At 46.0% G+C, this 205,240-nt stretch overlaps 1 protein-coding gene and 1 long non-coding RNA gene across 7 annotated transcripts; one reads left to right on the forward strand and one right to left on the reverse strand.

The window, feature by feature from the left end:
- Positions 1-286: 286 nt before the first annotated feature.
- GTF2IRD1 (GTF2I repeat domain containing 1) lies at positions 287-176,560 on the reverse strand. 6 transcript variants are annotated; one of them, XM_043531145.1, is made up of 29 exons: positions 111,340-111,469; positions 103,491-103,619; positions 95,634-95,775; positions 80,993-81,139; positions 72,952-73,135; positions 70,836-71,146; positions 69,386-69,475; positions 68,074-68,157; positions 66,701-66,884; positions 62,845-62,870; positions 59,593-59,713; positions 52,585-52,622; positions 51,065-51,145; positions 47,026-47,115; positions 45,568-45,621; positions 42,786-42,851; positions 39,923-40,106; positions 37,758-37,816; positions 37,452-37,514; positions 35,191-35,274; positions 33,664-33,847; positions 32,205-32,233; positions 26,231-26,251; positions 17,439-17,486; positions 12,665-12,742; positions 6,331-6,523; positions 2,850-2,887; positions 1,771-1,907; positions 287-537 (listed from the first exon to the last, which is right to left on the reverse strand). In XM_043531145.1, the coding sequence occupies exons 1-29, from the start codon at positions 111,346-111,348 to the stop codon at positions 469-471; spliced, it is 2,943 nt and encodes a 980-aa protein (XP_043387080.1). In that variant the 5' UTR covers positions 111,349-111,469; the 3' UTR covers positions 287-468. The 6 variants fall into 6 exon arrangements, with proteins under 6 accessions (XP_043387080.1, XP_037736363.1, XP_043387081.1 ...); XM_037880435.2 differs by lacking the exons at positions 26,231-26,251; positions 111,340-111,469 and adding an exon at positions 176,307-176,560; XM_043531146.1 differs by lacking the exon at positions 26,231-26,251 and having other exon boundaries at positions 111,340-111,468.
- Positions 23,553-38,856, forward strand: LOC122463185. Its single transcript, XR_006286312.1, has 3 exons — positions 23,553-28,077; positions 32,647-32,650; positions 38,846-38,856. It is a non-coding gene; the product is annotated as an uncharacterized LOC122463185 (long non-coding RNA).
- Positions 176,561-205,240: the final 28,680 nt, after the last annotated feature.

The raw sequence follows: 205,240 nt of genomic DNA on the forward strand, positions 1-205,240 counted from the left end.
TGTTTCTGTCAAGTGTTTATTCATCCATACTTCACGTAATTTTGTGCTGATGTTTCAATATCAAGAAAAGATTTTTTTTAAACTGTTGACTGACATCTGAAGACACCAGTGGCAAATGAAGCATGACAACCATGTGTCAAAAATCTGGGGTTCAAACTCTAGACCCTACCCATTTTATTTTGGAAGTAAGGCATGATGAGGTATGCTGATGTCCACCAGAAGGTGCTCCTCTGTATTGATTTTTACCTATCATGGATTTCATCAATAATACAAAAAATAAAATAAATAATGTTAAGAGCAAGGCAACACTTTTTATTTTTATTTAAAAAGGCCTTGATGGCAGGAATATAGTGTAAAAATCATTGGAAAAACTAAAAGGCATTGATACATATTAGAATATACACTTTTTACATAAATTACATTTATTTATTTATTCTGTCTGTTGAGGTTCTGATTCAGTACTGAGGTCTAATAGTTAATAGGTCCTGGAATCTGGACATTTAGACCACCGTAGTCTAACATGTACATGGGCCATTGCTGAAAGAGAGAGAGAGAGAGAAAGAAGGAAAAATGCTGTTAAGACAAAATACTCTACAAAAACATGCATTCATCAAGTTTCTGTCACGCTCCCACACAGGGCAAGTCTTCCATTTTCCAAGTCAGATTTTCTTTTTAAATAAGAAAATAAAACTACCCAAAATAACTTCTAAATGTATTAATATTTTTGCTTTTTTAAAAAAAATTATGCTTGAAATAATAATTGCTAATAAATAACTAAGGCCAGTTCCTTAGCTAGAACAGATCCATGAATCTCCCTTGATGTCGGTTCTTATTTTTACATCTTTGATTTTCTACTTCAAGGACATTTTAGCTTCACCCCACTCCCAAAACATTCACCTTTTCATACATATAAAAAACAAAACCAAGAGCCATCATACAACAATGGCCAAAGCACATGGAAAGCTGGAGCACGTTAATAGCGCTTCCCTGAGTTTGACAGACTGGTTTATGAAATAATGCAGCTGGTTATGCGTTGGGGACTTTTTTAGATCCTTCAGATTTGTGTCTGGAACCTGTGAAGTACCTTCACAAGCTGAGAATCCTGCACTCCGTGACATAACCTTGCCACACAGTGCTCCTTGCGTAGTGCTGACGGGAGTAGAAGGGTGTGGGGCACATGCAAGGGAGAAAGGTGACTACATAGTAACTTGACTCTCCCAGAGGCAGATCCTGGAAAGTGCATCAAGTCTATTGCAGCCAAAAGGGCTGAGGGTGCTCTGCACCTTACAGGATTGAGTCATCAATGTGACAATGCCAACAGAGAGCTCTAGGCGGTTGCGAGCAGGGTCAGGCGTTGGAATGGCTGCTCTCTGTGGCGTGTTCCCCTCTCAGGGCAGGACACTAAGTCATTCCTGCCCTGGTCACCACTACCTTCCCCTCAGCAGCATTAGTGTATCGCAGAGGAGGCTTCACTGATGGACGCTGGCAGAGGCCAGCCCATGGCAGCCCTGCAGAGCATGCTGGACTGGTGCAGGGGAGATGCCGAGTGGCCTCTCTGCTGATGAGTCACCTCTTCCCAGATGCAACAGAGGGACAGCGGCGGCTCAAAAGCGAGCGTTCCCCTTCTTTACCAGACCTGGTGTCGCCATTCTAAGTTAGGGGTTTATAGCATTTCTAGGGCCAGTGAAGGAAAGAGATGAAGGGTGGTAGGGGAAGAACCCTGAGCTAGACAGAGATGCAGTAAGTTGGTTGACGTTTACAAGGCTTTACCACAAGTGAGATCTGATTTGTTGAAGACATGGACTCCATATTGGAAGAGGAGGAAGAGGAAGACGACGATGAGGAGGATATCAAGTTCCCTTCAGAGATCCTCTTCCGCTTTCGTTTGGGAACACTGTTGTCTTTTTCTGAAGGGGAGGATGGGAATGAAATGGGTTATCTGAACGGCTGATTCTCCAGCTTAGGAATGGAAGCAAACACCACACCCAGTTCCTTTCAAGGCCCTGGGCGTAGGGCACACTGGTTTCACACAAAAGTCATAACGCAAAATAAAAGTATCTCCAGAGGCTTTTCCCTTGCTTCCACCAGCCAGGGAAAAGAGAACACACCCTTTCCCTCTCCCCGCTGGGCCTAGCTTCCTCTTTCTTATATATCCTGCTCAGCCCTGTGATAGGCAGAGACCCGTAACCTTTTCCAGGCTGCTGCTTCACCTTGTCATGGTCAGACTTGAGTTCTCTATTCACAGGATACTTCTTAGGGCATTAGAAGTCATTTAGGTCACTGTACCCCTCTGATCCATTGCCTTCCTGCTGAGAGATTGCCAACCTGGCAGCTAACAAGTGCCGGTCGCGTTGGTGACTTAAGTGAAATGGAGTCGCGTCCAGTAGGACTTGGATTGCGAGCACAGACGCCTCTCAAGCACAGTACATGATTTCATCTTTGCAGAGTAAAAAACAGTACTAGGGCTCAGATTTTCAAAGCCATCTTGAGGGATTTATTCAACAACAGCCATTAAAATTAATGGGAAGGGCATTCAAATCCCCTAGGCCACTGAAAATCTTAGTCTAAAACTACAGCCTCTGTTTCCCTTTCACACACAGCCTCAGGAAAACTGCAGAAGTGAAGCCAAACCTGCGAGATTTCCCTCCTGGATAGACCCCAGACTTTGTCTCAGGCCCCAGCTGGATGACGAGATGGAGAGGATTAAGATGACAAACATCAACCTAACTAGCCTGCTCTATTTTCTTTTGAGCCCCGGAGTCTGGCCTCCTGTGTATTTTGTGCCGCAATCTGTATGTTTTGCTTTGCAGTTTGCTCCCCTGGAAGGAGAGCTTTAGCATAGAGCTTACCTGTGTGTTTGGCCTCAGTGCATATTTCAGCAAACGGTCTGTGTGAGAAACAAGGTGGAGATTAGCAATTGTGAACGGTTAGGGCACAGATGTTCTTTATCCCTTGCATATCTAACCATCTCCTAGTGGGGTTTCCTCTGTCTTGCGTGTGTTTGGAGCCAGAGCAGACCTTTGAGATTGTACTAGAGCATGGGATGGTCTCCTCTGGCAGCCTGCCCATCTAGGGCAGAGCACACAGCAGACCGAGTCCTCTGCATGGAGCGTTATTAGCCTTAGGAAAATGACCTGAAAATTGCTCATCTCGACGTCTAAGCAATTCTTTGCTTTGCTCCTTGTTGTGCTCCAGGATCCCACGACAACCCCTTGGGCACTTATCTTCCCAGTGGCCCCCAGAGGGGATCAGGAGAAGAGGTCAAGGATCAAGGCCAGAGAGCGTATTTCCTGGTCATGCACCCTCCAGCCCTGCACTGGAGCAGATGCCTGCCTCTTTTGCAAGCAGGATCGGGATAAAGGAGCAGAGTCCAGGAGAGAAGGCTGGCTCCCGAGGCAGCATTCCTGGGGAGTGAGCCCTCCTGCCATATGGGTAAGGTCCAGGCCAAGTGTGCTAAGCAGACCCCAGACTGTGGATCCCTCCCCTTCCCCTTTGGAACAGCAGGTAGGAGAGGAATCAGACTAACACGCACTGTACAGGATGGCTCCCTTGGTACCAGCCGGACTTCAGACCCACTGTTAACAGTGTGTGGATACAGCTTTCAGCTGGCCAGGGGCCTCCAACAATGAACTGGCAGAAACCAGATCCTTCAGCATTCCTTTCCATGCAGCCACTGCCCACTCTCATGTATTCAACCCCACAGGCATCAGGTTCCCCCACATAGGTCTAAGGTGGCACTAGGCTTCTCAGGGGAGATAAGCAGAACACATTCTAACTTCCACCCCAGAGTCCTTCCCCATCCCACACAGGTACCAGCAGCCACATCTCAGAGGACTCCTCTCTGAGCAGGAGTTCCCCAACAGCACCCTGAACATCTGACACTCTGACAATAGCATCCCCCTAAGAAAGACTCTTCTCAGCCTCTGAAAAACACCAGGCAAAAAGGAAACATTTGGAAGCTCATTTGGATTCCTCCTTAGACAACAGGAGCTACAGATTGTCACAGAAAAAACCCAGAAGGCCAACACAGTCCAAAATACTCCTTAACACAGAATCCCAGACTACTCAGGATCAATCCTCTTTGGATCATCCACCCACAAATCCAGCAACGAAAGAGAGGAGGAACAGGCCATCTTTCCCACCCAGCTCCTCAAAGGAGGAGAACCTTCATGGGTCAAACCAGGGCAACCAGAAGAGGAGATACACAAATGTCTGTTTACACACCTCACCTGTTCAATACAGTGTTAAAGAAAGAGCTTAGTACTCTACACATCCAACTTGAAACCACTCCAGAACCAGAGAGAGTCAGAAAAGTCTGAGGTCTCAGAGTCCAAGGTGTGGCATGCCTCCCAAGCACCACAGAGACAAAGCAAAGTTCACTGCAAGAATGTTGGGCTTGAAGGGTTCAAGAAAGGAAATTAGCAGGTAAGAATATAGACACATATTAGAAACATGCTCCAAAATTCCTCCAGGATACATATTTCATGTAGACCAGTGGTGCTCAACCTATGGTACGTTTAGCACAGATTGTACATCAAATGGTTGATCAGAATAAGAATCCACTCTAACGACTCTGAGTAAAATTGCAACATTGGCACACTGAGTTCTTTTGAGTTTTAGATATATGGTAGGGCTGCAAATCTGAGACTTCCTGCGACAATATCAGCTGATTCTAAATGGACCAGCCCAAAGCATTTTCAGTGCCTCAGACAATCTTTACCTACGAGAACATGAACAAAATATAACCCTCATCTTCTTGCTGTGACCCAAGACCTCTTGATGCCAACTGGCAGGGGCACAGGGATCCCCTGTGTTCACCCAAAGGGGACATATAACATCTCTAATGAAATCCTCGGTTACACTGATCATCATAATCATTGAGAGATGTATGTATGGGAAATATGTGAGGAGTTATATACAGTATATACTAAAAATTAGGTGGTCTAGGTTTGTGAGTTAAGGTAGGTCACCAAAGGGTGGTCCACATACTCCAGGCAAGCAGGGGGGAAAAAGAGACGTGTATCTCACTCTGGCTGGTCATATGCAAATTGAGTATTGTATGGTTCACAATGGATGCCCATTTACTACCTGGGCAAAATGCTAATCAATAGGTAGAGGAGACTGGAGGCAAAAACAAAACCAGCAGGAGTTATCCTGTTCTGGAGTAAGACAATGAACTTTTGAAACTCTATCTGGGGTGCAGCTGAACCCCAGGAATTCCTTCAGTCTGTCTGGATAACCCGCCAGCGTGCTTGGTCTTCCGAGATGGGATCTCAGCCAGACTGGTTGAAAACACTGGGAAAAAGACTTGAGGCAAGCTGTCTTCTAAGAGATAGTGGAATACCTTGATAGGTAAGCCAAGGCTGTAGAAAGCAGGTTATAATTTTGTTTTATACGTAACCACATCTCCAGTAGTCTCACTCTCTATCATTTGAATCTCTGTTCTTTAATCATCAACTTATTCTGGTTTTCACTTTCTGTAGAACTAAGCACAGTGTGTTAAGTAGAGGGTGATCCTGCGCTGACTCTTACAAGCTGGTGTGTGCTCTTCCTTTGGGAGTGGCGAATCATAGTTCTGTGAGAGTTCAGGGGAATGGGGCTGAACACTCCAGAGGGATGCTCAGAGGACTCAGGGGTTGGCGTGTGCCTATTGCTAACCTGTACAGAGAGGGCGAGGCCTGTGTTGCCAGAAGCTGGTGGTTTCAGGGAGCGGATCCCAGGCAGGCACAGACAACACTTCCTCACACTAGGGGCAGGTGGTGGTGAGAGGCTTCACAACCCTGAATACCCCTCCGAAGCATCCTTGTAGCTCAGTGCAGAGAGGCCATATCACCGTAACAAAGCTTTTCGTTAACAAAGTGTTCTTTATACATTACAATAGTCTCATTGCTCAGGGGCAGCAACCCCAGGTTACTTTTCAGTTGAAAGTTCCTTAGCAAGGTGATCAACTGCCTAATGAAATCAGCAGCAGTACATTCATTGGGCCAGATCATCAGTTCGTGTTAATTGGCATCGCTCCCATGACATTTAGCCAGTTGTTTGCTAGAGAGAAGGACACGCTGCCTTATCTTGTTTCCTAAGAATATGAATTGGACCCCAACCTTTCCTAGCCTGACAGGATTCCTCACATAGCTGTAAGGCACCTGCCCCCCCGCCCTGAGAATTCTTACAAATGTAAACCAGAAGATACTATGGACCAGATCCTCAGCCAGTGTAAACTGGTGCATCTCCATTGCAACCCATGGAACTATGCCAATTTACACCAGATAGGGATTCTGGCCGTACATGTTTAGAAAAGACCCCGGAAGTAGAGGAACTATTGAGACTTACTGGAGTTGGTTTATAATCACTATCCGAATGTGCTCTCGTGCTTTCAGGATCTTCTCCAGCCGGTGGATGTCATAGGTGTTGGGATTTCTAAAAGGGATATCATCTGGCAGACCAGTAACTTCAACAGCATCAGGACTATCCCTGATCAATTTGTATGGCACCAAGACTGGCCGGTTCAATCCCAAAGCCTCTCCTGCAACAGCAGAATAGAGGCCAATGTGACAAGTGAACATTAAGTGGAGGCCTTTGAACCCTGAGGTAGTATTTCAACAGCAAAATTATACATTTTCACTGTACTCAATGCAATTTTCCTAGACATTTCATATTTTGCTTAATAAACTGTTTTCAAAGTGTAAATACCAAACCACTTACTGAAGAGAATGGATTTGCTATTCAAGGAAGGAAAAAGATATCCCCTGGTTGAATTTTAAAAGCTTTCCGATGTCTAGGATTGGCAGAATTCAATTTTTATTTTTTATAATTTGATGGATAATAAAAATGTTTGTTTTTAAGCATTTTAAGATTTGTATTGATTTACATGCTCACTTTGAAATTATGGTAGGTATCAGACAACAATTCTTTAATGACAGTAAATACTGAGATTCAAAAGGTTAAAGCTTTATAACCATTAAAACACAAAATTGTCAATATCACATGTCAAAATATACAAAATAAAGATCCTTCAATCAAACTTGAATAAGTTCTCAAGCAGCCTTTTTCTTACTTTGCCTATCTGTACATTTTGATTACTATTGATGGAAATATTTTTCCTTCTGTGTGTGATGAAATCAATGCTTATTGATAAAAATCAAATCTTTGCAAGCATAGCGATGGCTCGGCTCTTTCCCTAGAAGTCAGGAATTCACACAAGGAAAATACACCCCAGGGCCTTTCTCAGGGCTCATTGTCCAAGCCAATCAGTTGCTGGTTCAAGAGTCAGAGGCACATTACAATGGTCGTGCCTAGAGTTTGGGAAGTCAGGAAGATTGGCTTCACTATGGGATTTCAACATTACTAGGATATTGCTTCAAATGAGCTCTTGGATAAGTCACACTTCTGAATATCTGTACTCAAACTTCTTGCAAGGAGAGAAAAAACATTTCTCGGCTCTGTCAGATTAAGTTACAAACCCCCTTTTAGAGTAGCAGCCGTGTTAGTCTGTATTCGCAAAAAGAAAAGGAGGACTAGTGGAACCTTAGAGACTAACACATTTATTTGAGGATAAGCTTTGATGCATCCGATGAAGTGAGCTGTAGCTCACGAAAGCTTATGCTCAAATAAATTGGTTAGTCTCTAAGGTGCCACAAGTCCTCCTTTTCTTTTTGTGAAACCCCCTTTTCTTTTCACTAGCCCAGCCCTAGTAAGGGATACTAATTCCTTACAAGATGATGAAATTGCTTCATGTCTGTCTGTCCTGTTTATTGTCAGTTTCCGTGGTCCCTGTTAAGCAATCTTGCTATTAGGCACAGTTGGGGGCTATTATGCAATACATGTAATCGAGCATTCACATACACATCCCATATCTGTATCTGTAGGTATCACCTAAATACTCATGGTCATAACATAACCTGATGCACCAGGGAAGCCCACACCCTCAAAGAGTGTGAGTAAGGTGTTCTGTTCCTGATCAAGTTATGTGAAAAGTGACAGCCCACGGTTGCAATATATGCCACCTCATCAGCATTTACCAATAATCCCTCTGATATCTCCTCCATCTCCAGAGATACGAAGCGGTCAGAGAGGAGCACTGGCTATGCTTTGACGATGCAAGCGCTGCAGGTTGAAGTTTTCTTTTCTTTTCGTGGAGATCATCTTTACCAACCGTTCCAAGTCCCACCTGACGTTCGCTGTTGGGTAAGGCCTGTTCAGGGAATGCACTGCTCATTTTCTAGCTCCTGTATTGAAGGGAGTCAGTTACACCGGCTCAGACCCAAGGTCCATCCAGTACCGTGTTTTGTCCTGGATGCGTCAGAGGAAGGTGTAACACACCAGAGTGGACAGCTATGGAATAACCTGGTAATCTGGAGCTATACACCGTTTTGTGGCTGGAACTGGGTAATACAAACCAAAACCGGACTTTGGACACTCTGGCCCTGATTCTGATCCCACATACAACAGTGGTACACCAGCATATTCCCACCGCCTCTTGTGGAGTTACTCCTGGATCAACACTTTATGCAGCTGAGAGGAGAGTCAAGCCCTCGGTCTCTCGGTCTAATTCATCCAATAAGCATACTACACAAATGGACGAGGAGCAACAACTATACAGCAAAAAGAAAAGGAGTACTTGTGGCACTTTAGAGACTAACACATTTATTTGAGCATAAGCTTTCGTGAGCTACAGCTCACTTCATCGGTATGCATCCGATGAAGTGAGCTGTAGCTCACGAAAGCTTATGCTCAAATAAATTGGTTAGTCTCTAAGGTGCCACAAGTCCTCCTTTTCTTTTTGCGAATACAGACTAACACGGCTGTTACTCTGAAAACTATACAGCACAGGTCCTGGAAATTGGGATGTTACCGCACCCTCTGGCTTGAAGCGGCTTCCATTATATACAGGGTTTATTGTTTGGTTCAGTGGCTCCTAGCACCCTGACGATCAAAATAGTTCCAGCACCCCTGCTATACAGTGGAACAGTACTTCTTTAGCAAAAAGTCTTGGTTTTACATCTGGAACTTATCCAGCAACAACCAGACTGTGTGCATGAGAGGGAGGGAGGGAGGGAGGGAGGGAGGGAGCGGAATGGGGGATCACCTACAGCTATTGCAATGAGAGAAGAGTCCCCCTTGCATTCTCTTTTTCACAAGAGACTGGAGCATTTGTAATAGGAACCTCTATGCTCCCTCTCCCTCCCATGACTCAGTAAGGATCACGTTTTTTCCCCAACCCTTCTGTGCAGCTGTTGTTCAATAGCTGGCTCTTCCTGCTGGAAACCAACAGACTGACTCAGTAACATAATATTTTCCTCTGCATGGAACATCTGCCACAGGTTCTTTATTCCTTGCCTGGATTAGAACAGCTTCTGAGCTTGATATTGAGCAGTTTGCAGAGTGGCAGATGAAGCACTCTGCCTTCATACCATTGGCCAAGCTACAGTTCCCCATCCGGCCAACGACCTGTACAGCTTGGTCACTTGGGTGCGTAACCGTTCCAGTCAGGAACTCGACACCTAAAGCAGACGCGGTCATTAGCTCTGCTGGCTGAGACCATCTGTGGCTCCTGCAGATTGATAGCTACCCCGGAGCACGGCCCATTGCAACGTGGCTTTTCCAAGCTGCTTTATGCCCGCATCGGTTACAGCAATACTTGTTGTTTCATGCATAAGGAATAAATAGAACGCGATGAAAGTATTATTATAATTACTCCTAATAGCCTCAACATGTATTCAGTCCAGGATGTGGTTAACAGACAGAGGGGAAGTGTCTAAGAGGTTTAGGATCACAAGCCCCACTGAAAGTCAAGTCACTTCTACATATTTACAGAAGATAAACAGTCTGAAAGCCAGGGAACGTGTTAGCCCAGGCCATGGTTATTTCCAAGTATAACTCTAAGGCTCTGTACGGAAATACAGGGCTCTTCTGCTGCCCTAGACACAGGTGCTAACATCCTGCCTTCATAGTCAGGGTAATTACAGCTGAGTCATGCACACAGGTGGATCCAATCAGCATCAACTAGGATACAAAAGGGGATAAGGGGTGTCAAACTACAAACTCCATTTGGACTGTAAGGCTGCCCTGTGCCTTCTCTAACTTCAAGGGGTGGTGATGGGGCTAACAATGGAGGGTCGTTAAACCTTGATGATGTCCTATTCAAATGGAAGCACTCTTGGACAAACAGTTGACTACCACCCAGGGCAAACCAGTTTTTCAAGTCTTGGCTCCAGAGGGGTGGTGATCAAGCAAGGGATCCCCTGAGAGGGGCATGAGGGGCAACGGCAGGTGACAAGAGAGTCACATGGGAAAGGAGACAAGAAGTTATAAAAGGAGCAGGTCTGCTAAGTTGGAGGCAGCAGCTTTCTCTCACGGACCGGAATAGGAAAAGAAGCATGGGGTAGAGGAGCGTAGTCCAAGATTTGCTGAACTGGAATTAATTTGCAAACTGGACACCATTACATTAGGCTTGAATAAAGACTGGGAGTGGATGTGTCATTACACAAAGTAAAACTATTTCCCCATGTTTATTCCCCCCCGCACTGTTCCTCACATGTTCTTGTCAACTGCTGGAAATGGCCCACCTTGATTATCACTACAAAAGGTTGTTGTTTTTTCTCTCCTGCTGGTACTATCTCAGCTTACCTGATTACTCTGGTTACAGTGTGTATGGTAACACCCACTGTTTCATGTTCTCTGTGTATATAAAATCTCCCCACTGTATTTTCCACTGCATGCATCCGATGAAGTGAGCTGTAGCTCACGAATATGCTCAAATACATTTGTTAGTCTCTAAGGTGCCACAAGTACTCCTTTTCTTTTTACAGATACAGACTAACACGGCTGCTACTCTGAAACTAGTCCAGGATCGGGGACTGACCAAATCCCAAAGAACACTGAAGAGTGGTGAGGAAACTCAGGCATGGAATTTCAGATCTGTATATCTTAGATCTGTATATCTCTTGTCACAGCGATTGTTTTTTTAGTAAGCCCTTTGCCAAGCCGGTGCCTGTTTGCTTCAACTATTGTGTGTCCCTGGAAGGGTAAACAATCAACCAGAATGCTCACAAGAGTGGAGATCTGAGAAAGGGTATGCCTAAGCTACAGGAGGCTCACAGGGGTGGGGGGGTCAGCACTTGTCCTGGGGGTCACAGCTAGGTCACAGGATCCCTCATCCAGGAGGGATATCAGACAGAGTCTGTCCCTAGGGAGCATGCCAGAGAGGCAGGAACCAGAGTTTGTGTCTGAAGCTTATCCAGTGACCAAGGGCTGCTCAAATACACATGGGCCCAAACACAGCAGCCTGGTAAGTGCCCACCAGGGGGAGCATGATCAGGGCTGTGACACGCGTCCTACTGACATTTTAAATTAAACACTCCAACTACATGGGCTGTTCGACTGCTGCGAGACACATTGCTCTATCAAACTTGAAGGCCCTTTTGGCCCCCTCGTATGGATCTGATGATTTCTTCTCTGAACATCCGGACTGAATTTTTGTTTACACTGAACTTCAAAACCAAATTGGAAGGGAGGAGCCAAGGTATTCCCAATGTAAACCCAAAACACTGGATAGTTCTGGCTTTCCTGATCTGTAGGGCAGGAAGAGCATCAAAAGGGGGAAGTGTGTTTCAGGCGATTAACCCTTGCCCTTTCTGCTGCTTGGCACTCGCACTTTCTTGGCATTGCTGCTATTTTTGTTTCTCTTTCAGGGGGGTGGAAGAGAGGCAGGGATAGTCTGCTCCAGAGCAGGAGGTGGAAACAGCAAACAGGCTACTGGACTGAGAGTTTTCAAGCTATCAGAGCAGACAGAGTAGATCTGTTTGCTTGATCACAGCACGGCAGTTGAGAAATCACCATAGTGCGATTCTGTAAATCCCTGCACTCTGATAGGCGAAGTTGACCCCCCAGTACAGCGTTCAGGGACTTGCACGGTGTTTGAGAAATAACTGTACAGTGGTTATGCAATTCAGACACCCAGAACCACAATGGGGGAACAACTAGTCACAGTGATGTACCAGGAACTGTACTACATCCCTGCTCTGAGACAATTACACTGCTGACTGTTGTAGGGGACGCTGCAGGGTTTGGGGTTTTTTTTTTTCCTACTGCACGTTTGCAAGGAATCGAGGTGGAAGTACATGGATAACGGGACACACAGACAGCCTGCAAACCGTATTTTCAAATACCACCTTCCTTCAGCTCCATGGCCTACTTCTCTGCCACTGTTCCAAGCACGTTTTCCCAAAACGTGCCTTGTGTCTGGAGTTTGGACACATCGTGATTGAGCCTTGCTGTGCAGCAAAGAGCAGGCAAAGGTGGGGTCCATGTCATGCTCCTAGGAGTTAGGAGGCAGGTGCATTTGCTGAGCACACCACTGTTTATTCCAACTTGTCACATCTTAAAAATGCATCAGTGACTGATGTAAGACTAAAGAAGTTCTATGGCCCGGAGAAGTTTCTCTCCCCCCTTAAAGACGGAGATGTAGACAAGAAGGTCACAGTCCCAGCTGTCAGTCACCGGTGAGACGAGGAATGTCTCTAGAGAGGAGCTGAAACATGGGGCAGTGAGAAGAAACCTGTGCCCCAGCAAGCTGCCATGTGCTCGGTCCATAAATAGAGCACTTCGGCCTCATTAATTTTAACCAGAGCTGCTCTCAGTAAGAAACTGCAAGGAGGCAACTCACCGTATTTTTCATTGAAAAGCTCTTTCACTTGCTCTCGGAGAATCACCTTTTCGCCAAGCCTGTTTGCATCGTCCTCGTCTGTAACGAGAGCGTACAGGGATCAATAGCCCACTTAGTTCCCCCCGCCAGCACAATCAACAACAAAAGAAAGGTCCAGAGAACATGTAATCTAACTGCCGCATCCAAAATGTAACAGATTTCAAACTGCACTGTTCCTTGCCTTACACCTTGTGTTATCTTTTATACCTGTGCAGTGGGTATAAAATGCTGTCAAATCTGCATTTGCCACACACTTACATGAACAATAGCATTTTACATCCACTTTGCAAGGCTGTAAATGACAACACAGTAAGCAAAGCAATGGAGATGCAGGCCCACAGAGTCCCAAGTACTCCCAGAAGTGACATAAAAGAGCGAGAGCGCTTTGATAACCAGGCTTCTAAGTACAGGGTTGTTTTATAAATACGTCATACAATCACACTGGCCTTTCTAGCCTTTTTAAATTATCATCATGCCAAACTTCATTTTTCTTTATTCTTTCATTTTATTGACAGTCACTTATTTAGACTTTTTGCTGCTATTCAGCATCCTTAGGGAGGTTCAAAGAAACACAGTTGCATCCAGAACATGATCTCTGCAATGCTTTCCCAGCCCTGAGACTTACAGATCCTGGTGATAAATCAAGTCTTTTCCATTCTTCTCTATAATTCAAACCGTGAATAGTTTCAAACACACTCTTCCCCTCCCCCCCCCAAAATCAGAAGATAGTTCTTGCAGCTCTAAAACCCAGATCAACAACCGGGGCTGGGTATCTTTAAGATTACATTGTCATTTACTTCAGCTGCATACTTGCTGGCTACCTAGTGGAAAGCACAGTCCAGTATTCCTAATAGAGAGTCATCCTCTTGAAATTAACTTCGCTGTCTGTCCACAGTTAAATTACTCCTGGAAGGCACTTGCTGTCTTGACAAGTGCAGAACTTGAGGGGAGGGCAGTTGGGGGTCACAGGCTAGATGAACGTGGATCAGTGGAACATACATTTCCACACATACAAAGCCTGCTGGTGTATGAACCATCCTTTCTGTTTCTAACACGGTTAACGATTCAGAGTAGGATACGGTGATCTGGGCATGTGATAGGTCCAAGTGGTCCAGGGAGCTGAAGTAGGAAGGGGGCTCATTTCAAAAACAATAAGAGACACTGTGTTAACACAGGAGTGGCCACAGGGCCATCTTCATATCCCCTCTCCCCGAATCCTGTTGTTCTGGTTGAGGTAAGTTTTAATGCACATTTTAGCATCATTACTGGACTGTCAAATATGTTTTTGGTTATGGTACTTTACACTAGGCTGTGTTTGTCTAGGGTTGATAAGTTGGGACAGGGTCGTTCAGCGGTATCCAAAGAGAAACAGTACATTTGCAAATAGAACTAGAATACACTCTGGGCTGACCCCGAGGTATAGGAGCAGCCCAACGGCCTGCTGTTACAAAGAGTGGGCGGAGTTTGCTCAACCCTTCATTTCCCTGGACCGCAGAAATGGCGTTTTCAGGGTCTGGGAATGAAGCTCGTTTAAAGTACTCCTCTCAGGCAGTCCTTTCTGGCTAATCCAGCTCAATGTGGGGCTGCAGGGAAGGGAACAATATCAGAGGACTCTGTTCCCTGTTATCTCCCACCATTAACAGCTTTTTTAAACAGACAGACTCTTCTTTGTTAGCAATTAAGATTGGGAATTGGCCTTAATATTTAAGCGAGGAGAGTCAGCTTCCAGTTAGTGTCTGAAAGATTTAATACTCTGGGTAGGAAATAAATACAGCATTGAAAGGAAAGAATATTGTGTACTGCACATGTACATAGGCAGGTTACATACAGGACATATTCATCTGACGACACAGCCGTGGTGCACAGATATTGACAGTTTGTTTGATCACTACTGTTTGTTTAACTTCAGCAGCAATTTGCTCGCAGCCTCAATTCAGGAAAGCATTTCAGCACATGTTGAAGTGAGTTGTTGAATCAGGGCCTGAGTTGCTTTAGCATCATCTTCAGAGCCCTGGTTTTTGTTCTTGTAGAACTATTGTCCAGTGCGCTTGGCTTTCTCACAGTTTGTTTGCCAACCACCTCAGAGTTGCTGTCTTCAATAATGCCAATACCAGACATTCAAAAATCCTGAGTAAGGCCCCCAAAAGGCATGAGATTCATTTAACAACCATGAGATTTTATTTTATTTGGTTCTTTTTCTGTGTCTTGGGTTTCTGCACCTTTAGGATGCACTTCACTCAGGTCACATTTCCAAGGTTTTCTCTAAAACCAGCAGGGTTAGAAATGTACTTTTTAAATGAAAGCTGAGATTCTCATGCCGCCAGGAGTTGGGGCTTTAAGTAAAACAGAAAGAAGTGTGAGATTCGCAACAGAATCATAAGAGTTAGCAATACAGCATCCTCATTCCTGACTACCTCATGCACATAACCTAAAGCGTCAGGGCACAGCCTCATAAAAGCTTCTCTGAGCTGGTGAGATTGGAAGACAATAGCTCTGTATGCCACACACTGAACTCAGAAAGCAAGAGTTCGTTTTAAAAGAAGCCTGAGGCCAAGTAGCAGCTCGTATTCAGCGACCACAATGAAGACGCTTGAAAGGAACATGCCAAAAATTGGCCACAAGGAACTGATTTCAAGAAAGAAAATAAGAATTTCTCTTTTGCTCTCCAATTACAGTAGGCATGTGTTTTAGCCAGGGCTGTAGTGGGCTCATCAACTGTAACACCTGCACATCCCTTTCTACTCCCTCTGTGACTTTCCTGTTATTTATGCTGTTTCCTGGGCATACGGATGTATAGATGGTAGCAGACAAAGAAAGAAATATCAAAATCAAGTGGTTTTTTGTTGCTGTCTAACTTTACAGCATTTTGATTTCTCTGGGATTTAAAATGCTGAAGGTTTTGCCCTTTCACTAATACTCCAAGTGACTATCAAAGGAAAAAGATCTGAACTTGTTATCTATCCTGGGGCTGCTTTGGAATGGTGTGAGGCTCCTAAGTTGGTACCAGGTGACTCAAACTAGACTACCACAAGTTGGTGAAATTCAAACTGAGCATGCACAACAGAGAAGCCAGAGAGGAAGTATAGAAGAATGCAGGGCTTTCACTAAACTGTGCTTTCTTCTTACAACACAGAGTCACCAGTACTGGGCTTCGAAGCAATCACTCTATTTCTCATTCAGGTCTGCAGACGACTCTAACCAGACATTTTTCAGGGCACAATGTTCATTCTCTAGGTGTAACTGGGCAGGAGAGAACATGATTTGGCTTTTTACATATTTGATATTGTAATATAATTGACTCAAGAAAACCAACAGCAATATACTCTGATGTACCGATCCTGTACAGCAAAGCATTGTTATACAAACCTTCATGGCACAGCGCTGTCCTATCATTTTTAATGGACTTTTAAAAAATAAAGCAAATAAAGATGGTGGCCAAAATATTTCATTCCTCGAGTGGGTGCCTAAGGTTAGGATTCCAAATCTGCAGGCAGGCACTGAAATAAAGAGGTTATCCAGCTTCATGATACTTTGTTGATTTGGCCCATGTGCAGACACGGAGAGTCTAATTCCCCAGGGGAGAGTTTTAGTTTAGCTGACTGGATAGAGTAGCTCAGGAGAGGGTAATGTAATATGTGAGGGAGCCTTTCACCTCCACTTGACTTGAATTCAACCCAGGTCAGCAGTAAGTACCGCCGAATGGTTGTTTGCTGCCCTACATAAAGTGAGTTGATCAGTTCTGGTCCAGTTCCTGGTGTGCAAATGTCTACGTTATTTACAAATGAAACCTCCACAATGAGTATCCTGCTTGGTAGGCACAACAGAGGACTGAACCGGGGAGGGAGAATGAACTTCCTCTCACACGCCTACAGGTGGTCCCTTCTGGTCGGGGCAGAGGGAGAAGCTTGTCCTGCTGCTTTTTAATCTGTCTGTGGAGAAACAGGTCTTTCCGTGAAGTGGTGTTAATCTAGCACCTTATTCCTGCACTAAATGCACCCAAAAAAGGAAGGGAAAAAAGTCGAGAACACAAAGAATACCTATGTGAACTGAGTCAATTATCAACACAATACCACCAGGGTAAGTGGAATCTGCTGGCAAGCTTCATTAGGCCCAAATTAACAAACCAACAGTACTTAAAAGGCTCTACATATGTAGGCGCATGTAATTAACATGTAGATGCATGGGGCCAGATTCCCACTCGGGAAAGAAATGTAGCTCCTCTGATGCCCATTGAGAAATGCCTTACTGTATCATACACAAAAATGATGCAAGTCCTTGTTTATGTTAGTAAATTATCACATACATTAAGTCAATGGAGCTATGCCGATTTATACCAGCTGAGGATACGGCCCAGCATATACAATAATTTATTTAAGTAAATAAGAACTAGCATAATTTGTGTGAACTGCACAATAAGACTTCTTAATAATTAATCACTTGGACGGCATCAATGAGCTAAGCATAGATAAGCCAGGTCAGTTTGCCTAGAGCAGAACTGGCATTGATACCTAGAAACTACAGTAACTGGTGTTTGGAAATATATATCATAATTACAAAATATTGTTAAATGCATCTTGAATTCATTCAGCTCTTGGTGCCATGGGGGAAACAGAGTGAAAGGGAGGGAAAAAACGCCTGCAACTTTGTGGTGTTTGGACAGTTATGATCCCTTACTAAAAACACAAATACATTTCTTGTCTGCTACCATCTACAATGCATCAACTGAGCTACGTACCATTCAAAGCAGCGTAAGCTTTTTCCAGTGATGTTATCCGTCTAGGGGCTACAGCACAAGTTAAAAGGAGAGAAAGAGAGAGAGAGAGAGCAATGAGTGCTGTTTCTTATTAGTTCCGTTGCACAATATTCAAAAACAGCACAAATCCCAGTACAGCATTGTAAATGACAATATGAACCTCCTCTGGTCTCTAATCTCATTGGTGGAAAGATCTCATCAGCAGTTAAATATTGCTATAAGAGCTTCATAAACATCATCAGGGGACATAAAACAGGCCCCAGTTTAGCACAGTATTTAAGCACGTGAATAGTCCCATTGCCTTCAACAGAACTACCCAACTGCATGAAGCGAAGCACATTCTTAAAGGTATTGTTGGAATTTGCACTGTGTTGATTACAGGACTCCTTTCTCAACACGTTTCAGTTGTTTTCATACACTGCTGGTTGTGCTGAAGGAAGAAGCCCTCTAACCCAGGATGCAATTAACTTTAACATTAAACATATATTTCATTAGGCTGAATATGCATGGAGTGAAATTCACCCCTGTGCGGAGGGCCACCCCAAGGGCTATGCTCCTCAACCTTAGCTTGTGGTCTTGGGTGAGAAATGGTGCCGAGAACTGCACAGGGCTGAATTACACACTGGGTGCACAGCACCCTTATTTGCTCGTTCTCTTTCCAAGCTTAGCCAGGATGGAAGGACTCATTTATATTCCAGGGAAGCCTACCACAGGCATTCAGGGGAGATATTGCAAACCACTCAATCACCTGCAAACATGCCACATAATCACCTCTGAAGTATATGTGACATCATGTGAAACACATATACAGAGGAAACAGAAATCTCCCCATATGGGGAGCAGAATGTCCAAAGTCCTTACATGTAAATATGGCTGAAAAAGGAGAATAAATGTCTAGGGGGAAATTATATAGGCAAAGGGTAAGGGTGAACAGAAGATTCTGAGAACTGCCTCTCTTAGCCCGTGCTGTGAAGAGTATAATAGAGAGATTACAGTCCTGCATGAGCTTTGATTTCTTGCCAGACTCAGCTTCCAGGATGCAGCAGGGAGAAAAGAGCAGGATAAAGGGGGCAAATGTTGTATCTTGCTAGAGAAAAGGGACTCTGCAGTGCATTTATTAGGTGGCGGGGTGAGAGCAAGACCTGAAGCTGACTACTGAAATAGCAGTGGAGATTGCAGCGAGGAAAATTCTAAGGCTAAAGCAGATGAAAAGTAAACAGGATAATTGTGTTAGTTCTGTAGCAATGGGGAGGAAAACAGTGAAAAAGGGACCCCTAAGGAGATGCTGGCTCTAGTCACCATCTATGAAATGACAAGTGATATCAAAAAGGAATGAATTTCCTGGGGAAAACCAACCGCAACAGAGCTAGGACCAGAATTTGCATTACGGTCCAAACAAAAATGAAAAGGATCATAATGATAAAGCTGACAGTTCCAAGGGGAGAGGAATGTGAGGTGCCGTGGCAAACAAGCTAATGAGGAGGAAAGTCTGAGCAAGCTATGGTAATGATAGAGGCTGGAGGTGATGGTGACTGGAGATGGATAGAAAAGTACCCAGCGTGAATACGGTTACAGAGAAAGAGCAGCATTCTGGGCACTGAAGAATTGTGGGGGGCGGGAGGAGAGACACACAGAGAGAGAATTCACTAAATGGAGATACAAATAGTCTGTTAGGTTATACATAAAAGCAAACATTTCAAACTAAAGCTTAAGAGAACGTGCACTGAAATAAATGAGATAAAACAGAGAACAAAAATATTTTTATGTTCCTTATACTGAATGCATAAGTCTATAATCTCGTGCCCAGGCATCTGCAGTAGAGACTCTTATTTAGCTCAGTGGAGTCAAATCAAACAGAAGAAGAACGGTGACTCACCTTCTCATAACGGTTGTTCTTCGAGATGTGTTGCTCACGTCCATTCCAATTAGGTGTGTGCGCGCCACGTGCAGAGTCGTCAGAAAATTTTCCTCCTAGCAGCACCCGTCAGGTTGGCTGTGGAGCCCCCTGGAGTGGCACTGTCATGGCGCTCTATATATAACCCTGCCGACCCAGCACCTCCTCAGTTCCTTCTTGCTGGCTACTCCGACAGAGGGAAGGGGGGGCGGGTTTGGAATGGATATGAGCAACACATCTCAAAGAACAACAGTTACAAGAAGGTGAGTAACGGTTCTTTCTTCTTCGAGTGATTGCTCATATTAAATTCCAATTAGGTGACTCCCAAGCCTTACCTAGGCATGCGGAAGGACTTGCTGAGTGGTCTGCCAGATCGTTCTGGGCCCCTGGTAGATAGCCCCCTCCATTCACCTGGAAGCGTCCTATGCAGAACTCCCACAGCCGGAGGGCTTCTCAACACAACGGGGAGGACTAGGCTCCACCCTGCTTGTTGATGTAAAACATGGCAGTGGTGTTGTCCTCCTCACTGCCATTCACTGGCTTTGCAGCTGGACCCAAAAAGTTTGGCATGCTAACTGTACTGCCCTGAGCTCCTTTGATGTTGATATGATGGGAGAGCTTGTCCTGAGACCACAGGCCCTGTGTTTGCAGATCGCCCAAATGCGCACCCCAACACAGAGCCATCATGTCTGTTACCAGGGACAAGGAGGGCTGTGGAACGGGACTCCTTCGCACACTGTCCAAGGGTCGAGCCAACATTGGAGGGACTCAAGTATGTGTTCTGGTACCATCACTACAAAGTCCAGGTTGTCACGGCCCGGGCATCTGAGCCTCAGCCTGGCATGCCGGACCACATAAGTCCAGGCTGCCATGTGGTGGAGGAGATGCGGGCACCCCTTGCAGTAGTGGCCGGGAATTGCCTGAGGCCTTGAATGATGTCTGACATGGCTTGGAATCGTGTCTCTGGAAGAAAAGCTCTTGCCTGCACCGAGTCCAGAACTGCCCCGATGAACTCTATTCTCTGGGTCGGAGACAAGGTTGACTTGTTCATGTTGAGGAGGAGGCCTAGTCTCTCGAAAGGGGATCTGATGAATTGGACCCGAGATTGCACCTGCTCCCTGGTGCATCCCCTGAGCAGCCAGTCGTCGAAGTAGCAGTATACCCGCACCTGTCTCTTGCGAAGGAAGGCTGCTACGACCGACATGCACTTGGTGAAAACTCGGGGGGCTGTCGACAGTCCGAATGGGAGGACCATGAACTGACAGTGTTTGTGGTTGACCTCAAACCTTAAAAATCGCCTGTGCGTGGAGCAAATGGCTATGTGAAAGTACGTGTCTTTCATGTCGAGGGCGGCGTACCAGTCTCCCGGATCCAGGGAAGGGATAATCGTGCTCAGGGAGTCCATACAGAACTTCAACTTCACCATGAATTTGTTGAGCGCTTACAGCTCTAGAATGGGTCGGAATCCCCCGCCTTTGCCTTGGGGATTAGAAAATACCAGGAATAGAATCCCTTGCCCCTGAGCTCCTAAGGAACCTCCTCCACCGCTCCTATGCCAAGAAGTGACTGCACCTCCTGGGTAAGGAGTTGCTCATGAGAAGGACCCCTGAAGAGGGACGGGGAAGGGGGGTGGGAGGGAAGGGAGGAGCAGAACTGGAGAGAATATCCCACTTCTCACGTGCGAAGGACCCAGCGGTCCGATGTTATCTGGGACTAGGGACCTGTGCCGAGTCGTCTCCGACTGTTTCCGCACCGGAGAGCGGCGGTGCCGCGGGTCTCTTCCAGAGTCCTTCCGCGGTGCCATCTCCACCATTGCCGGGACACTACGCACCGATGCACTTGGTGCCGGGTCCTGCTGCGCCGATGCTGGTTGCGGTCTAAGTGCCGCCTCCATGAGGAGCTGCTTCAATCTAAAGTCCCGCTCCTTCTTCATTCTCGGGCAAAACCCGTTGCAAATCCTGCACTTATCCGCCTGATGAGCTTCCCCCGGACACTTTAAGCAAGCATCGCGGGGGTCATCTGTTGGCATAGGCTTGTAGCAGAACTTGGAGGGTTTGAACCCCATGGGACTTAGGGCATGCCTGGCAGTAAGAAGGAACTGAGGAGGTGCCAGATCGGCAGGGTCATATATAGAGCGCTACGGAGACACCACTCCAGGGGACTCCACAGCCGATCCGACGGGTGCCGCTAGGAGAAAAAACTTTCCAACGACAGTGCACATGGCGCGCACACACCTAATTAGAATGGATATGAGCAATCACTCGAAGAAGCAGCTTGGGCTTTGTAACCAGCCAACGAAAATCACAACGTTTCTGTGCAGAATGTCTCAGTTGGACGCGAAGCAGTGGACTCCATGTTCACTTTTGCCGATTATGGAGAAATCAGATGCTTTTGTCTGTAAGCGTGCAGAGGTTACGGTATTGTGATTTGCATCGGTTACTATGGTGCTGTTATTTACCATCCTAGAACCAGACAGAGTTTCTGCCAAAGATGCCTGAGGCAACAGTAAAAGCTTCCTGCTGGCAGGGAGGGAGCTGAAAAGCAAACTCCACCACCCTAGAATTACAGAGGGGGCTGGAAAGGCTCTCTAGGGTCCTGTCATCCATGACCATACAACCAGTACCCATATTCTCTGAGGGTAAAATCCTCACCTTGTGTAAATTGTCATTGCTCGGCTGAACTCAATGGAGCCGTGACAATTTACACCAACTGAGGATCTGGCTTCTACGCACCAACCTCCTAAAAGTTTAACCTAGTCTGCTCTTCAGCACCTTTTGTGTTGCCTCCTCACCCATCGCCTTCCTTGGCTAACTATTACACTCCCAAATTGTGCAACCCTTACTCTGTGTGTAGTAGTCAGTGTAGTAAGGGTGGCATAGCTGGGGCCCAAGATCATTTATCCCCTAGGAATATCTGTGTTTATGTTACCTGGTGCTATACACTGAAGAGCAAGGTGCTACTCCTCAGTGTAAATAGTGGGTTCACACTCTGGCCCTTCATTTTGTCCCCCGTTTTAATTCCAAACCACTACTTAGTGTTTTGCTCCATTAACGAGTTTAAATAACTCCTTGTTGCTGCTGCCCCTATCATGAATGTGTAAAGAGTGGTATTACATCATAGAATCGTAGGGCTGGAAGTGACCTCGAGAGGTCATCTAGTCCAGTTCCCAGCACTCATGGCAGGACTAAGTATTATCTAGGCCATCCCTGACAGGTGTTTGTCCAACCTGCTCTTAAAAATCTCCAATGGCAGAGATTCCACAACCTCCCTAGGCAATTTATTCCAGAGCTTAACCACCCGGACAGTTAGGAAGTTTTTCCTAATGTCAGACCTAACCCGCCCTTGCTGCAATTTAAGCCCCTTGCTTCTTGTCCTATCCTCAGAGTTTGAGGAACATTTATTCTCCCTCCTCTTTGTAACAACCTTTTATGTACTTGAAAATTGTTATGTCCCCTCTCAGTTTCCTCTTCTCCAGATTAAACAAACCCAGTTTTTTCAGTCTTCCCTCACAGGTCATGTTTTCGAGACCTTTACTTATTTTTGTTGCTCAGCAGAAAAACTAAGTTGAACTAAATGGGGTTCCATCCAGCAAGTTCCCTTTTCACTTCTCCCTTACGAACGATGCTTTCTGTGCCCTACATGGCTCATTGCATTTGGATGGGCAAGGCCAGATTCTGATCTCAGTGACTCCAGTGTAAATCTGAAGTAACTGTACTGAAGTTACCCCACATTTTCATTGGTGTAACCGAGAACAGAATTCAGGTCACTGACTCTATACTTCCTGTTTACATATTTCTCTAGGCTGTACAAGGTTTGCAACACATAACCTCTTTTCACGAATTATACTCTCTAATCGCTGGATATCTTATTTGGACTCTCTCTTTTCTAATAATGACAAGCCCCCAATTGACACAGCTCAAAGTGTGGTTTACCCGAGGTTGTATCAAGAGGAATTACTAACTCCCTGTTCTTACCTATGAGATTCCTATATTCCTCCAATATAATTTGCTACTGATCACCCCCTCCTCGAGCCTTCTCAGTGTTACTAATGGCCGTTGTTTATTAATGGCATCACAACCACACTTTGAAGCCCCAGACGAGATCGATGCACCACTGTGTTTATGGTGCCAAGTGCTGTGCATGCAGAAAATAAGAGACAAGTAAGTTCCCGCTCCGAAGATCGTACCATATGACGAGACAAGACAAAGTATGGGTGGAAGGGAGGATCTGCACCCCCATTTTACAGATGGGAACTGAGACACAAGGAGATCAACAAAAGGTGGAAGATTAAGTAGTCTCTCTCCTATACGTCTTTATCTTGAACCGTCCTGCTATTCCTGCTGCACCTCCTCTCCCCCTGCTCAGCATAATAATCACACTTGGTTTGAACACCCAATTTACATGGCTTTCAGACCAGCTCATCCCACTGTCTAACTTCACCACTAAGTCTGGTCCAGAGGTTTCCATGGGAGTTAGATCTGCTTACACCAGGGCTGCATTTGGCCCAGTACGTGTAGAGAGGAGACCTTGAGAAAACTTTGCAAGAATTAGAGTGCAAATAAGCAGAGCAATGAGAAAAAGAGGGGACAGAGCTTTCAAATTCTACCAAGAAAGCAAACATTAAAGAGGGTAATGAACATGGTACAGGCCAAGTTACTTGTGCAACTGCCAATCAGTCAAGGTAATTGGCCAAGGGTTCAGGCTTAACCTCCATAGTTGAAGATAACCAGTCATTTGGATCACAGGTGGTTTAGACAGAAACTAATATGGAGAAATATACAACAGTGTTTTCGCACCTTGGACGTGAATGGATACCTTACCTCACAGAGGCCCCTCATCAGGGGAGCAGAGCATCCCCACTTTCAATAAACTAGGCAAGTGCAACATAGATGCTAGTGGAAATGGGTTTAGCTATTCTGAGCACTGAATCTCAATTCAACAATTCATGTAAACCATTAAAGCATGAAAGTTATGACGGAGACACTTAATCATGAGCAGCTGATGTTCAGCCTTGGAAACTAAGCAGTGGTTCCCTGGCTAATACTCCCAGTCCATTTGAAAGGCGAGTGCAGAATGTTAATTATTCCTTGCCCACCAACCCTTGGTTTCTGAACAGTTACAAATTTGATTTGCCCCTCGATTGTGATTTTCTGCCTATTGAGCTTTCCTCGCTGCACTAACTCAAGGAAGATCCTCACGTGCCAGGTCCTACAAAAGTCACCCATCATAATCTAAATGCCAGCCTCACAGTTTTGCCCTCTGGTGCGAATTTACAGGCACAAGTGAGGGCCTATAACAGGCTAGAAGTGTTTGCCTGAAACACCCCAACCTGTTAGCGGATCTTCAGCCAGCTGACAAAAGTGTTCTGTGGGTTCTGCTGACTGAACAAGGCAGATGACTCACTGGTCCACCTGCATAAAAGGTAGCTGGGAGTGACTTTCGGAGGGAGAGAGGATCTAGGGTGTGGACTGAACACTTCTGAGGGAGGAGCCTGTCAGAGCAGCCAACCCTGGTGAGAAGCCTTGAGCTAAACTTTGTTTATTGCTGAACTCTTTCATTAACAAATCAAAACTCCAGGAAGGCAGTGAATTTCGACTCTGCATCGAGGTATGGAGCTGTCCAGCTGCATGACTATGCCCACAAGACAGGTAGCTGGATGTCTACATACCCTCCTCTGTGCTCACAGTTATTCGCAGGCACAAAAGGGAAGACCCCTTCAAGACCAGGTCTTAAAGCTCCACAGTAGATCCTTTTTCTGCATTGTACATCTGCACAGACTAAGTTCCTTTAAGATGGTGACTTCATCTCTATCTTGCATAGCATCAGAGACACCATGAGTACGTAACCAATACTATCAATAATCTTACCATGGTGGAATGTATCATTGAGGCATTCTAACCCCTGCTGATTAGGTAGCAACAGCCATTTGAGAAAGGGAAGAACATGTGTTCTACAACATACAGCAGAATAAGCTGGAAGGCACTGAATGAGCAGACGGACATAATATTCCAAAGTTAAATGTTACAGCAATGCAAACTGGCAAGTTACATTTAGGGGAAACATTTAAAGCATGTTATTCAGAGAATGTAGCATGGACTCTGCAAGTATCCAGCTTTTTAGGAGTACTGATTTCAAAGAAACATAAGAGGAGGAAATATTTGTTTGGTGGAAAGGAAACCAGCCAAAAGACACTTCCAACATTTCAGATGAACACTTCATTTTTTGTTTGTTGGATCTGAAAGCTTGATTAAAAGATAATTAAGGTCCCGGTCCTACAAACACATATGCTGAACTTCAAGCATTTAAGTCATCTCACTGAAGTCAATGCAACTGCTCTTAAAACACATGAACATACAACCCAAAGCGATCTCCTGGCTCATCAAATCCAGCCTGCTGTTATTGCAGGCAATCCCATTATACTATCTGATTCATAAATTTATCAAACTCCTTCTTAAAACTAGTTAGGTTGTATGGTCCCACTACTTCTAATGGCAGGCTGTTGCAGAACCTCACTCCTCTGATGGTTAGAAACCTTCTTCTAATTTCCAGCCTGAATTCATTCATAACCAGTTCATACCCATTTATTCTTGTGCCAACATTGTTCTTTAGCAAGCTCTTCTCCCTTTGCACCATTCACCCCCTTAATTATTTGAAGGTAAGCACGTGTGTAAATGCTTGCAGGACTGGACCTAGGCGAAAGAATATTTGCTGCAGGGTGACCAGTGATAATGCTGTCACTCTGGAAATTATTGGAGGATTTGTGTTCTCTGAAGAACATGGCAGAATATGAGATTCTGGCAAGGAAAAGGGGAGGTGATCATTGAAACAAGACAAAAGAAAAAAATTAACGGAGAAAGTTAGCTGGTAATCATATAATTACCTTCTGATACCTGTGAGGCCACTGCACATGCAAGTGAAAGAGAAAAGGAAAAACAACAAAGGCAAAAGAAAAGACAAGTTCAACTGGCTAGGATGACGACTCGATGTTTAAAAAAATCTTTGAAATTGCACAACAATTTACATTATCTGTTTGATTTTCCACTTTCAGATTATAACAGTAATAGCTTTAACATTATATATATATATATATTCATCTTGTGGGGAAAAAAAAAAAAAAGAGTTAAGATAAGAAAGAATAATCCTCCTCCTGCTACTCTTCCCGTTCAGTACCAGGACTGGGAGGGTAAGATAGAGCACTTGGGTCTGAACTTCAGAAGGCAAAGGGAGAAATAGAAATGAATGTCCCTGAAATATGTTATGGTTGGGTCAACGTGAGATCAAGTGCTTTTCCCTGTTTATTAGGAGTTTCAAATGGGAGATGTGCCACATCAAAGTCTGGTGGAGGATTGTGTTCTTGTGATTTAAAAAAAAAAAAAAAAGAAGAAGAAGAAGAAGAAGGATGCCTGGATGTGTGGTTTTTTTTAATTAAAGAACACTGCCTGCCCTACTTTATTAATTGGAATATGGGAAATAATCTGTCCGTGTGGTGGGGAGTCTGGGGAATAGGACAGATGGGGCTGGTGTGCATTTTCAATCAAAGCACATAAAAATTAACATACAGAAAGATGGGTTTTTTGGTTTTTTTTTTTTTTTTTTTTGCTAGACTACTTATGCTTGATTTTTTTTTCAAAGGCTCAAATTAAGTCTGTTTTGTATCTCTGTGCCTCAGGAAAGAAGAAAAAGAAAGAATTTATAGTGTTTATAGCACTGGAATTTCAACCCCCACCTCTTCCATCTCCTTTTATTTTAATACTGAAAGATCATTCCAGTCTAAAAAGGATTCCAAAGGACTTTTCTCTGAACAAATAACATCGGCGGATTGAAAAACAATCAGAAAATTAAAATTAAAAAACCTGAAAGTAAAGTTGGTTATTAAATACTTATTTTGAGGTGCTGCCCATAGGGCTATATCCAGCTAGATGGGATTCCTTTCCGGGATACCACAGCCTACTGCTGATACTGAAGCCTTATTCTGATGGCTTACTTGAGAGTTAAGTAGTGTATAAAAGATTTGTGCAGACACACAGTTAAAAGTGACGACACAAGAGATTCAGCCGGTGTCTCTCTACCTCAGTGGCGGTAGAAGACTTCGCCCTGTTTGAGGTGAGATTTTCAAAAGAGTTGGTCTGACTTTGCTCCCGCAGAAGTTCGTTGTCAAACTCTCAGCGACCTCAAGGGGAGCAGAGTTAGGCCAGTCTAGCTACAGGACTTAGTTGACCCCATTACCAGAGTAGCTGAGCACCCCCAAATCTTTAATGTATTTATCTTTACACACCCCTGTGGGCAGGGCAGTGCTAATATCCCCATTGTGTAGATGGGGAACTGAGGTAAAGCGACTTGCCAAGGTAACACAGGACTCTGGGGTAGAGCAGAGAATTGAACCCGGGTTCAGACCCAAGCGCTCCAAGAAGCAATCATTTATGCTGTCTAGAAATTGTATGTCCTGTTACTACTGTGACCTGAAACTATTCCATAAAGAAATAATTTTAGATATTGGTTTCCACCAACCATTTATAGCCTTTATTTAATGTATGCCCTTCATCTCAGCTGGATGATGAAAACAGGCTACTCACGGCTTGTCTTCACTACAGGGGTAAGTCGACCTAAGTTATGTAGCTTGGGTCGACTTCTCCCAGTGTCTTCACTGCACTGCGTCAATGGGAGACGCTTTCCGGTCGACTTCCTTTATTCTTCTCAGGGAGCTGGAGTACCGGAGTCAACTGGAGAGTGCTCGGCTGTCGATTTAGGGGGTCTTCACTAGATCCACTAAATCGACACCTGTTCAATCGACTGCAGCACTGTCGATCCTCCGGTAGTGAAGACAAGCTCTCAGTTTCTCTTCTGTTTAGAGACCGTTTCACTGGACTTCCTAGCTCTCAGGCACTTCCCCAATGCTGTTGTGTTTGGGGAACAACACTGAAAAAGAACATTTAATTAAAAGCAAAAGAAAAACTGATTTTGATTTTTTTTTTAAATGTCAAGGAACCATTCTGTTGTTCTTAGCTTTTAATAAAACTTGGGTTTTTTTTTTTTAATAAGAAGCTGAGGTTAAATGAACATGACAGCATCCCTTGAATTTTAATTTTTTGTTTTTTTTTTAAAAAGTTTCCAATTTTATTATGACAGATGAAAGATGATTAAAGCAAAAGCAATGAATATGCAAATGTGTGTATGTATGTGTAATAAAAGGGATAACCAAATAAAGATTATTACAGCTTGTGAGAAAAAATACATTTTTCTTTATAAAAAATGGTCTTTTTGATGAAAGATATTTTAGTGAGAAAACTTGCATTTTTGTCAAAAAATTTCAGGTTGTTGAAATAACCAGGTTTTCCCCCCACTGCCCTGTGTTTTTGATAAAAGCACAAAACATTCTACTACAAAGTCAGACAATAATTAAAATTGTTTTTCAAGGAAACACACTTTCTTCCCCCCTCTCCCCAAGCTTTACAGATTATGTAGCATTTCCAATGCGGCTGGCAAGTTGAACTGTTAATACTTGAGCTCTGATCTGCTCCCCACTAATGGTCTGATCTGAGTCAGAGCTGTTCACCTAACTGTAAATATATAGATTTTCCATTAATTTACAGTGTAAAGAAATATTGGCCAGGATTCGCCCCACCAGTGTCACTCCAATTTTATGTCCATGCAACTTCATTGAAATGAAGGCCTGTTTCACCAGATCCAGCGACGTGACCGGTCTATGAACTCAGTGTCTGTTACTCTGGTGGAGAGAGTGCTTTATAAGTGACACACTTTTCAATTAATCTAAGGCCTGATGGAAAGGCTATGGAAGTCAATTGTAGCCTTTCCATTGACTTAAAAGGGCCATAGCTTTGGCTCCATAGGATTAAGAGGGTCTTCAGTATTGCACAAGCTTGTGCTTGACCTCTGTACAAGGGTGTATTTCACCCAGCTACATCAGTCGTTAAACTCATATGCAAGTTTCTCACCTCCTGACAACTCCCATCAAGGGTCCCTAAATGTTTTCCTATCTATTGCATTTGCCATCCCTAAAGCATGCCATCCACAAGCAATGCTGGCCAAGCAGACAGAAAGCAGTAAACAAAGGAGGCAGCATTTGGTTATTTCCATGCGTGGCCGATCACCAGTTGTAAATACTTTTTTAAAAATAAAGTAGCTGTGTGTTTAACTGCAAACTATGTCTTTCTTCTACTTCTCTGAACTGTTGGTAGTTTCAAAACTGGGCAGGAGACTGAACTATTCTAATAGTGAACTGGAAAGGATTGGAAGAAATCCCTGCAAGATATTTCCTGTGATACCACCTCCCAAGTGCTTTTACATGTGGGCTTTGACGTCTGAAAGTTTGTCACAACTAAAACAAAGCTGGTCTCCAACGGGCCCACCTATGGCCAAGAGGTTATCATATTTCCTACGTCACCGCTAGCAGGTGTTGACACCAGAGATGAGGGGCTGAGGAGAAGTCCAGGGCTGACCTTGAAAAGACAGGAGGATGGGAAATCAACTTGTTCTAAATCAAGATGGGGGCAAAACTGAGATGGGAACTTCACAGGCGAGCCCATGTGGGTATTAATTCATTACAGGTTCAAATAGAGAAAAGCAACGAACTTTGTTTGGGACGGTGGATTAAATTCTGAAAGACTGAATACAGCTGATGACTTAAAATCAATAAAGTGTAATCTCTGTGTTACAAGAAGCTACTGAGAGGATTCCCAGATAGAGCCCCAGAGGATCTTTAATTGCACATACAGCAAAACAAATCTCACCTCTTTTCATTCTCCTTCAAAGATATAGTTTGATGTCTGTCCATACTTCCCTTTGACACATTCTAGCTACTTACAAAACAGCTTCATGGAGGAAAAACACCAACACATTCTTCAGTATATAATTCCCCTAGCTGGATGTCATTCTAATTGGAACACAGACTCCGAGATGTTTGAACTACCCACCCATTGCTTTGCATTCATCCATTTCCCACACCACTGTAAAGAAGAGTTGGGACTATGTACTGCAAAGAAGGGAGTAGGTCGGTAGCCAGAAATTAAAGAGATCTGCAGTGAATGCTGAATGTTTGTTCCCAAGTTCAGCCAGGTCTTTGGGCAGAGTAAAATGCTTCACTTCAGTAAGGACAGGAGTTTGGAACCAAGAATCCCCAAATGTTACTCTTTTAGGAGAGGTAATGGGCTGATCGATCCTTAGGAGAGGTCTTGTCTATGATTTAGCAAGTGATGGCCTGCAATTGAGGCAATGCAGCCACACCAATCTGCAAGTGCAGGCTTGGAAAGTCCTATTTTACACCATCTGGGCTCACTGCTGCTTGAAGCCAGTGTAAGCTCAACCAGTACAAACTGCAGCTTTCCTTCTGTACACTTGGGGGTTTTTCACCAGTACAGATTATCCCTGCAAGATGGGAGGATCCCAGAGCCCAAATGGCTACCTTGCAATTAAACAGCCCCTTAGCCCCATGAGCCTGAACCAGCTGGCACAGGCCAGCCACGGGTGTCTAATTGCAGTATAGACATACCCTAGGTGGTGCTGTCCTGGCTGAATACAAAGTGTAACTCTTCTAGTTTGATAAAATACTAGCTGGTTTAACAAGTCTAGAGATGATGTCGTAGCACCAGAAAGAGCTTACCTCCCACCCACCACTTTTTGTCAGTTTTTGCTTTTATTTGGCATGACACTTGAAAGGAAAAATAGAAACAAACAGACCACAGGAAATCCCATATGAAGGGATCGTTAAACTTGGAAACCAAGCTTATTTGTCCCTTTCTGTGCGCACATTATAAAAATCCCTAGGCACCCATGATGGAAAGCGTTCGAGGAGCTTTGAACCTCAAAACCAGGGACCATCTGTCAGGAATGGAGCAGATTCTATGGCAGATCTGCTCCTTGTTCCAGCTGTAAATCTGAATAAGTGCAGCGGGGGTATTTCACTCTTATCACCGGACTCCTCAATAGGTCTGTGTACTCTCTTCTTTTTTTTTTAAATAGCATTTAAAAAAATACAAGATCCACCTTCAAGATGGCCCCTCTGTTTCTTTTCAGTTGTTCTCTCGGAACAACTGGGTGTTGTTCTCTCAAGGGTGGCACTTACCTAGCCCTCAGCTGTGACAAAGCCCAGTTGGAGTAGAGAAGAAAGTTTCTTGGATGGGAGTGCCAGCTGACTCAAGCGTGCAGAGCTTGGGCTAAGGGACAGTTTAATTGCGGTGCGGATGTTCAGGCTCAGTCCCTTAGCTCAAGCTCTGCAAGTCCGAGTCAACTGGGTATTTACTTGCGGTGATTAGAGCGGGAGAAACTGGAACTCTGGGCAATACTCATTATATTAAGTTCCAGTCGTTTGTGGTCTTCCTCCACCAGACACACAGTTACTCCATGTATGTGTCCATGAACAGGGGATGCTCCATTTCCTTTTTGCTGCAAGTAGATAACAGTCCTTCAGAACACACAAGCAACCCACAGAGGAATCTATGACTCCTCTCTTGTTTTTATGACAGACCCTGTGTTTATCAAGCAGCAATGATCATTCACTCCCATCCAAGCAACTTTCTTCTGTATTGCACCTGCGAGCTAATAGTAACAGATATTTAAGAGGGTCCTAGATTAGCATTTTAAAAATGCGGGAAGTTTCAAGGAAATATCGCCAGGATAAATGTGTGAATTAGGAGCCAGCTGTCCTCATCCAGGTGCCATGGAACTCCACCCGATTCACCAAACAAGCAAGGCTTAGACCACATTAAATGAGAAATTAGGGCAACGGCAACTTTCCCCACACTGGTAAAGTGAGTGCATCATTAGAGCTATGTAACTTCCTGACTGACAATACATACTTAGTCATTGCTCTGCTTAGGCAAATAGGCATCTCCTCTTACCAGGTTTGGGGATGAGTCCTTGAAAAGGCCTGGAAAATACAAGGAGAAGAGAATACTTAGAATGAAGCCAAGGCAGAAAGCAGGCATTCCTACGACTGGCGATTGCTGTGAACAGCAGTGATACTTGTTAGTCATTATTTGTAAGTTAGTGACGAGGCGCCGATCATGATCAGGGCCCCATTGCGATGGATGCTGTTCAAAGGTATGAAGACATGGTCCCTGCTCTGATGAGCTTATACTTAATCTGAAGCACCATGCAAGAGAGGCAGCTGGTCCAATGGGGGAAAAGAAAGCACTGGGCTGGGATTCCGGAGGTTGGATGCTCTTCCCAGCTCTGTTACTGACGTACTGCGGGACCCTGGACAAGCTGCTTCCTGGCTCTCTTTCCATTCCCCCTCTGTGTCTGTCTTGTCTTTTTAGACACTGAACTCATCAGGGCCAGGCCCGTCTCTCGCTATGTGTATGTGCAGGACCCAGGTGGGCTTCTGGGCACGACTCTCCTGGGTAGCATTTTTCATCCATAGATCTCGAAGAGCTTCACAAGGGAGGTCAGCATCAGTATCTCCACTTTGCAGATGGGGAAACGGAGACAAAGGGAGGCGAAACAACTGATGCAAGGTCCCCTAGTGACAGAGCGGGGAAAAGAACCCAGGGTCTCCCCAGTCCCAGTCCAATGCCCTAGTCATTAAGCCACCCTGTCTGCACTCTCAGGAGTTAGCAGGGTTCTGAGCCACAGCCCACTGAAGCCAATGTTAATCTTTCCATTGTTCTCTGCAGGCTCTGGATCAGGCCCTTGTTGCACAGTGTCTGACCGTTCCAACTCATCTGAGAGGTTTTGTTGTTTTGTTTTGTTTTTTTAAAAAAAAGGAACAAACACACACACATTCGGTTATACCTTTCCCGAAGCTGCCACTAACTCCAGCCATTGCTGACTGCCTGATTTCCTGGAAGCCACACAGCTGGAGCGACACATAACCCAACTGACCCAGCGTAGCTTGTTGTAATCCTCCCCCACCCCTGTCACACACACACACTTAACAGGGAGCACTCCTCAGTGCTTCCTCGTTAGAGACTTGGCACCCTGCGGTGATGGGAGACAAAGGGTGACTTTTTCATTCCTGTGATATTTACCCAGGTACTTATTTTTAATATGAGCTGGCCCCCTCTGGCAGGCAGCAACTGAACAAAAAGGAAGAAGAGGAAAGGGAGGGGAAACCTAGATTTTATAGCTCACTTCTTTGCGTCAAATTGTTAACTGCCAGCTTAATTGTTGTCTCTCAGCAGGATGGAGGCCGGTGTCATTAGAGTGTATTTATAGCCTTTCCCTTGAGGGGGACTGGCAGCACAGGTGATGGATTTAGCCTCAGAGACTTAAGTGCAGGCACATGCAGCGGTCACCGGCACTGGGACCATGTTGTGGGTCCCCCCACCCCCCTGCCGCATGGCAAACAGTCCTCACCTTGTTACTGTGAACTTGATTTTGTCAGCCACGGCTAATATTCTCTCCAGGTTCTGAGAGCCAAAAGTGCATGGTTTCCTGAACGGAATTCCAGGGGGGAGCCCCTCTATAATCACAGACCCTGGGTTGCTTTTAATCCGTTTGTACGGCACTTGCACTGGGTATTTGATTCCCAAGGCCTCGCCTAGAAGAAAAACAAGCCATACATGCATCTTATGTTTAGGATTCAAGCAGGATTTCAGGCATCAGGTCCGGCCTCAACTCCTGTTATTCCACACATGTGCAAAATCTCCCCACCTCCCCCCACCCAAAGTGCATGATCGAGTACAGAACCAAATGTGCAAGCTGCTTAATGGAGCATGTCAATCTTTAGATCAAGGACCAGCATTTTCAGGCCATCACCATGGGGACGATCAGAATGGAATGGTCCTGAGGCAAGTAGTGAATGCACAGAGCCGCAGTGAAGAGCTGATGAAGCAAAGGAGAGACAATTAGGGAGCTAAAGCTACATTAAAAAAAAAAAAAAAAAAGAAGGAAAAAAGATAAAGGGTATCCCAAGCTGGTGATCATACAGTACAGTAGGAAGGATGGAAAGGTAAGTGCTGTTCACTTTGGGACATTATTTAGGGCAATTTCCATTCCATTTTCCTTCCCCGATGTCCATCTGCAGGAGTAAGGCCAGCAGCTTCCGCCTGAGAAAATGCAATCACATGTTGGATGGGAGAATGCGGCTACATTGGGTTGACTCCCTATGCTCCTTGGACTATGCTTCAAGGGAGGGAGGAAGGTCCAATGATTAGGGCACTAGCCTGCCACTTGGGAGACCTCTGTTCAGGTCTCTGCTCCACCAGAGACCTCCTGTGTGAGCTTGGATCACATCCTCCTCTGTCTCAGTTCCCGATCTATAGAGAATAGCACAGAGGTGTTCGGGGTGGTGCTCAGTAAGTGTCACAGTCACATCCCCAAGGAAACACACAGGCAGACAGAAAGGACCTGCCTCCGAAATGCCCTACTCAGTAGCTGATACTCTTTGTTTATACTCATTCCAGTCCTCCCCTCCCCTCCACACTCTTTCCCTCCACCCCTAGCACCAGGAGTTCAGACGCATTTTCCTGGCTCTACAATGCTCTGCTAATGAAATTATCATCTTCATCCTTCAAGGGGGGGCGGGGTGGAAATCTGTCTGTGAACTGCATGTAGCATTAACAAATGATGCATGCTCCCTATAACAAGAATCTTTCCTGCTAAGTAAGAGCACCTACACTACCAAAGCCTTCAACAAAAGCCACTTATTTCCCTCCTCAGAGAACAGAAACACCATTCTGTTTTAATCCATGCTCAAGTGCCATGTCCCACATGTGACCCTCAGAACAACAACTGCTCTAAATGGAAAGGGGGAAGACAGATGAAACCACCCAGGGAGAAGTTATCAAAACAGAAATTCAGAGGAACAGGGAGATAGGAAAGGGAGAAGACACAGAGAAGGTAAAGATTCAGGGAAAAAAGAAAATCACCCTGATCTCTCACCATATTTCTTATTGAACAGATCTTGGACTTGCTCCCTTAGAGTGTTAGCAATATCTATTCTCGAAAGCCTGGCGTCATAATTTTCTGTAAAGTAAAGAAACAATTATGGACTTTGGAGGTTCAATTAAAAGGCACTCCATGACTTTTAAGTAATACACTTTTCTAATTATAGGAAAGTCCTCATCTAGCAATTAACCAGTTCCTAGAGTAGGCCATTCACAGTCCTTAGAAACCAAAATAGTTTCAAGAGAAATTGATATTTTTCTCCTGGTCTCGAAGAATGCTGAGCAAGAACTGCATTAAATCTGGGATTCAATCATCGTAATTACTGACATTACACAAAATAACCAACCTCAAGCCACGCTCCGCAAAAGGCAGGAAGCATTCTGAACTGGTGCTCTAAGGGAGGGTTCTGCAGAAGAGATCCCGAAGAAGTCAGGGACCTGGTTACTGCAGTCAGCCCTGGTGCTCAGGAATTAGCTAACCAAGGAGGCAGGAATGTTGTGGACAACTCTGACTCTGGGTTGACTCTGTTTAGACCAGAGCAGTGATAAGTCAGCCACAGGAAAAAACTCAGAAAGTCCCAGCACCACCACAAACAGTTCCTTTGTGAGGGCTGCCCAGGCTGCGTCTCTGCTGTGAGCTAGGAGCGTGATTCTCCTGCTCACGCACACATATACTCACGCTAGCTCTCAGCAAGAGAATGCAATTATAAAGAGCAGCGTGGTTGCGATAACACCAGGTAGCAGCCGCTGAGGCACGTACTCGGCACAGCTAAAGCAATGCCTTCAGTGCCATGACCCAGGTTACCGCAGCAGCAGGGCTATTTATAGTCATGCTGGCTCGATGAGTACCTTGGGTGCCCTACGGCCACACTCAGACTGCCCCACTAATGCCTGCCCCTGCTTATACCAAGTCTGAGTTCAGATTGGCACGAAAGATTCAGACGGCATGTTAGGGGACATGAATGTTTGGCACTTTGCCTAGGAAAGGCAAATGGGCGCACCAGTTGCTTACACTGGGTTTAAATTTGGCTGCGTGAGTAGCTAATTCCAAGGAATTGTTCATTCTAGGTCTGCTCCACGGTCAATGGGGGGGGTCTCCACTGATTTCAACAAGCCCTGGATCTGGCCCTTCAGCTGCGAAGGTCCGTGCGCTTTGCCGAGAAATAACGTACACAGCGTGGCACTTGAATAGCTCTCAACGCTTGCCTTCCTCAAGGCTCTGGCTATACGGCGTGGTTTTAAAAGCACAACTGTTTCTCCTTTGCAGTTGTGGGGATGCCATGACAGTGCCATCAGAAGCTGGACATACTGGGAAGAAAAAGCCAGCTCTGGTCTGTGAGAAGGCCTGTGTGCATGAGACTTGGCAGCAAGTGCAGTGCTGTTCTGGCGAGCACTGTAGAGCTGAACGGTACGCATGTAAATATCAGCAGGGTTGAAAAGCCCCCAAAATGCAAACCCCAGGGCTCAGAGTTTTAATTTTGTGCCTTGCAAGGTCAGATTGAGAGATAATTAAGTCGTGCAATTATGGCATATTCCTGAATGTCTCTCAAACCCTCTGTGTTCAGAGCTTGCCCAGACTTTGCCTCGTCCCTCCTTTTGATCCTTCCTGTCCTGTCACCATACTGCTTCCTCTGTCTTCTCCCTCTAGCATCAGCTTTGGACCCTTCTTCCACCTGCCTGCCAAGCCTTTAAACCACACTGCTGCCTGGAGCCTTTGCTACATTCATCTCCTCAACGACAGTACTTCCATGCCATTACATGAACCCCGTGTTGTCTTCTGCGGGACAGATCACTAGTGCTCACCAGGGCAGCCAGGAGGAAGAATGCTCTTGTGGTGAAGGTTCCACCCTGGGATTCAGTTCTCTGCCCCACTGCATGTCTGACAAGTCATTGTTATGTCTGGGCCTCATTTTCCACATCTGGGAAATGGGGTGATAACACTTCCCTCCCTCCCAGCAGTGCTGTGCAGATATATACACATTAGTGACTGTGGCATGCACCAATACTGTGCTGATGGGGGTCATACTGGTACCTAGACAGACAGGGACTGGCTCTCATGCTGTAAATGCCACTATACACAGATATATTTACAAGAGCTGATTGAGAGGTCGAGTACTGCCCTCTCATCTCTCCTCTCTTACCACAGCCAAGTACGTTCCAACCCCCATACGGCTTTATAGAAGACTGGCATGGAAAAGCTCTTTTAAATGCACTTCAGACTCACTGGAGATCTTCCCAGATGCTGCCTGCTCTTACCTTGAAAGCCCTGTCTCTTCACAGCTTCATCAACAAGGGAGTCACTGGAGTCTCTCTCGCTGGCTGCAAAGACAAGGGACACGGCAGGCAGCGTTAGGGCCACCTGTGCAACTGAAGCAACAACAAACAAGGCCCTAATTTTCGTCTGCAGCTCCCAGTGCACTGACTGTGTTCACAGCACTTGAGCAATCAGGCCTAAAAGACTACAGAGGAAGGAGAAGGAATGCAGTGCTCTGGAAACGGTTTTGATTCCTTTCATGCTTCATTATGGGTGCCCGGGGTTATCTGTAAGTTTCAGAATCTTACCCATAGCTCCTGGGCTGTCAGAGGTAGTCTCCTTCACTCCCTCCGCAAGAAGCTCTGGTCTGGAAAACATTGAAAATCAGATGAAGAGTGAGTGAGGATCCATTCCTGTAACCCTTCAAGTTCCTACTGCTACAATCTGTCATTTAGGAGAACACTCCTGTGCCCACAAACCCAACATACACATCTGGCTAACGCAATTTTAAACCTCCTGCAGTACAATAGGGTAAGCTTGCAAAATCATTTTCATGCCAGAAGAGTCTTCAGAGAGCCAGTGTAACACCCTATGGGATAAAATTAAGTTCAGAGCTGCTGAGCATCTTACATTGCATGCAAGTACAATGCAGTTCCCCTCCATAGACCATGCAGTGCAGAAAATTTTTTATGATAAAAATGAACCAGGATAGGACACTGCTACCTGTTACAAACCCCACATACAGGTGTTCAGAGTTATACTACAGAGAACTAGATTTAAAGGAATGGGACAGGTAAGAAGAGAAACCACAAATCCCAAACCTGCTGTCAGTTTGCAGATCAAGTACTGGTTGGATGCCAACCAAATTCTGCGCCCAACTTTTACTTTCCATGTCAGCTGTCATTGGGCTTGCCTCCACTATTCCCCTCATCTGCGAGGGAGAGGTTGTGCCCAAGAGCAGATTAACACATTGCTAGCAGCCAGAACATGAGCACTAATACCACTTCCTCAGCAAGCCAGACAATCCAGAGTTTGGAATCGTTCCGAAAGAGACAGTAAAAGGTGTTTGAGGCATAAATACCAGACATCTCTAGAACTCTGACCCTAAAAGCCTGTCACTGGGCAGGACCAGAGAACGTGTTCCAACATCTCCTCTATGCCCCCTCTCATCCAGTCAAGCTTAGATGTCTTATCAATTTATTTCATCTGGTTGGGGAAATAAAACACAATCTCAAACTGGATTTCTACAAAGCTAAAGGCCTGCAATTACGCCATCTATGGCCGTGATTCAAGCAGGTCATCTAAGATAAGAAAAAACTAGGCTGGATTAGCATTTCGATGGGAGACCTCCAAGGAATTGGATGGGAGACCTCCACCTAGGGGAGTTAGATGCCAGCCTGCCATTGAAATGAATGGGGGATTATAAAATCTAATTCCCCTCGGTGCTGCAGGAAGTTTTGCTGCTCATGCAGTAAAATGATTTCCTCCATTTAATTCCACATGGCTATAATGTCCTGGCATGGCGTTATGGACCATTCAATTGCTGGAGGTGTGGCCTGTCACAAGAGATGTAAAACCAAGCCTCTGCCCATTTGTGGTCATGGACTATCCTGTGGTGCTTTCCTCAGCACTTGTGGACAAATTATAACTACAGTTTCTACTGGATACAGGATTCTTCTCTCCTTCCTGGCCTATGCTGTTGTGTCGTCCTGCTGTTGGCTGCTTTAACAGTTACTCTATTTTAGTTGAGGCTAAAAACCCCACGCTCAAACACATCCTTGTTACTAGTGGAGATGGAAGCTGGGATGTTCAGCACTAAAAGTGCCGTCTTCTACTGTTGGAGCCAAAGAAACAACTCCATCAGCTGGCAGCAACAGCAGGCCTTAATCCTCTATATACACTAGCCACTAGATGGAGACCTAACATACTCAGCCAGCAGGTTATACATATATACAAAGAGTTTTATATAATCAGTCTGCACACGGCTTTGTTCTTACTCTGGAGGAAAGGCCTTATATAAACACAAGACTGTCACGTAGCCTCTTATCCTGCAAATTCAAATGCATCAATCCACACTTCCAGGAAAGTTCTGCCGTCAGCTCTTCCCTCCAGGCAATGACTTCGGACTCCAAGAGCAATGACTTAAGTAGTACTTGAAGGTCACAGGCTTTGTATCCTACTACAAATCCTTTGAGCCAAACAGTGCCGTGTCACGCCTCCCCCCCGCAAAGCACATGAGGAGGAGAGCAACAATATCATCCCTTCCTTTGAGAAATTGTTCAAAGTAACCATTTGATTGCTTTTGTAGGGAACATTTATTGAAGAAGATCAAGCTCTGGACGTGTTCCCGGTAGTTTATGGGACACAGGGTCTCTTCTTTAGAAGTAAAAGCACAAACAGTAGCATAAGGTGCAGCCTCCCCAGCAGGTTTGCAGATACTGTACCAATCAGAGGTTAACCAGACTTGCCTTACCTCTTAATGACAAACTGGATGCTGTTGCTAGCTTGCAGTATCTTTTTCAGCTTCGCAATCCCAAAGCAGTTAGGACGCCGGAGTAAGATGCCTTCGGGCAAACCCACCACAAACAGGTCTTCTGGGTACATCAGGAACTTGGCGTAGGGGACTTTGACAGGCTCCGAAATTCCTATGGCTTTAGCTGAGTAAGGATCAAGTCTAATTAGTTCATTTGGCCTTCAAGTTGGGCTCAAGTAAAACTGACATCACACCCTATATTTTGGGGGGAGGTTTTTACACACACACACACACACACACACACACACACACACGTCTTTATGAACCTGACTCATACAGACTGTAGAGCACCCTATGGAAAGAAGAGAAAATCTACAAAACTATCCTGGGTCGTCTTCTGAATTTGCTTATTAAATGTAACGTGTAACTTGCCTCTCAACAATGTACTTGTCAAAAGGGGTTTCCTGGAAACGTTGGCAGACACTCTCTTAAAGCAACAGGGACCCCCATGTCTGTATCCACATAGAGCTCCCTCTCTCTCTGCAATTGCCCGATTTCTGGAACAGAAGGGGGAATTGCACCCAGAATCACCATATTGTGACAGTTCTGTAGTGCAAATGTAACCCCCCTGGTGGAGTGTGTTACAGGCCTTCCTCTGGGCCATCTTGACCAAACACACAGCTTTTGACCTTCGGACCTCCACAGCTAAATGCACAGACTGCTACAACTTGAGCTAAAGAGCTCAGGCTCCCCAGCCGGGGCTGTCACAGACTCCTATCCTCTGCAGATCAGCACAGAGCTAACCATATCACATGCACTCACCAACGGGTTACACAAGCCAAGCCATGGCTATACACAGCCAAGAACCAAGTTCTAGAGTGGTCTTAGGAAACTTTCTACAGTCACAGAGGTGGACTGGGAGAACTTAATGCTGGTGAAAGGCACTGGACTGACAGGCCTGGTGACTGGAATCCTCTGTGTATATTAAACATGCCGCACCAACACGCCTTAACTTTGATGCGGAGAGACAACTTTGACGGGCAAGAGAGGAGCTCCAGGACACATTCAGCCCCCGGCCACTCCACTGAGGCTAGCACCCAGGGTGGTAGCCAGTGACAACGCTTGCAGTGGTTTTGTGATGAGGATACTCGTCCACTAGGAACTGGACTGAGGACACAAGCTCATTTCACACATGGCTCAAGTTTCAAAAGCGCTTGGCTCACAGCAGCTCTGGGGAGAAAGTGGGGATTGCTCCACTGCGTTCATCGGGAGCCCAGCTCTTTTGAAAATCCAGCCAATAGGCTGCTGAATAGCCATCACATAGCAAACGCTTTTGGTCAAAAAGAAAAAAAAAATAAAACCCTGGGCTGAACATGACCTAGCAATTTGGAGTTGACAGGCTCCACTGATTGCCAAACCTGGGAGTAATCCAGTTCCAACCGGAAACCTATTGTTAAGGCTAAAGCTCTTTAATAAACTAGCGTCACCAGGAACAGAACTTCTCTGCAGATCATTTCAGTCTTGCAGAACAATGGCAAACCAATTTATTTCGACCATCCTAGAAAGCTCTTCCTGTTTTAAAGATTCCTTCTGATCTAAAGCTGCCCACACTTAACGTGGAACTGAAATGCTTTCTAAATACATATAAAAACCCCATAACCCCACTACCACCCACCACAAATAACCCCAACCACCCACCAACCCAATTTAAGATCCTAATTCAATCCACAGAATGGAAGGTTTAGCCTTAACATGACAAATGAGTACATTTTTAAACACATTTGAAAACCCATTTCCTCTTTCTTTTAACAGGCAAGACCTCAGCTCAGCGGAGGGTGTTTCTCCAGCAAAACTTGCCCATATCAGCTAAAGCAGCTTAAAGGTTGCAGCTCCCCTGCTCTGCTTCTGGTGTTTGTGACATCAGCCCTTGTGGGAGAGAAACAGAACCTTGAATTCTGGTTGTGACAGGCCCAGAAAACTTTGTTTATTCTCAAAAGGTTCTTGTAATTTTCCAAGTCCCTTGTATTCTGTTCAGTGGTTAACTCGTGTGTGTGTGTGTGTGTGTGTGTGTGTGTGTGTGTGTGTGTGTGTGTGTTTAGTTTTTAAGTACATTTCAGCTCACACAAAAAGTGTGCCCCCACGTTCACCCTGAACTCAATCAAGATCCGCTACCAACTCCTGCATGGTGATAAAAATACACAACGATGCTTAGCAGCTTTTTATAGAGCTTTTTACCCAGAGATCTCCACCTGCTTTGTTAAAATGGGCAGACCAGAGTCCTATTTTACTGAGGGGGGACACTGTGGAAGTGAATGGCATTTTCTCAGGAGAAGTGGGAAGCACTTTTGAAAATCTGGACCCAAATGAGTTTCTCAAGGATACATGGTGTAAGAATAGAACCCAGGTTTCCTGGCTCCCAGTCCAATGCTCTATCCACTGGACCACGTTGCTGTACTGCACTGGTGCCCTTTTATAATCCCCCCAATACCTTGGCACACTCCAGAGCAATCTTATTGAAAAGGCTTCCTGAAATTTTCCAAACAGAAAAGGAAAATATTCCAGCCCTTTTCCACTGTGGTAGAAAGTTTGTGGGTCACTGAGGCAATTCATGGGCAGGTAGTAGCCAGCCTAGACGGTTTTTTTCAGGAAATCAAGAGGAAGAGTTGCAATAGCAAGGTCCAGTGAGAATCCCAATGCATTTGTAAGCCCAGCAGATAGCAAATGAACAAATTAGACTTCACGTTCAGTCAACAACCGGTTTGGAAATAGCAGGTGACAGCTCTGAACAATTAGCTAAGTTCTCAGCTCCCTGAGTCAGCGACCCACGCTCGGCATTAAGAACAATTGTTAAGGAACATCTTACCATAGCGCGCGTTGAACAGAGTTTCAACTTGCTTCCTCAAATGACTTAAAACGTCACCTAGGCCATCTGGAAAACAAGAGAAACACACTGACAAATAAACCACTTCTAACTCCAGAGACGTACAATAAAGCTGTTGGGACAGCCCTATTCTCCACTGACCTGGAGAGGCACTCTTAACCCTCTGCCTCTGCTCCTTTAAAGTCAGTGCCATTCCTTGCAGCAGCTACCGCCAAACTCCATCCGCACCAGGGATGGGGGAGTGACATCACGAAGAGTCATTGGCAAGGCCCCACAGCTGACAAAAGGTCAAGTGGCTCTTGTGACTAGTGAAGCTGATCTGAGCTCCCAGGCAAGATGGGTTTTCCCAGTCTCCTTTAGCCCTAGGGCAACATCGCAGACTCCTGACAAGGCACTATAGGTTGACGGGACAGGTATTTTTCAGAGGTAGCAGCGCTGTGTCAGATCAGAGCATGGACTGCGTGATGTGAATGGAACCACAGAGGGGTTGGAAGGATTCCTCAATCACATGGTTTTGCATCTGTCACATTCTTGATGGTTATATAATTTATTTCTCCCATGCGGTTTTATTTATCTACTGATGATTATATATTGATATCCTTTTACCTCCCTGTTAAACTGTAGGACAGCGTCACAGCCAGTGGGAAGTGCCATGATTTTCATTCATATCGTCTCTCTATTTTCACAAGTATGCTGTTGTTTTAAAATGCCTTGTTTACTTCTGCACATGCTACTAGTCGATCTCGTCATATTTATGGCAACAGGATTTCTTGCCGTGATTCACTCAGCCCAATACTGTTTGTTAAGCCGAGTTCCTCTTGCTGGCACAAACACTGGTAATTGTTTGTTTAAAAATGTCGCATCCACACAGTAACAGGTTAAAAATAAAAACGTTAAAATTAAAAATTCAGATAAAAGTCACCAACAATTTAACTATTTAAGAGAGGTCAAAAGATGGGCTCTGTCCTTTAATTTTTAGTCATATAGTCCACACAGTCAACCTATGGCACTCATTCCCATAGGATGAAAAGCATCACTGGGTTAAAAAAAGAATTAGATAAGCTCATGGAGGATAGATCCAACAGTGGCTATTAGCCAAGATGGTCAGGGATGCAACCCCATGCTCCAGGGGCCCCTAAACCTTCAACTTCCAGAAGCAGTGACTGGACAACAAGGGATGGATCACTTGAAATTGTCCTATTCTGTTCATTCCCTCTGAAGCATCTGTCACAGGCCACTGTCAAACAATAGGCTACCAGGCTACATGGACCACTGGTCTGACCCAGCGTGGCTGTTCTTCTGCAGGAAAACGTCAGTTTTGGAGAGTAGAAAGGAACCATGGGATCAAAATAAACCCACTCAAAAAGATGCAGTGAACCTATATTTATTATTCTAATTTGTATTACAGGTCCCAACTGAGATCAGGGCACCCGTGTGCCAGGTGCTGTACATACACAGAGCAGACAGTCTCTGTCCCAGCATGTTTACAATCTAAACAGAGAAAACAGACAAAGGGTGGGAGGCGAAGCAGAGGGAGGGAGGGGAAGTGGTTTGCCCAAGGTTACACAGTACGTCAGGGCAGATCCGGGATGAGAGCACAGGTCTCCTGACTCACACATCGGTGCTGTACCTACTAGACCATGCTGTCTCTCTGATCAATAATGTTCTTATATAGACTAGAATAAACTGTATGGATAATTATCTAAGATAGGTGTGTGCTCAAGTCCTCAAGAATTAACATTTTTTCAGAAAAATATAAAGGGGTGACCTTCGATACAAGGCCCATGTGACCTGAATCAAAGTTCACAACATTCTCACATTGTAACCTCTCCATTTTCAACCTCTCTCCCTTCCTGCCAACACAGCACAGGACTCATGCTTCACTCTTGGACCACTTAGAGATAAGCAGGCCTACGACACAACACTGAAACACCGAGAAGTTGTGCTCCAAACCCTGAAGAGTTGTTTCCGTTTTTGTTGTTCAGTAAGTCTCTGGTCCAGCGGCAGTCAGGAAGGCATTTCCCGCCTTCACTACGAACCTCCACGCTACTCTGTGGCCAGATGAACAGCTGATTGGGATGGCCAATATTTCTCACTCTGGGGAGCTGTACAGCCTCTGCTAATTCAGGGCTTGCTCCTGCATCATTTAAGTCAACGGGAGCTTTGCTACTAACCTCAGTGAGCACACAACCAAGCTCTTAGTGACATGACTGGCGACAGACTACAGTAGTAAATGATTGAATCAGACAGGGCATCACTGCAATTTATACTTAAAAAATAACCCCCAAACCTGCAACTGACACCACTGTTGTGGCAAGTAGATTTGCTGGGATCGATTCTCAGCGGGCACAAACTGGAGTGATTTCACTAATGTCAATGGAGTGACGTTGATATACTATCAATCAGGCCAGATCTGACGATCTGGTCATTGAAATACAGAGATGTACTTCTGAACAAGGTAGTTGGGAAGCTAATTACCTTGCCAAGAATTTAGAAGGTCCACCCAATGCAGTCTGTCTACAGCTATCTGTTTTCTCTTGTTTTATACTCCGATTGGGAGCTCACTGGGGAAGGGACTGTCTTTTTGTTCTGTTTGTTCGTTCAGCCCTAGCAAAATAGGGTCCCGGTCCATGACTGGGCCCTTTGATAATACAAATCAATAATAAATAATAAAATAAAAGAGAGCTGTTTTAATCAGGCTTTAAACAAACCTGAGATTATCAGAGGATAAGCTGGCCTGCTTTTATTACAAATTCACTCTTACCTTCCATCGGCTTTTCTTCGTGTCTTAAGTCCTGGCTGGGCTCTTTATCTGAAACTGGAAGGAAAGCAAAGGTTTAGCAGTTTCTCTTGCATAAATCAGTCAATGTTCCCCAAGACACCTCAAGGAGCAGGCATGAGAATTTGCTTGAGGCTAGAATGAGGGATGAAGATAGCTAGCTAGAGCATCTGGCTGTAAAAGGAATATATTCCTCCTATGCTGGGGAAAAACAGTCCAGTGTATAGCCAGCATTTCCCAGATAACAGAACAGCACTAAGCAGAGAAGTTTGGGGACTGCCCCCACACCCCCGCTTCAGTCAACAGAGCACAAAGCTGAGTGACACAGGACACGCCTTCTGATCCATCTTTCTGACAGTCTGTAAGGGCACTGTCTGGTCCCCAGCGAGCAAGGGGTTTACCTCGGCTCAGATTCACATCCCCTTTCACAGGTCCCCAGAGCAAAGGCTATAAGGGGGGCTACTTAGGCTGTAGGAAGGTGGGGAGCTGCCTTTGGGGAAGGTCAGAAGAGGACTAGGTTGAATCCGGGCAAAAACCTTTTCTCGTTAGTCTCCCTCGATTGCATTAAACGACTCTGCTTTCTTGTTACAAACATTAACTCTAAAGGAAAGGTCCTTGCTGACGGTGCTTTTTATTCGACTGCTTCCCCATCTTATTTTGCCTTTCACACGGTGCTCATTACGATGGTATCTTACATTCATTTCGCCCCTGTGGAATGTCCTTGAACAAAGTCACTTCCCCCTGTCCCTCTGATTCCCATCCACCTGTGGCCTATTTCGTTATTACGGTTATTTATTATTGGTATTATTGCAGCACCTAGGAACCCCATAGTGCTAGGCGCTGTACAAACACTACAAAAAACATACTCCCTGCCCCAAAGAGTTTACATCTATTTTTAGATGAGTCCACGGGGCAGGAACTGTCCCTTACTATGTGCAGCACCCAGGCACAATGGGATCCCAGTCTTGGCATTATTGTAATGCAAATAATAACTGACAATATTTAAATGTGCCGTGGGGAAAAAACAAACAAATATTTAACACACACTTCGCCTCTGGATTCTCAAACATGTTTTCTATTGGACACAGTTAAGGCAGCTTCAGGGCAACAAGGCTACATGTTTAGGCCAAGACTTTAAGTGACAGGAGCCTCTTAGGCTCCCATTTCCATATTTGTGCTCCCGAATGAGTGACCCAATTTCGGTAGTGCTGACCACCCAGCAGTTCTTACTGGTCAATAGGAGCTGCTGGGTGCTTGGCAATTTTGAAAGGTTAGATCACTTACTGGTGAGTAAAATTGTGGAATTAGGACCCTAACTTCAGGCTCCTATTATTGAAAATCTTGGCGGGAAATTTCTACTCCATTTCTTTCTGATGTTTGTAGAATTTCTGAGCTTTCTAATTCCATTATTTTTATTGGATTTATTTTTTTTTTTTTAATTACCTGTTACTGTTTCTAGCATGTAGTTGGAATCGTCTGAAGTCATGCGGCTGGTCACTGGGTCGTGCATTTCATCGGAACCGGGGGATCGGTCTGTGAACAAAGCACCAAAGACAGTTCTGACGGCCCAGCCACTATCCCTGGAAGCAGACTTCAGAGCCTTATGGTCCATCCACAAGAATTCATGAAAAACTAACCTACCCAATATGAGCCTCTGCATGTTGCTTTGATAAAGGATGCACTTACACAGTCACAAGGGCACATAGGACCAGAAGCAGGACTACTCACACTGGTCCACATCCTCAAAAGTATTTAGGCATCTAATTCCCATTGAAATGGGAGTTAAGCACCTAAATATATCTTTGAGGATCTGGGCCACTGTGTCTGGAATGTTTTGATGGCAACTCTGCTACCTTTCTCCTATACACTTTAACACTTGTAAGAGGACATCAGAAACACATCTATAAAACCCACTCCACCTTCCCAAATTGGTGAAGATAGCATCATCTGCAAAAGTTTCCTTATAAGCTTCACAAAGGTTGAAGGCCAAAAAATGGCTTCATGATGACTTAATATCTAGACATCCAATTTTGGCTTAAAAAAATTAATGCTGCTTGACTCCATCGCCCGCTCCTCAGGAAGACCATTCCACCCACTCGCTGCCTCACTCCATAAAAGAATGCCTCCTTAAATTTTTCTTAGATATATGCCCTCTTAATTTAAACCTATCTCCTCTAATGCTGGCCTCTCCAATGCCCTCAAAGAGATCTCAAAATTTAATTTTAAAATAAACCTTTAGCTACTTTAAATACTTCAATCACGTCACTACTTAATCACCTTCTCTAAGGATAAATAATCCAAATTTCATCAAGGTCTCCTCATATGTGAGCACCTCCATTTTATTAATCTTCCTTGCCCTAAGCTGTACTCCCTCTAATTTAACTATACTGGCCTTCCATTGCCTTATGTGGACTCTGAACTCCAAGTGTCATCTAATCAGGGCTCAAAAACTATGATAACTCAGCTTCCTTAAACTTGTATAAAATACACCTATTAACGCCAGCCATTAGCCTTCTTCTCTCCTGTTACATGGCGAGCCGAAAATGAAAATGTTCGATCTAGCAATATACCTGGATCCTTTTTCCTTCCTCTATATTAAACTATGGGATCAAGTCCGCTCTCATCAAAATGGTGTAAAATCGAGAGGGACACCCCTGACTTCAATGGAGTTGCATCAGACTAACACAAGTGGCTCTAATTCAGAACCATCTGAACTGCAGCTGGCGTGGGCACTATTTCTACCCAAGAGCGTCACCTCCCAGTGGGACACACTCAAAGTCACGCTCTTGCTCTAATTCCATCAAGGTTACTCTGTAGTTAATGCTTGTAAAACACATTGGAAATGCACCTTACTAATCGCCCCTTAAGATGTTCCTACCATTTGGTGCACTACCGAGCTAAGGTAACAACCCTATAAATACCAGCCCAAGGAATGGTCTTCCTGAGGGAAGCTCCTAATCTCTCCTCTTTACTCTCCAGAACCTATTGTTTTCAACGCTGCTGTCCCCATTATGGCCTGCGACCACTGGCTCCTCAACAACTCTAGGACCCAATGCAAGAAAGGACTTGGGCCCCGATACTCAGAGGTACTTAAAGGTGCCTATCTTCCACTGAAATTAATCAGCGTTGGGTGCCTAGGATCTGGACCTTGGGTAAGTGCTTAGGTCCCAGTGATTTCAGTGGGATTCAAGCATGTGCTTAGCCACCCTTCCTGAACAGGGATGCTTTCCTGAACCGGTGCCCTGGTCAGGAATATAAACACTTGAGGTTTGAGATCTGCCAACCTTATACAACAGACAGGAAACAAATTAGGTGATTTTTGTGGTCTTGCCTTCAGAAACTATTTACCTACTTTGCTGTAGAGGATCCCAACACGGACTGTTAGCCCAGCAGCTTTTCAGGGCGATCATCTCCCCAAAGGTCCGTGGCTCATGAATGCACTCTGGGTCCAATCCTACATGTATCCTTTCAGCCCCTTCTCCGCGGTCTACTCCAAAACCACATGCTTATTGCGCTGGATGCCACCTGACCCAGCTTGCATGGTCTACCTGTCCCTTCCCCTGATCCAACTGATCAACCTAATTCACTCCTGCACACGTTCCCCAAACCAACAACACTCAACGGGCTGCGATAGCCAAACACCAGGGCTAAAGAAAAGATGGGGGACCACGTTCTGCTCTCAGTTCCACAGCTATAAATCCATGGTAACCCCTTAAAGACAAAGGGTTAATCTGGAATTCTATCAGCATACCAGATTGCCCCCTTGTGTCAGGACACAGCTTTTTAGGGTTTCTTCCCGTCTAGCACCACAATGTTCTGGCACTTCTGTGGCCTAGCCCTCTGGCCAGATCAGCTCTCCATCTAGTCCCCTTCTGGCATGAACAGAAAAGAAGCTACATCTGAACTCAAAACAGCCACTTGGGCATTAAAGACCATAACTATATCTTCACAGAGAGCCAAAGCAAATCCTACCAAGGTGAGAGGCCTGATCAGGCCAGGTTACTTGGGTTAGGGCAAGGAGAGTGAGCGTTCCCTGTCCTGGGCTTCCTCCAGAACTGGCCCCTTGTAAAAGCTGCCAGCCTTTTTTTAGGCTGATGGGCCCTCATTGACCTCGGCCTGCTGTCAGCCCTGCTAAGTTCCAGAGGACCAAGTCTCACTGGTTCTACCTGGGGAATCCACTCTAGGCAATCCCTGGAGAGCTGACGTCATTGCTCTTCCCTCCAGCAGGACACCTTCTTAGGGTGGGTCATGCCACGACAGGGGGCAGCAAATGTGTGGTCCACCCTACCAGTGTGAGTGAGAACAATTCTAGCCCCTGCTACTTTTAGAGAGAGAGGTGTGTGTGTGTGTGTGTGTGTGTGTGTGTGTGTGTGTGTGTGTGTGTGTGTGTGTGTGTGTGTGTGTGTGAGAGAGAGAGAGTGTGAGAGAGAGAGAGAAACAAGACTATCTAGCATATGTGCACCACTGATTGCTCACTGGCAGCTTGGTAGCCTTAGAACTGGTTGCTTGGAGCTACTATTTATCCACTTGTATAATGATAAGCCCTAGCCAGATGCAAGCTGCAGAGACGTCACCAGTGGTCCTACAGGGCATATCAGCTAATGAGAGACAGAAGTGACGATAGAACACCAGCTTTCAATAGGCTCAATTACACCCTTGGGAGCCAACGCACAGTGCTATAGAAACGCGGAGGCCACAATTTAAAGGGATCCGCCTAACACAGCATTTTCCCACACGGGTGCATCCACCCCATAGGTGTTCATCTCCAGAATAAATCAAAAGATACAACTTAAAGTGAAGTCACTTTAAAATCCCTTCCAGACCCACTCCATATTCCTCCCCAACAGGCTGCAACCACTGTTTCCAATTTGCTCCTTCTAAAAGCAAGAATGTCTATGGCTTTCTTTGCACTGGGCTGGGAGTCAGAAAATCTGGATTCTACTCTCAGTCCTGCCATGGATTTGACATGTGACCTGGGACAAATTAACTTTCTGTCTCTCAGTTCCCACCTCTGTAAACAGGGACAGGGATACTCACTGGGGCTCGGGTGGAGAGCACAGGGATAGAGGAAGGCAATGGTCACCTACTACCTCCGTGCTTCTTGCTCATCACTGAAAGAGCAGTGTTAGCATCTGCTCCAGAAGAGTCTGCTCCCAGCCTGCCTGGCCAGAGATGGGACAGGGACAGGGAGACGGTGAAAGGCATAAAATGAACTGACACAGACCAAGCCCTTGAAAAAACAAAGCCATGTGTTATCCCAAAGGCCTTCCAAAGAAATCAGCTAACTTCTGATGTACAACTGGAACTTTACTTTCAAAAGAGAAAGGGACTGGGGGGCAAAATTCATCCTAAGAGAAAGTGAGATGAGATCCCAATTTCCTGCAACCTGCCTTTCCAAAAGCAAAATCTTCACGCAGTGCAATCGGAGGCCAACGTTCTTTGCCTAGATATTTCTGAGCAATTCCAAAGTTTTATATTTTACCTGGAACGGTTATTTGAATGATGTCCAGCTCATCTGGCTCTATTTTGATAGGTCTGATCCCACTCAGTTCTGCTGAGGTACCTAGCAGGAAAAAAATTAATCGGATGCATGAAAGACAACAACTGGCCACTAATTATCCATGCCCGGGAAGGAAAAATCCTCACTGCCAGCATGTTCGATTCTATACAGTGACCTGTTCCTCATAACAACGCTCAGCACTTCACCCATAGGTCTCAAAGCACATTGCACATGTAGGTTACCATCACAACTCCACTGTACAGACAGGAAAACTGAGGCAGAGAAAGGATAAGGCTTTGTCTATATGAGAGAACTGCACCGGTTTAATTTAAATCACTTTCTACACTGATTTAGTTAAATGATCACACCCCTATGCGGATGCAGTTTAAGAATGACTTATTTCACTTCATCTTAAACCGATTCCTAATCGATTTAAACCAAACTAAAGTAAGCCTGGTTTAAAACCACAATAAGAGAGTGCTCACAGCCTGTTGTACCAGTTTAAATATTCTGGTTTAAAATTCTACCAGAAACAAACTAGGGCAACTTCTTCCGGTAGAGAAGGCCTCAGTAAATACGGTTCCGATTCAGCAGCACATTTAAGCATGTGTTTAAGTCTCATTAACGTCAAAGTGTTCTCTTGAATCAAGGCCTGCCCAAGAGGCCATAGGACAAGTATCTCTGCATCCCTGTCTGTGAAATGGGAAAAATACTTACTCACTTATTTGCCTCCGAGGGATATTGTGACAATCAATTCATGTCAAAAAGGTTTCAGAGATGTGTCTAAAGGAAGTTCTCTAGAAAGGATCCTTGACTGTAATTCACTCTTGCCACTAGTATGACAGAGCGACAGTCTGTAGGCCGTCAGGGCCCAGAATGAGTCTGGTCTATTTTCTCAGGCTTTCCCCCCGCCATTATTCAGCTTGCTCTCCTGGGTAGGTATTCTTGTTATTATCTTTTGTATTTGTTTTTAAATAATGATGCATTCCCACTCAGATGGGCTCATTTTAAAGAAGGAGCGTGTGTGTGTGTGTTGTGTGTAAACACAACACAACACAACACAACACACACACAATATCCCTCATACAGATAGTCACAGAATGCTTTATTACCCATCAAAATATACAATATAGAAGGCATTGTCCTCCCCATGACATATCTCTTCCTATAAGCTATTCAACAGAAGCATACAGAGATTCCAAGCCCCACACAATGGAAAGCATAGTACACTACGGGGAGCGGTGATAAGCAGCAATGTTTGCTACACTTTTGTCATTTGTATAGAAATGTTTCATTACAATAGCCATAACTGCAGCACATTGCTGGGAGAGTGTGCACTCAGCAAATACATTTCACATGGCATGTCATCATCTCAGCCGAAGAACTGGAGAGTTTATCTGCTTCCCGGGGAAATCTGATATTTATTAGACGGTACCTAGCCTTTTTTATGTCCCTCACCATTACACTTTCTCAGTAGAAAGCAGCCATTATTTCTTGCTCACCTGGTTCACAGTCTTCAGAAACACTACTCTTCTCAGACCTGACAAGGAGAAGCGGACATGAGACACGGTAAAGGAACTATCAATGGATCGCTTAAAAAATACATGCTTATGTACAGTGCAGTAAATAGACTAAAGGCGCATTTTCAAGGGACTGAGGAGGAAAAAAAACTAGCTCTGACTTCAATACTTCCTCTGCATAAGGAAAAAATAAAGATCCCACACTGACGATCCTAGCAGCAGACCACTCCAGGGCTCCAGTTGAAAGAACTCATGACAGCTCTCAGGGTTTCTGGGGTCAGTAAACCATGGCAAATTCCTTTCTTTAAGGCTTATACAACTCGTCAGCAAATCAGATCATGATAACACATTTTCATAAGGAAGTAAGAGAGATACCGCAGGATGGCACAGGAGGTTTCTCCGGCATGAGCTTTGGATGGGCAATGCCACTTTTAACTTACCAGCGTAAACCTTGCTTTACAGCAGCGTGGGGTTTCTGCAGTAGAGGTTTGCACTGGGGTAATTACATTGGTGTTGCTACTGCAAAGGAAATGTTTGAAAACGTTCTTAAGACAGATGGGTCTCAAATCAAGCTCAGTTTCCCCCATTTAACAGTGCTATTATATGAACTTCTGGGAGCATTCAGGTATCTCCTGCACTTCTGAAACCCTGCAAACATTTCAAGCATTGCCACAAATGAGATAAATCTTCTAGCCAGTGACCTACTGGAGGCTAAATCATGGGTTGTTTTGGGATTTTTAGCAACCAAGCCCACTGGGTTCTGAGTCCCCACTCAGTCACATCAGTGCAAACCAGGGGTAAAACCACAGACATCAATGGAGTAACGTCTGTGTAAAGAAAGAGGAGAATCTCACTGAGTTTTAACAACAAACCTCAGGTCTACACTGCAAACTCGCATCAGCGCAGCTGTCCCCGTTAGCGCTTCTGGTGAAGACGCTTTAAGCTGATGGAAGAGAGTGCTGTCTTCTGCCAAAAACTCATTGTTTGGCTGAATCTGCACCCACCAAAGACAATGGGAGTTGTACCATTGACTTCCAGGGGAACAGAGTTAAGCCAGCCAGGAATGCTGTTAAAATCCCTTTCTAAGGATGTAAGGATTTATATGGAGATCAAGGCTATCCACAGCTACTAGAATACATGCCAAATATTAGAAAAAGCAAACAAGAGTTTTTGGAAGGGATGTAAACCCCCGTGCTTCAGAGCATTAGGCAACCTGTAACTAATGGCTCTTCGGAGGAAACCTTCCCTGGGGCAGATTATCCCATCATTGTCCAGTGCAGGGTTTTTTGCACCTTCCTCTAAAGCATCTGGGGTTACCAAATGTCAGAGACATGGTATTGGACTAGCTGGATGATAGTCTATGTTCCTAACAGGGGAGCACCAGTCTCTGTACATACTCTACACACGAATATGGACTTTTTCTTAAAAAAAAATAAAATAAAATAAATGTATATTTTATTTAGAAATATACATTACCAATACAGGGGTGAGGGGAGGGGAGAGGAGGGTCTGTATGATCAAGGCAAGTTTTTTATCTCCACTGTAATTTAGGATTTCCTATACAACATGCTGAATTAACCCAAGTGGGCTATAATTCACATAGCCTGTGAATTCAACATACATGGCCGGATTATGTTCTCACTGAGACCAGTGTAAGTCAACAGTAGCCCAGTTGAACTCAATGGGCTAGTCAGTGAGATCCCTGTAAATCCAGAGTGACCCCCTGACTTCACTGAATTTGTGGTAGTGTTTCACTAGTATAACTGAGTGCTGAATCTGGTTCAGTAAATCTGGGATTTATATTCGGGTAAAACCAAGGAAGTCAGATCAGAATAAGGTTCAGTACAAATAGCCGAATGATTATGCTGCAATGAAAACAAACTAAAAACTCGAAACCCTGCTCTGGTTGGTATCCCTCACAATCATTAAATTCCACTTAGAACCACTGCCCAACTCTGCTCCAGAAAAAAAAACATTATTTTTCTTTAAGATTTTCTAAAGCTATTTTACCAGAATGTGCAATCCTGACTCACTACTAGAAACAGTCAGAGCACAGTAGGGATGAAGGTGAAGACAATTCAATATTAGCAGGTGTTCAACATGGACAAGAAGCCCCCAGATTCACTTGCACGTTGAGAATGCAAATTCCAGACCTTTTACTGACTCGGATACTGTTGCACAATCTGATAAAAAAAATCTACCACTGAGTAGTCTAAGCAAAATTTCTTAGGGGCAGATTAGCTAATTAGCTTCACATCCCAATCATCTTGTCACTATTCTGCCTGCCTGTTTGTCTTCAGGTCAATTTAACTGTATTTTTATATTTGGGGGGTTGGGGGAGAGAATAAAGTGTACTAACTGAAGAGAAAAATCAAACAAGAGGAAGTGATATGTTTTCAGCTATTGACATACAAAGGATGATTTTCAGGGGTGCTGAGCATTTAAAGCCCCTTTTTAAGTCAACAGGAGCAGTGGGTGCTCAGCAGCTTTGAAGATCCAGCCTAAACACCTGAAGCCTGATCACATACCCATAGAAGTCAATGACTGGTTGGCTAACTGAAGTATAGCTTTGTAGTTAAGGCACTTGCTTGGGTCTCCAGAGACCTGGGTTCAATTCCTGCTCTGTAACAGACTTCCTATGTGACCTCCGTCAAATCACTTAGTGCCTCGGTGTCTCAGTTCCCCATCTGTAAAATGGGGAAAGCAGCACTATCCTGCCTCCTTGGGGTGTTGCGAAAATGAACACAGTAACAACTTCAGGTACTATGATCATGAGGGCTGCATAAGTATCCATCTAGACAGAACAGAAAAACTCTGATTAACATCAGCGGTGCAGGATCAGGTCCTAATTTGTACTACCCATTATGCTCTCATTTAGCAAAGATTATGCACAGTCAAGTAGACAATAGAGCTCCTCCATCTATGCAATATATCTACCTATACAATATACCTATATAATAGTATACCAATATAAGGAAAGGCCCAATCCAATGCCCATTGAAGTTAATAAAACCCTTTAATTGACTTTAATGAGTGAGCCCCATATTTATATATCAATTCTGAATTTCAACAACTTATTACCAGTATAATCAATTCATACAGCGTATTACTTCCTTTAGCAGGATACATACTTTGTGCAATCCAATACCACACTTGAAATTACAGACTCCCCAGTTACAATTGTTCATCTGAGACCTGATTCAGCAAAACGCTTCTTAAGCATATGTTTAAGTGTTTTGCTGAAGAGGAAAATGAGTGCTCCCATGCTTAAAGTTCAGCATGTGCCTATATACCTTGACGAACCCTTGCCAAAACACTGTGACATCGCGATGTTGGATTCTGCTTGTAAGAGGCAACCCTTTGCACATTCCTTAAACCTAGGGCACCAGTCAAAGAAGAGGACTCCTTTGCAAGCTCGAGCACTTGAACGAAAGCAAGGACCTGACCATTTTCACAGGTTTTGAAGACTCCCTCTCGCTCCAGAGACTCTTGCATGAGTCTCAGCCAAGCAAGAGACTTAGGAGAGTTCCCATCCCACAAACATATGCGAAATGGCACCATACAGAGCACGAGCCAAATTCCACTCTAAGTTCTGTCCGCTTCCCAGCGCTTATTGCCGTGAAGTCAATATCACACAAATCTCTTCCTTGTCTTGGGCGCCAGAGAATACGGAGAACGTGACTGTCAGGTGTTAAGAATTTTGGGTCAGTACGTTCCCTGTGCTAAATTACTCTGTGATAGGTTCACTGCTCAGCATGTGACAGCAAGCGCTGGACAAAGAGGAATAGATTCAACAGCAGCCCTTTTGGCCACGTGTTCCACATGTTTACTTATTTCCCCGTTAGGCCCTTGCCAAAGCAACAAGTTTATCCATTCTTGGAAAGCACGGCCTCGTCCGCGGCTGTCAGTTTGACCAATGCACCTGGGGCTGAACCAGGGACCTGCTGGGCTAAAGCATGAGCTGCAACTGATAGAGCTAAAAAGCCAAGGCTCTGTAGCTGGGGGCTGTAAGAGAGTCATTATTTATGAATCTGTAACACATACAAGCAAATGGGTCACATCACACAGTTTAGTTAAAACAATGCAAAAGGCCGTGTCTCTTCTCTCTGTTTTAAGAGTATCTTAAGCTTTCATCTGTTCCTATTCAACTTGAGTAAATAAAAACATAATACCACCTAGCTCTTGTATTTAAATAAGCCTGGTTTAAACTAAAATGAGAATGTGGACACAACAGCCTTTGGGACCAGTTTAAGTGAATAAGATTTTAAAGTCCCACCTTCAGTTAAATTGGATCAACTCGGCATGCCCTAAGCACACCAAGCAGCACCCGCTAGCCAAGCCGTGTGTGTCCTGTACAGGGCATCACTGTTGTTACTTGTGACACAGCAATTCACAGGCAGAGCCAGTCCCTGCCCTCAGTTGTAGTCATCTCAGGATATTTGTAAAGACCTTTTTCCTTTGGGATTCACGATCCATCACAAAATTAAACAGGATGCTGCAACGAGTGCCAAACACCCCAAGGCCTTTAGGGCTAGAATGTTATTAACCTCAATGGGTATGTCTACACCACATGCTAAGCTCAGGTTTGACCCCAAGCGCCCCTTCCATGCACACACAAATCAGTCTGACTTGGGTCAACAAGCACTCAAGGTCCGGTCCTAGAGCCTTGCTGGTGAGAGAGCAGAGCCCCCGTCCCACTGAGACTCGGATCCAAGCCATATCATTTTGCAGTGCGGCTGCAGCTCAAGCTGCAGACCCAAGTCAGGAGGTCGGCGTGGTGAAATATGAACATGTTGGCACGGCTCTGAGTCCTGGGTCTACCAGCTGTAAACCCAGGTTTACGGTGCAGCTGGAAACCCCAAGACCACCAGCCCAGCTCCCACAGACCTGGGGTTAGCCCCAGAGCACCATGCGAGTTTTGCCCTGGGCTTCACTGGGACCAGGATTTCTCCCAGCAAAGCTGGTTGAGCATGTGGGAGGAGGGAAGCGTCACAGAATAGCCCCTATCCCCTGGCACACCCTGGGGGCTGTGGAAGGAATCACACCTCTCTGGGGTAACACCAGCACCCAGAGCGCTGCTCTTCACACAGAGCTGCAGCCACATACCGCCATGTACATTGGGTTCAGCAGCATGAAGCTGGTCACACACCAGAACATCTCCCCCCTGCCGTCTGTACTCACATGTCACTACATTTACATGTAGTTCAGACAGAGTTAATACATAATCAATAGGCGTTATAAGAATATCACGGGCACGCGTAATGTGTGTTACATGTGGTTATACATGCATCACTTGAAGGCTTGATGGTTATAACCTATTGACCTCACAGACTTTAAGGACAGAATGAACCACCGTGATCATCTAATCTGATCTCCTGCACACTGTAGACCACAGATGCTTGCCCACCCACTCCTATAATAGAGCCCTGCCTCTGGCTGAGCTGCAAGTCCTCAGATCATGATTTAAAGACTTCAAGTCACAGAGAATCCACCATTTACACTAGTTTAAACTTGCAAGTGACCCATGCCCCAGGCTACCGAGGAAGGTAAAAAAACCCAAGGGTCTCTGCCAATCTGACTTGGGGGGAAACTTCCTTCCCAACCCCAAATACAGCAATCAGTTGGATCCTATGTGGGAAAGACTCAACGGCCAGACACCTGGGAAAGAATTCTCAGAGTCCTCCTCATCTCGTTCCCATCACCTGTTTGCCTCTATGAATTTGATTAGGCATTTGTCAAAACACCTATCAATCAGTTATGAATGTATCCTTCTTATAAAGCGTGACCTGTTAGACCGCAGTCTGATGGTGAATTTGTAGACCTACTTTAGGCATCTCAGATAATTCAGGAAGGAAATCTTCTCCTACCTTGTTTGCACACGGTAGTGACCCGATCCCTTTTGTTCAAACTCAGTGGTTTTGATCTCTTTTTTTGGTATCAGCTCACAATAGCAGGATGATCTGATTTCTCTAGTGGTTTGCTAATGGCAGCTATGGTGGGCGCACCATCAAAGGTGAAAAATGAGCCCTGAGGTTTTCATTATTGTGCTAAAACAAAGCATTTACAGTTACCACATTATTAGCAACAGCATTCAGTGCCTTCCATCTCACTCCCCTTACTCAGGTCTTTCCTGATTTCAGATGGCTGCCAACAGAGGATTGCAGAGCATGTTCCAGACTCTCAGGATGACAAACAAAATATTGCTTCCACTTGCAGCAACTGCATCTTTGGAAAGAATCTTTCCAGTGCCAACAGTGTGCTCAGCACTGCCCAAGTGACAAAAGATGATACAGTCCCTGCCCTGAGGAGTTTGCAGTCTAAACAGACAGGCAGCAAAAACTGGACAACACCACACTGTAAGGCTCAGACATTTGGGGCAAATCCTGAAGTTCTTACTCGGTTTTCACTCAGGCAAAAAAGTCACTTCCTTTGACTCCCCCATCTAGCCCTGAGAGTGTACTGTAAGTGATATCAAAACATCTCTTTTACACAGACACACATGCATGAAAGAGCTTGGGCTAATTGAGTGCATACTTCCCACTTTTTGTCTTACACATTCCCCCTCCGGATTTCTCAGCATTACTGTGACTAACAGTGACTCCCTCACTAGCCTCGTGCGTTAAAAGTCTGACAAATGAAGGCCGATTAGACTTGTTCTCTCTTACAGCTTTACTAGTAACGTCAACCCGACTGCATCAGGTTAAAAAAAAGACAACAAAAAACCAAAAACCATACGCATCTGAAATGGGAAGGTTTCCAGCTCCCTTGCTGCATAGCCTTTGAAACCAACGAAAGACACAGTATATGGCAGAGGCGCGCTATGATCAGTGCTTCCACGGAGCAAGACTCTCACACTCATTGTGAGCAGAATCTCACTCCACCAGCGGCTCAAGTGGACCCCAGTGGGGCTGCACGTGGGCTGAGGGAGTCACAATCTAGCCTCTAGTCTTTATGGAGGAAACTGCTTAGGTGGAGATGAAAGCCACATACCTGTTATTAGCCTGAGAAGTCCCTGCCAGGTCTAGCAGTGCCATTCTGTGTGGTTCTGGAGAGATTTCCCCCGATGGGCTGGAGGGCTCCAGCTTGGTAGGATCTTTGGTAAATTTACTTCCTGGTCCCAGTTCCGCAGCAAGGTTTTATAATGAAAAGCAAAACCAGAATTAACCACAGAAGAATTCGAATGCTAGCAGCATAGCTCACTAGACTACATGATGTTCCTCTCCTGCATTTACAAAGCCAGTCAGCAGCTTGTGATGCATAAAGAGTGAGTGTCTGGGTTACACATAAAGGGTATGTCAATACACCAGTCTGAGGGTGTGAAAGACATAACGAGCTAGCTTGGGTCCCGGAGCAGAGGGCACTTCAGCGTGGGCTGTACGAGCCTGTCTGGAACCCTGGGTAATTACTCACAGGGCTAGCGTGCACTGAAGCGAGTGCTGCTGGGGTTTCCCTGCTCCTGGACCTGAACGGGCTAGATTAAAATGAGCTCAGGTGGGCCTACTCAAGCAGCAGTCACCCTGTGACTGCAGTACAGGCAATCAAAAGATACAAGGACACCTTCTCTTGGCTACACTGCAGCATTAGTATGATCTAGCACAGGAAATTCTGCTTGGCATTTGCCTTCACGCCATTCTAAGAGAAAGGTCCTTCCAGCAAGAAGAGATGCAGGACCTCCTGGGAGATGAGCACCTTTGCATTTGAGTCAGACCTCCTCGCACAGGGATGGCTAGTTAGAGTAATATTACTGAACGCAGTGAAAGGCTTGAGGGGGAAAATCCTCAGGAAACGTGTTACGGAGGCAGTTGCACAAGTGTTGGCCAGGAGGGTCAGGAGCAGGAGGGTTCCGGTGGCGGGGAGTCCGGGGACTGCATTGAGGATGACTGTCATTTACACATGCCTCTCTCTCGATGGATTTTCTTTTACCAGCCCTTCCTATTGGTTTTGGTCCTCCATGTCTCCTCTCTCAAGTCACCATGATTCCTCACTTCTCTGGGGGCAAGTACCCAAAAGATGAATTCAGCTCCCAGGTGCCGGTATGCCAGGCTCCACCCTGTTCCCTTCCCGGTTTGATATTATTGTTGCGTAGCTTCAGGTGGCCTGAATTCCTGAGCACGGGAGTCAGATTGGGAGGGGCCTGGTGTGCACTGCGTTGAACAATCTGACACGGTATGGCCAGTTCAGAGCTTAGCACAGATACAAGCGGGTGCCCTGGGCAATGCAGTTTGAGGTAGGGAGGCAAGGCTCAGAGCAACCACCTGCCACACAAATTGACCTGGAGGCCAGTGGTATCCTGTAGGCTGCTGCTTGGCCAAAGGCATCACATTCTACTTTGAATACAAGTGTTTTCGAATCTGTATGTGGTGCGGCGAGTGGGAGAGGTGTCCGCACCATGGCCTGAGCATATAAAATCTGCCCCTTGTGTGTGTGAGAGAGAAGGGGGCGTGACAAAATTGAGACAAGGAGACGAATAAGCATTTAGCAGCCATGAAAACCTTTTCTTTGCCCTTCCCCTGCTCCTCAGTAATCAAGCTCCAGCCATGAACTTAGAGATGAAAAGAGCCCTATGAAGACAGCAAAGGAAAGGAAAATGAGGTGCTAGAGAGCAGGTGAATGGAGACTGAAGGATTAGCCAGATCTGGGGGAAGGAGGAAGCAGAATTATTCTGACAAGCTGCACAAACAAGGCAGGTATCTCGTTATCATCTGTAATACTCGAACTTTACTCAGCTCGAAGCCACATTGCAGCTACCTCCTTTTGAAGTGTGTACAATCTGTGGCCATGTAAAGTCCCTTTTCCTTTAGTCACCTGCATGTAAAAGAGGGCAAGCCTTTGCAATGGGAACATGAAGCAGCAGGGATCACAAAAGATGCTATTTATCTTCTCACAGTTCAACTGGGTCCTTCTAATGTACTTTTTCCGTGTACCAAAATCTTGATCTTGCAACAATGAAGCCTGACTTAAGCACCCGCCCAGGGAGCAGCAAAAATAGGTTTCCTAGGCGCGGTGGGTTTATAATTAAATGTTGAGCAAAACTGCAGTGGAAACCTTGGGATACTTTGTCGATGGCAACTTAAAATGCAGCGCCACTCTGACAAAGTGTAAAGTAAAAATGGCATCTCCTTACTCAGCAGACCCAGTTCTTCTGTGTATTCAGATCTGCTGACTGGAGTCAAAAACTAAGTTTTTACTGCTTTTTGCTTCTGTTAGCCCTGCAGAGACCACACAGCTAGCAGGGAGTAAGCTGGAATGTGTTCCAATCCTGTGCAACAACAACGGAATTGTTTCCTAATTTCCAGTCAGTTACACTTGCACAAACCCCATTGTAGGCAAAGGGGTTGCGTGGGTGCTAGTGAGGGCTTACCAGCAACATAAGTTTGTACAGGTGCCATTGAAGGATTAATGTGGCTTGTAGAACCTTTATAACTGGTGATAAAAGCACCCAGCTTGACTCTCAGATCCCAGCCTAAATTTGCAAAGCACTTAGTTAAAGAAAATAAGTTTTTACTTGTAAATTGAGCCCATTGGGTCTGAAATCATCGGCAGACAATAAACACATGACCAGATGGTGCCATTTTTACAGTAACTTTTCATATATACATCAGGTTAAGACAGGAAAAAGCCAATGGAGCAATATTTTGGGTGTCTTTTCATAGTATTCAAAAGGAGCACTCAGATCTTACTAATATATGCCTGGTTTTATTTGCTAAAAGTTGCTTGAAATGGCATCTCTTTCATATTACATTGCTCACAGTACAAGTAAAAAGGACCAAAAGACAAAGCTAAGCAGTTAAATTGAACTAGTTGGGGATTTTTGTTTTTTGTTAAACAAACAAACAAACAGAAAAACAGAGTCATGTTAGCACTTTATATGCAAGGGAGAGAGAATAACTTATAAATGGGAATCCACAATGCGTCTTCTCCCTTGTAAGTACAATTTAAATGGCTTTCTAGGGGTGAAATTTACCCTGTGCACAAAGTCAGCTCATGGCCTATGCACGACTTAAGTCTCACTTCAGCCCTATTTCAAGGGCTAAACTTAGATTTAAGTGGTGCATAGGTCCTATGCATGGAGTGAATTTTCTTCTACTTGTGTATATTATGTAGATAAGATTTTATCCTTTGTGAACACAACTACATATGCCCTTCACTTATGGCTGTTTATAGATTACATCATTGTAACTCTATTTCTCTGTGTTCTCTTTCACTTCAGAGACAATAAATCAAAGACAGTTATTAACGTACCTGTAAAAATTCTCTCATCAAACATCCTAGAAGAGGGAAAAGAAACGAAACAGGAGCATCTAGTGAATGAATTTCAGATATCGTTTAACAATATATTGAGTAAGAATCATGTTGCGTTTATTCATTCCTTTTCCTTGAAAAAAACAAAACAAAAACAAAAAAAATCCCTGTATTTTCTTGTACAAATCCAACAACTAACAACATGTGTCTTTCATCTAAAGCACCTTAACATCTGCTTCTAAGTCATGCCCTCCATTTCATGAACTGTATTAAATAAAGCTGTTACTTTCGGGCGTTAGCAGAAGGCTATGGGGCCAAGACAGTTCAAGATGGCTTTTAATTCTGCTGTTCAGTCTAGCTCATTTACCATTATGGCAGGAATATTTGCCATCTTGTCCATCTTTTGTACATATGCAATTTCGGGACCATTGTTAAGTTTCCTATAAAAACTTATCTTAAGAGTTACCTTCAGAAAGTGTTCACTGAGCTGCTCAGTCCAACAGCTCTTATGTGAGCAGAAAGAAGGAGACTTGCACAGGAGCAGCTGTCAATAGACCACTAAATGACTAAATTTAGGACGGAAGAATGTTTCTCACTGTCTGCAATTCATCTTATGCCCACGACCTAAAAGAACTTAGGTTTCTCTCTGAACACTAAGATGCTGACCTGGCAAATCATTTAATATCGTGCATAACTTTAAGCATATGAGTAGTTGCACTGGGCCTGATTCTTTGTTCTAAGGCTCTGATCCAACAAAGTACCTAAGCATGTGCTTAACTTTAAGCCAACAATGCCAGCCTCCATTGCCCACCTGTTATATTTCCAAACAAGCACCTTCATGCTTTGTCCCTGGCTATCCCTCACACTTTGGAGCAGCTCCCCAAAAACATCTGCAAAGCCACCTCCCAATCCTCCTTCAAATTCCCTCTTTCAAACTCTTCTTTGTCATGATACCTACAAAAAAACCTAACAAAGGTTAGGCCACTGGCGTGCTGGGACCACTACCCAGGATGCTGACTAATATGGTGCCATTTATTCCTTGCACTCTCCCATCCATCTGTTGGCATCTGCTGTCTCCTTAGATTGGAAACTCTTTGGGGGCAGGAACTGTCTTTTTATTCTCGGTTTGTACAGCATCTTGCACAGTGGGGTCCTGTTCCGTGACTGGGGCTCCTAGGCACTATTACAACACAAATAATAAAGGATAACAACAAATAATAATAGCAGCCTTGCTGGATTGGGGCCTGACTTAGCAGTGTTTTACACCCCATTTGCACTCATTTTGCATTAGTGTAAATGACTATGAGGTGCAAGGCAATGGAGAAACAGGCCCCTTGACTCCATGGGATTACACACACACACTGAAAGTTAGGCAAGTGTTTAAGTACTTTGTTGAGTCAGGGATGTGTGGTTTTGTTTTTCCTTCTTGCTCTAATGTTCAATAGCTTTGGCTTCACTTTCTGTCATTCTTTCAACCTTCTATCAATGTACTGGAAAGTTCCGGCCTTCGCTCATAATGAAGTGTTACGATTAGAGCTGGCTGGAGAAACTTTGAAGGAACATTATTTTAATCAGAATATGCAGACCCATCAACACCAAAACACTGCAAAAATCAGCTCTATTTCCCTGAGATTTTGTTTTGAAAGAAAACCTGGAAGAAGTTCCAACCACACTGAAATGTCCCGTTCTGATATTTTCAGAATGAAGCACTCCAACTTGGTCTATTTTTTTGAAATTTGGTATATTATACAATACAGAATTCAAAAAAAATCAAAACTGAAAATTAAAATTTTGTCAAAAACCAAATGTTCTCATTGACTTGAAACAAAAATATTTTCTGAATTGTTCTTCGGGAAGCATATCACAATTTTCAGTTTCCATTCCACTTCAGCATGAAGCCAAATCTTGGAATCTAAAAATCCGTAGTGAAACAGAACCTCTGTCCTCAGCACAGATCTAGTGACAACAAATGGACATACTACTTTAAACTGGGGCATCACCATTCACTGTGTCTATTGATAGGGAGAGAGCCAGTGCACTGGAGCGTATCATTTTTCTAAAGGAAGCACGATAGGCCACGAGATTAATAAACTGCAGCTATGTGCACTGCAAAAGAACGGGATGAATCCAAGCTGCATAATTCAGATGTGGATTTTTCTAAAGGGGCTGCCATGAGGCCTCTCTCTAAAAAGGACTAATCTTGCCTCATCTACACCCTCTCATCCTATATAAGAACAATTTTCCTTGACTTAAATAAACAGGAGTCATTGTGCCAGTTGATTAAAGGGAAAGTGGAGAATTCATGACTGGATTCACTGATTTTTCAGCTGAAAATTGAGTGGCAGTAGGTGTCTAGAAATTCAGATCTGGCACTAATGTCCTATTTCGTCTATGTTTTTATAGCCCTACCACCAAGGGATTCCAGCCCTGATAGTTGCCTTTGGACACTATAAAGAACACTAATGTAATAACACTGCATTTTGCAGGTGCTAGCAAAGACTTTACTTAGGGAATTATTGAGTTTTCTCAAAAGAAATTGTAATGAAAGATGTGGTTTTTGTCTCCCTCCCCCAATAAAGGGAGCTTTTGTTGACGACACAAATCAACAGCTCTGAGTAAGGATGAAAATTGTGTTAAGAAATTGTCTGTTTCAGATGAGCCCAAAAAGGGGAAAAACAAAAAAAAGGCACATCGGGGAGGGAACCTCACAAAATGATGAGGAGAGGAAGGATTGTTAGGGCATCAGCCTGAAACTTGCTCCGCCATAAACCTTGGGCAAATCCATCTGCGCCTCAGTTCCCCATATGTACAATGGGGATAAACAGCACTGCCCTGTTCCATGGGCGTGATACACATAATGATTCCGAGGTGCTGAGTACTATGATGATGAGGGTCACATAAACTGACAGAGGCAGATAGGAAATGTTGGTGTCCCTGCTGGAGAGATGAGGAGGGATTATATACACCAAAAATGAAGAAATAATTGTGCAGCTTTCCACCCTATTCCTATTCTAGTGCAAAAAATAGAAACCACTATAAAAAACACAACATACCTGTGGCTATCAGGCAAATACAGGTAGGGGGGAAATGACCATATATCTCAATATGCACTCATATGGCACAATTTGGAATATGTCATGTGTCATTTTGACAGCCTACTTAATAAGCAGGCAGATAAAACTCTTGAAATGTTTAGGATGATCTAGAGCCGTTGTCACTGAAGCATTTGAGATAACATTCGTGGTTTGTTATTGTAGGGATGATTATAAATACCGGGCAACTGGCATTGGTTTGGTTTTGTTAAAAGCTAAAAAAATTGAGAGAGCTGGAAAACCAATGATGGGGGGAGGGGGGGGAAGAATATCAAAACCCACACATCTGTTTGCAAAAACAAAGTAATTAATTATTTATATAGCATGTGGTAAGTCAAGTTTTAGGTCTATTAACCATCACAGTTAGTTAAAAAAAAAAAAACCCTCTGTAAAACTATATTGGAAAAAATCTTTTCCAGGTGTTGAATCTGCCCAATGTGCTTACTACTCTTTCATTCCCAAACTGATTCAAGGGAACCCATCTCTCCGCCTCCGGTGGAAACATTCCTGAGGCACCTCATCTGCACATTTGGCTATACTTCTGCGTGGAAGTTTGTTTCAAACACAGAGTGGGCGAATAGAAAAAGTGATCCAATATTTGCTGCTATTATGTAATTAAAAAAACCAAAATCAGAATATAATTTTCTGGTTACTATTTTGGGACTACATTTAGAACAGAACACTACCTGCACGCTCACACAAAATAGATAGGCTAAAATGTCATCCATGTCACCTCTTTGAAGTATCTCTGATTAGCTGTGTACCTTTTAATGACAAAGTGGATGTTGTGCCTTTCCTCCAGGATTCGTTTGAGCTTGGGGACACCATAGGTACAGGGTCGTTTGAATGGTATTTTGTCAGGGATCCCAATTATTTCTACTGCCTCTGGGTCACAGGCAATCTTCCGGTATGGCACAGGAACCATGTGGTCCAAACCCAAAGCTTCAGCTGAAAGATTAACAGATGGTTTTAATTTCCACGTGGATTTTGGGGGGTTTTTTTAAAGACGACAAAGAAAAGGTGAAGACAATGTAATTCAAGTAGATCTGCAAAACAGATACACGTCTGCTGTTCTACTATCCTCCTTTTTCCCAGCAACAGAGCCCTGGGTTTAACCCTCGTCACTGCCAAAAGTTACTCCTAAGGGAGAAATTTCAGAGTAGCAGCCGTGTTAGTCCGTATCCGCAAAAAGAACAGGAGTACTTGTGGCACCTTAGAGGCTAACAAATTTATTTGAGCATAAGCTGAAGTGGGCTGTAGCCCACTTCATCAGATACATAGAATGGAACATATAGTAAGAAGATACACACACACACACACACCCCCATGAAAAGGTGGAGTAAGAGGCTAATTAATTAAGATGAGTTATCAGCAGGAGAAAAAAAACTTTTGTAGTGATAATCAAGATGGCCCACTTAGACAGTTGACAAGAAGATGTGAGGACACTTAACATGGGGAAATAGATTCAATATGTGTAATGACCCAGCCACTCCCAGTCTCTATTCAAACCCAAGTTAATGGTATCTAGTTTGCATATTAATTCAAGCTCAGCAGTTTCTCGCTGGAGTCTGTTTTTGAAGCTTTTCTGTTGCAAAATTGCCACCCTTAAGTCTTTTACTGAGTGGCCAGAGAGGCTGAAGTGTTCTCCTACTGGTTTTTGAATGTTATGATTCCTGATGTCAGACAGGTAGCAAATAGAATACGCCTGGTCGGCGTTCTAGGCATGTGTCTGCACAGATCTGTTCCTGTGCTTTCTCAGGGAGTTTCTTGAGCAGATGGTGTAGTTTCTTTTGGTAACCCTCAGTGGGATCAAAGGATAATGGCCTGTAGAATGTGGAGTTAGAGAGCTGCCTAGCAGCCTCTTGTTCATATTCCAACTTCTTCATGATGACGACAGCACCTCCTTTGTCAGCTTTTTTGATTATGATGTCAGAGTTGTTCCTGAGGCTGACAAAGGAGGTGCTGTCGTCATCATGAAGAAGTTGGAATATGACCAAGAGGCTAGGCGTGTTAAAAAGAGAAGGGAGTTTAGCATATGGCTTCTGCTGTTGTGTTAGGGAACAAAAGTGATTGCTACATAATGTTATGCAAACCACAAGCACTGCAGATGCATAATGGAATTTTAACTCCTACTCACCATATCTACTGTTAAACAGAATTTGCACGCACTCCCTAAGGGTGTTGATATCTTCAGTTTCTTTTATAAAACTGTCCCATTTATCTATCAAAACAAAATATAAGAAATAAGGAACTTCCATATGGCATACAGACAGCAGATGCACTTTTCGCTGGCGAGGTGTTAGAATCGGGAACAAGGCTTGGCTGCCTTATAAACCATTATATCCCCTTCCTGAGCAAGTGCTGGCAGCTTGGTTGATAAGGTCTAGGCTTCTCCCATCATCCTGAGGTATACTCCTCTGCAGCTGCACCTGCGTGAAAAGGACCTCGAAGGAAATGACCCTACATTTCAACATTTAAATGAAAGTACCTTCAGAACAGAACACACCGAACCATAAGCCAACCTTTAAAAATCGTTACAAGAAGTTTTAAAATCTCATATCAACTTTCCCTTCCCCCCGCCCACCTATTGAAAATCTAGGAGAGTGAATGCCTAATTGCTTGTTACAATGCATATTACCCAGGGCAGGGATGGTATTTTCCTCTGCATTTGGAAATTGCCCTGCACACTAAGGGCACCCACTGTGTGGAAGAGAGAGCCAGGTGGGGATTTTAGTCTGTCCTTTTTGTTTGCAAAGCCAGGCAGGGCAGGAAGGATGGTCAGCCACAGACTTTGGACAAGTTATTTAATCTACACTGGTTTCAGAGTAACAGCTGTGTTAGTCTCTATTCGCAAAAAGAAAAGGATTACTTGTGGCACCTTAGAGACTAACCAATTTATTAGTCTCTAAGGTGCCACAAGTACTCCGTTTCTTTTTAATCTACACTGTGCCTCAATTCCCCATTTATAAAATGGGCAGACTTCGCAGGAGGTGTTCTGAGGAATTAATGACTCGGATGCACTCCAGTACTGGGGTGATGAGGCAGGGAGGGAGGTGTGGGTACAGATAGGTACAGAGAGAGGCCCAGCTGCTACGCTGACACACTGCAACTAGGTAAAAGGAAATTCCGCCCTGCGTCCTCAACGGAGTTACGGCTAAATTGTGTTAAAGGGGATGCAGAGCCAGAGCTCTCTATGGAGCCAGCTTCAGAAGGCAGAAGGGGACAAAAGTCCCAGCAGCTCCTCACGGAGGATGAGCCAGAGACATTTGGGGATGGTCAGAGCACTGAACTTGGCACCAACCACTGCGAGCCGAATGCTTCGGCAGCCATGCCAAGCAGTGGGGAAACAGCAGAAGTGGCCAGGGGCTGAGACTTTTGCCAGAAGCCATTCCCTTCCCTTGCCTCTTTCTCGCAGTGCCCTCCCTGCCCGGACCCAGCAAGCATCACACCTGTTTTGTCATGGACGATGGAGAAGAGGATACGCTTTGACGAATGCACATTCTGGATGAGCGGACCACCAGGGACTGCAGATTTCTGTCCTGGACACAAGGAAATACAAGGTGAAAGGAACTATAAGAGCCCTATCACCTAATACAAACAGGGGCAAGAGGCCTGCCCCAGTGTGCACAGAAGGGCCTAGACTCTGCCAGATTCAGCATAGGACTGGGAAGCAGGGACTCCTGCATTCTATTCACAGCTTGGGCACTGACTCGTTGCATGGCTTTGGGCCAGTCACTGAACCCTTCCCTGGGCAATATTCATCCCTGAGTGAGCAAGGGACTGGGGGTGGGAGGGTGAGCTGAAGGGATTCGTATAATCCCAAAATGCTGGGGGACCCTTTATGCTTGTGACAGCAAGGGGAGGGGTAATCTGGCATAGTCTGGCTGCTGGTGCTGCAGCCATCACACCGCCTGACCCTGATCAGAGCAGGCCTAGAAGACACAGGGATTAAAAAGGCATTGGTGGCCCATGTACACTGCATTGCTACTACTCTAAGGCAAGCCCGTAGAGTCACATTCAGTGCTTTTCGATACAGAGCCACGCAAAAGGAAAGAGAGCCCTTAAATTCCCTTCAAAACCCTCAGCTGAGTCTCTGACCCCTCAGAACTGGGCTCTCCCCCATTTCGGGTACATAAGGCCTGCACCAGTTATTTTAAAGGGAAAAAGAACCACATGTTGTTTGTTAGTTCTGTCTGTAGTACACACACACGCACTGCTCTGCTTCCTGAAACGGCTGGGGTCTGCGCCTTAGGAAGGAGCGTATCACTGGAGCTGTGGCAGAGAAGCCTCATCGCAGAGAGGACTGTACAACTCTAGATCCGCACAGGGGAGTGCATGTGGAGGTGGGACATGGCAAGTCTTTATTTTCCCAGGGAATGAGGGTGATGCCCAAATTCAGATTCTGATTCTGCCCCCCTACACCCACAGGAATATAGTGAGCTGTCATTAGAAAGCCACAATAGCCCCTGTTGAAAGCACTTTATGGTGCTAAGGATTTCAGAACTAGCAAGTGGCTAGCCGATCCAAAGTCCCCTAAGATCAATTGAAGCCTTTCCATTGGCAATGATGGCCTTTGGATCACCTCCTCCCCCCCAGAGAATGACTTCTCCTCGGTTATACTCCGATGATCCACCAGACGCTCTAAACTAAAGGCTCTGGCACGACACAGATGGTCCCCCACTCCCAAGGTTAAAATGTACCCAAAGGTGACCAGGAGTGCAGTGAAATTCTGCGGGCCTGAGGCAGGCCTAGAAGTAACTGCGCTAACCCCCAACACTACTACTCCTTGTATCTTTGAGCCAGATCTTGGGCCAGACCCAAAGCCAATGAGAGCCTCTCCATCGACTTCAATGGGCTTTAGGCCAGGCCCTCCTTTGAGAGCAAATGCAAGTCTATTACCACAGCAGTCGCTGTACTCCTGTGAGGAAGGCACCTTCAGCTCTCCTGAGGGCCTGGGCATCAGCATCTCGCTGGCTGCATTCACCCCGTGCAGACTGGCAGACATCTCCTGCTTTAGGTCCATGGCGATCTGCGTAGGCAGCGAGACACCGTATAAGAAATTGGTCCTGGCTACAGTGGATGGAGTGTCTTGACTGGCTGGTTTAGGGATCTGGTTATTTGGACCGGAATCCCGACTGCCCTTGGATGCTAGGGAGGTACAATTCAACTCTACATTAGGGTTCACCTCTCTGCTGGGCTCGTCTGCTGGCCTGAATGGAAAAAGAAAGAAAGAAGAGGAAAACACAGGTACTTTCAAGATCCATCGTATGGCATCTGACATAGGAACGGCGCACTCCAGCCTGCATACAGCTAACAACGTCACTACAAGAACCACTGCTTGGCTCAGCAACACTGCACGCAATCTCAGTCTCATCTGATCTTAAATGTCTGCTGAATCAGCCCTACAGGTCAGGGGCACAAGGATTCCTGGAGCAAGGAAGAAAGGTTTTGCTCATACAGCCCAGGGGGCTTTAAAGCTGCACAGGTGGGCTTGTGCCCAAGCTGTCTATGTTACTCGTCTTAATGGCACACATCGGGGAAAACAAGCTAAAAAGCAATGGGGAGGAAAGGGAAAGGGAAAGGACAGCTTCCAAACAATCATTTCAAGACAGTCCAGCAGGGTGGAAAGTACAATCTCCGCTCCACTCTAATGACTGGTCCAGCGTCTTCTTCGCTTATCATTTCCAATCTACGGCTGCTGTCAAAGGAGCTGTAAACCTGCCCCAACTTCTCCCTCTGCTAACTCCCTATTTTCTTCTCTTTCCCTTCTCTCTTCAGAAAGGTAAGAGAATCTTTACAATACGTTTTATGAGCCAGACCCACAGCTGGTGAAAACTGGCCTAGTTCCATATCCCAAGCGGGGGAGATGAATTAGACAGCTCAATGCAATCTTTAGGGGCAAAACTATGGATGGAATTCACTATCGTGCATGGTCGAGGATAAAGCTCCACTTAGGTCCTACTCAAACTAAGGCTTCAGGGGAACTCAGGTGGTGTGTAACACCTTGTACTAACCATCTGAATGTGGTAAATTTTACCTCGAGTAACTACACACGCGTCGGAAGAGAACTGCCCATTTCCAAAAGGGGCCTCCAATTTTATATGCCCCTACTGGGCATACCAAGCGATTTCAGAGGTGCTGAGCACCCCGAGGTCTAACTCATTTCAAACTGGAAGCTTGTTAAAACTGGGCACTTGTTAAAATCAGGCCCAATGTGCCTCGAGTTTGGCAGGCCCAAAAATTAACACGACCAAAATTAGAGGCCACTTTTGGAAATGTGGTTATAATAGCATGGAGGGTGCCTAGCCCCTATATCACCTCTTCATGCAAAAATCCTGACCCCCCTAGCACAGGATAATACCCTTTCTAGACTGGAAAAGAGGTTTAGGAGGTTTACACTAGAACTCTCTTTGGTGAGGTAAGAGCATTCTGCTCATCATACATACAATTCCTATGTAATGACATGGAGAAGAACGTGGTTAACCTTGTACATTTAGGAACACTTCAATATGGTTTTCACTTGATATTCAATAATTAAGGAAAGATCCCACGGGCCCCAGACAGTGATAAATTAGTCTCTCACACACGCCGAGTCTTTGTAAGCCACGATTTAACATGGCTGCACCTACATTTCAAGCTTCACAAGAGAAACCAGTGCTGGGAGCAACACACCATACTTAATGAACACCTGCACCTCGCAGACGAGTGGAAAACAGTGGCACGTGATCATTAGCGGTGGTATCGGGCTGTTAATTAACTCAGCCTGGGCAGCCTTTTATGTGGCTGTCAGAGAGCCCCATAAAGCAGCCAAGCCCATGTGTAATGAGACAAATGGCACCAGGCTCTGCAGCGTCCCCCTCTCACGTGATCCAGTTGGCACACAAAACCCTTCAGAGGCCTGGTTCAGAGCCCGCTGAACTCAAAGGGGAGGGTCCTTCCCTGGACGTGGCTCAGTGTGGACAAGAAGCGAAGCGAAGACTCCCTGCTCCCACCCTCTCAGGGTTCGTGAAGTTACCTTTTTAGCCTGAACCGGATACTGTGGCTGTGCTCCAAAATCGCCATCAGGGATTTCACATCGTATTCCGTGGGCTTCCGGAAGCCAAGTCCCTCAGGCAAGCCAGCAACTGCGAGCAATCCTGGCTCTTTCAGCAGCTTCTCATAGGGCAAGGGCACCACGCTGTTCTTCCCTATGGCTTCACCTGGGAAACAGGCACAATTACACGTTGGATAAAGTCACTGGCTTTTCCAGGCGGAATTTGCTCACAATTGCAGCTGGTCGGGGCTTTAGCGGAGAGATGCAGTGCAGGACAGACTGCAAACACCAGTGCGAACTGGTCAGGAAAATTCTTCCCACCCATGATATTGTTATAACAAAACGTGGCCATTACCTATGGCAGTATCTATTATTTAAGGCTCTTCAGTCACTTCACAAACATTAATAAAGTCTCACAAAACCCCAGTGAAGAGGAGCAGGAACAGTGATATGGGAACACACAAAAATTCTTGGAATCTATTGAGGACAACTTTTTGTTTCAGAAAATGGATGAAGGAACAGGGGACACCCATTTTAGATTTCATGATGAGCAACAGGGAGCAACTGGTTGTGAATCTGAAGGTGGAAGGCAATTTGGGTGAAAGCGATCATGAAATGAGAGATTTCATGATTCTAAGGAAAGGAAGGAGTGAGAGCAGCTGAATAAAGACAAGGCACTTCAAAAAAAAGGAGATTAACGAACTTAGAGAACTGGTAGGTAAGGTCCCATGGGAAGAAAATCTAAGGGAGGGGCTCAGGAGAGCTGGCCGTTAGTCAAGGAGACAATATTAAAGGCACAAATGCCAACTACTCCAATGAGAAGGAAAGATAGGAAGAATAGTACGAGGCCGATATGACTGCATCAGGAGCTCTTTAATGACCTGAAAATCAAAAATGAATCTTACAAAGAGTGGAAACACGGACAAATTGCTAAGAAGGCGTACAAAAGACGAGCACAAGCATGTAGGGACAAAATCAGAAAGGCTAAGGCACAAAGTGAGTTACACCCAGCAAGGGACATAAAAAGCAGTAAGAGGAGGTTCTTTACATACATTGGGAACAAGAGAAAGATGAAGAAAACTGTAGAGCATCTACTTAGTGAGGATGGAAAGCTAATAACTGATGTCATCAGTTGGCTAAGGTGTTTAATGTCTATTTTGCTTCAGTCTTCACTAGACAGGTTAATGATGATCAGATACTCAACACAGTTAATATTAACAAGGTGGAAGGAATGCAAGCCAAAATAGGGGAAAGAATAGGTTAAAGAATATTTAGATAAGTTAGATGTATTCAAGTTGGCGGGGTCTGATGGAATTCATCCTAGGGTACTCAAGGAACTACCTGATGGAATCTTGGAACCATCAGCAATTATCTCAGAGAACAGGTGAGGTCCCAGAGGACTGGAGAAAAGCAAACAAAGAAACCTATCTTTAAAAAGAGGAACAAAGAGGACCCAGGGAATTATAGACCAGTCAGCCTAACTTCGATCCCCAGAAAGATACTGGAACAAATTATTAAACAACCAAATTTTAAGCACCTACAGGATAATAGGATTATAAGGAATAGCCTGCATGGATTTGTCAAGAAAAAAAAACATGCCAAACCAACCTAATTTCCTTTTCTGATGGGGTTACAATCCCACTGGATGGGGTGAAGCAATAGACGTGACATATCTTGATTTTAATAAGGGTCTTGACATGACTTTCTTGTAAGCAAACTAGGGAAATGGGGTCTATGTGAAATTACTATAAGGTGGGTGCAAAACTGGTTTAAAGACCATGCTCAAAGAGTAGTTCTGAATAGTTTGTGGTCAAACTAGGAGGGAGTTCCTACTGGGCCTCTGCAGGGGTCAGTCCTGAATCTGGTACTATTCAACATTTTCATTAATGACCCGGAGTTGCTTATAAAAATCTGTGGATGACACCAAGCTAGAAGAGGTGGCAAGCACTTTGGCGGACAGGATGAGAATTGGTCTGAAATCAACAAGACGAAATTCAATAAAAGACAAGTGCAAAATACTTCACTTAGGAAGGAAAAACTAAATGCACAACTACAAAACAGGGAATAACTGGCTAGGCGGTAGCACTGCTGAAAAGGATCTGGGTATTATAGCGTATCACGGATTGAATGAGTCAACAGTGTGATGCAGTTGCTAAAAAAGCTCAAGTCATTCTGGGGTATATTAACTGGAGTGTCATATGTAAGATATATGGAGGTACTTCTCCCGCTCTACTCAGCACTGGTGAGGCCTCAGCTGGAGAACTGTGTCTAATTCTGGGTGCCACACTTTACAAAAGAGGTGGATAAATTGGAGAAAATCCAAAGGAGGGCAAAAAAAATGAGAAAAGGTTTAGAAACCTTCTGAGGAATGATTAAAAAAAACTGGTCATGTTTAGTCTTCAGAAAAGAAGACTTAGGGGATCCTGCTAACAGTCTGCTAATATGCCAAGGGCTGTTATAAAGAGAACGCTGATCAAGTGTTGGGCTTAATCTACAGCAAGGGAGATTTAGGCTAGATATTCGGAAAAACCCTCGTAAGTTAAATTGTGGAATAGGCTTCCAAAGGAGGCTGTGGAATCCCCATAATTGTCCCACAGGTTCTTAAAAACCTCCAAACCTTGCACAGGGATGGTCTTGGTTTACTTGGTCCTGCCTCAGTTCAGGGGGCTGAGACTTGACGGTCTCTGGAGATCCCCTCTAGCCCTACATTTCTTTGATTCTATGATCTGGTGTAACTCAATGAAACTCCCTGATTTCAGCAGAGCTATGCTCATTTACACCAGCCTAGCTTCTGGCCCATAGTAACTTCTACTTTGTTAGAAGGGAGAGAAGATCTGACCAGGAGACTAAAGATCTGCACTTATTTTTATTTGCATATTCATTAAAGTACTCTCAGCATTCCTTTTTCAGGCAGGTGAAGTATGAATAAACATTGAGCCAAAAAGTAAAGTGTCTCTTTTGCCTAGCGCCATTTTGTGTCTTTGTTTCTCATTAAAAAAAATCAAAATGAACTAGCCCCTTTCTCTCAACAATCTTAATGTGTTTTACAAATGTCAATGCACTGAGCCTCACAATACCACTTGTGACATAAGGAAATACCATGATCCCCATTTTACAGGTTGGCCCAGAAGGGTTCGTTGACTAGCAAATTAGCAGTGGACATGGAACCTGTATATCCTGCTCCCATGCTTTACCCACAACACGATTCCTGCTTCAATACCCAATGTCAAAATAGGAGAATTGAACACAAATATCACTGCATCTCTTCCAGCAATGCCTCAGGGGGGAGCAGGGAACAAATTGCTCCTCTCTTTCTCTGGCAATGGAAGAAGACCATTGTCCCAAGAGACACCTTAGGCCAGAAATTCTCAACCAGGGGTACACATACCCATGGGGGAACGACAGGTCTTCCGGAAGGTACATCAACTCATCTATGTATTTGCTTAGTTTTACAACAGGCTACATAAAAAGCACAAGCAAAGTCAGTACAAACTAAAATTGCATACAGACAATGACTTGTTTATACTGCTTTATATAGTATACACTGAAATGTAAGTTCAATATTTATATTCCAATTGATTTATTTGATAATACATGGTAAAATGAGAAAGTCAGCAATTTTTCAGTAATAGTGTGCTGTGACACTTTGGTATTTTAATGTCTGATTTTGTAAGTGTAACTTTGGGGATACGCAAGACCAATCAGACTCCTGAAAGGGATACAGTAGTCTGGAAAGGTTGAGATCCAGTGCCTTAGGCAACTTGACCAAGAAGTTCAAAAATGACGAGCGAGTCCAGGTGTGCAATCTGAGATGCCTTCCAGGGGCCTGATTTCAAAGAACGAGTGCTCAGCACGGTCTGGAAACCAGGAGCCTTTAACGGTGTCTCAAGCTGGGCACCCATAAAATGGAGGCACCCAAAATCGCTAAACACTTCTCAAAAATCTTGAGCCCCTCTCTCCTGAAAAAATTAAATTCTGAGCCTGACCCAAACCATAGACACCAACACACCAGGCACTCATTGCAGGAAGCAAGAGAGAAGAGACACCAGCAGAAGGACCTGAATCACTCAGTGACTCAGCATCCAGATGCATGTACAAGTGCAGCACATCTGGCTGTAATGCCCAGCTGTACATTCGTTCACCATTCTTCTTTGTGGTATTTCAATCCAGGTCACTGCACTGGTGCAGGGGAAACCCCGCTTAGGGGGTCTGTAATTAGTCGTGGGATTGTGTGTGATTTCATCTAAATCGTTTTTTAACCTGGAGCTGATTTTACAAAATCCTGGAAACCTGGTGGCACTTATTAAAAGTAATTTCTTCAACACAGAGCATTGCTTCAAAGAACAGCAACTAATGATGTGTGACTTGCCCAAGCAATCAGTGTTCCTTATAGCTTGGATGGATAACGTTTTCATTAACTCCATAACAGAAGTTTCAAAACAAACCTTTGAACCACAACATTGTGAGTTCACTCTCAGCTAGCTTGAAAAGTACTAATTGATTCCCTGCCTCAGTGCACTGGCTGCAGCAGATTTTCCCTTCCCCATATCGCCCCTTCTCCCTCCCCAGGACAGGGAGAAAGAAGCAAATAATGTTGATAGCAACCATTTATCGGCTAGATGCTTGCAGGTGCCTAGGCAAGTTTTCGTGGGGAATGTGCTACCTTCAAAGTGACCTTCAGCAAACCCAGCAGAGGCTCAAGCTTTAACTAAAAAGAGACAATAATAATCATTAATGTCTGATTAATAGAACTCCGTGGTAATCAGTCATTCTGTTGGTGAAGAGATTACTGGGCTCCAGAGGGAATCTGGGATTTTTTTTTGAGCAAGCATTTTCTGTGATTTTTCATCCTCACTGATAGGAGGCAACTTTCTTTAAAGGATAAAAATGGAAGAAAGAATTGTTAATTTCAAACAGACCTCTAGGTATAGGATACAGAGCCAGCCTAAGGTTATGCATCCATTGTCAGCATACTTGGCTGTAGTCAATATGGAACTGGACAAACCCTGGTTATGGTCTGAAGAAAGGGACAGTCACATGGGACATGATGATTAGCAGACAAGACAGCTGTGCACCAGAGATGCATACAAAAATCTGGAGCTTGATTTTCAGAGCAGCCGTTTTTGCCACTGAAGACACTGTAAATCCCGGACGCACCGCACCACTAAAAAAAATCAGGCAAACATTATTTGCATTAGGGTAGCTCTCAATGTTTCCTCTAATTTTTGACAGGCCGTGTGCGCAAAAATTTCTTCTGTGCAAATTGTTGTCCTTCTGTGCAAATGGTTGTGCGCGTGGTGTTTTGCTGTGTGCACGAGGTTTAGGATCTGTGTGCACGCGTACATGCGCACAGCTTAGAGGGAACAGTGGTAGCACTTAGAGACCCCAATTAAAATTGGCACCTCATTGGGCTAAGCGCTGTACCACCACATAGCAAGGGACAATCCCTGCCCCAAAGATCTTGCAATCTAAAGAAACAAGACAGGCAAAAGGTGGGGCGGGGGGGAAGCGGGCACAGAGCGGGGAGCGATTTGCCCAAGTGACACAGCAGGTCAGTGGCAGAGCCAGGAATCAAACCCAAGTCTTCCAGTCCATTGCCCTGGACACTAATAAATAAAATAATAAATAAATAATAGCAGCTAGCTCTAACATAGTGCTTTGCACCAGTAGATCTCTACGCACTTCACACAAGGAGGTGACGATCATTATCCCATTTCTACCGATAGTAAAACTGAGGTACAGAGCCATGAAACGACTTGTCCAAGGTCACATCAGCAGACCGGTAGCAGAAATAGAACCCATGTCTCTAGAATTCCAGTCTAGTGCCTGTCCCACTAGGCCAAACTCCATTCCCCATTAAGTCTTAAAAATACGTATACATGCACCACCACGGGTGCTGGATTGAAAATGTAAAACATTTCCTCCAAACTGACCCTCAAACAGGTACATTTTATTATGTACATTAATTTTCTCCCTCTTCCCTCTTTCTCACCTGGGGATCTAATAAGCTGAGTGCTGAATTTCACTGCTCGTTCACCTGTCTTTGTTGCATACCTTTCCCTACAGTGTCTATTTGGGCTGCGATCTGCAAAGCCACGGAGAGGATCCGAACACCCATTGTAATGGGACATGGTATCCAAATCCATTAAGTGATTTCTAAAATCTTGACTTCTAATCATAGGGCACAGGGCAATAAAATGACTTGCCCAAGGTCATCCCAGCACACCAGTGGCAGAGCCAGGAACAGAACCGAGGTAACTTGTCTCTTTACTTGGCTACAAAGCACTTAGCACTTTTTGAGTGCTACACAGTAACAAATAACAAGACTGAACTGATTCTAGATAACGGACTGCAAAACCACCATTGAAATGCCAAGTTATAAACACAACAAATCTGACGTTTGCTGTTAAAGGCTGATATGAGTCTATCAGTCCCCTGTTCATCTTCAGGCAAGCAACGCATTTTCTTTGTAAAACAAGCATTCAAAGGCATGTGAAGTGACACAGAGTGAGTCAATGGAGTAGAGATTTAGTGGACTTCCCTGCAAGCTCTCAGCTTCCAAAATATACTTACTATATACATTTATCAGTTTTCAGTATATACTTGGGCAATCCCCTGTGCAGCAACCAACTTCCATTTAACCCTGCGTGGGCCGTGGTTGCCTAGGCACCCCTGGGGCCAGAACTTTCAAACCTGTGACTACTGCCAGGAAGACATCTATTTCTCAATGGGCCTAATTTGCCACTGTGCAGAAGGCCAACACACTGTTTAGGCACTATTTCAACTTGACTGAGGACTTAAATGGGACAAACGCAGTGTGAGCCCTTGCACTGGCCCTCGGCAAGGGGCAAATTTCACTCTGTGGGAATATCCTGGTGTGTCTACTCATTTTGCTAATACAAATGCGTTTTCACTACAGTTGGCCCAACCCAGAATATAGAAAGGTGAGCTGGAAGCCTGTCTGGTTTTGTGCATGTGTAACTGCCGCCATCTTGACCAACAGTAGGATTTGAACCCGAGACCTCCAGAGCCCATACAGCTACAGCGTGAGCTAAAGCTCCCTAGTTAGGGCTGTAACAATGCCTATCCTCTGTGGATCGGGCACAGCGAGAGACCTGTAACACACTGTCAACAGTGGGTTACATCAGCAACACGGTGCTCAGTTACATTTTAACGGCAGCATCTTTATTAATGGGGAAGATATATGAGCTGGAATGAAACGAGCTTGTATCTCAGAGCTCAGGTTGCATGGCTCTTAGGAAAATCATCTTTTTCCTTCAAAAAAGAAATTTGGCACTAAAACCACCTTAAAAGCCACATTAGGGATAAAGACCAAATTTTAAAAACTCTGCTGGGAGCACAGCATTGGTCTGAGAATGCTGCAGGGACAGCATTTCTAAGGACGTCTCCCCACACACGTTAATTTATTCATTGGCACATTTAGTTAACGAGCCGGGGAACAGTCTCTTCTAGGGCCTTTCTGCAGAGGAAAATGTAACAGTTAGGCCCATTGATTTCAATGGAGTCAACATGATGTACACTCCATGTCGATAAGGCTATAAAGTTCCCTTCATAATCTCTTAAGGGCCTGATCCTGCACTCACGCAGTGACAAAAGGGCGATTGACTTCCGTGGGGCACAGGATTTGGCTTTGAGAGCCAGCTTCAGGAAAGCACTCAAGCTCGTGTTTAAATCCATCCCTGTTCACCCCAGCACTTAAGTCAATTGGACTTAAGCAATGCTTAAAGGGGCAGATTTCTAAGGGTATTAGTCAGTGCTTTGCTAAACAAGGACAGACTTAAGCACATGCTTAAAGTTAAAGTGAAGCAAGTGCTAAGCGCTGTGCTGATCGAGGCCAAGAGGGATCACGATGCAATGGCTAAATCAGAGCAGGGTTGAAAGATGTAGCCACAAGTACATAGAGGCCCCGTTTCTGAGCATGTCAGGGTAATAACGGGCCTTCAGCTGTTGGTGAGACCAGTCCCTTCAAAAACAACCCAAATGGAATTGTGAAGATTCTTACTATAAAGCACATCAAACACTTCCTCTACCATCTTCCTGAGTAGGTAAACGTCTGATCCTTGATGCGGGGAGACCCTCGGGATGCTCCGGCCACAGTCCTTTGCCTTCTTATGGAAGTCTGCATCCTGCTCTTTCCTCTGCTGACCTCCTGCAAGAAAAGAAAAAAGAAAGAGAAGGTGGAAGTGCCTGGAGGAAGGGGAGGGTTTTGGTCACTGTGGTTCCCCCCCGCATCGCCCTCAACTGACCATGATTCGCACTGGATTCAAGGTCACTGGCAGTTTTGGTTGTCCAGCATCCTGGAGCGAGCTCCCAAATGACTCCACTTTAAAACAACAGGGGCCTGGTTTTCAAAAGCTCAAAGCACCTACAATTCCAGCAAAAGTCAATGATGGCTGCAGCTGCTCAGCCCCACAGTGTCCCCGGTCCAGAAGGGCTGCTCAAGACCCTGCACACCACTTAAACCCAGCTTTAGCAGTCAAATCCACCCCTGAGCAGAGGGACGGAACAATGCAGATCCACCACTCCTATCCAGGGACAATAAGTTACCCATAAAGGGTGGGATTTTCCCGTCTGCCTAGGGGATTTGGACACCCAGCTCGCTTTGTAAATTAACGAAACGAAAATTGAGTGTCCAAATCCCTACACCAGCTTTGGGGAAATTTCCCCACCTTTGCACTAGGAGTGCTGGCTGGCTAGCGGTAGCGATGGTGGAAATGCTATTGTGGACACGTATGACCATAAGAGCCTCTCAATGCCCAGTGACAAAGGGTTTACTGTCATGTTACAGCAACTCCTATCAGCACTGACAAACTCACTACACCTAACACATTGCTGTCATAGTATTTATCCATAAACAATGTCATGTAGAGGGTCAAAAGCTTATCGCCTACTGGCCACCATAAGCATTGTGGGATGTGTGTACGCAAGTTATTCAAGAAGTATGTATGTACTAAAAATATGCTTAAGCTATGTAACCAGGCAGGGCAAATAAACATATTTTTCCCAGACAAAGAGATGTTGATTTACCCGTCTGCCTAGTTCGCCAGTGTAAATCAGACATTGTGTAACTCAACACGAAGCAAGCTTCATTCGCATATTAACTCAAAAGGAAAAGCAAGTTAAAAGGAGAATGTGAGATGATCTGGCATCAGCACCCCAAAGAACACAGAGCAGGAGAGAAGAACTTTGTCCGTGGGATCACGGCAAAGGGATACATGTCAAAGATTGACTGGACTATAAGGAGGAGGAAAGGGACCCCTTGGTGGTCCATGACGGAGGGAGCAAAACAGACAGTGCATTTTGGATCCTGGCCCAGAGGAGTGAAGATGTTGCGAGGTCACTTTAGGTGAGAGATGTAACTTAGACAAAGATTTCAGCCTGCTAAAGTGATGTTTAGTTTCTTAGAACCATGTTATACTTTTACTTTAGTTGTAATCAGACCTGTTTCTACTACTCTTACTCAAAAAGAAAAGGAGTACTTGTGGCACCTTAGAGACTAACCAATTTATTTGAGCATAAGCTTTCGTGAGCTACAGCTCACTTCATCGGATGCATACTGTGGAAACTGCAGAAGACATTATACACACAGAGACCATGAAACAATACCTCCTCCCACCCCACTCTCCTGCTGGTAATAGCTTATCTAAAGTAATCACTCTCCTTACAATGTGTATGATAATCAAGGTGGGCCTTTTCCAGCACAAATCCAGGTTTTCTCACCCCCCCGCCCAAAAACACACACACACAAACTCACTCTCCTGCTAGTAATAGCTTATCCAAAGTGACCACTCTCCCTACAATGTGCATGATAATCAAGGTGGGCCATTTCCAGCACAAATCCAGGTTTTCTCACCCCCCCCCCACACACACACAAACTCACTCTCCTGCTGGTAATAGCTCATCCAAACTGACCACTCTCCTTACAATGTGTATGATAATCAAGGTGGGCCATTTCCAGCATAAATCCAAGTTTAACCAGAACGTCTGGGGGGGCGGGGGGTAGGAAAAAACAAGGGGAAATAGGCTACCTTGCATAATGACTTAGCCACTCCCAGTCTCTATTTAAGCCTAAATTAATAGTATCCAATTTGCAAATGAATTCCAATTCAGCAGTTTCTCGCTGGAGTCTGGATTTGAAGTTTTTTTGTTGTAAGATAGCGACCTTCATGTCTGTAATTGCGTGACCAGAGAGATTGAAGTGTTCTCCGACTGGTTTATGAATGTTATAATTCTTGACATCTGATTTGTGTCCATTTATTCTTTTACGTAGAGACTGTCCAGTTTGACCAATGTACATGGCAGAGGGGCATTGCTGGCACATGATGGCATATATCACATTGGTGGATGTGCAGGTGAACGAGCCTCTGATAGTGCGACTGATGTTATTAGGCCCTGTGATGGTGTCCCCTGAATAGATATGTGGGCACAGTTGGCAACGGGCTTTGTTGCAAGGATTAGGTTCCTGGGTTAGTGGTTCTGTTGTGTGGTATGTGGTTGTTGGTGAGTATTTGCTTCAGGTTGGGGGGCTGTCTGTAGGCAAGGACTGGCCTGTCTCCCAAGATTTGTGAGAGTGTTGGGTCATCCTTCAGGATAGGTTGTAGATCCCTAATAATGCGTTGGAGGGGTTTTAGTTGGGGGCTGAAGGTGACGGCTAGTGGCGTTCTGTTATTTTCTTTGTTAGGCCTGTCCTGTAGTAGGTGACTTCTGGGAACTCTTCTGGCTCTATCAATCTGTTTCTTCACTTCCGCAGGTGGGTATTGTAGTTGTAAGAATGCTTGATAGAGATCTTGTAGGTGTTTGTCTCTGTCTGAGGGGTTGGAGCAAATGCGGTTGTATCGCAGAGCTTGGCTGTAGACGATGGATCATATCCTTGCAACAAAGCCCACTGCCAACTGTGCCCACATATCTATTCAGGCGACACCATCACAGGGCCTAATAACATCAGCCGCACTATCAGAGGCTCGTTCACCTGCACATCCACCAATGTGATATATGCCATCATGTGCCAGCAATGCCCCTCTGCCATGTACATTGGTCAAACTGGACAGTCTCTACGTAAAAGAATAAATGGACACAAATCAGATGTCAAGAATTATAACATTCATAAACCAGTCGGAGAACACTTCAATCTCTCTGGTCACGCAATTACAGACATGAAGGTCGCTATCTTACAACAAAAAAACTTCAAATCCAGACTCCAGCGAGAAACTGCTGAATTGGAATTCATTTGCAAATTGGATACTATTAATTTAGGCTTAAATAGAGACTGGGAGTGGCTAAGTCATTATGCAAGGTAGCCTATTTCCCCTTGTTTTTTCCTACCCCCCGCCCCCCCAGACGTTCTGGTTAAACTTGGATTTATGCTGGAAATGGCCCACCTTGATTATCATACACATTGTAAGGAGAGTGGTCACTTTGGATAAGCTATTACCAGCAGGAGAGTGAGTTTGTGTGTGTGTGTTTTTGGGCAGGGGGGTGAGAAAACCTGGATTTGTGCTGGAAAAGGCCCACCTTGATTTTCATACACATTGTAAGGAGAGTGGTCACTTTGGATAAGCTATTACCAGCAGGAGAGTGAGTTTGTGTGTGTGGTTTTTGGAAAAAGGGGGGGGGGGTGAGAATGGCCCACCTTGATTATCATACACATTGTAAGGAGAGTGATTACTTTAGATAAGCTATTACCAGCAGGAGAGTGGGGTGGGAGGAGGTATTGTTTCATGGTCTCTGTGTGTATATAATGTCTTCTGCAGTTTCCACAGTATGCATCCGATGAAGTGAGCTGTAGCTCACGAAAGCTCATGCTCAAATAAATTGGTTAGTCTCTAAGGTGCCACAAGTACTCCTTTTCTTTTTGCAAATACAGACTAACACGGCTGTTACTCTGAAACCTACTCTTACTCAGTGTCACTTGAACCTCTATCTTTGTAAATAAACTTCTCTTTGTTTTAATCACGAAGTGTGAATTCTTAGGGGAAGCAAGAAAGCTGGTGAGTGCAGTGTCTCTTCGGAGGCAGCAGACTTGGTAATTAATGTGTATCCAGGGACTGGATACCGCAAGCTACCGCTCTTCCAAGGGGCTCTGGGCCTGGGATGCCCCGAGTGTTACCTGCAAGGCAAAGTAAGGGCTGGCAGAGTTCACAGAAGTTAGTCAGGGGTAGCTAACAGACTGGGGAGACAGGGAGCCATCTCCCAGTTTAGCACCAGCACCCCTCTCTCTCGCTGAAGCAGGGGTTTAACAAGGTGACCCACAATCCTGGGAGCCCTAAGAAAGTGCCACAGCAGGACGCAGCCATTCGATAACCTCGCTCAGAGCAGGTCTAGAGGACACAGTGGTAAGGTCACCTAAGTCCTATCTACACTAGCCCCTCCACCAATGGACAATTAGGGACCGAGTGTTAACAAGGCCTTGCAAACCACCAAAGCAGCAGCAGTCAGTCAGTAGCATCACACTGTGAAGCAGGACTGCAAGAAGGCACCTTCAATGTCGCTTTCTACATCACAGAGACCATATAGCCCCCTTCATTTATTGTATTAAGGTTTTGTTTAAATGATTCTCTCTCCAAATGGATTGGTTTAGGTTTTTGTAAAGGACAGAAAATCCTGCAAATTCCAGAAAGCCACGGAGGCGTTACAAGAGCATGGGAAGCCAGGCAAAGAAACTCCAACACACAGAAGACAGAGAGCCTCTCAGTGCCAGTGATTTAAACAATACCTTCCACCGTACAATTATTAAACAGCTCCCACGCTCCTGCTCCATCCATTCCGTATCCCACGTCCTCCCCCATCACACTCCAGGCAAAAGGCCTGAAAAGAGTCCAGCCCCCCCTGTAGGACAGAGCAAGGTTCAGAACATCAGTGTTCTCCCCCTCCAACCATGAAAGAGCCAGAACTCACTCGCCCAGCACCAATCCTGGATATGCCAACCCCTTTTCCTGATTTCACACACACAGCTTCATTGAAACGATTGTGATTAATTGGCCAGTGTACTTCTTTTCACTGGTTTCAATCTGCTTAGCCCTCAGTTTTTCTGAAAAGCAAATCCCCCTTGCTTGAAGGCTTTCTTACTCCTCAGTGTTGCACAGCCCTGTAATACCAGCTATTCCCTGCTAATTTCCCCCCATTAAACCTCAGCTAAATTATGTCTACAGCAACAATTTCCTTGCATCTCTAAATGCACAGAAAATTAAACACTACAAGTACATTATTGCCATTCTTTCTAAACCTATTCACAAGGGATTTTCGGTGGCAAAGGACTAATTCTTTCATCATACTCTGCAGACTCTTGCCAATGATCTGCCCGGATGCTGTTTGATTGCTTAAGGAGGAACTGATGGATCCCTTCGTCTGAAACAATCCTCTATGCAAATAGGAAACTGAGTTATTGCTTTTTAAACCCAGCTGTGGTTAAACACCCGCCGGATAATGCAGCAGGGCAATAAGCAGAACGTATGCTGATAAATGAAGCTCAAGTTATAGCGTGCTGCTTCCGATCCAAGAGTCCCAGATGCTCAGTGTCACGTGGAAGGCAACGCAAGCGACAAAGCACAAAGAGTCTGGGAGTATGGGACAGGTAGAGAGATCAGACCCATGTACACACAATGAACATCACTATAACAGAGAGTAGGACGCTTCTCAGGATCTGAGGTGCTGCTTTCTTATGGATCATTAACAATAATAATAATACATTTACGCTTTGGCCCGATCAACACACAAAAGTTAAACTGGTTTAACTAAAGATGCAATTCTAAATTGACTTGGTTAAATTGGTCCAGAACCACTCTCTTATCAATTTAAGCCTCGACTACACATGCTTTTCTTGCATCAGTACAGGTACAGGGACATACCAAACCAACAGAAACCGTTTTAACCAATATAAATCTGTCCACACGAGGCTTGCACTGATTTAACTCAATTGGTTTTTAAACCCATTTAAGTGGAGCCGGCGTAACTTCCACGTGCAGACAAGGCCTGATACGACACCTCTTCATTTGAGGATTTCAAAGCACTTTGGACACATTAAATAATCCTTGCAACGCCCTGGGAAGGATGGGGTGGGAGGGGAGGCAGCGCTGAGACACTTCGGCAGTGTCTGCACTTCTGAGAAATCTCCTGCCAATTAATTATCCCAGTGCAGCTCCAATGATGGCAACAGCAGAGGACGCAGTAATGGAGAGCGGGCGCAGGCAGGTCAAGACAACACAGGGAGAAAACGGCCACTGAACACTGGAGTACTGACTACTCTAGTGCTCACCTCATTGCTCCTGCCAGGAGGCCTGGTGGTAACAGTACAGAGGGAGGTTGCTAGTGCTGATAAAGCCAGCCAGGATAAGGGACTCACCACCCCCTCATTTCAGTAACCAAGGTCAGAGTGGACATCGGACTTTTGGAAAACCACCTAATCTCCATTACATGAGTTGGCGGCAAGGAGCGTCATGCTGCTGTTGTGGACTGTGATTCTAGCCAAAGCAGCCGGGTGCCTGGAGTGGTGGGTTTGGGGATCTTACTGTATTTGAAAACAACTAAAAGGTGTCACTCTGGCAACGAGACGATAACCAATGATTGCAAGAGATGGTCACCATTTTGTTTAGTGCACCAAAACAAATGGGAGGTGTACACACACACACCCACCCACCCCGAGTGCTTTTCGGCTCTGCAGCGAGCGTTAGTGTAACATAAGCCTCTTCCCACAGATGAGCACATTGCTGCAGACACACGATCAGAAATAAGAGCTACTGAAGGAAAAAAAAAAAACCTTGACACTCACTTAATCCATTCCTCAGCCAATGCACAACTGTTCCGTGGAGCGGAAGGACGTTCGTGTTGTTAGACTAGGGGCTTGTCAACACAAACATTTAATTTGTGGCAAGCCGGGATATAAATCTACCCTAGCGCAGTGTCTATGTGGACTATACCGCCCAGGTCCCTAGTGTACTCGGATCTACTCTTGTTTCACAGCAACAGGGTCCACATGGGCATTTAGCACACATCGGGCTAGCATGGGTAGATTTACGCCACAGCTTGCCACTAACCAAGTGGTCATGTAGACAAGCCCTAGCACAAGCCTGGGCAAGTCACGTCATTTGTCCATCCCTCAGTTCCACAACCTCCTTTCTCCCACCCTTTCCTTATGTTTTGTCTTAGGCTAGCTCTTCGGGGTTGGGACCATCTCTTACTATGTGTGTGTACACCCGGCACAAATGGGGCCCTGATCTCAATGGGGCCTGTATGCGCTACCACACTATAAATACTGAATAGTACTAATGACACAGTACCTTCGCCAGTGCTGTCACCCAGGAGATGGATGCACAAAGAGAGGTGACAAGAAATGTCTCTGCTCCCCTAAAAACAGCATGGGGGTGAGCACATACATCCACACACCCTAGAAGGACTCAATACTTGTCAAGTGGGAAAAGGATGAAGCTAGTAGGAAAACAAATGTAATTTTCCATCTTCTTAGAAGATACTAGAATAATAGGAAGTGGGGAGGAGGGGGGAATATGTGGAGCTATGTGTGGGGAGAAAGCCAACAGACAGCAGGACCTTTTCATGTCTTCCTCAGTATTTGATGTTCAAGCCTTTATTGTTTCAAAAAAAGAAGCTTTTCGTGAAGTTAACTTAGAACAGACTTTAATGTTTCCAGCTGCATTTTACAGCTCTCTCAAGTTGTCTGCTATCTCTCTGATCAAGCTGTGCCAAGCCTCAAAACACTGTAGAAGCGAAGCACAATTCCAAAGTAATCCATCAGAAAGTACCGCAGTGAAGGGCATGGGAAGACCAGCTCCTCAGGTCAGTGCCTGCTAGTTTTGTTTGCACTGTCCGCCCGAGTCTCTTCCGCCTTCCTGAGCTCAGTGAGAATTTTGCAGCAACCCTGAGAGGTTTTTCCCTCTGAGGCATGGGCTGCCCTTTCTTTGCTGACAAATACTGCACCTGCTTCCCTGCTATGAAATGCTCCAGCTGCTCATCACAAGCTGGAGTAGAGAGTCTCTCCTTCTATGCCCTTCTCTTCTTTTAGGCTGGTGTCAGTGACTTCGAATGGTGTTGCAGTTCCACGTCCCAGGGTTAACAGCGGTACCACCAAAAGCGAGCACAGAATGCATACTGGGCTTCCACATTCCACACCAGGATTTGGAATGGACCGATCAGGAGGTTTCAGAGTCTTATCTCCTGTTCCCAATACACCTGCTGCAGTTTTTATCTGCCAGAGGAACTACTGACATGAGAAAGCTGTCAGACAGAAACGCGGCCGTACAAATCCAGGAGGCACACGCTCACCGTACAGACTAAACAGACAATACCCCCACCCACAAAAGCACTGCTGTTTCTTTTTCCCCTGCAAGCTGCATCTCAATCAGCTCAAAACTGCTCCAAAAATTCAGCTTGCACAACCAACCATCTCATCCCAGGCTAAGCAGAAGACCTGGGGCCCAAACCCCAGCTGGTGTAAATCAGCAGGTTTCTCTTTTGACTGCAGTGGAGTTCGGCCTGTTTTCAGCAGTGACCCAAGGAGCCCCTAGCCAGGGGGACGTGGTAATACAGCCTTGACTTCCAATGAAGTCAGTGGAAAGACTCCCCTTGACACCAATAGTGCAGGTGTAAGGCCTGCTTAAAACAAAGATTCAGAGAATAGAGCTACATGAGAATAGGCAGGGAAGGGGCCTCTGAGCCCCAGAACTTTACCTTCACACTCAAGATCTTGCATCAAAATAGCTCTCCTTCCAACCAGGATGTGGGGAGGGGGATAGAGGCAGCTTCTTTGAAGTCTAGCAACTCTGCTCTAGAGAGTTCATAGCCAAAGTTACCATCAGGCCAAAGAAGTGGATACTGAACAAAGCAAGGTCCGCTAAAGTCTTACTCCTGCTAGTGAGTGACTATGTGCCCCTTCCATATGCTAAGCCCAGAGCAAAGGGCCACGTCTGAGTCCCCAGTGGGGAGGGCCTCATCCACAGGACTGATTCTGATCTCACCAGCATGTAGTCTCACTGATGATTCCCTGCTTCTACTGCTGTACACAGGAGGAGAAGTGGCCACTTGATGCCTTTCTTCCAGCAACATTTCTCATAAACTCCTTTGGTCTCTGAAGTATTTGTCTGATTTTTCAGCAGGAATTTGCCTTTTATTAACTGCTCTGCACTTTAAAGTAAAGTGATGCTGGGATGGTGTAAGCGGGAAGGGCAAATCCAACTGTCCAATACCACGGCAAACAATCGGCCCCACGCTGGGCGGTGCTGAGCGCCTTCTGGGAGGTGCTGACTTGAATGGAAGTTGAAGATACCTTGGAGCATTCAGTCCTGGCACTAGCAAGTGCTGGCCACCTCTGATAGCCACAGCAACATTTACCACTCAATTTACATACATTGAGGAATGAACAACCTTAGTCTGCATTCAGCAGGAGAGAGAACAGCAGAGAATCTTGAAGGGCAGAGAGGATGGGAAATAAGGAAGAGAATCTGCCAGTGCCCCTGGACAGCACACCCTGCAATGACCGAAGGGGTTGGCAGCCTGAAGCTCTCCTTGAGACACAAGCAACACATTTTGTTTACAATACATTCTAGACAGTTTCTCATTAGGGCGGGGAAGGATGTGGGGGGGGAGATGCTTGCTTGAAAAGTTTTCGGTTCTTTCTGCTAAGGCCTTGAAGTCATTTAAAGATCACACCCTTCTAAGGCTCTCCCCTCCCAACGAGACATAAATTCTCTTTTATTGACATTCATCTTTATAATTGCCAATTCCCCTTAGTATTTCAGGAAGGGCTGTGCTAAATGAGCATGCTCAAGTGAGGTCTGTGTGCTCAGAAACGCTGCTCAGTAGATAAGAGGCTTCTTATATCTTTCAGTGATGTCTGCTTTAGATTATTTTAGATCCTTTCTAAAGGGGCAACTGGACTATAAATCAGAGGCATTTTCAGGGATGCTTTACAATGCATGCCAGCTGGAAGAGCTTTCTCTAGTGGAGAAAAGCTTTTAAAATTCAAGGCAGTTATCAGATTTCGCCCCATCTTAAGCATCTGCTGCACAGTCAGACCCCCATCCTCAAAACTTTGTATTTCGTACCAATTGTTACGGTTCCGTTTTTACAACACAGGAAATTTAACCAAAGGGAGAAAGAGCTTAGATTAAACTTCACGTGCCTTGGGCTGCCTCTATAGAGTAGATTTGAGTTTGACCTAATACAACAGTAGTTTATTATCTATGATGGATAGAGAGATTCATTGGCAGCCTTTGGGCAATGGGGACTGCAGAATGACCCTTTTGGTGTTTTCATATAGAACATCCTATTTTTTATACCGTCTACATACGTGGCGTGAATGGGCTGTAAACACTTGCAACTCTTTCTAAATGACTCATACCAGGTGGAAGCTCACTTGCAAAATTAAAAAGCTTGAGACTGATGGTTATCAAAAGATGGATTTCTCAGATTACAATAAACCACAGTGAAACAGATCACAGCCTCCCCACCTCAGAAAGAGAGAATACCAAGAGAGGAAGGGAAAAATCTTCCACAAAGCCAAGTGCACAAGTTAGATTACACCCCAGGCACGCTTTGCTGGTACAGCCAGCACAGATGCAGTGAATAATCCAAGCAGACGCTGACCCTGGCAGCTTTATAAGGCTAATATTTTCACGAGCATGAACTGTTCTTGAGCAATTTCTCCAGTGGATTAAGCACAAATATGGTTTCCATCAACACCAGGCACACACACACAGTTTATTTTTGCCACCTAATTTCTATTACACGAGACTTTAGTATTTAGTGCAGCCAGCACGTGCAAAAAAATCTGCTCTCCTATTGTGTCTGACTTCCTATCTCCCTCTGGAACCATCATTACCCGTGATGCGGCACAGACACTCGTTCCAGACCCAGGCAGGATATGTCCTACTTCAAAAATCCAGCAGCAGAGGGACAAATGGCTTGAGTTCAGCAGCTGTGTGCTGATGGTAGGAACTGATTTCCTCACTTTTCAAGCCCCTTCCCTTGCCTTAATACTCAAGATCGCACAAGGAGCAGAGCGTTGCGTCAGGGCAGGACACGGCAGCATCAGGTGCATCAGAAGTAGTGCAACTGAGACTAGCAGCATCATGAGACCTGGAGATGGGCAACAGGAAGATGGGGCTGTGCCTTGAGCCACCGAAAGCCAGGAGGGAACGGCTGGTCTCAGTCTTGGGTTGGACCATTCAGGGTGGGTGGTGGCATTTTCTCGCAGCTGTGGGAGAGGAAGAGTGACCGACTCTCTAACGAGCACCCTCAAACCACCCGAGCAGCGACCGGAGGGCTTGTCTCGCTGACTAACGAGGTGTGCGTCATACAGAGCGACGCCTCCGCAGCGGCCTGTTCTCTTACAATTATTTACCTTGTAAGACTGCCCTAGGAGACACAAACAACATGAACTCTTCCCGCCAGGCATTTTCCCTTGCTCTTGCAAGGAGATGGGAAAGTGAGAGTAAAGCACTGGCTTGTGTGCCAAAGACATCCTTCGCCACGGTGATCATGGGCTCAGAGAAAGGAGATTTAGGGTTTCTTTTCATAGGCCTTTCATCCTAGCAGCAGACGCTGGCCACCAGTACATTCTTTTAAATTGTCTTACCTCTCGATGTCCCAATTTTATAGGGACAGTCCTGATTTTGGGGTCTTTTTCTTACATAGGCTCCTATTACCCCCACCCCCGATTTTTCGCACTTGCTGTCTGGTCACCCTACTTCCCTCCACAATCCTTGCCCTTTGCATCATCTGCAGCAGCATTTCACCTACAGGTAAAGGACAGAGCAGCCATGTTTTGAAAAAGGCCCCTGCAGGAAATGGCCGGAGAAAGAGGGCAGGATGTGGGGAGTTGATCAGCTGGCAAACTGTCCCCTGCAATATGCTTGCACTCCTCTGGCTTAAGAAAGGAAAGCACTGACCTTGCTCCTTTACTTACACTGCCCAGCAGGGCATTGCAATTTCATCTTCTCTCTGGCATTTATTTAAGAGACTGTAAATCCACTGATCTGGCACGGATAGATTGGGGCCCTTCCCTGCAGTGTGCAGAGGCGTACAGAGCAGTCAGTCACGAGCTGCCCTTTGCTACTTGTCTGCCAACTTCCTGTTTGCCAGAGTCCTCCGAAAGCCAAAGCACTGGTCAAAACATTAACTGTGGAACGCTAACGTAATAAACCAGGCACGCAACTAAAAGCATGATGTCCAATTCTTCCAATTGGTGCAGTCAACACCCAAAAACCGAAACCGAGGATGGATCCGGATCAGTGGACTTGCAATCTCGGAGAAAAAGAAATTTTCCTCTCAGATTTAAGACATGGCCACTGACCTGGCACTGATGGGATGTGACTAGTGACAAAGAAAATTCTGGTAGGAAGAAGATAATAGTAATAGAGCATAATGCTGTTCTCGCTTGTCCACTGGAGTGAGTCCATGCATGCACCAGAAGACGAGCACACACCTCCTGAAGGCCGCATCCGACGGATCAAAGTTACCATCAGCAGATTGTGACCACCATACTGTAGCTTTCAAGGTTCCCAATTGCAAATTTCTTTGCCTTATAAGATTCTAAGAAAGCAGCTGCTGAGCATCAAGCTGTGAAATCTTAATATTTCCCCCCCTCCAACTTGTGATAGCAAATAGGGAGTTTGGTTTGCCGAATTCTCTGGTCCAATTCGGGTAGATCTTTAGGGCTGTCATTTACGTCCAGGTTTTCTCTTCACTTGCATTGGCATGGAGTAGAAAGAAGGAAAGGAGAACAATTCTCTGATTCAATGAGCTCATCTTCGGTGCAAGTGTGGGGGATGTCATGTCCTCAATCCTGCTTTGTCTGAATGAAAAGCGCAGACTTGCTTTGTGATAGATACAGCACCTAGCCCAGAAATTCTCCTAGCTCAAGTAGCTTCAGACAAAACTATTCTTAAAGACAAGGACGGTGAGGGAATCTCTCTTACTGGAGTCCTGGACTACCTTCTGGTGGTGGAAGAAAAGCTTTAGAATCACAGAGCTCTTCTTTAGGTCTGGGAAAGATAACCAGAGTGTCACAGCTAAACAAAACGGGGAACAGAATGTTACACATAAGGGGTTAACACACGTTGCAATAAACCAATTCAAATGAAGTGGGCAATTAACACCTCTGCAATCAGAGGACAAAGGAGGATTACGAGGTTACAAATTGTTGTAATGAGCCATGAAACTAGTGTCTCTGTTGAGACCATGATTCTCATTGTCTAGCAGAGTTATGAATTTAAGTAGCCAGGCTCACTGCAAGTTATTCCTAGTCATTCTTGAAATGGGCTTGCCACCAACTGTTTTGCCCGTGTGCTGGCTTTCCAAGACCAGGGCTATACATGCAATTTAACAGCCACAGTCTAGCCCCAAACCTTACAGCATTCAAAGAAGGATGCCTTTTGCTGGTCCTGAGGACAGAGTCTTTCCCTAAGGCCCTTGCACCATGTGAGTGCAGCTCTTGAAACATATGGAGACAAGGCAAGAAGCTTACAGGAAACCTCAGGCCACCCTATATACTGTAGTTCCATCTCAGCCAGACCTCAGTGTTATGGTGACCTTGATCACTTGGGAAGAGACATCCGGGTATAACCCTTACACTGAGCAGGCCTGGAGTGGACTGCCATTTCTTTAACCTCTGGACCCAAAGTGAGATTAGCTCTATTTTACCATGGTGTCAAACAAACAGAAAGGAAAAAGGTCTTTCTTACAATCCTGAAACCAGTTCCACGGGGACTGAATCACAACACATCAGGAACGCTACCTACACCCTGCTAGAGAGGTCTGTGGAACATATTTGAGTCTTTAGTGACCTCCTGGGAGCGGTGGAAGGCTGTGGCTGGGTCTGCTGGTTCAGGCCTGGGAGGGGTCACCTGCTTCCCCAGTGTCCATGTCACCTCTTCAGTTACTAGGGTGATTTACAAGGACATGCTGGGCCTTGGCACAGATAACACAGACAGAGGAGGATGGCATAACACTTATCTCCCACTCTCTTTGCCTGGTTCTCCGTTTGCCTGCAGGTTTCCCCTTGCCGATGCTAGTGTCTTGCTCAGCCTCTGGGATGGGGACCAAGACGGCATGCCCAAGAGTGACTGCCAGGGACCTCACCACTCCGCAGGCCTACTTGCATGGGGTCATGGTGGGGATCGAAAGGGAAGAGAACAAACATTTCTTCTCATGCCATGCAAGGTAAGTGTTTTGCCAGTGCCCCTAACCAATAAACACCCTGGGCCTAATTTTCCTTTACACTAAGGGCCCTTTATGGCAGTGTAAACGGGCCTCAAAGAGAGTAAATGTAATCTGGATCCATTTTAAGGGTTCTTTACACAGCCAGCATGGCACAAAGAAGCACTTGTGTAAAACAGAATCAATCTCACAGGGAGTTACGACAAGTTACAGTCTCACGCTACAGCCACCAATGGAGAAAGGAAAGCCTTGACCAACAGCAGCGTCAGCCTCTGTGGGCTACAGAAAAGGGGCCCAAGCTATCCATCTGTGGCCTTGCCACATGGAAAATAAATGTGGCACAATAAAGTAGCAAGGAAACCAAACACATCATTTGAATTTACCACTAGCATTCTACATTCACCTCAGCATCACGTGAAATGAACTCTTCATTACCAAGCGTGGACTTGGATTCTAACCCGGACCAGGAGGGTACTTACTGCAGAACTTGTGAAAATCCATTTGCAGTTCTTTCCTTGTGTTCATAAAGATTCTCCCCTTCTCTGTCCCAACCACATAGGTACTTTCATCGTGAACTGCAATGCAGGCTACCTCGGCGTTTAGTTTGGAAAGTGCGGAACACTGGGGAGGTGGGAAAAGCAGCTGGGTTAGAAGAGGGAAAATGTAGAAGCATCTCATGTTTTCACATGGTCATCTGTCAATTTAATGTGTATTTACAGAGTTATCTGCATTCCATAGACACATTGTAAGTGGAGCCGGAAGTCACTCTTTCCATGCAACATTTTTTTGGTGCAAAATGACTTTTCAATCAAAACGAACATTTTAATCTAAAACTTTGTTTTGGCAACAATTTTCAGTTTGGACTTTTTAAAAAAAAATTTTTTTAACTAAACACCTTTTTTTTTTTTTTTTTTTTTAAAACACACCAAGAATGTCAATGGGAATTAAAAGAAAAAAAAAACAACAAAAAACCCCCCACAATGGTTACCTGCCTCTCGTAACTCTTGTTCTTCGAGATGTGTTGCTCACGTCCATTCCAACAGGTGTGTGTGCGCGCACGCCACATACACAATCATCATCGGAAGGTGTTCCCCTAGCAGCATCCATCGGGTCGGCAGTGGAGCCCCCTTGAGTGGCACCCTCATGGCAGTGTATATAGGACACTGCCGACCCGCCGCCTGCTCAGTTCCTTCTTGCCGCACGTGGGGGTAAAGCCTGTCCAAGCCCTTGCGAAATCAGCCCACCATGGGGTTTCCGAAGACTGATCTACCCGCTGCCCCTGGTGGAAGGCCGAGATGGAGCTCAGGTGCACTTTTATAGAGGATATTGCCAGCCCTTCTTGCTTCAGGTCCAGTACGTTGTCCAAAACGAGGGGAATTGGCACTTGCTGCAGTAGGAAACCCTTCTGCAGGGACCACATAGAAAACCACTTCTACTTTGCCAGGTACGTGGCTCGGGTGGAAGGTTTCCTACTTCCCAGGAAAACTTCTCTCGCAGGGTCCAAAACACTGGAGCTCCAACGGGTTCAACCATGGGAGTTTCCACACCGTGAGGTGGAGGGACTCCAGGTTGGGCTGCTGGAGCTTGCTCTGGCCCTGAGCGATGGGGTCTGGGCATAAGGGAAGGGTTACTGGTTTGTTGACCGACAGGCTTAACAGCACGGCAAACCAGTGCTGGCGGGACACACCGGCGTCGTGAGGATCAACGAAGCCCTGTCCCGGTGGACGCGTGAGGTGAAAAGCATCTGTGGCGAAGCCCGGGCTGTGGTTCAGAAAGGAGCAGAACCCCTGGCACGTCCAGCCTGAGGAACGTGGTGTGGGCCAGGGCCACACGCATCTCCACTTGTGTTTGCAACTGGGCCTTGATGAGCCAGTCGTCCAGGTACAGAGGAAGGCTGCCAAGACTGCCATACACTTTGTGAACAATCTGGGGGCCGTCAAGAGCCCAAATGGGAGCACCGTGAACTGGTAGCGCTGGCTGCTGGCCACAAAGCGAAGAAACCATCTGTGGGCTGGGATAATGGAGATATGGAAGTAAACGTCCTGCATGTTGAGGGCAGCGTACCAGTCCCCCGGATCCAGGGAAGGAATGATAGAGGCTAGGGAGACCATGTGAAACCTGGCTTTATTGATGAATGCATTGAGGTCTCGCAGATCCAGAATAGGTCACAGTCCACCCTTGGCCTTGGGGATAAGGAAATATCTGGAGTAAAATCCCTTGCCCCTGAAGTCCTGAAGAACCTCCTCTATCGTCCCCAGAGCAAGGAGCGACTGCACCTCCTGGAGAAGGAGTTGCTCATGAAGAGGGACGGGGAAGGTGGATGGGAAGGTGGGAGGGAAGAGAACTGGATAGAATAGCCCACCCCTATTGTGCTCAGAACCCAGCGATCTGTTGTGATCTGGGACCAAGCACGGTAGAAGTGGGATAGCTGGTTCACAAAGGGAGGGTAAGGATCCAGATTGAGCCCTGGTGCTCCATCCTTGGGCGCACCTTCAAAAGTTAGGTTTCGGCCCAGGGGGCTGTTTGGACGAGCCCTGGCCTTGGCCTGAGGAGGACTGCTTGGCGCCTCCTATTATTCCTGCCCCTTCTCCTGGCTGAGTCCTGCCTTGGGGGTCTGGAGTAGAAGCAGGAGGGGGGCTGGGGTTTGAAGGGCTTCCTCTGGGGTGTGGGAGTGTGGATCCCCAGGGACTTCAATGTCACTCTCGAGTCCTTCAGACTGTGCAAGCGGGAGTCCGTGTTCTCAGCAAACAAGCCCACACAGTCAAAGGGCAGGTCCTGAATGGTGTTCTGGACCTCCGGGGGTATGCCCGAAACCTGTAACCAGGCCCTCTGTCTCATGGTGATTGCTGTGGCCATGGTCCAAGCTGCAGGGTCAGCTGAGGCTGGGGCAGCCTGGAGGGAGGGCCTTGACACCACCTTGGCCTCCTCAAGAAGCGCCATGAAGTCCAGGCGTGAGTGTGATGGGAGAAAAATTCCTAGAACTTAGCTAGTGCGCTCCAGGAATTGAAGGCATAGCGGCTCAGCACTGCTTGCTGATTAGCAACGCAAAGCCGGAGCCCCCTGGTCGAGTAGACTTTACAGCCAAAGATGTCCAGCTTCTTAGCTTCCCATGACTTTGGGGCAGGACCCAGGGGTTGACCTTGCCGCTCTTTGCGGTTCACCACATCCACCACTAATGTTCCAGGCTCCACCTAAAAAGGTGTCCGTACCCCTTCTGTGACACAAAATACCTCCTTTCCACCCCTTTGGCCTTTCCACCCCTTTGTGGTGTTTTGTATGGTCTTTATAAGGGGCAAGGCTACCCTAGAAGGACCCTCCGGGGCAAGAATGTCCACCATTGGGTCCAAGTCTTCTGGCACCGCCTCAGCCCGGAGGTGTATGTTTTGGGCCACCCTCCTAAGAAGATCTTTGTGCGCCCTATTGTCCATCGCAGGGAGTGTGGTGGTGGAGGTGCCAGCCACCGCCTTATCTGGCAAAGAGGATGAGGAGGCCTGTGGGACCGGGTCCTCCTGACCCTCAGGCTCTCTGGAGGCTGGCTCGGGTACATCTGCCCTATTCGGGGGGGACTGTGGCGCTGGTACCACACAGGGTGCTGGCTCGAGAGTTGCATCCGCTTGTGAAGACCCACGGTCCTTGTCACGTGGGGGGTCTTCAGGTGCTGTGGGAGTATGGCATGGCACCGACATGGCTGAAGGAGAAGCACAGGGCGCGGACACCATGGATGCGGCCCTGGAGCCCTGCCCTGGAGCTGATGGTAGGCCCAAGGAGTCCAAAAGGCCACTGTACTGGCTCCCGACACTGTGGGGGCCAGGATACCACCAGTGCCGGCACGTCCCACGATGTGCGGTGCCGGGACCGAGACCGGTACCAACTATGTCGGGAGGTCAACAACTCATTATCAAAGTGCGAAGAATAGTCTGAGCCAGACCATGGGGGGTGGAGCCCGACGGTGCCAGAGAACAGTACCGCAGCGACGGGGAACGGCACTGTGGCATCGTCGGCTTGCCCCAGTGTTGAATGAGTGCCGGCGGCGCCGGTGCTGGGCCTTGCGCCGTCACCAGCGCCGGTGCTGGGCCTTGCGCCATCACCTGGACCGGCGCCGGTGGTTGCGCCTGCAGGGCCGGGGACTGTGCCATCATGGCTATGAGGTCCCACGTGGCCTCAAAGGTATCCGGCGTGGAGGGGAGATCAATCTCATCCTCCAACTCCTCCTGAGTCAGGGAGTCCACAACCACCAGACTCCATGGAGCCCCTGGCAGGGCCGGAGTCGACAGTGCAGGGATCTGAGGGCGAGGCTGTGGGTGCCCTGACGGAGGACGCACCCCGCTGGGATCCCTGTGCCGTTTCCTGACGGGGGACCGGCACCAGGGACTGAGAGCAGGACTGCATGCTCGAACCCACTTTGTGAGCAGGGGAGTGGTGTCGACGCTCCCTGGAGGAGTCTTTTCGGTGCCGAGGCATCCCGCACCAAAGCCTGTGCGCGGCACGCCGATGTCGCTGGTGCCACTGCCGGTGACAACCGAGGGTGCAGAGCCACCTTTATTAAAAGGAGCTTGAGGCGATAGCCCCGCTCTCTCTTCATCCTGGGTCTAAAGTGCCTGCAAATGGAGCACTTGTCTGTTTGCTGGCCCTCACCCAGGCACTTAAGGCACGATGCGCGCGGATCGCCCTTGGGCACAGGCTTCCCGCAGCGTTGACAGGATTTAAACCCCTCAGACCGAGACATACCCCAATGAGGGGATCTAGGGAGGGCGCCACTCCAGGGTACCGCTAGGGGAAAACCTTCCGACAATCATGCACGCGGCGCGCACACACCTATTGGAATGGATGTGAACAAGCACTTGAAGACCAGAACAAAACAAAAAACATTTGCTAAAATTTCCTGTGAAAAATAATTAGCATTTTTAAATCAGTTCTAATTAAAAAAAAAATTGCAGAGAACTTTTATTTCAATGACAAAATATTTGCTGGCTAGCAGTCAAAGTCTTCATCAGTCAAGACCCTCTCCTTGTGTATTTAATCAACACAGAAATTATGGGCTATTAGGGTCTCTTATCCACCCGCTGTTCCTGACAATGTTTCCAATGTTATTAATTATCTGTATTCTTGTGGCATCTAGAAACCCCCTTTGAGAGCAGAATCATATTGTGCTGGGTGCTGCATAAATCCATAGCAACAGATGGCCCCTGCCCCCAAAGACCTTACAACTGAAATAGACAAAGAGCGGCAGAACCGAAATTTTATTATCCTCATTCGACAGTGAGGGGAACTGGGACACAGAAAGACTAAATGACTTCCTCAAGGTCATGCAGGATATTTTGTGTCAGGGCCAGAAATTGAACCCTCCTGTTCCAAGTTCTTTCCCCAACACCAGCCTCTCTCTATTGGATTTTGAAGTGACTTGAATAGAGGGGCTTCAGAAGGACATTCATTATAAATTTAAAAATCACAACCCAGGCCACAATAGATTTAAAATGGCACGTGCGATTGCAAGGCAGTTGCAATATACTAATGGAATAGATAAACCGGGAAACCTGGAAGTGCTGTATTAGACCGCCCCTGTTCAGTTACATGGAAATATTTGTTAGAACAAATTGTTTTAAAATCCTGCTAAAAGGCAGTACAAATAATTTCACACATTGGCTTGCCTTCCTCTGAACTGTACACTTCCGTGGAATGCTGGGGTCATGCTCATCTCCATGACACTTTGAGCTGCGTAGCAAAGAGGGGCAGGTAATTTACGACACAGAGCATGCACCTACCAGTAACACCACAAACTATAGATGTGCATGGGGGACATATCTGGTGCTTTCCTGACTCTATTTAGTGCCATTTATAAACCACGTACGCTCCTTCACACAGTCTCCTAAGTGAGCCCCACACCCTTGAAGAAATCTTTGATTTTTTACCATCAAGGCTAAACCCAATATGAGAAGCTAAGAGGCCCCACCACTGTGGAGAGAGATCCTCCTTGTCTTGAGATTAAGGGACCAAGTTCAGAGGGAAGTTTAAGGGGATAAAACACAATCCAGTGAAATATTCACTGAACTCAAAGGAGTTTCCTCTAGGGATTGCTTTTGGTCTTGGGAGCCTTACATCTGACACTGACAATGGCTAGTCAGGTGGTGAGCCAAGATCTCCTGTTTATAGTACAATAACTTGATGGCTTTATCGTTGCCTCGTCCTACTCCTTCCCTCCCCACCCTGCATCTTGTCATAATACAGACTGTAAACTCTTACTGAGCCTCTGTACAGCACCTAGCACCGTGGCTTTGATCTTTGACTGACATCCGTAGACATTACAGCAATACAAATAATGAATGGGTTACCCATTCTTCCTTCCTCTTCAGCATTTATGCTACACAAATTTAGACTCCCTGAGACTCTCACCCACTTAAACCTCCTTTCACACCATCTCTGAATTTGGCCCAAGGCTAGGGAATTTTTTAAGACAGGAGAATTGACATGCTAAGTGGCTGGAAGACAGGGATGTAGCAGGAAAAGCAACTAGAAGGAAGCTAAAGCCCCATGTAATTAACACCTTCTTCCGGCTCCTCAGCATGTAACTATGCAAGCTTAGATACTCTGAGACTCAACAAGAGTCTTGCACGCTTAGGGCACGTCTTCCCTGGCAACGTTAAAGCACTGCCGCGGCTGGTGTAGTTCCAAAAAAGCCACCTCCACGAGGGGCGTAGCTTCCAGCACTGGTGCACTGTTTATACTGGCACGTTACAGCGCTGAAACTTGCCGCGCTCAGGGGGGTGTTTTTTCATCCCCATGAGCGAGAAAGTTGCCGCACTGCGAAGTGCCAGTGTAGACAAGCCCCAAGACAGCCACTTATCCATGTGCAACATATATTGCCTTCTACATCACCTCTGGACTTGGTTCTCAGAAAGTGGATGGACCCCAAGTAATGGGAAACAATTCCTTTTTGGGGGAAGACATGAAGAGGGTAGGATAATGATTTACCATCCATAAACTAGAAGAAGGTTAATTGGAGAAAAAAAAAATCCCTTCCATGAAAACAGCAAGAGGTACATTAATTCATTCAATCAACTAAACTAAACAACAGTCAAGGAAAAAACAGTCAATAATGAGTGGGATGGATATGTATGAACAAAGAATTCAAATAATAATTAACTCCAAGTTCTTTTTTAAATTTGTATATGAAACATATATAGAATTGCACTCAAAAGCTTATGTTAAAACAATATTATTAAGATTCCAAAGCCAAGCATTCAAAAGTTAGGAAACGCCAGAATTAACGTTACTTGTGCAATGCTTGCACGTACGTGATCATGTAATTAAAGACGATACCCTAATGCATATGCACAAGGAGGCATAGTTTTTTGTGTAATATATATAAATGGCTAAGCTCTTCCAAAGTGACTAGTGATTTCGAGTGCCTTGGTTTTCGGGTACCTACATCTTAATGGGGCCTTGAGGTGGATATTTAGCATTTTCCGGAGGGAAACACACACACGCACACACACACATACACACACAATCATATTTATATAAAAGTTAACTATAGTTGGAGTTACATGGGAGGGATATTTAATTCATCACATTTTACTACACATGTGAGTAAATACACACACTTTTCAGTTAAAGATAGGATTAGCTCTGGTCCGAGAAACTTAGCCAGTTATCTTGTTTATGTAAGTAAGACTGACTTGTGCAAGATTTCTCCCGAGAGTTATTTTCTTTGTTCTCGGAGATAAAGCCATTGTTATCATTCCCTTGTTGTGTAAAAGCTCATAACAACAGTGGTAAAACATCAAGAAAAATAAATTCAGTTGGTACCAACATAAATATTAATAGGAAAACACCACACATCGCAAAATTAACTGGAGCTGACTTTCTGGCCCCTCTGACTGTCAGGATGGGCATGTGATTTTCATTTCACAGCTCAAACAGCTCGATTGGCTTTACTGCAGCAGAGTACAATTTGATGAACTCAATATCCTTCCCATCTAAATCCAGCTCTTATTCAACCCAATTAACCTAATGTAAAGTGAGCTTCTGGGTGGCAGAATGGCCTCACGAAGCTTTCAGAGCCGGAGCCTCTCCTGTGATTTCAGGAGCTGTCAAACCCTCTCAGGTTGCTGCAATATCATTGTTAATCATCACTTGAAATGAATATGCCCCCTTTGTTTAGATAAATTATTGGATTTCATATTTGGGTCCCTGTGGCCCATTGGAGAGGGCTCTAATGGGTATCATCTGATTTCAGAACCTATCCTTCAATGTTATCCTGAACCGTGAACAATCCCTTATGAGTGTGTAACCGCCTCCCCACCCCAAAAACCACCTTGGCAAGCAGCCTCACTCACCATTGAATCTAAGGCAGAAACTAAACTGGTGATGATTTCATTTTTCTGATGAAAAACTGTATTCCATTGGTCCGGTCTGGAGTTATTGGGGGACCCATTGGAGGGCTTCCCCGTCAGTGCCATATTCACCTGAAACAAAAAAAAAAAAAACAAGACAAGACAAATGTATACCTTACCCACTACTTTTGCAGATGCAGTTGCATCAACGTGGCTGACACCAAGGCTGATCCAAGGATCTCCAGAGCGAAAAGTATGAGTGAGCTAAAGAGCCAGGGTCAGCAGAGGAGCACTGTAAGACACTCACCTCCTCAGTGGATTGGGCACAAAAGGGGGACATGTAACACATACTGGTCAGCAGGGCCGGATTAACTCGCCTATGGGTCCACGGCTATTAGATTTTGTGGGGCCCCTATATACAAGTCTTTTTTTGGGGGGGGGGCGGGGGGGGGGAGTTTGGCGCAGGACAGGGCTGGGGCCTGGGAGGAAGTTTAGGTGCAGGAGGGGGATTCTGATCTGGGGCAGGGGGTTGGGGTGGAGGAGGTGGTGCAAGGTGCAGGCTCCGGCCAGGAGGCGCTTACCACAGGCGACTCCCGGCTGGTGGTGCAGCAGGGCTCAGGCAGGCTGCCTGCATGCCATGGCCCCATGCTGCTCCCGGAAGCAGCTGGATGCTAGCACATCTCTGCAGCCCCTGGGGGGAGGGGGCGCTCCCATTGGATGATCACAATGGTCCCTTCTGGCTTTATAATCTGTGAATTGGGCTGGGTGCTGAACAGACCCATAGCAAGAGAATCGCTGGCCTGAAGAGCTTACAGTCTAAATTGACAAGACAGGCAAACAGGGTAGAAAGGAGCACAGAGAAGGGAAGGGACTTGCCCAAGGTCATCCAGCAAGTAAGTGTCAGGCCTAGGACTAGAACCCAGGTCTTCTGAATCCCAGTCAAGCCCAGTGCCCTCTCCGCTGGGCCACTCCGCCGGGCCACTCCGCCTTGTAGCGAGGCAGCGGGAAATGAACAAGCTGGGTGCTCGTTTTCAGTGCAAACCTCGTTTCCTGAAATCCCTGAAAATTACAGTGCTGTGCTCAACAGCTGTTTTACTATTATTAAACGGACATAAGGAATCTCTGTGCACATGACAGAAAGCACAAGTGGGGAAAGGAAATACTGCCCTGCCTGAGTCAAGAACACATGAGAACTAGTTATCTGGGAGGGGGCAGAGAAAATGCAGAAGATTAACATTTGCGATCCAGAAGCCTGACTTCGATTGAGAAATGCTGATCACCTCCAGTGGAAAGCATTAGCAAGCAGTTCTGTTATTGTGGGATGCAGACTGTCAGATGAAACTGAATGAGTCAGTTAAACCAAGCAAAACTGGGTCACCTCACTCCTTGCAGAGGTACAATGTGTCAGGCAATCAAATCTGTACTCCTCATGAGTTCATTCATCTGCTAAAAACCCGCTCAGTGTCTTATTTTCCTGCATGCCAGACTTACTATACTGGCCTATATTTTATTTTACTGTACATGGTGACAACCGGTTCCAGCCACCACTGCATGTAAGCAGGGAAACTGAAAAGAGAAGCAATTAGAAAATTCAACCCATGGGGCAAGATGCCCATATGCAAATTATTTTACTTCTATCAGAGACAGAAAACCAAAATCATCACAGAATTTTGCAACCACAATCCAACCCTAAGCCCACATGATGCACCCTCTAGGCACACAGCATTACCAAGCTTAGTTACTGAGAAAACCTCCCGTCACTTGCTGCATTGTCTGCTGAATGCAGCATCACAAGGCCAGAACCTCTGCTTCATCAAGTTCACCCTTTCTGCAGTGGAGCATGATGGATATCAGGAAGCCAGATTACAGCTCCTGGATTCTCTGCTCAGCCCACAGTAGAGGTTAGAGAAACCTGGGGGCTGCTCTAACCTTTGCCTGCTGGCAAGTCTCCCAGCTGAGCATAGTCAGGGGACATTATGCTCCAGGCACTCCTCTTTGACTCTCTCCACTTTCCCTGCACCAGGGATTTGGGTGCATCGCTAGCTATACCAGCTCTGTACCTACCAGGTGCTCCACCACTCAGTGGGAGTCCCAAATAGGAGAATGCAGCAACTCTCGGTTCTCTTTGCATGGCCTGGGTGCATAAAATGAGGGGAAAGTGTGAAGGATTTGCTGCAGAACATCTATCTTCTTGCCGGCCCCATATATACAACACGTAACAACAGAACCCATGATCGAGGCTTGGATCCATTTAACCAAACATTCCTCGATAAACATGTAGAGTGCTATGAAACGGCGTGATGGAAACACACGTAAAAGAGAAAGAGGGACAGATCTTCTCACTAGACTTTGCTTTTAGACATACCAATTCTTGCATCGATTTAAGGAACAAATGGTTACCTCCCACATATCCTTCTAACTAGGTGAGTCACCATTACCATATTGAATTATGGAACTAAGAGAACCCTTCGGTGAATCATTAGGTTAATACACAGCTCTGAAAACCTCATCGGGGGAGGAAGGGAAAGAGAGGGTGGAATAAAAATATAATGGCAAATAGAACCATGAAGCAATCTGAATTTTAGCACCAAGAGGAGAGTGTCTGGCTTCCCAGTGGGAGCGAATCTTCCTGTAGGGATTGGGCTGCCACTTGGTTTCTCCTTCCTACTGTTGCCTTCATCATGTGATAAGCTTTTCCTGAGGAGGGGCCTAGCAGCAGGTCTCTCTGTGCCATTTGCTGCCAAAGAAAGGAGGCTCTTATAGAGAGAGACTTTGCAGTGAAATAAATTACACACTGCCAGGCCAATTTCAATATACAACAAGGTTCTTTCATTATTAGAGAGGGGATAAAGGGAATTACAATCATGTTCTGAAATACAGCTGGAACATGCAAAAAGAAAGGGAAAAATCTTTTTTTTTCTTTTTTTTAAATGCCACCTTAAAAGAGTCACCGCCTTAAAAACAGGGCTTTACTGCGACAAGATTTGATTAGAATAGAATTCCATTCAATTTGCTTTCTTCAAGAAAGCTCCATGAGCAAAATGCAAAGCAGGTGTGAACTCTGGCGGGCGGTAAGACCAGACCTCTCCACCAGTCACAGTGGGGAAAGGAACATGGTGTCGGTTCTACTCACCAGTGGGGCCATGGGCTTGACTTTTCAGCAGCAGCCCAGGCTGGTTATTTCGGTTCCATTAGCGAATGTGATGGCACAGAGATTGGGGGGTTACTACTTGAGGGTCACCATAGGGTCCAGATTTTTCAAAAGAGGTCAGCTTCTATTTAGGCCCCATAGTAAGTGGCTGGATTTCCAGCACGCTTGATGCTTAGAACTTCTGACAACCAGTCCGTCACTGAGCTGAGCACTCCGGAAAATCTGGCCCCTATCTGGGTCTCTAAAATGGAAGCGAAATCCGTGGCAAAATCCGGCACAGACTATGGTAGGCTGAGCCCTTGACAGTCTGTCTCAAGCTACGAAGAGGGGCTTTCTTTATCAGACTCATCATCAGCATCCTCCTTCCAGTCAGAGAGAGGTAGCTGACAAAGCAGATCGGAACACAAACAAAATCCCGCTCCATAGAAGATACCTAGCAAGCTATAATAATGCTCTATAGTTCTATACAGCCTCCCGACCCACTGCTTTGCCAATATTCGTCAGCGTGGCCTCACAACGTCAATGGGTGGTAGGGCTGCATTACCACCTGTACTTCCGTTTAACAGATGCAGAAGTTGAAGCACAGTACTGTGCCCAAGAATCCAGCGGTAGAACGGGGTCCAGAACCCTGAACTCCTGTCTGTCAGTCACACACTAGCTGCTAGAGAATGCTTCCTACACAGGAACTCCAGTTATATCCATGTGATGTTATTCAAATAAAGCCACAGACAAATTTAACATCCACCTCACCTTGGTCAACTTCAGCAAAACCAGCCCTGAAAATCAGAGACAGTAGCACCCAGACATCTAATTTTAACCTCCCTTTCAACCTAAGCAGGTGTGAGTTGCAGTGAGGTTTTGCTACAGAGAGAGAAGGGATTTTTAAGTTACTTTAAAGCCCTTTTGTAATATAACATTTTCTTTCTTCCAAACTTTGGATTAAAATCCATATGAAGTTATATCAGTTGTGAACCCAAGAGTCACTTGATGAGGGTGAACAGATAGCAACTGTGAAAAAACGGGACAAGGGGTGGGGTGGGGGGGTAATAGGTGCCTACATAAGAAAAAGTCCCCCAAAATGGGACTGTCCCTTTCAAAACGGGACATCAGGTCACCCTACACTTGATCCAAATCCACATGGCTGTACAGTGCTGATCCAACAGTGAGGCCTCTCTCCACCCCAGGGGTGCAGGAACAATCTGTATAGTGGGGGTGCTGAGAGCCACTGAACCAAAGTGTAAACCCTGTAAGTACTGGAAACCTGGGGGTGCGGCAGCACCCACCACACCCCAAGCTCCAGCACCTATGCGCTCCACCCTACCAATCAGCTCTCATTTGCTCTCCAGATGTCAACACTCCTCTCCAGATCGTCCTCTTGTTAACATTCTCTAACAAGACCTTCATGCTTTCTCCCATGCTGCCCTGCATGCTTGGGAGGAGCTCCCTGACAGCATCCCCAAAGCCACCTCATTATCCTGCTCAGAAACGTTCCTTGACAATGATGCCTACAAAAACATGCCAGCAGTTGGGCCAATGGTGTGCAGAGACCGCTGCCTATCATCCTGAACAGTATTGTGTCACTGTTTCCTTGTACTCCCCCATCTATCTGAATCCATCTGTTGTCTCTTGTTTTAGGCTTAGATTAGAAGCTGTTTGGGACAGGGACTGGCTTTTTGTTCTGTGGTTGTACAGCACCTAGCACAATGCAGTCCTGGTCCATGGCTAGAGCTTCTAGGCGCCATGATGATACAAACAAACAAGTTCACGGAGGCAATAAGCACAGTATTACAGAGAGAAGGAACACTCTCCATACAATCCGTACGGCCATGAGTACACAAGCAAATCAGATGTGTTCTGCAATCAAGGCTCCGACCTGGGCTACCACACAACCAACTCAATCCATCTGAAAGTTGTTATCTGTGTCTGCATAGGAATCAAATGAAAATACACATTTCTTTTTACCCATGTAGGCAAAACCAATAGACCGACACACCTGGCTCCGCTTTAAAAAAAAAAAAAAAAAAAAACTACCACCACCATCAATAAGCTAAAAAGTGGAGAACTTGCCCTCCTCCAGAAGCAGCAAAAATAAAAATGAAGTATTTCTCCACTACCAGCATTTAGTATATTGGGCCCGATTCTCCTCTCCCTTACACTGGTATAAATCAGTCGTGACTTTGTTGGAGTCAATAGAGCAACACCAGTGTAAAACTGGAAAAGGGGAGATAAGAATCAGGTCAACCATTTGCACCGCAATTTCTCAGGGAGGTCTCGGACATGTACAGAAGGGGTGGCTTCACTGGTTTGGGGAACAAAAGATGGCTGCTGAGCTTCCACCCCACACCAGAACCAAACCAAACTAAGTTGGGGTCTAGAAAAATTTAGTTAATTCTTTTCATTAGTCACCTATTTGGCGTGTGGCTAAAACACTTTGGGATAATAGATAGGCCTATAATCAGAAGAGCTGAAATACCACGCACGCATGCTCACAGACAGACAATCCTTTGGGTCATTCTGGCACAACCAAAAGCAGGAGGGACCAGAAATCACAAGAGAGGCCTGTTCTTCTAGCCTATATATGTAAGCCCAAGAGCTGATATCGTTGGGTGTTTTTCAGAAACAAAAAACTTCTCAAGCTTCTGAGGTTGGCCCACCACTAGTTTAAAGTTCAAGAACATCCAAGCTGATAAGACCATGAAGATGCTGCTTCACCTCTGTCCTGTGTGTGTCATGCCAGTTTCCAGATCTTTTGCACCCCAACGTTACAGAGGGAAAAGGAATAGTGAACCCACAGTAGACTGGTAAAAAGGTTCGGATGGCAGAGCTTGGGGCAGGAAGGAAGAGAAGGAAAGTCACATTAGGAAAAGAAGGAGAGCAAGAGTCATGGAGGGGCCTGGGCAGTGGACAGATCTGGAGCTCTGAGCCATGTATAAATACAAAACTGCCACCACATTTTGAACTGCTGGGCATTAATTCCATCTTGGGCTTTGGGCAATGTGTAACAACAAATCATGAGAGCAAAATCCCAGACAGAGTTTCAGCTCTACAACACACATTTACCCACCTCCTTATTCAAGATGCCGTTCCCACTAGGAGCTCTAAGAGGGAGAAGGGAGACTGAAGCGGTAACACAAAAATCAGGAGAGAACAAACTGGAGCACTTCCCTCCTGTCACCAAGTCCCCAAGAATAAGTCACAACCATAAATCTATGTTCCCCCACAGTACTGCTTGATTGCCTGGTTTTACATGTTCTTACATCTCACATCCTCCTCGACTCCCCTTCAGCCCCGTGTACGTTTCTAAATCCACATGGTCCCAGCACAGAGTTTTCAAAATTAAGCGCAGCTCTAGGGGAAACACTACTAAAACCTTCAGCGCTGACAGTGGCTGGCATGTGCTGTAATGGCAGCCAGGCTGCCGTGCCTTCTCCCCTTCTCTCAGTGGCCCAACCATTTAAAATTTCAAAGCCATTTCCTCTCCCAAAAGGGGCATCAGAAAAGCAGCATCGGGAACTTTTTCTTTTTTAAGCCTCTTCTTTTCATCCTGGCCCCTTGTTACCTTTTCAGTACTGAACTATAAAAAAAAAAAAAAAAAAAAAAAGACTCCTGGTGATTATAAGCCTATTATGAGCTCCCTTCTATTATTACGCTCTAAATGCGGTGCTATTGAAACGAGTGTTCTGGGGGTCAGCATTTGGAAGCTATTACAGGAAGAAAGCAGGATATGCCTGGAGACCTCCTCTGCCATGCGAGAGAGTGTTTCATTCACTCTTAAATTGCCAGTAATGACCTGTAAGTCATATGACCTCTATTCTCTGCTGATGTAAACTGGCCTAGCATCATGGAAGTCAATAGAATTGGACCAATTTATACCAGCAGAAAATTTGGTCCCATACATAAAAATTGCATCATGTCTTACTGTATTTCAGCATATACTCCACACTCTATGCTCCTTTATCTGTCTGCCTTTAGCCACTTGTTGTCTCTTGACTTACACTTAGATTGTAAGCTCTTTGGGGCAGGTCTACTCTTTTTGTTCTATGTTACTACAGCACCTAGCGCATTGGGGTCCTGGGCCATGACTGGAAATCCCAGGTGCCAACAGGACACAAATAAATAATACTTGATTCACAATTTACAGAAAGAGCAGACAAAATAGGTCATAAGGTGCTTTTTTAAAATCAGAGCAATATATAACAATCCTTCCTTTCTCCCAACATTTGTTTGTCTTGTCTATTTATGCTGTAAGCTCTGCCGGGCAAAGACTTGCCATGTGTATGTACAGTGGCTAGCGATCTCGGTTTGGGTCTTTAGGTGCCACTGTAATACAAAACACACCAATTTAGGTGAGATTTTTCAAAAGCATTGAGCAGCTGGCCTCTCTGCTCCTCCTGGAGTCAACGGTAAAACACCTGTAGCGGCAGCGTTAGGTCAAAGGCCCACCCTCGTAGCACACAAACTTTTGGCCCTTCTCAGCCAGCGTCAGTTTTAGCCAAACACAAGTGATTTCCTTTAGCTAATTTTCCTCCCATCTGGAAAGCTGTAGCTCAGAACAGGAGGACTAGCCTGTCAAAAGGATACAACAGCATGCTGATTTATGAAAAACGCTGCTTAAATGCATCAATAGATCAATCACAATTGACACTAAACACCGCTCCCTTGCTCCGCCCCTTGCCCTGCCTTGTTCGCTGGAATATTTACCGCATGCATCTGCGCTGCTTTAAAACCTCAGCTCTTCCTTGTACTCCGCTCCATCTTTCTGTGCTTCTTTCCCCTTCTCCTCCCACGCTTCTGTCTATGCAAAAAGAGCTGCATCCAGTGCTTCTGAAGTATTTGCTCTCCAGCCTGACTTGCTGAAAACTGTAGAGCTCTTTGCTGTAAACCTTCCCCTTTTCCCTCGAGGCACACCTCCCCAACACGGAGCCAGGAGCCTACTCAGCCCCTCAAATCCTACTCAGCCCCTTGAAATCTCCTTTCAATCTCTACCAGCCATGCCCTGGACTGAGTCCTGCTGCATCCGGAGCCAGCTACTTTCCACTCCTGTGCTGGCGACAACGATCGCTAGACAATACCAAGCGCAGCACCATGCATTCCGATAGTGTCTTTCGTGCAAGGGTCTCAAGTGCTTTGCAAACAACTGAACCCCTCAGTAGTACCATGGCCATATCGCACGAGGCTCACATGCAAAGCAAGGTGTTCTGTCTTCCTACTGTCCATACCAGTCCCAGCCAACCCCCTCACTGGTCCAAATGGAGTCCACACCCACCCCTCCTAAACAAAAATAAAGGTCAGGGAATTTGTCTTCAGTTCATTCACCCAGCAACATGCTGAGGCCGGCATCTCTCTGCACAGCCCCCTCTCCGCTGGCCCTTCCCCACTGTTAAGGAACCACTGTAGATAGTGTTTCCTGTGGAGGAAATGTGTGGTCAGCTACAGCCCTTCCACCAAATCTTTCAGATGGGGCAATGAGATGCTTCTGGGCTTTAATTTCACAAATAAAGGTTGGCAAATTAGGCAGTAATGATTCTGAGCCATTCAAACCAGATTGTAAATCATGTGCTTGAAGCTGCAAGCAGATAAAAGGGGGGGCAGAGAATTTCTAATGAAGCAAGATTAGAAAACCAGCTGAGCCTCGGTGCGCCCGCCTGAGGAATAAGAATGAAGCTAGCTGTACTTAACTCGATTTGCTACCCAGACAATAACCGCAGAAGGCAGGAACTCGGGGGCAGCCAACAGCAGAAACCTGATTGTTTCCCTGCAGGCCCTGGGACCAATCTCACCCTGAAAGGGAACCGAAAAGACAGACAAAAAAAAAAAGAGACTTGTTTGGAGTGCTGGGATGGGGCTGACTGAAGGAAAAGCCTTTCATTGCTAGAATGGTGTTTCAGACACCCCCTGAGAGACATCCCACAAGAAAGGTGTCTCGTGGCCCTTAGTGGCCAGCAACCCATGTTACCTGTCTCCACATGCTCCTCTCCTCAGTCACGGACCACATCTGAGCCAGTGGGAAGACTAAGAGGTGCCTTTCACCACGGAACATGGCTGCTGCAGCCAAGCAGTGGCTGAGCGGTGGGACTGGCAGCCCGTAAGTTTTGGGGAGAGCACAAGAAAGCCCTCACAAAGCCTGCTGACCGGCGCCAGGCCTTTACAATAAACTGCAGGAGAAAAGGAGGCTAGTGGCCAGCAATGAGCCAATCAATCCCAACTCCTCTGCTAGGAAGCCCTCCTCAAGGATGGGAGCTGTAGGGCCAGATTCAGAGTCATGCTATGACCCTTTCCCACCAATGGTGGCAGGGCAGGTGCTGGCCAGTCCCAAGCCCCTGGGCCACCACCAGTGAGCGGGCCCACTCCACCGACTCTGTGCTACCTCTCCAGGAGTTCCGGGGGTAGGGGTGCAACAGGGGGTGGAAGGATGCTCTAGCCAGGGCACTCTTACACCTTGGCAACACCATGCCCCTGCCTGGCCATAGGTAGCATGAAAGCAAGGGTGCAAGTTAGCCTGGGCTAGGGGCTGCACTGGCTTCTCACAGCCTTAGAACAGGCTGTCTCCTTCCTGTCCTCACACTGGCACAGAGATGAATTTGGCCCTTCGTACCTGTGAGGGGCTGGGTGTGATTCTCAGGTGCTGAAACAAGAGGGCACCAGCCCAGCCTTCCTCTCATGCCCTGAAGAGAGCTCTGGCCCAATTCTGCAGCCATCTCTTTGCATTTCAGATTCATCCAGAGTCTGAATAAGACAGCACGTGCGAGCTGGTGAGAGCTCTGAAGGAGGCAGCTATCTCCAAAGGGAGAGGGCCAGCTGAAAGAACATTGGGGGGGGGGGGGGGGTGACTCACTGGTTCTGGATTTGCAAGCAGGTAGCCATAAGCAGAGTCGGGATTGGAGGTCAGGTTATTGACACCTGAGAGTCCTCTGGTGATTAAGTGCAAATTCATACTGCGTGGTGGTAGAGGAGGATTACTCTGTCACTGACAATCCCACAGGAAGGATGCACGTGCACTCAGCCATGCAGAGGCTGGCTGTTACTTGTGCATGAAATAAGTTAATGAGGGTGGAAGCAATTCTTTATTAGATAAAAGATAATGACTGCATTTTATGAATTACATCTGCATTCTGTTGCAGAGACCTCCATGCCAGCTCTTCCCATAAGTGGATTGTTAATGCACACACAGTATCTTTACCACACTCTGCAAAGAGGCATACAGGAATCTTTCCCATTCTCCAAGGCTGTTTGCCAGTACTGCAGTCACAGTAAGAGAAAATCCCCCAGGCTGGGATTCTTTGTCTGAAGCTAGCTGGAGCAATGGTGAATCCATTCCACCCAGAGGCAGCAACTTGACTAGCTGGGATCAGGTCCACCACAGCACAAGCTGCTGCTGCACAGGTCAGAGGGGAGCATTCGATCTTTTTAATTCCTTCTCTACACAACCCTTAACAATCACTTTATTCTTCAGTGCTGACCTCGCGGTGTGGTGACACTACTATACCCTGCCCCTCTCTTGGGAATCAGCTCTCACTGTACTTCAAGAGGGCTACAGTTAAATAGAAGGATACCCTTGCTCTCCAGAGCCAGAGGTTTGTTCTGGTTGCCCGGAAAAGAAAGCATTAGACACTGTGTCTTGGAATCACTTTCTCTCATAGCAAAGGATTTTCTTTGGGTTTCACAAGAACAGCTGCGCTCAGCTTGAAATTGGACCAGAACGTTGATGACCCCATTTGAAAAGTTAAAGGATTTCCCAGCAGAGGGAGAGAGAAGAAATGCCTGCGAAAAGGATGGCAGAGGGATGGTGCCTTTCTGGCACAAGGCGGAAGGGCAAAGAGCTTCCTCCCTCGTTTTGGAAGGCAGAGCTATCATCAAGGCTGCTCCAGCAGCTCTGTTGTGCTATGCCAACCCTGACCCAGAAAAATCCTCTTAAAACCATCTGACATTTCTTAACAGTTGCTGAGTGCCCAGTGCAAGCCGATGGCTGGGTTTTGTTTTTCCCCAGGATGCTCTGGGAAAAGAGCTTATTAGCTCAATGACTTTGTAAAATAAAACAAAGAATTTAAAAAACAAAAAAACAAAAAAAATAAAACACACACACCCTCCTTGGTGATGCCCCTGCTGCTGGGCTGCAGAGGATCTCAGTGACCCAGGCTAGCAAAGCACACTAGCCAGTCTTTTGGGTCAGGATCATCCACTGTCACTCTGGAACCACAGGTTACCAGTGATCTTAATGAAGTCTGCCGTTTCCCAGAACACGTCCGTACAGGGCACCTAACGGCAAGGTCAAATCTTTTTCATGCAGGCAGGCAGCATTAAGGATGAAAAATTAAAATGATTTGTTTCCATCTCTGGGAAAATCAGCTCTGCTGTACAACCTTGTCTTTAACAGAGAGGGGAGGTTTGCAGAGGTCCCAGCAGACAATGTTCCACCTCCATCTATCTTGTGGCCTCTTGAATTAAGGGGGAACATTGTAGACGGGCCACAACAACATTCCACGCCGTTAAGGTATAGCCTTTGGGCTCCTGGCAACTTGGTACCATGTGGGCAAAGTTCAGATGCACCTGTTCTGGTTGATGAAAAAAAAAAAAACCAGACTGGGGCTCAAGCTAGATAATAGATCAATAATGATAATACTTTACAGCAAGACAGTGGCAGAACTAGATATTAAGCCCAAATGCTTTGCCTCTCAGTCCTTGGCCATACTCACTGCACCGTATGCCTCCTCTATTTCAAAATAGTAAGAAAACTCAAGACAGTCTAGTTTTCCAGAGGATTGACAACCCTGGTCATAATGGGCAGTGCACTGGGGGCCTGACCCTACACCACTGAAGTTAATGGGAGTTTTGACTCTGACTTCAATGGGAACAAGACCAGGTCCCAAAAAGTTAGAAATACAGGACTTGCCTACACAGCAGGGCAAAGCACGCCAGACGGCTGTGATGTGCAAAGCACACTAACATGCTGTGGCCTAACTGCACTGAATGAACCATGCTGGTGCATTCTAAGTAACAAAACTAGGTACCTTTTAGAGCGCATTAGCAAGGTTTATGCGGGGCAGTTAGCGTGCAGCATGTTAGAGCACACCAGAGGGATGTGATTTGTAATGCACACTACCACCCCATGTAGATAAGTCTCCAATTCGGGAATGGATGTGTTCCAAGGGATTTAAGCACCTCTTCACAGTTAAGCGCATGCTTGAGTGTTTTCCTGAATCAGGGCCTTATTTTGCTACCTTCTTTCTCACACAGATTGCACAGAACCCCCCGTGTGGTGGGGGGGGGGGGGAAGAGGAGGAGGATTTATTTGTATTGCTTTAGCTCCCAGGAGGCCCAGTCATGGACCAAGGACCCCACAGTGCTAGGTGCTGTACAAAACAAGAAGATGGTTGCTGGACCAAATAGCTTCCACTCTCAGTACAAGTCAAAATACAAAAGGGGGAATCCAGACAAGCAGATGCACAGAGGAGCATAAGACAACAACCACACAACCTTGGCAGGGTGATTGGCAGCAGACTCAGCAGCCGAACCATTGTTTGGTTATTCTGGCTCGACAGGAGATCCGTACCAAAAGCAAATTCCCTTCACCTGACTACCTAATGGGAAATGGGGGTATAATTTAAACAAGAGCATAACATGACCCAAGTAATGAAACCAGACTTCTAATACCGAAGAAAAATATTATATCTCCGTAAAGCTTTTAATCATGAATGGTCACGTATAGCGCTGGCAGCAGATTTAGAAAGAAAAATAAAAAACTTTCTGGCAGGCGATAGGCTTGTTCAAATCAAATTAAGACTTGCAGCTTGAAGCTGTTTGTCTAATCAAAGAGAAAGTAATCTGTGGAAAAACTGGGGTAAACCATTCTTACACTAGTTAGGGCTAGCTCCAAGGAAACACAGCCTTTGCAAGGCAGGAATTTATAACCAAATACCCCAAGACCGTTTAATTCCATCCCTTTTCCCCAGGTGTTGCCAAGCCTGCTGCCCTTGTAAGAATATGATGCATGTTTGCCATAAAAACAAATGAAAAACACACTGATTAACCAGGTTTCAGAGTAGCAGCCGTGTTAGTCTGTATCCGCAAAGAGAAAAGGAGGACTTGTGGCACCTTAGAGACTAACAAATTTATTTGAGCATAAGCTTTCGTGAGCTGTAGCTCACTTTATTGGATTCTCCACTGAATGCATCCGATGAAGTGAGCTACAGCTCACGAAAGCTTATGCTCAAATAAATTTGTTAGTCTCTAAGGTGTCACAGGTCCTCCTTTTCTTTTTACTGATTAACCAGTTACTTCCCCCAGGCCTGTTTTGCAGTGAAAAATGTGCTCCCCCGACATCCCTAGGACTTCCCAGCCCCACCCTCCTTTTGCCTTTCTGTTGGATTTAGCATACTCCACGCTTCTCAATTACACAAGCGTCCCGGTTTTCCCAGGTGCTGAGTCCCCGCTGCTCCTACAGAGGTTATTTGTTGTTTCCATTGTGGAAGCATCTAGGAGACCTGACTGGGGATCGGGGCACACTGAGCGAGGCTCTGCATGCACATATTCGAGAAAGACAGTCGGGCACAGCTCTACAGAGGTATTTTGGCTCCTAACTTCCATTCATTCAGGAGTCTAAATCAGTCTGAAAGGCTGGGTGTCAGCTCTTTGAAGCAGGGACAAGCCAATGGGTGTATCTATCCCATACATTAGGCTGTAGGCGCCTAGTCTGTATGTTGTCTCTGGATGACAGCAGCTATAGAAAAATATTCATTGTAAACTTAAAGCAACAAACTGGCCCTTCATCCTACACCCTTCCTTCAATTCTGCCCCCTCCTCTGTGAAAATTCCAGCAGCCCTAGAAAACAAGCTGGGAATAAGTGTCCCCATCCACAGAAATGGTCTAATGGTGTGTCCCCCTCCTCAGAGACAGTCTTGTGCTGCTTTAGGGGTCGTGCTTCAGCCATTCTGAATGATCTGCCTCTGCTGTTATGCAACACAACCACCTTCTATAAAACCCCTCTGGGTCCATTAAGAATTATTTGCATCTCTTCTGTTTATGAGCTGAGAGGAGTTCCCAAAATCCCTGGTGGCCTATATCTACAGATGTAGTCGTATACAGTTCATCAAAAGCGTGACCAGCTGCTCTGCCCCGGGAACCTGATCAGCAGGAACAGGCGCACACAAAATTTTATTAAGATGTTTAAATAAAAAACAAAACAAAACAAAAAACAGTACAGAGTTTAAGCATGGAAGTTTCTGGTTATCAGGGAATAACGTACAGATTATCAAGGGGTGCAAAGTTAAGTTTAAGATTGGATGGCATAAGGAATACATAATCCGCAATATCCCCAATTGGGAGTAAAAGGTTAACGGGGCAAAGTACAGACATTGAGATATGAGGGTATTTTGTTCATATAATGGCTATGTTCAGGTGTGGAGTATAATGAGTGGATACGATGATGAGGATGGATTGACCCTCATTTGGTGAGACTTAACATTCAGTGAGTTTACTCTCTTAAAACATCCATCCCTTCCAGAGAGCTTTTCCCTCTCGGTTCAACAGCAGCTGAGGATTTTCAAAAGTTTGAAAGCACAAATAGCTAAGAACAGAGTTTTTCAGAGAAAGGTGATGTTCCATTCACCCTCTTGCCAAAAGTATTTTCCTAGATCTCTCGTCAACTATGTTTTTTTTTTGCCTTGTGACTTCTTGGCAATAAATGAAGCTTGCCATAATGATTTACTACCAGCATAGGGGATGGGGATGGGACCATCACTCCACAGACCTCACAGCACTGGAATGAGCCTTTTCATTTTGGAGCTTGCGTATTTCTTCCATATCCCTGGCAAGTCTTGTCTTGCCAGGTGAGAGATTCTGGCCAGCAGTGGCCTAAACCACAGGAGGTCACTTCCTCCAGCTTTTGCATAAAACTCATTAGTTAGTGAAAAAAGCAGCCATGTACAAAGAAGCCCAGTCCTTCCTAGGATGGAATTCGGACTCTCTTCCTGTTAGTTTGATCCACTGTATTCCCCTTTTATTCCCCATCTTCTGGACAGTAGCTGCTGGCACTGCATAGATACCAAGTGAATAGTATATCATCATGGCACCATAGCTCATCCCGGTGCTGGCAACGGCCCCAGAGCAGGGAAAAGGGAGAAGGGGCTTAAGCATCCTCACTCCAAGGGATGCTAGGGGGTGGATCTGACCCCCAGCACAGATTAGGGCAGCCTAACAGCTATCCTACTTTCACACTGCTGCAATGGCCCCTATAAGCCTCTGTAGGGGCAGAAGACTGGCTCTGCTCCTGGCATAGAGGCCTCCTCCCACCCGCTTAGACGGATCAAAGGGGGTAACAATGAATCTGTTCCTCCATTGTTAAGGCTGTAGCTTACAACTGTACAGCATCTTTAGTGAAGCTGTGGAAAGTGTCGCGCTTACTTAGACTGGGGACAGGGGCCATCTCTTTGCTGTGTGTTTGTACCGTGTCTTGCGCAACGGGGCATGGTCCATGACTGGGACTCCTCGGCGCTATTGTAAATAATAAATAGCAGCAGTTTGGCTTTCCATTCTGAGTCTGAGAGTAGCCACTCCCTTATCCCAACTTCCCAAGGGGGGGGGGGGGGGGGAGAATCTTCTCTGCCTTAAGTTTGTCAAGTGTTAATCTAGTGAGGGCAGATTTGATCTTTTTCCCCCTTTTAAAAAAAAGAAGTTAGAGGTTGATCAGACATGGGCATTTTGGAAATACAGGTCTTTGAAAACTTTGCCATTTTATTTTGGAAAAAAGTCCCAGTTTTTTATTCTCCCCTAAAGCTATCCCTCAGAAATGACTTGGGTTGGTTGCATTCCTGCATCCTAAACCAGATCCAGTGAATTCTGTCGGGGTGTTTTTCTGACGGCAAGGTGCACATGTTAGGAGTCCATCCCTTACAGATGTTTCAACCTATAACAGACAACCTCTTGTCACCTGACTTGATAAAGTCTGGCAAGGATTATAAACTTGGCTCATGGCCCGGTGGAGCTTCAAAGCTACACTGGCGAACTGTTGTGGTCCCAGAGAATGAAAACCATCCCAAGCAGAGAGCCAGCATAAGAGCTATCCACCAATTAATCACCACTTACATCCTATATTGAGGGCCTTGTACTGGTTAATTTCACTCAGAGTTTGTAAAGCCCAAACTTCTCCAGATTATTAAAGTTACAAATTCTGCCAGATGATGTGAATAGTGGGGAGTCTGGCATTTCATCGAACAGCATGCATCGTCTTTACACCATGTGTATAACTAGAACACACTAGTGTTGCTCGCAGAAATAACCATCTACACGTTTTCACACACACACTGTCAATATTTTAAATCATTTAGAAACAACAACAGAAAACAAAGAAAATTCCCATCCCAAAAACTTCCTCAAAGACACAGTTAGGACTGTAAACGGATATCCGTTAAATTACAACAAAGTTAGTAGAACTCTGGAGTTATATAAACAAATATCTCAAAAGCAAGAAATTCAAAGTCAAACAACCTGAACTCTTACCCAGCTAGAACGTCAAACTTCTTTCCCTGTAAAACCAAACACCACACTGCCAAACAGTGATCCCTTCTTGATATCTCCAATAAGGACCTCAGTTCCCAACTGTAAAATGGGGATAATAGCACTGCCCTACCACAAAGGGGCATTGCGATAATAAAGCCAGTAATGATTGCAAGGCACTCAGATACTGCGATGATGGGGGCCACATTGGTACCTAAGATACACACCCTCCAAAATATATAAAGCTATTCATGTACACCATGCGTCTATAAAGGTCCAGATCTCACTTACATATCACAAGAGAAGGAGGGTGTAGGCAGGGATCTGAAACCTTTTGCGGAAAGTGAACTCCAAATTCACCCCCCCCCTTTTTTTTTAAATGCTGTCACTACAATTTTAGTAATGCCGTTTTTAATTGAATTGATATCTATTTCCCAATTCAACTGCATCTTAAATTTTTTTGCCTGGGAATTTTAACTGCATTAAGGATCTTCTCTAATGCTAATACAAAGCAGACCCCTTTGAAATATTTCTGCAGGAACTAACTGGTCCCTCGTGCTCATTAGCCTGTGAAAGCTCCAGAGAGATAGCTCAGGTGAGAGTACAGTCTGAATCAGAACAAGACCACATGTTTTAACTCAGTCTTAAAAATCAAGCTCAAGTTGCTGGTTAATCAAAGAGGAGGGAAAAAAATCAATTTCAACCAAGCTTTAAAAAAATGGTCAATTCTCTATTTAGTGACCATGGAAATCTTATTACAAAGGCTTCCTTTGAACTCTGAAGTACAGCAAGGCAGCAGTTAAAGGCCAAATCCTGGGCCCGCTGTAGTCAGTAGCAAAACTCCTATAGATTTCAGTGAGGCCAGAAACTGGCCCTCACCGTACAGCTGTTGAGAGATGGGGAACCAGTAACATGCAGTTGCCACCATTTTGAACAGTCACCACGTCTCCACCACAAAATGGCACAAGTTTATGGCTAGCATGCAATTAACTTTCATACCAGCGTATAATATAGATGTATGCTTAGCTCTGCGTACATATACAAATTCACATCATGCTGCAATCAAATTATCTTTCAGAACAACCTCAGAGTCGGAGGGGGAACAGATATGCAGGGCGTGTGGGTACTTTACATTCTCAATTTCCTTTTTTGTTTGACTGGCCTCTTTTCCACAGTCATTGCATTGTTTACAAATTAAATTGGTTGACCATGCCACGGTTTTAGTTACTGCACAGCCAACTAATTACAACCCAAGTTCTAAGAATTTAGCACATACAATGCTTTAGGCACAACGATCTATCTAGTCAGGTTCTTACATTGCGCCCATCCCTGTGGTCTCTGAGTGGCACATTCGACAATGCACGTGAGTGCACTGAATTCAACGGGACCGCTCACATGCTAGAAAGTTAGACATCTGCTTCGGTACCTTGCTGGACTGGGGTCTACGTGAAAGAGAAATTTACAAAAAGCAGCATTACAGAGGAGCTTGGGAACTTGATTCATATAGCTGTCAGTGCTGAAAGTGCATCACAGCTGCACTTTCAAGTTCAAATCCCACATGCTCACAGGCGCCCCTTGGTTCAGCAGCAGGTAATGCATGCTAGAGCACCTTTGACTCAGCCCAGCCCTCCTCCAGGAAAGTGTGATTTGAAGAGAGCAGCCATCAAGCTGGAAGGGACCTTGAGTTGGGCTTATCAACAAAAGTAAAGGGCTTGTGACATGAAGGAGGGAAGGTAAAAGGACAAGCAGCGAACAGAAGAGGGAGGAAAAAGACAACGGACGATAATGACTTATAATGTAGTATGTGTGCAGGTATATAGTGAGAAACAGTCCCTGCCCCAAAGAGCATGCAATCTGAACATGCAAGACAGAGTACGGCAGGAGGACAAACAGAGGCAGCACATAGAAGTGAAGTGACTTGCCCAAGGCTACAAAGCGAGTCAGCTCCACAGCCAGGAGTCCCGGATTCCAGTCCTCTGCTGTACAGTGCCCAACCTTGGGGATGCATCCAAAACGTGGAATCTTCTGAAGTCTAACTAAACAGGACCCTGTACACTGTAAGAGCCTGCTCTGCAGTTAAGGAGAGCTGTGGGTGCTCAGCACTTCTGAAAAGCAGACTCTGAGCTGCTTGCTCGCTCTCTCTGTAGAGCTGAGTTGCTTGAAATTTTCCAAATATAAATTTTACTATGAAAAATTGCTCACTTTTTTCCCCACCAGCTCTAATATATTCACAGGCAGGATGAACTCTTGAATGGGAAACTTTCTGGTACGAAATTTTAACGAGTCTCCTCCTGTAAACAACGGTAGTCTTGCCAAAAAAAATAATCACAAGTTAGGCCACATAAAATATTGAGATTGCCTTAGAAATCCTGGGATTTTAAATATATAATAAACGCTGGGCTCTTTCTATTTGCCTTTGGTTTCTGAGCCTTTAAGAGGCACTCAAGTCACATTTTCAAGATTTTCTTCCCAATGAGGGCTAGAAACTTTTTTTTGAAAATGAGAGCTGAGATTCTCACCTAATCACATGCCTCCAGGAGCTGGGACTTTAAGCAATGCACCAAATATCGTTCAAATTGGGAACACTGCAGCTGTGCTTAAGTGGCACCTGTTATATGAAATATATTGGGCTTCACTTAACAGATTTCTTTACTTCTTACCAGTTTTCCCACTGTATTCTAACCCTCCTTTGGTGCAACTGGAAGCTGGCTGCCTTCAGCCATAAAGGAAACCTTGGGTCACATTCAGGAGCAACTTGATACTTGTGCGGGGGGGAGGAGGGGGCCACAGAGAAGAGCATGCAAAAAATATATCCAAGTAGCATGCTAATGTTGGCCCTGCACACCTAATTCCTACCAAGAATAGGTACAATCTACAAAACCCTGATCCAAAAATCCACTGATGTCAATGGGAGTCCCTCCATGGATTTGGCATGAGGCCCCAAGAAAAGTGGGACAGCTGGCTCAGGGAGTGTGCTAACCACAGCCCTAGCCACAAGCCCCACCTTTGAACGTGCCAACAGCAGCTCCAGCTCTGGAGGTTCTTGGGAACATGCTCCATTAGGCTACCTCATTTTCCATACACACCTGCACACCAAGGCAGCCTTGACTAGGCCCTTCCTGTTTTCAGCTTGGAAAAGAGATGACTTAGGGTAGGGTGACCAGATAGCAACTGTGAAAAAATGGGGACAGCGGGTGGGGAGTAACTGGTGCATATATATGAAAAAGTCCCCAAAAATGGGACTGTCCCTTTAAAAATGGGGTATCTGGTCACCCTACTAAGGGGGGTATGATGGAGGTCCATAAAATCATGCATGTTGTGGAGAAAGTGAAAGTGTTATTTATCCCTTCACATAACACAAGAACCATGGGTCACCCAATGAAATGAATAGGCAGCAGCAGGTTTAAAAACAAAAGGAAGCACTGCTTCACACAAAACACACAATCAACCTGTGGAACTCATTGCCGGGGGGATGTTGTCACGGTCAAAAACTATAACTGGATTCAAAAGAGAATTAGATAAGTTCATGGAAGATAAGCCTATCAATGGCTCTGAGCCAAGATCATCAGAGATGCAGCCCCATGCTCCGGGTGTCCCTACGCCTCTAACTGCCAGAAGCTGGAACTGGATGACAGGAGATGGATGACTTGATGCTTACCTGTTCTGTTCATTCTCTCTGAAGCATCTGGGACTGACCACTGTTGGAAGACAGGATACTGGGCTAGAGGGACCATTGAGCTGACCCAGTATGGCCGTTCTGATGTTCTTATGTGTTTTACCCTCCTGCCCCACACACCAACTGCTGCAGTGGTGAGAGCAGCTGTGGAAGGAAGAGTCAGAATGGGGGCTTGAAAAAACAGGACCACGCCCTTCCTCTCCAAATGAAGGGTTAGTTACTGCTCATGTTGGTGTATAAAGGGTGGGGACCCACAAGCCACAGACAAAAAAACAGAGCAAAGTGCAAAAACTCTGTGTGTCTGTGTGTGTACACACACACCCACCCACCCACCTTGTGCTCCCATCCAGTCAGATTTTCCGTTGTTTTTGTTTCTCAATGTGCAGATCAAAGCCATTTCTGGAAAAAAGCTTTGCCACCACCACCACCACCACTCTGACACCTGGTAGAGGCACACGTCATGCAGCGCAGAGAGGCATGCCTGCCAGCAGGGAGACCTACATGCCTCTCTCGCAAGTTCTTGGAGATCGATTCTTGAAAGGGGTGGGTAAAAGCGCCCCTATGGCTACAGTAAAGGGTTCCATGCTCTGCCACCTCATCTGCATGTCCCAGTTTTAAGGCCTTTTCTTAGTGATCTAACAGAGACAATGCAAACTCCCAAGCCCTCACAGCAGGGCCGGCCTTAGACCAAATGGCGCCCCACGAGAGGAGCATCTTCAGCACCCTCAACTCCATTTGTTAAACTCATATATACCTTATTTTTTATTGCATTTGTAGCCCATTTCAAGACTTCGATGCATGATTTGGATGCATGATTTATCCTTGTCTCATAAGATGATACATTTGCACGCTAGGATCTGCAAATCTGTATTTATTCATGGTAATGACAAAAACAGCACCCCGAGCCCAGCGCCCCCCAAGCCTGGCACCCCAGGCAGTCACCTCAGTCACCTGCCCCTAAATCCAGCCCTGCCTTACAGTTTGTTTCAAAGGAGATCCTGATCATTTGTGGTCCTCCATCACTTTCCAGCTTGTCGGCCCCAGACTGGGTAACTGCAGCATTGCCAACTTCAGACGTTCAAAAGTCCTGAGCCAGGTCTTTGAGGCTGACTTAAAGGAAAAAAAAATCAAGGCCCTTTTAAAAAATAACCCATTCTGAGTTCTTTTTGCTTCTGGGGGCACATCTTCATTGCAGAGTTCTCTACGCTTCAGTTAACGCCTCGAGTGAGCCGAGCGTCAGCGAGAGCACCCACACTGCAGGAAAATGCTGGATCTGCACGAAGCACTTGTGTGAGCTGCTTCCCCACCGCAGTACTAGCTTCAGTGTCCTCGGAGCAGTGGTGCTTCAAACTCATACCCACCCAGGGGCCAGCTAGCCAGAGTTTAAAGCACCACTTATGCTGAGCCACAGATTCGTGCGTCTATGGAAGCAAGGTTAAGGACAACACTCAAGTTATACCTTGAGTTAACACTGCAGCGAACACAAGCCCAGAGAAGAATTTAGCCCCTAGGGTTAAATTAATTCTGAATGTATTTTAGGTCACCTACCAATCATTGGAAGTTTCAACATACATTCTTCACAGACCACATATGGCCATTAGCTAGCTAATATAACAACGAGGCACCAAACCAACTGGAGTCTCTTGAGGAAACCACATAAAATTGACCAATAAGAAGCGGAGTATTGGAGACCAGACTTGGTCTGGTCTCAAGCTGTGGCTTTTCTAATCACTTAAGCAAACGTGGGTATCAGTAAAACTGATGGATGCAACTGAACTTGACTCCACGAACAAGTGCTGGAACACCACAACCCAGACAAGCCACAGAAATTCGTTACTGGATGGTTGACAGCGCACCATTGATATAGCAGTGTGGTAACCAAATAACTGACCCCGGCTTGTTGCTATTACTCTGCTGCCCAGCAAAGGAAGCAGCAGCATCAGTTCCTGCTGAGCACATTGCATTTCTCTGGAGGCAGAACAACATGGGCCAAACAATCGTTTTAAACAGTGACTGTGGTGAAAGGACTTTAAAACATGAAAATATTACCAGTCCCTCACGGGCTGACCTGCGAACAAGTTAGATAACAAAAGGTCTGGCATGGCCCAATGATTCGAAAAGATCCCTGAACCTTCCTGGGATGTTCCAACTGAAATGTAATCCCTTATGCCTAATTCAGAGTATTCACCACTGAATAAACTAACCTATCTGAGTCACAGAACTTGTGGCTCTTGAAGTCTGTTTGTCTTTCCTCAACCCCTCTTTGTTCTTTTCACTGGGTAATATTCAGCGGAACAGCAAGACACTTATCTTTGTTTTCTTTTACAGACAGCACAAACAAAACCTAAGCACCTGTTGGAAAGTTCCTCACCTACATGCTTGTGAGAAAATGAAAATATCCGTAGGCATTATAGTCAGAGTTCTGCTTTTCCAGATAATCCATTTCAAACCTCACTCAGCACAGTTTAGACCCACTTAGAAAACAAGTAAAGAACAAATCAGGTGCTCTTGCAAAAGATAAAAATCTCACCATACTCTACCCTATTTGTGTAAGATGGGCAAATTCCCAGCATGCCATGGACCTTTCAACTCCGACGACATTTGCACTTTATATTCTTTTGTTACCCACATTTTCTAAAGCCTGCTCTACGCTTGACAGTTGTACCGGTGCAATTATTTTGGCTTGGGGGATCTGCTTTTTTACCAGTATAATTGTACTGAGGTGCCTTATATCAGCTGGTATAAACCTTTTTATACTGGTATAACTGCATCCATACTGGGGGAGTTGTACATTTATTATTTGTATTACCTTAGCACGTTGGAGCTCTAGTCATGGACCAGGCCCCCATTGTGCTAGGCGCCACAAAGACACAGAACAAAAGGACAGGCCCTGCCTGTCGCAAAGAACTTACAACCTGCTTTAATACTACTGGGACAGTTAAAGCAGTCCAACTTTCTAGTGTAAGCAAAGCCTAACACTGCAATGTCTGGATAGTTAACACAGCCACTAGGTTTTAACGGATTAAGAAAATAGGGAACTGTAAGTACCATTACCACAGAGAAAGGATACTCTGAATATCCCAGACAGGAAACTGCTGTCACCAAGAAAGAGTTTCTTGTACAATAAAGCTGCAGACCAGTCACTCATGAGCCATGCATCTGTATTTCTCGTTCTTACATATCGTCTCACTGTTAGGAGCTGCAGATCCCACAAAGTGGTAATGGACAGACCAGCCACACCACACATCTTTGTCCAGGGGAACCCAAACTAAACAGTATCCAATGCTCCAATTTCTTGTAAGAACACTTGTTTTAAACTAGGCACACCACTGAGCCCGGGTATTTCTAACACCCCTATCACAACAGAATCCAAGCACTCAAGCCTGGGTATAAGTCCGGGAAGGGCAACTGTTATTAAAAAGTTCTGGGCACACACCTGAGTTGTGGGGGAGTGCAGGTGGCGTCTAGGCTTGTTCGAAGGTACGTGGAAAATGCTGCACTCCTAGCATACCTGTAGTATATCCCAAGAACACACTGGGATTTATGATGCACAGCCATGTCTAAGCAATGCACAGGCATAGTGCCCCATTTCCAGCTGCAGCTGGGCCTACGTAAAACATGAGACCTCGCCTAATGGCTTAGGTCTTCAGATACTGTCATGATAGGGTCCAGAGAGAGAGAGAGAGACAGACAGACCCAGGAAGGTGAAGCCCACTCCCTTGCTCACCAATGCTCAGGGTTGAAAAGAGGCACAGGCCGGGTTGGAGAATGGACATGTCCCAGGTGACACGTGCTTAAGCGTAAAATAGGAGCTTAACTAGCTGCTCTCTACTGAGGCATCAATCTTAGCTGCCAGGCCAGAGTAACCTGAGTACCGCTACACAGCTAAAAATCCCGCCCCTGGCAGTGAGTCTCAGAGCCCAGGCCTACAACCTTGGGCATGCACCTACCGCATTAAAAATTGCAGTGTAGACTTTCCAGCTCCGGCCGGAGCTCAGCTGCGAAGTCCTGAGGGGAGGGGTGGGAGCTCCGGCCTGAGCTGTGACATCTACACAGCTATCTTTAGCCCCGTAGCATGAACCCCGCAAGCCTGAGTCCGCAGACCTGGGCTCCGCGACTCACCATTGCAGGTTTTGTTTTTCTCCGTAGACCGCGCAGCAGCACAGGCCTGGCCACTCTTTGTCTCGTGCTTTTTACAGACAAGGGCCAGATTTAGGGGCAGGCAACCCAGGTGACCGCCTGGGGTGCTGGGCTTGGGGAGCACCAGGCTCGGGGGGCTGTTTTTGTTGTTCGCTGCAAAAGGGGAAAATAGAAGGTTTGAAATAACGTTTTTCCGGTATTGCCTAGCTGGGTTCATTTTTCACTAACCTCCTAGAATGTTCTGGACCTCTGTAGAACCTTGTGGAACCTTCCAGACTTTCTGTAAATACAGCCTGACAGAGCCTAGCGTGCAAATTTATTATCTTATATGATGGGGATAAGTCATGCATGCAAATTGTGCATCGAAGTCATGAAATGGGCTCCAAATCCAATAAAAATAAGAAAAGGAGGACTTGTGGCACCTTAGAGACTAACCAATTTATTTGAGCATGAGCTTTCGTGAGCTACAGCTCACTTCATCGGATGCATACTGTGGAAACTGCAGAAGACATTATGTACACACAGAGACCATGAAACAATACCTCCTCCCACCGCACTCTCCTGCTGGTAATAGCTTATCTAAAGTGATCATCAAGTTGGGCCATTTCCACACAAATCCAGGTCTCTCACCCTCCGCCTCCGCCCCCCCCCCCCCCCCCACAAACTCACTCTCCTGCTGGTAATAGCCCATCCAAAGTGACCCACTCTCTTCACAATGTGTATGATTAATCAAGGTGGGCCATTTCCTGCACAAATTCCAGGTTCTCTCACCCCCCCTCCAAAGAGAACCTGGATTTTGTGCAGGAAATGGCCCACCTTGATTGATTATCATACACATTGTGAAGAGAGTGGTCACTTTGGATGGGCTATTATCCAGCAGGAGAGTGAGTTTGTGGGGGGGGGGGGGGGGGGCGGAGGCGGAGGGTGAGGAGAACCTGGATTTGTAGGTGGAAATGGCCCAACTATGATGATCACTTTAGATAAGCTATTACCAGCAGGAGAGTGCGGTGGAGGAGGTATTGTTTCATGGTCTCTGTGTGGTACATAATGTCTTCTGCAGTTTCCACAGTATGCATCCGAAGTGAAGTGAGCTGTAGCTCACGAAAGCTCATGCTCAAATAAATTGGTTAGTCTCTAAGGTGCCACAAGTCCTCCTTTGCTTTTTGCGAATACAGACTAACACGGCTGTTTACTCTTGAAACCAATAAAAATAAGGTATTCAAAAAGTTTAACAAATGGAGAGGGGGGACACCAAAGACGCTCCTCACCTGGGGCGCCATTGGGCTAGTGTCGGCCCTGATGGGGTCCACGTGCTGCACCTGTGCTCAATGGGAGAGAGCCCTGTGCACACCCTGAGGACCGGCCACCTATCTTTCCTCCTCACAGGTTACATCTACACTGCAATTAAACACCCACAGCTGGCCCGGGTCAGCTGAATCAGGCTTGCAGGGCTCAGGAGGTGGTGTAGACATTCCAGTTTGGGCAGGAGCCTGGGCTTCAGGGACCTTCCCCCCTCGCAAGGTCCCAGTCTGAGCCCAAAGTGTCTACATCCTAATTTTACAGCCCCACAGCCTGAGCCCTGCAAGCCCATGTCATCGGACATGGGCCAGCCACAGGTGTTTACCTGCAGTGTAGACATAACTGCAGAGGCCTGGATTGAGCTCTCACTAGACTTTAATGCAAACTTGCTTAAGTTCTTTGGCAGACCTGAGGGCGGACTGAAGAAACCAAGTGGCTTGCAAACAGACTGACCTCAAACCACTTCACGCTGCTGTGAGCCCCACACACGTACCTGCACAAACAACGAGGAGTCCTTGTGCCACCTTACAGACTAACATTTATTTGGGCATAAGCTTTCATGGGCTAGAACCCACTTCATCAGATGCATGGAGTGGAAAACACAGTAGGCAGGTATAAATACACAGCATCTGAAAAGATGGAAGTTGCCTTACCAAGTAAGGGGTCAGTGCTAACGAGCCAATTTAATTAAGGTGGAAGTGGGCTATTCTCAACAGTTGACAAGAAGGGGTGGAAATCACTTTTGTAGTCAGCTACCACTCTGAAACCTGTCACACATGCAGCTGTGAGACAGCTGTCAGTGCTAAGGAAGGGAGGATGCCATTGTTCTGGTGGGAGTCTGACTGCTGAGGGAGGGGAGCCTGGATTGAGAGAGGGAGAGGAGCCATTGCCTACAGACTAATATATAAATCAACTCCCTTCCACTTCCTACCTCTATACCCCCACTCTCCTCCAAAAAGTTATCTTGAAGAAAAAAAAAAAGGGGGGGGGGGGTCTTAACCCATTAACATATGCAACCATAACAAAGGGAAATTCCTTCTCCTCTCATTTCTCTCTGCCCCACAGAAAAGCCAAGCCCAGCCTGGCGTGAGCAAGGCAAGGCAAAAAACTCTTAACCATCACACTGTAAAAATCTGACCACCAGCATTAGCCCAGATCCTCTATTCAATCATCCAGCATGAGTGAGGCCTTATTTTGTTTGGAGGGGACAGAACCCCATAGATTCCCTGTTGTCATCAATGGAATAACTGCTGATGTTTAAGAAAGATGAATTCAAACTGGAACAGGCTACTAGGATGATCCGAGGAATGGAAAACCTGTCTCATGAAAGGAGACTCAAAGAGCTTGGCTTGTTTAACCTAACCAAAAGAAGAATGAGGGGAAACATGATTGCTCTCTATAAATATATCAGTGGGATAAATACCAGGGAGGGAGAGGAATTATTTAAGCTCAGTACCAATGTGTACACAAGAACAAATGGATATAAACTGGCCATCAGGAAGTTTAGACTTGAAATTAGACAAAGGTTTCTAACCATCAGAGGAGTGAAGTTCTGGAACAGCCTTCCAAGGGGAGCAGTGGGGGCAAAAGACATATCTGGCTTCAAGACAAAGCTTGATAAGTTTATGGAAGGGATGGTATGATGGGATAACCTAATTTTGGCAATTAATTGATCTTTGACTATTAGCAGTAAAGATGCCCAATGGCCTATGATGGGACGTTAGATGGGGCAGGATCTGAGTTACTAGAGAGAATTCTTTCCTGGGTGTCTGGCTGGTGAGTCTTGCCCACATGCTCAGGGTTTAGCTGATCGCCATATTTGGGGTCGGGAAGGAATTTTCCTCCAGGGCAGATTGGCAGAGGCTCTGGGGGGTTTTTGCCTTCCTCTGCAGCGTGGGGCATGGGTCACTTGCTGGAGGATTCTCCTCACTTTGAGGTCTTTAAACCGTGATTTGAGCACTTCAATAGCTCAGACATAGTTTAGGGATTTGTTATAGGAGCGGGTGGGTGAGATTCTATGGCCTGCATTGTGCAGGAGGTCAGACTAGATGATCATAATGGTCCCTTCTGACCTTAAAGTCTATGAGTCAATGCATCAAAGCACTTAAGCGCGTGGCTAACCTTCCATCAATGGGCACCCTCACATACTTCAAGTTAAGCACCTGCTTAAGTGCTTTGCTGTGCTACTTGCAAACCAATCTTTCAATTGTGTAGAAATAAGAATCTGCTGGTTTATAACTGTTTGTAGCTAAGGAGGAAGATTGTACTTCTAAAAAACAGGGCATATCTGTTAAGGTAAACTGGAAGATAACTGCACAGCGTGGGGGGGAAAGAACTGACCTGGGGGAATACATGGAAATTCCTATCCACAAAAAAACACACTGCTTTATAATGAAGCAAAAATGTGCAAGTTTATTCACCCACAAAAACCATGTGTTACACGTTTATTATAAAAAGCACAATAGAAGATCTGCTACACATACAAAAAAAACAAACAATCAAAAGGAATATTACAGGTCTGATTAATCTAAAAAAGCTAAGACATTAGTAGCTCAAACAGATAATAGAGACACCTGACACTCAATCCCTCAACAACTTGACCCACTCTGCCTTGAAGTAGCAAGGTTTCAAAATGAAAGCGAGATGATCCATATATACGACCAGCAGAGGCTGAATCAGGACTGAATTGAGCCAGCAGACAGCAGCTCAGCGAGTCATCACTTTTCCCTGGTGACCATCTCTTGTACTCCAGACTATAAACCTTCATTTTGAAAGAGGCTGAGACTTTATCCCTCTGGTTTCAGGAAGGAAAAAAAAAACAAAAAACAAAAAAAACTTTCAAAACATCAAGTGACCATATACCAATGCAGTTTTGTCTGCTTGAGTCTGCAAACAGCTTGAAATAATAGCCATCTACATGACCGGTTTTCACAGTGTTGTAACCGGGTCAGGACAGAACAGCATGATAGCCAGGTCGCGAGACTCTATTGCAAGTAATCAGGGTCTAAGCGCCAGATTTTCCAAAGAGCTCATGGTCTGATTTTCAAGTGCTCAGCAGCCACAACTGGGGCCAGGTTTTCATAAATACTTCAGCTCCCATTTAAGCGCTCATATTAGGGGCAGATTTCAAAAATACGCAGCACCCATCGAGGCCCTTATGGCCAGGTTTAAAAAAAAAAAAAAAAAAAAGTTGAAAATCCAACCATTTATTTTGGTGCCTAGAAATGGAAGCTGAGCTTTCTTGTTGGCTGGGATTTGTTTGAAAATTGGGCCCCTGTTTATGTATGTAATCAGGGAGGGTTTAAAAAGATGGTTATCAGGAGCTACTATAAATGTTTGCAGGCCAATTGGGTTGCATGTGACACAGAAGATTATAATCCTTTGCCCAGAGTTATTACAATGGCACAAAACATAGCAGGTACTGTGTTTGCCCAATTCTACACTGTTTTCGTGCTACACCACCAGTAGAAAACGTAAAATTAAAATAATGACTGCTCACAGGAAGAAACAAACATTTTTACTTTTTTTAAAACCATTCTGAATTATAGTGCAACTGTTTTTAAGAGTTTGCTTCAAAACCAATACCCTATTTAAAATGACAGCAGTGGATCTTTATGGCAGCCTCGCAGCAGTGAGGAGTAACACCACGCTGGAGACCTAGCCTGGAGTCCTAATCACCCCTGCCTTCCCCAGGGAGTAGAATCTGGGAGAGAAGGGAGCACTTCCCATCAATCTGCAGTGAGAAGCGGCATGGCTCCCAGGATATTGCACTGGACTGGGAGTCAGGAGATCTAGGGTCTAGTCCTGGCTCTGCCACTGATCGGCTGGGTGACCTTGGGCATGTCACATCTTCTCTCTGAGCCTCTCATTCCCTGTTTGTCTGTGTTGCCTCTTGAGGCAGTGACTGTCTTATTATGTGCCTGCAGAGAGCTGGCACAACCGGGCCCTGCTAGGCACTACCTTTATTAATAATACTAACTACTGCCGCTAGCAGATGTAGCCATGCTGACTAGCTTCTATGGGAGTCCCATCATGACAGATAAAGAATCATATCATTTACAATCTCAAATTTGAATTTACAATATCTGTCTCAAGGACTAAAGCATTAAATGAAATGAAACAGGCCAATCACTTCTGTGCGTTCAATCAATACATATTGATGTCATCATCACCCCCCTTCATAACACACACAGGGATACTGTAATGTTTAAAATTGGGTGTCATCAGGTGTTGGACTATAGGATGCTGTAGGGAGAAGTAGAGCCATTCTTCTGACTCACCCTGGTGACCAGAACAGGAGGCTCTCTGTAGCTCCAGTTCAGACATGTAAAAGGTAAGTATTTCTGAGAAGGAAACAAGAGACTTATTTGCATTGTGACAGTGCCTATAGGCTCTAATGGGACCCCACTGAGCTAGGTGTTGTAATATATATTACATACACACACACACAGTCAGTGACACTTCCTGCCCCCAGAAACTTTACAATCTAAATAAACAGGGTGCAAAGAGAAAGTGATGTGAAGTGTCTTGCCCAAGGTCACACACAGCAGGTCAGTGGCAGAGCCAGGAACAGAAACCAGGTCTTCCAGTCCTGCCACTATCCATGAGACCGCATGGCCAAGATAAACAGCAGAATAGCAATCTCGTCAGAGAAAAGCCCTTTTATATCTGTATGTACAATACTGGTGCCACATCTGAGCCAGTGGGACGATTGCTCCTACTTTGTATTGCCCGCGCAACCCTTGCCTCCCCCACGATCTGGATCATAACAAGGTTTAATAGAGACAAGGGTTTTGTACCAAACACAAATCCTGCTGGTGTTCCACCTGCCGGGGTGGGGTGGGGTGGGGGGGAGGAATACTCCTTCAGCTCACCAGCTGGAGCCCTGAAGCACTCTCAGGGTCAAGGAGGACTCTCTTACAATGAAGCTTTCTGCCTTAGCTGAGCCTCAGCAACAGACACACAGTGCGCTGACTCTCATGAGTCAACTTTCATTTAGAGATCTCTCCACGCCTTATGCAAGTGCCTGGCCTCCTTTCCTACTGCAGCTCTCGCCCAAGGAGGTGATGTGATTCATTCCCCTGAGATACGTGCGGCTCAAGAGGTTCTTTGGGGCTTCTCTCATGTCACAGCTCCATCACCTCATCAAAATCCAAAGGCAGACGCTCTGCAGCAGGAGAGTTCTGGTTTTATTTTTGGCAGACCCGGGGAATTCACACGACCCTTTCATTTCAAAGGAAAAATCCCCAGAGTTTTGCCTCCTTTTGGCATCTTGGAGGTTTCAGATCATAAACCCCAGACTTTGAAGTTCAATAGTGGCGAAGCTCCCTCTTCTGACACCTACACTTCTAACCCACCCTATATGCACCCCAGGAAGGGGGAAAATGAATCTACAAACCGTAAGATTTAATCATAGGAATGAGGATACGTTTCTTCTGTCATTCCTAGAGGGGTGGAAACAATACGGCATTTCCAATTTCCTAGTAACAGAAACTGCCAGCAATATCGAAGTCCAGTATTACAGCCCCCTCCACCATGAGAGCAATAAAAATAAAAATAAAAAAAAAATAGTTTGACAGTAGGGAGTGATGAAAGGACTCAAATCGCTCTTCTCAGAACCCAAGGGTCCAGAAGACTAAAATTAGTAGCGTGTGCTAAGTGACTAATCCCATCTCCCTGTGGTTTGCTGCCTTTCCCTGTACCATTCTGATCACTAATCAGGAACGTTTATCACTAGCTAGCTCAAGAGATGATTACCTACCTACCATGAAAAGGAAAAAAAGTTACCCTCAGAAGTCACAGGACTCTTTCAGGGGTACCAACAGTGGTAGGTATTTCAGTTTTGTGTAGGCACAACTAGACAGACCAGCAACAGAAACACAGACAGATCAAACAGCTCATTGTATGGCATCAGGGATAAGCTTTTGCTAGCCATGTGCTCCCGAAAGAGGAATTTTCGAACAAAGATTTTTTTGAGAAATATAGTGACAAATTCTGCATGTGCGTTATCCCCAAACACCCCACTGGCTTCAGCTAAATGACACGCATTTACATTGGTGTAAATGAAAGCAGAATTTGATGCATTGTGCTGTGGGTTACAGAGAAATGTGCTTCTGTATTAGTGATGCAGCAAATCCTATCCCTCACGTACAGTTTGTAATATAATGTATTTAACAGGAGTATAAAGACCCTGCTACTGCGCTTGGAAATAACAACTTCTCCCCTAAGTAATAAACTCACAGGCGCTATATTTTACCAGGGCCAACAGCCGCGCTTATTCTTCCACCTACTGTTACACAAAATTTGGTTGTAAATAAGACCAGGGTTGATCCCACGCCTTCAACTCCCACTGAAGTCAGGGTTGAGGTGCTGTCCAGCACCTTATGGGATTGGGACCTAATGCTCCTGGTTCAGGGGTTCTCAAATTAGAGATAAGCACCCCTCTGCCCTTCTCATATTTCTGAATAGGAAGGAGTTGCTAGATAGTTCCTGCCTACATGGGAGGTCATAGACGAGATTGACAACTCTTGCTCTAGTTTATTTCTCCTTTGGGATGAAGTCCCACATTAAAATGTATCTAGCGTCGGTATCAGTCAAAGGAACTTTGTCTCCTCTTTTGCAGGGCTTGAAAAATAAAAGCCTCTGCTCTCTGCTGCATTACAGCCAGACACCGGCTAATGGCTCAGAGGTGGGGTGCAGTTTTGAAACTCAAGTTCTTTGCCAGCCCACATCCCCCATATTGATGAACAAAATGAAAATGCCCCAGGGGTGACCTCTCTGCTAATTTATGTAACTTTGTGTTCACAGAGCACGGGCAAGCGGGTCGGGGGGGGATCAGGAGTGTTTTAGCTCTAAAATGGAGCTGTATTTCTTAATTTACCAAGGCAAGCGGGAGGAGGGAAGAGGAAGGTAAGTGACTCCTCTGGCAACAGAGACCAAAAAGGGAAATTAACACTCTCAGTGGCATGGGGAAAGGGGGCTATTTTTAATTTTTTAAATGTTGATTTACTACATTCGTGGAGCAGAGTTCAAGCCAAGACTCTTCAAAAAGAAACCGGGGGGTGGGAAAAAAGGTTTCCAGAGTCTGGTTTCTTGGTATGTAAGCTAACACTCATGTTATTTAAAGCCAGAGTTTTAACAGCATTCAGCTACTGTTTGCGTGATCAGGATAAAAAAAAAAAAAAAAAAATCGCAATCCTAATTCCTGGCCTCCTGGTGCCTATGACAACTGGTATCTGTCTCCTTGGAAACTAATCTCGTGGTATTTGAACAATGTAACAAGGGCCTTTAATCTCCCAAACACTGTAAATCTTTATTCTATCCCGCTTTTCTAGTAGGAGGAGCCAACATAAAAAGCTTCTTGTTTTCTGCACAGTTAGGGAGATCCTAACTGCAATTTTCCATTACACATACTTCTTTAAAATTAAAAAGGGGTCTATGTCTCTTGTGTTCAGAAGCCCTACAGGTAAATAATTACTCATGATTCACATAACTTAAGAATCTGTTCCTCAGGCAGAGAGAACTCACACTGACAATTACAGACAAAAGCTTTTTTTCACCCAGATGAAAGGAAAAGAGATACATCCATCACCCACTCCCTCCCCCACAAAAAAGCCACACAAGGGATGGCTACGTCTCTACTAACAGCCTGCTAAAAACAAGTCTGGTGAGCAGAAATGCTTTTGTGCCTGATCCAAATCATCAAAGCAGGTTGGTTTCCAGGTGTCCCAAGGCCTCAGAGCCTGGCATGTTCTGCCCTCATCCTTTTGCACCCTGAAATGACATCAGACAGCTGCACTGGACACAGTTTAAAATAGGTTTCTCGGTAGAACTGGCAGAAAAAAATCACCAGTAACTGGTTTATAAACTGCATCCAAAACTCAATCAAAAGCTATTAGCAGAGAAAAAGGGAAAGGTATTTTGCATGCTGCAGCGTGACTAGCATTACAAATGAAGAAGCTGTATCAGATCTCAGTGTTACTGGGAAATCATAATACAGTAGCTATAGGGACTGGCCGGGGGGGGGGAAAACACGGTTGCTAGTCAGAGTTTAGAGATGTTTCAAAGAAGTACTAGCTCCGACACTGCCTGACATTGTACGTTGTTGTCCAGCTGTGGGGTTTTATCAGTTCATAACAAAATAATGCTACAACTTAGCACTTGCCTTGCATAGCACCTTCCAGCCCAGGACCTCTCAGGCCTCTCTCTACAGACACTAATGGGTTGAACCTCCCAACCCCTGTGCCAGCAGGTATGGTAGGACTAGCCTCGTTTTACAGAAGGGGAAACCAACACACACAGTAATTAAGTGACTTGTCCCATAGTAACTTGGTGTCAGAAATGGGAACAGAACCCAGGAATCTTGTGTCTCAGGCCAGGTCTACACTGCAAGGGAAGGTGTGTTTGCAGCACAGACAGGCATACCCCTGCGAGCTTTCGTCTAGCCAGCGTAACAACAGCAGTACACATGAGGTGACATGGGCTAGCCACCCAAGTGCAAGCCCTCCAGGGACCCCGGGCATGTACGCAAGTTGCTTGTGCTACCATGTCTACATGGCTATTGTTCCCCACGCGAGCTAGATTAAAGCTCTCATGGTGTGGGAGGAAGCATTCCTAAGCTTGCCTCTTTCCCTTCTCTGCGCGTCCCCTGCCCCCTCAGGGCTGGCACCTTGTCAGGCCAACTGCCCCACCCTCTCACTCACCCACACACCTTTAGCAAGAGAAGAGGGTGCACAATGCTCAGTTATGCACCCAGCCTGCTGCAGCTCCTCTCTGCTCTGAGCTGAAACAGCCTGCCAGGGGAGCAGCAAAGGCTGAGACCAGCCCACCCCCCAGGAGGCATTGTGACCTAGTGGATAGAGCACCAGGCTGGGACTCTGAAAACCTGGGTTCTATGCCCAGTTCCACCACTGGCCTTTTTTGTTCCCTCTCAGTGCCTCAGTTTCCCCCGCTGTAAAATGGAGATGATACTGACCTCATTTATAAAGGGCTTTGAGATCTACTGAGGAAAAGTGCTATATAATTATGTATTATTATTGCTGTTAATATTCCCACAGGTCACAGCACTCCCCAGGAGTGTAAAACCTAGGACAGTCTGGTCCAAAGCACACCATTATACTCTACTATACTATATTAGGCAATATCAGACAGCTAAAGGCCAGGTATAATGTTTTAGATGGAACAGTTTCTGGTTGAAAAATGCTGTTTCATTAAAATGCAAAATGTTTCGTGGCAATGTGTCAATTTCAACAACAAAAATCTCAAACAAGAACATTTAGAGGCGGAACAGCAATTGAAAACGAAACAGAGCATTGGATTTTGTTTTGACTTTCATTTCGTTTCAACTTGACATGGAAATATGGTTTCAATGCACCGTGCGCTGTGGTTGGTCAGTGTTGTCACATGTTACCTTGTGTGTTCTTTCATTGGATGACAGCATCTGTAGGAGAGCAACCTGATAAGAGGTTTGGAAAACGACTTTGGAGGAAAGGTTGAAAGAACTGGGCCTGTTCAGTCTACAGAAGAGAAGGCTGAGGAGGGCCATTACAACAACCTTTTACAAATTTGAAAACTGTTAAAGAGGATGGTGATCAATTGTTCTCCATGACCAGCAAGGGTAGGACAAGAAATAATGGACTTCATTTGCAGCAAGGGAGATTCAGGTTAGATATTAGGAAAAACATTCTAATGATAAGGATAATTAAGCACTGGAACAGGTTACCCGAGGAGTTTCTGGAATCCCTGTCATTGAAGGTTTAAGAGCAAGTTAGAAAAACCCTGTCAGGAATGGTCTAGGTAGAATGAAGCCTCTGTCAGCAAGGGGAGGATGGATTAGAGGACCCCGAGGTCCCGTCCAGCCCTTCATTTCTGTGATTCTATGAAATGTCCATTTTCTGACCTGCTCTAACTGAAGCTAGGCTACATACCCCATTCCCTGGGGGTGCGAGAAACAGGAGGGCAGAAGCAACGGTCTCCTGGATTGAAAATTCTGTTTATCCCGTTCAAATTGATCTGAGGGGCCGGAGGGGAAAGAGGGAGTTCTCTGCCCTAAAGGAATTCAGCTCCTCTCTGGAGACTCCAGAGTCATCCCCAGCTCATAAAGATGTTTTCTATGAACTGGGGACCTATGCCTCTGCAAGATAGCATGGTTTTTTTTGTTCTGCTTTGTTTTTTTAAAAAAAAGAAAAAGGAATACTTGTGGCACCTTAGAGACTAACAAATTTATTTGAGCATAAGCTTTTGTGAGCTGTAGCTCACTAAGGTGCCACAAGTACTCCTTTTCTTTTTGCGAATACAGACTAACACGGCTGCTACTCTGAAACCTTTGTTTTTTAAAATTTCCTAGAGAAAATGCCCAGATCCCCCTCTGCAAATTACTCCAGCTGAACACTGCTGGGATGGATGGATAGATTTAGGGACAACAAAGGGCAGAAAGTGCATTGAAAGGAGAATTTCCTTCACCGGTAAAGACAAATATGTACATCTCCCCTCTGGGGGAAAACCCCCCAAACAAATCACTGACTCCATCCCCCAGCCCTTCATCCCTCCCCTCTGCTACTCATGCACCTCTAATTCCATGGACTGGGCACCCCAGTACAACTGTCCCTCCTTTCAGAGGAATCAAGACTGCTTCAAAAGCACAGACTGAAGTGGGGGGCCTTCCTCCCAACCAGCCCCTACCTGCATTACTTCTCTAGTTTCACCAGGACAGAGTTTAGTTTAAAAGACTTAAAACTTTACATTTACAAAGAAAAGAAAAGAAAAAAAAGAAAGATGTAATTTGCTTGTATGTTACCGGAGAAGGGCCAGGGGACTGGAAAAGCCCTGAAAATAGTTCTCAACTGTGTACGGAAAAGTAACACAGACCCTTTCTCTTTACGCCCCTCTCCCAGGCTCTGCTCTGTCCATTCATATACCTGGCACCCGTCCCTTTTTCTCTGCAGCTGCTGCCCCCTGAGCATCCTTCCTGCATCCTTCCAACTTGTCATCTCTTTCTTTTCCATGCTGATATCCCTCTCAATGCAGTTCTCCCTCCATGGCACTGCATTGGGTGCGATGTAGTATAGTATTCTATAAGTGTTTCTCTCTTCACTAGTCTTATTTAATTCTTTAAGGCCTGATCCTGCAATCTTTATTCAGGCAAAGTCAACATATGTTTTGTCTGAGTATGGATAACAGAATCAGGTCCCAAATTAAGGCCAGACTTTTTACCCCCTAATTGTCATTGGTTGTGGACCATTACTCATACTGAAATCAATAGAAAAATAGGGTACAACTATGGGTGGTACAGCCTGGTTCTTAGATAATTATATCCACTCAGTGTAAGGGCTACCAACAACCCCGTATACACGGGCTTCCCTTATTTCAATAGAAAATTACTGTCCTGTACTTCATCTCCATACAATGAGATCGAGAGCTGCTGAGCGATGCAAAAAGCAGCAAGAAATATCACAGCGAACGTAGGTGAATATTGCTTAATAAATTAAATAAATAAATAATACTGGGAGGTGGGGTGGAACCGGGGTGCTAAGAAAACAGTCCCTTATTTTTGAAATACAATGTTGGCAGCACTGCACTCAGCACCATGATTGCACTGCCATCTAGCCAGCCATCTTAGGGATGTTTCTGAATAGTACTATGAGTGTTGTAGCATAGGCCCCGGTTCAGGAGAGCATCCCTAGTCAGGACAGCACTTACCGCAAACTCTTAAGGGCAGGGATAATCTTTTTGGTCTGTGTTTGTACAGCACCTAGCATAACATGGTCCTGGTCCATGACAGGAGTTCCTGGGCACTACTGCAATATAAATAATCATCATCAAGTGCTTTCCAGGTAAATTAGAGCTGCATAACGAGGTCTCTAAACAAAAAAAACCACTAATAAATGTTTTTACTATGGTTTAATTTTTTCTTTAATATTTGTCTGGTTTCAGCATAGTAGATGTGATACTGGGACATCACTATGTTACAGTAAGTGCTATTAATGGAACTGAACCGTGTTTCTAGCCCTCGTGAAGCCCTCTATCCAAAGATTTCCAAAGCGATTAAACAAAGCTGAACAGCTCCATGGCTCCCACGCGTGGCCGCCAGCCTAACCGTAACACAAAGGACACATTTAAAAGCAACATGCTTGGCCCCAGACGCAGACGATAAATGTCGACAACAACTCGCCCCAAAACCCAAAGCCAAGCCAAGCCGAGCACCCTAGAACCAGGAGAGGAGGAAGAGCTCAAGTTTCCATGCAGTCCACTGGGAACCTTGGTGCGGGTTCAGTCTCGCAAGGTGCTGAGCACTCCCATCCAACAGCGCTCTCAAGCATATGCTTAGCTCTGAGCATGTGTGATGGGGTTTACAGACCCCACACTAAGATTCAAGGAGTGGTGCAACTCTGTCGGGCCAGGAAGGCCCCATCCCTCAGCAGCATGCTCCCTGTGGAGGACCTGTTTAGAAGAGAGCTCTGGCAGAGGGCGCATGGAGTGCAGGAAGGCGGACAGACTGCAGCCACGGAGGCAGAAACACAGAGAATGCGAGTAAGACTCGGCTGGGATTCCTTGATTAAGGGGGGGGCAACTGGACTCTGAGCATGAGCTGGGAAGTGTCCCTGTCACCCCGTTCCTCCCTGTCCCCCTCACTCACACACGCCCAGCTGAAGCCCTGAACTCCCAAGACTGTCAGCAGTAGGCTGGGGCCACACCCCAAAGGCAAGGCAGGAAGCACCCCAGGGGAGGCTGACCTGGAGGAGCAGTCAAAAGACACTGAGCCACGCCTTGTCTCTCCACCAGGTCCTGCCCAGGGCCCAAGCGGAGAGAGGGAGGGCCTGGGTCCTGCTACCCTTCCCTCATCCCCCTTGCTGCTCGAGAGATCCAAGGGGACTCAGGGCTGGAGGATGGAACACACAGTGGTATGGCTGCCAGGCCCCCAGACTGCCCAAAAGAGCCACCTTAAGGCTTGGAGAGACTGTTCGGCTGCAGCCTGACCACTAGCCCCGCTGGCCCCTCAAGGGCTGTGTGCTACAGCATCTATGAAATCAGTCGGACTATTCAGATGCTTAAAATTAAGCACAAGTTTAAGTCCTCAGCTCCTTGCACGGGGGAGCCCCCAACACAGTCTGTTAATCTAGGAGGCACTCACAGCACCACCTCTTAAGAAAGGGACAGATTTCTCTCTCGGCAAGGTAGGTGCTGCCATTTTTGCCCTTCCCAACTCATGGCAGCTGGCCACCAATATCAACTGGCAGAAGGTTGGTGAATTAAATATAGCGATATTTATTTGATCTCTCTGACCCTCTGTGTATTTCTGTTATGTTTCTCTGCTCAGTTTATTTAAAGGGACAGACTAGAAAGGTAAATGCATAAACAATACTCCAGCATGGACTACCAGAAACATATATGGCACCAAAGTGAATCGCGAAGCTGTGGCTTTGGCCAAAAGGCAGGATATGCAAACCGCGAGAGACCAGGGAGAAAGGTGCAGCTGTGTGTTTAACAGGTCACTCAACCCGGGAACCACCACCAAGACATTTAGAAAAGTTTACAGGACTTACAAGTCACAAGACACACAGCTGGCTGCAACTGTGCTAATTCTGAGGCTCGCAACCAGCCAATTGCTTCTTAAACCACAAGCTCGCTGGATCCTGGCCTAAGAAAGGTTTCCAAACCACTTCCAAAATGACGGCGAGACTTCCAAAGACACAAAAGGAGAGTCAGGTGCCTACCTCCCTGATCCTTCGCATCTTTGAAAGTCTCCCCCAGAAGCAATGGGACAGCTCAACGTTGTTAACCTCTTTACAATGTGCCGTGAGGGGGTCAACTGTTCTTAAGGCTCAGAATGCCACGTGTCCAATGGAAATCAGAGAGGAAGGGCCTTACTCTGAGCTACACCACAAGCATGGCAGAGAGCCAGACAGCTCCTACTACGAAGCAGAGATCTGCTTCTTGATTACCCAAAGGAAAAGCCAAAAGAGGAGCAATGTTTTGAGAACATCAGTGAGCTGGATTAAAAATATACACATCTGTCCTCAGATGCACCCTACGGGGATGACACAGCCTCTTTCATGCATACTACAAGGCCGGCAAGTCCCAAAGAGAGCAAGGTGCCCTAATCCCCTGGAATTTCAAAGGAAGTTGAGTGCCTAACTCCTTTAGGCTGGTTTGAAAGTCCCAGCCTAAACCCTTGTCTACACATTTGCAAACATCCTCTTCAGTCGTGAACACTGGTTCAGCTCCAGTGCTGGGATCTCTGGGCAGAAAGCCCACCAGCATTTTAAACACCTGTCATCCAACATACTCAGAGCAGACCCAATTGACAGTGTTTAAAACACCAGCAGTCTGTCTGCATGAGGGGCTCACAGATTTCTGTGGTGTTTAGACGCTGCTTGTAATTATTAGAACTAGGAGCACAGGCTGTTGGGAGTCTGAAAGGACAGGAAACAGGAAGGGCGGGGGGGGGAGAAGTGGAGGAGGCGGAGAGAGAGCTACCGAGGGTGCAGCAGCAGCTTGGTAAAGAGGTTTCCACTTTAAAAATAAAGTCCCGTTGAAGTTTCTTAGTACCTTGCCTGGTTGCTACAACATTTTGGCGACAAGGATGGATCTTCTGCCTCTGAACCCACCTGCACCCTTTCTGCAAAGCCCAGGTGAGCATCCAATTGCTTTTACTGCCTGGATCCATATGTCTGACACTTATCTGCTTGCAATCAGTGCTACAGAGATTTCTGAAGTAAGAAAGCGTGCTCTGCTAATCCACTGCCTTGGAGCAGAAGGGCAGTGTATATTTTATACGCTTGCAGATGATAAATATGAGACTGCACTCACGGCATTAAAGAACTCTTTTGTGCCAGAAGTGAACGTAGTAGCTAATCGCTCCAGATTTCACCAGCGTGAGCAGAAAACAGGGGAGACTATAATGCAGCATAATGCTTCCCTGAGGAGTCTGATTGTAACTTGTGACTTTGGGAATATGGCAGATGAGATGATTAGAGACCAGCTCATTGAGAAAACAACCATGCTTCGTGTAAGAGAGTGCTTACTTCTAGAACCACAACTTACACTAGAAAAAGCAATAACCGTTGCTACTCAGATTGAGTCAGCTACAGCTGAAGCCAAAATAATGAGCCTGGATACAGGAGGTACAGTCCAGGCTGTGACTCCTTTGCAGAAAAGTTCACTATCGCTGCAGACAAACGATTACAAGAGGAAAACTAATGGAAAACCACCGAATCAGCAAATTCAAAATACAGTAAAAGCATGCTTTCGCTGTGGATCCCCACAACACCTTGCAAGCGACACAGGATGTCCAGCAAAAGTAGCTCAGTGCAATCATTGCAAAAAGATTGGGCATTTTGCTAAAGTATGTCGCAGCAGCCAGTTCAATCAACAGGTGCATGCAGTTACAATACCAGATGTTACTGTGCTGAGCGTGGACAAAATCACTACTGCACATATTCCAGAACAAATAAAGTGCACTGTAAACGTTTCCGCCATACCCTCAAGCAAATCACACTCGATGCAGCTAATGTTGGACACTGGCTCAGCAGTATCTATACTACCTGATTCCATCTATTTGCATTACTTTAAAGATGTGCCTCTTACTGAACCCAAACTTCTCTTGGTGTGCTATCTGAAAAACCATATTCCAGTACATGGCTGCCCGCCAGCAATAGTTACTTTTGGTGATTGATGTGTAACTGCAGAGTTCTACATTGTCCACAAAGGCACTCCTATCCTTGGCAGAGATTTATTGGCTGCTTTAAATCTCAGGGTAGTTAATGGACAAATTGATCTTCCTCAGCAAAGCACTCTCGCGGTACACAGACCAGTTTCAGCTGGGACCCAACACCAGGTTGAGGAGAAACTCAGCTGTGCTTATGGGTTTCTGCATAAAGTTAAAATGCGGAATAATGTGATGCCTGTACGACAGCAGTTACGGCACTTACCATTTTCAGTCAGGGAAGCTGTTTCAGAGGAAATTAGAAAACTTGTTCAAAAGCACATTATTGAAGAGTTCCACTCCTCGGAATGGGTTTCACCTATAGTAGTGATGCAGAAGAAGGGTGGAGGCATTCGCCTTTGTGTGGACTTAAGGGAGCCAAATAAAGCTATTGTGATCGACAGCCATCCTCTTCCTCACATAGAAGAAGTATTTGCAGAACTCCGTGGAGCAAAGATATTTTCTACTCTTGATTTGCAGACCGCATACTACCAGGTTATGTTGCATGAAGACTGCAGAGACCTCACAGCATTTGTTACACACGAGGGACTATTTTGTGTTTTAAACATGTTCCATACGGTCTTGTATCTGCCCCAAGTGCCTTCCAAAAAATGATGTCATTGATTCTGAAGAATCAGCATGGAGTTCAGTGCTATCTGGATGATATTATCGTGTTATTGTTGGAAATACTTCTGAGGAGCATGACAAGAACCTGCAGTCTGTACTAAACTGCATCAGCAAAGCAGACCTCAAGCTCAATAGGTCCAAATGCAAATTTAGACAAACTGAACTCTCCTTTCTGGGGCATACAGTTTCACAGGCTGGACTAAAACCTGATCCAGATCATATCCTGGCAATTTCAAATGCTCCTCCTCCAACAGATTTGCAAACCTTACGTTCCTTCTCGACTCTTACCTCCTGGTATGTAAACTTCATTCCCAATTATGCTTCTGTCACTGAACCGTTATGAGAATGACTACGGAGAAGTTCAACCTTAGTGTGGACAACAGATGCACAAGCTAGTTTCAAAATGGTGAAAGACTTGATTGTACATAGTACAGTACTTGCATTATTCAGTCCTGCATTGCCCACAATTGTAACTACTGATGCTTCTGATTATGGACTTGGGGCCGTCCTCACACAACTTCATGAGGACAACAGAGAGGACTGCTGCATTTGCTTCAAGGACACTAAGTAATGCTGAGAGGAAATATTCTACAGTCGAAAAAGAAGCACTTGCTTGTGTCTGGGCTACTGAAAAATGGAGAACTTACCCGTGGGGCCGCACATTGAAGTTGCGCACAGACCACAGGCCTTTGACGACGCTGCTCACCACGAAAGGACTGGGAAGAGAAGGAGAAGGAGATCGTATTGCTCGGTGGTCTGCAAGTCTACTCTCTTTCAGTTATGAACTGGAATATAAGCCTGGAAACCAAAATGTGGTCGCCGATTGCCTTTCTCGCTTGCCTTTGCCTTCACCAGATGGTCCACCGGAGGATGAGGGTTGAGTAGTTGCACTTATTACAAGCGCTCTTACCACAGTTACAAAAGAACAATTTCAAGCTGCTTGTTCAGCGTGTCCAATTCAACAAAAACTACGGGAATTTCTGACAAAGAGATGGCCCAGTCACCCTAAAAACCTTGACCCCATTTTGCTGCCTTATTTTAGAGTTTGGGATGAACTTTCTTTGCTTGACGGCCGTGTGCTACGAGGTACACACCAGCTACTTGTGCCAGAAGAATGACAGTCAAAACTCATACACCTGGCACATGATACTCAAAGGATTGTCAGAACCCAACGACTACGGGATCTGTATTGGTGGCCAGGGATGGACTCTCAAACTGAAGCACTCATAAAATACTGTGTCACTTGCCAAATGCATAAGACAGCAGTGACACGTACCCCTCCATTACAGCCTGTTCCTCTTCCTGAATCTGCATGGGAAAAAGTGGCGATTGATACTGCTCCAAGTGACTGCTGTTATGCCATCGCCTTAGTAGACCATTTCAGTAAATGGCCTGAGGTAGCGTTTACATCGCAAATCTCTTCTGCTACAGTAATTAACTTCCTCTCTTCAGTTTTTAGCAGGGAAGGTAACCCCAAAGAACTGGTTTCAGATAATGGTAGTCAATTTACTTCCCTGGAGTTTGAAACTTTTCTAGCACAGAGGAACATTTTACACAGAAGGTCATCCCTATATTGCCCTCAAGCCAATGGGGAAATCGAACCGTTTAACAGAAGTTTGAAAGAGAGTTTGCAAACGGCTAAACTGGAAGGGCGATTGCGGATAACCTTCACTACTGAGTTCTTGCAAGAATACCGGGCTACACGACACAACACAACACAAAGATCACCTGCAGAGTTACTGCACGGGAAACAGATGAATACTAAACTGAACATTGCTGGATTGTTAGAGGTATGACCTGATGCTCCAACCGAGGATGATGTGAGAAAAACAGTTGAATAGAACCAAGCAAAGTCTAAGGCTTTCACTGACAAGTGGCGGGGTGCTAAGGAACCCAAGTTTGAGTGTAGTTCCTTCGTTAGCATACGAAAATCTGGAATGTTATGCAAAGGGGACCAAACATTCACAGCTCCTCTTAAAATCATCAAGAAGAAGGGACCTTACACCTATCGACTTTCTGATGGGCGGGTATGGAATGTTCTTATCTTGCACTTGCCTATGCACCAAGAGGAGATTATGCCAACACCCAGTCTGCATTGGAGGACTTCACCGTAGTATCAACACAACAAGACATTGCACTGGAACCAGGGCTTGAGACACGGCCTGTCAGACTCAGACGACCATCTGTCTGGACAAGAGACTGTTTTCAGTGTAATATTTCTGCCAACAGTATAGTGTCTTGTTTCATATTTGTTCCTGTGGTTAGAACAGCAATGTTTACTTTAAATTGGAAGGGTTTCTTAAGAGAGAAAGGAACGTGGTGTTTAGATGATGCTTGTAATTATTAGAACTGGGAGCACTGGCTGATAGGAGTCTGAAAGGACAGGAAACAGGAGGAGGGGGGAAGTGGAGGAAGCGGAGTGAGAGCTACCGAGGGTGCAGCAGCAGCTTGTTAAAGAGATTTCCACTTTAAAAATAAAGTCCTGTTGAAGTTTGTTAGTACCTTGCCTGGTTGCTACAACACTTTCCTAACACAGGCACAGCTGAGACGGCATTAGTAACAGCGGGAAATATTTTGAAACATTGCCCTACTGTAGACCAGACTTTTACAGTCTCCTGATTGATCTCTCAAGTCTCCTGTAACAAGGAGAAAGGATCAAACTAGCCATGATAGGACAAGATCATCAGTTCTTTTCCTCTAGCTCAGAGGCAGTTTATGGACACAGCAGCACCATCTGCTAGTTTATTATTCCTCATGAAAAAATTCAGCCTTTTTTCCACTGACTGTACTGAGGTCTCTGTCACCCCACGCCTGTCAGACACAAACACCTATGCATACGGAGTAGCACTGTCTTCATCTGAAATCATTTGTCAGAAATCATAAGTGCAGTTGGGAGAAATTTTTCCCCCTTTCTTAGAATCCTAGACTTTATTGCCTGCCCTCACAGGATGGCTGAACAGTTGCACTGCTGAGGCACTCATACCAGACCATATGGACCAGTCAGATCCAACCCGCTTGCTGTTATTATCAGACCCTCCTGACACAGAATCTCAGCTTCATTTAAACAAAAATTGAGTTTCTAGACGTTGTGGCTGCAAAGAAAAAACTTCCAAGTGCAAGCTGATGCCATAGCAGTCTACCTGAGTCTGCAGACACACTGCCTGAAACAACAACTCTCAGACATGTCCCTGCCCTCAATTATCTCATGATGGGGCTGGTGACAGAGCCTAAAGAGGACATTTCAAATATCAGCATTGACTACTTATTCATCCTACCTACTCAAATGATCAGCAGTCCAAGTGGCAGGAGGAAAGTTCAGACATGGAAAAGTGGGAAGCTGCAGGGGGTAATATTGTAAGGGGGGGGGGAGGAGGAGAAACTCAAAGGGAGAGAAACAGAATGGAGGGTGGGGAAGGAAGTAATTCCAAGAAGTAGCCGTGGCAGTAGTTGTCAGTGTATTTTCCCTATGAGTGTGGCTGAATGAGACAATAAGGCATGTAAATAGTAAACAATGATAACTAACTGTTTAGGCAGAGATGTTCAAAGCCAGCTAAGGGGTTTGAAGGTGGAAATTGGGTGTCCAAATCCCTTAGACTGCTTTAATCCTTTTTCCTGCAGAAGGCCATACTCCATGCTTGATCTCTGGGCAAATCACTGGGAGACCAGCTGTGGATCCAGGGGAATGTGTAGGCCTAAGCCCATAATCCACCACTAAAATGGAATTCAGCCCTGTGCCCCGACAACTCTGCTCTCCCCTGTTCCCAAGAGATAAGGTGACCTCTGTGCTGTTGAAGGAAGGATGGCAATCAGGACCGTACAACACACAGTTGTGAAAGGAAGCAGCCTCTTCCTGTAGATACAGGTTTTTGGTTGTTGGTGAGGGTGCAGAGCTGGGCGTCACTGAAACCCTATTGTCCCTCAATGTCTCCCCCTTCAGACTCCTGCACACCACATCAGGCTAGCAACTTGCCCAGAGAAAGCCAAACAGAGCTCCCTCTTGAATCAGCCCACAGCCACCCAGCATCCACACAAACGGAGCAGGCTGCCCTCATGCCTGTCTGTCCCAAGCAGCCAGGGCGTGCCCAAATCCCGACTGGCACATGCTAGTGCCGTCCCAAACTCACTAGGGCTGGACACTCTCGTATGCTGCATTTGGAAAGTTCTAGTCTAATGGGAGATCACTGAACGCCACATCCCTGGGTCCCACACAGGGAAACAAATGGAGCCATGCTAGGCTACCTGTAGATGGTGTCCTACACAATAGATGTTCCCAGGGAGGCTCAAAAGTGTTCAAACTCATGTCAGCCCCCCCTCCAGGGACACGGATCTGCTGCGCTCCCAAAGAGAGCTTTAGAAAAGGGAGGGAGAAGTTCATGTGGAGCTTCTTGAACCTCACTAGGCCTGGTCCCCCTTCCAGCATTGCACCTTGTAAGGACATCAAGCTGTGCAACGAGAGTGTGAAATGCTACCCAGCCTTAACGCTGACCCAAAGCCCAATTGAGTGATCAGAAAGACACTCACTGAATCCAAAGGGCTTTGGGACCAGGCCCTGGATGACTCCACAAGGTGCAAGGGAACGGAATTCCAGGCTCATCATAAAAATCATCCAGAACATTCACACGCGCGCGCACACAGGAAAATGCTTGAGCTTTAGGAAGTCAAACTCCCCACCCTCATTTGAGTTGCCGTGAATTTTCTGTTGCTGTTTTAAACCTTCCCTCCGCATTTTTCTAAATTTGGGTCGTCAAAGACAAAGGCCGGCACTTAAACCTTAGCAATAAGGGGCAAATAGATGGCAGAGAGGACTGGCAACAGGATCCAGAACCCCAGGTTCACTGGTTCAGACCTAATCTGGGCTGATAATCGCAGAACATTGTTCATGTACTTAAATTAGCTTCTATTGCTGTAAACATAGTCGTGGGGGAAGCTACCCACTGGCCCTGGGCTCTCCATGTGCCATCATTTACACCAGTGCTAGGGCTCTGACTTGGCAGAGTTACACACCGGTGTGAATGATCGCACAGGACAACAGAGATTCAGGCCCCCTGTCTGCGGAATTCTTCCACTACCAAACAGCAGCAGTGGCGGGGGAGTTGTAACCGTGGCAGGTGACAGGCTGACTCTGAGCCTTGGGTTCTGCATACACGTATGTAGAAAAGGAGGACTTGTGGCACCATAGAGACTAACCAATTTATTTGAGCATAAGCTTTCGTGAGCTACAGCTCACTTCATCGGATGCATACTGTGGAAAATACAAAAGATGTTTTTATACACACAAACCATGAAAAAATGGATGTTTATCACTACAAAAGGTTCTCTCCCCTCCACCCCACTCTCCTGCTGGTAATAGCTTATCTAAAGTGATCACTCTCCTTACAATGTGTATGATAATCAAGGTGGGCCATTTCCATACACGTATGTATGTATGTTGCATTAAATTCCAGATCAGATGTAATTCTCACTCACCGTGAAACACAGTATTTGTTGAAACTAAGTCGGCAGTTGTTTGCACTTAAGTGTAAACACGCTGAATATTAGGAGCTGCACCAATGTCATATTTGCATAAGAAATGCAGCTTGTGTTACTCTCTCTATGGCTTCTTTTTTCCAATCCAATCAATCCATCTAGGTCACTGTTCCAAGATATGGGGGAGTATGTAAATCATGAAACCTAAAACCAGAGCAGTTCAAGAAGCGAAAAACTGACTAGGTTTCGTTTGGGGAGAAAAACGTTACTTTAAAATTATATAAATGTACTGATACAAACACACCCTAACCTTGGACCCAAAACTAAACCACTTCAAATTCTCACTGACATGCATATCTTATCGAGTCCGATTTGCATATTGTATAAATATTTATTTGCTTTTAATCCTGCAAAGCAAACCTGCCTTGGGGCACATTTCTTTTTAAGCAGCAACTGCACCATTTTAATCGGGCGTTTTAGGCTCTTGAAAAGTGAAAACAGAAACAGCATCTCAAATTCAGTGCCTCCTTAAGGGGGCAGGGTGAGATCAAGTCAATTGCAGACTAGTACCCACTACCATATATTAAATGGAGCATGCTGAAAATAGGAATGCAGCATAGTCTAGTGGACAGGGCACTGAACTGGGAGGCAGGAGTCCTAGGCTCTGATTCTGGCTCGGTCACTGTCCTCCTGGGTGACCTTGGGCACATCACTTTGCCTCTGTTTCTCCTCCCACCCTTTGTATGTCACATGTTTAGACTGCAAGATCTTCAGGGCAGGGACCAGCTCTTACTGTGTGTGCGCGCATGCGTGCACATGCCTGGCAAATGGGGCCTATAACAGTTACCGTAATATAAATGGCTCTCACAATTCACTTGTGAATGCAGATGCGAAAAGGCAAGTGTAAACATTACCGACACACGTTGCACGGTCAAGAGAGGCCATCCTTTCAAAAATTTGGCCTTATTATTTTTGTACACACAAGCAGAATAGAATAGAAAAGAAAAAGAAAGCCTGTTTTTTCCATTTACTGCCCCTTTCCCCCTAAACCAGGGGCAAGTCCATTTTACTTCCTTTTTAACACAATGGAACAAAACCAATATTGGGGTAGAATGCAACCGCTGAGAATATAGCGCCTTTCAATCCATAGAATCCCAGCTCACCAAAGACTGGTGTTTGCTCAACTGCTGACCGATTAAGAGCAGACATTCAAGTGTTTGTGGTCGCTGCTGAGATTACACTGTTTGCAATGGACCCGTCTCATTGTTTGTTTTGCCTTCAGTGCCTCACCAGAGAAGCAGAGTTCAGGTGGACTAGGGGCCTGCACTGTGCATTTCCATCCTTTCTAATGTTTGGGTTTCTTCTTGCTTTAGTCTTAATTCTGAATTTGCTGGATGTCTACAGCTTGTTCGTGCAGAACTACCTCATTCTTGTCAGCAGAAGCAGCAGGGTTTTAAAAAAAAACAAAAAACAAAAAACAAAAACAAACCCCAAGACAGTGAACATTTGACATAAATGACAGACTTGGACAGGATATTTTTGACCAAGTTAGGGCCAAGTTTTGCCAAAGGTAACAAGAAAGGCAAATCACAGAATGGGTGGGGGGTACTAAATTTGTATCGTGTGCATGTGCACACATGCTGCATTGACAGGCAGCATTGTCCGACAGGGCACTGGAGTGGGACTCCAGAGACCTGGGTTTTATTCCTGGCTCTGCCACTGACCTGTTGGGTGATCCCGGCCAACTCGCTTCACCTCCCAGTGCCTTGTTTCCCCGTTCTTGGTCTCGTTTATTTAGATTGTGAGCTCTTTGACACTCTTATTATGCATCCGTGCAGCACCTAGCACAATGGGGGTCTAGTCTCAGTAAGTCCCTCTGTACACTGTGAGGGATGTTTGTAATACAAATAATAGTCCCAGAGAAAACAAGGCTCTGGCCATTCACGAGCAGCCCTATGGGAAAGTCCTACAGAATCTTAGAAAGAGATGAAACTGGTAGCGTTCTAGAGAAATGGGATATGGCACCATATAAATTATTCCAAAAACCTATAGAATTTTATAGAAAACAAAGAGATCCTTTCCATAGGGTTTTTAAGGTCCCCAATAAAATTCTAGAGCATGGCCGTAACTCTCTGTTAAACCTGCAGAATAGTACAAAGCTCTATAGTCAGGTTATCACTTTCTATCAAGTTCTACAGGACCTAGAAGGGCACAAACATTTGGGCCTTTATGCTGTGGCAATGAAAATTTCATTAGGCACTCAGGCGCTGTGTGAGGAGCATGGAATTAGACAGATTAGGTTAGATACAATGAGCTGAAGGAAAAAGACCTTGCCCGAAGGCTCTAAAACAATGAGGAGGACCTGGAAAATATCAGAGAAGGTATTCCTTAACCAAGAATGTCCTCTACCAACAGTCTGATCAGATTTGAACCTTGGGCAAGAATCACAGCTGCCGTGGAGGGGAGAACAGAGATTTTGTGGCAAATTATATCTTTCACTGAGAGCAGAGCTGAGGGCTCACCTAAACTAGAACTGAAGGTGTCTCCAATCCATTTCTAGAGGGAATCCAGTCCAAAAGGGATAACCTTAATGTAAACGTGTCTGCCTCTATCTATGTAAATCTGAACACCAGAGCCTTGATCGTCCAAACATCAGAAGCACCTTAATTACCCTTGCTTCCGAGAGATGGATGGAAAGACGTTTGCCTGTATCCCTTCCTATTCCGCTGTGATCAAAGCATTCAAATCTGGATCTATGTAGCCTAAGATTGTGAATTAATTTCTTAATCAGCTCCCCTTAAATGGGTTGCAAGCAATTAGGTAATCTGAGTGAGTCACCCATCAGCGATGTTGCCAATCTGCTTTCAAGCCCAAGATACTGCAGCAGGAGCCTCAGGGAGTCATTCCAAAGGAAGCTAGAGAGCTCTTTGCTAAGCTCTTCACACACACAACACAGAGCCTCAAAGTGGGTAAACACAAAGCTACTTTATAATGTAAAAGTAAATATTTAAAGAGTCATTTATTTCATCTGCTCAGCTGCAACGCCTTGTCCTCTTTAGAAACCTCAGGAGCAGGCAGGGCGGCCGACTAGCTGTCCTACTATTATGTGCCTTGGGGGAAAACCCACACAGGGCTTGCGTTCACGCATCATCACCTCGTTGTTTGCATCTCTGGCTTTCGTTAGCTCAAGTTTTAACAACCTGACCTGATCCATCAATGGCTATTAGCCAGGGCAGGGATGGTGTCCCTGGCCTCTGTTTTACGGAAGCTGGGAATGGGTGACAGCGGATGATGGCTCACTAGATCGTTACCCGTTCTGTTAATTTCCTATGAAGCACCAGACATTGGCCATTGTTGGAAGACAGGATACTGGGCTAGATGGACCTTTGGTCTAACCCACTATGGCAGTTCTTATGTAAAATAACCTCACCTTAGAAAGATGGGAGATGGGGAGATGAGGGAGCAGCCCAAAACTCAAATTACAACCAAAGCACCTTTAACCAAGTAGCCTAGTCCATGCAGATGTGAGCTCTGTACTTTTCAGGTCAGTGCTTCGTTGGGAGGGTCCCTGCCCTGGGAAGGATCAGACCAAGGCTCTCCATAGTGGCAGAGGACAGGAATCCAAGCAGAGATCTGGAACTGAATTGAGTCCAAAATACAGTGGTTAGGACTTATTACTAAAAATATATTCTCACAGATATGACAGCAGGACCCTACTAATTACTAATGCAACAGGTGCTCTAGGGTCTGATGGGACAGACGCAGAAGATCCCCTGCCAGTGAAGGACTATTCCCTGCAACCCACTTTTAAATGACCCAAGTGCCAGGGCCTCCATCACTTTTCTTGGAGGACCATTGCAATCCAAAGAGGTCATTGTGAATAGGTCTTCCCGGATATTCAGACTACATTTTCCTTGGTTTAATGTCATTCTACATTCTGTTACATTTCCCTCCCCCCCCCCCCCCCCGTCTACCTCAGGGGGTCGGAGAGGAGAGAGAAAGATCTCCATGGTCCTATTTCTTCTGCTTTTACAAAATGAGTTTTGGTTTCCCCTTTCCCCGGCAGCCGAGAAGACAGGACACTATTGCAAATATCAACACCTAAACACAAGGTGCCCCAGTGACCAGTCCTCCTCCAGTCTCTCTACCCCCCACAAACATCAGTTGCTGACAACACTATACTAAGAATTAAGCACATGTAAGGCCTGATTTTCAAGCCATCTCAGTTCCCATTTAGGTACCAAAACAAGCAGCAGGGTTTTCAAAAAAAGCTCACCGAATTGGGTGACCAGCTCTCTGAAAGTCTGGCTGTAGGAGTCACAACGGTAGCTGCTGCTGAGCATTTTGGAAAAGTTTGGCCACCGTTATGGATGCTGAGCCTTGGAATATCTAACCCTGAGCTTTTTTGTACATCTGGCTCCAACTACTAACTTTCAAGGTTAACCAAAGAACAAAGCCACTGTTCCGGACAGCACCACACACAGTCCAGCAACCCTCAGCTCATACAGAAGCACCCATTAAAGTCTAGTCCTCCCCATTCCCTTTTCAAACACACGCAGAAGAGCAAGGGCAACAGATTCAAGCCAGACAGAAAAATCAATACCCAAAGTGAACGTTCTGGCCTTAAATGCTTTTTTGGAACATCTCTAGCTAAGAGCGGGTTAGTGGGGGGGGACGGGGGGGACGAACAAACAAACACCCACCACACACAGCAGTTTAAGAAGAACTGCATTTGCTGTTAGGCTTTTCAGAAATATAGCTACAAATTTACAGCCTAGGAACAGGCAGGGGACTTCAGACGCGCCACACATTTGTCATTCAAAGACTCTATAAGTCTTGCCATTCCCTTCTGAATGAGATACAGCCATTGCTGATTAGCTACAGGGGAAGCAGGGAGCCAGGCAAGCCTGTTCTTTGTTTCCCCTCATGCTAACTTCTGCGCTCATGCACCAGACACCCCACCCCCCCCACTCTTCCCAGCAGCAAGATCTTCAGGAGGGGAGCTTCCCACCCCCAACCCCCGCTCTCTGTGGCTGTCATCCGGTAGATATTTTCTTTCCTGTTTCTCTAATCTCTTCCCCCCCCCCCGGCCCCCGCCCTCCGCTGCGTCTTTTAACGTCTTTAAACGACTCCCTCCAATTGCCGATGGACACTCGAACGGCTGCTCGAATAACTGGCTACACGAGCGCAGTGTTTCCTGCCTAACAAAATAACCGTGCTTTGCTCCACAGTGGGGCTGCACATAAAGAACTGCAGCACGGCAAATCAGTGAAAGCACCTTCCTTGATGGGAAAGGGATGGAGTTTAAAAAGGAGAGGACGGCTTGAGCCATTATGGCCAGAATTGTGAAAAAAAGGCCTCAAATGGGGCAGGGTCAGCGGTTCTCGCTTAACATTGCGGTTATGTTCCTGAAAAATGGAACCTGAAGCGAAATGATGTAAAGCGAATCCAATTTCCCCATACGAATTAATGTAAATGGGGGGCGGGGGGAGGAAGAGAAGGTTTCAGGGAATTTTTTTTCGCCAGACAAAAGACACGATATGCAGTATTTACCATTGTGGGTCGCATATGCAGCTCTGTTACATGGGCTGCATTCACACAATAGATATACTACCTGCCTGGCCCTGAGGACGTCACATGGCCCTCAGCGGTATGCTGATGGGGCCATGGGTTGAGAACCACTGGGTTAGATTTTCAAAAGAGCTCCCTGTGCTGAGCGTACAAAACGTTGGGTGCAGAGCTCTTTTGAGAATCTGCCCCATAAGATTGTGTCTATGCTGCACACGAAGCACGGGCTCGGACTCAGGTTTGAATCTCTTCCGTATGTCCACACGCAAACCTGTCTAAGATCAGCAAGCACTCAGGACCTGGGTTCTAGGACCCAGCTAGGGGGATGGGTCAGAGCTCAAGTCCCACAGTGAACAGGATCCAAGCCCTGTCATTCTGCAACGTGGATGCAGGTGAAGCTGCAGACCCAAGTCAGAAGGTCTGCCTGGTGGAGCATGGACCCAGGATGCAGTGTGGACACTCAAGCACAGAGCCTACAAGTGTGGGTCCTGCAGACCCAGGCTGCGTGTGCAGCATAGACAGACCCTGAGTGCCCAGAGGGAGCTGCTGGATGGTGGGCGCTTTGGAAAACCTGACACTTATGTCTCAATGGGAGCTGAGTCCCAGATCCTCAAAGGTACGTAGGCTCTTACTCCCATTGGATTTCAGTGGAAGTTAGGAACCTAAATACCTTTGAAAATCTGGGTCTGAGTTCTTTGGAAAAACTGGCCTGCCACCACATCAAAACAATGACCAGCCAAAGGTTCTAAGATCGTCGGGTTATTTATTTTCTATTTATTTATTGAGATTTAAAATAGATGCCTAGCCAAGGTTCTAGGTGCCCTAACACATCACTGATGAATGATGCTGGGATTTTATTGCTTTGAGTACAAATACACTCCTCTCCTCCCCTTCATTGTTATGGGATGCGTATCCTCAGCGCTCGCCAAAAATCTTATCAAACGAGGCCTAGTGCAGCGTGCCTGGAAGGTCACCAAACACAGGCAAAAAAACAAAAACAAAAACACAACAAACACCAACAAATCATAAAATCAACTGGTAACAAAATACTGACCAGTCGTAACAACAACAATGATCTGGGGGGGGGGGGGTGCGGGGGGGACCACTAGTAAACAAAAAATAAATACATCTTAACTGCATTGAGATAATAAAGCATCCCCATCTGCTTTCAGAGAGCCCTTGAGGGCCAGGTATTTGTATGCTCCTAAGTATGGAGTAGAGGAGATCTCCAGTCTAGCTGGCGGCTAAGGCAGAGTAAACTTTTGTATCCCTGCAATGGCAGCAAAGGCTGCTTTTGTCGTCAAGTGCCTTGCGCGTGTATCCATTGATACCTCTATATTTAGGCAGGTGTAATTCCCACAGAGATAAAGACCTTGTTTTTCAAAAAAGCAGCAGCATCATACATACATTACAATAGCAAACATCAGAAAACAAAGACTTTTCGAGAGAGCGCTTAATCCTTGGGGTAGCTGCCTGGTAAATCAGAACCTAAAGGACGGCACTGACTGCGAGGAGGCGGATGGCAGAGAGCACAAAAAGGAAGCAGGCAGTTTGCCTATGACCAAGGAATGCTCTCAAATCTCCCCCGCATCTTGTACACAATCCTAGGGTTGGAAAAATATTGCTGGGGTAACCACAACATGCATTTGAGGGGCCCAGGAAACGGCTCAGTATTTCACGCCTCAAAAGCCCCGTAAAATCAAAAGGCGTTTCAATCAGCGCTTGTTATTTTACAGCACGTCAGCAGTTGTTTCTTGCTCTACATGACTTTCCTGGGCCCTTTCCCATTCTGCTGCCTTTCGGAGGAGGAGGGCAGACCCACTGAGCTTTTCAATGGCAGAGCCATGGAATTATGATTCCCTGAACAGACTCATACATTGTGGCTGATCTTTCTACCACGGCGCTGCCTTTTGCTTTTCTCCCTCTTCGATTCCAGCAAAGGAGGAGAGAACTAAAGGATGGGAACCCCAACTCAAAGTCTAGCCGTCTGGGCACGGCCAATGCATGGGGTGAAGTAGTAATCCCTCAGAGCTGGACTTCAGCTCCATCTGGGGTCTGCTTAGATGAGGCAAAGGGCACAGAAGCAGGATCAACAAAATACAATTAATGTCTGCTTAACTGGGCCTAACCTATAATAGGAGAGAGCACCTTCCCTTAGTCCAGGGCTTCACATGCTCTCTCACAGTGTGAAAACACAGGCTCCTAGACAGACTGTCTGCTGGACAACTCAGCTCCCATTCGGGCTGGTGCAAACCACTTCCCCTCCCCTTTAGCGAGTTTGTGCCAATTGCACGACATCCCCATTGCACCAACAACCCTGTTGCACCAACAGCCATTGGCTACGTGAGGCAAAAGTGCCATGAGCCAAGTGCTGCATGTCGTTTCAGCTGTTTTTAATGTGACTGAGCTGCAGGGAGCAAGGAGGAGCCAGCACCACGTGGCCAGCCATTGCTCCATGGGCCGTGTGTAAGTACTCTACAGACCACAGAGCGTGAGAAGCACTGCTTGGTCCAGACTCATTTCCTCTTACCTCAGAGGAGCAGTGTATGCAGACAGCCTCTGAGTGCGGCCCACTACGGGTATGCCTACACTGCAATCACAGGGTGTGATCGTGGCTAGTGGAGACAGACCAAAACTAGCTTTAATCCAGCTGGCTTGGGTACTGGAGTAGTGAAGCCAGAGAGAATCATGGGTTTTAGTGTGGGCTGGGTAATTACTTGGGCGAGTAGCTGCAGTGCCCAAGGCAGGGAGATTCAAGCTAGCTCAGTATGTCTACACAAGCTGCAGGCAAAAAAACCACCACACGGCAGCAAGTCTCATAACCTGGGCCTACAGACTTGGGCTCGTGGAGCTTGAGCTACGGCGCTAAACCTAGCGGTATGGACGTTCCCACTGAGGCTCTGAAACCCAGTGAGGGGTTGGATCTCAGAGCCCAAGTAGGAACATCTACACGGACAATTTTAGCACCGAAGCGCGAGCCCACATCTGTAGACCCGGGCTCAGAGACTTGTGGCCGGCCACAGGTGGGGTTTTTGGTTTTTTGGGTTTTTTTTTTTTTTTTTTTTTGGGCAGTTTAGCTGTATCTTAAGGGCCGCAATGTCAAGAGCTATTGGACTGGTTTGTTATCACAGCCTGGCCAGCAGATGCAGCATTGCCAACCCCAAGCGTTCGAAATTGAGTTTGGAGTCACGTCTCCCGAAGTTAGGAAAGGGCTTAAAAACCCTGAGATTTTACAAAAAACAAATCAATACATTTGCTTTTAATAGGGGTTTCTGAGCCTTTAGGGGGCACTCATATCATGCTAGCAAGCTTTTCTCTGCAACCATAAAACTAGAACCCTTAATAAAACAAAGCAAAGCTGAGACTGTCACGTATTCACAGGACTCCTGAAGCTAGGGCTTTAAGAGAAACCTCCAAGTACCGTGACAAAATCACAAGTGTGGGGCAACATGGAGATGGTTGCTAGAAAGAGAAGAGAGACCCCTGGTGTAAGGCTGAGGATACTATGGACTAGATCTTTTCGCACACAGGAGTAGGCTGCTTAATTTATAAAGCACTCCTATCCTCCTGGACACAACAGGGGCCCTGAATGCTGTGGTGTGGGGTGAGGAAAGCACGGGTGGGAGGCCAGCATTTAATATAACATCATTCCCTAGCTCTTATAGAGCACTTTTCATCAGTGGGTCTCAAAAAGTAGGTCATTATTATCCCTATTTCATCGATGGGATAGATGAGTATGTCTACACTACAGAGATTATACTGGTTTCAGAGTAACAGCCGTGTTAGTCTGTATTCGCAAAAAGAAAAGGAGTACTTGTGGCACCTTAGAGACTAACCAATTTACTTGAGCATAAGCTTTCGTGGAACAGCCCCCTAGTCAGCGTGGGAACACCCTCTCCCTGAATGAGATTAGCTACGTCAGTGGAAGCCCTCTTCCATCAACACAGCCGTGTCTACACTGGGGTTCTGACAGGGATAGTGTGACAGTCACACCCCTGACACGAGTAGCTATGTCGACGTAACTTCTCAGTCCAGACTGAGCCTGAAGCACCGAGAGGTGAAATGCCCAGGGTCACCCAGCAGGCCAGTAGCAGAACCCAGGTCGCCCGAGTCACAGTCTTCTATCCACTAGGCCACCTAAGAGCCCACAGCCACACCCCAGAGCAGAGCTTCGAGGTGTGACCAGGTCAGTGGATCCACTGACACTTCCTCTCTATGGAGGAGGGTTGTGACACAAGTGGCATCTACTGCATCCCGGAGGATGCAGCAAAGGCCACGGAGTACCCAGGAGGAAAGATGCCTCCCTCCTCCTCATCTTGTAGTGCCAATGCACTGAGCCCACACGCTCAGATTCAGTGTGGGAGATAGGATTTACCTGATCTATGAAAGCACAGTGGGTTAATGAGTCATGCTTTTCACAAGACCTCCGCCCTCAGGGTGTTATTTAGTCCCTTAATGGCGGCAAAGAGTCCTGTGACACCTTACAGACGTATTGGAGCATAAGCTTTCGCGGGCGAATACCTACTTCGTCGGATGCATGCACAGCTACCCCTCTGTTACTTATTCCCTTAATGCGTGTGGCCATTTTAAACTGGCAGTATATTTTTTGGTATTCAGTATTATTGTGCAGGGACCAAGTCAGGTGTTATTTGTATAGGGCTTATCTAACAGGCTAGGCCAGCCCCCAGCTCAGAGGAACATTGCCCAGCCCTGCTAGAGTGATCTCAGAGAGGGAGGCCTGCAGAGCCAGCCACTGCACCAAGCAAACAAGCGCAGCAGCTTTGGTTGCTGCAGCACAGTGACCTGGGGACAGGAGTTTTTTAGTTCTCTGGGCCCTAGATCAGTGGATCTGAGCATCCTTGACCTATTCCAGGTTACGCCCAGTGTTTTCTACAGAACGTCTGTGCCCCGACACAAAAATCAGAGCTGGACAAGGCCTACTTCATCTTCAAATCTATCCCCACCCTGCCAGGGAAAAGCTGTTCCCTGCAACGTGTGTTCTGATGCATTTTCTCCTCCCATGTCGAGAGCAGAAGGAAGTTCTCCCAACTGCCAGCAATGTTGTGCAACAGAAGGGGGTGAAGAGGACACGGCTCACAGAGCTCAGTTGTGTTTTCCCCATCATGCCTTTCCACTCAGAAGCTGTGGCACCTGAAAAGCCTGTTCCTTCTGCAAATATAATTGGGGGAGAGGGGAAGGGGGAACAATATCATCATCAGATACTGCGGAGTTAATTTTTCAGGGGTGCTGAGTGCTTGTCAATATCACTGACAGCGGCTGGAGCTAGGGTTCTCTGCACTTCTGACAGTTATGCTCCAAGGTCAAAAGACAGGCGCAAGATAATTGCCTCCAGTTTGGGTCTGATGCCATGGCACTTTCCTATGGAATTGCAGGGCCCAGTCCTGTGAGGTGCTGCTGAGCACCCATTCGTTTCAGGGAGACACTCAGCACTGTCTTCATGAGGCGTTCAGCTTCTTCTAGGATTGGGCCCGTTATTAAACGGGAAGCCATCCAGCACTGTGCCAATTTACCCACTGGAGATTGGCAAGTTGCCAGGCTGGCTGTGTGCATCGGACGCAGGCAGGGAAATAAACTAAACCAATTCAAGCATCTTTCAAGACTGTCATTTCGCACTCATGTTTCTGTGCTAGCCGAGTTGACTTTTTTAAATAAATACAACCTGACACTAATTCTAATGGTTTTAATAAATGTTTAATGTCTTGTTAAAGGTCGCCCGCCTACTGTTCTCACTGCAGATTTGTATTAATAGCACATGGGCCACTTGGTTTTAACTGTGTTGTTTCATCAGCATTTCAAATGTTTGGCATACACTTTTCCCAAGTGATGTATTTAAAGAAGAAACACACAATGCTCTACATAATAAACTGTCAAGGAGAACAATGGCAAACAGCCAGTTAGCGCAATGGCAGGGGAAACATACAGATTAACATGGACACAAAGAAAAAAGATGGCCTATTTGGTGCATGCATTAGAGAGTTAATAAGCCCGTACAGATTCTTACTAAAAACCAGCAATAAATCCAAACTAATCCTGCTTTTAGCATCACAGTTTACACAGTGGTTTTAACACTGCCGTAGCAAGTGCCTACCAATTCCTGTAACCAACTTGTTTTATAGATAAAGGCTAAAACCGGATAGTAATAATAAAATATACATGAAAACAAAACATCCCCTTCAGGGAGGCTGGATGTTGGATGTAATTTCATCAAGGGGGTTTTCTAGGTGTTCATCCCCAGAAACTCAAGACGAAATTACAGCTTGTGATACCCCCTAAAGGGTACAGAGTAATTTATTTTCAGCAAGCCTCCTCTGATGAAGCTAATCTATAACCTTGTCAATGTGTGCACTCAGGGCAGCGATACAGTCACACCCCCAATCTGCATTGTGCTGGATGCAGAGCCCATGCCCCAGTAAGGAGGTTTATTTAAAGGCCCAATGCCAGAAGGCTCTTTAAAGTTCCTACCATATTTTACAAACTGAAAGGCCATTTTTCCCTCCCAGTGATGGCACACAGGCTTCTAACAGGGCCCTTTCAGCAGGATATATCATCTGCCTCAGCCAGGGTAGGGAAGCAGAGCTCCTTATTGTCCCAGACTGGCTCCCCTCCTGTCTTTCCTTCCATGCTCATCACCTGATGTAATTATCTGGAAGAGGGATAGATTCCTTCAGAACCGCTCCCATATGCTGGGATGCAGCTGGTCCTGCAGGCAGTCCCCTGTCCCCTTGCTCAGGGCGGCTCCCATTTTCAATATATCATGCAAGAGCACCACAGAGGGCCCAATTGGGGGGAAGATGGTCATTTCCAAACCTAAGGCAGAACCTGAACAGAAGGGCTGGCAAAGCAGAGTTTGAAATCAGCCCTTCCCTGCTTTACTAGAAACTTTGATCTCAAGAAACTGAAATCCACACATCTGACAGCCCTCTGGGGCGAGGGCTGCAATGTAAGGATGGGGGAAGGAGAAACAACCACTGTATAGAAGGATGCAGAGAAACTAGAAGGGATCCAGAGGCGAGTGACAAAGATGATCAACGGAATGGAATGCACACCATGTGAGCAGAGGCTGAAGGAACTGGGTATGTTTAGTTTGGAAAAAAGGAGATTAAGGGGGGGATATGATAGCAGTCTTCAGATACTTGAAGAGCTGCCATAAGAGGGAGAAAAGTTGTTCTCCCTCACCACAGTGGGCAGGACAAGAGGCGTCGGGTTCAAACTACAGCATAGCGGTTTTAGATTAAATCTCAGGAAAAACTTCTTAAGTGTAGGAACCCAGCAGGACAATGGAAGAAACTGCCTGAGGAAGTCATGGAAGCTCCTTCACTAGAGGCATTCAGAAAGATGCTGGATAGCCATCTGTCTTGGATGATTAATGTTTAGACACAACAAACCCTGCATGTTGGCAGGGGGGTTAGACCAGATGACCCTCATTGTCCCTTCCACCCTATCTCTCTGTGGGCCTCTCCTGCCTACACCAGCTGCCATACGCGCCAAGAATTTACCAAATGGGTGCAATCGAGCTCCCAGATCATTCCATAGACTACAATGCAAGTTGATTCTGGTCCTACTTGAGTACCGGTTTACAAAGGATTATTGTTACATTATAGCCCATACAGGAACACACACACAATTGTAGGGGAGGGAACGTGGACTTATGGTTAGCGCTGAGTCAGCCTCTCTGGATTCTACTCCTGGCTCTGCCACTGACTCACTGACTTTTGACAAGTCACTTGGGGCCTGATCCGCAGAGGAACTGAGCACCGTTGACTTCTGTTGGAGCTACAGGTGCTCAGAGGTTCTGACAAATCCTCTGTGCCCCAGTTTCCCCTTCTATATAATGGGGATAATGCCACTTCGTTGCATCATGGGAGCTTGTAAGCTTCATTCATTAATGCACAAAAGGATCTTTGAGATCCTGGGCTGTCAGTATTGTAAGACTACACCCTGTGCCACTGGATTTTGTATACAGAATAGTATAGGTCAGCTTGTCATCAATGAGCACCTCTTGCACACACCCCAGGCCACTGCTGCATTGTGATTTCTTCTTGTACCAATCTGCCAAACATCTCCCTAAATAAGTAAAGCAGTAGATTTATCTGTCCCACAGAATGAAAGAGGTGTAGCTCTCCCCTCGTTCTGCTGTCCAGTGATCACCAGGACGTAGGCCTGGTCCACACTAGAAAATTAGGTCAGTTTAACATCTGTCAGGGGTGTGAAAAATCCGCCCCCCTGAGTGATGTAGTTAAGCCGACCTAATTCCCCGTGTAGACAGTGCCAGGTCGACAGAGCTCCCGCTTCTCAGGGAGGTGGAATACCTACAACAGTGACAAGTGAATACCTCCCCATCCTGTCAACACAAAAGCGCTACAGCAACACAGCTGTGCTTCTGTAGCGTTTTAAGGATAGACAAGCCCTTAATTGGTAAAGGAATAAACATGCAGGTCTGCCTATTGTCAACGCCAGCCGGTGGTAGAATAGCTGTGAAAGGGGTAACTGGGCAGTGTTTAATGGCCTGTGATAGGTAGAAGGCCAGACTAGATGAGCTGCAGGCTCCCTTCTGACCTGAAATTCTATGACAACACACAGTACAGTAGCATTCCTGTCACGCTTTGTGTTCTCACCGATGGCCACAGGAAAAGCCCAGTTCTACCCCAGCACATGTCGTCAAACAGGTATCCTGGACAGCCAGCTGGGTGCGCCCAAGTCCATGGGCCTGGGCTCTTTTCTTACAGAATTTGTACGCTGGTTTAACCCAATGTACACCAGTAAAAGCAAGATCAGGCACCAGGTCTCCAGACCGCCACAGTGAGTTTGGTTACTTTTCATTAGCACAAACAAAGCAGTTATTGAGAAATGGCATAGCATAGCCAATCGCTATCCCTCAGTGCACTGATTGTACTAATTCTGTGTTCAGGAGCGCTTTAACAGATGGTATATTATAGGGTCATTATTTACCTCACAAGTATGAGACAGAACTCCAAAGACAGTAGCCACTTCCTGTGCTTCAACAATCCAAAATCAAATAAGATGCAGCAGCAGAGGGATGGTTTTTTTTTTAAGTTATACCTGTATAGATCACATTAACACAGCTACTTTATTTTAAAGTTTAAAAATCTTGTGAATTATATACATCCCTGAAATGCTACATATATAGAACATAGAACATCAGAGTTGGAAGGGACCTCAGGAGGTCATCTAGTCCAAGCCCCTGCTCAAAGCAGGACCAATCCCCAATTTTTGCCCCAGATCCCTAAATGGCCCCCTCAAGGATTGAACTCGGAACCCTGGGTTTAGCAGGCCAATGCTCAAACCACTGAGCTATTATATCCTCATTCACCACTCAGCCCTAAAACACAGAAGGCTGCAAGTCAGCTAGCATAGTATGAAAACATGGAGTTTCTCAATTACAGTGGCCAGGGCCTTCGCGTAGGTGCATTTAAACTGTAATATCTTGGAGGCAGGGACTGTCTTTGTTCTGTGCTTGTACAGGAGGGTCCCGATTCATGACTGAGGATCCCAGGAAGCGCCGCAATAATGGATGTAACTTCCACACTACACTGCCAGATCAGCATAAAGGGATTTTATACTGTATATTTAGTGTATATGGGAATCAAGCCCTTAGAAATTAGACAGAGAAAAGTCATCTTTTATTTTCTACACTCACTGTCATCCCTGAGACCACCCCCACCCTGCCCAGTTATTTACCACAGAATATTATAACCACCTCGCAAAGTTCTGTCCACTCACTCGCCCAGGGTAAGTAATTTTCTTTGACAAATATGTAAAATATTACTTATTTCATCATAGCAGAAGAGCAGGCTGGTTGATTCTGTGCCTGGGCTGGAGAATCCTGCATTAAAAACGGCACTAGGGTTGCACTGTTATTCAAGTAACACCACTGGGAAGGGAAATTGTGCATAAAAATGGACAAAGCCCCTGCTCCAAGGGCTTACAAGATACGCGTCAACCTTGCAAAGACTTGTGCACATGCTTAACTTCACACTCACAAGCAGTTCTGTCGGCTTCAGTGGGACTACTCACACACTGAAGTTGTGAACCAGTGGATGGGAATCACTGTTCCTAAATGCAGCCATCAATGCGGTGTGTCATGGGCTCTCAAGACCTCAGAAGTCTCTGGGTGAAGGGACCTTACATATCCTGAAATTTGTACCGGACTTTAATATCTGGCTGGGCATAATTTCGACATCCAAGGCTACCATTAAATTAGAAACAAAACCTTGTTTGCATCTTTCATCTGTGCATAACTTTGCACCAATACTCAAACCTAGCCCCGATCAGCACTCCCTTGACTACCCTAAAACAGCTCACCTTTGGCCCCTCCCATAAATCATCTTCCTACACAGCGAACAGCACAGAGCCTTTCCTGAGTTACGGACTTTGGTGCTCACCAGTGAGGACAAGGCTTACAGGGCCACTCCTTAAATGCTACAATGACCAGCTTTGATGCCACAAACAAGTGACTGATTGTTCACTCGTACGGTATCACAATGTGAGTCTTCCACGTAATGGAAGGACTTGGTCACTAAACAGTAAAAAAGATGAATGGATTTGTGGCATCAGAGCAAATTCACTGGGTAAGGTCAGAGATACCTATAATTAAACATAGCTAGAGAAGAAAGTTTTTCCAAGACACACACAGACCACCCCCATTTAAACTATTAAGATCGTTCAAGGGCATGTACTGGGGTGGTCTGTGTCTGCAAACCACAGCTCGCAAGCCACATTTCTTTTACAGTTAAAATGTGGCTCATGGAGGCATTCTCCATCTACCAGACTGGGGCGGCATGAGCTCAGGACTTCTGCCCTGTGACAGGGTGGTGGGGCTAGGGGTTTCTGCCCTGTGGGAGGTGCCGAGCCCCAGCAGGTAAGCCCGGCTCCTGAACTTCTGAAGATCATCATATGCAGCTTGGAGGATTAGTAAATTTGGCCACCCCTGGCATATACGCCCAATGCAACCACCACAAAGCCAGAAAGTCCTCATGTATCCCTTGTAATCTACAACCACCATGATATTGTCTTCCCCAGATTATCTCACCCACAACACACAGACCCTGCCACATTTCCCTTCTTCTCCACGCAAAACATACAACCTTTAACTCTGACCCAGGGGGAAGCAGTTAGAAGGGGATGTTTTAAACAACGCGAACCAGTTATAGGTTGCAGTATGTGGACACGTGTGTAGGGCAGGGGTAGATTTTTAAAGCACGTGTTTGCGTGGGTGTGGTGTCAGAGGATTATTAATAGACGGAATGGTTTGGGTTTGTGTAGGGTTGGGGGTTTTTTTAAGTGGAAATAGTTTGCCATGGAGTTTATCATTTCGGGGCGCCATTCTCTGCAGCAGTGTTATTTAGGAGACGGAATGAGGAAGTGTGATGCTGTTTTGTTTTTTCAATATATGTTTGCGGTTACAATCAGATCCACTCTGCCCTTTTCTCTGTTGAAGGAAGAATCAGAGATAAGGGGAAAAATTCTTCTTGCCTCCCTTTCGTCGGGAGCTGAATAAACAGTCTCCAAAACTCTCCTTCCTGTTTCACAGATAGAACTCAGCCTCTTTAAAATGAACTCATTGGTTAAAATGAGCATAGCTAGTTATTTCTACTGCTGTACTACCTAGGAGCCTCAGACATGGATCAGGGGCTCCCTGCATTAGACACTGTACAACCACAGAACAGAAAGATGGTACTCTCCCAAAAGAAATTATCTTGCAACTTTGAAAGCCCCTGCTCCCAAGCATTCTAGTGGGAGCATTATTTTCCTAGAAAGACAGGACCATAACAGTCCCGTGGCCAATCTAGCCTCTGACAGCAGCTGGTACCAGATGCTACAGAGAAAGGCGCAAGGAACACTGTATAAGGTAGTTACGGAATAATTGGCCCATAGAGAAAGTGTCTTCCTAACCTTCACCTGCTATAGATTGATTTATGCCCTGAAGCACCAGGGTTGGTAACCCTTCCAAACATTTTTTGAAGGGGGGGGAGAAGGGAGGTGGAGAGGGATGTTTGGGGTTTTTGTTTTTTTTTTTTTACATCCTTACTAATGTAGCTCTGGCTGTCCTAAACAAGGGCCAGATTTTCAGAAGAGCCCATGCACCCAACACACAGAGAGCTTTTCTTAAAAAAAGAAAAAAAAAAAAGAAAAAAAAATCTGGCCTAAATGGGAATTGAGCTCTTTTGCAAATCTGGCCCATGATGCCAATTCCACAGGCAGACCCAACTGGACAAAGACCCAAGATAAGGAGAGGGAAATAAAGGGAGGTTGATTTTGTCCTTCATAACCTTCTGTGGGAAAGAGTGAAGCAGTTATTGTGAAGACCAAAGACAGTAAAAATTGCTGAGGGGTCTTCATTAAAAATTTATTAAAAAAAAAAAAAAACCCACACACACACCTCACTCAGTCCCTGCCTGGTTTTTATAAGCCTGTGAGTGAACAGATATTTTATCCTTATGATGTTGCAGGTCTGGAGAAAATAAAGAGAAAGTAGCCTCATGATTCAAGTGAAGGGCACAGATTACCTTGATGAAGTGAGTCCTGGGTAAAGGACCACTTTACTTTTGTGAATTAGCAAAGGCAGGAGAATGGTGCTTAGTGCCCTGTGGTCCCCTATTCATCTGGCTGAAGTTAATTTTCTTTTTTAAATGAGCATAGTAGGATTTTAGCCCCAAGCAGAGACAAAACCATAGAATATAAGAAAGTTTGATCAGTGACTGCTTGTAGAAATAACTGTAAATCCCAGTATGATGCAGCCAGCTTTTGTAAAGGTGTTTCCTGCAGTAGTAATATTTGTACTGAAGGGGGAAAAAAATCTTTACTGGTGGAGTTTGTAAGATCCCTTGGAAATGACTACAGCATCTGGATGTCCTCTTCGAAATATGGCTGCAATGACTCTTGAGAGGGAGTGGAAACTTCCGGCCTTAGAACAACCCTGATGTAAAGACTTTCCAAACCATAAGCTACACATTTCTCTCTCCATTTGCGCTTTAGCAAGCTACTTAAGCAAGTGACCCTGCTTCAATCACGTGACTGGTCCAGTGTCAGGCCATGGGATTATTCACACAGAGCGAGGCACATGCCTAAGTACCCCACTGAATGAGAACCACAATATAGAGCTGTAGAGTCTTGGACACCAATGAGAATTATCCCAGTTTTGCAGGGCCTAACCAGTCACCACGCTGCTACGTCTTAGGGCTGATGGGATGGAGTGGATCCTACTGTAAGACATGAGGGAGGAGTAGAAGCAAGCCGCCCTTGCTCTAAAAGGCACATGAGCTGTTCAAACCTGCTCTTCCATAGGCCATCCAAAAAAAAGCTGTACCCTAATGGATTATTTATGTGTTTCCAGTAGTGCCCACAATGTACGAGGGCACTGCCGGACAATCCAGGGCGACCTGCTTGATTTTCTGAATGACTCCTACTGCCAGGACAGGGAGAGCTCTTCTGGAAAATCTGGGCCTGACTGCAGGCGACGAGCCCTTCTGAAAATGCTGGCTCTCAGGTCGAAGGAAGAGGAGTCCGAGCCAAAGCCTAGTGAAGTCAATAGGAGCTTTTGCGGGCTTGGGAGCAGGCACGAGGTGGGAGCAGGCACGAGGTGGTAAAATGTAGGAAAGATCAGAACCTCAGCAGGTTCTGCACGATACAGCCCAGACATCGAACGTATTGCTCCTGCAATAACTTGGAATTCTCTTTTGAGGCTGCAAGCAAATAGAGTCAGCCAGAGGGAGCCCATATGTTGGTGGACAAAATAACCAGGGGAAACCACGGTCTATAAATTTCATCCAGCTATTTATATTGTGTCTATCACTGTGGTATCTGGAACCAAGATGGAGTTCAGGTCACGCTTTGTCTAGTTTATAAGAGCATTTATACTTCCTGCTAACAGTGCTATTGCCAGGCTGCCCTTCTCAACACCCCCTTGTGGGGTGGCATGGGCTCCTGCTGTTTTGGGTCATGAACTGTTTGGTGGCCATTACAAACAGCTGAAGGCCATTCTACAGCTTTCATCTGGGATTTTTCAAGCAGTGGCTTCACTTTGCGGTAAAACGCCCGCTGATTTCAACTGGGTACAGCGAGGCCAACACAGAGTGCGTCTGAAAACCCCATCCCTCACGTTCTCAACACAGAGACTTCCAACATAGATAGCTCTTTGTAACCATGTCCCCTGCACCCCTCCCTTACAATCCTGCCTGGTGGAATCTGTCACACGGACAATTTCGGTAGCTTGAAAACCCAACCTTTACACTGCTTTTCACCCAGAAGTTTCAGAAAGTGGGTTAGCACTGGAAAAGGACACTAATACATAGAGGCGCTTCAGAAAAATCTCTCACACCCCCACACACAGGGCCTTGTAGCAACCGCTATCACACAGGCTTTCTTCTGTGCCACATTTCTAAACTGCAGTATGCGTGGGTGTAACCAACTGACCTGTAGGTTGAACCTTTCCCAGAAGGTAGCACAAGACACTTGGGCCAGTGGCCCCATTAGCTGTACTAACAGCAATCAGCATTTCTCCACACCCATAATCAGTCGGCTTTGCAGAAAGAAATGTAACAACGATATTTCCACACACCGTTTGATTGGATACCATCTTCCCTGAGCAAGGGGAATAAACTTATTTAGACATGGAAAACCTTGGTGTCTGCTTTACACGCTGGCTACTGATCTCCGAGCTGTCCACTGCTAACACTAAGCTTTTTGTGAATGCTTTGGGCCCAAGTCTGTACTCAGTTTCACTGGTGTAAATCCACTGGTTTGGATGAAGTTACTCCAGATTTTACTGCAGTGTCACAGAGCAGAACGTGGCTTTCTGGATTCAACTGACAAGATTCCCAAAGGAAGTACACTGTATTGATAAGGGCCTAAAATTTTTTTTATCTATTTTCTGTGGGAACAGCATGTTAGGATATGGAGAAAAAAAATTTTTTTTTTTGGCGCACTGGGGTTTAGATTTAAATGAACAGTAGCTATATTAACAATGACATTTCATGAGGAATTTGGCTGAGGGGTCGATTCAGGAGCGATCCTAGGCCTGTGTCTTTTCAGTGCTGCAAAACTGGTGGAATAAAAACCTTTGCCTCATCAGGAGGAGCATGAGAACCAAACAGTTTTAGACTAAACTTTGGATCTGGATTCATGCTACCATTGTTTAGCACAGCATCAAAGAATTCCTCCCCTTCGGATGCAGAGTTCAGCCCGGACAATGCAATTTTGTAGCTATAAATGTTCAGAAGCCTCTACACTGGACTAATTACCCCCAGCCGAACTGAAGTTTGCAAGTCAGTATGGCACTAGTGAAGTGTGCAGAATTAATAGTATTGTCAGAGAGCTCAGAAGAAGTGGCAGACTGAGGAGGGGTAAGATTGAATAGTATTTTTGCCCCAGCTCCTTTTGAAGAGATTTAATTAATATGATGAATATATATAGGATCCTTTCAAGGATAAGCAGCTAGCTTCAAAAAAAAATTTCTAAGCATGAGTTCTGTGTGTAATCTGACAAACGTTTCCACTGGAAGAGCAACTTTATGCATTTGTGCTGCAACACACGAGCCTATCCTATCGGTGAGGCAGCAAGCATATTCCTTACAGGTGGAGGACCACAGAAAACACTTTTGCAGAAGCCCTATCTGGTCTCACTCTTCTCAACCCATAGCTGGACTGCAAGAGAGTTTGTATGAATTTTGATTAAACCTACAGTGATACTTGGGAGATAGGGTGGCAGAGCTATTTCTAGTGGATGATTGCATGATCATATAGACCAGCAGATGGTTTCAGTCTAAGGCCCCAATCACACAAGGTGTTGCACATGGGTGAGCCTATGATTTCATCAAGCTCCACTCATACCGAGCTCTTTATTTCTCCAAATCCAGGAGATGAGTTAAAAATGTTTTCTCCCTCCTACTCTGACTCTGGTCTAGGCCAATCTAAGTGAAGACGGGCATGAGACCCTCTGAACTGGAGGTAAACCCTAGCAGGGAAGACGGCAGCAAAGGAGACAAAAGAGGAGGCACAAACACAGGACTCTATTCCTAGGGACAAGCTGGCACCCAAAGGCAATATGAGGGATGGGGAGGAGAAGATGAGAATCCAGGGGACAAGGACTGCATCCACAAATGCATCTAGTCTTCTCATCTTGCGGGGAAACTTGGTCAAGCATTCTGGTCGAGGGCAGTCTGGAGGTTGAGTGTGCTTTATTTAGGTATTCCATTTTTTCCTTTAAACCTCAGTAGGCTCAAGTAGGGTTACAGATCTTCCAACCTGGGGATGCAACCTGTGTAGGATCACAATTTTCAACTGTATTAAATAGGCTACAAGACATTTAAAAACGTTAGCAAACTATACCAAGCTGAAAGAGGGCAGGAGACCCATAAACGATTGCCATGGAGTCTAACTTCAAGGGGCAAGGATTTCTACTTACACAACGAACTCAGAAGTGCTAGCCCCTGGGAAGCCAATGCCCAGCTCACACAGCATCCTCTAAGCACAGTGTCCTTCTAATAGTGCTAAATGGAGGAGGATCCAAGCTAGATGAGTTGGGCATATCCTATTATGGAAAAGATTGAGAACCACTGCTCTAGAGCAACTGGCATAGGCAGCTCTCAGAGCCAGGATAGGGAACTAGCCGGACCACTGACTTGATATGACCTGGCAGGTCCCAAAGAAAGGAAAGGTACAATTCTTACGTGCCTCAGTCTCCCCAGACAACAGCCCTGAGTTCTCAGCAATACCCCCACTGAACAATGTTCTGGGATTGATTCTGCTGCTCACAAGGATAAATATCACCCCACTGCAGACTTTCCTGTTTTAATCAATAGTAAGATGAAGCAGTAGGCTACCCATACTCCCCCCTCAACAACCAAACAATACTCTAGAAACAGAACATCTGAAACTGGAGATGGGTACCCTGGTTCCACTCAGAGTCTCCAGGAAAATTTCCCCCAGGTGGGCTGAGCATCCCAGGAGCTCCTGTCATGTGTAAAGATACAGGAAAGGTCTGTCCTGGTGCTCAGTACCTCAGATGTACCAGCAATGCCACACTGCTAAATTTCACCTGGAATCCTTGCACCAACAGAACTAAAGGCTCAACCCTGCAGATAAGCAAGGACTTAGCCTGTGACAAGCCTCAAACACTTTTGGCCTCTCCCAAGAGGTTATTTTCTCACTAAGGCCCCCAAATTGGCAAAGACTTAAGTCCACAAACAAAATGTTACACACAAGTAGCCTCATTGAAATCAAGGCATACAGTTACACTCACACTTGGTCTTTGCAGGATTGAGACCCAAGCAATGAGTGTCTTAGGGAAGGGGGGAAAGAAAAGTAACAGGTAACATGTACAGTAGCTCCAGCCCCACACAGTGTGTAGCACTCTTAGCCAGCTTTCTGTGGCAAATTCCCCCTTCTCAGAGGTATTCCATGGTAAACTGAGGCAGCATGCAGGAAACACTGTGGCAGGTTTATACAAAGTTTTTAAAACTGAGGTTCTCCTGGAATTAAACTATGAATCAGTAATGTAATCCGTACATTATGCCTTGCATTAAATTTCATATTAACTTAAGTTTACTTTGCATTGTCCCTAATGAGGCAATTGATGTCCTGCATAACTGTATCAGATACATGATCAGGAGCAGACAGCTGAAGTTTTGGCAGCTGGATAATGGACAGTAAGGGCTTTCAGAAACTGGAGAGGAATGAGAGGTAATTGGACATTGTGGGACAAACACATTAGCAAAGTTTTTGCTAAAAGATTCATCAGTGAAATAAGTAACAATGTTGCCATCATTAGGCTTCAGAGTCAGCATGTCACCGATATAAACAGGACAATTCTTGACTCTCAGAGCTATTGTTTCAGGCTCTCTGAAAACTCATCAAGACAAGACCACATCATCTGACACCCTGCTCTCGTCTGGAAGGTCTCCTTCCCAAACATAAAGGATTAGGCTCTGGATCATTTTTAAAATGGAAACTAAGAATCTGGAGCACAATTCGGTAGCAAAAGGCAAATGCCACAGCAGATTTCACAGAGCTATGGAGTACATGGAACCTTGATGAGTCAAAGAGCTGTCCTAACTGGCCCAGCAACAACAGGTCAGATTTTAAAGTTTTGGGATCCTTTTTGATTAAAGGTATGATGTACAATAAGATGTCAGTTTCCCCCAGGAGGTGTCAGTTTCCCCTAGAGTACCTACATATGGTTCATCTGGTAGTACTGGTAGGAGCATAAGGGTCACACCTAGAGGCCCCAACCAAGCTCAGGAACCTCATTGTACTAGGCGCTGTATAGACATCTTAAGAGGAAGTAGAGCTTATTTTCTAAATAGACAAAGACAGACAAGGGATGGAGAAGGAAGGAACAGAAGGATGAAGGGACTCATCTGAGGTCACGCAGCGGGTCAGTAGCAGAGCCAGAAATAGGCTCCTGACTCCCTCTCCACCAGACCACATTGCCTCTTCAACACAGATTCTCAATTCCACAATGAATCCACCTTGTATTCAGTTCCTGGATCCTCCAGTCACTCCTGCCTTCCGGCCGCAGAGAAACGCCACCTCTGTGCCTCCGGACTGCAAGTCCACCGCCCACCAACAAACAACTCGACCCAGAGGGGGAATTACTCAGGAGACTTCCAACGGCGGCAAGAGTCACCACCATCCACACATGACGCCAGCCGGCTCCAGCACGAGACCGATCAGTGGGACCGCTCGGATGTCCAGCTTATCCCGAGTGGATGCCTCACTATCCCCAGGAACTGGAGGGACAGGGCACAAGTCTCCCCAACATGCAACACTCTGTCCCACACCTGGCTTGATCCCCATGCAGAGAGAGAACCGCCCCCCCCCCCCCCCCCCCCCCATGCAGCAGTGCCAAGGGAGCTCACTGGTCACTTCACTTGGAAAGGGTAAAAGCCTCTTCCCTACAGGTATCTGCGTTCGGTTCCCGGCTTTGCCAGAGCCTGGCGTGTCCAGCCAGGTAACCCCGGGGGGGGGGGGGGGGGGCACTGTTAGTTTAAACTCTGCTGCCGCCTTCCACCGCGCGGAGGGTGGGAAAAACGCCGCCCTCCGCGGGCGGGTCAGTCCATGTTTAGCAGCTTCCTCTCGGGGCAAGCCCAGCAGCCCCAGCCGGGGAGGCCAAACCTACCTGGGGCAGGTGACGTCCCCTCAGCATCTGCCCATCATGCCCCCCCCGCAGCGGGTGGGAACTCCGGCTCTCGAGGCCCAGCTCTGACAGACGCCAAGCCAGCCGGTGTAAACGCCAGTTCGAAGCAGACGGGAGCAAAGACAACACCCCCCCCACACACACACACACACCCCAAAATAATAATAATAATAATAAAGCCGATCCCCCGGGAGATTCTGTGTCCCCAACTCCGGCCCTCCAAGGGGAAGGGTCCCTGCGTGACAAAGTCACCTTAGCGCCCCCCCCCAGGGGAGGAAGCAGGCGCGGCAAGGAGCCGGGGGAGCAGCACTGGGGGTGGGGGGCAGTGGTCTGCAGCGGGACCAGCAACCCCCCGCTTTCCTCCCGGTCGCTGACCCCATTCCCAGCAGCGGCAGGTCCCGTCCCCCCCCGGGGAGGCGGGGGAAGGGGGGGGGCCCGACCCGCGAATTCGAATCCCCGCCTGCCCCGATACAATGTAGCCCGCGGCGGAGGGGGGGGGGCAGGGAAAGTTTCTCTCTTACCGCAGGGCTCAGCCTCGCCCGCAGCCCGGCTCCTCCCGCCCGGGGTGGCGGGGCGCAGCCTCGCCCGGCTGCTCCAGCCCGGCTCCTGCCGCCCCTGGATGTACTCCGCGCGGAGCGGAGCGGGGGAAGCGGCGGGCGGGGAGCGTGGGGGAGGGGTAATTCCCTGCCGGCCTGGCTGGGCGGGCGGGCCGGCCGGGGCCCCCTGCTCCCGGGGGCTGCCGAGAGAGGCTCTTTGTTCTGTAATCCCAGTAAGATTGCCAGCCATTCGCCCCGGCGCTAATCCCAGCCCCGCTCAACAGCAGCATCCATTGGCTGCCATTTACATACAGGATTAGCCAGCCCGGCCGGGGGGGGGCCTGGGCATGGCCCGGCGCCACGGGGAGGGGCCCCGGGGAGCAGAGAACAGGGGCATGGCGGGGGCATGGGGAGCCTGGTGGAGAATGGGACAGTGGGTCTCAAACTTTTGTACTGGGGACCCCCTTTCCCCCAGCAAGCCGCTGAGTGTGACCCCCCCCCTTCTGCATTTAAACCACAATTTTTATTTAATATTAATTAATTCATATTTAACGCTATTATAAATACTGGAGGGGAAGTGGGGTTGGGAGGCTGACAGCTCGGGACTCCTCGCCCCCCCACCCCCGGTGTGAGAAGCCCTAGACTGAGGGCACCAGGGGGAGGACAGGAGTCATGGCAGAGAAGCACATGGTGGGGCGCCGGGAGGCTGCAGGTGGCCTGTGGCACCTTGGAAGGGCGCCTGCTGGTCTCCTGGCCTCTTCCCCCTTGCCCAGCCCGGCGGCGTGGGGGGGTGCGCCGACTTGCAAAGAGAAGCAGGGAGAAGTGGGGTGGTGCTTTGTGTATAAGCCTCGAGCCAGGCTCAGGTATCGTGGCTCCCAGGTTTTCTGGGAATCGGGTCACCCTACTGTTTCAGGGGGCAGAGCTTTTTAGGGGGGCTGGCAGGGATCCCTGAGGCGCCCCTGCACTCAGCCAGCCTATTGCCAGTGCCAACAGTCCAGCTGGCCGCCCCCTCCTACAGCCAGTCAGGTGCTCTGCAGGGGGGGTGGCTTGTAACTCCAACAGGGACCTCCAGCTGGCCCTGAAAACAGGGAGACGCAGTCACCCGGCCTCAACAGCAGAAGGGGAGGGATTCACATTGCAGGCTCCCCTCCTCTCCCTGACCTGTGGGAGCAGGGGTCCCCCACAGCTGGGGTATGTCCCATCTCCTTGGTCAGTCTGCTTTAACCTCTGGGAAAGGAGTCAGTCGGGTATAAAAGGAACTCAGGAGAGGTGTTCTGCAGCATCAGCCAGGCCTCTGGAGGGACACTGTCATGGCCACAGCTCTTCTGCCCCTCCAGATTAGAACTTCTTGTTCCTCCACTGTGAGCAGGGCTGCCCCTCCAGATTAGAAATCGCAGGGCAGCGCCGAGGGGACATGCCAGCCCTTCTCCAGATTGCAGGGTATGGGCACAGGGAGTGGCTCCAGAACACATCATACTCCCAGCTCTCGCCTCCCTTTCCCGGGGGAGCGGCCCTGCCTGCACTGGAATCCAAGCAGCGACCACAGAGCTCTGGGTTTGTACAGCACCGATGGGCTGAAGCAGCTGTGTGCCAGCTCTGCCTGTGCAGGGAAAGCAGATGTCTGTGAAGTGACAGACAGCAGGGTAGCTAGAGTGCTTTGGTGCAAATGCACGTATCTATTTATTGTTTCACAGTGTGTCTATCGCCACCTCTCGGTGCATTTACACAGTCCGTAAAAATCACATAAGGCTCCTAGCTTGAAACAGAAACTCATCGCAAGACCTCAGGAAGCAATCTCCCCACAAACCCACACCCTCAGTACTCCATCCCTCCTGCAAACAGCCTCCTCTGTCCAACAGGGAGAGAATAAGTCAACAGGGAAGCCTTGAACAGTTCTTGCATACGAAGGAAATCAGGCTCTACCAGGCTAACACCCGAAACAATTTCAAATCTAGAGGCTCCTGCTCTCCTGCCAAACGCCCTGCAGCTCCAGTACTGGGGTATCAAAAGAAACCATTAGCAACAGTTCAACTGACCGCAGCTGGAAAAGGAGGATAGGCAGGTATTTCAGGTAGCCTGGGCTTAAAGTTGTTTGGTGTTTGAGATCCAAGCCGTCACTTTCTATTACACCCAGAAGCCAGTGCACACAAGTGCAAGAAACACCTTGGAGCAAGCAAGCTGTCACATTCTGTACTAACTTCCAAGTTGTCTTGAAGGATAGTCCCATACAGTATTATTTGAGGAATGGATTACAGCAAAGGCTTGAATAACTCCTGCATGATCCACACTCAGAGAGGAGGCCCCAGCATCCATCTAAGGTTTACTCTAGTACAAATATATTTGACTGCTGGGATATATCTTGGAAACAACTCTGCACCTTACAGGGAATTATTCTTGTCAGACACTGGCCATGAATAAACCTTTGCTGCTTTCAAAGCTGATACAAGCTTCTCATGAACATCACATCACAACTAAACATCCTATCATTTCGTAAGATTAACTACCTATATACCAGCTCCTCAAGTTGGACAAAGATGCCTCTGTGCTTCCCAGTCATGGGAAAGGTAGCATTTCTTAGTCGCTGTAGCTCAAAGGGATGACCAGAACAGTCCACTCCAAGTCTGTAGTGTCGTTATCCAGCATGCAAAGGCCTGAAAACCCACAGGCAAGATGCCATATCATGAAAGCTCCCCCATGCAACGCTGTAAGCAACCTGGAACACTTCCATTCATATATTCACAGCAGGTCAAACAGCCGTTCTCCAGCTCCGCATGCTTACACTTCTCTGCTTCCATGTGCCCTGGATGATATTAGCCTTCTCGCAGCTCAGGGACCATGGGATCACAAGTCTTTTATCTTCCAAGAGCAGAATAGGCAGAATCATTGACTCCCTTGGGATGTCTTGGGTTCTGTCTCAAATGACAGATCTCTCCTTTGGCCAACCAGCAGTAAGGCATTTCCAGCAAGGTGGGTAACTAGAGATCTTGCTCAGATACAGCCCTCAGTTTTACACAGGTAAATCAGAGAGGGGTCTATAAACCTGTGCCTTAAACAGGTTCCTTCCCCCAAGATTAGGGGGTTTACTGACAGAGGATCATTACCTATAAAGAAAACACCACCAGATCAGGGAGCAGCTGCACACAGAGCTCCAGAAAACCCAAGGGGAAAGAAATGTAACTGAGCCCTAACCTGAAATTACCCCCATCGTTAGCATTGGAGAGAGAGAGACAATAATGACACAGTGAAATCCTCAAGAGCAGCATGGGGAGGACCAGCAGCTGGGAGGCAGAGAATGAATTGCTCCATGTAGCCACTACAGGTCTCTTTGTAGGGGGCCAACATCAGTTAGTCTGTTCCTTGTGTCCATCTGCTGATAAGCGGTCATATTACACAAACATGATCATCCTATGGTGCCAGAGGGAAACACACACCTGGCAGAGACGGGGAGGAGCTGGGATGGTGGAGGTGAAAACAAAATGCCAACTAGTCACCTCTTTGTGGGAAGTAGGAGCTGGAAGAGGCTAAGACTGGACGAGAAGTGACTCCTTGAAGTGAAAAACGACCGCCACCAGGATAGCGTGGCATATTAGGGAGGGAGTGGATAGGGCACAGGACAAGAAAATCAGGACATTTTTAACAGTGAGGGGAAATCAACCAGGGGAACAACTTACTCAGGGCTGTGGTGAATTCTCCATCACTTGCAGTCTTTACATCAAGCCTGGGTAGATTTCTAAAGGAGACGCTATGGAAGTTACTGGCTTGTTGCAGAAGTTACTGGGTGAAGTCCTTTGGCCTGGGTTATAGGAACATAATGGTCCCTCCTGACCTTAAAATCTAGGAATCTATACTTGCCTCTACCACTGATCTGCTGGGTGACCCTGGACAAGTCTTGTCACCTCTCTGCACCTCTGTTCCCCTCCCACTTTTTGTTTGTCTTGTCTATTCAGATTGCATGCTCTTCCAGGCAGGGACTCTCTCTGACTGTGTGTGTGTACAGCGCCTAGCACAATGGGGCCTCGAGGTGCTCCTGCAGTACAAATATTGAGAGGCTTGGGATGGAAGCTGCTAATTCTTACTAAGTGATGCTTATTCAGATCAGCGAGGAGTGGGAAGGTGTGATTTGTTTTGTAATGCCCTAAGGAGGTCCTCGGAGTTCCTCTTTGATCCAATGCCATGTTCCTTTTGAAAAAAAAACCCACAAGAAAAAATAAGTAAGTGTTTGCCAAATGGGGAAGGACTCTCTGTTGGGGGGAAAATTACTATGTTCAAGCATCTCACTGGGTATTAAGTGATGGGAAGTTAAAACAAATCAAAAACTATTTAAAAAAATAAATTGACAGTGTTTTAACCTCTCAAGTTTAAAAACTGCTGACTTTTTTTTCTTCCAAATGTATATTATGCAGCTGCTCCATTAGCTGGATTTTGTTTTAAATACGTGATGATTTATTACTGCTCCGGGGCCAAAGGGAGGGAAAAAAACATTTTAAGAGAAATGAATTTACGTTTCTGAAGCATGGAAGGTTTTCTTAGTCTCCACGAAGCTGTTAACAACTCTGCCTGGAGTGCAGTTCCATCAGCTCAGAGAAATACTCCAGCAACCCAACCTCACTCGCCCAGTGCAAACCCAACTAGAATACGCAAACAGCTTTGCTGTGCAACCCCAGGGAGTTAAGATTTTTCACCAGGAACCCTCAAGAGCTGCAGGGCAGAGGGGCACGATGCAATCCAATCTCTCTGCAACTTACCAGAACATGCTCAAGAGGTTTTTGCCATTAAGTAAGCAGCCTCTCCCACCAGGAGGAGCCAGTGGAGGGTCCATCTGAAGTGGGATAAGATGGGAGGGATGTTGCTGTCTTGTGGGGAGCAGCCTAGAGACAGGGAGAGGATTCTCTCTGGCCCTTGTATAGAGGAGTGTGTGTTACCTGTTACAGTCGTTCGATCCCTAGCTGCTGTTTGATGTACAGCAGTAGCAAAGTGGCTTTCCCCTCACCATCCCCATCTACAGCTGGCCAGGACGTTGACATTAAGCTTCTACAATACATTCTGGGCAGAGACGCACCTCAGATCCATTCCAAGCCTGAAGCTGGTGCGGAACATAGCAGCCTGCTTGCTTTGAGAGGCATCCGACAGGACGTGCACGACACCAGAGCTTCGATTCTCGACCGCCTTCTGCTTTGCATTCTTCTCATTGCGAGCCGCGCAGAGAGCGTGTAAAGCCCAGCACTTTGCACAGGTGTAGACGCCAGGCACATCAGGCCCCTTATCCACCCCAGCAGCCTACGGGTTTCAGGAGGGTGTTTGTGGGATTGCAGTTTTGTCAGCCCAAGTGTTTGAAAATCGTGAGACAAAAAAAAAAAAGGCATTTGGTCCTTTTGATTTGCCTTTGGGGTTTTTGAGCCTAAGTATAGAGGACACTTGAGGATGACGATTTCAAACTTTTCTCTGCAACCAGGAGGTCTAGAAACTTGAAGTGAGGGCTGAACTTCTCACCTACTCCTGGCCCCCCAAGGGGTGGGGGCTTTAAGGAGGACCCCTGAAGTCATGAGAGTTGGCAGTGCTGGTGTTGGCTTTGTGCACTATCGCCCTGCCTGGCCTGGGACTCACCTACCAGGACGACCACCCTTGCCCCTGCGCCATGCTGCCAGAGCTGTTGGGATCAGAGGAAGGTGGCTCATGCGAGGACATTTTCGAGGCCCCATGGACCTGAATTCACCTGCCCACTATCACTGCCTTGGTCTGAACTAGCCCCTATTTATTGACCCCCGAGGACACGCTGCAATGCCTGTGTAGTTCCTGGGTGTGGGAGAGTGATGAGAGGAAGGGATTTGGGCAAGGGTGGTTTTGTTGTTTTCAATTCTCTGCTTGGCTCATTGTGGCTCCAAGGGTGAATCCAGGTGCCAGGATTCACAGCTGTTCACAAGGACCATGACTGAGACATTTGCCCACAGTGCCTAAGGAATAGGTGATTTTTAAAGGTGTTGTGTGTCATCTGGAATAAAACCACACACCGATAAACAGCCATTAACACAGTGTGACCAACATGCTGATAGAAACAGCCAGACAAGCTGGCAAGGGTCATGCACACACAGCTCTCCTGCACAGTGCCCAGGCCTGGCGCATAGTGTTAAGAGCTGCATTAAGGAAGCCATCTACTGGTCCTACAAATGCTAGGAATTATGCTTCACATATGGTGCCAATGAATGGTGCTTGATCTATTAACTAACTCTCCACTACTCTATGTATATAGACATAGGGCATGCCTGTTAAGAGGGAAAGCCTTATTTCTGCCTCCACACATAAAGGTGCTATGGTCCTTGCACTCCCAGTGCTCAAGGGCTACCATGGGGAATAACTTCTCCAAAGCTCATAAGGAAGAGTAATTGCTCCCCTTTTTCTTGGCATCAGACAAGGGAAAATACACGCTGCCCCCTTTCCAAGGTTGTACAGGATCCCCTCTGGCCCATGACAGCTGAGGAACAAAGCAGTCAAGAGTTCCCGCTGGGTTTGCCCCATTTTAGAGATCACTTAGTGACAATCTGCCCAGAGATGGCTACATTTCAGTGGCAGGTGGGAAGTGGTCTCGCTAGACACACACACGGCGATCCTTCAGGATGAAAGGTGCTCTAGACCTAGGGAGCTGTGATCCGATATAATGGATCGTTTGCCCCTGTTTTATTGTACTCAGTCTTTTCCATTTTTTTTAAACACACTCTGCTTGATCTCTTATCCGTTGCTTATGGTTTAGCTAATTGCTTCTCTATTACCAAAAAAATAAGTTACAATCACCATTCAAACAGGAAAATCATTCAAGCAGTTGCACCATTTCATTCATGCCCCATCTGACAGCCAGTGATTTACAGTACAAGCGGCTACGTGATAGGTGTTTTCCATGCCTTCAGGAGGGATGGTGCTCTCCCCGCAGTATAGAGCTCAGACCCGAAGGATAGACACGTAGACAAAAGGTAGGTGGCTGGGGAACAGTCGTCACCGTGTGGAACTGGATTCACTGTGAGCCGCACAGCAGAAGTGGGTCTTTAAGAGGTACTGTCAGATGGACCCAACAGCCAAAAATGGCAACCAAATTCTCCCTGGCTCAATAGCTCTTGCATAAGTCTCCTGCCTGGCACAACTGAGCCTCTCTTGATCTCTGCAGAAATACGGTGAGGTTCCATCCTGCCATTCCAGCTCTTATTTCATACTGCTTCAGGGGTAACTGTGGCCATTAGTGCTGTCAGAGTAAGTTATGCCCTTTGGCCTCGAAGGCATCGATAACATTTATAAAAGGACAATGGCGTCTAGGCAGGACTAAGCCCGAGACAAGGACAACCTAGTAATGAAGAACGATTGTAAACAAGAAGGGTAACTTAGGCCCATCAAGAAACAGGACAGGGAGAAGGGAGATGTCAGGGAAAGTCTCTAAGGTGCCACAAGTTCTCCTTTTCTTTTTGCGAATACAGACTAACACGGCTGTTACTCTGAAACCAGGGAAAGTATGGATACAGGAGAAGAAAATAGGAAAAAGTCTCTATATGAGAGGCAGTGTGGCGTAGTGGCTAGGGTGATGGACTATAACTCAGGAGACCTGGGTTCTGCCACTATTTGCTGTGTTACCTTCAGCAAGTCGCTTTGCCGCCTTCTGCCTCTTCTTTAAAGTGGCGGGAGATGCGTGGGTGAAAAGTGCTACGCATCACAATTCTTTTTTGAAAAAAGGAAACGTAAATGAGAATTGTACCCATTTGATTATATCCCTCCTTCCACAGCCTTTCACGTCACTTTTCTTAGGGCAGCTTACACTTAAGCGCTGCTATAGCGCTTAAGTGAAGATACTCCTGTGCTAATAGGAGAGTGTCTCCCGTGGGCGTAGTTAATCCATCTCCTCAAGAGGTGACAGCCACATTGCCGGGAGATGCTCTCCCAGCGACATGGCGCTGTCTGCACGGGGGCTTTGGTCGGCACAATTGTTGCTTAGAGGGGCGGATTTTTCACATCCGAGCCATTGTAGTATAGACCCGGCCTTAGACTGTAGGTGCTCTGAGGCAGCAACTGTAACTTTGTTTGGACAGTCCCGGGCACAACAGGGCCCTGATCCTGACTGACCCAAACTTCTGGTATAGCATCATTTAAACGTTGTGTCCCACTTGGTTTTTATTCCCTAAAAAAAAGGAAGGGATTTTCTGCTCCCCTGCTGCTGCCCGGACTTTCTGGTTGTGCGCTAGATCACCACTACCAGACACACTCAGGTGCAGGCTCCTTCTTCTCCTCTCTGTGCACATGCCTGTCCGCTGCTTCTTCAGTGTCAGCTGTGCCACAGCTGGTACTGCTCCACGTTCTCCACGGGAGTCCTGGGCAACCCACAGATAACACAGTCGGCCATCAGCAAAACGGATGGTTCCCAGAGCGCTGTCTGTTACTCAGAGGAAACTGGGAAAGAGGAAGTCTGCTTTTCTCTCAGCTCTGTCCATTCTGGTCATTTTTAGGGGTTGTGTGTAGCAGGTGCAATATTTTCAGATGGAAATGTGATTCTCAAGTGGATGCTGTGTTAAGAATAACAAATCAATACAGGGAGTTTTCAGCTTTGGTGCCCACGTGTGGCTAGTCTGCTTGGGTGGCCTTTTCCACACCACCTCTGCACCCTTCACCTTCTCCTTTTGCCCCTTTTATGTCCCCCCCCAAAATGCTTGCTCCCTTCGTCTTGCGTTCCCTCGCTAATCTTTGCTTCGGGATGATCCTCCTCCTTTATCATGTTAAAAAAAAAAAAAAAAAAGCGCAAACGATGACAGCATGACACAGAGCCTGGAATTCATTTCCTTCGCAAAAGCACTTTTCCCTTGCTTTCTCGCTGCCTTTCCTGCCTCCCGGGTCTGTTGTATTTTCTCCGGAAGTCAGATTGCAAAAGGCTGGGCTTTGACAGCACACGCATTGTCTTGTCAGCAGAGCACCATGCATATGACTGGTGCTACTGATGGTGATTTTCCCAGGGTCACCTAGCAGGTCACTGGCAGAGCCAGTATTATTATTTTGCATACAGTATTAGAAAAGTAAGGAGCAGAGAGGTTAAGGAACTTGCCTGAGGTCACACAGTAAGTCAGTGGCAGAGGCAGGATCATATTATAGGAGATTCTGACCTATAATCCTGTGTTCATTTTCTCTAGACCCATGGGTGAGCTCACGTGAGTTCTGCTTCAGAAGAATCTGTGGAAGAGACAGAGGAGGGGTAGCAATTCTTCTAAAAAAATTAAGGATTTTATCCTACCATCAAAACACATCTTCAGCTCTCCTACAGTCATAGCTGAAACCTTCCACTCTCTTCAGATCAGCAGCATGAGTTGTAAAAGCGTAGATTTTCATTCACAGCTCAGATAAAGGTAGTGCACAGCTTGAAACTACAAGGTCAGAGACCTTTTCATGGGTGACATTTCCATCCCATCTGACGGCCCACATGTCTTTCAAAGACATTGCAAATCAGCTACAAAGCCACGAGGAAACCCAGTCATTGTCACGGATAGATGCTTCACTGGGATACTGTATCCAGGAAGGGACAGATATTCAAAAGCAAGTGTCAGGTTCCTGAGATCACCTGTGAGGATTGTGAACAGCGTAAAGCAAATCTCTCAGACCCAGCAGATCACTGATGCCATAAGGAAGGGAACTCCTGTTGCTCCCACTCCTTAACATCACCCTAGGACTACTTCTGAAGACATATCTCATCTACAGGGCACCTCTTACCAGCTGTGTCCAGCTGGTCTACTTCACTACAATTGCCAGGAACCCTGTTCAGAAGATGGAAATTCAGTGTTTGTAACCAGGATCAATTTGCATGGACCCTTAAGTCTGCCCTAAAGTCACTAGAACTCTGCAGGATCTTAAGGGACAAAATGATTCAGGCCAAGATTTTCACAAGTGACTTGTGATTTTGGGTGCCCGGCTTGAGCCACCTTTAAGGTCCTGATTTTCTGAATGAACTGAGCACCCGCCTTCTAGAAGTAAGGCCCCTTAAGCTGTCTCAAGTTGGGTCCTCTCCCCCCTCCCCCTCCTCCCCTCCCAAAAATCATGAGTCACTTCTGAAAATTGTGCCATCTTAGTCTCTTGCAATTGGATCTGCAAAGGCAGACCCCTGAATAGTTCTGCATCAGGCTTCAGGAGTCTGCTTCAGTGCAGGATTGGCCCCAATATTTCTCCCCCCCCGGACTCCTGTGGTGTTTAGATGCTGCTTGTAATTATTAGAACTGGGAGCACAGGCTGTTGGGAGTCTGAAAGGACAGGAAACAGGAAGGGCGGGGGAGTGGAAGAGGCGGAGAGAGAGCTACCGAGGGTGCAGCAGCAGCTTAGTAAAGAGGTTTCCACTTTAAAAATAAAGTCCTGTTGAAGTTTGTTAGTACCTTGCCTGGTTGCTACAACATTTTGGCGACAAGGATGGATCTTCTGCCTCTGAACCCACCTGCACCCTTTCTGCAAAGCCCAGGTGAGCCTCCAATTGCTTTTACTGCCTGGATCCATATGTCTCAGACTTATCTGCTTGCAATCAGTGCTACAGAGATTTCTGAAGTAAGAAAGCATGCTCTGCTAATCCACTGCCTTGGAGCAGAAGGGCAGTGTATATTTTATACACTTGCAGATGATAAATATGAGACTGCACTCACAGCATTAAAGAACTCTTTTGTGCCAGAAGTGAACGTAGTAGCTAATCGCTCCAGATTTCACCAGCGTGAGCAGAAAACAGGGGAGACTATAATGCAGCATATTGCTTCCCTGAGGAGTTTGATTGTGACTTGTGACTTTGGGAATATGGCAGATGAGATGATTAGAGACCAGCTCATTGAGAAAACAACCATGCTTCGTGTAAGAGAGTGCTTACTTCTAGAACCACAACTTACACGAGAAAAAGCAATAACCATTGCTACTCAGATTGAGTCAGCTACAGCTGAAGCCAAAATAATGAGCCTGGATACAGGAGGCACAGTCCAGGCTGTGACTCCTTTGCAGAAAAGTTCACTATCGCTGCAGACAAACGATTACAAGAGGAAAACTAATGGAAAACCACCGAATCAACAAATTCAAAATACAGTAAAAGCATGCTTTTGCTGTGGATCCCCACAACACCTTGCAAGCGACACAGGATGTCCGGCAAAAGTAGCTCAGTGCAATCATTGCAAAAAGATTGGGCATTTTGCTAAAGTATGTCGCAGCAGCCAGTTCAATCAACAGGTGCATGCAGTTACAATACCAGATGTTACTGCGCTGAGCGTGGACAAAATCACTACTGCACATATTCCAGAACAAATAAAGTGCACTGTAAAGGTTTCCGCCATACCCTCAAGCAAATCACACTCGATGCAGCTAATGTTGGACACTGGCTCAGCAGTATCTATACTACCTGATTCCATCTATTTGCATTACTTTAAAGATGTGCCTCTTACTGAACCCAAACTTCTCTTGGTGTGCTATCTGAAAAACCATATTCCAGTACATGGCTGCCCGCCAGCAATAGTTACTTTTGGTGATCGCTGTGTAACTGCAGAGTTCTACATTGTCCACAAAGGCACTCCTATCCTTGGCAGAGATTTATTGGCTGCTTTAAATCTCAGGGTAGTTAATGGGCGAATTGATCTTCCTCAGCAAAGCACTCTCGCGGTACACAGACCAGTTTCAGCTGGGACCCAACACCAGGTTGAGGAGAAACTCAGCTGTGCTTATGGGTTTCTGCATAAAGTTAAAATGCGGAATAATGTGATGCCTGTACGACAGCAGTTATGGCGCTTACGATTTTCAGTCAGGGAAGCTGTTTCAGAGGAAATTAGAAAACTTGTTCAAAAGGACATTATTGAAGAGATCGACTCCTCAGAATGGGTTTCACCTATAGTAGTGACGCAGAAGAAGGGTGGAGGCATTCGCCTTTGTGTGGACTTAAGGGAGCCAAATAAAGCTATTGTGATCGACAGCCATCCTCTTCCTCACATAGAAGAAGTATTTGCAGAACTCCGTGGAGCAAAGATATTTTCTACTCTTGATTTGCAGACCGCATACTACCAGGTTATGTTGCATGAAGACTGCAGGGACCTCACAGCATTTGTTACACACGAGGGACTATTTCGTTTTAAACATCTTCCATACGGCCTTGTATCTGCCCCAAGTGCCTTCCAAAAAATGATGTCATTGATTCTGAAGAATCAGCATGAAGTTCAGTGCTATCTGGATGATATGATCGTGTTATCATTGGAAATACTTCTGAGGAGCATGACGAGAACCTGCAGTCTGTACTAAACTGCATCAGCAAAGCAGGCCTCAAGCTCAATAGGTCCAAATGCAAATTTAGACAAACTGAACTCTCCTTTCTGGGGCATACAATTTCACAGGCTGGACTAAAACCTGATCCAGATCATATCCTGGCAATTTCAAATGCTCCTCCTCCAACAGATTTGCAAACCTTACGTTCCTTCTTGACTCTTACCTCCTGGTATGTAAACTTCATTCCCAATTATGCTTCTGTCATTGAACCGTTACGAGAATGACTACAGAGAAGTTCAACCTTAGTGTGGACAATGGATGCACAAGCTAGTTTCAAAACGGTGAAAGACTTGATTGTACATAGTCCAGTACTTGCACTATTCAGTCCTGCATTGCCCACAATTGTAACTACTGATGCTTCTGATTTTGGACTTGGGGCTGTCCTCACACAACTTCATGAGGACAACACAGAGAGGACTGTTGCATTTGCTTCAAGGACACTAAGTAATGCTGAGAGGAAATATTCTACAGTCGAAAAAGAAGCACTTGCTTGTGTCTGGGCTACTGAAAAATGGAGAACTTACCCGTGGGGCCGCACGTTGGAGTTGCGCACAGACCACAGCCCTTTGACGACGCTGCTCACCACAAAAGGACTGGGAAGAGAAGGAGATCGTATTGCTCGGTGGTCTGCAAGACTACTCTCTTTCAGTTATGAACTGGAATATAAGCCTGGAAACCAAAATGTGGTCGCCGATTGCCTCTCTCGCCTGCCTTTGCCTTCACCAGATGGTCCACCGGAGGATGGGGGTGTAGTAGTTGCACTTATTACTAGCGCTCTTACCACAGTTAAAAAAGAACAATTTCAAGCTGCTTGTTCAGCGTGTCCAATTCAACAAAAACTACGGGAATTTCTGACAAAGAGATGGCCCAGTCACCCTAAAAACCTTGACCCTATTTTGCTGCCTTATTTTAGAGTTTGGGATGAACTTTCTTTGCTTTACGGCTGTGTGCTACGAGGTACACACCGGCTACTTGTGCCAGAAGAATGACAGTCAAAACTCATACACCTGGCACACGATACACATCAAGGAATTGTCAGAACCCAACAACGACTACGGGATCTGTATTGGTGGCCAGGGATGGACTCTCCAACTGAAGCACTCATAAAATCCTGTGTCACTTGCCAAATGCATGATAAGACTGCAGTGACACGTACCCCTCCATTACAGCCTGTTCCTCTTCCTGAATCTGCATGGGAAAAAGTGGCGATTGGTACTGCTCCAAGTGACTGCCGTTATGCCATCACTTTAGTAGACCATTTCAGTAAATGGCCTGAGGTAGCGTTTATGTCACAAATCTCTTCTGCTACAGTAATTAATTTCCTCTCTTCAGTTTTTAGCAGGGAAGGTAACCCCAAAGAACTGGTTTCAGATAATGGTAGTCAATTTACTTCCCTGGAGTTTGAAACTTTTCTAGCACAGAGGAACATTTTACACAGAAGGTCATCCCTATATTGCCCTCAAGCCAATGGGGAAATCGAACCGTTTAACAGAAGTTTGAAAGAGAGTTTGCAAACGGCTAAACTGGAAGGGCGATTGCGGATAACCTTCACTACTGAGTTCTTGCAAGAATACCGGGCTACACGACACAACACAACACAACACAAAGATCACCTGCAGAGTTACTGCACGGGAAACAGATGAATACTAAACTGAACATTGCTGGATTGTTAAAGGTATGACCTGATGCCCCAACTGAGGATGATGTGAGGAAAACAGTTGAATAGAACCAAGTAAAGTCTAAGGCTTTCAAAGACAAGCGGCGGGGTGCTAAGGAACCCAAGTTTGAGTGTAGTTCCTTTGTTAGCATACGAAAATCTGGAATGTTACGCAAAGGGGACCATTCACAGCTCCTCTTAAAATCATCAAGAAGAAGGGACCTTACACCTATCGACTTTCTGATGGGCGGGTATGGAATGTTCTTATCTTGCACTTGCCTATGCACCAAGAGGAGATTATGCCAACACCCAGTCTGCATTGGAGGACTTCACCGTAGTATCAACACAACAAGACATTGCACTGGAACCAGGGCTTGAGACACAGCCTGTCAGACTCAGACGACCACCTGTCTGGACAAGAGACTGTTTTCAATGTAATATTACTGCCAACAGTATAGTGTCTTGTTTCATATTTGTTCCGGTGGTTAGAACAGCAATGTTTACTTTAAATTGGAAGAGTTTCTTGAGAGAGAAGGGAATGTGGTGTTTAGATGATGCTTGTAATTATTACAACTGGGAGCACTGGCTGATAGGAGTCTGAAAGGACAGGAAACAGGAGGAGGGGGGAAGTGGAGGAGGCGGACTGAGAGCTACCGAGGGTGCAGCAGCAGCTTGTTAAAGAGATTTCCACTTTAAAAAATAAAGTCCTGTTGAAGTTTGTTAGTACCTTGCCTGGTTGCTACAACAACTCCCTCCCCAGGAGATCACTAAGTAGGTTTTTTAGCTCAATTTGGAATGCTCTTTAGAGCGTCAAGAATGGGAGAGGAACAACAGAACACATCTAGGGGGACTAATTCACGGCGGGTGTAGAGCCATTCAAATCAATGGACTATAATGATGTATATAACCTAGAACGAGAAAATCTGAAGCCAGGAATGTGATTGTACGTACAAGGCTGGGAGATTAACACTGTACAGCACAAAGATGGCTGCTACCCATAATCTCTAATTACAATATGAAGGCGAGTGTCTGCATAATGAAATGAAAGATCTTACTCAGAAGGAAGAAACCAGGGCATCTTTTTGGCTAATTATCTTAAAGCCAGAGCAAAAAACAAATTTAATTTAATTAGGTCATCAGAACATGGGAGCCTAACGACACAGAGAGACATCTGCAAGGGGCTTCAAAGCTGTGGTTTACGCTGTTCCTGTTTTGGACTTCCTCCATTAATTCCTTTAATACTGTTCAACTGCTTCAGAGGTTCACACTCCTTAGCACATTGGTGTGACTTAATTGTCCCATCTTAGCTCTGTCTGCCTAAAACAGAAAGTGGTTGGCCAGGGAAGTAATGAAAGTGGTGCTCCTGAGCCACTTAGAGGTGCTTTTGAAAAATCGGACCCATCGTTTTTAATCTGTGCTGCTGGGTCCCATCATGGGTTTGCACGACCTTTGCTTCCGAACAGCAATTTAGCTCCACTAGTACGAACAGCATTGCTGGAACATTTAGCAATAGGAGGTAAATATTTCTAAGCAAACATTTACATACTAGTTAGACAAACAAGAAGGTATCAATATTATTGTTATTAAACAAACTCTCATATGTATTTGATTCATCATCAGTGTAAATATCCTGCAGCATCAACACTTTTCTGAGGTTCTTTTAAGAACATGAGCATTTAGAAAGCCACATTACCCAGTACTTTAGCCACAGGCCCAACATTTGACCTACCTTTACAATTGTTCTGTTCTGCAGTGTGAACTCCTCTTATGCCCTGATTCTGCGGAGAAATTGCAGAATTGAGGCCTTAGATTGAAAGCGCCTGGGGCAGGGCCCATGTCATCTGATGTATTTGTCACTATTGTTCAAAAGGAGCCCTGAGCCTGACTGACACCTCTTGGAGGCAGTGTGGCCTAGTGAATAGAGTACTTGACTAGCGTGCATGAGACAGGGCTTTTTTGTCAGGCTCTCCCAGTGGCCTACTGGGTGACCTTGGGCGAGTCACTGTCTGCTCTGTGCCTCAGTTTCCCCATCTATAGATCTTGACCTCCTTTGTAAAGTGTTTTGAGATCCATGGATGAAAAGTGCAGTATCAGAGCTCGATATTAGGCACTACTCTCATACAAATATTTAATAATGAAGCTCTTTACATTTCTGACATGAAGAAAAACCACTAACCGCGAGTCGTGGAAACCATACTTATTAAAGACATCAGTGCTTTTTTTTGCTCCGATTGGTGGCTCTGCTACAGACACTAATATGCAAATGTTGTTCCCAGAGCTGTGCTGAAATCATTCATTACATTAAATGCCTTCTCATGACTCTGGTGCTATAGACAACAAGTAGATGTTAAAAACATCCTTATTATTGTTTGTTATTTATATATCACAACAGAACCTGGAGGCCTCAGTCAAGATCAGGGCCCTGTTGTGCTAAGCTCTTTATACACACATAGTAAGAAACTGTTCCTGCCCTGTGGAACAAACAATTTAAATAGACAAGTTAGATGGGACGTACTATTACACTGGAAATGAGGCCCTGCAAAATTAAGTGACTTGGCCAAGATCAGACAGGACCTCTGTAGCAGAGCTGGGAGTTTAACCCAGAGCTGGGCAAACAGCTAATTTTTCAGTTTGCTGGCAGTTCGGATAAAAGAAAAAAATTAAATTTGGGCTGACCCAATTCCAAATATTTCCCCCTCCCCCACAAAAATGCCAGTGAATTGAACAAGTCCATAAAAAATACATTTTGGGGCAGACAGCACCACTCCTTCCTCCTCTTCCAACCATTTTGCGAATGGCACCTGAGTCCCCAGGTTTTTTTTTGGTTGAAACCATTTGCAAATTTGTGTCAAATTTGCAAATAGTTTTGGATCAACCAAAACGGCATTTTTCAACTAATAAACTGTGTGCCCCCAAAACTTCACCCAGCTCTGGTCCTGAGTCCCAGGCCGGTGTCTTAGCCACAAAAGCATCTTTCCTCTGTTTAAATGTCCTGTTTGTAACCAGTACACCTGGAAGATGTGCTAGGTGGCTCAGGCAGTCTCTTGCAATTCTACTAGCTACAGAGAGAAATACCAGTCTGAAACAATGAGCCGTACAAAAACATTGAACTAGAAAAATTCTACTTGATAGTGCTGTCTTCATCTGGCCTATCTGTAAAATTAAAGAATTTCCTTGTCACAATGCTGACAAAAAGCAACATAGCCAGAAAACAATTATATCTTCATGAAGATTTTTTTTTTTAAACAATTTGTTAATTAGCGACTACTGGGCATCACAAGGATAGTTGTTTTCTCTGATATGCTGATTTATTCTGTCTCTCAGCGGAGTTTGAGATCATAAAAAAACTGCTTCTTTAGAACAGGGAATAGGGGGGAAAGTGTTAGTAAGTTCATGAGGAATTTAATTAAAATAGTGAGGTTTTTATTCTTCTATAAAAGGGAGCAGTGTTCTTTTTCTATAGCAGGTTGCTGGCCAAAGTCATCAGCTTGAAACAGAATGGCATTCCAGTTATACACCGAACTCATTAAGGCCTTTCTAAAAAGGCCTGTGGACCTCACCACACTGGATACTAGTGAGGCAAGATCTGCAGTGTGGACTCCATTTTCCAAAGAGCTCAGTACCCAGGATCAAGGCCACGTTTTCACTAAAGCTCAGCAGACTTTGCTATTGCTGCCATTTTCACAGGGAAGAGGCTCAGAGGCAGCAGAATAAAACCCACAGGGGACAGCTACACTGCAAAAAAAGACCCACAGCAGCAAGTTTCAGAGCTCGAGGCAACTCAGGCTTGTGGGGCTCATGCTACGGGGCTAAAAATAGCAGCATAGACGTTCAGGCACGGGGCAGAGCCCGGGTGGGGGCAAAGGGTCTTGGAGCTCAGGGTCCAGACCAAATGGGAACATCTACATGGCTAGGTTAGCGCCGGAGCTCCAGCCCAAGTCAACTGATGCAGACTCAGACTCGTTGCCATGGCCTGTTTCTTTGCAGTGTTGACGTACCCCATGCTATAGACATACAAACAGCTGCCATTGCAACACACGCGGACAGACTGTCAAAAACATACTCTACTCTTTTTAAGGTCTAGCCATAGCCATCGCAGTGGGAACTGCTGGCTGCTTGTCTCCTTTGAATATCAGGCTCTCTGAGACTAGGAACAGTGTGTGTAGTTATTCCTTGCTAAGGGGATTACATTCCCAGGGCTATCAGTCCTCCTAGGTCAGGACGTGCTGATCTCAGACCGGGAAAGGATTCACTCTCCATCAACAGTAAATGCAAAATGATTCACAGTTTAGAAACAGGAGCCAGGAGCTCCTGTGTTTGTCACCGGGCTCTGAGACAAACCAACCCTGTGGCCTTGGCCAAGTTACCCTGCCCACATTTCCCTGTCTTTCTACTGGAGAGAGTACCTAGCTCCCCAGGTGTGAGGATTAGTCAGTAGCACAGAGAAGTGCTCAACAGGAGATCTTTTGGAAGATCTTCTGAAGCAGCCAGCCCCCTCGGACTCAAGACACTAGGCAGGATTGGCCAACGGCCTGTCGCTAGGAGCAACGCCTGTGTTCTTACGGAACAAAGCATGCCAGGGTGGAATGAAACACGGAGGAGCCACGTGATTTCAAGTCAGTCACTTCACAAATCCCTGCCCAGGGCATGGAAGGATGCAAAACCCCTGTTGTGCCAGCGCAAGGAGGCAGGTGCTATTTTCTACCTGCTTCTCTTGGGCCACTCAAGGAAGCTGGGACCAGTAGTTTTTGCGAGATTGAAAGCATTTTAGGTGGGAATGTATGTCTGCGAAGGGGTCAGAGTGCTCGCTGGGGACCACAACCCTCCTGGAGGCGAGGCTGGGAATGACTGAGCCTCTCAGATCCTCTCTTCCTGCCACTCAGACCTGCCATCCCACTCCCTGGTGAGCCGGTCTAACACATAGAACGCCTGCAAGTGCCATTCCTACCTATACATATCTGACCCCACTTCAGCTGCCAGTGAGGTTAGAACCCAGGACCTTCATTCCTAAAAAGCAAGGGCACAAGTAGGAAATAGCTCCTGCCCCCTTGCAGTGATACAGCTGGGTTCTTGCTATTGCTTGAGCCAGAAGGAATAACTCCTTTAGCGGGCAGCAGTAGCAGGTTCATTATAGAGGCACCAGCTGCAGTTCCATAGCTAAGGCTTACTTGAGTGTTGCATTTAAAGCAGGGGATTCAGCCTCCTTGTTACACATGAAAAAAATGCAACGTATCCCCCCCAAAGTTACAGCAGTTCCTGAGTACCGAATGAATTGTCTGAAAAATGAACAAGGACAGCTGCTAGTTTATTAGTCAAAATTAAAAATTAGCTCCTTTAAGAAATTTAGCAACTGCGTCAACCCTTTTTTATCTCTAACGAGCTTAATAAAAGAATAGTCTCTTCAAACTCCCCAGCTAGTTAAAACTCACTGAAATCTTGTGCGCAGGCTACATTTGATTGGTTTTTTTTTTGTTTATTTTCATTAATGGACTTTTTCCAGTTATTCTCCATAACTGAAAGTTTATCCTTCAGCAGAATCATGTTCTTCAGATGATTCCATGAAGAAATGTCCTTCTTCAAAATGGCGGCATCTCCTCTGTATCTTTGAAAATCAGGTTCCCCCTAACCCACAAACACGGAGATATCTTAATCGTTGTCATATGGCTATTGCATGGTGTCACACCAAAAGGCATCCGGCCTGAGGCCCAGAGGCAGAAATTTGCCTGAGGTTGTGACTAGAGATAGACCCAGCAATAAACCTTGGCTCTGAACCCAGCTGAGTTTAGGAGGAGCTCCAATTTGGCTTTTCCAGTCTCTCTTGCCAAGACGCAAATCACCAAGAGCCAAACAATTCCTACTTCAGGCAGATAGACTCTCCTCTGCTGTGTCTTGGGGCCAGATTCTCCGCTCAGTCACAGCCAAGGATCCTCAGTGGTCTCAGCTGGTTTGCCTGGCTATAACCAATTGGCTGTGCTGGGTTTGAATACACAAGGCAGTTTAAGAGCTAGGCACCTGCCAAATTCACTGTTGAGCGTCACTTTGTGTTGACATTGTCGCTGGTTTGCCTCCCAGCCATCTCATTCCTTGACTTGCCTGGTAACACTGGCTAGCTGGGCCATGGCTCCTGCCCCACGCTCAACTCCACAGGCAACTCGGCTTCCCGTAATCCTTATGCTAGACAAGGAAAGTCACAACGGCAGCTTCAACAGCTGTCGTCATCGAGGGAGCTGCGGTCAGAAGTCTGCACATCTGGTTTCAACTTGTCCATGCTCAGGAGTTAAGAGTGATGGTAAGACCATAGCCCCAAGCTCCCAAAATAGTATTTAGATACCAAGCTGGAGACTATTTCTGCCTCCCCTGTCCCGCCCACTTCTGCCTCAGGGAGTGTTCTGCATTAACACACACTAGACAAAGCAGCCAGCTGGCACTGGGATCTGATCAGCAATCTGTAACTTTCACACAGGATTAGCAGAGTTTTGCTGGTGTAGTGTTGGTTGATTTGCTTTTGCATAAAAAGAAGAAAAAAAATCGAAATGATCTTTGTGGCTAAAGCGACTTGGGTCAATGCTGGTCCAGGCTACAACTGAACCACCAAACAGGAAGAACCCTCAGCCAGATCCAGGGAGGTGCACAGGTTGGCAGACAGCACTCTTGTAAAAGGGAGTTTGGTCTCTTTCCCAAAGCTTGGTTTGTGGATGCAGGGAAATGCTTTTGTGGTTTTTTTTTCCCTTAATGCACTTAGGATGCTTAAAAACCCTGCAAGGGCCCTCCAAGACATCCTTACTGCCAGTCGCATCACTTATATCAGAATGCGGATCACAGCTGTCACGCTGGCAGGCTAGAGACCGGTTATTGTAAGAGTATCCATCTCGCTGGAGAAGTGGGGCCCATTCCTGGGAATAGAGATGCTCAAGCTGAAGGGAAGTTGGGTGGGACACTGGCTGCAGTTTAAGTCACTGCTGGAGACAGGCTCTCTTAAGAGAGGCCACTGAAGAGCATTCCAGCACCAGTCGCCTCCTTACCAAGGAAGCACAGTGCAAGCTTTTACTTCCACCTGAACAGAGTGGATCAGCCATTCCATGCCTGCAGCTTAGGATAGGGACGCTGTCTTTTACTACAGCAAGGTCAGGACTTAGCCAGCCTTGGGCAGCTTCTCTCACCCTCTTGTTCACTCTCCCTGGCCTCTGGCCTCCAGTCATGGTGGATGTCACTGGAGAGTGAAAACAACACTGCCTTATTGGCTTAAGCCCAAGATGGCTAAAGTTATGCCACCTATGCACTACAGAATGCTCCCCTCTAGAGGTCCCAAGGATGCACGCCAAAACCAAGACGCAGCCGGAAGGAGAGGGGATGGAGGTTCTTCCCATTTCGCACCCTGACCCTACCGCATTTAACTCAATGGCAAAGCTCATTGTGATCCAGGTTCTAATCCAGAGTCCAGACACTGGCTTTCCTCTGCAGCTGGCTCGTACCACGTGCCTGTCTCATTTCAGGCCAGGGGGCTGGGTGTGCATGCAGAAAGATGAGATGATTGGTCTGGCAATCTCTTAAAAGTTCAAAGACAGGTTAACACCATCTGCATTTGAAGAGGTGACTCTAGCTTCCTGCATGGAAGAAAATTGCTTTTCTAGAGGCCTTAGCGTGTCAATGAAGGGGTCAAAGTAACATCATGAAAATTTCTTCTCTCTCTTGCAGTGGAACGCCACACAGATACATGCTACGCCTTGGATAGGGCCGAGGTCAGAACGGTGGTTGACGTTACATGTGCTTTCTCCGTGGCACTTGTCCACAAAGAAAGAGTGCTTGGATGCACCGCATTGAGTCTGTCAAGATGATAGGATATATTTCTTTCCAGCATCACATTTGCAATGCTTTCTGTATGCTGTCAACACCTCCAGTTGGGGTTCCTCAGTGCTGTGATTTATAACCCCAGAAAAAGGAGAATAATTTGGGGCCAAAAGATTAGCAAGAGAAATTAGCAAAAAAAACCTCCCCAACAGAACAGCTCTTCACTCTTGAACGCACTGGGAGTTCGGAGAAATAAGGGATCAGAAAAGGCCCCTCAATCCACTGCCTGCCGCCTTCCCTGGGCTGCCTCCATTTAATCCTTGGCATCTCTATCTACACCGCCACCTATCGCAGTGCTCAGCTGTTTGAACGCTACTGCGCAAAGTTAGTTTGTTTTAGTCCGATGGATAAATGTTTTCTTCCACACTGTGTTGCATTAACTTGGCTGAATTATTTCCATGCTAATGAGGTTCCTACAGAAACAATACGGCAGCTTTAGGGCACCTAGGAAGATAAATTCATGGAGAATGGTGCCATTAGCAGTAAGATTTTGGGTTTTTGTTGTTTTTTTAAAGTTGCCATCATTTGGATGTTACCTTTGGAATGCAGCGAGATGCTCATCATCTGGCACTAGGGAGGGTGTCCTCTGTTCTAAGCAAGAGGATTCTGTCTCTGTTTGCTGCCAGGGACTTAGAAAGCAGGCCGCACTCATTCTGTCACCCCAGCACGAGCAATTATTTTAAAGAAAGGTATTTATCCTGTGCAGAGCTCTGTCTATCCTGCCAGGTAACTAGGATCCCATTCTTCTCGCTTGGACTTCTGCAAAGGACCCATTTGTATGCAGCCCGTTTCTCTCAGAGAGAGAGAGAGAGAGAGAAAACATCTAAAATGGTCCTGAGCCATGTGAGGTGCCAGCAATGAATTATCTGCATATTGAAGCAGACTGGTGAATAATTCAGAGTGAGCCATTTCTCAACATAAGCAGATAAACCTGCAGGAAAAGCTGCCGAGGCCCAGCCAGAAAAGTGCTGCCATGCCTTAGGAGCCAGCCCCGGGTGTCATGGGAGTTGCATCCTGAGATGCTTTGGAACGTCAGCTTACAACCAAGGCAGTTGATCATTATCCAACTTTAAATCCCCCAGATACAAGAGTAATTCCGAGGGATAAGGCAGGAGAGCAGATTAGGTGCCTGATGCTAACTCCGTAAATAGGATACCAGTGTGAGACGAAACAGGCAAACTGAAAGCCAGACAATGCGGGGAGCAGTCTTGGCATTTACAAACTTACAAAACTTTGCACATTTCTAAAGCACCTTCCACCTGAGAACCTCCAGGGAGTTTACAACGGCTCAGACATTAGATCCTGTCCCTAAGGGAAAGCAAAGCATGGAGAGGCAGATGCAAGTGGCCTCTAATTTTGAATGCTTCAGATTTTGGGTGCCCAACTTGAGACACTTGAGCCTGGTTTCCAGAAGCGCTGAGCACTCGTGACTTCAGCTCCACTCCATAGCTGCTGCAGGGGTTCCGATCAGACCCAGAGCATCTCACACCGAACATGCACAGAACCGAGGCTCTCCATCTCAGTGGGCATTTTGAAAATTTGGGCTTAACTGCAGGTAGCCTGCTGTGCTTGTCTACATGGGGTGAGTGTCGGAGAATGGGGGAGAGGAGCTATGTTTTTTTCTGCTTCTTTATGGTGTGAATGCAAGGGGGTCATTTCCCCTTTAAGTATCAGGAACATCATGTCTGCTTTGTCCTACTTTTGCTGGAAGATTTCCATGGATGTTTCCGAGCGTGCGGCTTGTGAGCTCTCACACCTTTATTGAAAGGACGGGGAGGAGGGAGGGTTGACTTGTTAACAAATTTCAGAGCAGCAGCCGTGTTAGTCTGTATTTGCAAAAAGAAAAGGAGTACTTGTGGCACCTTAGAGACTAACCAATTTATTTGAGCATAAGCTTTCGTGAGCTACAGCTCACTTCATCGGATGCATAAAGTTCACTCAAATAAATTGGTTAGTCTCTAAGGTGCCACAAGTACTCCTTTTCCTTTTGTTAACAAAGACCCTCCTTTCTCCCACGTTTGTGGTAGAGGGAGAGTTAAATACTATCGTTATTAACCAAGAACCAAAAGAGTTTTAAATGGTCTGACAAACCTCTCTGTCACTCAGCTTACAGTCACTAGCAAAGTTGATTTGTCCTGTTCTCCAGCCACCACGGAGTTCTCAGGTGACCTAAGACCGGGATTGCTAATGGAACCTTACCCTTCAGGCCTTCTTTAGCCATCCTAAGGAAGCAGAAATTGAGCTTGGCACTCTTACCAGCTGGGGTTGAGAGTGACCCCTCTACCTGGGGTTGAGAAGGCCACTGAGCTCTGGTGGGGACGGGAGGCTATTCCAAGGACAGTGCTGTCTTGCAACAGGAAGGAAGCATGTGGGGCTAAAGACAGAGACTTTACCTCACCGCCCCACTAAAAAAAAATCCAGGCAAGCTGGAGGTGAGGGGGAAGGGGCAGGGGAGATTCTAGCTCCGCAAACCCAGCTTGAAATTATGACACTTTTGAAATACAACAAACAGAGAATGAAGCTGCAGCCGGGATTTTTCTCGAAATGGCGCTTTAAGCAAGACGCCAAGTTGTTGCTGAAGGTGGCTTTTACTTCCAGATGGAGAAGCCTTGATGATGAGGCTCTGGAATTTAAAAAAAAAGCAAAAAAAAAAAGCACCCAAGGTCGGCATGATATTGATACATTTTTAATAAAGCCTGCAGTTAAGGTTACAGCTGAAGTTTCCTTCGCTCCTTTAAAATCTCCATGTAATTAACAGCCACATCCTAGAGGGAAGGCAGGAGATTTGCCAAAATTGACCGTAAACAAGACAGGGGCTTTCCCCTTCCTGCCCCCTGACTGGAGCAATTTATGAAGGTACAATTCACATGCTTCCTTGTGACTCTGTGCTATTTAAAGCTGCCACAAAAGGTTAGAGATTGGATAGGGAAGATACAGAAACACCCTCTACACTGTGGTATCAGAGAAGGATGAGAAGGGCACCCCTAACATTTCTTCTGCTTTCCTACTCCTTCCCCCACTAGTTTTCCTGAGAACAAATCCCTTCTTGGAGCTTTAATTACCAGGTTCTATTTTGTGGGTCATTGTTAACAGCAGGAATAAAGGACTGAGTTATCAGGGTCTAACCCAACATGAATGAAACCAAAGGCAGCAGGACTGGGCCAGACTTTTGAAGATATTAGACACCAAATGCCCATTGCTTTCAATGGGACTTAGGCACCTGACTACCTTTAAACAATCTGTCCCTAGGTGCTGGTGAAAGAAGTAGGCTTAGAGAACAATAGCCAAGTTTTCAAAGATGCTGAGCCCTGGCAGCTCCCATTGGCTTCTCCTGGAGTTGTGGACACTCAACACCAGTGAAGATCAGCTCCCAGGGTCTCCTTATCCACCTAGCCAGGACAGAACAGGCCATTCAGTACACGCTTCCCCCACGTTGCTCCACCAATATGCCTCAAGCCCTATTTTGTCCCCTGTCCCGCCCCCACTCTCTGTGGTCCATCTAATTTTTGGTCTCTGCGTTATGACTGCCAGCAAGCGTGACAGTTTAGATGTGGGCACTCATGCCCTAGGCTCATTGCACACCTTACTGGCCATCAAGTGCCCATCGGGTGGTGATGGTCTAGGCCGGACTTGAACTAGTGACTCCGAGGTGAAAGGCTTCACTAGCCTTTATGCAGCCAGCCAAAAACTGCTTGAAGTCTTCTGAAGGACATTTCTGTCCCTGCTTGCGCCCTTGCAAAGGGATAGGTACTGAGCGGCCATGGTTCAAAAGTAGCACATCGATATTCCGATTGGATCTTCACAATGCCAAAGATAAAAATCATGTCTACATCATCTCGGTCTGGTAATTAATATCCTGGATGCTTTTTATTAGCGTGAGATGGGACCAGGGCATGCCTTGTGTTTTAATGAATAGCCAGCCCCATCAGCATGTAGGAATACGCTGGCTACAGAGAGCATGAGCTTAAAGAGCATCCAGTGCGAGACTGTGGCTAGCCCTGTGCAAGCACATCAAGGGACGCACTGGGTGTCCCCTTCTGCACGGCCGCATGCGGGTTGGGAAGCAGCCAGTCCAGTCCGTGTGCAGCCAGCAGGTGCCTTCACAAAGAGGAGCTCTCTAGATACTGAGGTTTCTTTGAAACAACGAAAGTCATGGACTGGGTCTTCTCCCCACAGGTGTTGAGAGCAGTAAGACTGGACCGAGCCATTTGCACAGGCCAATGGAAAAGCTGATGAACTTTACCCACAGTGCCCTGCTAATGCACCTCAGCCTTGCGTTGGAAGGACACCGCAAGGGCCAGAGGGTAGGTCATTCTCCATGCAGTCCCGAGGAGACGGCCAGCTGTGACATGGACACCATGGAGCAGCCTATGTGAAAAAAGCTGGTGCCCTCGAGGAACAGGGCTGAGACTGGCATCCTGACTGCATGCTGCTCTGTGCGGGCAGAATCCCACTGAGGTCAGCAGGGTTCTGTGGGTAAACCGGACTCCACGGGCACAAAGCCAGATTTCTAGAGGTCAACAGCTCACTTCACTTAGGTCACTCAATGGCCTTCAATAGTTTCTACCTCTGCTAGATTTGAACCTTCGACCTATAGAGGAGAGGCTCCAGGCCCCATTCTCCACCCACTCACACAGCTGTGAATCAAGGGTAATTCCAATAGAGTCACTAGTCTAAGAGGGTGTGATGAATAGAGAGCCAAGCCCTTTGCAACTGTCTATTAATTCCATGACCCATCCAGTCCCTCGGGGTCTTCTAAATGAACTGCTTTCAAGTTCTTTAAATATTAGGGGCGAATAGTGTTTTTTCCCATACCCTCAATATGCTGCATTTCAGAACTTTCAACTGTGTTGTGTGTCTCACAAAGGAGAGGGCAAAATGTAGTGTTGCCTATCCACCTGGGTTCTCTGGCACACGGCAGTCTACCTACACCAGTGTTGTATATTATATCGACTGGAGAGAGAGAAGGTGCTTCCCATGGTTTTATTTTATTATAAAATGGCTGTATCTCGAGTTGATCCCATTGCTATTTTTAATAGATGCCTTATTGAGATTCAAATGAATGTTGCAAATCCTGGCTCCTTTGCATAATTCTTTTTAATTAACACTTCAAAGGTTTAAATACAAGATCTGTGCTATTTCCCTAAGGAAGTTCTGCTGAACCTCACTTACCCCAAAGCTTCCCCTCTACAGTTCTGGGGGCTAGAGCAACATAAGTATCTTACAACACCCACCCCGCACGCACGCACACACACACACACACACACTCTCTACATGGTGTGATCTGGATTTTACACTTCTCTTCACAATCAGCAAGTCAATAGCATGACAATACAAAGCAAGAAGTGTGAAAAATCTCTTTGTGTGAAGAGAGCTAGTCATACTCAGCAAAGCACAGTTGTCTCTCTCTTTCTCTCTCTAAGCACTCAGAATGGTATCATCAGGAATGTTTCTTGTCTTCAGACATGGAGAAGCTAGAACATTACCCACACCCACATATGTTCAGAGATTGCATAAGAGCTAGAATTAGGAGCAGTTCATTATCTATCCACCTTGGGGTGGGGGTGGGGTAATTAGAAGATGCTAAAGTCCGACCAAATACTCGGCACATGCATAGTGCTTTCATGCACCGCTCACTAAGCACTTTACAAAAGAAGCAAAGGAGGACTTGTGGCACCTTAGAGACTAACAAATTTATCTGAGCATAAGCTTTCGTGAGCTACAGCTCACTTCATCGGATCCGATGAAATAAATTTGTTAGTCTCTTAGGTGCCACAAGTCCTCCTTTTCTTTTTGCGGATACAGAGTAACATGGCTGCTACTCTGAAACCTTTACAAAAGAAGGTTAGTATCAATATTCCTGTTTTAAGAGGTGGGGAAACTGAGGCACCAGGCAGCAAACATAAGGTGATACAGTGATTCTATAGCAAAACCAAAAACTGAACCCAGCTCTCCTGACTCCTGAATGCAGAGTGATGGGCCCAGCTGGTCAAAAGTATTTAGGCTCCTAACTTGCATTGAGCCGAACTCCTGTTAAGAATTGTTTTATTGGGTTAGTTACTATGCTACAGGTTTCGCTTTAGGAAAAGGAACTAGGTCCTTCCAAGGAGCAGAGTCTATGTTTATTCAGTAGTTCATGATCAAGGCAGTAATTCCATGAAGGACCCAATGAAATAATATACAGTAATATCAACCCCAATATAAAACGTTCACGTCTCAGTTTACAGTGGAGAAGCAGCAGCCCTCGGGCTAACACAAAAGGTGGGGTATGAATTATGATAGACATTGGTAATAACGTTTAGCAGTGAGTCACACTTTTCTAGCAACTTGCAGCAAAAGATTTCAAGCTTCACTACAAATATTAACTCTGTAAACCTCTCAAACATGCCTGTGGACCCAGGGAACTGTCACCCCCCCATAACAGAGTGGGGACACCGAGGCATAAGGTGGTTAAAAGACTTGTTCCAGGTTACACATCACGTTTGTGGCAGAGCCAGGAACAGAATGTGAATCTCTGGTCTGCCCCTCTCCTGACTGAACTATTAGACACGCTCCTTACCTCACAGAAATCCCAGTTTGGGAGCGGAGATCTGTTCCAAAAGCGTTATACCCTTACCCTGAACTGTCACCCAAATCTGATCTCTAACTGAACCTGGAACCAAACTTTTAAAAGAAACAGTGTTCGGGGAATGTTTTCCAGTGTGTGCCCCTGCCCTTACTGTATCTGGCTGGGGCAGGAAGCAGGTGGCTTTCAACAGGCGTTAGACACCTCAGGAGATTTTCAAAAGTGCCTGGGCACCCGTCCGCCTTTAGGTGCCTAAATGCCTTTAAAATCTGACCCAGACGGGCCCTGTGCCAGTGAAGCTCCTCACCGGGGACTTGATGCAAAGCTTACTGAAGTGAACAGGATTGTTAGCATTGCAGGCCCTGAATAAGCAGCTCAAGCTACAAGCACCTCAGGGCGCTGGCCGTCTTTGTGTTCTCGGTTTGTACAGTGCCGAGACCAATGGGGGCCATGATTAGGGCTCCTAGGTGCCACCAGAAGACAAATAATAAAGCGCGCTGACACAGAGAAGGGCACCCAAACCCTGAGCAGACTGACCTTCCCCCACACGAGACATCAACCCTC

This window comes from Chelonia mydas, chromosome 17, assembly GCF_015237465.2.
Source record: "Chelonia mydas isolate rCheMyd1 chromosome 17, rCheMyd1.pri.v2, whole genome shotgun sequence".
Taxonomy (NCBI): domain Eukaryota; kingdom Metazoa; phylum Chordata; order Testudines; family Cheloniidae; genus Chelonia; species Chelonia mydas.

What these genes read in the sequence shown, in the direction of transcription:
- GTF2IRD1 (XM_043531145.1), bottom strand. An exon ending in TGATGAGAGAATTTTTACAG is followed by an intron (nt 59,714 to 62,844) that starts GTACGTTAATAA and finishes AACTGGGACCAG; the next exon opens with GAAGTAAATTTACCAAAGAT. An exon ending in ACTTCTCAGGCTAATAACAG is followed by an intron (nt 52,623 to 59,592) that starts GTATGTGGCTTT and finishes TCTCCTTGTCAG; the next exon opens with GTCTGAGAAGAGTAGTGTTT.